This window comes from Colossoma macropomum, unplaced genomic scaffold (assembly GCF_904425465.1).
Source record: "Colossoma macropomum unplaced genomic scaffold, Colossoma_macropomum, whole genome shotgun sequence".
Taxonomy (NCBI): domain Eukaryota; kingdom Metazoa; phylum Chordata; class Actinopteri; order Characiformes; family Serrasalmidae; genus Colossoma; species Colossoma macropomum.
The window spans coordinates 34247390-34535747 of record NW_023494791.1 but is presented as its reverse complement, the minus strand read 5'-3'; the positions used below and the strand labels follow the sequence as shown (position 1 = coordinate 34535747).

General features: G+C 37.9%; 5 protein-coding genes across 7 annotated transcripts; 3 read left to right on the top strand and 2 right to left on the bottom strand.

The window, feature by feature from the left end:
• Positions 1–63775: 63775 nt before the first annotated feature.
• Positions 63776–150202, top strand: dclk2a (doublecortin-like kinase 2a). The gene is made up of 17 exons (XM_036574910.1): positions 63776–65059; positions 77091–77431; positions 103276–103405; positions 110029–110136; positions 112312–112368; positions 116767–116864; positions 120903–120987; positions 125360–125465; positions 126091–126148; positions 127157–127276; positions 127672–127818; positions 128716–128849; positions 130033–130110; positions 131733–131829; positions 135924–136004; positions 136200–136313; positions 146849–150202. The coding sequence occupies exons 1-17, from the start codon at positions 64660–64662 to the stop codon at positions 147164–147166; spliced, it is 2472 nt and encodes an 823-aa protein (XP_036430803.1). The 5' UTR covers positions 63776–64659; the 3' UTR covers positions 147167–150202.
• Positions 150203–153490: 3288 nt separating this feature from the next.
• Positions 153491–181803, top strand: fam193a (family with sequence similarity 193 member A). 2 transcript variants are annotated; one of them, XM_036574909.1, is made up of 23 exons: positions 153491–153875; positions 156794–156862; positions 157183–157413; positions 159393–159526; positions 161007–161174; positions 162039–162267; positions 163909–164033; positions 164249–164396; positions 165803–165877; positions 165988–166065; positions 166225–166343; positions 167058–167318; positions 168874–169024; positions 169667–169810; positions 170636–170902; positions 172088–172310; positions 172605–172844; positions 173408–173693; positions 174968–175154; positions 175398–175631; positions 177389–178250; positions 179084–179165; positions 180758–181803. In XM_036574909.1, exons 1-23 carry the CDS (start codon positions 153672–153674, stop codon positions 180849–180851), a joined length of 4611 nt encoding a protein of 1536 aa, XP_036430802.1. In that variant the 5' UTR covers positions 153491–153671; the 3' UTR covers positions 180852–181803. The 2 variants fall into 2 exon arrangements, with proteins under 2 accessions (XP_036430802.1, XP_036430801.1); XM_036574908.1 differs by having other exon boundaries at positions 172605–172889.
• A 13837-nt stretch (positions 181804–195640) lies between these two features.
• Positions 195641–201117, bottom strand: tnip2 (TNFAIP3 interacting protein 2). Of its 2 annotated transcripts, none has more exons than XM_036574906.1 (6): positions 200208–201117; positions 199288–199581; positions 198823–198912; positions 198371–198652; positions 197813–197929; positions 195641–197483 (listed from the first exon to the last, which is right to left on the bottom strand). In XM_036574906.1, exons 1-6 carry the CDS (start codon positions 200520–200522, stop codon positions 197238–197240), a joined length of 1344 nt encoding a protein of 447 aa, XP_036430799.1. In that variant the 5' UTR covers positions 200523–201117; the 3' UTR covers positions 195641–197237. The 2 variants fall into 2 exon arrangements, with proteins under 2 accessions (XP_036430799.1, XP_036430800.1); XM_036574907.1 differs by having other exon boundaries at positions 197260–197483; positions 197805–197929.
• A 6354-nt stretch (positions 201118–207471) lies between these two features.
• On the bottom strand, positions 207472–212135 carry scpp1 (secretory calcium-binding phosphoprotein 1). Its single transcript, XM_036574905.1, has 9 exons — positions 211824–212135; positions 211539–211593; positions 210405–210452; positions 210240–210290; positions 210082–210111; positions 209942–209977; positions 209819–209857; positions 209665–209730; positions 207472–208081 (listed from the first exon to the last, which is right to left on the bottom strand). Exons 2-9 carry the CDS (start codon positions 211590–211592, stop codon positions 207662–207664), a joined length of 744 nt encoding a protein of 247 aa, XP_036430798.1. The 5' UTR covers position 211593; positions 211824–212135; the 3' UTR covers positions 207472–207661.
• A 10913-nt stretch (positions 212136–223048) lies between these two features.
• Positions 223049–241250, top strand: sparcl1 (SPARC-like 1). Its single transcript, XM_036574904.1, has 12 exons — positions 223049–223129; positions 225447–225608; positions 227485–227540; positions 227711–227776; positions 228246–229238; positions 230295–230403; positions 231683–231804; positions 234639–234759; positions 234895–235031; positions 236034–236182; positions 237677–237825; positions 240638–241250. The coding sequence occupies exons 3-12, from the start codon at positions 227487–227489 to the stop codon at positions 240664–240666; spliced, it is 1929 nt and encodes a 642-aa protein (XP_036430797.1). The 5' UTR covers positions 223049–223129; positions 225447–225608; positions 227485–227486; the 3' UTR covers positions 240667–241250.
• Positions 241251–288358: the final 47108 nt, after the last annotated feature.

The window sequence follows — 288358 nt, the reverse complement described above, 5'->3', positions numbered from 1 at the left end:
TCTCTCTCTCTCTCTCTAGATACATGTTTTGTGTCCCTCTTAACATTTGATTATAGTAAGATTACTAAAATGATATGTCACTCAAGGTGAACTGTGTATAGCTGATTTAAAGGCACATGCACCTTGAAATAAGATTAAACTATCAGGAAACCTACTTGCAGCATGCAGCAATAAAGAACTATTAACAGATGCCACTTAACTCGTGCCTAAGGACAGGGAATTGATTCCAAACAATTTGATTAATTGGAATGGTGGAACTCAAGGTCGACTCTTGGCCAATGACTCTAAGAGTTGAAACGCTTGGAGTCAACTCTTCCACTCCATATTTTTTCATCATTATTGGCTCGAGGGACATTTTGATGGAAACATGCGTACAGCAGGAAACAGTAGCGTAAGTTGGTTTAATTTCCAACATTAATGATGCCAGCGCTGCTCACCAGCCACTGTAAGCACAAACTCCAGCCATTAAAACTTTTTGGAATGCCCTGCACCGCTCTGCACTCCACTCTTCATTTTCTTCATGCTTAGGGTTGCAATAAACAATGATTAGAAATGGTACAAGGAATGAAAAACAAAACAAACAATATGTTTCACAGAACCTTGTTGAAAACAGAATGAAACTGAAGTTGGCTTCTTATTTGCCAGCTTCTTATTCAGATTTCTCTTTCCACCTTAAATGCCGTGCTGCAGTTACTTTCTGGCACTGGTGCATCTTGAAAGTAACTGCTGCATCATTTAAAGTGGAATGGAAAATTGGAAGAAACTGGTGAATACAAAGCCTAGTACAGAGACGAACAAGACAATCTCCAACTCCTCCAGAATGAAAACTTGGTTGCACTTCAAAGACTACAGTAATGATTTTCTCAGTACATGACTAATTATGTGAAATAGGCTGATGGTAAGATGAAACATTAATCAGCTGTGAATATTTAAGCTACCTGATATTGCTTGGTACAATCGACAAATTTGTCACTTATCTGTAGCTACTCAAAAATTAGGTAAACTATATGTTTAGGATAGTTTAATCTCTTGTATATCCCTTTATCACTGGCTCTGAACTGTCTTGGTTAAAATTAGGTGGTCCAGTAGTCGACTCCTTCAACTCTAGAAGCAAAGAGTCAGAGTAGGAGAGGCGAAGTCGATTCCAGAAAGCCTAAGGTTTTGCATCACTAAGTGTATTAGGCTTATATAAGTAACTAAAAAAATTCGATTTGATTCTGTAACAAGTAAAACTTGAAGAACACACTGAATTAAAATAGGTCACAGGATAATGAGACTTTACACATTGGAGTTGCTAATATGTCAGCAATACGTCATTCTAAAGATCGGTAGTTGTTAAAGGGCTCATGTCCCATTAAACCCAACTTTCCTCACTTTTTTGATGTAGTATGTAAACATTGTTAAAGGTTCAAAGTGTATCATTCACAGCCCAGACCATATACAGAAACTATGCTGCAAAAGGCTTGTTTTGAAATCACTGTTTCTGTGATATCACAAAAAACAACATATTTACATACAGTCAAATGAGAACGTTTGGGTGCCCAATCAAATTACAACCCCAATTCCAAAAAGTTGGGATGCTGTGTAAAATGTAATAAATGTAAATAAAAAGAGAATTCAATGATTTGCAAATCTCATAGACCCATATTTTATTCACAATAGAACATAGAATCAGATGTTGAAAGTGAGACATTTTACCATTTCATGAAAAACATTAACTCTTTTAGAAAATGATGGCAGCAACACATCTCAGAAAAGTTGCGACAGGGCCGTGTCTACCATTGTGCAGCATCCCCTGTTCTGTTAATAACAGTCTGTAAATGTCTGGGAAGTGAGGAGACCAGTTGCTGCAATTTTGGGAGATGAATGTTGTCCCAGTCTTGCCTGATGTAGGATTCTAGCTGCTCAGCAGTCCTGGGTCTTCTTTGATGGATTTTTCATTTCATGATGTGCCAAAAGTTTTCTATTGGTGAAAGGTCTGGACTGCAGGGGGGCCAGTTCAGCACCCAGACCCTTCTTCTGTGAAGCCATGCTGTTGTGATGGACGCAGTATGTGGTTTAGCTTTGTCTTGCTGAAATATGCAAGGCCTTCCCTGAAAGAGACGCTGTCTGGATTGAAGCATATGTTGCCAAAAGCTGTATATTTTGTTCATCATTAATTGTGCCTTGACAGATCTGCAAGACATCTATGCCATGTGCACTTATGCTCCCCCCATATCATAATGGATGCTGGCTTTTGAACTGTGTGCTAATACCAAGCTGTGAGGTCTTTACTCTGGAGGATGCAGTGTCCATTATTTCCAAGAAGAATTTCAAATTTTGATTCATCTGACCACAAAACACTTTTCAGCTCCGCCTCGGTCCATTTTAAATGAGCGTTTCTGGATCGTGATGGCATATGGCTTCTTCTTTGCATGACACAGCTTTCCCTTGCATTTATAGATTGCACAGTGAACTGTGTCCACAGACAATGATTTCTGGAAGTGTTCCTGAGCCCATGCAGTGATTTCCAGTAGAGAATCATACCTGTTTTCAATGGAGTGCCGCCTGAGGGCCCGACGATCACGAGCATCCAATATTGATCGTTGGCCTTGTCCCTTGTGTACAAGGATTTCTCCAGATTCTCAGAATCTTTTGATGATATTATGTACTGTAGATGGTGGGATATCCAAACATTTTTCTGAAATTGTTCCACAATTTGCAGTTTGGTGAACCTCTGCCCATCTTTGCTTCTGACAGACTCTGCCTCTCTAAAATGCTCTTTTTATACCCAATTATCTGAGTTAGTTGCAAATTGCTCCTCCAGCAGTTTTTTTTTATTAGTACCACTTACTTTTCCAGACTTTTGTTGCCCCGTCCCAACTTTTTTGAGATGCGTTGCTGCCATCAAGTTCTAAATGATATTAATATTTTTAATGAAATGGTAAAATGTCTCACTTTTAACATCTGATATGTGTTCTGTGTTCTATTATGAATAAAATATGGGTCTATGAGATTTGCAAATCATTGCATTCTGTTTTTATTTAAATTTTTACATTTTACACAGTGTCCCAACTTTTTTGGAATTGGGGTTATAATTTGACCGGGTGCCCAAGCTGTATGTAAATATGTTGTTTTTTGTGATATCACAGAAATCAAAAAAGTGAGGAAAGTTGGGTCATGAGCCCTTTAACAACTACCGATCTTTAGTATGACGTATTGCTGACATATTAGCAGCTCCAATGTGTCTCATTATCCTGTGACGTATTTTAATTCAGTATGTTCTGGTGCACTACAAGCAGTTCTTCAAGTTTTACTTGTTACAGAATCAGATTGAATTTTTTTAGTTACTCTGATATCCAATCCTGCACTTGGAAATTATATAAGCCTAATACTGACACTTAGTGATGCAAAACCATGGGTTTTCTGGAATTGACTTTGCCTCTCCTACTCTGACTCTTTGCTTCTAGAGTTGAAGGATATATGGTTTACCTAATTTTTGAGTGGCTACAGATAAGTGACAAATTTGTAGATTGTTGATTGGGGTTGTACATGTTCTGATGGTTTTCTAAGTGAAAATAAGTGCACATATGGAGAACCCACTTCTGCACATTAAAATGTGTTGAATTTAATACATTAAAAACCTCATGCAAAAAACAAATCAAAGGTGGCCTGTGCAAAAGTTATGCTGCATGTTATATTTTATGTTTTGTTTTTTGCCAATATGTTGAACTGAGCAAATAAATAGAAACTGTGCTAACTAAAATTTGCAGAGTTTGTTTCCTCTAGAAGATGTGTCAACTTATTTTCTAGCAGAGAATCACACAAATGTGTAATTTGACTAGGGCACCCAAACTTGCATATGGCCATATATCAACCTGATCAGCCTACAGCATCCTAGCCCCACCCATTTATGTTAAAGTTATGAGCAGTATTTTTTGAATGAGGCACAATATATGGCAGCCAATCAGAACAGGGCTCATTTACATATTTCAGTCTTAAAGGGACAGGAACAAAATCAGTCTGTTTCATTGTAAAGGATAAGAAAAATGGTTAGGGAACTGGCCATGTAAAAGTAAATTATGACTGTTTTTGGTACATAACACCCCACAAATGTTATAAGCGGACCTCAGAGAGAAAAATAAAATGTATCATATGGGTCCTCTGAAGGAAATAAAAGTTTGGGTCAGTATCAGCCAGTAGTCAAGGTTTGGCATCAGTATCAGATACGAAGTGTTAAGTGTTATTGTACCATCTCTGATTTTACTACAGAGTGTTTTCTACTCATATTATTCAGGCACATCTATCAGTATTTTTATGCAAGCCTTGAGCTATGCAAAACAGGTTAATGCTCAAAGTTTGAAAAAAGGCATCAGACTGCACAGTGTTTCCTTTAGTATTCATAACTGTACTCTCCGTCTGGGGAACCGGCAGTGTTGGCTGCCAGCCTGCGCTGTTTGTGGAGCTCAAACAGAGCCTCCGCTAAACCGTAGGCCTCGTTGTGATACTTGGCCAAGGTGTAAATTTGTCTGGCAGCCGCAATCACTTTCTTTACAGTATATCTCACGCCAGCTAAAACGACACTTTCGAAACTTCATGGATTTTGCAGACTATCACTAACCAGACATCTTGACATCTCAAAAATAGTAGAAAGCTAATTGCTAAAGTAATGACTTTGAGATTGTCTGTTCTTGGAAGTCACTTGGGGCATATTTCCCAAAGTGATGCACTAAATTTACTTAATTTTAACCCTAACTCTAACCCTAGAGTGGGGTTGATTGGCACAGTTTAGTCTCTGCTGTTTTTCCCAGTTGTACTACACACTAGAATATCCAAACTAGCAGCACATGAAAACTTAACAATTTAGTAAAAAAAACTTTCAATGTCAGAAAATATTTTTTTTGGATTTAATGCATTAATGGCTGAATTCATGTTGTGCACTTTTGCCCACCAGCCCTTATTTAGCATTGGCTTTAAATTAAATATCAAAATTGACTGGATTGCCACCTTAACAGATTGCAACACTCAGAGCCCCTGACAAAATGGGAGAGTCTTAACTTCTGGAAAGTTCCCCTACTGATTCAGAAATGAACACTGCATCAAGCAACCTCAATCTCCCCTACGAACATTTCAATATTAATGTTCATTAACATATTTCATCAATATGATTGCTGCCAAAATAGTTAGCATGATCCTTTGAAAGCAGTGAGCCACTGGACAATGTGTTACATGTCAGACTACTTGAAAATGTAGCACCAGGCCTTCTTTTGCTTCTCAGACAGGAGCAGCTGTTATTTGACTAAGAGAGAGTGACACTGTATGTCCAAAACTATCCAGAAGTATCCAGTGTTCAGTTGCACACACACAGTATTATCTGATAGATTGTATAATCTGCATAGAAAGGCATTGTCAGTACAGTAGGACATTCTGAAGCAGACGCACATGAGACTGAGGACCCTGTGTCCAATACGGAACATGGGCTAGATGGGTGTAAAGCCCCCCCAGCATTGGGCTGTGGAGCAATAAAACTGTGTTATCTGGAGTGATGGGGCTCCATCCAATACCTTTGGGATGAGTTTGCATGGTGTTTGTGATCCAAAACAAATCATCCAACATCAGTACCTGACCTCACTAATGCTCTTGTGGCTGAATGCGATCAACTCCTGCCAGCAATGTTCCAGCATCTAAGTAGAGACTGTTACTGCAGCAAAGAGGGAACAACATCCTATTAATGCCCTTAATTTCAGAAGAAACATTGGATTGTGTGGGCACCTACAGTATATTTCAAGAAAATGGCAATAATTCTACAGATTACTATTAAATATTTCAGGTTATTGCGCACCAACAAGAAAGCGCGCTCATGTCCGCAAACATTAGAGACACTGTAGAAGGCTGCAAAAACACATACTTTCTGTTGTTAAACCCAAGAACGGGCCTCGAGCAGCCTGAGAGTTACTTTGGAAAAACATTATGATCAGCTTATGGCTCAGTATTATTGAATAGACTTATTTTTAAAATGCAGATTTGTTTCCAAGCAAACAATAACAATTATTCTCCTCATTCCTTTGAAGAACTTTTCAAACTTTTCTTTTTTGAATATTCAAATTAACCTTCGGCGTTTTACAGTGGCCTCCCCAGACGCCGCCAGAGCCCTAGCCTGCGGGCCAGCAGTGGAGTTGGGTTAATTACGGAGGGAGTGAGCTGTTAATATTTCACCCCTCACTGTCACGAGTGTGTGCGAACGGCCTGAAGCGCGAGACAACACCTTCTGTTCAAAACGCGGCCTTCAGCGAGCCAGCCCCACGCTAACTCAACAACACCCCCCACTTACAGCCTCCTCTGCTGAGAGAAAGAGAGGAAGAGAGAGAGAGCATAGCAAAATTGAACTTTTCCACAGACAACTTTTTTACATGTTCCCCTTTGTTTTTCACTTTGTTGCTCATTACATCAAAGTCCTCCTGTCTGCAGTTTTGCTTCTGTTATCTCTCTGGAATGTGAGTGGGCCTCAGAGCAAACAAGGGGCTCGAAATGTAATATTGTAATTAGTAACATAAATATTAAGCTAGAAAAGCCAGTAATTATCTTGTTGGAGTAAATTAGGGACATTGGTGTAAGCACTATGAATATCAAAGCAGAAAGAATTGGGTTACATCCAATTAGTAAACACCACTATCCTCTTGTTAGACAACAGGAATTCTTGTGTCTGCTTGTATGTTTTTCTTAGATATGTGAACATATTTTTGGCCTTCTTTCTTCATAATTTATGTGTCTATGCAAACTGATAAAAAAAAGAAAAAAATGTATACTTACAAAACAGACTCACTGAGCTATTTTGAGCACTAGAGATCATTTTCTTTTTCTTTCTATTCTTCTTTTCTTTTTTGACATTTCTACTCCTTAGAATTACAGTACTTAGCGTTTAAGCTTTTTTCTCTATTCTGACCCATTTCATGAGTTTCTATATGATAAGATGTTTTGGACCGTAATCTATTGGTGCAAGAAACAATAATCTATGTGCACTTTATTAGAAGCACCTACATTGTATTTCCACTAACTGGCCACTTTATGTGCTCCACTTACCATCCAGGCCCCTATATAGATGTAAAATTACAGAATTCAGCCCATTGGCAGCATGGTGGCGCAGTGGGTCGCGCTGTCGCCTCACAGTAAGAAGGGCCAGGGTTTGGTTCCCTGGCTGGGCAGCCACGGTCCTTTCTGTGCGGAGTTTGCATGTTCTCCCTGTGTTTGCGTGAGTTCCCACAGTCCAAAGACATGCGGTCAGGCCAACTGGACATGCTAAATTGCCCCTAGGTGTGTGTGTGTGTGTAAATGTATTTGTCTGTGTGTCTGCCCTGTGATGGACTGGCAACCTGTCCAGGGTGTATCTTGCCTTCCGTCCAACAATAGGCTGGGATAGGCTCCAGCTCCCTCCTGCGACCCAGAAGGATATCAGGCACAGTTGCATTGCTGGGGTTCAGACTCATGTCAGTGTCACTGCTGGGTTTAGAGTGGTTCACTATCCAAAAATATCCAGACAAGAGCGACTCTGTGGTCAGAACTGACCATTAATGATGGACAGGAGGATGGATAATACAAACTGGACAATATGAATGTCTTTTCATTGATTCTTTTTCTTTTCATTGTGGTGGTTAAATAGATTCTGTTATTCTGTTTTTCATTACGTGTCAATTAGTGATATAAATATGTATTAGGCCTAGGCGATAGGGCAATGTAATCGGATATCGTTGATGATGGACAAGTAACCCAATGGCGATGTGTAAAACGCAATAACTGCCATTATGGTACAAGAACTGAGAGAGAATAAGAGAGGGCTAATTTACCTTTAAACAGCTCACTTACTTTGGAAAACTGGGGTTCATTCTTGAGAAGTGTGCAGGCTCGTACACTAATGGTCAGTTTCACAGAGAGAGTGAGACAGAAGAGAGGTTTGTTAAGAGGCTGCATTATTTCTCTCTGCTATGCACTGTAAAGTTACCTTTACACACAGATTCCCCTTAATTTACTCTATATGAATGAAAATGAATGCAGATGTGCTTTGGACCTTCAGCTCACCTCAAGGTGACTCCAGTAAAAAAGTGCTAAAATGACTCAAAGTTAGCGTAGAGCAGCTAAGTTAGCTCTAACCTTAACAGAAAACTCTTCTGATCCTCTTCAATGGCTGGTGTGAAGTGTTTTCTGTACAAATTAAGTGTCCCAGGGGTTAGCTGAAGTATGAAAACACAGCTGTAATGACTGAAAATGCCTAGTTTTTAATGTGAAAAGCCATTGTGGCTTTGGAAATCACTTGCAGTCTGAAGTTTTTCCAGCAGCGAGTGCTATTAGCACACAAGTCATAACGAATCTGCAGCAGAAGAAGCTCCGTGTTTGCAGTGACATTTATTATTATGACAGATGAAGAGTTTCTCAAAACATGTTGGGTTGCTGAGCATCATATTGTTTAGTATATGAGTTTTATTAAAGATTTTCATTAAAACAACTACTATTAAATATTAGACTAAAATAGACTAAAATAGAATATGAAGTAGGTCAAAGTATTTTTTAAAATATTTAAAATATTTCTTTTTTCAAGTGTCGGTGGGGAGGCAATATTATCGCTAAGGCTTAATATGTATGTCAGACTGCAAAATGATTGACAGTCTTGTCTTCATGGCAACATAACCATCCCAGTGCCAATGGCAGTGATACTGCCAATGATGCTAGAGATAGCATACATGCAGGATAAATATGGATCAGCCCTACATGTTTGATTTTGAGGAACAAGAACCTTGCAGGAAAACAGACCACTTCACTCTTCTCAACTGCCTCTGAATGTTGATTAGAAAGTGCAAAATGGAGAACAAGTTGTCTTAAGGTCATTTTTGAGACCTAGTTCCATTTTGTGCATTATGCCTGTAAAGTACAATTGCAGAGAAATACTGTGAGCTACAATACTCAGTGGAGTACTGTGATGTTGGGGTAGGGATGTAGTCAAGACCTCCTCTTTCGAGTCCAAGACCATGACTGGGCAAGACTGAACTAAGCCCAAGTCTAAAGTTCGCTGAGCCCAAGTCAAGAATGAGTGCAAATGAATGTGAGACGGAGTCAAGAATGAGTTCAATTGAAAGCGAGACCTGATCAAGACCAAAACCCAAAAAATCAAGTTTTCTTCAAGACCAGGCTTTAATTAGTCTTTATTTCTTTCTGGTACAAATTACTGGAAAAGTACAGTTCTGAATTAACCCAACCAGAGCCCATACTGAATACTCTGAATTAAAGCAAGTAATCCTCACTCTACATGAATGCAACCTGTATCATGAAATATCATGAAAATGTGACTAAAAACAACAGCCTATCTGTTTTTGGCTTGATGGCTTAATTAAGTGAGTTCATTTCTGTGGCTTTTTTAAATCCAAAACTAACAAATTCTTGTTTGTCAGTTTTGGCATCAAAATCATATCAAGATATCTTCTGATTCCTTTCCGACAGATATGAAAGTGAAACTAAAGCCTTCAAATTAGCAAAACGAAATGTTCCAATTAATAATACCATCCATCTGACATCCACAACCCTTCTTGTCCTTTTACCTGATTGGATCATCTGCGCACTTGTTTTCAGAGAGTACAATACAACCAGCCTTCATATCTAACATCACTGGCCAATTTAACTGTGATTAGCAATATTAAAGTAACATTACAAACACTGTTAGCTAGCTAGGTGCAAATGCATGTATGTTTCAGTACATTTAGCAACAGTTAGTTAGTAAAACAGTGGGCTAAACATCACGCAAGGATGTCAAATTCAGTAAAAACACACATATATGGAACAGACATACTGTATGAACAAATGTTCAAGTTAGCTTCCTCAGTCATGACAGCCGTAATTTAACTACACAAACTCAACTAAACAAAACTGATAAACATCTATTTACAGAGTTAAAACATGACGAAAGAGCAGAAATTAACCGACCAGTAATTACAGGGTGGTAGAGCAAGACGAGGAGGACCGGCAAAAAATGAATGAATCTGAGAGGGAGCGAGAGTAAAGGTTATTTCTCACCGTAGATTATCACAATGAGTAGTTACAAAGAGTTTCACAAAAATTTTATTACAAAACAATTTACATTTACATCAGATTACAGTACCGGAACTCAGCTCTGTTTGCTGTTGACATGAACCAAAGACGCTAAAGCTCTGGTTCGCCAGTCAGCGCACGCCAGTCAGCACTCGCCAGTGACCATTTGCAGAAAAAAAAAAATAAAATAAATGGTAGTCTTGGTCAAAACCAAAAAATAAATGTGGCGAAGCAGAGACAAGTCAGAATACAAACACTACCAACACTACCTACTACACTACCTACAAGTCCAAGACAAGCCCAAGACATTAAAAAGAAACGTCTGAAGTCCAGACTCAAATCTGAGACCACTCTTGAGCAGTACAGCCCTACTTTGGGAGGGTTGGCTAACGTAATACTAAGCTAACGTATCACTGTTAAAGTGGACTGCTAGTTATCAAGTAGATTCCTGCAACAGGTGGCTAACACAAATAGGAAGCAGCTTCTAGCTATGCTACAAATAACAGTGCAATAAACCTTCATAACAAGCAACAAATTTAGAAAAAGCTTAAATAACGTACGTGCTGGGGATTTTGGCTGGGACCTGCACGTATCGTGCAGATCTGATGTCACCTACGCCAAATTTAGTCCTCCCCTAGTAGACAGGGGTTTTAAAATACTATGCCTAAAATATTAAATTAAATGCATTTCTCAGCTGCATCTAAAGGATCCTACAAAACATGACAGCCTTCTGTGATCTGGGGAATGAAAGCTTCCTCGGCTGCATTCTTGGCTTTGAGACAGTGCTTCGGTATAATTTAAAACTACAAACTTCAAAAATGAGAGATTAAAAAAAAAACAAAGTATGCATATGTCATCACCAACACAATGGAAATGAAGTGAAAACAACTCAAAAAGGAATCAGTAACTAAAAACTGAATAACACTAAACAGAAAACAGTAGATTAGTTTGATCACAAATATGCATGAATAAAAGTATTATGATTTAAAATGCACTTGTTTGAGTACTCTTGAGGAGTAACTGTGTGAATGTAACTAGTTCCTCCTACTCACATTTGACACAGAATGTGAATTGAATGTTAATGTAATTGTCTTTATGTAATTATGTAATTAATCATGTAACTGTGTGATTAAATTTAAATAGTATAGCAAAATGACTTTTACTGCTTGTTCCCACTCAAAACAAGTTCTTCTGAACCAGCCTTTAGATAGGCAAGCAGGGCCTTCAAAATTAAAAGCGTTAAATCATCATTTGCTGGCAGTTAGGACGCACCCTTCATGGGCCAGCGGGCGACAGTGGCCGCTCCACAGACAGGTCATCCACCGGTCGTGAGTGATGCGCTTCATCAGAGGCCACAGCGCCCAGAGAAACAGACATTTAGGCTTGACCGCCGCAGGTGACATTTATCTCTATGTTGAAGGGGATGTGAATTCTGTCGCCCACTTTTCTTCACCACTACCTGCTGAATTGTGATTCTGTTCTTTTTGCCATTGACCTTAGCCAAGTCTACTCTGAGGCATTTAGGAGCAACTTAATCTACTACAATAAAACAGTACTACTAGTACTACTATTCTATGAAGCGATAGACGTAAATAAAAAAGGGGATGGGGTATGTCACCAGTCAAAAGTTAAGGTGGAATGTTAAGGTTGAATATATCCCTCTTTTAATTTTTCACTGATTTTTCAACATTACTCATAACTCAATCTTTAAGATTTAAATAAAGTAATTCAGAGTGGTTTGATATGAAACCTACAGCGGTCATGGAACCAGATGTCCGAAGTATTTAAAGTATCTAAAGAGGCTACCCTTAATACAAGTTTTCTAGGAGAATCTCTGAGAATATTAGGTATAAATGAGAAAAATAGGAGTTTCCCAAACTGGAAAAAATATTAAAAGAGAAAATGAGATTCCTAACAACTGTGATAGACTATCAAAACTGTCACTGTTAGTGCATAAAGCTTTCATCTTTGCTTCAGATCTGTCCATCCTTTCAACTCAGCACTATGGTTCTGAAAGGACATGTAGCTGTTAAGAATTCATTACCTAGAGGAGGAAATAGATAAAAAAAGAAGAAAATAAAAAAAGCTGCTGGTGTTCTCAGAGTAATGAACCACTTCGGAGCCCAGACTTCAACATCGTTGAATGTGTTTGGGATTACTTTAATCATAAGAAACAGAAAATGCAACTTCTATGACTGAACTTTTGAGGTGTGGAAAAATATTCCTGCAGATTTCTGTGAAGCAAGTCATATTGAGTCCTCTGTGTAATTTTATGTTAAATATTCTGCTTCTATGATTTTTACACTGTACTGTTCCTCACAGAAAGTTATTATATGAAATGGTAATGAATGCAATGCCTGATACCTGAGACTATTGTTTTCCAATGTTTGTTAGTTAATGTTATGACCAAAATATTTTACCATTCATTTATGGTTCAGATGTACATGCAGGATGTTGCAAATATGCTGCCCAGCCAAAAAAAAAAAAAGTCACACACTCCGCCTTTAGCTTTGATTACTGCATGCATTCTCCATGGCATTGTATTGACGATGGGAGAATCAAACCACCCTTCTTCAGTGGGGTTAAGATGAGGACTCTGTGGTGGCCAATTCATGTGTGAAAAAAGGTTCCTAATGCTCTCTGAACCACTTTTACACAGTTTAAGCCTGATGAACTTTGGCGTTGCCATCCTGGAATGTGCCCGTGCCATCAGGGAAGAAAAAGTCCATTGATGTCATAACCTGGTCAATCAGTATATTCAGGTGGTCAGCTGACTTTATTCATTTTATTGCCACATAACGTTGCTGAGCCTAGACCTGGCCAATTTCAGCAAGTCCAGACTGTAACACTTACTCTAGAGACTTGTATAGTGGACAATATGCATGATGGGTGCATCGCTTTATGTGCTTCCCTTCTTACTCTGGAACAGGGTAAATCTGGATTCATCAGACCACATGACCTTTTTCAATTGCTCCAGAGTACCATCTTTATGCTCTTTAGCATCTTTAGCAAATTGAAGCCTTTTTTCCAATTAGCCTCACTAACAAGTGCTTTTCTTATGGCCACGCAGCTGTTTAGTCCTAATCCTGTGAGCTCTCATCATTGTGCCGTGGAAATGCTCTTACTTTCACTATTAAACATAGCCGGAGTCCTGCTGTCCATTTTTTATGATTCAACTTCACCAAGTGTTTAAGTGCTGTCCAATCACGGTCATTCAAGATTTTTTTCCGACCACATTTCTTCAGCAAAGTTGACAGTTCACCACTATGCTTCCAGGTTTTAGTAATGCGTTGGACATTTCTTAACCCAATTCCAGTAACGTCTTTTTCCACGACCATGGGATGTTTAAGAAATGAGAGGCATATTATGTTACAGACATCATGACTCCTGGTTCCTATCACCACCACTGTAAAGAAAATGTGAGCCAGTAACATTCACTACAATGCACCAAACCACTCTGAATGACTTTGTTTATATCTCAGTAACTAAACTGTGTTAAATAGTGCTCTGTAAAATGTAAAATAAAAGATATATTTGATTTGTTTAACACTTTTTTGGTTAGTGCCTAATTCCATAGGTTTTATGTCATTGCTTGGGTGTCTTCACCTTTATTCTAAAACATGGACAATAATGAAAAATTAGGAAAATGCTTACTAACATCTAGATTTCTGACTGATAGGGTGACTGTGTTTTGTTCATTCACCAGCTATACTGTGGCCTACATAAGGTGATTTCTACAGTGGTTCATACTGCACAGCACGTAATGTTCTCTGTGAAATTGCACATGAATAAAGCTATCTCTCCCCATTATACCAGAGACATAGCAGGCACTCTGTGTAACCCCAGCCTTCATTAGGTAATCTGATTGACATCAAATTAGAAAATTACTTTAATGATCTTATTAGAGCTCTCCCTTCATTTCAATCTTAAGTTAAAAAGCTAAACTGTGATGTGGACATTTTAACAGGTCTTACAATAACAGTAGCAGAAGTACTTCACCTGTATCTGTCTCACTATGGCAGAAATGCATAATCTTAATGACTAATATTTCTCTTTTCATGCATTGAAGTGAGGTTTCTTTGATTCAAATCACCAACAGAGCTCAAAGTGCTCCAGTCAAACCTCAGAGAGAATCTCTCCTTGAAACCCCCCTATTTCAAATCATCACAGATTGACAACTATAATAGGTCCACTTACAAATTTGTTTGGTTTTATCTACCAAAAATGCATAACTGATGATGATGATAATGAATCATAATTAATTTTTACATGACCATTTATTGACGTCTCTTTATTTCTTAGAACATTTAGTTTTTGTTACTGTGCCTGTAAGACTGATATATATAAATTCACACTGTTCTGATTGGTTGCCCTGTGCTGTGCCTCATTCAAAAAGCTTTCCAGGCTGAAATGCAGAAATTCTGACTGAAATCCTTAGAAAAAATAAACTTCAGCTACTCCTTTGGGATGTGTGGATCTTTTGGAAGGCTGTAATGTTCGCTTCTCGACAGACAAGAACAGCACAACATCTTCCACTCCAATAACCCTACACGGTCTGCAGCGACAACACTCTGCACCTCTTCAAGGGCAGGGCTAAACTGCTGTAGGCTGAATGGACCATGTGTTCATAGCTGTGACATTGTAGCAGGCAATTTTGGCAGCTACGTTTCTATATATGGACTGCAGAGTGAACAGTATATTTGCATTTTGTCAATGTTTCCACAGTATATCCATCTCAATTAAAAAAAAATGTTTTTCAATGATATGGTCCCTTTAAACCTTGGCAATTTGTCCTCCTGATCTCCTAAGAGCACAAATCAGGAATTAAACCCCACTGGCACAGACCCCCTCCCCCCACCCCCCCCTCAATTTGAACCCCTTATTAGCTTTAATTTGCTGTAAAGTGAACGTGCAACCTGACTATGATGGAGGTGATTAGTGTGCTCTGGCTGGCTGAACGGGACGATGTGGAGGATGTGCCGCTCGAGCCAATGTGTTCATTCCCTCCCAGCGGTGCAGACTGTTTGTGCCGCCTCCGGGTCCCATGTGGGAGCCAGACGGGCACGCTCTTGGCCCAGCGCCAGCTCCCTCCGCTTATCTGTTTACACAATTTAGGCGCCTATTTCAGGAACAAGGAACCGCCGGCCATCCGCCCACCTACTCTCTGCACGCTGACCTGGGGCTGCCATGGCAACGGTCCACTTTGTTCACAATAACATGAAGGGGGGATGGGGGGAGGCGCTACGTAAGAAAGGCCGCCATCCGTGAAACCCAGTCCTCAGGTTCTCACTTCCATCGCATGAATAGCTGGATACTACGTGGACTCTTTATTTTGTTTGTTTGCCTGTTTATTTATTTATCCATTTTGTATAGCCATCATTCCCCACTTTGGTGGACACAAGTACTACTGCTGCTATTATTTAATTGTCAACTTCTTTATATACTGCTATGGCTTTTTAGCCTCTTTTTATCTCTCTTTTCTTAATTAGACTCCTTTTTCATGATCAACCCCTCCTGCAGAGTTCTAGCTGTAAGCCTGATGCTTCACACATGATCCAGATAATTACCGTCTTCAGATATCCTTAATCAGCTGGATGAGGTACATAAGATGTGGGCTGGAGGTGAAACCAGCAGGTGGGTCTGCTGCAGCCCTGCTTACTGACATGAATTGAGGTTTTTACAGACATCTCTAACTCTTTTTTAATCCTACTCCCTCACATCTGTATGCACCCCTCATACAGAATCATTCAGAAGCAATCAAAAATTTTTTGGCACTACATGAAGAATACATTTTTACTATTATCTATTATCTATCTATTATCTATGACTATTGCTATTATATCCATTTCAGTTGTTTAGTCATAAAGATGTGTTTTTACATATACTCACTCATATTTTATATTTGAAGATACCTCAGAAGTCAGGGAGAAGAAAAACACCACATGCAAGTTTCACAGTGAAGAATGTGATTGGTCAGTTGCATGACTAATAATCAATTTTGATTGGTTCATTTTCATCCATTTCTACAGATACCACCAAAAGATACCACCACAGGACTCGACCATGTTCAGGTCTCTTACAGTCAGTCACAGACCTGCCAATATAATTTGATGTAAAAATAGAGATGTTGTGAATGTTGATTCTGGTAAATATTAGCATGATGTGGTACTCTAGCATACTAGTAGCATGACATGTTAACTAACCCTGGATTCGTTTTGCTGACGCCAGCTCTGTAAAACTAGACTTAGGTGTCTAAGTAGGCTATTAGCATTTTTGTAAAAGAGACTGTGGCTTCTAAATAGGGCCAACTGTACTGCTAATGTATGGTCATTGGATAGCTCAACATGCTTGGAGGAGAATGCTGACTGCCAATTTTGTTATGTCAGCTAGCAGACACATACTGAGTGATGGGGAAGGGGTTTACATACCCGCACAGAAAGAGGGAAGACAGTTATATTATGGATCAGACTTGTGATCTCCCAATGATAGACCCAACAGCTAGACAGTTGTGCAACCATTTCGATATATATATTCGGCTGATTAATAGGTCCATATTATGGAAAAGCAAATTTTCCTCACTATTTAGAAATAAAAGAGTATGTAGACACTGTTATAGTTTCAGAATGTACTGTTTACTCTGCAGTGTATACAGTCCATATAGGGAAACTACAAAAATGACCTATTTTGAATTCACGTCATTTATGCATATCTACCTATTTGGCTTAAGGTAGCTTAGCCCCGCCCATTCCCACTGAAGTTATGAGGAGTGTTTCAATCTGAACTGCTTTTTGAAAGAGGCATATTATCAATCAGAAAAGAGGTCATTTTAACACATCAGCTAAAGACTGGTGGGAAAGTGGTCATTGGAAATATGTGGAAATATATGGCGAAAAAATATTAAATACCAGAAAAATGACAGATTTTGACTGTCAGGCACATTCTCTCCATTACATTTAAGCTTCTACATTCCCATAACTAATAGATTTGATGGCGATCAGAAAGTACACCCTTTAAAAAAGGTGCTACAAAGGGTTCTTTGAGTGATGTCATAGAAGGCATGTTTGAAACAACTATGTTTGAAAAAGAGATTAGTGAGTATGAAGAACATTAAAGGCTTAAAGAATCTTCACAGAATAAAAAGGTTCTATACCAATCAAAGTGTTCTTCCTAGAACCTTTGCACTTTGAGGAGGTCCTTTAAACTTTAAGAAAGTTATTCATACTCACACATCTCATTTCTAAAGATGGTTGACTAAAGAAGCATCCATTGAAATGTTTTTTAGGGAATCAAAAGTGGGTCTTATATGAGAAGAACCCTTTCTGCCACCTTGATTTTTAGGAGGAGCAGTAGCTTTTTTTACAGTCACATGTAGACAACATACATGACAAATTTAGACAATTGTCCATAAATTTACAGATGGTTTGCTATCCTGCCACCTGGGCGATTGGCAATCGCTGCTCTATATGCCCAGTGGAAGCACATGGAGTTTTAAAGGGGTGGCTGAATTGGCCAGTGCCCTCCTGAAATCCGATTGGCCACCCTGAGACACCACCACAAAATTTCTCCCACATGATTGGCTTCTACCTTACTGTGGGGCACCTTTAAGAGCAGAGTTGGTTCGCTATCGGCAGTCTGTGAAAGAACTGTCCGACCTCTCTCCACTCCCCACCACTCACACATTCACGCTGCCACCCTGCTGAAGCTCCCTGTGACACCTGCTAAAACTTTCTAAATCCACCACTGAGTGGAAGACCAGAGTGTGATAATACAGTGTTTTGAGTTTATCACTCTTTTAGGACAATGAGGTGATTGATTTCTTTGCCTAGTTCTTGTTGATGTTGTCAGAGTAAGGATATTCACAAAGGCTGAAAAGCTACAGTGCGTACATTAACCTTCCCGAACGACCTGATTATTTTTAGATGTCATCATCTTACAAAAGCTGTTTCCCTTTGGAAATGCTTTGCCAAATCAGTCCTAAAAGAAAGTCTTGTTCTCCAGAGACTAGCATTCATGTGACACTGCAGATGATCTTTCAGTATGAAAGGTGACTTGGCATCGGTGCATATGGCTTGCTGTCATAGTGTGCAGAGTATATTACTGTACTGACATTATTTGTCATATGAGTTGTGTGAGTTATATGAATTACAGTGAGTGTAACCTTCCCAGTCATATTGATCCATATGGCCAAAGGTGACCCAACTAAACTGGGGACAGAAGACAGAAACTCTGTCAGAAAATGCATTAACAACACCTTAAGAAAGTTATGGTCAATACATGAAGGAAAAATTCCATTATCTGTAAAAATGGCATAAAATCAGCATTGCATAGGTAGGCCGTTTTAATCATTTTGCCCTTTACTAAACAGCAAATCATTGCAGGCTGAACAAAAGGATTGGCCTTTTTTACCTGCATGCTCTTACTGAAAATAGCTGTAAATAGTCGAGTTCATTACTGCGCCAAGGGAAAATTTCAGCTTGCTGAGGTTAAACGCGGTGTAATGGCAGTGATTTGGCTCCAGATTTTTGGCCCGAGCTGCTGTGTGGTGTAGTTTGAGAAGTCTTCTTCCTTCCCATCAACAGAGCACTCTCAGGGCAAGTAAACGTTTGTGAAATTGCCATCGTCTTTGCTTTACATGAAATTGCTGTCACGGACCTCAGCTCGGTTCTATAAATTAAGCTTATAAGTACAGCGCAGGAGAGTTTTGGTTGGCGAGAATATGATTATGAGAAATTACATCCGGACAATAATTGCATATCTCTAGAACTCCAGCTATTCGCAGGATTCCCTAATTAAGGCTTAGTTCTTACAAGACGAGCAATGAGTGTTGCAGACAGAGCATGAAAGCATTCGCCATAGGCTTGAGTGGCAGTTAAGTTAATAAGACTGAATAGACTGTTTAACACTTGAGTGAGAGTGTTATTTCATTGAGATAATGTAAAACAAGAGCATGGAAGAGTTCCAGTTTTGCATATTTACGGGATAATGACTGTGTGGACAAAATAAACTGTTAAAGCCTGGTTCTAAAGCTACATTGCATACTTTCATTTTTCAGATGGCCTTTAAGTTGTTTTCAGCATTTTTCTTCAGGTTATTTTTTAAAAATATCAATTTGTGTCTGTCCGATGTTTCATTTCACAACTGCATTGGCAGTGTGTCTGAATAATACATTCAAGAGAGTCAATAAAATGTACTGGAATCGTTCAACCAGCACAATATGGCACCTCTGGACACATTTGTACTCTAAGTGGCCAAAGCTGTAGGCAACAATTTATGTAAAAGGTATGCAAAATTAATGTTTTATTAATTTCTTTAAGAACCAAATGAAAATGCAAAGTAGGCTGCATGATGGCTTCAGCCCTCAGCTCCACTTTGTAAAAGGAAACAAACACATGCAAATGGGGCCAAAATCACACTTCCCATCACAGCATAATAGACTGCATGTTCCTTTTGGCTCTTCGTACACTGCACACGCACGTTTCCTCAGTCGCTGGTCACGGTACATTAACCTTGAGCCCTAATAAGGCTGGTAATATACTGCACACCTTCATCACATCCCATTATGTCAAAGTCTCAGACAATTCTGCATGCTTTATACCATGCTAAATTAAAAAAGGAAACTTTGACTGTAATTTCAAGACCCCCCCCCCAAAAAAAACACCAGGATTAAGTCTTCTGCAATTTAATCTACTCCTCACCTTTAATAATGTGATTTCTCTAGTTACACATTTATTACAGAATAAATGCAACAACACTAACTATTCACTGTTACAGCTGGATTACAGTAGTACAGCTTATGTAAATACATACATGTGTGAAGTTCAGTTTTTACTCATGTAATCACGCAAGTCTGTTTGCAATCCAAAGACTGCTTTTGTGGTCTTATAATGCAACAAATGCATTTAAACTAATTATATAATAGCCACTTTTATAAATATGTGGTGCTGCTGTGTAAATACTTTCACATTACAGAGGGGTGTAATGCCAGAACAGAACCATGTCACAACACAAACATACTACTACAGCCAGCTAAATTGGCATTTCCTGTGCAGATGCAGCTTAAGTACTGTCATAATTGAGGTAATTACATAAGAACAAATCTGATGTCACATCTATCAAAGTACACTTGTGTCATTTCAAGAGTAAAAACAGATGTTGACCCAAATGTGTATTTAAACAAGCTGTATTGCTGTAATCCACCTTTAGCAGTGAATACATCACTAGTACTAGTTACATTGTAGTTCCACATACTGGTAAAGTGTAACTACACAGTTATTAAACACATAATATAAGTGGGCTTGAGATTTTTGTTGCTTTGTGTTACAAACTACCATTTTGAGTAGCCGAACATGTGAATAGGAATTCTCAGTCTCAGTTTTAATGACTTAAAGGGGACAAAGATAAAGATTGTGTATGCATTGCTGACAGGGCCATATGATAAGGTTAAGCAGGATCTTCACAAAATATTTGGTGTTAACTAATTAAGTAACCAGGCTAGAGTAAAATTTTTAATTGAATTAAGCAAAAGAACATGAGTGTAAGTGTGCTAATGCGAAAAACATCAAGGCTGTGATTGGATGGCAGGCACGAGTCAAAGGCAAGTACAGATACCATTCATGATAACATTAAGCGTTCTGTGCTTTTATACAACAGTTACTTTAAAATAAAGGAAACAATTCCTAAAGATCACTGCATAAAACATGCTTTAATGTTGACAACTCCTTCTATAAAGCATTATATTATATTATATTATAAACCATAATGTTTTCTGAATTGCATTCTGTTTGTTTCAGGCAAATTCAAATTTTCTCTGTCACAGCCGCTGAGCGAACAGCTCACTTAGGGGCAATGAAAGGTAAAGAATTTGATGTACACCTGTTGGACCACTTTTCTTCTGAATCTGCCCGAATGGGCAGCTGGTCAAATATTATTTTATTGAAGTTATATAATGTATCTATTTTCTTTTTGTATGTGCCACAGTAGAAACATAGCAACGATTATTTGCTGCATAACAAGCCATTGCTTAGCAACTGGTGCTCAGAGGAAAGATATAGTTAATATAAAAAAAAAAACACAAATAACAACACAGACCGCTTCTCAACTAATCATATTGTTTTATGTATTTATTTTTGTATTTTTTTAACCTTTATTTCACCAGGCAAGATATGAAGAACAGTAGTCTTATTTACAATATCAGCCTGATTATGCCATCGGGACTGTTGTATAACAGAACAGAGGCACAGACTATTGTTCTGTTGGCTTACTATTGGAGGGTCAATGAACCTCACTTTAAGGCAGCCAGGGGACTCACTTAGTAAAAACAACAATTTTTTTTTACAGTCCAGTGTGATGGTTTCCTCTACCTGCTTGGAATCTGCTTTCATGTAATTGCTCTGAAATGTAGGTCAGATGGGGCCATGGGCTCACTGCACCGGACATTAGTAACTGTGCACCACCTGAGAGTCATCTCAGGATTAGCAGGCTGACAGGAAGAGGGATTAGTGGCCTTGTTGTTGTTGAAGGATGCCTGGACAGCGTGGTGGACAGCCGGCCTGCCACATGACCCAGGGAAGCCGCTCTGAGGCCTTGTGGGCTTATAGGGGACAGCAAAAGGTCATCCAGAGGGAAACACACAAGCTTGACCAGGACTGCACAAAGTTGTCTCTTTAAAATGGTCACAGGTTATAGGTTTGAGATGTCCAGGAAAAGACCTGACACTTGCTATTTATGGTCAGGAAACCGACACAATACTTACTCTTATCAGTACAAATGAATCAGAATTTATTGACATCGACCCTAAAGAACCATCATTTTGCTATACTATTTTAATATAATTATATAATAATTATATAAATAGTTACATAATGCATTACATTTACGTTCAATTTACATTCTGTATCAAAAGCTTTGAGTGTGCACTTCCTTTTTTCCATTTTTTAATGTCAAACAAGGACAAAAACATGACAAAAGTGGCAACAAGTTCTCAAACACCAAAAACAGACAATATCTCAAACTTCTAAAAGTCATAACTGAGCCATGAACAAATTCAAATCATAATAAAATATCTCCTTATCTACTTTCAGACACAAATATGGCATGGACTGAAAGTTTACAGACTGTCCTTTTTTGACAGAATTTTTCTGTTGTTTTAATGAGAAGTACAATATGCTTTTGTTCTTACCAGTGATAATGATGAGTGCTAAAGGTTAACAGCATGCTGTTTTTTAAAAATGTTTTTCAGACTCTCACACAAGCTCTTTGTCACCAAGCCTTGTGACATCCCTTCACAAGCTACCAGGGGTGTCACGAAACACATGTTAATATTAGTCTTATTTTGACACGGTGGTCATGAGATCATGCGTGTGGTGAATTAAGGAGAGATAGATTTTATACTATAAAATGTGTAATACAGGGAATGGGTCCTGTAGTTCTATTTAACACAATCCATGATCCAAATCATCATCCAAATGTGTTGATGACTGGAATGAGGAGTGAAAGTGAAAGAAAACTTATGACAACCAGTAGGAAGACAACCAGTAGGAAGGTGTGGCTCGAACTCTGAGCCCAGACGAAACTACACGAAGACAGGATGAGGATTAAATCCGTGAGGGAGTGGAGGACAGCGTGCGAGTCCCAGGCACCGCCTCTGTTCCTCAGCGAGGCTACTTTAATTTGCCTCGCATTCGATCCCGCGGGACGAGCCAGAGAGGCAAAGCAACGAGCTCTCACTGCCATTAATGAGAGCCAGCTGATGCTGATCTGGCAACGGCAGAGTGGGCACCTATAAAAAAGAGCAGAGAGGGAACAGAGAGAGAGAGAGATGGACAAGCAGCAGCAGCGACAGACTGATTAGCTGAAAAGCTTGGTTTTGGAGAAAAGGACTGAAAAGTCTTGTTCTATAGCTACTGAAAAGTTGTCAGCTTTGGTTGTGAGTTGTTTTGTTTGTGTGGAGTAAAAATAAAATTAAACGGCTGCTGCAACCTTCAACCCTGCTTCCAGCATCCTTCCTGAGCCCGGCGTAGCACAGGGTGTGCTACAAGGTGAAATGGAAAATTTTAATAAGAAGCTGGCAAATAGGAAGCTGATTCGAAACAGGTGAAACAAATAACTTAACCTCAAAAGATCTCAAACCAAGTAGAAATCAACCATTCCACTGTCCAGAGAACATTTAAAACAACTGCCAGCATGGCCAGGTCACACCATCCCAACAAGTTCAGCCCAAGAATGCGTAATGACTGCAAGATGCATAATGAAGTCTCCAACAATCCTAACATGTCATCAAGGGACCTACAGGTGGCTCTTGCAACAGTTGATGTCAAAGTACTTGCATCTATCATCAGAAAAAGAGTGCACAAGTTTGATTTTTGTGGGAGGTGTGCAAGGAGGAAACGCTTGCTGTCAAAAAAATAAAAAATAAAACATTAGGGCAATACTAAACTTTATCAGAGAACACCTAGACAAACATCAGCACCTCTGGAACAATGTGCTTTGGGCAGACGAATGCAAAGTTGAATTATTAAAGCACAGTAACAGAAGACATGTTTAGTGCAAACCAAACATAGCATTTGAGCACAAGAACTGTGAAACATGGAGGTGGAAATGTCATGGTTTGGGGCTGCTTTGCTGCAGCAGGGCCTGGCAAGCGTTCCGTCATAGAATCCACTATGAACTCTTTATTGTATCAGAGGGTGCTTGAGGAAAATGTGAGACCATCTGTCCAAAAAGTGAAGCTAAAGCGGAGTGGGACCAAGCGGCTTGACAATGACCCAAAACATTCCAATAAATACACCAATGAATGGCTCAAAAGAAAGAAATGGAGGGTTCTGGAATGGCCAAGTCAAAGCCTGGATCTTAATGTAAATATTTAAGGGGTGTCCCTATTTTTTCACATGACTGTACTTAATTCATGGGAAAATGATGTGCACACGTGCATTACTTTTTTTCAGTGTGTTGATTTCTGACCTCAGAGCTTGACCCTAGTGAGGGCTGCCATGGAGAGGTTACTGTCGTTTGTTGTGGAACTGGTTTAAACTGCTCTCCAGATTGCTCAGACCTTTGGCAGTTGTGGCCTTCCTGATGGGGAATACTAGCGCGTTTCCTGCCTCAACTGGACGCAGCATATGGAAACACAGGGCAGGGACTGCAGCAGCTCCGGGTCGGCCTGTTTCCCTCTCCCTCAGAGACAAGAACGGGAAGGGAAAACGTGACCAAATGGAGAACTCTCAGTAACTTTCATTTTTGTGGAGTAACACCCAGAGCAAAAGAGGTGTGTTTTTATATTTGACATATCTGATATATTAGACCAGTAAAAAAAAAATATATGTGTGCCATATATATTGACCATCACAAATTCGGAGACTTTTCAGATGATTAGCATACAAATCTTTGTTGATTTTCATTAGCAATAAAATACTAAGCACTTTTTTGAAGAAAACAGTATCAATTGTATAAATGCATAACATGTCAAAAAGCATCCGCACATCTCTTCGACATAATAGGCTTAAGGGGAACTAATTGCTTGTACAGATGTTCAACTGCGCAAATGCAGCTTGTGTAATCTTCATAGAAAAGCATTACCAATAGAATGGGAGCCACACAGCCTAAGGTCACCATTCCCAAAGCCAAGCATCATATAGAGGGGTATAATGCCCCCCAGCATTGGGCTGTGGAGCAAAAGAACCAAGTTATCTGTAATGAAGTATAATTCATTGCCTTTGTAATGATTCAGAGTTTGTAATCCAGAACTAATCATCAAACATAAACCTGACCTCACTAATGCTCTTGAAACTGAATGCAATCAAATCTTTGCAGCAATATTCAAACATCTAGCGTAAGCCTTCCCAGAAAAGTAGAAGCTGTTACTGCAACAAAGGGGTGACAATCCCCCTATTAATGCTCTTGATTACTGAAGGAACATTGCATAAGCAGGAGTCTACAAACCTTTGGAAATAAAGTGTATTAGTGTCAATGTTAGCAACAGTGCTGCCTTGGGAACAATCGCAAAGTCCATAAGTTATTTATTCTATTGTTGTAATGTTAGAACTTAAACAGGTGTTTAAACCACCTTTGGGTAAAAGAGTTTCAATATGTGCTCTCAGGACATCTGCCCACTTACAGGAGATGAAGCGAGGTGTTTAGCAGGCTCTATGCACTCCACTGTTGGCTCCAAGGCTGGTGCAATAACAATGGTGCTGGATACCTAAGCAACTGGAGTGCTTTCTGAGTGATAGATTATTAGAAGATACGATACCAGGCCTGACTGGACTTGGTAAATGACGGCTAGGGAAATAGTATCGACAGCAAACAGTCAAGCTTTTTTTATGATATAGACAATGTCCTCAGTTTTTACCATTCCTGTCTTTCTCTGCTGTCATAATACTAAAGCTTTTACTAGCTATGAAGGGAGAAACATGCCTAAACTGGTCATTAAGGTCAGTTACAATTTCCACAATACTGAGACAAAAAAGACTTTAGAAGATTTACTCTAATAATACCATAGAGTCATCAAACCCTGTGCATTTAGAACATAAAATTAAAACATGCTCAGACAAAATGCCAATAATTTAATTCCTGTACCCTTTTAAAAGACCAGTCCCCCTTAAAAACGTAGTGCAGTGAGCAGTAATTTGAACGTTGCTTTACTCAATGTAAAGTCACTAAATAACAAAACATTTCTGATTCAAGATCTTATTAAAGAGCATACAATTTTTTTGATTTTATGTTTTTAACATAAACATGGCTAAATGAAAAAGGCACAGCAACCTTACTTGAAGCCACTCCTAAAACTACAAATTTATTCATACAGTAAGACAAGGCAGGTGAGGAAGAAAGGAAGGAATAGCATTCATTTATTTATAATAGTGACTTTAATTGCAAAAAGTCACTATTGGTGAATTCATGTCTTTTGATTATGCTGTCAACAGACTTTTTAGTGACACTTCTGTGTTATTAATTGCAGTATATAGAGCTCCCAAGCGGAATATTAATGAAAATTTCAAGTCAAACTGCTTTAGTGCAATTAAATAACAAATATAATACCAAAATCCCATTTTCCACCATAGACCGACTAATTAACCCTAACTTTTCTACTAGTGTGATGGTGATTTTTCTCCTGAAATTTTGCAGTTCATTTTCAAATCAAATAGTCTTGATAAAATGCTGAAAGCCTGCTGAAACAAATTTCTACAACTTTCCTGATAAGCCACTTATTTCAGTAATTACATCTTTCTCTGTTATCAATTATCAGGTGCTCACAACTGTTATAAACAAATTAAGTTCGTCCACATGTAGTCTGTTCTTACTTCACTCCTTAGGGTGGTTTTTGATTGTGTTCAAAATGATGTTTTAACTATTGTAAACTGTGCTCTGTTAACAGTTGCTTTTGCAGATGCTTTTAAAATTGTACTGGTGAAGCCTCTACTAACAGAAGTTGTTTTCAAACAATTAAATGTGCAGCTAATATCAAACAAATTATTTTAATAGTTTCAGTCAGGGTTTCATTTTAACTATAGTACTGAGACAGCATTAGTTCATGTTGTCATGACCTCAGGCTTAGCAATGATGAGCTAAATCTTTCTATTTTACTCTTATTGGATTATAGTGCAGATTTTGATACCATTGATCACGTTTCTAATGCATCATCTTGAATACTGGGTAGGCCTCTCAGACACAGTTTTAGAATGGTTTCAAGCATATTTAATGCATAGACAGTTTTTAGTTTCACCAGGAAATCATTCACTGAAAAAAAATAACATTTTATGTAGAGTCCCACAAGACTGTAAGTTTTAGGGCCTTTGCTTTTCTCTTTGTACATGTTACCTCTAGGTGATGTCATTAGGAAACATAATATAAACGTTCATAGCTATGTTGATGACATACAATTATACATTACCATTCTGTATGATTACCCAGACTCTGTTGACAGGCTTACCAGCTGTGTGTCAGATATTGCTCAGTGAATGTCACAAAATTTCCTACAACTAAATCATGAAAAACCTGAAATACAGATCCTCGGTACAAAAACTTAGAGAAAAGTGCTTTATGAGAAGGTAGTTTCTTTAGCTTTGTATACCAAACCTAAAGTACAAAACCTGAGTGTAATCTTAGACTCTGAGCTCTGTTTTATCGTGCATGTAAAAGCAGTCACCAAAGTAGCTTATCATTTGAGGAATATTGCTAAAGTTCAGCCTTTTCTATCTCAGAGCGACGCAGAGGAATTTCTTTATGCATTTCTTAGAAGCAAATTGATTATTGTGATGCTCTTTTTACTGGACTTTCCTAAGAAAACAATCCGTCCTCCACAACTCGTACAAAATGCAGCAGCATGGATCCTAACAAAAACAAAACAGAGAGATCAACACCCCTTTGAAAGAACTGTACTAGCTGCCTGTATCTTTTAGGATTAGATTAGTTTTGCTACTAACTTTTAAGGCTTTAAATGACATTACAGCACCTGCTTACCTCACAGAATGTCTGACAGTTTATGTTTTACCATGTGATCTTGGATCAGCAGATACTGGCCTTCTGCAAATACCTTCCATAAAATAAGGAAAATATTGAGAGACAGTCTTACATAGTGCAGCTTCAATTGAGAAGTTACAGTAAAAATTAAGAACATTTCAAAAGAAGGCAGATGTCTGATGTCTAGAAACTGACATACATTGTGGTGCAATTTGCATAACATAACTAACAGATAACTCATGCTATTGTGTCATGTCTTTTTTAGTGAGGAAGTCACTGTGACAGAAAAAAAGCAACTAAATCATCTGCTCTGTAGTGTTTCTCTGACTGCCAGTCTCTTTCTGTCAAAGGTAATGGTCACTTTCACAGTCTTTTAACTTGAGGCAGAGCAACTAAGTCCACAGGTAGATTCCTATTATCTACAGAGCCGTGTAACAGTAGCATTGATCTGTTAAAGGAGAGCGTGAATAGAGCTTGGCTGGTGTCCAGTGTCTGCCAGTAATAGAGCACTTCCTGATGAACTCCACAGTGACCTCTGGCTAATTGCTCACGTCTCATCTGTCCTGATGTGAACATTTAATTGGAAAAGATCAGGGAGAGTCAGGGTGTTGATGAGGCTCCTACAAGCACTGCTAGTTCAACGTTAAAGCTACTACGTACGTGCTGTGCAAGTACGGGCATGAAATGTTCAGTGAAACTGATTTTGTCTTAAGACTGACCGTATGGATTTGCTGTGATTTAATGTTTTCTCTACTAACACAACAGCAAAGTAAATTATGACTTTTTCATGAACAAAGTTTGGGACCCAATAAAAGTTTGTGGAACCTTTCAAAAACATTTCAAATAAGCGTTTACAATCATTTTCATAAACACTGTTCATCCAAAATTTTGTAGGGACCTATTCATCTAATGTTTCTTCTGAAATCAAGGGCAGTAATAGGGTGTTTGTCCTCTGTTGTTGCAGTAACAGCCTCTACTCTTCAGGGAAGGCTTTATAATGGGTGTTGGAACATTGCTGTGAGGATATGATTGCCTTCCCACTCATTTGCCACTCCAACTTCACTCCAAGGTACAGAATGTGGCCCCATCACTCCAGAGAACACTGCTCCACAGGGCAATGCTAGGGGGTTTTATTCCACTCTAGCTTTTAATGTGAAATGCATAGCACTGTGCATTTTGACCTTGGCTCATGTGTGGCTGTTCCAGAGCATCCCATTCTTTTGGTAGTGCTTTTCTGTGGAAATCGTGTGTGGACACCTGTGTCAGCAATGGGTAACCGAATCCATTCATCAGAATTGGTGTCTGGATACTTTTGGTCATATATTTTATCACTTCCCCATTCATAAAATGTTCACACAATGTAAAGGGCAGCTGGTGTTTTCAAATCATGTAATTTAAAAAATGGAGTGATGAGGTTTTCATTTGATAGTGACAATATATTTGAACACACCCAACAAAAGATGCATTTTTTAGAATCTTAAAAACATTTATTTTTAAACACTTAAATGTAAAGGACATTTATATCTAAGACAAATCTAAATATTACTAGTGAAGAAAATGCCAAGAGAATGACCAAGATCCATCCAGACATGAGAGGGTTCCTTTCTAAGTGACACTAATGTAGAGGATAGAAGTTTCAAATTGTTTCACCCTTTTTTGGTCACTTCAGAAGTCTGTATGTGTTGATGCATCTTTGATACTGCGATAAGGGTCACACATTGTAGCCTCTTATTTTTAAGGTTAACAAAATACTTTGAGATGAAAGCAAGGTATCCCCAAACTTTTGATGGGTAGTGGGTGTTCCAGAGCATCCACTCCCATGCAAAAAATTAACAAGCCCAAAATGACAAAACATTAAGCTGTTAATGGTCTTAGCAACATATTAATAGTCAACAAGTTAACAACAATTAAACAAAGACATGAAGGAACTTCCTTTCGATTTCTTTAAATGTTGAAGTCTTGCGGGTAAACTTGCAGATGTTTACCCACAATGCCAGAAAGATGTTGACTCTTCTTTACAGACAGAAGACTCAACATTGTTCCAATCAGCACTGATGGCTTCAAACAATAGAAAAACATTTCTAGGGTAATTTAAGTTGAATGTGAGACCAAATATTCTCTATAGTGCTTACATCTGCACCATAACCAGGCCAAAACCATCCATAAATAACATTAATATTTTGGGCTAGGCCATTTTTTTGTTTTGTATAAGACTGAAGTGGCTAGTTTACCACATAGTTGTTAATATGCTGAATTACTGCCTGACTTGCATTCTCACGTACTGTACATTCCCCAACACATAGCTTAGAGCTGAGCTATTTTCAGACACGAATGTGTTTCTTGGAATAAAGTCGTTGGTAACTGCTCATGCATACAGCACTAATGCTTATGTTAAGTGTTCTGATGTAAAACGACTCTGAGCATGCCTAAACATCTGATAGGACAAACTGTAATTACACTGTGAGAAAAACTGACATGTAATAGAAGCACTGTGGTCTATCTGTGACACAGATCAAAGTAGCAAAGAAAGGTCATTAAAGTTCCTAAATTTCCAGATCAATCTCCATCTTCTCTTACGATCAGTAATGACCGCAACCCCTGCTTGAACTTCTAAAGTGTTTCTGAAGTTGCAATCCAGCCCTAGTGAACCTCTTACCCACTATATTCTCAAATCTAATATCCTGTACATGTCTAAAACGCTCAGTAGTCTTAAAGATCTTTCTTCTGACAGCTTTCTGACAGACTTTTAAAGCTGGTATATACCTCCCGGATCTTTCCTCTGTATGATCCCAGCGCCTCTGTTCAATTTTACTTTGATCCTGCACTCTTAAAAATAAAGGCGCCAAAGGGGGTTCTTTGTGGCACCGACATTAAAAATCCATTTTTTCATTGGATGCTTCCTTACTGAAACATTTTTGTAAATGAGATGAGTATGAGGAACCTTTTTAAAGTTTAAGGAACTTACATGTAAGGCTTTTCCTAGAACTGTACATCCAAACTGACAACCATTTAGGAATTTTTATTGAAACTGTTTTGTGTAACTGCATTGGTGCAGCCCAGAAATGAATAGGTTGACCTTTTGAGTCTTGATTAATTTCAGTGTATCTTCCTCCTGCTGCTCAGGAAGTTTCTACTTTTTTTCTTGACATTTTCACCTTATTGGAGAGCTTATTATTCACCTTATTGTTTATTAGAGGCCCACATTTCATTGTTTGCCTCATTGACAATACATACAAATGCAATTGAATAAAATTTAAAGCTCCTATTGATGATTATTGTTCAACTTGTTTTGCCTAAACATTGAGATACAGTGCTTTTTGCACATCATTCATTTTTAAAATGCTTAAATCAAATCTTTCACATTTTCAAATATTTACTGCAACAAACAAGTACAACAGTGAGGGAATCACTGCTCCTCACTCTGTTGCAGACTTCAACTCCCAGAATCCTGCGAGAAGTCACTTGACTCTGGACTCTGTACAATCCACCCACCCACATTCAGCATCTCCTGATTACTGATTTCTGTCACCTGTATCTCATGTTGTGTGTTCCATTAGCGTTAGTATAAAGCCTGAGCTTCTAGCTTAGGTTCCTTGCGAAGTATTCTTTTAGCCTGTTGTACGTCACCAAGGCATTTTTTTTCATTTGGATTTTCTGGTGTTTGACTTTGCTTTGTTCTCTGGTTTATGACCTCTGCCTGACCCTTTGGACATTGTTTTGCCTGGCTCGTATTTTTACCTTTTTGCCTGCCTTTTTGACTTGTCTACGTCTCACCTGAACACACCCGTTAGCCTGCATATGACCTTATCGTGTTTCTGGATTCCATCTCTGGTTTGTTCCTTTATTAAATGTTTTAACCAACAGCCAACTCTGCAAGTGTCTGATCCATCCAGACCTCACATACACTTTCCCTTTAACCTGTAGACATCACAGTTATTGCTGGAGATAACAAAAGCAAGGTGTAATTTGTTTTATTTATTGTTTCTTAGTACACTGAATGGATACATTTTGTTGAAAGTGAGGATTACTTTAAGAAAATGTTAAGAAAGGTTATTGTTGTGTGTATAGTCTTTTTTTGAAGTAGGAGAAAAATATGATTTAATTATAGATTGACAAAGTGAAAAACATCAGAAGTGTCACAATGCAAGTAATGCTTTTGCAGATTCTTGAAAGTGTGGTGTATATTTTGTTTCCTTTACAGTGTGTGTTTTTTCTCATGTAAACACCACAGAGCACAAATAATAAAGCCATTGCTGAATAATTAATTAAATTATATGCTCTATGCAAATGTAACTGTTACTAATCTGCATGTCTGCATTTTCTTTAGTCCAAAGACAGTGTGAAAAACCTGGTTTGTTGAAGGAATTTATGTCCTGAAATATGTGTAAGCAAACAAGAAAAACTGTAATTACCTAGTAATTAACTGTAATTATTTATGTCATACAAATTGTACTTAATGTAAGTAATTGTGTAATAACATAATTACATTAAAATAGTATAGTCACAAAATGAATAACTTTAGACTTCTAAAAGTTAAGTCCTAACACAAGGAGGCTGTTCCTCGAGATCTAGATTAGCTCTATATTGTAGACTAAACAGGACTGTAATGGTTAAAAATATAGTTCACAGTGCAATGCAAGGCAGTGTCTGAAAAACCATCTTAAAAGGCTGGAATCAATCTTTTCAGTGTAAGACAGTTGTATTTATCCATCTTCTCAGTATTCATTCAGTCTCACAATGGTGTAGAAAAGCAGAAATTAAATGTCTAAAAGATGCAATCTTTACACGTCAATGGGAATGTAACACTGACGTAAAGAGAAACAGGCTCACAGATCCTGAATTGCAGTCCGGATCTTGAACACATTGAATAAACTGAGTGACTCTCCCGGGCAGACGGCCAGCGGACGTGATTCAGAGACGTCATGATGAACAGTCAGCCGTCAGAGCTATGGCTCTGATGCCCAGGCCTGGCGACATTACTGCTGTAATATACAGCCAGCTCTATAAATCTGCTATCTCGCTCCATACTACTGAGTGTTTACCTACAGTGTCAGGAGAGACCGTTCTGTAAGAGCTCAGACTCCACCAGCATGGCCCCTGCACATATTTTATGACTTTGACATGTAGGCTGAAATTAATACTCATGTAGGCTGATGGGGAACCTAGCGTTTGTGACCCCTGTCTGGACCTCTTGGTCATGATCTACACTGCTCTTCTCTGCATACTACTATTTTTTAGAAACTTACTGTAAAAAGACGATTTATAAATGAATTTTGACTGTTTTTGAGAATATGAAGATAAAAAAATGCAACAGCAAAACAGCAATAAATTGTAAATATAAAAAATGTCAAGCTGTTAATTGTTATATTCATGTGTGGTTTTGATTTTCTACATTACGTATGATGCTCAGAGAAGACATCAATGTATAGATTATTTCCTCAATATTTCAATATTTTATCTTCAAGATTAAAGATTAAATAGAGTTATTTATTACATCATTCTTAAAATTTGTAGATAAAAATTTATAATAAACACAAATCTGTTTATGGCAGAAGTTTTCACTTATGTGGTGTTAATATGTTGATATTGCTGCTACATGTTTTGCATGATGCTCATATGAATATTCCTGTGCTGGTTAAATCACACAGCAGCAAATGTAATCTAATAGTGAACTACTATTGAAGCTAATTTATATATTCAAAAATCAGCTCATTTTGCAATTATGTCCATGTATTTTTTACAGTTATTAGCAATATCTGTACATGGCATTTCAATTATAAAATAGATAATACTGATAATTCATTAAATATAACTAAAATAACAGCTCCTGATAACAGCATTTATGCTGCAGAATGGTGCAAGTGTCTTAGGCTGGCTTTACACAGTGAAAATGTCATGCAACTAGTTGCATGTTGTGAGTTGTATGCAACATTAATTCTGTGAAACTTGCAGTTACAAGAACCCCTTTAACATCCTTTAATCCCTTGAAAGGTCGGAGCCCACTGGCAGGCCCAAAATTTTATCACACACTTCTTTAACCTATGAATAGCTCAACCAGTTTTCATTGAAGTCCCTATAGTTACTGAATAATAAGCCTTACTATGCAATAAGCCTGGGATTTAAAGGGGTTAATTTCCAAAGGAATCGCTGCTCCATGCAAAATTAGGGGCATCAAGAGAGGAGAAAAACAATAATTTAACTATGCAGATAATGGTAACAGCAGGCTAACAGAGAAGAATAGACACTAGCACAAATGTTTATGTTTATACCAGGGTTATTATGATTAACTAAAACTGTTACTAAAACAAAAAATAGCTGTAAAAATGTGCTTGTTAACTGTAATAAAAGAAAAAAATGACAGTTTTCAAAAACATTAAAGCTAAATCAAAACTATAATGTCCACTACAAAACCTACTAAAACGAAATAAAACTACTTAGAAAAAACATGGGTTTCATTTTGTCAGTGTGTGAATGAAAGTTTAGAAGTGGATCTCTTCTGTGTTTGGTCATCTTTGAGGAAAGATGGAGCTGATTTGAGCTCAGCCTTATGTTGTTTTAATTTTATTCTACCCTCATCAAATACCAACTATCACAGCATTCATCTTAATACTAAACACTAAAACTGAAACTAAAAAAACTACAGCTCAAACTATTAATACAGCTGTGACCATTAGCTGGCTAGCTTAGCCAGCTGGTTACTGCAATGTTAGCTTTGAGAAATTAATAGTTTGTTGTCATGGCTCAGATAACTTACAAAATGAAAAACTACTAATTTTGCCCAAAGTTAAACAGGAGGATCTCGCTTTCAACTGTCCAGTAAACCATCTTCTGTTTGATCTTCTTGTCCATTAATCCAAAGAAATCAATTGTTTGGAACAATATTATTCAACATGATTATGTGTGAACAATTATGACAATTTGTTTCATGAAATTGAAGTGTTTGTAACTACTGCAGCATTTCAAATGAGTTACACGAAATGTATTGTTATGCAACTCAAGTGCAATTTAGTTTCTTGCAAGTTTCAAGCAACTAAAGTTGCAAAAGCCAGTCTTAATGTCACTCCTTTGCTGGGAGATCCAGGTGATGCCATCTGTGGCCAGAAGTCTGAGAGATCCTGTGTTAGCCCTAACTAGTGGGTGTGAATGGACCATGACTAAACTGAGAGAAAATTGGGACATCACAACAAGGGGATAAAATGTTGTCATTTCCAAGACAGCACTCTCATCAGTTCAGTCATGCACTTTTCTATTTAATAAGTTATAGCTGTAAGTTATAAGTTATAGCAAACTTACAGCAAAGCATGCTCATTTATAAAACATGTTTTAAAGGGCATGGCATCTCCAAACTTTTGATGGGCAGTGTGTATTACTTTCAGAGTTTGTAGTCACTTTCATTGAGGAAGTCTGCATCACGCCAGAGCAAAAAGAATTTTTAAAATGACAGACTGCCTATGCTGAATTGCTGATCACTGGAAAAAACTTTGCTAGACTCCATTTATTTATTTATTTTTCCTGAACTCATAGCTCCTGCCTCAAACTTGCATGGGGCATGATCAGGTTTGGATCGTAAACATTACTGATACATGTAGGCATGCATGGCTCAAGCTTTATTCTATTATGAAAACACCACCTGTTCTGGCAAAGCAAGGTTCTGCTCTGTTGTAGGAGTGTGTTTTTTCTTCATCCCACAGGAAACATGTAATTAATGACATTAACAGCCTTTTTGGCATACTGTAATGAGTTCTCTTTGATGTTTTAAAGGCCTATACCATGGAAAACCAAAGTTTCTCCACTTTTTTTGAAAATAAAAGACGCTGACGCAGTATGTAAACCTTGAAAATTCTAAAAACATACTATTCACTTCTCAGTCCAGACAGTCCATGCATGAAAACTAAGCTGTAAAAACAGCCTGCTTTGAATTCAGTGTGTTTGTGATGTCAAGAAAACCAATATATTCATCTATTCAGCCCAAAGCAGTTTAGCTCTACCTATGAAGTTATAAGAAGGGTTTCAGCCAAAACCGCTCTTTGAATCACACAGAATACCGGGCAGCCAATCAGAACAGAGCTCACTTACGTATATATCTGTCTTAAAGACACAGTAGCAAAGACAGTCTGTTTAACTATAAGGGAAGTAGGGATGTTGGAAATCAATCTTTTAAAAATGAATTACCACTGATTTTAGTACATAAAAGAATATGGGCTTTTTAAACTGATCATATCTCTAGATTTTATTTGTGTACAGTGGGGTCTAAAAGTCTGAAACTACTAGAGCAAATGTTTCTGTTGTGCATTCCTTCATAATTTAATAGAAAAATTTCATTACACATTGCAACCTTATTTCCAAAGAAGCTGGGATGCTGTAAAAAATGTAAATTAAAACACAGTGCAATGATGTGCAAATCATTTAAATCCTTAAAAATGTTGAAACTGAGAAATTGTGTTGAAATTTTGTTGTCTTGATAAATATATGCCAATTTTGAATTTGCTGTCAGCAACACATTTCAAAAAGGTTCTTTTGCTTTAATGACAGCATGCATTTGAGCGAGCATAGACTCCACAAGTTTGTGCAAAAGCCTTTGACGAGTCGATCCGATCTTTTTTGAGAGTTGCGTGAACATGAGCTTCACTAGAAAAGATAAGACTAAAAAATGTACAGCGACCTCATCATCGTCAGTGCCATAAATTTGCTTAAATTTGAATAGAAATGCTGGATGTAGAATATTTTTTAATATTAATTTTAATTGTCATAAGTTCTCTTTGTTTAAGTATTTCCAAATTCTAAAATATTCTGTAGTTTATTTTTCAGTTTTAAAAAAATCCTAGATTTGTGATCTCAGACTTTTGCATCCCACCGTATATGTTTTTATGAACATATATGTTAAAACTACATTTTAACCATATTGTAGTGAGTTCAAAGAATTCTTTTAAACTTTCAAAAATGGAAAGATATGCATATCTGTATAAAATCTGAAGACCTTTAGACTTTTAGTCTAGTGAATTTCAGCAATTCAACCCAGCTTAAAGGGCTCATGTTCTTGCATCATGTCCACTTCTGCATTTTTGTCTTCTTATGTGCCAAAAACAGTCAATCATCATTTTCTAACCTCTCTTTAGCCCTTATAATTGCACAGGCTGTTGTTGTTATTGTGCCTTTAAGGCATAGGATGTATGTAAATTACCTCTATTCTGCTTGGCTGTCCTGCATTGTGCCTTGTTCAAAAAGCTATCCAGGCTGAAATGTAGAACAAACCTTTTGGACTGAAATCCTCACAGACGTCAGATAAAATAAACATCAGTTTCTGTTTCGAATGTGTGGATCTTTTGGAAAGCTGTAATTCCATTTGCATCCCAGTACAATGTGTCATCATTTTCACCACATCTTCCACTCAAATAACTCTGCGACAGACCATCTGCAGGAACAACATTCTATATCACTTCAAAGGGAATGGACAGCTAAACTGCTGTAGACTGACATCACAACAATGATGAATTCAGAACAAGCTTTTTTTGGAGCATAATTTCCATATATGAACTGTATGGACTCAAAGTATACATTTTTTTTTTTAAACTTCAACAGTGTTAACATTGCATCAAATTTCAAAAAAGAAATGTGTTTCTCTGTGGTATTTTCCCTATAAGATTAGAGATAATGTATGTTTTTAGCCTTCAGTAGGGCAAGATTTGGGCTCCTTATAGCTAGAAATCCTACCATTTGTAAAACTACCATTTTGTAAAAACAAGGTGCTGCATTGCTGTTTGTTTCAGCCTTTTCTTACTGTGAGCAGACAGCATGAATGAATGTCTCAAACTGAAGAGGAAACTTTCAGCTTCTTCCAGAATCCACTGCAGCCCAACATTTAACAAGAATGTAAGTTTGGATGAGAGTTGGCGATGTAGGGGCTTCAGCTGAATGTGTGACAGGTCTGACAGGTGTCCAACAGAATCATCTCAGACAGAGAAGGAGAGAGAGAGAGAGAGAGAGAGAGAGAGAGAGGCACATACAAAAAGATTTTGTTTTGATTTTTCCCTCGAGGCTCTACTACTCACATACTACTCTAAAACTGCAGGTGACTGAGAGAGAGAGGGAGGGGGGAAAACAAAGGGGGAAAGAAGCAGACAAAAGCAGAGACTGAAAGAAGACAGAAAAAACACAGGAAGCGAGGGAAGAGGAAAGAGACGTGGAGTGGAAAAGAAAGAGAGAAATAGAGAGAGACTGATGCACAAGGAAAGAGAGAGAGAACAAAGAGAGAGACAAAGTGAGAGTGAGTGAGAGAGACTGAGTGTGTGAAGAGAAGGATAAAGAGAGAGTGAGAGAATGAATATGTGTGTGAGATACGGGAGTAAGGGAGAGAGAGAGTGAGAGAGTGAGTGATAGAGAGAGAGAGAGAGAGAGAGAGAAGGAGAAGAGTGGAAGAGAAAGAAATTCAGAAGGGAAAAGGTGACAGAGAAAGAAAGAGGGAAAAAAAGAGAAAAGAGAGAAGAAGAGTGAGACATGGAGTAGAAAAGAAGGAGAGAAATAGAGACACATGTAAAATAGAGAGACTGAGAAAGGAAGAAATAAAGTGAAAGAGAAGGTCAGAAACAGGCAGACAGAGGAGAACAAGAGACAAAGCAGACAAATTGAGACAAAAATGGATGAGGCAAGAGGTGGGAGGTGAGACAGAGAGAGCGAGAGAGAAAGAGAGAGTGAGCGAGAGAGAGAGAGAGACTGAGGAGAAAGAGAGAGACAGAAGGGAAAAGACTAAGAGAAGGACATAGGGAAAGAGAGAGAGAAAGGTATATAATCAGAGCCAGTGGCAGTGTGTCCCCGGCAGCATTTGTAAAGTCTCTCCTCCATCAGCTCTGGCGGAGAGGACAGATGCCAGCCTGGCTGCCAAAGACCCCGTCACACAGCGGGCCGCGCAGCCTCGTAAACATGAATCACCCTGCAGCTGTCACATCCCATCCGCTCCAACCTAATTAAACAATTAGGGCAGTTCAGAAAGCATCACTCAGCCTGACTGCCAGAGCGTGGGTAAAACACGCCACGCTCACACACACAGGCCTAGTCCACCGCTACTGAACTGCTCTGTCCACTCACCCACGTAAGAGGAGAGAGGGGAACCGCTCAAAAGCGTCACCTCATCATAGTGCCATCGTGTGGAATTCACTTTGAGGAATTCTCTTGGCAGTTTGAGATGAATATAGTCAGGACTAACAGTCTAAAATGTTGTGCAGAATCAGTGCAGACTGTTCCTTTGAAAGCGACGGTTTGGTGAAAAATCCCATTTACGCAACTTTCCTGCTCTCACAAATAGAGCCAAGACATATTTGGTGTCTGCAGTTTGTTTATTTAGGTGCTTCGAGGCTTATAAAGCTGTCGAAACAAAACCCGCAAAAATGGCAACTTTACAGGAGAAGGAGAAAACACACTTTTCTTTTCATATAATTGAATGTAATCAGACATTTTGAGAAGTAATTTTGGGCCGTCTCTTTTGGCCCATTCATCATGAGGTTTACATACAATGTAAAGTTCAACAGGTACTTTCAAATTATGTCAAAAACTGAAAAACAACAAAAATGGAGACACAAGGTTTTCTTCCGACAACAGCAAATGGCGGCTTATGAGCATCTTGCAAATTACATGCCTAAATCATCACACACGTGCTTATGTGTTTATCTGACAATGTGTGACATACATGAACTATAGCATGGACTAAAATACATCAAATAACTAAAACCAGTAGTAGCAGCCATATTGAAGCCTGACGTTTATCCCTACTTTTGCACTTTTTACATTTTTGTACCCCCAAACTTCCTGTAAAATAATTCTACATTATTTATTAAGATGATAATTAATGCCAATTGGCTAATTGTTTGTGGTTTTTATCCTGAACTTCAGTTATCAAATAACTCTATTAAGTTCAAATCACAGTTTTGCAGTGTTGAACCATGATTTTTAGAGGCATTTACTTGATAATGCTATAACGCTTCCTAAAAGCGTGTTAGCAATGAGCTAATGCTGGTGCATATCAACATTTGTGGCTGTTCTAACAGCTTGCAAAAGCATAGATTATGTTTTATTTGAATATTGTAACAGACATTAACACATATTTTACCTTGTATGTTGTTTTATTGTGGAGCTGTTATATAGAGCTGTTGTGCCCGTGCTGTTCTCCATTTCGAACAACTAACAAAAATCTGGTTAGATTACAACTCATGTTCACAACTTCTAGCACAAGTTCTAGAACCACTTCTAGATGCTCTAAAGTGGTGTTCTTTCTCACGAAATTGGTTTCACCCATTGTAAATCAAAAAGTGATTGGTTGATTCCTCTGTCACTTTCTAATTATATTGGTAGCTAATATAACACGTAAGACCTTCTGTCCAGCTCCTGAAGACCTAATCAATGAGACAGCTGGCTTGATGTATCAACCTAAATACCAGTGCTTTCCATTTCCTTTTTTCCCGAACTAAACTTAACAATGAGATAAGAGAATTCCTACAAAAAATGCAGAGTTTTAAAATAAATAAACAAAAAAAAAGAAACCAAGTTGTTAATGGGTTAAAACTGAAGTGTTATGCTAGAGAAAACACTAAAATGTGGCCTGCTGGGGATCTCCAGTACCAGGACTGGGAACTGTTTGGTTTAAGATAGATGGGGCTAAGAAGCCCAGCTCAATGAGATTTTGGCAGCAGTTAGGCTGAAACAGTTTTACTAGCAGAGGACCGATGGGATTTAATCATGGTAAAATGCAGCACGCCCTGTTGCCTGCTTATTAAGGCCATCAAAGCAGTTTAGGAGAGCAGCTGGGCCATGGTGGACTGGATCTGGCACATCTATGGTGTCCTTGTGTGACAGGAACCTGTAATTATAATGCAGATGCTGAACAGTTGTCATTATGTTGTCCTGTGGCAGAACACTGTCCTAATGGAGTACCTCCCCCAAACACATTGAAATCCGAGTTACTTTACTGTCTATTTAATTTACATAGAAACACAAAAGAACCCAGGTGAACATCTATGGAACTGCAGGCCTCACTCACCTCAGATAAGGACAGCATTCATGATTTCACAATTAGGAAAGAGACTGGGCAAAAATGGTAGCCATGGGATAGTTGTAAGACGAAAAATCACAGCTAACCAAGAGAAACATAAAGGCTCATCTTACATTTGCCAAAAAAAAATAAAAATACCGTGATGACCTCCAGCACGATCAGAAGCTCAATTACAATTGAGTTATGCAGTATGATAGCAATGCGAAGAACAAAAGCATGTCCACATATGAATGGAGCAAAATTGAATGAAACAACATTAAAGTTTTGACATGGCATAGTCAAAGACCTGCCTGGAATCCCACTGAGATGCTGTGGCAAGACTTTAAAGGGGCAATTCATGCTTGAAAGCCCTCCAGTGTGGCTGAATTAAAGCCATTCTACAAAGAAAAGTGGGCCAAAATTCCTCCGGAGCTATAGTTTGCTATTGTAAGAAGCAATTGGTTATATTTTTTTTAATCATACGAGTGATTAAACCCTTAAAATCCCAGGCTATATTACATACTAAGGCTTACTATTCACAGGGACGTCAATGCAAACTGGCTGAGCTGTTCTTAGGTTACAGAAGTCTGAATAAAACCTGTCCACTTGGCCATTTAAGAGGTAAAGCAGTGCAAAACTTTTTTCCTTTAATAAATGAACTCATTACTTAAAAACTGTGTTTTTGTTACCTCATGTTATCCTTGTCTTATCTTACACTATACATGAGAATCTGAAAACATTTGGTGTGACAAATAATCAAATGCAGAAGAACTCAGCAGTGTAGTTAATGACAACAGTAAACATGATAGATACTCTTGTTCTGTCACTTAAGGCCAACTGCACACAAATACACATCATAGACTATTTAACAATAAATAAGTATATAACAAGAAGACCTATGAGACAGACATGTACTGAGAATGGTTATAGTGATGGGTGAAACATTTCTTGTAGTCATTCTTTCTGGCTATTGGAGCTTGGTTTTTGGCCTGAGTGCAGCATCTGAAATGCTGAGTGAAGAGAATAAGTGGAACCATTATTGATCAGCCTTTTTGCTGTAAAATAAAATATGATTGTTTACGCTATCTGTCCTAAGGTTTGTAGACACACTCTCATCCAACACTTCTTCTGAAATCAAAAGTATTTACTTTTGAGGGGGTTACTTCTTTTACTTCTGGGGGGGGGTTTCATTTGATAATAGAACATTGCTGTGAGGATATGACTGCATTTAGCCACAAGAGCCTTAGTAGGGTCAGGTACTGATGTTAGATGGTTAGTTCTGGATCACCACCGTCACTCCAACTCATCCTTAATGTATTGGATGGAGCTCCATCACTGCCTAGAATGCAGTTGCACTGCTCCACAGCCCAGTGCCATTGGGCTTATACCTCTTACGCCAGCACACAGCTTTGGAAGCAGTAACCTTAGACTCATGTGAGGCTCCTCCTGGACACCCCATTCTATTGGCTGTGCTTTTCTTTGGAAATCATACAAGCTGAATATGTACTTCTGAACACCTGTGTCAGCAATGGGTGCACCTTAAAGTACATATAGTATATTCCTTATGAACTTGCTGACCCGTGACAGAGAAGAAAAATTGAATAATGGTCTGTAGATAATTTGCTAGCTGGTGTTAAAGCTTCTCAACTTTCTGAGGAGAGTGAGGGGGCAGCGTTACTCCTCATTGTCCTGAAAGGTGAACTATGCAATAACTGAAGTTTATGAGGAACAGCTAGCCCAAAACTCCTCCTTTCTTTCAAACTTCATTTATGCATCCCATATCTACCTTCTATTCTAAAATTCTATAATTCTACAGTTGTGGCAGTTTTCCAGCCTAAAAAATATTTTAATAGTTCCAGTTAAAAAGAACTTAAAAGTAATAGTCCTAATAGTCCTAGACTTTTGAGAACAGCAGGAACTTTTCAGAATTCTCAAAATTCTAAAATGTTTCTCATACTCATGTTTGACACAAATGCCTACAACTCTAGAATTCCTAAAGTTTCCAAGAATTTTAAAGTCTATAGAATTTTCTAGACCTCAAGAGTTTCTAGAATTCATAGTATTTGAGTACATCATTAAGAACAGCCAGTTGGCATTTTGGTAGGCAAGCTGTAACTCTTACTATGCTCTGTTATAGCTCGTCTCAATGCTGCAGCTACAACCCAGCAAGTGGACAAAGACCATGCAAAGCAGACCAGAATGACCATGAAAAAGATGAAAAAATATATGGACACTTCAGATGCACTCTCCAGAAAACACTATGGGGAGAGGATTAGTTTGACTGGTCCACTTTATCCATATAGCTGGCATATCTGTAGTGTTTGGAAGAGTGAATTCCAAAATTGTCAAAGCGTAAATAATGAACTTGTACACTAACACACACACACACACACACACACACATACACACACACATATATATATATATATATATATATACATATATACTATATATATATATATATATAAAGTTGTCTGCCAAAATGGTGGCAGCGCAGTTGCATAACATTATTGGAATGCTATGAATTGTCTTAATTTCGACTTAAGTTCCTACAGTTTTCTAGAGTCCTAGAGGGTCTTGATTTATTTACAATTTTAAAATCTAATGCTCTATGTTTTTTTTTTTAAACAGTACATAGAATTTAGATGTTCTAACGTTTCTACAATTTCCTATAGTTCCCCTCCCCTCCAGTGGTTCCTTAATCAATCCCTACACTACAACCATGAAGTGAAGGTGTGGTCCATGCTTACAAAATGCTAGTTAACACTGAGTGGATATAATAATGCTAACTGGTTCTCATTAGGCTCATTGTTAACCATGTTAGCTTTCTGCAAAGAACTATTCTTTTCAGCCTTATCACCATAGCCTGTGGAGTGGTGGTAGATTTTAAGGCTATGTGACTGATGTCATGGTGTGTATGGAGGCTGTTATTATTAGAATAATGTAGAGAAATGGCTTTAAATAATCCATGCACCCCTCGTAATGAATCACATCCTTTGCCTTTAAAACGAGATTTGTTGCATTCACAGAAGGCTGACAAAAAGAGTGATGTTACACTGAAGCAGTGCAATGATCTAATGCTCGGCTGAAAGTTGTGCACACACAGTTCTTTTTATTATTCACCTTCACCAAACACATGGTTTTGTTGAGTTAACACACAAATGCTGTGTTGCCTGTTTGTGGAATGGTAAGATTTTTTTGTCATAGAGGAATTCTCCACACTCTACTCACTTCTCTGCTGCGTATTAGTCTAGCCCACATCAGTTAGCAGAGCTGCGTACACAGACAGTGGGCTTCACTGCAGGACTGGATTGGACCAGAAAAAAGGAAATGAGCAACAGATGGATGGCAAGTAGGAGCAGAAGAGGGGGGAAAATGAGAGAGGCTGAAATTGAGACAGATCTGCGTGGCATTAATTAATATTTTTTGTCATTAGTGAATCCCAGCTTTACGAAACTGAAATGCTTTGGTAATTTGTAAACAGTAGCTTCAGCAGATATGGATTTTTCAGTATACAGTATAATGCTGTATATCAGGTCAAAAGTATGTGGACTGACTATTACACCTATATTGGCTTGTTGGACATCCTATTCTAAAACCATGGGCATTAATAGGGAGTTGCCCCCCATTGCAAGTGTAACACCCCTCCACTCTTCCTGTAAATTGATGAGGGTTGGAATTATTTTCTGTATATTAAATTTAAGCATTAAGGAAAATGGGTATTTTCATTGTGACAGTAGTGGCAGAGTTGGGTTTGTTTGCTGCTGTTTTGCTGTTTTTCTTGGCGGTTTGTTTGCTCTTTGTGGTGTGCTTTATGTCTCAGCCTTTTGTGGTATCTCATCTGAATCTCTGTCCAAAGCCCACCAACGCAAACACTTGCAATACTTAACATACTGCAAGGGAAACTGCAAGGCTTTTTACCTTCCCAGACTTTTTTACTTTCTAATTGCTATTTGGCAATTACATAGAAAACAATGAAAACTGGCATTTGCTCTGAAGTTATAGGGTGAGAAATGAAAACATTTAACCCATTAAAGCTTCTTGGTCCTCACTCTGGTGGGTCCCGAGACTTAAGGGGGCCAAAGGAAAACATGTTGAATTAGTATCTGTATCAACTATCACTTAAAGTATCATTATATGTATTGATATTGAAAAAAAAGGTGATTTCATGTCATATCTACTGATTCATATGCATTTTGTACCAAGAAGAAAGGTACATTTGTTTGTATTATGGTAATTGTGCTATAATTTTACTTTATTTGTCGCTTTATGTTTGATATGGTGATATTTTGAAACTGAAAACTGGTGATAGTAGTAAGAAAGCTAGGCTGTCTGCTGTCTTTGCGTGCTCGCAGCTGATTGATCTGCAGTGCCACTGCTGGAAAGGTTGGAAGTCAGATGAGGAGGTGGAGGTGCTGGTTTCCCAGCAACCACAGCAGCCATCGTCTGGGGGGGGAGGAGACAGAGGGGCTCATGACGGTAGAAATCTCTGCTTCCAAGCACATCTGTCACCACATCGACCTCGAATGTGCTGAGCTGACTATGTGAGGTCATTTCTAGTCCTCTTTTAAAGCTATTTGTTTGCAGTTTGTTGAGACAAAAGAATCTTCCTTTCACACCAATTTCTTTATATCTGCTCTCTTATTCCTAATTCTATTTTTGTTGTTTTTTTTTTACTTTGTCCATTAGTTTAATGTCTTATTTTTCTGAGTATTTGTTCATTGCCTGTGTCTATTTAATATGTTACATGTCGTCTATATGCGCACTCACCAAGACAAATGCCTCGTATGTGTAGCATGCTGGGTGAAATGCAGTGATTCTAATTGATAATAAACTTTCATTTCATTTCACACTGATTCATTGTTATGTAACTTCTATGGCATAATTATACAAATTAATTACATAATTACAACTACTTAGAACATTATGTACACTATGTAAAAAAGATAGTACCCCAGGGGTTCTTATGGAACAACTTCATGCTTGAATGGTTCTTTGCACAGTGAAATGGTTCTTCAGATTGATTAAGAATGTGTTTTATATGGTTCTATATAGAACCCTTTTGAAAAGCACCAAAAAGATTCCTCTGTTGTTACAAACTTGACATCTTAATGATAGCAGAACCCTTTTTGGTGCTATATAGAATCATTTTTGAAAAGGTTCTACATAGAACCTTATACAAGGCATTCTCCATCAATCTGAAGAACTGTTTCAACATGAAAGAAACCATTCAGTTATGAAAAGGTTCTATACAGAACACATGGTTCTAAATAGAGCCTTTGCCTTTATAAAAGAACCCCTGACAAACCCCTGCTCTTTTTTAAGTGTGTTTTCATGCCGTCACTGGTAAACAAAATCCCAATAAATGTATTAAAGTACCTTTAAGTACAATAATAACAACCGGTTGTGTATTTCCCATTCATTTTTCATCAGGAACCCCATTTGACAACGTAACTTAGTCAAAGATTTTAGTCTCTGTGAAGCAGTCAGTGAATGTTGTGAGCTATTGCTGGAACTGATTTCATGACCAGGAAATGAAGAGCACTTTTAGTGGATGAGAGACAGAGAGAGAGAGACAGAGAGAGAGAGAGAGAGAGAGAGAGAGAGAGCACCCAAGTGTTCAGTGCAAACTGAACAACGGTTCCATCTGTTGACTAGCCACAGAAAATGACCACAACAGCAATTAAATTGGCTAAAGTTGCCAGAAATACATTGCAAATGTATAGAGGATGATTGTCCAGATCAATTTTGAACACAGAAGTAGTTTAATGTGTGAGATACAGTGTCCGAATGAGAAATCATGGTATATTTTCATGGCTCCACTGATGTCCTCTTCGACTTCACATCTCACACAACTTCTCTAATCGAAAGACAACACTTGGATATGCTACCAACTTCTTGTCACAGATGACACATGGTCTGTGAAGCTCGAAAAAATGTCGACGGACTGACCAAATAACACTGTCACGCAGCGAGCACTTGATATGCGCTGTGAAACTAGCCGTCAATGAACTTGACTCACGCTGCAGCTATGCATAAATGACAGCTCCATGAAGGCCTACATCTGTGGCTTTGTATTAAAGAACACTCAAGTAGGTTTCTATCATATTACAACTTTTTTATTTTAGAAAGCCTTGTAGCTCCACCTTGCTGGTGTACAGTTCAGAGACTGGAATCTATTTGATGAAGTCTGTGTTACTTATCCTCTAGCCCTTTATCAGTGGTATGTTTCTAACCATGAAGTTGCTCTTGGCTGGAAATGTAACTGTGCCGGATACATATACACTGTCAGGTCAGTGTATATGTAAGGCTTTGGGCCTTCAGGTGGCACTGCATTAAAAACACTGTCTATGAAACAGTTTGTCACTGTATCCACAAATACAGGTGAAAACTCTAAAACACAAAGACGAAATCAAATATAAACAGGATCCAGAAACACTGCCACCTGCTCTGGGCCCGAGCTCATTTAAAATAGACTGAGTGGAAGTGGAAAAGTGTCCTGTGGTCTGACAAATCAACATCTGAAATTCTTTTTGGAAATCATAGACACTGTGTCCTCCGGGCTAAAGACCACTCAGCTTGTTATCAGTGTTCAGTATTAATGATTGTATAGGGGTGCATTAGTGCACATGGCATGGGTGACATGCACAACTGTGAAGGCACCATTAATGCTGAACAATATATACATGTTTTGGCAACATATGCTGCCATCCAGATGACATCTCTTTCAGGGAAGGCCTTACTTAAATCAGCAAGACAATGACAAACCACACTCTGCATGTATTACAACAGCACTGCTCCATATTAAAAGAGTCTGGGTGCTAAACTGACCCGCCTGCAGTCCAGACCTGGCACCACTGAAAACGTCTGCCATATGATAAAGGAGACCCCAAACTGTTGAGCACCTGAAATCCTATATCAATGAAGAATGAGAAAACATTCAAAACTATAGCAGTGTCTCCTCAGTTCCCAAACGCTTACAGAGTGTTGTTAAAAGAAGAGGTAATGAAACACGGTGGTAAACATGCCCCCGTCCCAACTTTTTTGTGTTATTAGCATCAAATTCAAAATGGGCATTTATTTTTCAAAAAACAATAACATTTCTCAGTTTCAACATTTGATATACTGTCTTTGTAGTATTTTCCCTTAAAAGTATGGTTCATATGATTTGCATATCATTGCATTCTATTTTTATTTACATTGTGCACAGCGTCTCAACGTTTTTGGATATGGGGTTGTACATAACTATTTAACTGAGTGAAACTGAATCAGCTGAGTTATTTCAGTAAATAAAGTGACTTGTCAGACTTACTTGATAAGTGTTTGTTGTGTGAATGCAACCTTGTTGACTAAAACTCATCTCAAACTGCTTGGTTACCTAGCCATGTTGTTGGCAGCTATGACACAGAGTTATCATGTCTGTTATCAAAGAGGCAGTCAACTGAACAAGTGCTTAGCATAACTGCACTCTGAACAGCACACACTGTCAAAAAACACAAAGCCTTTGTTTTTCATGAAGGTGCACTCACCACCGCCACCACCATCCAGTGACTTCCTGCACTGCCATTTATCATTTCTCCATTACTACATTAACTTAGACCAAGAGCCAGACCGATAAAAACCGTAGAGGGTCAGAATAAACAAAGCCACTCTGAGTGATGTGAAATTGTTCATTTACAGAGACACCTACAGACTCTGATTTCTTTACAGTGGTGGTGATAAACACCAGGAATACTGATGTCCACAATGTAAATATAACCATTTTATTTACTATCCAAAACCACCAATGAAACTTCATATATCTCCTTATTTTTTTTATATATAACACTGATGAAGATGAAATAATGGTCAATCTAAAAATTTTACCCTCTTTTCTTTGGGGACTATTTGCATTAGAACACCTTTCATGCATCCCTCCACCATGATAGTTTGAAAAGAATAACCAAAACTTCATCACAAAACTTGTTTGCTTGTTAAGGGGTTAACATGGCATCCTGGCTACAGGAGCTAACCGGTGGGCTAGGTGATGTTGATGCCCCAGATAATGAACTAAAAAAATCCCATCATTTTGAGAATATTTAAAATAAAAGTCTGCTTTTGCAAAGTACTTCTTTTTCTTTATGAGCTTCTTGTTTGAGTATTTTGCTGTAAGTACCTACCTCCAACTTTCCACTCAAATGTATTTGATACAGCTGTCAATCAGCATGTTTTGAGTAAATCAGGCCAGTAAACAGTCACTGACATGAATGACATGTATAAAGATCCAAGCCTGTGCATTAAATTGCCCCCGCTGATGTCAGCGTGCTGGTTGCACATGGGTAGCATGTCATATGTAGTTATGTGCAGGTAACACTTTATTTGGATGGTCCAGTGTAGATGCTTTGTAGATGCTCAGTCTCTGTTCATTTATAATTAACATTTAAATGAATATCTATTAAATGCAACTGAACTCAAAGTTGAGTGTAAAAGATTCTATTAAATGTAGCCCTAACCCTAAACCTAGTGCCACCAGAAAGTTTGTTAATAACTGCAGTATCTGTAGATCATCTACAGAAGACCATCAGATTATTGACCCTCATGATTATATGTCTGGTTCACTATAGTTTTACATGTTTTTACAGGTTCAGTACACCATGTTTTAGCTGTAAAACATTCCAGTGTTACTGTTGATGTATAAGAAAAAACTGTAGGATCACAGTGAAATTGCTTACAGAAGAATACAGTATAGTTATAGTTATCTGTGCTTGCCATACCTGCACCTCACCACCAGAGGTCCTCTCCAGAGTTCTGACTTCTCACCTGTTCCTCAATGCAGGCTCCTGATAAGGACTCTTTGTGAAGTCTTGCTTGTGTTGGTGTCACTTGCTTTTCTGAATTTGCTCTTTTGCTTTATGACTCTCGATTTTTGTCTTTGCCCTCTAATTTTCAGTATATTCCTTTGCTTTTGTTTTTGTCTACTTTGGTCTGCTTGCTTTTGCTCTGAGCCTTGAACTGTTTCTGTTTTTAGATTCAACTCTACTTATGGATCCCTCTCTTCATGGGTCTGCAGTGTTACAACAGTATTTTACTGTACATTTTGCAGATCTGTGGCGCGACAATTCAAAGAAAAGTAAAGTAGATGCCGTGTTAACTGTAACTGAACGTAGCCTAATATTAACATAACATCAAGAAGCTTGCTAAGAGTTACAGTATAATTGGAGCTCTTTTGTTATGTGAGGCGTAATTTTGCGCACATTTGCACCATTCATGTAGTTAAATAAATCGTGCATTAATTAAATCTCATTTACAGTGCAAATGTGTGCAAAATTGGACTACAGAAAACAAAGAAACTCCAGCTCCTAAAAAAAAACAAAGTGAAATCATTAATTAAAATTAATTTATTAAAAATAGATCACCATTTGTGTATTTTATGCACCAATAACAGTCCTAATTCTTTATTTACATTCTGATTTCACAACCTCTCTTTATCCCTTAGAATTAAACAGGCTGTTATTGTTACTGTGCCTCTAATACTGATATATGTTAATGAGCTCTGTTCTGATTGGTTGCCCTGCATTGCACTTAATTTAAAAAGCAGCCTGGGCTGAAACACTTCTTATAACTTCAGCGTGAATGGGTGGGGCTAAACTGCTGCAGGCTGAAAGATGGGCATATTTACAGTCTTTGTAAGTTTTGGCGTCCTTGGTCAAATTACATATCTTGTTGATTTCCATGGATCAACAAAATATGAAAAGATTCTGTGTTGGTGAGTGGGTTTAGTTACATGAAAAGATGTTAACATATCCTTTACAGAGAACACCCTCCTGCATGTTTTAATGCATGGTTACTATTGCTGAATGTAACATATTAGGAAAAACGTAAAATAAAAATGTGGCCTGTGAGGGAAGAGAAGGGCTCTTAATTAAGCACCACAGCAGAAAGGTAAATGCAGAGCACTGAATCCACAGGGGAGGTCACCAGCCATACACTTCACCCTCACAGTGACCACCAAGCCACCTAACTAAACCCACTCACCAATGCAGAATCACAAAATAAACACACATACTTTTAAACCATCAAACAACAACATGAACAACATGTAAGTCCCTTTTCCAGAGGGTGTGAGCCTTCCATGATCCTCCTGGCACAGCCATCAGCATGACCATACCTCACAATCGTCTATAGGCCCGCACCAGCCAGTAGCGGGTCACTACAATAAGTTGTTTTATCAGTATGCTAAATTGTGAAAATAGAAATTGTGCTCTAAAATTTGCAGAAACTTTCTTTATGTATGTTTGTTCTCTGTAGGATGTAATGTAATGTAATTTGACTGGGGATATAAAACCTTTGCATTCGACTGTAAATGTGTTTTGTGACATCACAAAAACAACAAAAAAATGAGCTTTTCTTGCAGCTTAATTTTGGTGTAGACTGAAGAGTGAATGCTACATTTTGAAATTTTAGTAATGTTTTCATACCATGTCAAACTCTTTTATGACAAGAAAAGCACAGAAATTTGGTCTTTCATGATATTAGCCCTTTAAGTTACTGGAGAAAGAGGCTTTTGTTTGTTGGATCAGTATCAACCAATCCAGGAGTAACAGTTTTTACCAAGAAAAAAACATTCATCCATTCATATAAAGAAAAAATTATGACCAAATTCTCTCTTTAACGTCTACGCTTCATCAAATATATCCATGTGTGGATGAGGCTGGCCTGTGGGCACCATGCAATAACGTCCTCCGGGGATCGATGCAAACTCGTTTTCGTCTCCTCTCATTGATAAAGTGAGTGTTTGCCTCACGGCCGCTGCAGCCTCGCAGTTATTTCTCCAGGGAGAGCTGGCTGTGGAGAGCCGGGTGATGAGCCAGGCTGGCACGCTGAGCACTGTCTGATGCGTGTCACCTTGGATTACTTTTGGCTGCGGATGAGGGGTGCGCCGCCACCTAATGAACACCTTGGATGGCTCATGACACTTTTAATGGGCAAATATTTTAGCAGTGTAGAGGTCCTGTGAGCCATCCATCCAAAACAGTCATTTATACTTAATAAATAAATAAATATATAATAAAATAAATACGCCCACCACTCAGCTGATGTATCATTTAGATGAGTCCAAGGCCACGTCAGACAGCAGAGTGATCAAATTTATATGTGTGTGAGAGAGAGAGAGAATCTAGTGAGTAGTTGTGTCTCTAGACATGTTTTACTTGGTGATTTGTATTTAGGTTTCTTTTAAAAAAGATCAGTTACGTGTATTCACTGTACTGTACAGTTATAGTCTGCTTTAGAAGAGGTTAAAAATCTGTGTTAGTGCACTTCTTGTGGTGAAGAGTGGAAATGCACAACATCTGTTCTGCTACACTTTCTAAAACAAGGTTATTGAAGTCTCCTAATGTCACACCAGTTAGAGAAAGATCATAATCTTTCATCATCACAGTGCATTTTGGAATGATGGTCTTTGTTTCTATAATATCTACTGTTTCAGATAACCACGACCCAGTCTAGTTTTAATTTAAATTAGTTCATTCCAGAGTTAGTTGAAACTGCGGTGTTGCACTAAAAACAATAAATAAATAAATAAATAAATATTAAGTGTTCAGGCCTTAGACATTTACTAGGATTGTGTTATGATGTATTTAAACCCAAGGTATTAATTGTGATGATTATATGTGATTATGATTATAATTGTGATAAATATATACAAAATCATCATTTATAGGGTGCTCTCTTTTGAGAGGTGACTGTTCCAAACCCCTAAATTTCTTTGTGAAATAGTACATTTTTTATGTTTTTTAAGATCTCTTTGATTTCTTTTAGAGTGAACATTTAGATGTATCAGTTAAAAAAGTAACTTAAATAATGCTGTCCTACATTTACATATCATTACCCTAACACAAAGAGTTTTGGTCTATAGGCTGAGCCTTATTTTAGCCACACCCCTGCATTTTAGAGCAGGAAGTGAGACTGCATCACTGTCCCCCATGGCTACATGGTGAGCAGTTAGACCCCCAAAGTCTGGAAACTGTCTGTAACATTAAGATTCGTCACTACCAAACTTTATTTTCTGCACTTAGTAAATGTTTTAAAGCTGTGTGTTGTAGCTATGTACTGGTGTTCTGTGCAAAATTAGCTAAAATTGTCATTACTGAAACAGTCACTACTAAAACGTTTGGTAGTGTTATGATTGTTTCGTTAGTGTCAAAATGGAATATTCAATCATTTGTTTTTGATACAATAAGCATAATTAAGGTACAGGGTCACTCTAGGCAAAAGGATTTTATTCTGAAGTCTAAGTCAGTTAAAAGTCCAAAATGTGTTTTTAACTCTGACTTCAGTTCAGTAAAATATATGATGCTGCTGATGCTATTCTTGAAACATTTGTCCTGAAATTTCTTTGCAAAACTTTGGAATCAATGTTTTCAACAATACAAAACTAATTTGGTAGAAGACAAGTGTATAAAATAATTCTATTATGTTAGTATTGTGCAAATCACAAGTTCAAACAATGATTAGGTCAACACGAAACTGCAGATGCAGACAACATGACATAAAAATAACCAATTCGCAATTATAGTACGTTATTTATCATTTGGCAACTTCTTGCTTACATCATTCTTACATATTAAATAAAACATTTAGATATGCCTTTTGGTGAGTAGTTTTTACGTCTAGATTGTAGAACTTATAATTGTATATAGAATAACTATGCGGTAAGTGATTCCAGACTTTTATAATGACATGTTGCTCTTTCTGTAATGTTTTATTATTTATATCTGTGTATCCAGTTTTTATGTTTGATTCACATATTTACATGTATATGATGTCATTGTTCTTGTTGTGTTTCAATTTTCTTTGCCATATTATGCTCTTTGTTTTTGCCTTGATTGTTCGTTAACCTGTTTTTTATCCTGTGTCATCACTGAATGAGCTCATTGTAGATTATTGATAAGAAGCTTATTGGTGTGTGTGTGTGTGAGAGAGTTTTGCTCTGTTTCCACTTTCTGCCTGTGCTGCTCCACAGTCTAAGCTCAGAGCACCACCACTAATGGAGTGTGAGAGATTTGGGTCATGGGAAACTCTCTCTCTCTCTTTCTGTCTCTCTCTCTTTCTCAGTTCAATTGAGTTCAGTCTCTCTCTCTCTCTCTCTCTCTTACTCTCTCTCTCTCTGTCTTTCTGTCCCTTCTCTCTCTCTCTCTCTCTCTCTCTCTCTCTCTCTCACTCACTCTCTCTCCTCTATCTGTTTCTCTCTCTTCCTTCTCTCTCTTGCTTTGTTTCTCGTTTTTTATATCTCTCTCTCTCTTTCCCTCCACCTCTTCTCTCTCTCTCTCTCTCTCTCTCTCTCTCTCTTTCTCTCTGTCTTTCTGTCCCTTCTCTCTCTCTCTCTCTCTCTCTCTCTCTCTCTCTCTCTCTCTCTCTGTTGCTTTGTTTCTCGTTTTTTATATCTCTCTCTCTCTTTCCCTCCATCTCTCTCTCTCTCTCTCTCTCTCTCTCTCTCTCTCTCTCTCTCTCTCTCAGTTCAATTGGGTTCACTTCAGTTCAGTTCAATTCAGTTCAGTTCAGTTCAGAATAGCTTTAAGTGTGACATACAGTATTGCCAAAGTTTTATAACAGTAGTAATAACAATGAAAATAACATTAATTATAATTAAACAATTACATTATTATTATTATGATTATAATTATACTAATTAACAAATTAATTATATATTTGCAATATTTAATATAAATAAGGTGTGTACTGGTGGGAGTCAGTAGATGGGGGTATGGAAGGTGTTACTCACTGTCTCTCAGGTTGTGATATTTAGTGGTTAGTGATTAATGATTAGTAATTTCTCCAATTGTGTACGTTTTTCAGAATTTGGGATTAGTTTGTGAAATTTCATGTGTCTCTGCTTTCTGTCTCTGATAGTCAAGAGATACTCTTCCAATTCTTACACTGTTTTTAAGGCCTGATAGCATACTCTGAGTTTTCATTCATTTGTCCCAATGCTACAAATAATTACTTTCACTCTGTTTGGTGATTAATGTTGAGTTTGGGCTGTAAATCTGCTGAGGCTGCTGTTAGGAGCTGTTAGAGGGTTAATAGGCCAGCTGACTGAGGGAGCTCTTTCCAGTATTCAGTTCTTGGGTATGAAAATGCAGCGTTTCTCTGTGTCCAGAAATTTAGAGAGCTCTTTTAAATGTTTATTAATAAAGGAAATCTGCCTAATTCCTCTCTTTTGTTCTCTCTCCCTCTCGCTCTCTCTCCTGCCCACCCACACATGGTAAAACTCTCTCTCTCTGTTGATCTGAGCAGCGGATTTAAATCCTCTTTGTGTGTGTGTGTGTGAGAGTGTATATGCACTGTGCCCACACAAGAATACACTGCTGTCATTCATAAAGGACCTAGAACACACACACACACACATGCATTGTATCCAGATCAGCTCAGGCTAAGATACAGAGCCCTTTGTTCATCTGGATCATCATTCATATTTAATAAAGTTGTTTAAAATAAATTGTATATATATAAGAATGTGTGATTTATTCACGAACCTAGATTTACACATATGGACAAAAAGATTGAAGGAGGGGGGGGTGACCTAATTAATGAGTGTTACCTTTTTTTAATCAGCTGAGATAGATGTGCCTAATCCTTTTCTAATCACCTGGCCTCTGGTACGGTCCTCAGTGCCCATTTTGTAATAATATTAACGATAATAATAATAACAACAACAACAACAACAACAACAACAACAATAATAATAATAATAATAATAATAATGCTAGAGATTGGCCATTTAGAGCTTTAAATGTCATAAACAAGACTTTGTAGTCAATGTGAAGCCAGGGTAAACTGAAAAAGACTTGAGTAATGTGCTCAACCTTTCTGGTGAGCCCACAGACTGCCGCATTCTGAACTATTTGAAGCCTGTTTAAAAAACTAACAAGGCAACACATCACAGTAATCTACTCAAGTTATTACAAGAGCTTTCACAACGTCTTGTAGGATTAACATGTGTCAGTTTTGGATATGTTACTTAAGAGACAAAATGTTACTTATAGGGGACTCAAATGATAAACTAGCATCTAGGGTAACCTTGACTGACACATTTGACTGTATAGAATAACCATCTAGGTCATAAATAAAACCTGCAACATTATTTCAAGCAGACTTAGGGCCTAAGAGCAGAAGGAAATTCCTGTTCATCTTGACATGTAATGTCTTTAAAACAGTCTTGCATAACTGAGTCACTGAAATTGGTTGGGCTGATACATGTAACTGTGTATCCTCAGTATAAATGTAACAACAGTTTTGAATTGTGTCTCCTAGGAGCTGTAAATAAAGAGAGAAAAGTGAGGGCCCCAAACCAGAGCCTTGTGGGACACCATATTGCGCTGTATGTTCAGAAAACTCTCTATTTACACTAACAAACTGGAAACATATCAAGTAAGAACCCAGGCAAGAACTTGTCTATATAAAACAGTTGTTCTCAAACCAGTCCTCAGGGCTCCCAGATGGTCCACACTCAGATCCTGCAGTATCACAACAGAGACATGACAACAGTAAGTCATTGACTGCTTTATCCAGAGCTGACTCTGTACTGGAATGTTTCTGAAAGCCAGACTGATATAATTAGAGTTATATTTACTTTGAAAAAGCAAAGCTGGTTTGCAGCACCATTCCACAAAACCCTAGGCAGAAAATAAGTGTTTGAAAAAGAATAATTGGAGAGAGCAGTAGGTTCAAGGTTGCTTTGAAAACAGGTAGCTTAAAGAACGACGGTCTAGGCTGAGTAACAATTTAAGTGATCGATGAATTAATACAAATAAACCATTTGCTGACAAGCATCCATATTCGAAAATGAGGATTTGGCCCTGAAAGAGCTTTAGAAACCCAGAATCGCTATTAGCTCTGTATGTGACACTGACACTAGTACCTACCCAGACATGTATGTTAATGCTATTCTAACGTGATAATGTGTAATTTAAGCTATAAATGAAAGGAAAACATTATCATACCACTCTGTGTACACAGATTTTCTTCTTCAGGCAAAAATCTGGAATAAGGTCTGTACTGTGTGTCTAAGTTTAATCCACTAGATGGCAGACTTGGATATGAAGTGAGTTTAATCATCAAACATTCTGTATGTTCACAGAAGGTACAATGAGTGGAAAATGAACAAAAATTTTGTAGTTGGTGCAACGGTTTGGTCCAGACTAAATTTCTATTTATTTATTTTTTAAGATCATTGAAATATAAACAAAGTCTTTCAGAGTGGTTTAATGTGAAATGACTAATTGCAGAGAACTCTACCAGCTCAAATTTCTTTACAGTGGTGGTGATAGGAACCAGGGGTCACAATGACTACAAACTAGCCATTTAATTTACTATTCAAAATGAACATTGAACTGAAACATATCTTCTGGGTATTTATATGTAATGATGAAAAAGTATTGATATATCTGCACGCATGTATCTCTTTTCCATGAATGGACATCACAAAAACCTTATCTTAATAATTTTGTAAAACAACGTCTTTGGCATCAGCCAACATATTTGTAACCATTTCATGTAACAACTTAGTGTGAGAAAGGCATTTAGCTCTTTAGACATCTGCTTCCCATCACCACCATTGTGAATTATTTTTAAATCTCTACTATTTTACATCAAACCACTCTGAATGACTAAGTTTATATCTCAATAATTCAATAACGCAGACATTTTTAAATCAGTGGAATTCCCCTCTATAGTATAATATAGATAATGAAGGACAGGGCCCATGCCAAGCAAGAAAACTTTCTTTATGCCCTCTAAGAGGACAAACAAGTTTATCTGTAAAATAGAGTTAATTTAAGAGCAGCAGCTGAATCTGAAGCTGCACACTGAATTGCAGCAGCCGCTGAAGCCAGTCAGAAGACAGGAAAAAAGTTTTTGTTGCTGCAGTGTAAGGAGTGTGTGAATAAGGTCAGTCTGAAGTTGAAGGTAACACTTTGTCAGTACCATAGAGGAATATTCCATCTGACAAGCAAAACAGGAAGAAAATGCCCCTTTATTTCACCTCGCTGAATTATTTAAGTGCTCCTATCAGCACCTAATGAAACCTATATATATATATATATACATATATATATATATATATATGTACATATACAAACTATAAAGTTTGGTTCCAGGTACGTGAATAAAATGATTTTATTATGATGATGCTACCACTCTACAGCTTCAAAACTTATTTGTGGGAATGCATAAAATGGCGAAATGTTTCATGTGTCCAGAATGATGAGCAGAGTAGATAATTTTATAATCACTGAGAAAGCTGTATGCCACCAAAAATATCCAGAATGCCTTGTATCTGAAAGTCAAATTTGGAAGCTGATAACTTCTTAAGAAATTAACAAGAATAGATTATCATGGCATATTGGCGACTACAAGCGAGTTATGTTTCCACTGAGAGTAGGATTATTTTTCTTTTGAAAAAGTTTACTTTAACCCCAAACTTTGCTTTCAACCCAATGTATGCTTTTATGATAAAAAATATGAACTCATATCCAAAAAATCCATTGCCAGAACCTAAAAGTGCCCATAGTTGTATAAACACCCATAGACTATTCTGCTAGATTTCATTCAAACTACAGTCTGCAAAATTGCATGTTCAGACATCAAATATTTACAGTGATCGTTACAATCTGTTTAAATCCAAGGCGCTAAATGAGATATTAATAAGCATAATTCACATACTATATATAATATGCAAAATAACCATATATAGTGTATTTTCTATTGGGAGGAGGCAATCCCAAACCCTAACCCCTAAATTTCAACTTCTGAAAATAATGCTTACTTTTTGTTGTTGTTGTTGATTTCTTTTAATGTGAAGTTGAAAGATTCCCAATTTATCATAAGTTTAATGTTTGAATTAAAAACGTTTCCTCAAAAAATGCTGTTCTACTTTTTTATACATATCATGTTTAGTCCATAGTGAAGACAAAGTTTTTGTATATTTCAAAGTGTGTTTTTTCTACTGGCTAGCATTTTAAGTTATGCTCAAAATTAGCTAAAATTGTCACTACCAAAAGAGTCACTACTGAAACATTTGGTAAAGTTTGGTAGCGTTATGACTGTTTTGTTAGCGACAAAAACTTCTAAGCTGCTTATCCTTCTGGGTCATGGGGGGAGCTGGAGCCTATCCCAACAGTCATTGGGCGTAAGGCAGGATACACCCTGGACAGGTCACCTGTCCGATTCAGGGCAAACAGACAGACATATACATTCACACACACTCACACCTAGGGGCAATTTAGCATCACCAATTAGCCTGACTACATGTCTTTGGACTGTGGGAGGAAACCGAAGTACCCGGAGGAAACCCACACAGACACAGGGACAACATGTAAACTCCACACAGAAAGGACCCTGGTCGCCCGGCCGGGGAATCGAACCCAGGCCCCGAATTGTTTAATTCAAATGAAATGTTCAATTGTATTTTTAATGAAATCAATAGAATTAAGGAATAGGGGTCATTTAGAGTAAAAGGATTTTAGTCTAAAGTTCAGGTCAGTAAAGGAAGATACCAATAGAATGGTAGAATGATCCATGAATATACATGTCATTGGATTGGAGAAGAGGCTCACGGAAGGCACGCTACCCATTTTAAGTGACAGTTATTGTTCTTTATGTTGTTGTTTGCTGGGTTTGAGGTGCGTTCATGTGTTTTTTGTGCTTATTCTGTTGGGGTGTAGGTTCAGTTAGTGTGGATTGCGTTTACTAGGAAGAAATGATGGCCTCACCTGTCTCTTATTCTGAGGAACACCACAATATATTACCCTTTGAATGGCCAAAAATTGTTATTTAAATTTCATTACAAGTTACAAGTGATGAAGATTTTTCTCCTTCTCCTGAATAGTTACCATCTTGGAGATACAGTGTGTTCCTCCAACAGTGTATGTGGCATAATAAATTTAAAGATTATGTAAATGCTGCATTTAAGACACTCTTTCTGCACTCCGAGTTAAATCTCACTGCTCTCATTCCTTTTCAGAGGGTGGGATTCCTCTCTTGGCTGGATTGGTCGGGTTTTATTGTCTGCAGGATTTCCCCTTTTGCTGGGACAGTTCCTTCCCTCTCCTGCTGGCCAGCTCTGTGGAGACCCTTTCTGATTCATAAAAACACCTTCAAAGGTCATTGTATAGGATCCAGGCTCATATAGAATATATAGTATAGTACAGTACTTCACCACCAGATGCACAATAAAATGCCCACTTCTTGCTACAACAGAGCCTTTTTAATGCTACCACTTAGATGTGATTGAACAGGCCTTTTCATTCAAGATGCACAGATCAGAAAGGTTTATCAGTCAGCACACATGGATAACACTAACTAAAACCGATTCAACACAACCGAAGCATGGCGATTTCTTCCTTATATATGGGCTGATGTAACTGCCATGTTTTAAAATTTACAGTAAAATTTCATACATATCAAAATGCACACTGCATATGGTCTGCTGTGGGAATTCTGTCCATCACTGTTTGATGCAGCCCAGCACTACATTCTGTGTTGCAGATTGAGCCTAACATTTAATTGGAAAGTGTTCTTCTTATTGTGGATTAAGCTGTCTGTTTGACTCATACATTCTGCTAGCTCTGAGATACTAAACCGTCTGTATGTCTTATAATGCTTGGTGGACAAGTTTGTTGTCAATATAAGTCTAAAAATGATCTCACAATAACCAAATTGTATTTAAACACATACAGAGCGCTAATACAAGCAAATCGTTTTATTTCCAACATATCTTCTAAAGTTAAAGTCTTGTTGTGAAAGCGGGGCTAGCTTGCTAGCTGTGTTTTGTTAGATTAGATTCTAGATTCTGTTAGATTTTAGGCAGTCTAGTGCGGATTGTGCAGACTGTTCTAAACTCATGAACAGAGATGTGATCCGGTTCTAATGACACCTTCAAGCTTTTAGCAGTTACTCTAAAGTTCCTTTTTATTTCATTGAACATTTCACTCAACATTTTGTCTGGCTATAACCGTTTCTAGCTTTACGCAAATCAATAGTTATTGATCGTAGGTTTCCTGAGATCTCTATTTTATGAGGCACAATTCACATTCTTATAGTTCTAAGCCACACCTCCAATATCATTTCATTGATTGGACCTCAGGTTTGCTAACCTCTGACTTCAGTGAATGTTTGAATGATGTATTTGATATGGATAAGAACAATTATAAGAAATTATAAGAAAATATTCAAGATGCAAAATACAGAGGGTCCTGGGCGGTCCCCTAATTAACCTCATGGACCCCTGAATCACAATCAAATTTCTGGGGGGTGGGGTCTCTGAAAACTTATGACGTTAGGCTGTTCATAAGGGGTAAATTATACAACAGTTAGTTCCGGGCACGCATTGATGGTTGAGAAGCGTTCTAATTGTGAGGTTATTTCGCCATAACAGCACGGTTTTTCACAAACACTGTACCACGCTGCTGAGATGCCGTTGCTAAGCAACGACTTTGACAGCTGTAGGAGACGCTCAGGCCGATTTGGTCAGACTCTGAAGATGAGATTACGCGTTTGACGAATGGTATTCGGTTCATTTCTGGCTGATTCCAGGCTGTTTATGTGTTCTTCTGTCACAGCTGCCAACTGAAAAGCTTGCTCAGTGGTAATGACAGTTTTGGAATTCAGTGTAAGGAGCTAGAGAACGAAACTGCCAGCTGTGCAGCGAGTGAGCGGAGTTAGTTACTCTGATGTAGCAACAAGCTGCTTGTTAAGGAACTATAATTTGGCGGAAGGAACTGCCAACATTAAAACATATTAAATGCCACATTCATGGCCCAATTTATTTATTTCTTACTTTATTTATTTAAGTATTGTTTAAAAGCAATAGAACACGAGAGGGAGTGTGAATAAAATCATGGCTGTGATGATCTATGTGACCAAATCACAGCAGTGATTTTATTTAGCGCACTCCCTCTCGTGTTCTATTGCTTAAATAGTCGCTCAAACACAAATTCAGGTAAAGCTCATCGTTTAGCTGCTAAACAACAGTCAGTGAGCTTCTGTCTTTGATATTCTTAACTAACTAGAGATGCAGCACTGGTCTGTGGGTGGTGCTGTAGCAAATTGATTCACCCACTTGGTCCTTTATAGCCTAGCAACTGGAACTATGCCTGAGATACCTCTGAAAACCTTTACAGTATGCCACAGCATATTTATAAACCTGAAGGCTTGCCCAGCCTCCCAAGAGATTGATTGGGAAGGTGAACTGTTATTCATTTCTCAAACTGAAGACAAAGGAGATAATGTGTGGAAGAGTGCATTATCAAACTAGAAATGATCATTTCCAAAAGAAGAATTGTTAAACCACAGCACTGCTATTGCAAGTGAGTTAGCAGCCAACGTGGGACTCCCAAATAGGGGGTGTTTTGCACACTGAGTGTATTCTTTTTTGTACTATTAGTTAGCCAATATATTAGTTAGCCACAACCTCCTGAGCAGGACCGTCCTCTGTCTCATGAGCACTTTTTGGTAAGTGTATCAGGAGACCAATATAAAAGAAATATATGCATAACTTTTCTTTTGTGAACTTTCTAGATGTATTTGCATTAAAATCGTATTAATTGTATTGTGTAACACTGTAAGGTGCCATTGTGCCTTTTTTGCTAAACTCACCATAAAATTAAAAAAATTACAAATAATTAATAAAGGTTTTCTATAAACAATTGATCAGATCCCATTAACCAAATGTTGTACATTTAACTATAAAATGGGTAGCAATGTGAATTTCAGTTAATGACATATTCGTAACAGCATGCCATAAAATGCATATACAACAAATGTGAAGAACAACACTGATGCTCAGCTCATCGCTCATTAATATGTTCACTATTGAGAACATGTCCACTCCTAAGGAGGATATGTGCTTTACTAAGAAGGACATGCCCACTACTAAGGAAGTTACGTCCACTACTGAGGTGGACATGTCCACTATTAAGAAGACCATGTCTACTACTGAGGATGATATGTCCACTTCTGAGAAAGACATGTCCACTACTGAGGAGGACATATCCACTACTGAGGAGACCGTGTCTATTCCTGATTAGATTGTTCAGTTTGACCGTCCCACAGAAGAGCTCAGTAACACTGAGAAACATAAAGGACTTATCACATTGATTTGTCAGTCTACTCAGGCTTTAGCAGAAACTTTAGTGTTTGTAAAGAAGTCATTTGTCGAGTTCCTCTTTAGAATCAGTCTAATGAGCATGTTTGATACATGCTATGCACTGATTTTAAAATAATTAATAAACAAGCATTTATAGATAGATAGATAGATAGATAGATAGATAGATAGATAGATACTTTATGGTATTTATGACATTTTTAAAAACTCTTTTTTTATTTAGTGAGTATTCTAAAAGTATTCTTCTAAAAATGTAAAAAACGTAGCTGTACTCTGAATACTGCCTTTTCAAAAAAGTAACATGGATTGAATACACACACATACACACACACATACACACACACACACACACACACACACACACACACATCTTCTAAGCCGCTTGTCCTTCTGGGTCGCAGGGGGAGCTGGAGCCTATCCCAGCAGTCATTGGGTGGAAGGCAGGTCACCAGTCCATCGTAGGGCTGGATGAATACTGATATTCAATTTTTTGTATTCTGAATCCATATTCAAAATTCCATTATGTTCCAGTCATGTTCATAGTTCATACAAAAACCTAAAGATATGATGTCCCTCAACTATTATACTTGCAGTTGTCTAATGTATTGCAGTTGTCTAATGTACCATTTTACAACTGAACTAACTTCAGTTCTGTGCCTCATGGAATCAACATCACATTGTACTTTAGAAGTACACATTTAGTACCAATTATTTAAAAAAAAAAACAAACAAACATAAGACTGTTCCTTCAATTTTGATGAACAGCATGTCTTAAAGCTGAAGCAGAGTTTATAAAGCTTAAAACCACTTAAAACCAGTTGGTACCACTTAGCTGAAGGTACATATTACAGACTGTTATAAACACTAAAAGTTTTTGTTTATATGCTGTATTCTAGTAGATCCCTGTCTTAAGCACATCCCTCTCTTAAGCACATTCATATTAGCCTAGCCGCTAAGACATGCAAAAGTGGAAACAAGACGCGCCGCCCCCTTCTATTCAGACCAATGAGAACGCTGGTGGGGCGGGGTTTGGATCAGAATCCGCCCACCCAGAACTTGCGCTCCTGCAGCGAAGAGCGCATTGACTCAGACTGACAGGCTGCCTTTCGGTGTGTGCGGTCGTGTCGGAGGTCCTGTGGGATGTGAGGCGCTCCGGTGGATCTCACAGCTTCTGCAGCGAGGTGATGTGACTTCTGTGGTCGGCGTGGACGCTGTATCAGCCGGAAGAGCTCTGCTGTACTTATCCGAGGTGATATATCTGCCTTTGGATGATTTTGTCCCACTCTGCTCCAACTGACCGGCTTGTGTGGACTGTTTTTCGTGATTTCGGATTTCGTGACTCCTCGCAGCTCTTTCGCGGATGCACTGGAGGTGGACGTAAATTCTTTTGCATGATTCATTGATGAACACTGCAGAGTGAGCCATAACGTTTCAAGGACGGAAACCCACAGGCATCACGCTTACCGGCAACTGTGGAAACGAACCGAGTGGCTCGCCAATCTTACTCGTGAACGAGTCGCTGCTCTGAACCGATTCTTTACTGAAACTCGATCGAACCGATTCACAAATTGAACCCAATCGAACCTTTCTCTGCAGCACCTGCCTAATGTTTACGCCTGTCTCTATAGGCTGAAGACTTCTAATAACATTCACAAACACAATATAGCCTTATAAAATAATAGCATAAAATACTATATTGTGATATTCAGAACAGCCTGTTTGAGTTCGCTTACATATTCTCTCTTTGGATTGTGACCAGCTTATTATTATTATTAATTAATTAATTTTACAGCTTGTGTGTTCCAAGTGAAGGACTCTGATTCATCTGCTGAATCGACTCAGTGCAGGTTGCTATATACTGAAGAAATGGGAATACAGTTGACTCGTGAATCAATGAATCGCATGTTCGATTAATTGAAAGACTCGTTTCGGTGAACTGAGCCAAACTTCCCATCACACTGCGAGCTACTTTAAGAGCAAATAAACTGTCATGTCGTTGAGCAGAAGTATAGAGTGGGAGCATTTCGAGGAGCGCGAGAAGACGCGGCGGCCGTCGCGGGGCAGTGGGGGGTCCCAGGCCGGGGCACGCGGAAACGGATCTGTGCCGAGTCCCGCGCACAGCGCGCACTGCAGCTTCTACCGCACGCGCACCTTGCAGTCGCTCACGACGGAGAAGAAAGCGAGGAAAGTCCGCTTCTACCGAAATGGGGACCGCTACTTCAAGGGCCTGGTGTACGCGGTGTCCAGCGACCGGTTCCGCTCTCTGGACGCGCTGCTCATGGAGCTCACGCGCTCACTGTCGGACAACGTGAACTTGCCGCAGGGAGTCCGGTGCATTTACTCTATAGACGGGACCAAGAAGGTGACCAGCTTAGAGGACCTACTGGAAGGTGAGAGGAAAACAGACTTGGATGACATTTAGGGACCTTTTGCATGAGAAAAACTTTGAAGGGGAATTTCACCGTTTTTCCCCAAGTTTTCTGATGGATTCAATTGTTTAGATGTGAACAGTCAATCAGAGTAGTTTGATGTGAAGTGGTTCATTACAGAGAAACTTCAGAGAAACATCAAAAGACTCTCACATCTTAAAATTGTGTAGCAAATTTTAAAAAAATGGTGGAATTCTCCTTTAAGAAGCTTGATTTTAACTCATTAATTCATTCACTCTTTCACTCACTCACTCGCTTACTCACTTACTTTATTCATCGTCACTCACTTGATTACTCTCTCATTCATTCATTCACTCACTCACTTACTCACTCCCTTATTCCCACACTGGTTTAATGTCTCATTTACTTATCATTTGCTCAGTCTCACTCACTCACTCACTCTCTCATTCCCTCACTCACTCACTCACTAGTTTACTCTCATTCACTCATTCAGTTACACCACTCACTCATGCACTCCCTTATCCACACACTGATATAATGTCTCATTCACTCGTTCATTTAGTCACTCTACCACACACTCACTCACTCCCTTATTCACACACTAGTTTCCTCTCTCATTCCCTTATTCACTTACTCCCTCCCTTTCTCACTCACTCACTCACTCACTCACTCACTCACTACCACGCATTCCCTTATTCACACTCTAGTTTACTCTCTCATTCACTCATTCAGTTGCTCATGCATTCATTTTCTCTCTTCAACTCTTCAATTCTTTCACACTTTATCATTCATTCACTCCTTCATGCACTCACTTACCCCCTCACTCACTCCTTGACTTATTAATTCCCATTTAGCAGTGTGTAGACTTTTGTTGAAATAGTTAAAATGTCTTAAGTACCCTTACAATACTCACTGGTGAGAAGATTGACTAAATATTTTCCTGCATCCCCAACACTTTTCTCCCTTAGACATGTATTATAGCCCATGTCTTGCTGTTGGCCATGCAGTTTCAAGAGCCAATGCTAAGTTACCTTTCTATCTTTTGATGTAAGATAGAATGTATTGTTTTCTGATGTATCAGATTGCCTTTTTGGATTGTTGTTGATTAACAAAAACATGATCCAGACTTGCTAAGCAGCATTACTCTGTATGGTAGTAATTGCCAGACTTTATGAGCTGACTTTGAGGCTGAACTCACTAATTCCCAAAATTCCATTACGGACTGTTGGAATAAACATGGCAGAGCTCCAGTGGCTGTGGTGCTTCTAGCATGCTAGCTTGCTACGTTGACCTGGCCCACAAATGTTAATCTAGGCTAGATAACAGAATTTATTTCAAAGTGTCAGTGTTAAGAGTTCAATAAGGATTAGTCCATAGCATGTGAAGTCACAAAATGGGTTGAAAAATGCGGAGTCTAGGACTGTCCTAAAAAAATGTTTCTAGGATAGTCAGCTCTTCAAGGGCTACTCTATTAAAGTGAGGTTTTGCATCTTTCACACTGAGAGATCTTGTTAAAGTATTGTTAGGTTCCAAAGTAAATGCATTTGTACAAAATTGTGGTATACTTCTTCTTTTGGGACATTTTTAATTGGGAATTCCATTGGTTTCACAAAATTAAGATGAACAAAAACAAAGTAATTCAGAGTGATTTTATATGTAATGCTCTGTTCTGGAGAAACTTAGTCAGAGTTGTTCACAGTGGTGATGATAGGAGCCAAATGTTTGTTGAGTTTAACTACCACTAAAGCTACATCACAGAAAGCTAATACATGAGACAGTTATGAATACATATATGCCTGATGCCTGAGACATTGTTTCACGATAATTCTGAGATAGGCTTTTGAGCTAAAACACATTTTTTGAATGTATTCTTGGCAGAGGGCAAAAAACATGTACAATTTTATGTAGCACTACCATTACAAATGTTACTTAAAACTCAGAAGATATGTGCAGGTCTGCTAGATGTTAAATGTTCTGCTCGCACCTTTGTGCTCTTGATTGTGCGTAGGTTCTGTTCTTACCTATTTCGTTCTTACTTAAGAACAAATCCCAATTAAAGAAAACACTGGTGAATGTCAGAATCTTTGTGAAAACTGAGAAAGTGGGTTTAAAAAAGAAATTTCTTCTTAAGAGCGGTTGGTGAATGAGGCCCATTGTGTCCTCTGATTCCTATCCCACCACTGTAAAAATTTGAGTCAGAAAGTTTCTCTACAATTCAGCATTTCACATCAAACCACGTTAATGACTTTCATTAACGTCTGAAATAACATCAACATCTCAAATATGGAGAAATATTGAAATATCAGTGGAATTCCCCTTTAAAAACAAAAGTGTCGTGAATGTTTCTTTGAAGCGATGGCACTTTTATTTCAGCGGTTGAACTGAATTGAATTTTCTCATGAAAACATCCACTAAAAGGCTCTTTACGGAATATGAATTCTTCTATGGCATTGCTTCAAGGAAACCTTTTTAAGAGTGAACGGTGGCTCAGGTACACCACATGGAAGTGTAATTATCACATATTAAAGAGCAAATATTTCCTGAGTAAGTCTTTGCTTTCAAAGTGCCACAGCTGAAAGAGTTTTAGATGACACAGGAGTCAGAGACCTTCAGGAATGACCCTGGAATGCAGGGCCCTTGACTGCTATTGACTATCTTAATGTGTAGCTGGTTCAATGGCATTGATTCATGGCCAGGGAGCAGCTGTAAGTGCCAGTGAGTTTTTGATGTGCCGGGTGTTCATTGGCTGTGAAAGTGGTCCTTTTAGAGTGATGATTTCCCAGAGGCATGCTCTCCTCGCCATCCATAGAGCGCTTTCCACATGCACATTTTTCCATAAGCAGTAAGTGCTGTGCTTCTGCTTCCATTGACCAACTGTCTGAAAATGACTGTAGGTCACCATTGATCATATTTGTAATCGAGTAATCTGATGATTATTTTGATGATTAATGAAGTTTAAAACAAAACAAAAATAAAAATAAGTGAACAAACCATCCATAATCTTTCAGATGATTTTATTGGAAAAGTCTTTAAAAGGACTTCATTAGATTTGAAGGACATTTCAAACCGATATTTGATTACTTATTTATTGTAGTCTTTAAGAGCAGAATGTTTAGGCAACACTGGGCTACTTTAAGATATTAACTTTAAAATATCTGTATTTGTGTTGTATTTGTGAAATACACTTCAAATAGTACAGATCAAGACATTTTTAGTTAAAGTTTTTACATATTGGTAAGTGTTTATGTATTGGCATAGCCAGATATACAAATGAAACATATTGGATATTAACAAGTGCCATATCAGTGCATCCCTACCCACATCTCCTGTTCTCTCCTATTCTTGCTTTGGCTTTAGCTTCAGTTGGTTTCCTAGCATAGAGCTGCAGTCACAGTAATAAGTTAATCTTACTGACAAGTTGCAGTCTGATCACTGTAATCCTCTTTGGTCACCAAGGGTCAGACCCAAAACGGCATCTCTCTAACTCTCTCTTTCTCTTTCTCTCTCTCTCTCTCTCTCTCTCTCTCTCTCTCTATTGAGTTTTTATTCACTCATTCTTTTTAAGTCCTTTATTAGAATATTTGTAACAACCGACCATTTACCATTAAAACGATACTGAAACCATGAGTATCAACTGATACCCATACCAATATTACACGCGTTACATCTTTAAAACCTAATAAGAAGGGGTGGGCAATATTATATTATGATACTTCAAGACATTTTCATAATACATAACACGCATCACAATATTTAGTTTTTCTACAATTTAAGAAGTTGGAACAAACAAAAAAGGACCTGTGGTGCCAGATATAAAACTTCTGTAGTAATAATAACAATAATAAATCTAAAATTACAATGATTTTTATTCAATGTTTTACAAACTGCACTGCATTAAATCCAATTAAACTAATGCTCACTTTGTAAGAGACATGTAGTTGGTCAGTGTTCTTTAAGTACTGACCAAATCTGTGACATGCTCAGAAAAGTGTATTGTGATCTAATTTATCACAAAAATGAAAATTATTGCCATAGTGCCCATCCCAACTATTGCTACAACTGTTTTAATCATAGCACTTCACTTAAGATGAGCATTTAAAAGTAGGCTATCATCCTCAAACTTCTCAAACGCTCTACTAACAGTTATTTTTCATCTGATATCCAGTCCAGCACTTTCTGCTTATCTAGTATATGTGCTGCTGTAGCAAGCATTATTGCATGTGTTTGCCATCATTTTCCTGTTTGACAGATCTATTTAATTTGTCAAACCCAGTCAAAAAGCAGACGTAGTCAGATGGGGGCAGTTAAATGCAGTGTAATGTGACAATGGCTGTAATAACCTGAACTGGTCATGATTGTTGTTGTGTGTGTGGGGGGTGTGGTCCTGGCCTGCAGCATGGGCTCCACGTGTCTGTCTGCTGTCGTCTGATTGTCTGCACAGCAGAAGTGCACAGCTCAGCAGCTCGCTCCACACACACAGCAAGCTCTGGACACCTTTTTGTTTAGTGTGTGGATATAGCCTCCACACACTAGCAATAAAAATCCTTAGCTTGACAATTCGGTGAAGAATTTATCATAACATCACACCAAAAATGTTGAAAATTTTGGTGGTTTTTGGGGGAAAGAAATGCAAAATATAGTATTGCAATGTAGTTTTTATCACAGATTGTAAAGCACAAAACCTGTAATACAAAAATATAAAATAAAATATATTCCTCATATAAATAATCATAATAGGACATTATAGAAAGCTAATGGAAAGCTCGTGCCATGGAAAAATGTAATATAACATAAAATATTCTATTTGTACAAAAAAATTAACCAAAATGATTATTTAATTTACAATTGAAAATATTTTGTTGTTAAATATAGTCACACAAAAAAGTTTGAACACCGACAAATTACATTTTGTTGATTTTCTAAGTGAAAATGATTAACACATCCTGTACAAGGAACAAACTTAAACATGGCATTTTTTCACAAATTTTAGTGCATAATTTTAAGTTTAACATATTGGAAAAAAATAAAACATACAATGTAAAATATGACATAACTTTTATATGGGCCACATTTTATGTTTTATTTGTTTCCAATATGTTAAATGCAGCAAATAAACAGTCATTATGCATTTAACATGCAGAAGTGTGTTCGTTACACTTCTTTTTCTTGGAAGTGTTTGTCAACAAAACATTTAATTTCGGGATGCCCAAACTTTTGCATATGACTGGGTCCCCACCAACACCAACATGCTGCCACTCAAATGGGATGTTTTACCCATTTTACATCTGTAGAAATGCTTTTGTTTCTGCATTATGACTTGGTTTGGCTCAAAGGAAAAATCTAGTTTTAAGTCTGTCTTCATGTACATCAGGTCTCACACAAAAGCATAAACTCCTGCAATGTAGACATAATAGAATATTAAACTTAATCATTGACCACGATCGATCCTTGATTACAGAAGCTTATTCTCCCATAGCTCAGTTCCGTATCTCAATAATTATAGCTTTATATAACAATCAAGAGGGCTGCTGGCTGAAGAACCCAGTCCATGTTATGTACCAGACAGCAATTTAGAGTTTATAGGATTTATAGGCTCATATATCTTATATTATTGTCATGACAGCGTCCCAGCTGATGTTGTTTAAAGATGAGTCAATATGGAGACTCAGCTGGACACCAGAAGAAGACTGGTTTAGTGGAGGCTGGTGCAGGGTCACTAGTCTCTATGGAAATTTCACACCTGAGTCCCACATCTAGACTGCTGTCACATCCCAAATTCCCCGGTGCGACCGCTCCTTTACACAGTGTGTCAAATCGCTGCCATCCTGGACTCATTTGGTGTCACTGTTTTCATCAGTATTACTGACCCCATCTGGAACTTATGAGCTAAATTAGCCTTTTGTTAATTCGTCAGCTTAATAAAGCCGGGTGCCTTGGGAGTCTGCTCCCTTGTTATGTGGAAACAGAGTTAGAATTGAGATTTTATTATCTGTTGACACTGGAAGCCTTTAAAGAATATATATAGTGCTGTGGTTGAACTTGAGCTGTGAGGATGTCATAATGAAAAGATAGGCCTACAACATGTCACATTAACATGGAAATGACCTAATATAATGCTTTGTAAGCAGCTGAGCCTTTCACATTATCATGGGCTCAGACTTTGACTGAGGCGTCTATAAATGTGCAGTAATGAGATCTTTCCTTTCATGTTTTTCCCTTTTTCCAGATTATTAAGGGTAAACATCACTGATTTTCACAGTTTTCACTGAGACAGAATTTGGCAGAGAACAGAAAAAATACAGTTCCTTCAGCAATATATGTAGTTAGATAATTATAGTCCTTATAGAACAATCTGTTCATTCAGCCATCATCTTGGGAACGTCCTGAGCAAATATTTCCAGTTATATAAGACGAGGTTTCAGTTTATTTGAAAGGGGAAAGATCTATAAACCTGAAACTGAACATCACAGTAAAATAACTGGTAAAATATTACGATATATTTTTAGCGTTTGCCTAGAATAACGCGAACAATTTGCACATTTACATATATACCTACAAAGCGATTGGCTCTTTTTATGGAAGAGCAGGACTAAAGCTGCCATCAATAAGCTGTCTCCTCCTGTTGTTGTAATGTCTCTGGTAATAACTACGGACTTCTAAAAGTTAGCCAAGGTGAGCCAGTTTAGAATTAACATTAAGAATAACATGTGCAATCATGTTTGGTGACTTGACTGGTTCACTGTATGAATGTATGAAACTGCTACTAACATCATTGGACTCCCAGCCAGGGACAGCTTTGTCATTGCTGGCACTCAAACTCGCAATCTCCCGATAATAAGGCCAGCGCTTGGATGGTTGCCCTACTCTGGACACTTTATGATAGTCTGTCCATATACAGCATCTAGGACAGGCAAAAAGGCCTAAAGATTTTCCTAGATCTGCTATAATCCAACACCCAGATACTCCTGAAGACCTTAATTATCTATATAAAGTGTTTGGGTTTTTTGGTTGGAATGACTGCAGAAGGTTAGAGCCAGTTTAGAAACTGACCTATGATTATCTGATGCTAATACTAGGCCTGGTTGTGGCTTTTGTGATGTGAAATAAAGTTCTTTGCTTTGGAGCATTTTCCGTGCTGTCTAATCACCAAGCCATCATGATTAAATCACACGCTGCCACTCTGGACTCTCGGGTGAAAAAACTATGTCTAGTTCCTGCGAGGTGACTCACCGCCTTGTGTTCTCTTCCTTCTAACTGCCACAGCTCCCGAGATCAGAAATATTCTAATTTTCTACTGCTCTGTTATGGGACTGCGGTAGTTTTGACAGAGTGAGTCTCATCATAATTTAGGGTTCCCTCTGTTCTGCTGTCATATCAAAACTCCATTTTTGCTCTCTTTTTATTTTTTCTCCTTTTACAAGAATGGTCCAAAATTACTTGGTGTTAAACCTCATTACATTTACATACACAAAATATCGAAAAGTTTTCTTATCTAAAGTTCCATCTGAAATGGTATTAATAGAGATTAAGGGTGTTAATAGAGAGTTTGCCCTCCCTTTCTTGCCATAACAGCCTCTTCAGTGAAGGATTTCCACTAGATGTTGGAATATTATTATGAGGATTTGATTGCATTCAGCCACAAGAGCATTAGTGAGGTCAGGTACTGATGTTCAATATTAGTTCTGTATCACAAACAGCACTCTAACTCATCCAAAAGATACTGAATGTAGTTCCATCACTCCAGAGAAGGCAGTTCCACTGCACCACAGTCCGACAATGGGGGCTTTGTACCTTTCTAACCGACACTTATTACTGGGTGACCTTAGCCTCATGTGCAGCTGCTCCAGAGCATCCCATTCCATCAGTAAGGCTTTACTGTAGAGATCGTACAAGCTGTGTATGCACAACCAAATGCCTGTGCAAAAAGGTCACCTAAGGTACTTTACGTGATGCCATTGAATAACCTCGTTGAAGAACCATGTTTGTAAAAAAGATGTATTCATGTGAAGAACCTTGAAAGGGTTAAAGACAGAATATAGAAGTTCTCTGCAAATGTGGAGGTTCTTTAAGCTTTAAAAAAGGTTGTTAAGTCCAAAGAATTATCCGTTGAAAGGTAATTTAGGGAACCAGAAATGACTCTTATATGGCAATGAGCAAAAAAGCCTTTTTGGCACCTTTGTCTTTAGGAGTGTGGGTGCAGAACATTCCACCTTCTATTGAGTTTGGTGGATTAAATGGTGTGCAAAAATGCTTCGTGACAGTTCTCATTTGGGAGTGATTTAGCTATGGGTGCAGTGCAACGACATCACCTTCATCTTGCTAACTTGTCTTTATGGGAAAGAATCGAGTAGAGTGCCTGGTCCTTTTCCATAACACCAGTGGAGACCACTTTGGTCACTTCAACTGATATTTGACTGCTGTAAAGTTGTGCAATGAGGCACTTAAATATACCTAAGTGTATTAAACTATTAACATAAATATACTTAACTGAATCATGTTTTAGTCTTGGTATTATGTTTATTTCTATCATAAAACCTTTACACAGTGCTTTCATATCTGATAATATGCAAACTTGATAAATGATGTCCTTTGTGTCTCCATAACTACATAATCCATTTGCTATTTTCTGTGCTTTCCAGCATGAACCCGGTCACCTGTCTGCACAGACTGCTGCTACACCTCTCAGCAACTTTACTGACTCATGAGAGTTTACATCTAATTTAGCTTTCAAGGACACAGCACAGGAAGTGCAGGCTTTGGAGCTGCTGTTCCTGCCCTGCACGTTGTTTGACCTGCCTCAAACTCAAACTCATGTGGTGCAGCAGCCAGTAGTTTGCCACAGATTCACAGGCCATTTGCTAACCGGAGCAGATATGGTCACATGACTGCAGCCAATATGGCATTTACAGAAGTCTAAAGGCCACAGCATTGCACAGCCTTTTTTTTAAGAAGCCTTGGGTGGTTGGTATGGGTGGATTAAGGCACGGCTGCCTTTGAAGTGATATGGAGTGTTGTTCCTGCAGACAGTCTATATCAGGCTGATAAAAGTGGAAGATTTGAGAAAAATATTAAATGTTGTGCTGTCCCTGGCTGTCAGGAAGCAAATGGATCATTACAGCCTTCCAAAGAATCAAAAAGAGTCGCTGAATTTTTTATGATACCCCTAAGGTGCTCAGTCCGAACATAACAGTTTGTTCCACATTTCAGCCTGGGCTTCTTTTTGAATGTTGTGCAACACAGGCTGGGCAATCAGAACAGCAACATTTACATATATCAGTCTTATAGGTACAGTAACAAAAATGTTTATTTCTAAGGGATAAAGAGAGGTTGGAATGATCATATAAAAAATAGAGCTGTCAGATTATTGAAGTAATTAGTAATGATTAATCTCATTATTTTCTATTCTAAATTGCAAGTCACAGCATTTTTGTTATTTGCTCAAATTTGACCATAAAGACATATTTTTTTCCATTTAAAAAGCAGTGCATGTTGTTAAAGCTAATGGAGTGGACAAAATAAACTTGCTTTTGTTAGTTGGCTGCTCTTTGATTAATCCATTATGGTCTCCAACAAGCAATCCAGTGTAGTCTGATGAAGGTGCTGAAGGTATCCTAAAAAAAGCCATTTAAAAGATAGACGAATGAGAGGTCTGCAATTGCAGATCCTATCATGGCAACATATAATGTGAGCAGCTGGCCTGCAGTCAGGATTAGAAGGGCCAAACTAAGAAAATGCGTTAACATCATTAAGAAATGATTGCTGTTAATAATTTATTGTGTTATGACGTTAACTTTGACAGGCCTAGTTACAATAAACAAACAACCGTTTTTGATACATAGAACTGTACAAACATTCCAAGTGCACTTGTGGAAAAAAATATGAGAAAAGTGTTGAATATGCCTCCTTTACATCTTGTTATCTGTTGGTAGAAGCTCTTCTTCAATTTATGCTCTAGTATGTCGTTGGTCACTGTGACCCTGCTGTCCTTAGAGTGACAAAGGTCCATTTTCAGACCAGCTGCATCTGCCGTAGTGCCAAGCTGTATCCACACACACACACAAACACACTCACAGAGTAAACATGCCCTTCATCAGTGCTGTGGAGTTACTAAGAACTGCAGAATTCTCTGGAGACATTTTTCAAAGACCTCTGTTTAAACTATGCAACTTGTTTTCTTTATAAAACACAAACAATTCCACGTTTCATTTGGACCAACTCCTAACTAATGTGTTTATACTAATGCTTGCCTGAGCCATGGATGGGAGATGGGATGTTGAGTAAGGCCATTGTTTTAGAGGGGAAATGCTCATTCATTCATTCATTTCTTTTGTGCCTTCTTGTGGTTTCCATATACCAGCAGTCTTTGACTGAGCTGAAATGTGCCTTGGGGAAAAGGAATGTTAGCTTGAGAGCTGTTACGCTGGAATGCCAGTGAGAATACTTGGGCGTCCGCCAATACCACAAGAGTATGTGAAGAGAGAAGTGGGTTAGAGGCGACATCAGTGCTCTTTCATTTCACCCATTAACTGTTTGAGAGACCCTCTATACTAATAGTCTATCACAGTTTAAGTTGGCTGGGAAACACCTCTCTTTAACAGAATTTCAGCGCTTCTGATAAGTGGGAAGTGAGATTAAAGGCCTGTTCGAATTTGATGGCAGCTTTGTAGCTATTTAGCACACTACAGAGCTTCTGGCAGTTTCTGAAAGAGTCTGTCATCGGAGAGTTCCTGAAGATATTTGATTAGAAGAACTAAGGAAGTTCCGTAGAAGAGTGAAAAAGAGATTATGTGTATGAAATATAAGCAAAGATGTAGGATCACGTCTTGGCTTTTGGTATCCTACTCAGGGTGATTATATGGCCTGGAAGGAGCTGATCCAGGGTCAGTAATCATACACTGAGATACTTTGTGCATTCATTAAGCTGGGCCCTTTTCACTGCAACTGGAGACTTGCTTATCTATGTAATGAATATGTTCAATCCTAATCAGACTGAAATAAAGAATACAGACTGGATACAGATACTGGATAGAGATTTCACACTACAATTCAAAACTAAGGGATCACTTATTTTTGTTGCTTCACATATAAAAATAACTTTTACAGTGTAGCTTTAAATCTCATACACTAGACACCAAAAAGCATTTTTAGGTGTTTTATTTAGCATTGCAAATATTTTTGGAACAGCAAGAAGCAGTTCAATAAATAATATACTCTAATAATCTATTTACATTACATAATCTAAACCGCTTGTCCTTCCGGGTTGCCAATCCATCGCAGGGCAGACAGACAGACATACACACTCACACCTAGGGGCAATTCAGCATATCCCATTGGCCTGACTGCATGTCTTTGAACTGTGGGAGGAAACCCACGCAGACAACATGCAAACTCCACACAGAAACAACCCTGGTCGCCCGGCCGGGATTCGAACCCAGGCCATTCTCGCTGTGAGGCAACAGCGCTACCCACTGCGCCACCGTGCTGCCCCACAGCACAATTAGTTCCATTTAACTGGATATAGTGCAACACAGTATGCAAACATATTGGATAAACATCATTGTATTCACAGTTTTTGATAGATGTAGCACTACTCATCCTTTTTCCTCTATTCCAACTGATCAGATGTCTGAAAAATAAATACATCAAGAAAAATTCTTAAAGTATCCTGATATTTCAGCTGTACCTACCTTATTGCTAGCTATTTGAAATAGAGATGCAGGATGATAATGGAATCATATCGGTATCAGATGATTATTGCTTTAAAAAGTTATGAACATATGTTTAGATTTGACTGATATTTCAAACATGATACTTAAAGATGTACTGCATTTATTGTCCGATATCAGCATCGGCCCACAATTCCCATATCAGTGCATCCCTAATTTGAAACCAGAGAAGTTGCACAGGACTAGAACAGTATTGTTCTTTTTTTTGCATTTATCTGTATCTGAATTGGTTGAATTGCAGCCCTAATATTGGCCTACTTACATGCTTTCTCATGCTTTCTCTGTTTGTTTGTGTTCCTCTGTAGGTGAAAGTTATGTGTGTGCTTCTAATGAGCCCTTCCGTAAAGTGGACTACACTAAGAATGTGAACCCAAACTGGTCAGTGAACGTGAAGGCGGGCACCTCGCGCTCTCTCTCATCTCTGCCCACACTGAAGAACGAGCTGCGAGAGAGGGAGAACAAAGACTTCATCAAGCCCAAGCTGGTGACGGTCATTCGCAGTGGGGTCAAACCACGCAAGGCCGTTCGAGTCCTCCTGAACAAGAAGACAGCACATTCCTTCGAGCAAGTGCTGACCGACATCACAGACGCCATCAAGCTGGACTCCGGTGTGGTCAAGAGACTGTACACTCTAGAGGGAAAGCAGGTATGAGGATTATTTACCTGTGCAGTGATTAGCGGAAAAAAACTGAAGAAAACAAACAGTAGGAAAAATAGCTGAATAGGTGGCTCTTAATGGCCTATTTCTATCATATTGTATTGACCTTTATTTTGTTATATATTTGATTATTTATTTTCTCCTATCATTTTTAGTTGCATGTCAGTTACACTACAGTTTTTTTGTCTCTATGTTTTATTTAGAATGTTTATTTTCCTGAGTAAAGCAGAAAAAAATGCACTATATAAATAAAGATTTATTATTATTTTTATTTGTGAAAGCTTTTTAAAGAATATAGGCTGCATTTGCCTAGGCATTTATGATTGTCCAGACTTTTATGAAGGCTATTGGTTGCATTTGTTCATGCTTTCATGAGGACTTTACGTTGCATTGTCCAGTCTTTTATAAACACTGAAGGTTTCACTTGTCCTGGCTTTTATAAACATTGTAGGTTGCATTCATCCAGGCTTATATAAAGACTGTATGTTGCATTTATTCAGGGTTTTATAAACATTGTAGGTTGCATTTGTCCTAGACATTTGTCCAGGTGTTTAAAAACACTGCAGGTTGCATTCATCCAGGCTTTTATAAAGACTCTAGGTTACATTTGTTCAGGCTTTTATAAAGACTGTAGGTTGCATTTGTCCAGTCTTTTAAAACCACTGCAGTTTGCATTCGTCCAGGCTTTTATAGAGACTGTATGTTGCATTTGTCCAAGCCTTTAAAAAGACTAGAGATTGCATTTGTCCAGGTGTTAATGAAGACTAGATGTTGCGTTTGTCCAGGTGTTTATGAAGACTGTATCTAGCATTTGTCCAGGCTTTGATAAACATTATAGGTTGCATTTGTCCAGGCTGTTTATAAAGACTGTAGGTTCTATTTGCCCATGTTTTTATAGAGATCGTGTGTTGCATTTTCCCAGGCTTTTACAAAGACAATAGGCTGCATGCTTAGACTTTTACTATACAGAAAGGCAAACGTGCTGTTGAGTATAGTAATGCCATTAGGCATTAGAGTTTAAACATGAACAGAACTGACAGAGTTGCCATTCCTGGATTCATACTGTTTAAAACCTGTGCTGTCAATATGACAATTGAAAGGATGTCTTAGTCTACAAATAGACATAAAGTGCCAAAAAGCAGGTGATGTGCTTCTCCTCTCTTCTAATACATTAACATTTGATAATAAATATGTTGCCTTAGTGCTGCATGTATTCAAAAAGCTATAGTTTTGTATATGGAATAACATTTTTGATAAGCAGCAGTGCCCTCATGTGCACTACCTAAAGAGATTTTTTTTTCTGGATAACCAGGAAATGCCTATAAGAGACTGCTTCCATGACATTACCCACAAGGGAGCCTTGAATCATGAGGTTATGGAAGTATTTACATATAGATAGTTCAGCCATATGCATCAGTGGCTGTTAATGGCCACCTGCACCCTTTTTTGCCCTTAACCAGCTGGGCTCAGATGGGCTGTCTGCAGAGGGGGCATTTGTAAATAGAATTATTTCTAGTCATGCATGAAAACAGTCATAGTTCACAGATTGATAGGCATGTTCTCTTAAATACTATTTACAAGGGTCATGTGGTGTTTAAAGAAGGTTAGACCATGCTATTGAGTCTTCTAGTACATGCTCTGTTATCACAGAAACAAATCCTTAACATTTCATTGCATGCTAACATTTCAGAGTGTGTTTACAGCTTGTAAATATTTTAGTAACTCTGTTCAGTGGTGTCATTACAAAGCAGAAAAGAGGGAAAATAAGGCCAGTACTGTGGATCCTCTGGCCCAGTGTGCAGGGTGGAGGGCTTGCAGTGAAAGGGGAGTATACACAGATGGGCTCGAAATGACTCACAAAATAAGCCCCTAGAAAACTGAGCCATGGATGCTTTTCTGACTCAGTCTTCTTTATCACTTTATCCTTCAGTACTTCTTCTTTCCTCCTTTTGTTTGTTACTGTGCTTTTTCTATACTCCTCTATACTACAACCTTTTTAATTAATTAACGTATGACTTACATTTAATGATATTTTAGCATAAATATAAGAAACCAATGCACTCTGTACACTATGCAAAACGAATGAATATAATATTTATACAATTACATATAGAGTATGATGCAAATACTGTCCCATATAGAATTTAATGTGAAAGAATGTAATGATATTAAGAAAAACATCAGTGTAGCTGATCTACCAGATCTCATTTTCAAAGTAGCTAAAAGGATTGGTCTGAAGCCAAGAGTGTTTTTTTTTCTGCTGAGTCAGTTGGCTCTTATTCATATGTGTCAGTACTGTAGTATTGAGGTACATATACTACAGGCATTTGGTGAAGCCTGTATCAACTGATTGAACATCCCTGGTCAAATGACATGTTTTGCTGATTTTGAAAGTAAGAAATAAGTTAACACATTCTCTACACAATTTAAATGTGCAAATTGTAGTGCACATTTTTTATTTATTTGCAGAGTGTAGCATGTTGGTTACAGGTGTGTTCTCTGTAGAAAATGTGTGCTTATTTTCACAAGCAACGACATTTGATCAGGGCTCCCCTAGTTTTGCATATTACTGTATATAATGGAGTTTAATTTATGGATGCACATTGTTTTTGAAATGTGATTTTTGCCTTCCTCAATTCATTGAACATAATAGTCTACAATATTGGTGAGTTTAGCCAGAGTTAGCTGGTTGGCCTTAGATATATCCTTTAAACTGTCTCTTGTGGTAAATCCTATTTGGCACATTTACTTATTTATTTTCAGGGTTTTATTTTAAGATAGCCTTTTAAAAATGCAGTCAATTATGTGCCTAAGGCAGTAGTATCCAACTGCAGCCAGTTAGAGTTAGCCTCAGGCTGGCCAAGCCTCAGATTGGGCAAAAGTCCCAGCTCAGGTGAATGTTAGCCAGCTTGCTATTTAGCTAAAGTGTTAGTGAGGTAGGGCACATTAATGTTAGGTGACAAAAACAGATAAGGTTGGGGCTCTGGTAAGTTAGTTCTCTAACCAGGTTAGCTTGTGTAAATATCTCCTTCAAAATAAAGGTGTCAAGGTTTGAGTTATGGTGTGTTATTCACTAAACCACATTAGCTAATGTAAAATGTTAGCTAGCTAACACACACAGAAAGGATGATTCTAACTAGCATGTCATCTCTGAAACAATTTAGTGGCACAAACTTTTACCTACTGTTAATATGAGTTATCTCACCAACACTTAGCTAGCTAGTTCAGCTACTGTAGAAACCTCATGGGCTTTTATTGCCCATGCTGAGGCTTTGTCCAGTTTATGGGATGCAATTAGATGTTTCTCACCTAAGGACCTTATTTTGATACAAAGATTTATCCAAGTGAATATCAGTGTACAAAAAAAGTTTTTTTTCCTGATGATTTAAAATTAGTGCAATAAAACTATTGTGCCGTGCCTAAATTCTGATAAACGAACATTAACAGCAGCATGATTGTGACTATCAATTTAGCCATTGTCCTACATGAGAAACAGTAAAGAGTTTGGGAAGAGAGGAACAACATAGGAACAATAAAACTTGTTCCCTTTTCTTTGTTCAGAAATGCAGTGCAGGGGATGTCCTTGTTAAGATGGAACAAGCTTTCTCTCCTTGATTATGTGAGGTAGGAACCAGCCTGTTGGGCTGAGCGCTGCAGGGTGTCTGTCTGCGGTACAGACTCTCTCTCTCTCTGTGGAATAGCATGGGGAACTCTTCCGCACATTCAAACACTGTGCCGACTCGATCTGCTGGAATTATGCAAAATCACCCGAAAGAACTGCCAGGCAAAACCGCATACAAAATGATTATGGTAATATCATGAGCGGGTTGGCACGAGTCAAGTGTTCGTGCTCCAGGCAGTGTTTTGATCTCCATCTCTCTCTTTCTCTTTGGATTGTTATTTGGCTGTGTGATACTGAAGGTGGAAAGAGAAATTTCTTGAAGGTAAATTGTTTAGTCTGAGTCTTACTGGATTTTCTATTATTCATAAACAGTATGTTTTTGAATGTGCCAAAAAGTGGACCCAAATTAACTAATATGCCACAAAACCGTAGGGACTTTCATTAATGCAACAAAGACAGTTCTGTCTTCTTTTTTTTTTTTTGCTATTAATCTTTTTCAGGGCAATATATATATTTTAAACATGGTTGAGGGAAATGGAAAATATTAAGCACTGCCTCAAGATGTTCTCTTTAAATGCTGTCACAGTTCAACAAAAAGTAGCTTAGAAGATCATTGCTGTGGAACATCATAGGCCATTATAGGCATTTTCATTGTGATGAATATGGAGCCTACAAAGTAATTATGGAGGGGAAACTATGATGACTTTGCAAGTCTCACAGGCAGAAGTCACATAGCAGGAAAGCCCCCTGGCACTTCCACAAGCAGCAAATGGATAACAGCCCATAAGCATAAAAAATGCATGCCAAGCAATAGCGCTGCTCTCAAACTGTGAGCCATTAGACCGTTAGAAGAAGAGCCTTGCTCAGTGTGAGAGGGGGAAATTCATGGAATCTGTTTTTTGTTCAGCGAATTGAGTTATAGTTCACTTTAAGCCATGTCATGTTCCCACTTCATAAGTGTAAATGCATTTCATAACTATGATAGGACAAATCCATTTTCTAATGGGCATGAGTGTTAAATCATCTATTGAGATTCTAGAGGGAGATAACACTTCAGGGATCAGGATGCTATTACATCAGAATCATTGTGATACCCAGCAGCACTCCAAAGGCCTATTTAAGGGTTAGTTACAATGGTTATTGAACATGCATTTATGCTTAATGATCTCAACAGCAGGTATTGCTTGAGTGTATAGCTGTAGAGCATATTACTCCACAAAATAAGTATTTTGGCTAAAAAAAAACTCTTACTTGTTCTTGATTAAAATCACTCAAGCCAAAAAAAAAATTACGTCCTTTAGTAATTGATCCACACATCTTTGCTGTCATAATAAAACCTGGTATTTTAACTTTGGTAATACTTTAGTTGATCCCTGCAACATAACATTGACATAACCATGCCATAAACATGCCATGGCAGATGTCATATGCTATTATGAGTTGCAGTGACAGATTTTATTCAGCAGTATAACAGTGTCATGTTACCATTACTAAAAATTGTCTTGACAGATAATATAATGTTTGTTGTCATGACAGCTTATACCATAGAGCAGAGGTGCCCAATGCTGGTCTTGGAGATCTATCATCCTGGAGAGTTCAGGTCCAACATACCTGGCTCTAACGTTCAGATGCCCCTGAATGCTTCCATAACCAGGATCAGGTGTGTTAGATTTGGGTTGGAGCTAAACTCTGTATTGAGGGATTGAGCACCCCGGCCCTACAAATATGATAAACAATATCTTTGTAGTTAATTAGCTCAATCTCACCCTGAAAGGAGAAAAAATCTAGTCTTATACTGAAGTCAATTTATTCATATTAATGTGGGTCTGAACTAATTAACTGCAGACATTTTTATGACCTTTTTTTGTTCATATTTATCATGGATGCCAATAATTATTGAGCTGACTGTATGTTAATACAACAAAACTTTAATCCAAGTAGTTTTTGACTACTACTCCAGAGTTAAGATATGTCAGATAATGTCCTCATGCATCAATACCAACATGCCTAGTGTAGCAAAGCTAGCATGGCTCCGTCCACTGATGGTGTAATCTGCCAAAAAATAAATGATCTAACTGGGCTAAGCTTGTGAATGAGCTGAAATCTGTTCTAACTCAGAAAGTGTGTATTTTTAGCATTACATAGCCACTACTTGGAATCCCTGTCAGTTGCTGTTGGGTGGTGATTGGTTTAGCTAAATCAGTCCATCCACCTGCCACCATACAGCTGAATGTAGAGCCTAAGCCCCCCTGGGTTGGATAGTGTCAAGCCCTTTTGTCCCAGCCTCTCTCTGCCTAATGTTTCAATAATTTTCATCCAAAGATTAAAATAAGGCTAATGCAAGGAGTTCCCCTACAGAAGGTCTTCTGAGAGGTGATAAGGAGCTATAAGCTGTTGTAAATATTTAAGATAGATTACACTGAGGCCTCAGCCAGCGTGTCCTTCCTTAAGATAATCCATCTGATTAATCTAATCCTCTAGTTTAGTGCACTCTGATGGTGTTTGGCATACAGTTAAGCTACTTGTCACACTCTGAGACATGCATGCTCCTTTTACTACAGATTTGTCCTACATAATGTCCTGTGTATTTGGACAATTTAGATTGTCCGGTAGTTCTTGCAGTGGATCATCATGGAGTTGGAGGCATTTCTGCATGTCACACACAATTACAGTAGACGTGTCCTCATGGTTGCATGCTGAAATGGTGTCAAGAGGCCCTGATTGGAAAGGGTTGTCCACTATCGTCCTAGAAAAAAGTGCTGTTTTGTGAGGATGGCCTACCTTTATGAAAGTGGCTTAAAATGAAAGCAAAGTGGAACACCAGCAGATATAGTTGGACAAATTAGTTTCTCACTGTGTTGCTCTATGACTGACAGTAGTCATTCATATGTAACTAATGTGAAAACTTCCCACATGGGTGCTTGTCCTTCAGTAGCCCAGCATCTTTGTTTCAGTCCTAGTCAGAAGCTGCGACCGTTTAAGGGCATTATTATGCGTGTCAGACAATTTTCTGTTAGTGTGCAAATCATAGAATGGAATTCCAGAGTGATTCTGAGGTCACTGCGGTCTACCACAATGCAGTCGTAATTTCTAGTGAACACTGCAGGTCACTGCATCAGATTTTTACCAATGTTTAGAATGTTTACCAATGTGCATAAGAATTGTTCATTCATTTATTGATTCATGCTTTTTTCCTGTTTGGTAAAAGTTCCCTCTATGTAGCACAAGGGATCTATTTCAGTCACAGCTTTGATTTAAGCTTCTAGTGAATCTAGTGCCCCACTTTTTAACCTCACCCTACCGTAATGATTGATCTAACAAAGAATTTATACTTCGAAATCAGTCATACGCCTCTTTCATCCAAGTCTGCCATAGACTCAAGTCCCAAATCAAATCAAGCAGAATAAACAACTGCCTAACTGTCTATCACTGGTATTGAAGATGCAAGCATGCTGCCACAAAGGGTGGTGAATTAAAATCATTCAGCTTCCACTTGCTTGAGCAATAGAACATGAGAGGGAGTGCCATAGGTCATCACAGCTGTGATGATCTTGAGAGTTCTACTGCTTTTATGCAACAGTTCTCCAAAATAAATGTACAAAAATAAAGCAAATGAGCCTTGGATATTATATCAAATGTGCTTTAATACTGGCAAGTCCTTACACTGAAAAAGTAGCACCATTTGCATTATGGGTAACACTATAGAGTTGCATATTGGACAATCAGTGGATATTCGACTCCTTGATTTTTCGTCATATGTAAACATAGAAAAATGATCAAAACTACCAAAACTACTCAAAACTATGCATAAATGCATCTCAAAAATGTCCACTGTTAAATTTCTCTGAACATAGTGCTTCAGAAATGCATACTTTGCTACAACTACTTTGCTGTGATTTTGCCCTCTTTTAGCTAAACACAAGGGAAAATAAGCATTGAAAAGCATCTACATTGTGTGTATTTTAGTCATTTAATGCATTTATTTAAAGTATCTGTGTTTCCAAACCATTATATTAGGTGAAATTTTATTCTTGCTAAGGGGCTGCGACAATTTTGGAATTTGATAAAGACCTGCTGTTGTACTCTTCCTCAGAATCTGATCAAATGGTCTGCAGGTCAAATATGATCTGAATACATTATATCTTTTCTATAAGATAATATTTAACTTGTAGCCTATTTGATGTAGACTTGCTGTAATACTCTTCTTCCAAATCTGATCAAATGGGTTGGAGGTAAAATGTTATCTTGTAATGTATTTAGTTTCTGTTTTTGTATCTGGTAAAGCTTCTCAACCGATCAGATTGTGTTGCTGGAGCAAACTGTGATATAAAAGCATGTCCATCAGGCCCAGGCCTCTTGAAGTCAAATCAAGCACAATAACAACAGCTACCATCTGCTACACTGAAAAAGTAACTTGTACATATTTCAAAATTTCAAAACTCATAGCTTTCAGTTAACTTTTGGCAATAACTCTATTAATGTAATAAGTGTTTGTGTGGAAATTCTGCACACATTTGATTCATTTCAGTGGATCACCTATATTGATGTTGAACATGCTAACAGAAACGCTAGTGAAATTATTCACTTTTATCCCAGTCTATCATGGCCTCATGGTCCCAAATCTCTTCAAGTCAAATCAAGCACAAGAATAACAACTGCCATTGAGCATCAATGATGTCGAACATGCTAGCTCGCTAACACAAAGCCTAGTCAATTGCCACTAATAGCCATCTGCTTCTGAGTATTCTGATCCCAGATCTAAGCGGGAGGGGGGAAGGGGACTCTGTCAGGCTGCCTGCTGAGACTCCGTCCAGCTCTGTGGTAATTAGGCCTAAAGGCGGGGGGAGATTTAAACTGCAGCTGGCAGGTGGAGGCCGCCTTCACCGGGGCTAATGCAACCTCTGCTAGCTTCCACACAACACGCTCTCAGTCCAGCACTGCTCTAGACTACTGCCATACATGAATGCTAATGGCTAAAGGCTTGTTACTGTTGTCTGATGGAGAGAATGACTGTTCTAAGGGTGCTGGTCCATTTGGAAATTTGATATGTCGACATATATGTATATATCATGAAAGGTTGCATATACCCTTTATGATATATGTATGTGATATATGATAAGTGGTACTTATGATAGTTAAAAAGATGCGTCTCTAAATATTCTTTTTTTTATATGACAAGAATTACATTTATTTCATATATGTTGAGCTATTTATGTTCAAATCCGTATATATGCAGTCTTATGCACAAGCCTGGACAACCAAAAACCTTGTATTACATAACAGAACACTTGCATATATATGTAACTTATGTCATCCATACATGAATAATGTTTTCTGTCATATATAGTTAAAATGCATGTGTAATATGTTGATATACTATGTTGATGTGTTATTTATGTGCCGTATATATATATATATATATGTATATATATACATATATACGGCACATAAATAACATATCAACATCAACTATATATATGACTTGATTTGTTGGAGTGAAATTGCGTTAACATGCATTACTCTTGCTCTCAGCTGGGCTCCTTGTGATTAGCTGCTAATGGCTGCCAATGACATGCTAATAGACTCTCCGTAATCATTTTACAGTGCCGGATGAGGGCTGTTGGCCTGTCTCTGGAGGAATAGTAGTGGGTCACCTGGGGTGGAGGCTCGTGAAGATTTCATGATAGCTGACAGAGTTAAAAAGAAAGGGATGAGGTTGTTCGGGGGGCAAATCTTTGAGATACTGACAGCAGTTTTTGGTTTGTGGTTGTCCTTTTGTTTTCTGCCTTTCTTTCCCTCCTTACGCCCCTTATCATGTCCATCCATGTTGCAAGGCACAAACACTTAAAAACATACTGTAATTTTAGAATGCAGACTTTTCTCTCTGACCTTTCTCTCTAACCTCTCTAGCATCCCTTTTGTGCTTGAATGACAAAGCAAAAACCAAAAAAGGACTATTAAGAGAAATATGATTCATCCAATAGGAAAATGAAATATGCTGCAGTATGTTGTCACCATGTTCCATAATGTAAATAGAATACACTGGAATATGTTTTTAAAATGTTGCATTTTTTAGAAGAAAATAATTTTTTAGGGAAATTTATCAGAATAAACATATCTAGCTAACCGTATTAGAAACTGTAAATAAAAGATCACCATATGCAAAAGTTTGAGCACCCCAGTCATGAAAATATGGGCATGTTCTATAAATTTTAGTGCACAATTTCTAATTTTGGGCTGATTTTAACATATTGGAATATAAAAAAATGCAGAAAATAATCTATAATTGTATAGTAAAATATGCAGATGTGTCTTCTCTGTAGAGGATGTGTAATTATTTTCAATTGAAAAATCAACAAAACATGAATATGATTCCCCCAACTAAACTGTAAGAAGCAATGATAATGATTGGAAATATATATGTAATTGATGTCAAGGCGAAACCTTGTACCTCCATTTTTATCGTCTCTAATTTTTGATGTAATTTGATAATACCAACATTTTATATACATTGTATTTACATTTAAAGATGAACAGACCAGTAGAAAATTTCCAAAATGCTAAAAAAAAAACAAACAAAAAAAAACCTTCCATTCAAAGTTAAGAAAGTGTTTTTCCTTCTCCTATAAAATTACCCTCTTAAAGATATAAGATTTGACCCAACAATGACACTTAATCAACTATACTATACTATAACATATATTTTGTTGCTTAGAAGCTGCATAATTTAACATATTGGGAAAATAATAAAGCAACGTGCAAAAGTGGGAGATTTTATATGTAGGCCTTTACACACACACACATATATATATATATATATATATATATATATATATATATATATATATATATATATATATATATATATATATATGTTATGTATGTGTGTGTGTGTGTGTGTGTGTGTGTGTGTGTGTGTGTTTTGTCTATTTTGTTTGTCCATGTCTATTTGTAGCATATGTATTTATCTATATTTATCATGCCTGAAAGAAATGCAAAAAGGAAATATGAAACCCACAGAGAGAGAAACTGAGACAGAGATGGGACAGTTTAAAAGTGAGTGGAGTGCTTGAGTGTGTGTGAAGTGTGAGTGAGAGGACAGTGGGGGCTGGTGATTGACAGCCTGGATCGGATTAGCATAATAAAAGGCCTGCAGCCCTTGGCGTGTTTGGGTGCTGCTGGAGCAGTGACGAAACCCACGTGTTGATCTGATCGCAGGTCAGACATTAATCCTGTACACACAGCTTTACACACACAGACAGACACACACACATACACACACACACACTGTACAGTGATCAGACTGTCTGATAGAACACGTGCTCAGTGCTCTCTTTAACATATTAGCTTCATTGTCTGTACTTTGTGTACAAACAATGCAGACATTTATTTGACTAATCCACCTGCTATACACCAGCATTTTTACATTTCTATACAGCATACAGAACTGTGCAAAAGTCAGAGACCACCCTTCATTTATTCAAATTCTCAGTCTTCAGTCAATCTCAAATAGACTTGCTTATATGGTTTCTAGTACTGTATGGCATATTTACGAAATAGACTATAGCCAAAAACAACAAGAAGCCTGAAATTTGCCTGTATCTTTTCCATAATTAAAGAAGCAAACTTGACTACATTTGGGGTAAGAGGAAAACTGCATACATTTGATTTTTGGACAACCCGCTTTAAGCAGAGTTTGTGCCAGTGTTGCCTGGCATCTCTCTTGCTGCCTGTCCAATAAGATTTTGAATCAAACACCAGCCGACCCCTGAGTCCTTCTCTGTCCCTTACAGGCGCGAGTGGCCCCACTTTTGTCAGGCTTGACTTGTTTTTAGGGACATGTCAGGATTACGGCGCTCCACTGAGGTCAAACCTGCAGCAAAGCTGCTAGCACTCATTGTCTCCTCCTCTAATGCTCACCACCATCTGCACTGACAGCAAAGACTTGGAAATATAGAATGGAAAGTTTGCTACAGTATCAGAATGCTTAGATTCATGTACAAACAGGCTTGTGGACAGTTTCTTCCCACAGGTCATGAGACTGCTCAACAAATAAACACTGCTTCAGTGGCTATTCTCTGCCATTATTCATTTATTAAGACAGGGCATGCAAAATAAATACAGGATTATACATGATTTTGTCACTTACAAGCTGTTTTATAGCTATTGACGCCAGTTTAAACAAAATGTCATCAGTGGATTCTAAAGTCTTATTATACTCATATTATCATATTTTGTTAACCGTTGCTTAATTTGAAGGGCTTTTTTCAAATATATTAAACAAATAAATAGAAACTGTGCACTAAAATTAGTAGAAAATTAGTAGAATTTCCACTCCTCTGTTGTTTTGCTGTGCCCCCCTATTCTCTGAAGCCCCCCGCCTATGCTTAAGAGGCTAGACAAAAGAATCCAAAACAAAATGCAAAGCCTACCCTCTCTCTCTCTCTCTCTCTCTCTCTCTCTCTCTCCTCTCCCTCTCTTTCTTTCTCTATCTGTCCTCTTTCTTTCACTCTCTCTCTCTCTCTCTCTCTCTCTCTCTCTCCTCTCCCTCTCTTTCTTTCACTTTCTCTCTCTCTCTCTCTCTCTCTCTATCTCTCTGTCTGCGTGTCTGTCTGTCTTTCTCTCTAGCCTGGCTGACAGTCTGGTTGCTGGCGGGCACAGGGCTGGCACTCACCCAGAAACGTGCCAACAGAGCCAGCCAGGGGCCATTGTGTGATCTCAATGCCCTGTTTTGTTTTCGTCTGTCCAGACTGGAACGGTTATTATCAAGGCAGCTTCAGGAAAAGAGCTGTTTCACAGTTACTGTGAAATGTTCTTTCACCACCCAGTGTGCTGTTATTTTTCCTCTTCCAGAGTGTCATTTCTTTTTTTTTTAGTTTTGATTTTTATTTGCAAAATGCAGTTTTCATAAGCCATTGCATCAATGACCCATTACATACCAGTATAAAGTTATTTTCATTTTAACATTTTAAGCAATTTTCTGAACTGCATTCAGTGCTACAGAGCTCATTAACAGTATAAAGTACCAAAGAGGGAAGGTTTTGCATTAAAGAATGCTTTAAATGTCTTACAGGCCACCTAGCAATTAAAAGTGGGTGCCTTAGATTGCAGCCACTTTCACTTTCAGTGTCTTCACTGGCTGTTGTTAAAAGAAATTTTCGTGCTTAAGACAGTTACTGTATCTCTGAGGTTCATAAGGTGATAGAAACTGTATTAAACATTCTCAATTGTCTTTATGTTTAAGGACACAGTGTTTGACTGCCTCTTTTTGATAGTGATCCTGATACCAATAATGATACTGATCTTGATTCCTGAATGAAACTTTTTTTTTTGGTACCTTCTTTTAAGATGGTGGAGGTGGGATTGTTTGCTGACCTCAACAGATTGCAGACTGTTCTCAGAATGTAGTTTAAACAGCCAGTCAGCAATTAAGCATGCTTACTGGCTCACTGACGCTGATAAGTCAGACTGCTTAGATATTGAAATTTTATACAGAATAACGTGGAATGTTTTGATACTAAGTAGTTTTGATGTAATTCAGTCTCTGATATGAGTACTGAATCTCAACACCTTGTCGCTATTGGGATGTTAAGAAATTTATTTATTTTTTTTTTATTTATTTTTTTTTGGTAAAATGACAAAACTGTCACAAGAGCCTTTACACTGTGTTAAAATTTCATGATGAATGAAGAAACAAAAATGGTCCAAAATTTCCTCAAACAACTAATTTCTCCATTAAATTCCATTCAAAGTCATGGATGTTTTTCCTTCTCCTGTAAAGTAACCTTTTTGGAGAATTGAGGTAATGCACACAGTGACAATATGTAAAAATCAAAAGGTTTCATTGTTTTATCCCATTCTGAGTGAATGTTTTGGGGGCTGAATTCAAATCTGAGCTACACCTGTTGTTGTTAATTGGTACTCCCTAGACATCTTAACAGTTTTATACTATGAAATATCAGTTATTACGGGTATTATTAGTCATTATTCAGCATATTTTATGGAACTAATCTATAACTGTAGTTGATTGAGTGAGGAACTGAGATGTGGCCCCACAAACAGAACCCTATTGTTTGAAGGGTTAAGCACAAGAAATGTTGTTCCAGTAAAGTCAGGTAGGTCCATACTGACACATTAAAAACGCTACAGTGCATTAATTATCATCACAGTGACTCATCTACTCTAAATATCATGTTTGGCCTGGTCAGTGGAAGGGCAGGAGGTGTCCTCATCTAGTCCACACTGCTGTTCTTGCTATAAAGGCTGATGATGGTAGTGTGGTGTGACAGCGGCTCAGCACTGTGTGAAATGAAAGCTGATGTCCTGCCCACTGTCCATCTCCTCCACTACCGCTGCTGCTCCTGCCGGCATCTCCATGATATCTCTCTCCCCGACTTGCCTGTTGTCCTTTTCCGAACAGCCTCAGAGTTCAGAAGACCATGCAAGTGGACGAAAGCATTAATTATTTACCTTGTGTGTCCCTTCACTAAACAAAACTGCGTTCCAAACATTTGGAACCACTTGCTGTATACACAGTTTAAAAAACATGAATTAGAAATTGGAAACATGAGTTCTTTATAGAGCCATTTCATGCTTAAGTGGTTCTTTGTATGCTGAAATGGTTCTTCAGATTGATGGAGAATGTGTTGTAGATGGTTTTATTTAGAACCTTTTTGAAAAGGATTCTATATAGCACCAACAAGTGTTGTTGTCTATTCTTACAAGCTTGACATTGTAACAATAGAAGAACCCTTTTTGGTGCTATATATAATCCTTTTCAAAAAGGTTCTATGTAAAACCGTCTACAATATATTTTGAATCAATTAAAAAAAAAAACTCTCACAGTGCAAAGGACCCTGTAATCATGCAAAATATTCTTTGAGTGGTTCATGGTTCTATATGGAATTATTTTCTTTACTAAAGAACTCTTGAAGACTCATCATTTACAAGAAGTTGTTAAATGAGAAGTTATATAGGATAATCATCTTTTAATTAGTGGTGTCAAAGTTAACATGTTAATAATGTGCGATCAATGATTAATAGAACTAATTTAATATGAATGCATTTTCCTTGTTTTATCCTTCGAACCATCCATGTTTCCTCCCTGAAGCTCAGCTGCTCTCACTCTGTTGTTGTGACTGGACTGCAGCTCTGTCGTTTAAATACACCTTTTAAATGGCAGGAAGTTCCATTGATGGCTCTCATGATATAAAGTTATTTCCATCTACTGCAGTGGTGAATTTATCATCGAAGGAGATACCACTTATGCCTGTGATATCTGTTAAGCAGACTATGACTAAACCAATTAGCAGGAAACTAACAGTAGAAATAGATGAAACATAGATGGCAAAAATGTCACAATACTCAAAGACGTTTTTACAATATCACAGTAAGTGTCTCTCAGTTTGGTTCATAAAGACAATAAGGTCACACTAAAAATACTATCAAAAACTTGGAGTCCAAAGGAGTAAAACTGGTGTACAGGACTATTGTTGAAAACATTCATTCCAAATTCCTGCTTATTTTTGTTTTTTTTTTTATGTACAATCAGTCTTACCATGCATTCATCTTACCATGCATAAGTGATATGGAAGCAGAGGGCAATGTGAATCGGTGGCCCATAGTCCGTTGATAAAATAGAAGGAGTGAGGTGTCGCTTTCTCCTGCCGTGTTTAAGGCTGTGATCTGAAGCCTGGTGCTCTGCTCTAGAGGTGTGATGTTAAAAATCTCACAGCGTTCCTGCAGTATAGGCCCAGCTCACAATGAGTCACAGCCAAGCATCAGCTGCATCATAAACTGAAATCAAACCATCGTTTAGCTTTATGGCATTGTAGTTTTTCTTGTTTATTGTTGCTAATTTGAACTGATTTCCATTTTTATATAAGCCAGTGATCCAGAGATGACACAGCACTGCACAGCTGAGCATTTTGAATATGCATAACTGAGTTCATCAGCGAATCATAGAGCCCTTCATTGAATCAAGTTGAATCAGGTTACCACTTTTGTCACTGGGGTGGCACCCCCAAGGGTACATCTTCAATGTATAGATGTATGTCTTTTAAAGTTGTACTGACTGGACAATACACTTTCTTATCCCTAGCCTTTTTATTTTACTGTTCTATTTTAAAACCTTTAGTTATTAGGAGGTACAACTAAGGACCTTTCCCCCTAAGAAAAAATGTATTTGAGGTACACAATTGTACCATAAATCCATTGTTGTCTCTTTGAGGGTACCTTTACATTGTTTGTGCTTTGATGAACAAAAACTGTATCTGCTCAGTACTGTTTTTCCAACAATATACAACATATATTATAAGTTAACTTCCCATATTATTGACACCCATGGAAAAATAGGTCTCCCTCAAATCTGTGATCCCAATTTAGCTCCTGCTTTTTAGTGACACCTAACAAGCAAACTACTTAAAATTACTTTAAAACTAAAGAGGCCAAAATGTCTTTAATCTTATTGTCTCTCATCAACAACATTTGGGGACTTGTTTACATTTTATCCACCAAACTATCACTTTGACTGACCTTTTTACATTTTTCCTTTGAGAAAATTTGCCTTAGAAAATATCAGAGGCATCTTTTCTCCCTCCATCCACAGGGCTTTTAGTGAAATATTCTTCGCGACATGCTCATTTGTCCTTGTCGCATCTGAGCCTTCCATTATTAATGCCTATTTAAGCCGAGACGTGAATGAGCTGCTAGTGCTTCTGCTTTGCTGCTTGGTGATGAGCTTTGTGGGTCAGCAGCTGATGAATGTGCTGCACCAGCCTTTGAAGTTTTGGAGTAAACTTTATTGCCATTTCAAAATTATAAACAATGTACCCCAGCTTAAGACACCTTACATTCCTACAGTGCTTTTCCTGGTTACCCACTTCAGCTCAAAAAGGGCCTGATAATTAGCCGATTAGTTAAAGAGGTGTAAGGCAGGGATGTCCAATATCATCCTTTTCTTTTCAATCCAATACCAGGGTTAATATTACTATACCAATAATAATACATGTGCTTTTAAATGTGTTATTGTGCCTATGAAAAGCATCAACCTGTCCATCAAGAGTGAAGAGGGAAGGACAATATTGCACTATGCATAGTAGAGGCATTCCAGGACCAGGTTGAGAATGATTGCTTTAAATTTATATTCTCCAGCTTGCTGAGTAGAGTCCTCTCACAGCTCCTCTCTGATGGATGAGAGCCTGTTTGCTATTTGGCTGAACAAGCAGCGGTGCTAACAACACATTAGCACTAATCAGACATGTGCTTAAACCAGCTAATGATGGGGCTTCACTCCCTGTGCCGTTTCTCTTCAGCCGTGACAGGATTTTCGATGAACAGGCGTCTCTCTGAGCTAATTTGTAAGTAATCCATGACCCACAAGGGTACAGCCTATAGAGAAACGTGCGTACGCAGCGTTTAAACATTGTGTAATCCAGTGTGTTTAAGTGTCTGCGCTCTATAAGTAAATAAATGCTCAGCCTTATCCTCTGCCTTATGCTTCCACACAGGACTCCATTCTGTAGAAGCTTAAATAACCTTTAGAAGCAGTGCATTTTCCTATAGTTATATGGGTGCAAAAAATTAAAATACATTTATAACTTTCAATAATTCAAGTCATGTGATTCTCATATGGTGAATGCAGTGTCCAGTTTTCATTGTTGATGTCCAGTGAGAGCAGCTGTGGCTGCAGTGATTGTGGCCTCTCGCTTTCACTCTTATTCATACAGCTCATGGATTCTTGTTACAGTGGAGGCTCTCGAGGGGAACTGTAGCTTTTTACTTTACTGTTGCATTTGTTAGTATGCTGTTCTTTGATTTATCCACCATTCTCCTGTGAGCACTGTTGAGCATAGTCCATCAAATGTGTAATAAAATATTACTGGTATTACAGATATTGTCAGTATCAGTGGTTTGTTTTGTTTGCAAAAGATACTTTAAATTCATTATACTTCATAAATAACCACATTAACCTTGAGAGATGTCTGAGATAGCTTTTATCAAGAGATCCATCAATGGAACTTGAGCTATTTAAAAGCTGCATTTCAATAAAAGGGCTACAGTCAACAGGGTTAATCAAATTATAGCATGTGAGCAGCTGGAACTATGGATGATTAGAGGGGTCAAACTAGGAAAATACGTTAAATAGTGGCATTATCATGTTATGTTTTGATAAAGTGTTATAAATGCATTTATGTGTTTCTAAGCTGTTACTAATATGTTATTAATGCATTAACTTTGAGTGCCCTAGTAATTACATTTGAATAGTATAGCAAAGTGACAGTAATAACTCTAGACTGCTAAGAATTAACCCCCACTCTAGAGAAGAAACTACCAGTATACAATAATGTAGAAGCTTGTTCCTCCCTCTATGAAATTCTGAGAGGGGGGGACTGTTTTGACCTTGCTAAAAGCTCAAGTCACAGCATGACCACACCCATGTTACCCCATTTCCCTTTCTCTTTCTTCATTCCTCCATTTTTTTCCCTCTAGCATGAACCACGACTCCCCTCTTACCCCTCATTATCGTCAGCGGAATGAGCCGGAGCTGTCGCAGCCTGTTATTAGAGCCATCACACTGTCAGCTTGCTCAGACTCCAGCCCTGTACTTTACTGCAGGATGGAGGTTCAGTCTAAGTCTTGCAATGCAAACCCTAATTATGGCCTTGCAACTTAAAAAAAGGATCATTAAGAGACGTAACAATTATAATGAGCTATAGTTAAACCACAGTGGAAGAACACAGCTTGACCTGGCTGTTTTGTTCTATATTATGTGTATAATAGGTGCAGATAATAGATGCTGTGATATATTTTGTCCAGTACAGTCTATATAGTCAGTTTATTCCTTATATAGACTTATGTATTGCTTCCTTTTGTTCTAATTCCAATACACACTTGAAAAAAAGGAATGCGAGTGACTGGACCCCTATGACCATCTCCATTACAAAATGGCTTAACCTCTTACATGGCCATAGGGCTGCTGGCAGGCCCAAAGTTTCATTTCACTTCTGTAACTGAAAAATAGCTCAACCCATTTGCATTGAAGTTGCTGTAGTTACTGAATAATGACCCTTAGTATGTAATAAGCCTGGAATTTTAAGGGGTTAACCCTTACATGCATTGGCATTTCTCTAAATGTTTGTAAATACCTTGGGTTGTTGGTGAACTTACATCTGACGAAAATCGATTTACAGACTGTCAACATATTAAACTGACAGAACGATTTACTGACAACTTACTGACAAATAATGAAAGGAAATGTTATTTTTTGATTTCTTAGTTCACTTAGCTGGAAAAACAGAGGATGTAGAGGGGGAAATGAGGTCACTTAGGGGTTGATGAATTCAACTGCATTGCTTTTTTTGGCAGAATTAATTATAATAATATTCAATAAAGCATGGACACTCTGAAGCAGTTAAAAGAACTGCTGGGGTTCACTGTTTTTTGGATATGGAGGCTTAATTGAGATAAATTCTAAAATCTAACAGTCAGGGTCCGTCCCCCTTGGCTCTGTTGCCACCGAACACCCTCAGGCAAGATTTAACCCTGAAACCACTTCATTATCTCAGAACAGTGAGGAACTCCACTTTAGACATATGGGACAATACAGTGACTTCTTATATGGTATGACTAGTGATATCACTATGAAATGTAACTCGTAACAAATAACAGTTTATACTCAATTTTACAACACAATGACTGTGTTTGTGTATTTAGCTCTTTGTGGGGACCATGCATCCTCTGCATTATCTGAAACGTGAACAGTTTGACATTTGGCTGCTCTTTATGATGAAAAACCTTTTTAGAAAAAGAGGTCAGAAGTAAGAGTTGATCTTTTGATTGCAGAGGTTAAGGTTAGAATTGGGTTTAATGGAGCACTGCAGCTTTGATACATATTAGAGATGGCACTGATCCAGTACCACGCATTCATATTGGACTGATATTAGCAGAAAATGGTCAGTATTTCAAGAGGAAAAAAAAAGAATGAATCTAATACAGTCCAGCAAGACTGGGCCTACACTACATGAATTTTAGCCTATTTTGAACCCCAATTTGCCTTTTCTGGCAAATTTTCACAGTCTAAAGCAATTTTCTGGAAGCAATTCATGGGGTAGATAATCAGAACCTTTAGTCTTCTGATCAAGCTCTGGAGTGATCAGAGGCCTCGTGGCATTTTCAAACATGTTTGACATGTTTTACAACTTAGAACATTCACATGCCCTGTAGTGTGAGATGGTCAGCGATATAATTTACTGAGTGATTCAGGCTAAAACCAGTGGGAGAGCTAGCAGATATAGAGGAAACTTTATCATGGGTGGAATGTTTATAATGTATGAACCCAGATGTCAAAATACTCTATTTACAATTTTAAGTCAGCTGTCAATTAAAAATATGTCTCCGGCTCCCACTGTAAAGCAGTGGTGTAGGCAGAAATACATTATTTCCATGCTAGTGTCTTTACACCAGGCTACAGCTCATAGCGAATAGCTTTGTGGTCATCATCCTCCCTTTTCCAATGCTTCCACACTATGGTGATACAAAACAATAGCAATCAACCACAAAGCTGGATTCACATGAACACAATCATCATTGCAACACCTATAACTATAAAGCATGTATCTGCTCACCACAGGCACAATTTCCTAGTGCAGATGACATAACTAAGCTGAAATCAGACAGCTCAGAGGTACAAAACAAGGAAAACACACAGCAAACTAAAGCCTAAACCTACTCATCCTAGGTTTATGCATACTGGCACAGCAGGCAGACCAAAAGAAGACAATAAAAAACCTATGAGCAAGAAACATGTTTATGATCCATATTGATGTCTTACCTGAGATGACTCAAACAACACTGACAAAGAACTGAAGGCTCATTGCCATTGGGCAGATGGCTGATAGCAATGGTTGCTACACAGTGATTGAAGGGCTGAGAATAGAAGGTGGAGCTTGACTGAGAGTATAATCGTTGGCCATAATACAATGACTGCACTCACAGAAAACAAATCAAATTTCATTACCTTAAAAATGTTAACTTTAATAATTCTGGTTTAAACAATTATTTGTGCCACCTCCTATTGTGCTTTATTAGCCTGCTGTTATCATGATCTGGGTAGGCCCAAGCCTGTCTGAGGTTATGCCACAACTGTAGAATAGAATAATATCTGCATTTCTCTACCACATAATTTGCACTTTTTCTACATTTTGCATAAGAGTTTAGTTTTGTTTACATTACATGATAATGGCAAAAACCTTTTCACAGCCAAAATTCAATATGTGTGTGTTACCCTCTTTTTGCCTTATCAAATTATTAGCATATTAGCCTACTTTTAGATGCTCATCTTGTTTGTTTGTTGTTTTTTGTTAAAATCAAAAGAAGTATCTTTACTTGGTCAGGGGAAAAACATGTTAAATTATGGTGTCCATGTGCTGCTATGATTCACCCTGAAAAGCCATCCTTAGAAGACACGTTCTTCACCAAGTTTTGTCTCTCTCACAATCATCAGAATCATCCGCTTGGGGAAAGGGTCTCCAAAGTGACGTTACAAAATGCTCTTTTTCTTGCGTCCAGTTACACATTTCCACCAGAGTGGTCCCCAAATCTCCAAAACTTACGTAGTGTAGCTTTAAATGAAGTTCAATTAAAATGTTTTACAGTGAGCACTAGCTTATTTTAAAGTGTAGTAGAAATATTGAATCAGTATCTTTGGATACTCAAGGTTTTAATATTGAGATCAGAAAAGAAAAAGTGGTATTGTGCCATCTCTACACATAGAAGAACACGGAAACACACCACAAAGACAGGAATACAACCTACTGTGTGTGTGTGTGTGTGTGTGTGTGTGTGTGTGTGTGTGTGTGTGTCAATCTCACTCTCTCCTGTCTCTATCAGTTCCACACTGCTTGTGAATGTGCTGATGACATTAGTAAGCTGTCAGATGAGAATGGATTGGCACTGTCAGCACACCCGACACACAGTGTCCTCACAATGACGCTGCCATGCATGCAAATGTGCCCGGCTTGTACCTGAGTCAGTGTGAGTAGCATCGCTTTGCCCTCAGGGATTTAGAGATGAGGCTTTGTGTTTGAATTCAAGAGACAAACATTGACACAGTTAAGCCAACTGAACTCTTATTCGCCTCAATTAGCAAAGCTGCTTTAAAAACTGTTCAAATGTCTTGATCCTACTGAGTGCTGTAAGTAAATTAATTGCCAACAGTGATGCGGTAATTATTACTTTATTCAATAGTTCCTAGAAAAAAGCTATTCCACATGTACTGGTGGCAACATTTGTTTGTTTATTTATTTGTTTATTTATTGGGGGTGTGCATTTTTAATCCAATTCACAATCAACATTGTTTTGACATGTTCAGTTAATATACAACCACCAATTACTACCAATCACCTTTAAAAGGGATATTGTTTTGCTGTGTATTTGCTTGACATTATGTTTTTATTTACATGCAATTGCATAATTAAATTGTGAGCTGCATAATTACATAATGAGTTACACTTACATTTTAAGTTGTATAAAAACTACCTTTATATTCCATTTACATTTTGGATTGACATGTACTTTTAAATTATAAAAAGTAAAAAAAAATGTTGTGCTTGCCAAAATTTAAATCATAATAAAATATTGCCTCTTCCACTTACAGACACAAATGTGGCATGGATTGAAAGTTTAGAATCTGCAGTTTGTTGCGATGTCAGGTTTGTAACAATAGAAGAAACCTTTTTCATTTTCACAAAGGTTCTACTTACTCATAAAACAGATGTGCTAAAAAACAACACATTCTATCTCTAACTAGACACATCAATGTGTTCAGTTGGAAACGACACATTTTGTTTTACTTTTAACACAAAGTGTGTTGAAATATTTCTGTGCCCAGTTATGGAAACCACATTTTGTGTTATTGTTAACACAGAATGTGTTAAATCAGAGAACAATTTGACACAAAAAGTGTTAAAACCGGTAACAAGTGTTGTTAATTAACACATCACTTTTTAGAGTGTACATAGAACCATATACAACACATTCTCCATCAATCTGAAGAACCATTTCACAATGCTAAGAACTCTTTAAGCATGCAAATGTTTTTTGACTGTTCATGGGTCTGTATAGAACCATTGTCTTCACTAAAGAACCCTTGACAAACCGTCTTTTTGAGGAGTGTGAGGAAGCTAGTTTTGTTTGTATTAGTAATTAAGCCATACGTGACCTACAGTACAGTCTGCACTGAAGTAAAAGATCCATTTCAGCAGCCATACTTTTTAAGCTCACAGTGTGGCTGCAGTCTGGTATTGCGACGATGCCAACAACTGCTCCCATATGCTGTCCTTACTGCCTGTGCTGTTAGTATGGCGTACGTGCTGTAAACAGAATGTGCCGATTTATTTCAGAGTTACGGCTTTTTAATCAGCTGCGGTTTTATTTGGAGCATGTTGTACAGTTAAAGTGCCCTAGAAAACCACTGCAGTGTGCCAGGTTATCATTTATTTGCAAGCCTATAGTTCACTGTTCTCTGCGCTGATGTATAATACGCTGTGTGCAAAAGTTTTGGCACCCGGGTGAAGTTATGTTTTGTTGGTTTTCTAAGTTAAAAAAAGTTCATCCTCTGTAGAGAACACACCTCTGCACATTTTATTGCACAATTACTATTTATTTAATGAATATACTAAGCTGATTAAATGTATGTTATGTTGATAGCAGGTGTAAGTATTCTATTCTATTCTATTCTATTCTATTCTATTCTATTTTTTTCAAATGTAAAAGTCATTGATTAGAATCAGCAATCAGTGTAGATGACCTACAGCTACTGTTACTACTGTCTTCAGATTGATGCATTTTAGATCTCTAACAGTGAGCACGGTTATTTTTCTGTATAAACGTACAGACAGGCAAATGCGAGGCATCCTGTGGAGTCCCTGTTGAAATCAACTGCTTTGTTGATTTTTTGACGGTGGTAATGTCTTCTTCTGTGTGTTCGTGTTGTGTAATCATTAAACACCTCCATCACTGTCCTATGAGACTGCACTCTCTCTTGCTTTCTCTCTCTCTCTCTCTCTCTCTCCCTTTCTCTCTCTGTATCTGATTCATACTTAACACTTTAAACAACACACTCATGCTGATGCTGTATATAACTCAAACTCTCTCTCCCTCTTTTCTTTCTTCTCTTTTTTTCTTCTCTCTGTCTCTCTCTCCTCTCTCTCTCTCTCTGAGGGCAGTGAAGGGGCTCTTTAGCTCTGGTCTCCATCTGTTTGTGATCCCTCTCCCAGTGCAGTGTGTGTGTATGTGTGTGTGTGTGTGTGTGTATGTGTGTGTGTGTGTGTGTTTGTTTGATTGAGCTCCACGTGAGGACCATCTGCCTCTTGTGCTGCCCAACTCTGAGAGTGGAGGAGTGGGTTGAACTCCTGATATCATTCGCCCACTACCGCTGACGAGTATATATGTGTGTGTATATATATATATATATATATATATATATGTACATTTCACAGTGCTTCTTCACCACCGCTCTGTTTTTTTGCCTTTTCTCTGATGTCCTGTATCACCCATGTAGGTGAGACTAAAATGGAGCACGCTAATCTTACTGGGCCGTCCATCACTGCCACACTGGGCAGCTCTCCTCTCTGTGGGATTCCCTCCTCCAGTAAAGTAAAATTAAAAAAAAAAAACCTGAGGCACACATTGCCTGGCAACAGCAGGGGTGGATCAGAGGCACAGCTTCCTGCATTCCCACTGAGCTGCATTCAGCTTCCAGCATCCGAAAGCTTTTGAAAGGACCCATATAATGGACAACCAATTTTCCATTGCTTTTTTGAAGAGTTTGTTAAAGTTTCACAACATATTGTTACATACACATAAACTACATGGCCAAAAGAATGTGGACACCCTTCCTAATTATTCAGCCACACCCATTGCTAACATGTGTATAAAATCAAGCACATAGCCATGCAACAAAACGTTAACAGTAGAATGGGCACTGAACAGTACAGTGAACCACAAGTCAGTTTGTGTAATTTCTGCTTGCTAGATCTGCCCTTGTCAACTGCAAGTGCTATTGTTGTGAAATGGAAGCATCTAGGAGCAACAGCAACTCAGCCAGCAGTAGACCATGCGGGCTTACAGAGCAAGGCCACTGAGTGCTAAGGCACACACAGCATAAAAATTGTTTATCTTCTGTGAAATCACTCACTACAGAGTTCTAAAATTGCCTCTGGAAGCAACATCAGAACAAGAGCTGTGCATCTAGAGCTACATGAAACATCTTTCCATGGCCAGACACAAGCTTAAGATGCCAAGCATTGGCTGTAGTGCTAACAGAAAAGTTTGGGGGAGGAGTGATAATAGTCTGGGCCTGTTTTTTCAGGGTTTGGGCTCGGCCCCTTAGTTCCAATGAAAAATAATGTTAAAGCTACAGCATACAAAAACAGCTTAGACAATTATATGCTTTCTACTTTGTGGCAGCAGCTTGGGGAAGGCCCTTTCCTGTTTAAGCATGACTTTGCCTTGTATGCGAAGCAAGACCCATAATATGGTTTGGCGGGTTTGGTGTTTAGGAACTGTAGTGGCCTGCACTGAGTCCTGACTTCAACCCCACTGAACACTGAAGACCTTTGAAACGTCGATTGTGACCCAGGGCTTCTCATCCAACATCAGTGCTTGAATAATCTGATTTGGAAAAAGACCCAACATTTTCTCCTTATCCTGACATCATATCTCAGTGTTTTATTCTCCATGACCTACTCTTTCTGCTGCAGCAGAGTTTCACTGCAGTATCGACATTGGCCGATATCGGTATCATGCCATCTTACCATTCATCCTACAGCACTTTAGCTCCACCCATTTTTCTTGAAGTTATGTGGAGTGCTGTTCCTGCAGTCTTAAACATCGCCATATGAGTAAAAGTAGAGACAGTAGTTACAGAAGTTTAGCCCTGCCCATTTATGCTGAAGTTATAAGGAGTGTTTTAGCCCGGACTGCTTTTTGATTGAGGGACAATACAGAGCAGCCAATCAGAACAGAGCTCCTTAAATATATTAGTTTTAGAGGCAAAATGAATTATGACTTTTTAGTGCACAAACTCTCACAATGTTGTAAGTGAACTGTAGGAAATTTGATCGGTTGATATAATTACATCATTACCACTCTTATAATATATACAGTAGCGCACATTTTTTCAACTTTTTTCCATTCTTTCTTTCTCTAGATCACATGTCTGCAGGATTTCTTCGGTGAGGACGATGTGTTCATCGCATGCGGACCGGAGAAGTACCGCTATGCACAGGATGATTTTGTGTTGGATCACAGCGGTAAGGCTTCAGAAGCCTTTCTGACTGGTAGGCCTGGCTAAACACTAACTTCATTGAACCTAGTGTCTCTGTAGCACCTTTCCCCATGCTCTTCCCCCACACTCACTTGTCATAGAAGGCAAGCTACTGTGGTCATGCAAAGAGTTCTTACTTTAGCACTACAGTCAAATTATCACATTACCAACAGCACAAATTCTTCTAGAATGTGTGTCCCTTAAAGGTTAATATGGCCATTATACCATTTGTAGAAAGTGTCTGTAAAGTGCAAAGGTCTTAGAACAGCTGAGAAAATTATATTTAAAGTATTTAGACAGTAATCAGTTATTGTCTTCCAAAGACACAAACATGTGAATAAACTGAATAAACTTATATGAATATTTATAATAACATATGATTTTATTGGAAATAAACCTGCCCATGCAATGGCTGGAGCTGCATCAAGGAGAAGAAGAACCAAACCTGTGTTCTCTTAACTAGTTCACAACAACTTTTTATAGGAGAATTCCACCCTCAAAATTTCTGCATAATTCAATGGATGAGATATAAACAAAGTCATGCACAGTGATTTGTGGTGAAAGCTTTGCTAACTTTGGCTTGGATTTCTTAACAGTGGTGGTGATAGGAGCCAAAGGTGTTGTTGTCCACAATGCAAATGTAGCCATTTTATTTACAATCCAAAACAATTTACATGTGCCTTCTGAGTTTGTATGTGGAATATTGATGAAGGTAAAATAAAGGTAAATAAAAAAAAAGGTTTCTTTTGTGTATATTGTCTTACAACACCCTGCATGCACCTCAACAACCACAGTGTCTCAGGCATCAGGAGGTGTATTCATAACTTTTTTTTATATAATGTAATATTATGTAATATTTTATGTGATGTAGGTTTTGGGGCATTAAAATCTTCAGACGTCTGGCTCCTCTCACCACCACTATGAACAATTCTGACTCTGTAAGTTTCTCTAGAACCAGACATCTCATGTCAAACCACTCGGACTGGCTTTATTTATGTCATAACATCTGAATTCTGCAGAATTTTTGTTAAATCTGTTGGATTTCTACTTTAAAGACAATAAATTCTTAAACAAAGGAAAGTAATTATACAGTTCGTTCTTAAATTCTGTTTCATCTTTGTCTTCATCTTGTTCTCATTATTGTTAATAATTATAGTTACTTATTAAATTATATCAATTGTATTGAGCAATGAAATTAAGGCAGATCCAAGAACGTTAAAACATCTTATCAACTCTAGTCTTATCATTCAGTTAATAATCTTAAACCTAATACTACTGTAAACTATAAAACTATTATGTAAGGTTTTTAGTTACAAGAGTGAGGAATGATGGGTCCTTTGATTTCAAGAGCTCTTAAACAGTTTTCTTGGCTGGGCTAAGACTTTTGCACCGTATTTTAAGTCCAGATGGACTTAATCATCACTGAACTCTGTGCACCACACAGTGACTCAAGTCTTCTGCAGGGGAAAGTACTTTCATTCTACTCACATTACAGCACATTCCATTCCTGTAGGCCGGTTCATTCACTGCCACTCAGAGGTCACTCCCACCTAAGTGAGCCCTCTTCAGTTGTGTGCGGTGGTGACTTCTCACAGGAAGTGACCGCCTTGGTGAAAATGCATTATCTATTGTTCTTCATAACTGCATGTTCCCTGGTCTACCACAGGGAGGACAGTCAGATCTGATGAGGGATCTTTTACCCCCCTGGAGTCCCAAAGCTCTAAATATAGATTTCAGAATACATCCTGTTTTGATAAGATGGTCTCAGCCCTTCTAGCATTAAACACACACTCTGCACTAACTCAATTCACTCTGCAGAGAATATAGTTCATCTGTTTGGCGTCTTCGTCCTACTTCTCCTCTCCCGCTCCACTTAGATAAAGTAGGACTTTTCCAAAAATATAAGGAAACGGTGTGCTTCCTCTTGACGGTAGCTATCAACTCACTTCCTTGTCTCAGTCACAGAAAGGTATTGAATTAGTGTGAGCGATTAAAGCTACTTTAGCGGAAAAAAGTGCTTCAGTGGAAATCAAATTTACAGAGCTTCTCCTGAACTGAAATGTAGTTGATCAGCCAAGACGTTTGGTGTCGGATGTTTTCTTTCGTTGGTTTTGCACTGGAGCTACAAGGCTAACATAGCCACCAAGTAATAGAAGCTTATACCCCAACAATTAGCATCTTGCAAGCTGCATATCTAAATCATTACATGCTTGTCTGAAACCGTGCAAAGTTGTTGAATGATTTCAAATAGACTTGCTTATGTGGTTTCTAACACTGTTTTGCATACTGTTTTCTATTAAAAATGCATTGCATAGCTAAAAACAGTAGTAAAAACTGTGTACTTTGTCACAAGGGATATAAACAGGTTTAAACTGTTTGAGATTACTTAACTTACATGCATTGATTCAGGCATGCAGTTTGCACAATTCTAATTGATGAAGAGCAAGTTTCCTTTACTTGTTAGCTACATTAGCCTCATAGAGAAGAAGCAAAACTTTGAACACAAAACATGTCTTGGCTGATCGACCACAATTGAGGTTAGGGAAAAATTTAAATGTTTGCTTTAAAGAGGCTGTTGACATATTTTGTTAATCTTTTTTTGCGTTTATAGGGTCTTGCTTCTGTAAAGAATAATGTTGGTCATTGATTGAGAAAAATCAAAGTTTCTTTTATGCTTGGCCAACAGTGAGCGAGCTAGCTGGCATTTTAATAAACACCTGTTAACTGTGGTAAAATGTCTGTAATGCGTGCCTTTAATAAAACATGTGTCTGCAGTGTTTACTTTCCAAAAGATCATTTTCATGATTTCACACAAATGAAACAGGGCTTTGGACATCAGTTTGTTGACAGAGCTGTTCCTGCACTTGCTCTCTCTCTCTCCTTTCTCTCTGCCACTGGTGTCTGAGTTGGCAGAGTGTGCAAGTAAATTAAGTTCTTTCTGCTTAGTTTGTTGACCATATGATTTGTTGCTTGTCATAGACACAGTACAATACTTTAGCAAATGCTAACAGTGTTTGGATGATTAGCCACTTCCTACCTGCATTGGCCTCTAAAACCCATTACTGTGGCTATTGTTACTCCCGTTTGAACATAATTTTATGTCCATAATCTCATACACCACAGAGTTTCAAAGTCTGACTTCTGCCAGAAAATAAAAGCTTAAACAAATGAAAAAAAGCCCACAGCCATGGAATTGTTCACACTGCTGTGGCTACACCACTGTCAATCCCCATGCAGTATGTACCACCCACACAGTCCTGATCAGGCAGAAAAGTTGAGTTTTTTTAGCTTTGCATGCAAACATCTTTAAGATCATTGAGATTTATGATTTACAATTGACTTGCCAGTCCCTTTAAGTCCATGTTATGTGTTAGAGCATGAATTCAGTGTGTACAACTATGTCCAACAAAGACTGTGACGCAGGTACAATGTACATGACTGAAACTGAAAAATACTCTCCTCTACTCCATCTGTATTCAAAAAGGCAAGAAAGACAGTGCTCACAAATTACTGTTCTGTCGTCGTATTGCTGCCTCTGACCTACTTCTAGCAGAGTTGTGTTCTTATTGTTACTGCAATAGCCTATGTAGTTCACTTGACTTGATCTAAATCAGTGAGCTTCCCTCATCTCTCTTCCACCTTCCCAGCTGCAGTGCGTTTAAACAGTGGGGCTAATAGAGCCTGTATGAAGGGTTTTCATGCATAGTGAGACTATCAGGGGTCGACTGAACTCCTACAGTGATAAACTGAATCTAATTTGCGTCTGAAGTTACTTTAGCTGCACTGTATGAGCCTGTGGGGCCACTGATGCTATAAAGATCCCGCTGGCTCTGGACAGGCAGGTTAATGATGCCTCTGCAGGACCCAGGACTCCTGCACAATGTCTACACACACACACACACACACATAAACATTACTGTTTCCCTTATTACTGTGTGTGGAGCCATCTGGTTTCCAGTTATCATGACATTAGTTCTAATGTTTATAGAATCCAGACCCAGATTGTTTATATGTTTGTGTGTACCTGTGTGTGTTCATGTGAGACTACAAAAAGGAATTTGAGATCTAGACATGTGCCAATATCCGATAATAAGATATATGATGATATTCAACACATTATTCCGCAACTCGCAGAGATTATTTTTTTTTGGCCGTGTAGAGTAGCTCTGGTTTCACAGGATCCCACTGTGCTGTCACTTCGTGGTCCAAGCATCATTTGATGTTTGTACAGCTGATTTAGTTTGTTATTGATCTTAACACCATAAAAGCTCATAGTAAAGGTTGAAGTGCTATCCTTATAGCACTTATACTCTATGCTGTTTAGGTAGATCATGTGTCTACCACCTTAAAACATAGGGGAATCCAAAGACATGATGCCTATTGAGATTGTTGAAAAAAGAATTCCAAAACATAGACTGCTGTGCCATTACATAAAGAGCTATCAGGGAAGTTTTTAAAAGACGGAAATCCCCAAAATGTGTAATCACCAACGCGTTATCGCTATTAAAATATGACGTTCAGAACACAATATGTATGTACATGTGTGATCTTATACATGTTGGGTTTTTAATAAAGTATTGTGGTATTGTAAACTGTGGTAAAAAATTATATAACTATCATGATATTAAATTTTTATAGTGGCACATGCCTAGATACTAAAGACACTGTTTTGAATAAAAGTGCATATCATCACTGTCATTTCAGAACCTTTTTTGGCTTTTATTTTTTGCACTATTTAAAAATATTGGGCTACCCTTTACATTGTGTGACCATTTCATGGTGAAAGGACTAATGGAAATGGTCCAAACATGACCGGAAATAAAATACTGTTACATTAATACACATAATATTTGAAAATGTTATTATCTTTCTCCTATAAAGTCATCATTGCAGAGAAAAGATGTTTTGTTACAGTGATGATATGCTAGAATATGAACCCTTAAACCCTTAAAATCCCAGTCTTATTACATACTAAGGCTTATTATTCAGTATATACAGGGATTTTAATACAAACTGGTTGAGCTATTCCTAGGTTATAGAAGTGTGTAATAAAACTTTGGGCCTGCCAGTGAGGTCTGGCCATTTAAGGGGTTAAGGTTTTGTATATACAGTGAGATCTATAAGTATTTAAACAGTGACAACATTTTTGTAAATTTGCCTCTGTATATCATCACAATGAATTTGAAATGAGGCATTCAAGATGTGGCTAAAGCATAGAATTTCAGCTTTAATTCAAGGGGTTTAACAAAGATTTTGCATTAACTGTTTAGGAATTACAGCCATTTTTACATACTCACTCCATTTTCACAGGGTTAAAGGTGAGTGGACAAACTAAGATAATACAATGATTATTTTTATACGTAGATGCAAATCCTTTGCAGTCAGTGACTGTGTGGAAGTGCAGAACCCATGAGCATCACTAAAGTTTCCTCCCTTATGGTGCTTTGCCTGGCCTTTACCTCTTGCCTATGGGTCATTCTGCCTTCAGTTTTGTCCTCAGTAAGTAAAAAGCAGTGCCCAAATGGACTGAGGTCAGCTGACTGACTTGGTCATTTAAGAACATTACATTTCTTTGCCTTAAGAAGCTAATTGGTTGCTTTCGCAGTATTTTTTTGATCATTATTAATGTGTACTGTGAAGCAACGTCCTATCAGTTTTGCTGCATTTAACCGAATCTGAGCAGAATGTATAGCTGTATACAATTCCTAATTCACCCTGCTACTTCTATCAGCATTTACATCATCAACAAACACCAGTGACTGGTGATTGTGTTCCATTGGCAGTCATGCATGCCCATGCCATAAAACTGCCTCCACAGTGTTTGGCAGATGATGTGGAATACTTCAGATCATGAGCCATTCCTTTTCTTCTCCATATTCTTCTTTTCCCTTGATTCTGGTACAAATTATTCTTGGTTTCATCGGTCCAAAGAATCTTGTTCCAAAACTGGGCATGCTTTTTATACGTTTTCTAACAAAGTCTAATCTGGTCTTTTTGTTTTTGAGTGTTACCAGTGGTTTGCATCTTGAGGTCTTTATGTTAATGAAGGCTTCTCTTGTTTATAGTGTTTGACAATGATACACCAACCTTCTCTAAAATGTCCTTCACTTGGAATCAATTTCAGACCTTTTATCTCCTTAATTTGTCATGAAACAATGAGGGAACAGGTCACATGTGGCCATGAAACAGTCAACTGTCCCATTATGTTTGAACCTGTGAAAATAAGTGTTATATAAAAATGTCTGTAATTCCTAAACGAGTTAACGTAATATTTTTGTTAAACACCTTGAATTAAAGTTGAAAGTCTACGCTTCAATCACATCTTGATTTCTTCATTTCAAGTCCGCTGTGGTGGTGTACAGAGGCAAAATTACAAAAATAGTGTCACTGTCCAAATACTTATGGACTTGACTGTATTTTCAGTCTGTTCACATGCTTGATTTATTGCTACATTTTATCTCTGAATGCAGTTTGGATTTGTGTTTCAGTGTTTTGAAACCACATCCATTGCTTGTGTCACCAGCTTCTAATTATCTGCTATGAAGCCACTAACTGAAACTGAAATTAGGATTACCGTCCAGCATAATGTACTTCACACGTTCTTCTCCACTGAGTGATTTTATGTGTGTGTTACAGAATGCCATGTGCTGAAGTCCTCCTATGCTTCTCGTTCCACTACTCCAGTGAGATCCAGTGGCAGTAAGAGTCCAGGAACAACACGTCGCAACAAATCACCCGGGACAGGTAAGTGCTTTATTATTATAATATACCCCAAATACACAGATGAGCCACAACATTATGCTCGATATGCTTTTGGTTCTCTGAATGCAGTCAAAAAGGCTTAGACTCACTGAGGCATGGACTCTACAAGACATATGAAGGTGCCCTGTGGTATCTTGCACCAAGATGTTAGATCTTTAAGTACTGTAAGTCAGTGGTAAGTGTAAGGGGTAGGTAATCATGACTACTGAGCGGGAGCACCTCACAAGCCTTGTTTTTTCAGAGATGCTCTTACCCTGTCATCTGGCAATAACAATTTGGCCCTTGTTAAAGTCGCTCAGGTCTTCAAGCCTGCCCATTTCACCCACATCCAATACACTGAGTATAAGAACTGACTGTTTGCTTACTGTCTAATATATATTTAATGTATACATATATACATATGGTACATATATGTGTGTGTGTATATATATATATATATATATATATATATATATATATATATATATATATAGGTGGCTATAGCAAATCATACAATGAAAACTGATGAGAGCTTTTTACCTTAAATGTGACATAATCATGACAGTCAATATGCTAAGTGCGGGCTGTTAATTTAACCCCTAAATTACTACACATATGCACTTGGATGTAACATTTATAGTTTGTCTGAGTGTTCTTGTGCTTGATTTTATACATTAGTTCACAATAACTGGCCCAAAACACTTCCGACCCACTGGAAATCCTCCTGACTCCCCCAAATGTCTGCTCTGGCACTGACTAATACTGTTTAAAAACTTCAAAACTGTAGCCACTAGAAATGATCCAAACCTCCATATTAAATACTTTAAATATTTTGTATTCTGAATGAAAATTGAGTCGGGCCTCTCTAGGTGAGGCTGGGGGCTTCTTGTTTCTTCAGCCCTGGGATCTTTACCCAACAGTTTTATATTAGTGTGATCAGATACTTCAACAGAGAATTTGGAGTTCTAATAGGAAATTCCAACCACTCACTGGTCATCTTGGCAATGTGCCCAGGCAGTTATTTCCAGTTACACATGACCAGGATCCTTTCTAGGGACCTGTAACCTTGAAACCGAAAGCCACGTTAATGTTTAAAAAACATGTTTGAAATCACTGGTAAAATCTGACACACATCTCATATATAAAAAATATTTAAATATTTTTAAGCATTTGTTTCGATTAATGCACAAAAATGAGTTTTTTTCTTATTTTGACTATTGCACATGCACACACCTCCACAATGACAAAGGGTTTTCCACCCTACAGCTTTACCAGCAAGCCGATTGGCTCTTTTTATTGAATATCTTATGCTTACGCTGGCCAGTAGGTGTCTAGCTCAGATATACTGTGTTTATTTGATACTGTGGCAGGGATATCGATCTGGGGTCAACTTGTCTTTATCCATACATTGCTGATTATTAGAATGCAAAAAACAAAACAAGATCCTAGATCAGCACTCTATATTTTTGTGAATTTTGAGCTATATGGGCTCTGATCTGCCTCTTTGTCTAGACATGACATGTGATTCACCATTAATTAATGAAGATATGACATTTCTGTTTCATATTGGGTTCCATAAAATCATTTACCATAACTTCAGGCCAAAAAGCCAAAAGAATACAGCAAAAAAGCTACAGTTGTGGAGATCAGCGTGATTGTGTGGAAGCCACTGTATTGTGTTTTAAATTAAATGTCACAAAATGAAATATATTAACAAAGCAACAGTCAGGGTGCATACAATTGTGTTTCCGTGCTCTGCTGCCAAACACTGTCAAGCTGTGAATTATACACTGTTAAAATCTTTGGGTGACCACCCCCTGTGCACATTAAGGAGATGAATTTTCACAAGTCCAATAACTCTTTCCAGGCCTCTTGTGTGACATTCCAATAATTTGTAAGCTCAAATGATGTGGCGTTTGCATAAAATGTGTTCCTTTGAAATAATGTGACACAAATTGTGTTTCACAAAGTGTTTATGTCAGTGGGGCTTCGGGATTTTGGCAGTCAATTGCATGCTGGTTTCCTGAATAAATACCCAGTCCTGGGTTTAGCAAGATGTATTTTGAAATGTTTTCCTTTCTTTCTCCCAGCCTTTTTCTCACTCGCTGTATCTTTCTCTGTTTGTCTCTCTCTATCTATATCTCCCCCTATCTCTCTTCCCTGGCCTCACCCTGTCAGTCAGGAGAACTGCTGGACACTTTTCCACTAGCAGTCAGTCTCCAGTCAAATCTCCAGGTAGGTTTGTAATTACATTGTCACCATGCCATTTTTAATTCATAGGCCAATTCTATACAAATGTGAACTATTGAAGTGATAGTTTGGAGATGTACATATAAATGTACATATATAAATGTAAAACTACTTATTTCCCCCTTACCAAGTATAGTAGATCAGACAAAACATGTTTAGTTTCCTGTATTTGTTTTCAAATCATGCAATTTGTCCAGGGGTGCCAAAATGTTTGCACATGACTGTAAATATCAAGCGTCTCCAAAAATGTATGGTGTTATAAAACAGTGCTTCTCAGCCTTGATATACAAGATTTTTGCCCAAAAAGTCACATAGGCTTATATTTACATATTTTTTTGAATGACTTTTCTATAAAATCCCCCAGGTCAGTGAAATCATATTCCTGGCCAGTGTAATTGCATTCAAGGCCAGTGAATCACATTGCAGGCCAGTGAATGACATTCCATGCCAGTGAAATCTAATTCCAGGCCAGTGAATTCACAATCCAGGCCACTAAAATCACATTCCAGGTCAGTGAAATTGCATTTCTTGCCATTGAAATCACATCCCAGGCCAGTGAAATCACATTCTAGGCCAGTGAAATCACATTCCAGGCCAGTGAAATGGCATTCCAGGCCTTTGACTTCACATCCCAGGCCAGTGAAATGTCACGTGAAAATGCATAGCAGGCCAGCAAAATGGGGAGTGGCTGCATAAATGAAAGTGTGTGTGCACAGGGTTGAGGCAAAGAAAGTTTCTAACTAGCACAAGAGACTGCAGTGTGCACCTTTGCTTAGCCAAGCAGCTAAACTAGCAGTTTATATTAGTAATACATGCATAAACATTACACAATCTTTATCCTGGAGAGCTCCCTCATTTGTTTTGTTTTTGTGAAAGCCTGGCATCTGAAGTAGACCACAGAGAGAATCAGACAATTTATTTCTGTCTGTTACCATTGAAAGTCGATATATTGCTTCATTTAGAGTGGCACAGTTTCTGTAGAGCTGCTGGATGCTTGGAAATATTCCTTTACATTTAAATACAGAATAAATAGGTTGTTAATAAATAGGTTGTTGCCAAAATAGGTTGTTGTCTTTTATTTATGGTTAGCAATGTCATGTTCTTCCATGCATTTGGCAGCCGTTGCTGGCCTAAAATATGCTAGGAGCCGTTGTGGAGGTAGCTCTAAACATTTGAATGGACTTTTTGAATTCTTTGAATTTTAAAGAGTCAAATTTTAGACCATTGTTGCTAAATTAGTGGCTATAAGCTTCCACTGTTTGTTAGCTACATTAAACTTGTACCTCCAGTGCAAAACTGAACCAAATTTGGACACCAAACATGTCTTGGCTGATCAGCTATATTTTGGGTAAGGGGAACGTATTTGATTTTTCAGGCCTCTAAATGAGCAAACTGACATTTAAAGACAGTGAGAGTTCCACAAGAATGTTGCAAAAAAAAGTTCTCTGTTCACTCTCACGATGTGACCTTGCGGCAAGTGTGCTGCCAGTTTTGAAGTGAGCTGTAAGTGACCTCTGACCTCAAATCATGGCATTCAATCAAGCTAAGAGCCAGCGAGAACAGAGCTATTTAAAACCAGCTCTCTGGCACCTGCCCAAACTGCAGCACACATGCCTTCTAATCTGAGGCACTCCAATTGGATGAATACGCTATATACAGGCATCTTCATCAGCCTTCTGCTTAGGCTGGCTAATGCAGCATTAACGATCAGTCTTCATGGCCCAGTCGACCTGGAGGGCATGGCTAGGCAGCTTGAAGCATGTGCCTGAAGAGGAAAAGTGATTTAGTCACTGCAGTCAAAACAACCAGCGTGGAAAAGCCAGAGCTGCTTTTCTCAGAGTTAAACTCCTGCTGAGTCTGACGCAGATTACCTGTAGAGAGATGTTAGCAAGAGTCTGAGACATCTTTCTGTTTGAATGGCAGCTGACCACTTAACCTGTGTGAAGGAAAGTTTTGTGAAGACAGTTTCTCTGCTTTGGCTTGCTGTTCTAGCTTGCATTGTGCAGGTATATGTTTATTGAAGATTGACTGAAGCATATTAAGCACAGTGTCTGAGATTCAGATTTCACAAATACAGTTTATAAATCTGTTTGGCTGACCCGCATTGGAAGCCATTGTTAAATGCTTGATATACACATATACTGATATGGTCAATACTGATAACCTATAATATTGGCTGATAGATAAATATAAAACAAAAACAAAACTGAATATTTTAGCCCTGGAAGTGGGATCACATTCCAGGTAAGTGAAATTGTATTTCATGCGGGTGAAACCACATTCCAGGCCAGTTAAATTGCATTCTAGGTCAATGAAATCACATTCCAAAGAAAGTCTCTAACTAGCGTGAGAGACTGCAGTGTGCACCATTGCTTAGCCAAGCAGCTATACTATTAGTTTATATCCATAATACATGTATAAACATTACACAACCTTTATGCTGCAGTGTTCCTACATTTAGAATATTTTGTTTGTCAGAAAGACAGAAAATATTTTAGCACTGGAAATGGGGCTACCCAAAATTCTTTACAGTGTTGGTTTCTGTTAAATTACCTGTTTTTTTTAAGTTCTCATCATAGAAAAAGCCACATTAGCAAAAATGGAAAGAACTGAAAGAGGATGCTAATTATTGACACTTTCTCAGCTAAAACTGCAGGTTCTTGATGAAACTATTCGTTGAACATGTTTATGTTCTGTTGCTGCTTTATAAAAGCTTTGTGTCATACCTAACCACACCATTCAACCATCGTAAAATCACTGTAATGTGCAGCATTGAGTGGCTGATTACTATTACATCCTAATCTGGGTCATTATAGAGGAAACTTTGTAATTGGTTCCAGTTTGCCTTCAATGAACTGAAGGTTGCTGTTGCTTTGTGTGTGTGACGATGCCTCACGATGAGCAATCTGAACTGCTCCTGTCTCTCCTTGTCTAGTTAAGAGCATGCAGATTAGGATGGAAACTTACTCTGGCAGCAGGAATTGTCTGACCTTGCAGCAATCCATGACACACATGCAAACACACACTCACACACAGACGCAGACACATACACACACACACACACACACACACACACACACACACACACACACGAAAAAAACAAATACAGAACCATGAACACACAAAGAACTATTTGTCTGCTTAAACTGTTCTTCTTTCTTAAACTGTTCTGTCATAATATGTTGCACAGCTTATCAACATTATTTACAATATTAACCCATTTATTTCAATTTGTTTCTTTAAAGAAACACACTCTAATTATCTGCAACTCTAAAACTCTAATTCTGTGAAATACACTGCTGTGCATTTGCTCTTAATGTTGTCTGAGAGCAGTTTTAAAAATGTACTCTCACATAATCTCACATTTTTAAGAGTGTAGGAAGCCAAGTATTTTATAGCAGCCATACAGCTGTCGTAACTGTCCTCAAATGATCACTATAATGAGAGAATGGATTACTTGAATGACAGAAATGACTTGTCAAAGTCCAGTTTCCAGTTTCCCAAAAGCACCTTAGTGCTATGTTGCATTATGTAAGATAATTGTTTGAACTGATAGAAGCAGTATGAAAAGGAAGAAACAAAAAGGAAGTCAAAAGGAAGAAACACACTAAAAATAGAGTTGACGCGTAGCTGCAAGCCGCCCTGTAAGGCGTGAAATTACAAACTAGACGTGTCTGGTTGGATTACATGGGAGTTTTCTGACTATGTTATACACTTTTACATATGGTTGCATACACAGACTCAAAAAGAAGGTCCAGCTTAATGTTTAGTTCTTAAATGCATAATCAACATTACACTGATGAAGACATGAGGACAATAGTATATAATTTACTTACCTTCTTGAAAGACATGCCCTTCACAAAGTTTTGACTCAGATTCAATCATCAGATTCAACCGCTCATTGAAGGAGTCCAAAGCGCAGTTGACATTACAACATGTCACTCTAACGCTAGGTTGGTCATATTTATTATCTTGTAAATCTGTGGTTAAGCTATCAGTCAAGATTGGTTAACACCGCAAGGATTCCCAATGGTTGTATGATGTACTTGCGTAATGCATGCTGGGTAGTGAGAGAACATTCATGAAGACATTCAAAAGAATGAAAATGATATAAAATTGTGAATTCTGTCTAACCAGTGAGGCTGAAGGTGGTAATGCTGCACTATAGAATACTGCATAACACAATAAACAGCATATTAAATGGTAGTTTTAAGCTGGAGTGCCCTTGTAAACATTTTTATATAGATGCAACTCAGATTTGGCTTCTTTCCTCCCTCCTTGTTCATGAAGTGTTAATACTCCAGGTAATATCTCTCTCTCTCTCTCTCTCTCTCTCTCTGTCTCTCTCTCTCTCTATCGCTCTCTCTTGCTTTCTCTTCATAGTAAATGGAATTCCCAGCACCGGTTCAATCTCCACCCCCAAATCCGCCAAGTCCTCCAGCTCCTCCCCCACCAGCCCCCACAGCATGCGCAACTTCAAGGTAGGAGCCCGTTGGCATGGCAACAGGCCTGCCTGTGGTGCCTGCAGTTTTTGGGCAGTGTGTCGAGACTCTTGCTACAGAATTAGGTTGACTATTTCAGAAAAACAAAAGATGCATACAAAGCACGAAGAGGCAGACAGAAGGCATGTGTAGCCTAAAACTACTAATCACTCTCGCCATGAGGAGAAATGGGATTTTCCAGGACAGTATAATATTGTTAAAACTCAATTATTAAAACATTATCAGCCAACATCATTGTCACCTGCCCCCTTATATCAGTGGGGTGGTACCCCTCATATCACTCGAGTGGTCCTTCAAGGGTATGTCTTCAGTGCCTTGTGTTGTGGAACATAATTCTATCATATTCGGTTGCAGTAATATTTTTTAAGTTGTATTCACTCCATACACTCAGTCTTGAATTTTTCTATTTAATATACACTATATGGACAAAAGTATTGGGACACCTACACGTTACACCCATAGGAGATTTTATGACATCCCATTCTAAATCCACAGGCAATAATATGGTGTTGGTTATTGGCTCGCAATCTCTGTCCCAGGTCATCCCAAAGGTGTTCGATAGGGTTGAGGTCAGGGCTCTGTGTGGGCCAGTCAAGTTCTTCCACACCAAACTCACTCAACCATGTCTTTATGAACCTTGCTTTGGGCTCAGTCGTGCTGGAACAGAAAAGGGACTTCCCCAAACTGTTCCCACAAAGTTGGAAAAATACAACTGTCCAAAATGTCTTGGTATGCTGAAGCATTAAGATTTCCCTTCACTCGAACTAAAGGGTCTAGGCCGAAAAACAAACCCACATCATTATCCCTCCTCCACCAAACTTTACAGTTGGCTCAATGGTCAGGCAGGTAATGTTCTCCTGGCATTTGCCAAACCCAGATTCGTCCATCAGACTGCCAGACAGAGTCAGCACTCAGTGGCCCCACTCTGTGAGTTTGCATGGTCTACCGCTTTGTGGCTAAGCTGTTGTTGCTCCTCGAGCATTCCATTTCACAATAATAGCTCTTACAGTTCACAGAGGCAGATCTAGCAGGACAGACATTTCATAAACTGACTTACGGCAGACGTGGCATCCTTTGACAGTGTCATGTTTAAAGTCGCTGAGCTCATCAGTCAGACTCATTCTACTGCCAGTGTTTGTCTATCGAAACTGCATGGCTGTGTGCTTAATTAGCAGTGGGTATGGCTGAAACACCTTTTAGCAGTGGGTATGGCTGAAACACCTGAACTCAATAATTAGGAGGGGTGTTCCAATACTTTTGTCTATATTGTGTAGTTAAGTTATGAACAAAGCACAAACATGTACCTTTATTCTGTAGAAGTAAATGTAGTTTACATCTTTTAAGGTACACAACTGAACCTTAAGGACCATGTTGTGCCTTTTAACAGTGTTTAACATTGTTTGTTCCTCAGGGGGATTAAAATGAACCTCAACAGTACTATTTTTTTCTGACAGTGTGGGATAAGATGCCCCCCTAGCATCATTGTCATCCAGACAAATTGTTTTACAGAATGTAAAAAAAAACATTGACAGAATGTCATTTATATGTCAAATAATTTCTGGTTTTTGAACTTAAAAAAAAATATATAATATAATATATAATATATAATTAATCAATATACAGCACTAAAAATAATATGTAATTGAGACCTCTTTCAGTTTATGTCTTCATTGATGTCACATTTTAAAATGCTTTGAAAAGGACAAATTACAGCAGAATAGAAACACTCTATATATCCATTTTGTCTATTAATTAAGTAGCTATTGTAAATTGCTTAATTATTTAATGGTGTTATGTAGCTAACAATTGCTATAACTATAGCTAGCATGTAATGCTAATTCTACCTGGTGAAACTACAGTGAACAACATTGTGCTTTTAAGATGAAAACTAAGTAATTTGTGGGCAGCATGCTAAAGGGGGCCTTTTGCTCCATGTCTGGGGGGACTCCTTTCCCCAAAGGTTTAACTTTTAACCCTTTAACCCTTTTTACTCTCAAAATTTTAGTACTGTCTCCACAGCCCTGCACCCATAATCATATATTTTTGCTGTGTATAACTTTTCAAGTACAACAGTATAAATACATAGATCACTATTATTCAATGACCAAAAAATATATAATTAATCCCAGGAATTTTGTCATCCGGATTTCAGCATTTCAGAATTTAGTAGACCATAGCCATCCAGTAAACATATCAAGATCAGATTTGGCACTATCATATGATCAGGAGAGAAAATATGGTGGGTGGGGGGCATCTTACCCAAGGGGCTATCATAGCTTTTGGCTAGTACATTAAATCAGGGCACTTCTTTAGGAAGTGATTCTATCTATCTAGATAGATAGAATCGTTTGTAGATAGATTTATGTGTTTGTAATAGAGCTGCAATACAGGTCTTCTGTTGCTGTTGTGGGTACCATCTTGGTTTGAGGAGAGCAGCAGTTTCTAAGCTTTTTTTAACAATGGGGAAGCCATGTTGCTATAAGCAGAGGAGGAAACTACAGTTTCAGGATATTTTAACCTGAAAGTGAGGTTGCATAACCATGTTAATAATGCTGAGAATGATATAACCCTGAAAGGTGTTACATAAAAAGCCACCTCAGATTTCTAGAAGTCTCTGGAATTCAATGAATTATTCCTTATATTCTACCATTAGCATCCTTGTAACAGTGAAGATTTGGTAGAATGAGTAACCAGATGGGGGGCTACCTGTCATAATGGTTCTTTGCACATTGTTTTAAAACTTTCAAGCTTATTTTAGGCCAAGCACGCTGTTGACTTGGTTCTATAAATATCTTCCCACTTGCTTTTAGTTTAGTTGCAACAAGCGGATGAGAGGCCCCTTCTATCTTTCTGTGCAGGTGACTATGAACTATGGAGATTAAGTTTTATTTGTGTGTGTACAGGCTCAACTGGGGTGCTAACCAAACTTAGTGCTTCCATACCCTCAACACTGAAGCATATTGGCTTAGCAGAGAAAAAGCACCAGTGTGTCTGCAATAAATAATCAAATATCAAATCAAAATCTTAATGTTGAGTCTTAAACCCAGTGAGTCTCTGTACACACAGACGAGCCTGTCTGCTGCTGTTTGCTCCCATTGGCTTATTTAGCTTTAGGCCTTCCACATTTCACATTCTTATTCAAATAAGAAACAATTAGGGATGCACAGTGATATCTGTATAGCACTGCAACTAGCCAAGAAAAGGTACCACATCCTAAAGAAAAAAACTTGGGTTTTATCTCAAAAAGTAACCTCGTTGCTTTAAATTTAGATTTTGTTAAAATTCAGTTAATAAGTTGACAATGTAATCTCAGCTTCAGACACTCTGCCCACACACATGGGTCATTTAATTAGTAATTTTATTAATTACTAATACTATTACCAATTACTGTTAATACTAACAAATACTAATACCAATACTTTACTAATTACTAATACTAATACTAATTAATACTAATTTTACAAAAATTTGACTAACATGAAATATGTCTGTAGTGTATTTTTTTTTATTATTATTTTCAGTAATGCAGTTAGACAATCACTTCTCGCATCCCTGGCATCACATGTTTAAAAGTTTTGTCAAAATAGGCAGTCCTTCACCATGTAAATTAGAAAAAAGTACTGGACTTTCTGAAAATAGACAGAAGTCTGGGTTGCTTAACAAGAAAGAACATAATACACTGGTTATTGTTCTGTTTCCTTATGATATTCAATGTGATCAAATTTTAAGGCAGCATCATTCAGAGTGTTCATATCAGTGCATCCCTAATGTCATATAAGTGAAGGTGATATCCACACTGCAATAGAGTAAATTGCTTCACTTTTTGAAATTCATCATCAGCTATAGCAGATGACACTACTTTTACAGCATTAAAGTTCAGAGATATACAGTAAATTGGTGTCACAACAGCTTTGCTCATCATTTAGCACTAATTGCTTCAATTGCTTTTTTTTCATGGATGATAAAATAACTGGTTTATTTTTGGATGTTCAGTTTCTAATGGAGTCTCTCTCACAGATTCCTCCTCATCACTCTTCTGCCTCTAATGTGAACGGCTCCACAGAGCAGCCTCAGCAACACATGAATAACAGCAGCCCTGAAGGTACGAAGCCTCTCTCTCTTGATTTGGTCTTCTCTCTCTCTCTCTCACTCTCTCACTCTCTCTCTCTCTGTCTCTCACTGTCTCTCTCTCTCTTTCTCTCTCTCTCGCCTTTTCTCTCTCTCTTGCTCTTTTTCTTTCTCCTTGTTGCTCTCTCTCTCTCACTCTCTTGCTTTCTTGTTTTACTTCTCTTTCTCACTCTCTCAAACACTGTTTCTCTCTTACACACACACAAATTCATTTTTCTGTCTCTGTCTTACTCCCGCTCTTACTCTTTCTTTCCCTAATTCTTTTTCTTTCTCTGTTTCTCTCACACCTACTCTTTCTTTCTCTCTTCTCTCATTCACTCTCTGACTTTTTCTTCTTCTGTTTCTCTCTCCCTTTCTCTCTCTCGGTGTGTGTGTCTCTTACTCTTTCACTCTCTTCTCTCTCTCTCTCTCTCTCTCTCTCTCTCTCTCTCTCTCTGTCTGTCTGTCTTTCTCTCTCTATCTCTCTGTCTCTCTTTCCACACCCATCTTATAGACCTCTGATGCAGTGTACATATGTACATGGCATCATGCCCTTATTCGTAACTCTGGGTCTAAGCTGGGTTTCTCTATATGAACTAAATGTTTGAGTAGCTGGTGTTGCCATGCAGTAGCATAATAAAGGTTTGATAATAGACTTACATTCATGTGATGTCACTGATGTGCTCAGGATTGTTAGTTTAATTGTAGCATGTATGTAGCATTGTTTGGATTTCGGCTGTTAAATGACTTCTAATTCAGAGGATCCAGGACATGACAGCGCCGATTTTAGAAAACACCATTCATTTCTGTCATAGAGAAAAACAGCTTAAACCCGGAGTTCCTAATGTGGACTTGAGAGCCAACAACAGAATGACGCACTACTTCACAGTTCTATTCTCGTTCCCTTTCTGTTTATCTTATCCCTTTATTCTCTGCACCCTTTCTTCAGTGAAAAAAACGTGTTGCGTTGAATTTACTTTATTGAAATGTGTGCATCATTTCCACATGGATAGAATGTATTGTGTTAACACCATTATTGCTCAAAGTAAACAATAACAGATTTGTATAGATGTAATATGTTTTTTTTTTATGTAGAAGTGATGAATCAAGTAATTGCAGGGATTTTTCAGTGCCTGTTTGTCTGCTAGCAGTCCTGACCATGATCATGCTCACCTTCTGTTTATGTACGCATCGCATCCCCAAATGCCCTACAGTATTTGCAGGAACACTGCAGACTGTGGCTGTAGAAAGTGCTGACACATGTCACTCTGCACACTTACGTGAACACTGACCACTCTTGCACACGCTTACTCATGCACACTGTCATTACTCAGTGAAGTGTGTGGGTTTGTTGATCTCTCCACTTGGCTGGAGTGTCCTGATCACACAGACCTGTTTATTCAATCAATTCACAGAGATGCAGTAATAACAAGCAGAACTGATCAGGTCCAGGACTGGCCAAAAGTGACCAGTGAGAATGTTTGATTTGGCCTACCTCTATCCCTTCTTCCAATGAGAAAACAAACATATTGTGTTTTATAGACTGTATTAAATACATTCTTATTTCCCTTATTACTTTTTTTGAAGTGTGTTAGTAACAAAATATACTGTAAAACAATGTTTAAAAAGTCATCTCAACTTAAAGTTTTATGGTAACTTTAATGGTACACAGAGTTTCTTGAGTTAACTCAACTTCAAAGAGTTCACCCAGTGTTCAACTTACACTTGTTAGTTTAGACCAGGTTAAGTAAACAATCTACACAGTTGATCCACTAGCTGGAACTCTTTCTATCACACAATGCTATGAGGCATTTCCTGCTTTTGGACTCCTATTTGAAGTACAACTATTGCTACATGCAAGCTAAAACTGCTGCAAACTGAAATTATATCTGAAATATCCAGCACAAATTAGTAAACTTTGTCAAAAGTGATAGTTAAGTTGCTTTGGTAGTAGTTGCTAGTGTTGTTATGTACAACCCCAATTCCAAAAAAGCTGAGACTCTGTGTAAAATGTAAATAAATGTAAATAAAAACAGAATTCAATGATTTGCAAATCTCATAGACCCATATTTTATACACAGTAGAACATAGAACACATATCAGATGTTGAAAGTGTGACATTTTACCATTTCATGAAAAACATTAACTCATTTAGAACTTGATGGCAGTAACACATCTCAAAAAAGTTGGGACGGGGCAACAAAAGTCTGGAAAACTAAGTGGTACTAATAAAAAAACAACTGGAGGAGCAATTTGCAACTAACTCACATAACTGGGTATAAAAAGAGCATCTTAGAGAGGCGGAGTCTCACAAAAGCAAAGATAGGCAGAGGTTCATGTGGAACAATTTCAGAAAAATGTTCCTCAATGCCGCGACCGAGAAGGACAGCTTAGAACATGTGTGTGTGTGTGTGTGTGTGTGTGTGTGTGTTCCTCAATGTAAAATTGTGAAGACTTTGGATACCCCACCATCTACAGTACATAATATCATCAAAAGATTCAGAGAAACTGGAGAAATCCCTGTATGCAAGGGACAAGGCAGACAGTCAGTATTGGATGCTTGTGATCTTCAGGCCCTCATGTGGCACGCATTGAAAACAGGCATGATTCTGTACTGGAAATCACTGCATGGGCTCAGGAACACTTCCAGAAATCATTGTCTGTGAACATTCGTCATGCAATCCACAAATGCAAGTTAAAGCTGTGTCATGACACTGTGTCATCACGATCCAGAAACGCCGCCATCTTCTCTGGGCCAAAGCTCATTTAAAATGGACTAAGTCAAAATGGAAAACTGTTCTGTGGTCAGATGAATCAAAATTTTAAATGCTTTTTGGAAACCATGGATTCCTTGTCCTGCGGACTCAAGAGGAGAGGGACCATCCAGCTTGATATCAGCTCACAGTTCAAAAGCCTGCATCTCTGATGGTATGGGGTTGCATTTGTGTCTACGGCGTGGGGAGCTTACACATCTGGAAAGGCACTATCAATGCTGAACAGTATATAGAGGTTTTAGAACAACATACGCTCCCATCCAGACAACGTCTCTCTCAGGGAAGGCCTTGCGTATTTCAGAAAGACCATGCTAAACCACATACTGCATCCATCACAACAGCATGGCTTCACAGAGGAAGAGTCTGGGTGCTATTCACCAATAGAAAACATTTGGCTCATTATGAAACAAAAAATCCGGCAAAGAAGACCCAGGACTGTTGAGCAGCTAGAGTCTTCCATCAGACAAGAATTGGACAACATTCCTCTCTCAAAACTCCAGCAATTGGTCTCCTCACTTCCCAGACGTTTACAGACTGTTCTTAAAAGACAAGGGGATGCTACACAATGGTAGACACGATCCCTGTCCCAACTTTTTTAATGAGTTAATGTTTTTCATGAAATGGTAAAATGTCACACTTTCAACATCTGATATGTGTTCTATGTTCTATTGTGAATAAAATATAGGTCTTTGAGATTTGCAAATCATTGCAATCTGATTTTATTTCCATTTATTTACAGTTACACACAGCATCCCAACTTTTTTAGAATTGGGGTTATAATTGTGTATAATAAGTTATATACTTAAGTGTAGATAACTTAAGTTATTAAACGTCAGATAATACATTTGGAGAACAATGTAAGACAGATTGTGTCTTACAATGTTTTGAAACAGTGTAGTTGGGTGAAATTAAAAAAGCTGTGCAATAAGTTACTGTTTAAGTAGTCATTTCTTACAGTGTTTTACAAAATGCATTTATAAGAAACTTGATTTTAAACCTACCTATCTGTTTTATTTGTATACTCTAGAGTCTTTTTGGCCCTCAGCCCGCCACAAACATTGTACTTTGGCCCCTTCCAAAAGACAAAAAGCTTGGGCACCCCTGATTTAGTTATATTACAATTGAATACATTAAAAAATTAACTATTGTAGGAATTTAGTAATAAATTACACTCTTAAAAATATAGGTTCCAAAAAGAATTTTTTATATGATTCCAAAGCAGAACCACTTTTGGTTCCCTAAAAACTTTCAATAGATGGTTCTTTATAGAACCATTTTTGTAAAAGAATCTTTAAAGTTTGAAAGAACACTAGACGTTTCTAGGAAGAACCTATAAATTGATAGAGAACCTTTACATTATGTGAAGTGTCTTTGATCCCATTGAAGGTTCTCCACTTTCACAAATCTTAATAGTCGTTCCTTTATAGCATCACTCAAACAACACTTTGTGGCACCTTTTTTTAAGAGTATATAGTCAGAACATTCGTTCTCATAGTAGTTTTTGCTGGTTTTGAGGCATGCCGTTTCCAAAGTATGAATAATGAAGAATAGTTATTGACATATAACGACGTGCAATGTGTTTTTTTTCTCTAGTTAATGGCAATAAAAACCTGACGGGCTCCAGTGTTTTGGACAAGTACAAAGTTGGAAAGGTTATCGGTGATGGAAACTTTGCAGTGGTAAAGGAATGTGTAGAACGGTAAGTTGATAATTTCTTACAAAAAGCACTACGATTAGAAAATCTTTACTCTACTTCATTCCTTTTAGAGTAGTTTCTTCTATTGAATCAGTAGATTCAATGCTCAGTAAATTATTTAATTGATTCAACTATTTCATTGCTTCACACCGTTTCAATCTGTTTCTCTATGTCACTGCATTCTATTTCTAACACTTTTAGATGGAGAAGCACAGAGAACTCAAGCTCACTTGGCCAGAAGCTTTCAAGCTAAAAGTTAAACATTGATTTTATGCAAAACAAGTCGATAAGCTAAAAGTCATGATTCACGCAATAACCCAGGACCATGATGATGAAGAACTGGTTTATGTTTGTGGTTCTACGATAAAATTTTCAACGTAGTTCCACATCTTCTGGAAGCCAAAGGGGATAATCTAACCTGTTCTTCAAACATAAAAGGGATTTATATCTCCAAACAAGGAGAATTACCTTTCTGGCCTCTTTGAATGTATTGACAAACATGAAGTATTTGTTTTTGAACTCTAATTAAAATTAATTCATTCATTAATTAATTAATTAATTAAAAAACAGAAAATTTTGAGTTTCTAAGTTATTCCAGGAGATATCATTCCATCTTATCTTTCTCTAGGTCAACAGGAAAGGAGTTTGCCTTAAAGATCATCGACAAGAACAAATGTCGTGGCAAAGTAAGTCATCTCCTTCAGTATCTGTGGTGGGAGGGATAGATGTTTCCATTTTACAGTGATTTAGTTATAGTGGTATAGGATTAGGTAGCACTTTATTTGAAGGCCTAAGTTCGAAGGCATAAAAAATTTCCAGACCACTGATATTTGGTGCACAATACAACCAAATAATGGAATTATAATGATATTAAAGTGCCTTTACTTGGGATGATGCCTTATTACAGTGTTATAAATGATATAATTGACCATCAGTTTCATTTAAAGCCCTTATGTCAATGCAATGGCATTTACTGCATAGAACATATATACTATATAAATATATGCTACATTATATAAATACATTTGTAATGTACTACAGTAATATACTACATGATAAATGCATTTATAATGCATTTTGCATACAATGTTCATAGGAAGTGTTACCTCAGCTTCATTTAGTCCAATTTTAATTATAACTAGTACAAACTGAAGTGCTAAGTGGTCTTAGGTCAGTATAAAATAAATCAGCACAGTTCTGAGCAGACCTGATTACGGAGGTGTGAATTATTCACAGCCCAGTGGGATATGTCTGTTCTGTCTGCTTTTGATCTCTTTAATCAAACTAAATAAACTCAAAAATGCGGTTCTTTTATTCATTGCCACCCATCCAGCCTGCTGCTCGGATATCATCCTTTTGCATACATTAATACAAATGCTGACCTTCAGATGAGAATTCTAATGCAATCAATGGCTATTTATTCTCAAGGCGGTATTCCTGGATATTAAAGGCTCTCTAATGATACAGTATTGATTTAATGTCAAGAACTGCTCAGTTTAGAGTCATGAAATTCATGATATGAGTCAAGGCCTTGGATTCACATGTGCCAGAGGCTTAGCAGAGGAAATAAATTTCCTGTTTCTTTGAGCATTTCCTGCTCAGCACACAATCACACTGTGGCACTTTGCCAGGTTTTTCTGTGGGTGAAAGACGTGAAGTTGGTTTGACGTATTTCTTTGATTTTGCCCACTCAGGAGCACCTGATTGAGAACGAGGTGGCCGTGCTGAGGCGTGTCAAGCACCCGAACATCATCATGCTGATCGAGGAAGTGGACACACCATCTGAGCTCTGTCTGGTCATGGAGTTAGTCAAGGTACACCACCGGCCCTCTCACATTTCTACCGCACATGGAAATTCCCAACACATGTTTGCTCCAAAGTCCTTTGAATTTAGTAAAACATTCTTGTAAATTACAATTTACAATGAAATTTTAGCAACAGTTCTTAAAATATGGAAAATATAAATAAAAAAGAAAATATACAGTACTATGAAAAGCCACCTGAGGAAATAGTATGTAAAACTATTTAACTGAGCAGTAAGTATTAATCTATTTAAAAATAATATTAGAATATATGCAAATAAACAAACAAACAATTGTGATGTGACACTAAGATAAACACTTAAACAAATGTTTCACTAAACAAGCACTTCAATCAATTAATTGTGATGTTCTCATAATTATTATGAATTATTATGTTTTCTCTGAAGGGTGGAGACTTGTTTGATGCCATCACATCCTCTACAAAGTACACAGAGAGAGACGCCAGTGCCATGGTGTACAACCTGGCAGCAGCTCTCAAATACCTGCACAGGATGAGCATCGTGCACAGAGACATCAAACCTGAAAACCTACTGGTACATGCACACACGCACAGGGACATGGGAAGGGGCACAATGATTTGCCTTTTTTTTCATTTTAAATTTTTAGATCATTTACATCAAACAGATGCTCCAATAATTATGAATATGATGATAATTACTAAGAAAACTAAGGACTATTAATACCTGTTATGGTATAAGTCAACAATTATAGTACAGTGCAGGTTTTTCTTTGTTGTTATTGGCTATAACTAAACAAAAGAACAGTATTGTTTGACATCTGACATCTTTTGCAGCTCAGCTATGTACTTTCTTTGACAACCATCCCACGACCTCAGAAATTATCTTGCATAATTTCAAAAACTGGAGGGGATATGTCCCTCCCACCCAGAGAGATGGAAATATTCTCATATAACTGGCACATCAAACTGCTGATGCCCTCTCTGATCTGATCCCCATTGATGCTACTGCCATTCATCGCCGGGAGTCCAAAAGGGCATAACTGGCCTTGCTTTGTGTGGATGGGCCTCCCTCTCCCCCATCACTCAGCATGACGCTAGGCCAGTGCAGGCATCTGTTAGTTTACATAATAGAACTGGCAGTTAGCATTCTCCTCCAAGCGTGTAGAGTTGTTCACTGATGTTGCTTTAGTGGCAGTTCAAAAAGATGTGGTGGTTGGCTTCACATGACTTGGAGAATAAATGTGTATTGTGATTGGGAAAGATCTAGTTGGTGAGTGGAATCAGATAAGACAAAATTGAGGAAAAGATTGGGGATTTTTAGTCATATTAACTTTACTGCATGTAAACATATGTTATTTAAAGGTTCAAAAGCTTGAAGAAATTAGTCTTGCTCCTTTATGAACATACATAGTAATATGTTGCTTTATAAGTAATAATCTTTCTTTGTGTGTATGCTGTGTATGATCCAAAGGTGTGTGAGTATCCTGATGGCACCAAATCTCTGAAGCTAGGTGATTTTGGTTTGGCCACAGTGGTGGAGGGGCCACTCCACACTGTGTGTGGAACCCCCACTTACGTCGCTCCGGAGATTATTGCAGAGTCAGGGTAAGGCATACCTTATGTTTGACATGGTGTTTATTTTTTCTCAAAACAAAGTGTATTATTTTTAAAACAAACACTGTATGTCCGGCTAAGGATAACACATTACTGTAAACATGCACAAGGTGTACTATATCATTTAACACAAGTAGTGAGTTCAGATTTTAACCCAAAGTCACAGTCTAAGTTGGAGATATGCTATCTTCTTGTAGTCTGACATCAAGTATTAAAATAGTTATAGCATTATAAGATATGGTAATGATATGGAATAATGCTACTGCTAAATAGAGTGTAATAAATTTCACTGTAAACCTTCAGTGAAATAATAATGGCTATTAGTTGTACCAAATTAACAGTAAATAACTAAAATATTGTGGTGCAGGTGACTTCTATATTCTGCTGCACACTTACAGGAATAAGCTATAATTAAAATATGGTAATCTCCTGTATTTTCACGTAACATTTGTAGTACAGTCTGTAATACAACCCAGTAGCCAGTAATTTACTGTAAACTTACAAATGGACTGTTACTAGACCTATAAATCTGTTGTTCACTATATTTTGCACTTTGTTCACCAGAATACAAAATTATAAATGCAAAATACATATTTTACAGACATTTAAATTTTGCACAAACATAATTAAAATGGCAATACCAATAAACAATAAGTTTTTTGTTAACATCTAAGTGTTCTAGTATTTAAGCAATCAAACGACCAAACAAACAAACAAGCAAAAATCAAGCATAAATCTTTAAAGATGTCTAAAATACCCCAACCTGAATTGTCACAAAAAGACACTTAAATGTTCTTAATAAAAAATAATTGCCTTTTTTAAATTTCATTTTAACTCTCAGGCTGTCATATCCCAAAATGCTGTGTGGTACAGCTCAATGTCAACCTGACAGTAATCTGTTGTGTTTTACATAAAATATCTTAATCCTTAATATCTTGGTTTTACAATGAAATGTTAATGTAATATTTTACTGTGAAAACTTTGTGTTAAATTTAATAAGAAACAGCTTAACACATTTTGAGTTTTCAAAGTGCAGCTGAATAACTGTAAATTACTTTTATAAAAATATAAAGTAGTACATAGAAACATACTGCATATCAGCTCAGAGAGGAACGACTTTAAAACACTGTTTTCTCCCATATGGCTCTCTGCCCCTGCCCTGTGATTGCCATAGTTATGGCCTGAAGGTGGACATCTGGGCGGCCGGGGTGATCACCTATATCCTGCTGTGTGGCTTCCCTCCTTTCCGCAGGTACTGTCCACACTCAAACCTACTCTGACCGACACTGATGGGTAATTCAGCTCCGTCACTGTTGTAACACCACAGACACTGTAGCATCCAACAAAGGGCGTGGGAAACCATTAATAAAGGTCTTTATATATTGTTTCTGTTGTAAGACAAACCTTGTTATCTCTGAAATAAAAGGAGGAAAAAACATTCTTTACTGTAGTTTACATTAATATAATTAATGCACTTTTACTGCTGCACTCATCCTGAAGTGTTCACACAATGTAAAACAGCTAGTGCTTGCAAATGGTGTAAAAATATAATGAACTGAAAAAATGAGCAGCAATACATAATACTAGGTGTTTAAGGAAAATACCAAAAAGCTCAGGAAAGCTTCATAAAATGAGACCTTCAAAGTCTATAGATATGATTGTTGTTTATAATATAATTTAAATGCTACTACTTAATCACATGCAGTGGGGTCCAAACATCTGACACCACAATGTTCTTTATTCCATTTAAAACTGGAAATAAATAACAGTTTTAGAATTAAAAAATGAATTAATTTTTTTTTAATTTCTTTAATTTGATTATTATGTCCATTAATTAAAACAAAGAAAAGTCATGATGAATATTTTGATTTCTAAGTCACTATTTAAATTTGAGCAAATTTGTGACTTTGACCAAGTACAAAAAGGACAGTCTCATCTCTTCCATTGAAGCTGATGTTCTAATGACTCTTCGGTGGATTTGATCTAATCATCAGAGGCTCGTACACAAACTTGTGGCATCCATGCCAGCATGCTGTCGTTAATATAAGGGGGACATACCTCCGAAATTCAGAAATTCATGTAAATATTTCAAAGATTCTACTTTTGACTCAAATTGTTTTGCTGACAGCATTATTTGTAATGAAAAAAATTAGTTTTAAAAAGGAATTCAAAAAAATCCCTAGTGGTCTCAGATTTGTTGTAGTTGTGTAATTAAATAAACCAAATTACATTTACTATCATGGTTTCTTATTGTGTCTCTGCCCTCTTCAGTCTCCTCTTATGTCTCCAGCCTAGTCTGAGGGTGGGCAGTGCTAATTTGACATGAGTAAAACCACACATTCTGAGGGTTGCTGCTATATTGCTATGCTAAATCATAAAAGTCATCTGGAAAAATAACCTAGGAAAAATATCTTGTGAGAGGGTGATGCCATGCCATTTTGCCATGCCATGCCCCCCCATACCTGCTCTTGCTGTGTTTGTTCGTGTTTTCTTTGTTCCTTGCTGTAGGTTACGTATATATATATGTGACATTAACATTCGATTTACATTCCTATTGACAGATTTGAGTAAAAACAACAGGGAAGTATTGGTTTTGTTTTGGCAAAGCAAGACTGTTTACACAACACTAACTTCTTATCAAATTCAAAATGTCCCCTTTTCTACTTACAAACACAAATGTGGAATAGATTGAAAGTTTTGAACCTGTGCTTTCTCCTCTTGTTTCAGTGAGCTATGAGATAGCTATGACTTTTAAGTTTTAAGGCATTAGTTGACTTGCCTGTCCAGTAGTTACTGTGGCACTGATACTTTTTTCCTTTGGCTCACAGATTTGTAATATTTTCCTGTATTTATGATGAATAATGTGTGTTACAGTGAGAATAACCAGCAGGAGGACCTGTTTGATCAGATACTGCAGGGCCATCTGGAGTTCCCCTCTCCATACTGGGATAACATCACACACTCTGCTAAGGTGTGTGCCTTCTCTCTCTTTCTCTCTCAGTTTGTCACTTCACACACACACACACACACACACACACACACACACACACACACACACATACACACAGAAAATGTAACTGAAGTGATTGACAAATTTGTGCTGATGTATTTTATTCATATGGAAATTATGTACACACTTTAAAATCAATACATCACTTTTATTGGTGCCTAGATACACTCACACACACACATACACCCACTCCTTCTCTCAGTCTCATTCCTCATCCTACATTCTCTTTCCTCCACAGCACTGTTTGAATCCACCCCCTCTAATGCTAATATGCTAATGCTCAGCCTACAAACTTCAGCTTCTATTTCTGTGTGTGTTTGAGTTGGAACGGAATAAATCACTGTGGAACATGATCACTTCTTTCTTTGCGTAGGCACGTGGGTAATATTGCAAAGCTCAGTTCCAAAAATGTTGTGACAGTATGTGAAATGCTAAAAGCAGTGATTAGTCATTTCTGTTTGACCTTAAATTGAAAACAGTACAAAAACACAGTATTTGATGTTTTACCTTCTTATTTATTTGATTGTTTGTTTGTTTGTTTTTTGGTAAATAAATGCTAAATTTGTTGCCTGTAACACATTCCAAGACAAGTTGGGACAGTGGCATGTTCACCACTGTGTTATATCAGCTGTCCTTTTAACAACACCTAATAATGCTTTGGGGACTGAAGACCGTTTTTTTGCTCAAATCCGATCTCTCTGGCACAATGGTTCACACTCATTTAGGTAAGTGATTGAAATCTGTCACTAATGTGAACAAACAGGCGTCATGATATGACCCGCATGCGCACATCCTACTCAGTAACGTCACGTGAATGAATCAAACTAACGAGCAGAACGAGCCTTCGCAGCTCTGAACAGCTCTTAGCTGCTCATTATTAGAGCAAGATAAGGCAAAAAAGGTTAGATGTCTTGTGTTTCCACTGTTTACAAGCTTTAACCTCTGTTCGCCGCTGCTGCCATGGTAACGCTGAATGATGGCGCATGCGCGATCTATGAACACATGAAAGTGGTTCAGGTCATATTTGAAAAGATCCGATTTTCGTGTCCACACTGCTCTGAAAACATAACGTCACACTAGGGCAAAAAATCAGATTTGTGCCACTTCATCCTGGTTATTTGAACAAAGCCTAATTGATCCTATTTTGAAAACTGACTTTTTTGTCATTCCTCTGTAATTACAAGTCTTCAGCTGCACAACATACGGGGTCTTCATTGTTGTATTTTGCGCTTCATTATGCACCTGACTTTTTTCAACAGGAGACAGTTCTGGGCGGCAAGCAGGCCAGTCTAGCATCTGCACTCTAATTACGCAGTCCTGCTATTGTAATATATGAAGAATGTGGCTTAGCATTGTCCTATTTAAATAAGCATGAACTTCCCTGAAAAAGATGTCATCTAGAAGGCAGCATATCTTGGAGCTCCTGAGCACTAATACATCCCCATACCATGACAGAACCAGGCTATTGAACTTTACACTAGTAATAATCTGGATGGTCTTCTTCTTCTTTGGCCCAGATTACATAACATCTGGTGTTTCCAAAAAAATATGAAAGTTTGACTTGTCAGTACACAATACGCGTTTCCTCTGTGCATCAGTCTATTTCAGATGAGCTCTAGCCCAGAAGTCAGCAGCTTTTCTGGACATTGTTGGCATATGGCTTTGTATTCCTGAGCCCATGTATCCACCACAGAAGCATGCTGGTTTTTATTGCAGTGCCGTCTGAGGTATCGAAGGTCACAGCTATTCAGTTGTGGTTTTCGGCCTTTCCCTTTATGCACAGAGATTTCTACAGATCCCCTGAGTCTTTTGAGGACATTATACACTATAGAGGGAAAAATACCCCAGATCCTTTCAGTCACTCATTGAGGAACGCTGTTCACAAACTTATGGATTATTAGCTGATACATTTTTAGCCAACACATCCTTGCCCATACATGACTAAGCCTTTCTTGGATGCTCCCTTTATACCCAAGCATAATTGCATCACCCGTTAAAGATGTTTTTGAACATTTCACAATGTTCCTAGTCTTATAGTGTCCCTGTTCCATCTTTTTTAGAAAGTTTCCTTCTTTTTTTTCGGCTTTTCTTATACTGGTCTGAAAACTGGTTGTTTTTGGAATTGAGGTTTTTAGACTTATATGTGGGTATGTGTAGGTGTGTGTGTGTGCGCCTGAGTAAATGATGATGTGTGTAAGCAGGGCAGTTCATGCCTTAAATTAGCCTGCTGTATTACAGTGACACCAAAGCACACAGCACAAGGTCACCCAGCTAATTACGCAGCTGCTCTTTTCCTCTTCTTACAGCAGCAAAGAGGGAAGTGATACAATTTCAAAGGATGCTCACATGAATAGTCTTTAATCAAAGCTAATCAAATGAACTGATTTCGGATGGAGCATTTTTACTGTTCATTGTGAAGCTCCAATAGAGTAATTTAATCTTTCTCTCACTAATGTCTGTAGGGCTTCAATCCAGTGAAGACTCAGCATGGTTTATTTCCAACATTCATCATGTTAGAGACAGTTAGCACCAGGGCTGTCCGCTGTCCGATGACTAATCAGTCATAGCGTTGTAGTTACAGTACAGTGCATGGTGTTCCATTTAAAGAAGTTCCATAAAAATCTGTAAAGATTCCATAGATCAATGCTTTGGGGGTGGGGCTGATTAGTTGGCTTGTAGTTGAAAATAAGGCTTTTTGATCAAATACGAAAATCCTTTCTCGGGAACAGCCAGGCTTAACAATTCACAGGGCCAGACATGATCTCATAATGAGAATACACATCTGGGGACAGCTTGTTACAGCTTCCTGGATTGCACTAAAATCCACCGTGAACAAGGATACATCCCCTCTAAGACTCACCCCAAATTCCCCTAGTCTGTCCTCTTTAAACATCTGAAGGGCAATCAGTAACACAAGCAAAGCAAGCTAGCTAGTGAAATGCTATCATGAGCTAATGAAACTGTTTTTCCTTTGCAAGAGGTTATGTCTATTTTTATTGCATGTAATATGTTCTCCACACACTCGATGCACATCTACGTGGTTAACTGGAGTCTTTTGGGGAGACTTTTCAGCCCTGCTAACTTATGATAAGCTACGTGCTAACGACAGGCTTGCTGTTTGTCAGACAATGCAGCCAAAAGTGTAATTTAAACTGTGCCTTAATGAAGAGTTCTCGCTCAGTTTGTTCCCACCCTAATATTTCTATGTTTTCACCCACATTTAGTGCAAAATCTCTCATGAGTGTCTGCAAATGTTTTCATCCCTGCTAAAAAAACAACTTAAAAAAAAAACAACTCTGGTGCTGGTTTCGCTGGTGGTCATGCTGGTTGACCAGCATACCAGCATCTAAAACACAACATGTGCTTGTTTTGGTGGTGATCAGCATAACAGCTTCCATTGCTGCTGACCAGCATACCACCCTCCAGAACACAACATATGCTGGTCATGCTGGTCACCAGGTTTTTCTACCATGGAAGCACTTGGCCCCACAAGAATTATCTTGTACAGTTACATGCAAAAGTTTGAACACTCTTGGTCAAATAATGTGATTTGTTGATATTCAAAGTAAAAATAACTGCAGGGATCATTGTAAATATGGTATTCTCTGCACATTTTAGTTTCTGATTATTTGCTGAGTTTAACATACTGGAAAAAAAAAATGGGAAAAAAGAAACAAAAAAAACTGGACTAATGCTCATAAAATGTGCCAGATTTCATGTAATTGTTTTTCAAATTAGCAAAATTTAGCAAATAAACAGTAATTGTGCATTACAATGTGCAGAAATTGTGCATTAAAATGACCCGGGGTGCCCAAACTGTATTCCCCTTCATAAAAGGGGAAAAGTAACTTACATATTTTTCTTTTTTGGCTGAGATATTTTTATATAAATAGAACATTGTCTGAATTTCAAGCGTTGCACAGTTGCTGTGTCATGAATGGCTAACTTACTCATTCGCTATTTAGTCAACTGACTTTAAGAGCGGCCATTAATTGTGGAATTCATAACAGTTAAGCATTCTAAATACCAATCTCGTCACATGGTCTGTTTTGCAGGAGCTGATTGGCCGGATGCTCCAAGTGAATGTTGAGGCCAGATACACAGCCGAAGATGTACTGTGTCATCCCTGGGTCACGGTGAGCGTGTGTGTTCTCATTTATTAGCAAACTATAGTTATTTTACTGTTTCAATGAACAATATACAGATTGATTCTACGTAAATTCACCATTGCGGTGTTATCTTCTGTAAATGTCAAATACTGTTCATTAAGCGATTTGTGTGAGGTTTTTTTTTTGTTGATAATATTTAAACCTTCTGTAAATGCGCATCAGGATGACGCTGCTATGGAAAACAACATGAAGATGGAGGTGACGGGGAAACTGAAGAAGCACTTTACCTCTGCTCAGAAGCAGGGCAACACCTCCGCTGGAGTGTCTGTTATAATGGTAAGATCACACACCCACACACATTTGTGCTGGTATTGATCTGCATAATCAAAGGACCTGACTATATTCAACGTCAGAATGTGCTGGTCGTTTGCATCTACGACTAAGTCTGAGGAGGACTCTGAAGCCCAGTTCACAGTTATCTGACATGATGAGACAACAGAGTTTTGGAGCGTTTTAGAATATAAACAGTTTTGAAGAACACTGTTAATAAAACCCAGTGATCACACTCAAGCAATGATTGTAGCAGTATTTCCCAGCAGTGTTTCTGAAACAAACCTGGGGGAGCACCATCAGGGAGGTGAGGGAGGTTACTTGAATATGTGGATATCCAAACTCATCATTTGTTTACTTATTATGTAGTAAATTGTGACAAGTTTACAAGTTTTTCATCATTAGAAGCACCTCATGTAGCTACTTGATTAAGTGAAGTTTAAGATTATAGAAATTACAACAGAGAAAAAAGTGATACTTTGCATTGTTAATTAATGAAAATACAAAATATTTTATTTTTGGAATTTGCTAAAATGTGACAGATTTGAAATTGGATATTATTAAAATAGAACAGAATATTCTTGGGTTGCCATTAACGTACTTTAGGGGAGGGGGAGGGGCACCCAAGTAAAGCTTGTATGTAGAAAACACTGGCGACTTTTTTTCAGGGTTATTCATTCATTTGAATCAATCCTTCAAAGTGGCTAAATAAGGATAACAATGAGAAATATCTCTCTGCTTGCCTAGTTGATCAACTTAAAAAACCTAAAAAACTGCAAAAAAGCATAAAAAAAACAGGTTTTTATGCCAGTTTGGGTTGGTCACTGGGTGATGGGACAGTTCTGTCAACATGCCAATTTGCCACTTCAGTTCTAAGGGTGTGTATATTCAAATTCTCACTTTCATTTACATGTAATTTACATATTAGTTTCATAGTATTTATTGAAAAATTAGTATTACAATTAGAAACAGAAGAATAAACTAGCAGTTTGAAGTTTATCTTTATCAGCAACTGAAGGCGAAAGACACATATACTTATACTGTGCCCTCAAATTTTCATCGACTTTTGCCCTTGGACTCCATATACACAAAAATCCAAATTTCTTTGACAAATAATACATTAAAGTACAGTGCAAAGGTCAAAGCCCTCCTTCTTTTATTTAATTTTCAGTCAAAACATTAGTTGCAAAACAAGTTATTTGTGTATAAGGAGATATTTATGAAGAAATTAGATAGAAGAAGAAGAGGAGGTCCGCTGACATAAGGAAGAAGAAAGTCAAAGGAAGATAAGTTAGATAAAAAGCAAAACAAAAAAAGACTGTAAAACTGCTTTTCCAAAAATGAAAACAGTGGTTAGAATGTACAGCTCCACTCTTGTTTCAGGTATGAAAAGATCCACAGGTGTTTCTGTCCATCTTTTGACTGTAAGAACACCACTCAACACTGTGGGTCTGAAAGGAAGTGTAGTTGCCAAGAAGCCCTTACTGAGAAAAGCGAACAGACAAAACAAGAAAGAATATTTGTACATCAAACATAGAAGCTGTTGGTGTTCTCATAGCAATAGACTGACCACCCCAGAGTCCAGGCTGTTAACATCACTGCATGTATGAGAAGCAGAAAACCTAACCAGCTTGTAAGACAGAACTTTGGAGGTGTGGAAGAATATCCCTGCAGATTTTTAAAAAAAAACTGAAAGCAAGTCTCCTGAAAAGAATGGAAGCTGTAATAAAGGCAAAGAGTGAACACAATAAAACTGAGAAAATGTGAAATTATGCTTAATTGTTGAGTCCTTTTTTTCCTGACTCTGAAAAATGAATAAACGAAAGTACTAAATGGGTGCTTTGACTGGAAAGGACACAAATGAAGAGTAGTCTCTGACTTTTGAACAGTACTGCATGATAAAGAGAAAGTAACATTCTAAAACTGGGGCCCAAAACTTTATAAATCTCTGGGATCCAGACTTAAAAACCACACTGTCCACACTGATCAAACTGCCTTTTAAAGCATTCTAAGGCTGTCTCATCTCATCTCGTCAGATGAGTGCGAACTGGGCTTAACGATACATATTCTAACTGTGCAAAGTGAAGTCTGAGATCAAATATAGTACAGAAATCCCAAAGACGTTGCCTCCTCCAGATATGCGCTGGCTGTATAAAAATCAATCGAGCCTTCATCTGTCTCCACAGAGTAAATTATGTAAGTGCTACATGCCCAAAGAGCTTTAGAGCTTTACAGATTACTGTATTATAAATCAGTACTGGACAGCGTCTTGTCGAGCGCTGCTTTTTTTTGTCAATAGCTGTCGTAGAAATATGGTCTTTTCGACTGAGTGATAATCCTCTCCGTGTCAGTATGGTCTCACTGTTCTCTGTCTCTAAGGGAGTGATTGTGGGTGAAGCATTTCAGTCATTTCCTTTCCTGTGTATCCTCATAAATATCCTCAAGCATTCATGACCTTACTTCCTGCCCCTGTTCAACTGTACAGGACGTCCGGTTTCTCTTATGCTCACGGCACACTCACACTCACATGCAGTCTGTCCTGGCACCACCAACACCACCATCATAGCATCGACTCACAGACCTTTCATCCAGACTGTATACTGATCAGAACAAGTTAACTCTTAAGGATAAAATAGAGCAACAATGTTTACTGAAAAGTCACTTCAACTAATGAATTAACCCTTAGAAGTCTCAGTTGTTGCTGGTGGTAACTAAAGCCTGTTGTAATTAGCCAAGTTTCCATTTCAAATGAAGAACAAAAATGTTCAATGTTGAGCAGCTTCTCAGTGCTGTTTTCTTTGAATTTAATAGGTTGATATCATAAGATGTCATCTGTAAAAAAAAATAAATAAAATAATTTAATATTTTAGAAAAACTGTCTTCTTCTGTAATTTCACTAGTTCAACTAGTTATTCTGATGTACAGTATTTTTACCATAATGATAGCAGTAATGTGTGTAAAAATAAAGGCGATCATTTTATTTTGTAAATTTACATTTTATTTCTGTAAATGAACAAAACTTTATAAATACCGTACATGTATGTTTTATTTACCACTCAGTATGTGTCCATCAATCAGCTTTGAGCACTTTTATCTAATCTGTTGACATCTAATGTCACAGTTATATGCAAAGTTTGCGTGCCCCTGGTCAATTTACAATTTTATTTAAGTGAACATAAGTTCTCGTCCTCTACAGAGAACACACTTCTGCAAATTTTAATGGACAATTGCTGTTTATTTGCAAATTTAACATATTGGGGAAAATATGACCTGTGCAAAAATTAAAGTACATTTTATATTGATGTTGTATTTTTTCCAATAGGTTAACCTCAGCAAAGAAATAGAAATTGGGCGCTAACATCTGCAGAAAAATACCACATTCAATTTTGTTCCCTGTTGAAGATGTGTTAGCTTATTTTCACTTAGAAACTTTTGGGGGCGTCCAAACTTTTGCTTACAACTGTTCGTCTTTTTCTAAGGTAAAGGACTCCATTCTTTCATTAGTTCAGTAGCATCTGCTCCCCTCTGTCATGTTTTGTAGCTACAGCCAGGCAACAATGGAAATGTGTTAGTACTTATATTAAGTCATGACATTATTCTCACTGAAATGAAGGCGCTGCACAGGTACAGTTTTGTCCTGCAAGGTGCAATGAACAGATGTGGTCACACAGTTACAATGGCAGACCTCACATTAGTTGTCAAGGTACACTACATTCACTTTGCCAGAGGAAAGGGGATATTTGTACTGTTTTGTCCTTTTGAAGGAGGAAAATAAAATAAAAAGCCTAGAGTCAAGACAGAAGAAGTGCAACAGAATATGTTAGAATTATATTCCCTGATTAAAGGTACTAAAGACGTACCTTGAAGGCTAGCACCCCAGTGTTACCCAAAATAGTACAGTTTAGTAATTTGTTTTCCTGGGAGTGTGCATTATTTACTCAGTAAATTCACTTCCATCATAATTTATCATACTTCTTTTAATTCACAACAATATTAAACAAGCTTTTATGTGAATTTGATCAACTATATTCAGTATTTGTTTCCATCATAAATTGTATTTATTTATTTTGCTTTATAATAAAACTTAGTTGAAATGAAAGGCAGTGAAAAAAATAACTTAAATAATTATTTCATAGCAGGTTGCCTCAAAATGCTGATCCTGCCCAATCTGGCAACCCTCGCCTAGCTCTGAACAGCTAGATTATTCTATTTTTTTAATATTATTGTATGTGTGTTGCAGCCCTTTGTGGAACTGTGGATTCTAGACTGAAAGGGGAGATTATTTCTTATGATTCATTACAAATCTGATTAAATGTTGTTGCTGTGTGGACAGCCTTGTTTTGCTTTTCTGACATTATTTGACAGAAGTGCAAACTTAATCCTGATTATTCAGAATATAAATTGACTGTAAATAAAACATAACTATGTAATTATATTTAAATAATTATGTAAACAGAACATAAAGGCAGAACTACAGTAACTATAGACTTCTAAGGGTTAAACCTCACTATTTGTCCATATTGAAGTGATGTGATCCTCCCATAGCACATCTGTAACTACAGTTCAGTAATGCTTTGTCTACGAGTGGAGGAGATTTGTTCTAACACCAAAAATGGACCACTTAGTCCAGCTTACAAAGGCCTATGACTCTTCTGTAAGACCTGTAAGCCCTGGCTTTTTCTTCAGAGAAGTAAAGATGGTATGAATGGAGAGGAATCTCTGGGGCACTGCCAGACTTTTACTGACCTCAATCTCATTTGACAGTTTGAGCTATAAGGCCAGAGCAGTATCTGCAGCCCTTTCCTACACCCCTCCCCCTCCGTCCCAGGACCAGGAGAAGCCCCCTGCTGGATTCTGGGTATTTGACTCCAAATCTTCACCTCCTTCTGCAAAACTCTTTACTAAAAGCTTGTGTGGCCTGACTGAAGTATGAAACCTCTGGGCTTTACGCTGTTGCAGTGCTCTCTTCCTGACCTCACAGATTACGAGGCCTAGCCAAGATTTCTTTCAGGGCAGGGCTGACCGCATCTAGTCCTGAAGGCACCGCCTGCACCAGAGCAGGAATTAGAAATGGTTAACAGACACGAAAAGTGGAACAAAAAAAGAGAACAAAAACTGCAAACAAACAAGATTTTTTTTTTTCACAGAATACAACCAAAATAGGAGAAAAACACTTACAAGTTCCAAAGTGAAAACTTTATATTAAAATGTAGTGAACTGGTTAATAACTATTATTTCATTCTGGTTGAAATTTTAGGGATTAAGTGCAACATTGACATATTTGGTGTTACTGTTGTTTTAAGTAGCCTAAAGTTTGCACAATATGCTTCAGTCATCATTGTTACTTTTTATACAATAATGACTCCAAAAATGACTACAATAATGAATATGGTGCGAATTTAAACATGATATATTAAATATTAGAAGGTATTTTTAAAAAAAAATAGTATTTTAGGAAGTTATTGATTGATTAATAATATGCTGTAATTATATGTTTCCAAACATTTTGACCACCTATCTGCTTTGAGACTTGATCACTGCTTTTGAAATATGAGGCATTCTGGATGTTAATTTGATTAGAGATGCTTTCTCGATCATTAAATCCTGTATCCTTACTTTTTTCTCGCATTATTTTCCCTGAGGTTCACTTTTAACATTTATTTGAGTTTATGTAGCAAAAACAGTACAAATTCATTTTTGCATGACCATTTTCACACCTCTCTTTATTCTTTAGAATTAAACAGGCTACTTGTTACTGTGCCTTTAAGATCACTGTTCTGATTGGCAGTCCTGTATTGTGCCTCACTCAGAAAGCAGACTAAAACACTCCTTATAACTTCAGTGTGAATAGGTGGAGTTAAACTTCTATATAGACTGAGTAGACAGAAATATGTGAATGTGTTGGTTTTTGTGACATCACAGAAACAGTAAATTCTTTTCAGTCTTTTCTTTACAGTAAATTCAGCTTAGTTTCCATATATGGACTGCATGGACTGAATATTGGACTGAAATTTTGACAGTGTTGTATGTCCTACATCGAACTACATCAACTTAAAAAAATTAAAGTAAAGAGTAAAACTCTCAATGATATAGGTCCTTTAATGAATCGTCTACACCTCTATTCATCATTCTAGATACATCTTAAACTTTCTTAATTTTTATTTACAGCTATCTAGTGTCCTACTAATTATCTGAAAGCTGTGAAATTGAGCAGGGCTAGCATTGCATATGTATATCTGCAACCAAATTGGTTTTATTTTCACATATATATTTATATAACAGTGATTCCAAACCTTACAAAGGGAGCAAATATCAAAAGAATTTCATTTTTTTTTGTCTTCTAACCAGTAATCAGCTGGAAAAGAGGTAGAACAGAAAAAAAACTAAATAAAAATGTTCTATGAAAATGAACCTGGATGCAATAAGGTTAACCAGTTAAAAGTTTTCACTGCTTTGTTCCTGTTTTCAGTTCTGTGAAAAACATTGTTTATTTTCAGTTTTTGTTCCTGCCCTGTTCTGTTTTTAATCCCTGCACCAGACTGTTTAGTGTTATTCATGCTCTAACACAACGATTCATGATGGTTTTGGTAGTTTTGTAATGAGCCGGATCAGTTATATTTGAGCAGGAAGAACACTGCAGTGTGCAGTGCTGTGATTCTGAAGGACTGGAGCTGGACACCTCGCTTACAGGGCCTGTTTTAAACCTCATCTTCATCTCATCTCACCCTCCATGCATCCGTGTGTCCTCTTCAAATTCCCCAAAGCTGCCGAAGCCTTTGTCCTATCGCCTGTGCTGCAGTGTCGTTTCTTTCAGGCTATTGCACTGCGGTTTGTTCTGGCATGCAAAGTTAATCACTGCTTGAAGTATTAACCCTGCGGTCTTTTTGCCTGTCTCTGTCACACAGTCTGAGTCCAGTGATTTCACAGCAACAGAGGTTCCAAGGCACAGTGAATTAAAACTGTGTTGAAGAAATAGGGGTCAATATTGGTGAATAGTGAATAATGATGAAACATTAAATGTACACAGTTTTCCTCTTGTCAAAAATGTAGCAGATCAAAAAAGATATTCTTGGTGTCTGAAGTTTGCTTCTGTAGTTTTGTACTGACGCTATAAGGCTAATGTAGCTAAGCAGTAATGGAAACGCGGCTATGATGCAACACCAATTAGCATTGTGTAAACTGCATTTCTAAATCTTTACAAATTGGAATCAAACCAACTCACATTGTTACATAGCTTCAAATAGTCTTGCTCTGACACTTTATGACATACTTTTTCTGTGAAACTGGCCAAAACATACAGAAAAAATAGAGAAATCAGGAAGAATATTGTTTTCAGAAACCACATAAGTCTATTTGAGATTACTGAAAGGTACGCTATGTAAGTTGTGGGGATTTGGAGACCTCTCTCAAAACTTGGTGAAGGATGTTTTGAGTATGTAGGTGAATTATCTATGGGACCACTTTTCAATAAAATTAACCTTATAAAGGCTTATCAGTGGTTTCAAATTAGTTTATTAATGGTTATTAATAAGCATTTTTAACACATAAATAAAAATGACAATAGTGACGTTGCTTGCCTAATAGTTAATCCACATTTATTTACACAGTTAAAGCTCAGATGTTGCTGGCTACTGATCTCACTTTTGTCTTCTTACTTTTGTCATTCAGCATTAAACCTAAATTATTATTACAGGCTTTACAGGGTGACTCACAGCAGGACATGCAATCTTTTCTCCTGACTTAGTAATTGTATTTCTAGTTTTACTTCTTTTTCAGTTTTAACAAAAAAAAAATCTTATGAAGTGCAGCTTTAACAGCTCAGCATTCAGACAATACAGTGGGCACAGTCCTGATTGGTGGGTTATAAGCTTCTGTTCTTCTGTTCTTAGCTGCATTAGCTTTGTAGATCCAGTGCAAAACTAAAGAAGCAAACTTCAGACATGTCTTGGCTGATCAGCTTGGGGAAAATTCTGAACGTTTGATTTTTTTTTACCATTTGTGGTCTGCTGCCATCTTGTGGTCAAGCATGATACAACAGGAAAACTTCTGCCTTCAAAGGCTGTGTGACAGAGAGATGCTGATGAAGTGTAAAATTGCCTTGGATTCAATGTTTTCTATGTGGCTTAAAGGAAATATAGAAAACATCTGTTAAAAATGACGATGCCCACTCATCCTTCTCTATCTGCCAAAGTGGCAGTTACTGAGGAGGATCTGATCTTATGTTATAAAGCAGTTATTCTCACTTTTAAATCCTGAAATATCCTGTAGTTTATCCTATAGCTAGTACAAATTTCCTATAGCTAAATGCTGCTTCTCCTCCATCAATGCAAGCAGGAACCTTTAGAAGGAATCTGACCATAGATCTGTGTGTGTATTTTTGGTGACACTTTTGTTGAAGGACTCCAATTTAATCCAATTCAGTTCATAAAACTTGTCCTCCAGCTAAAGTGTTATGGGTTACTAGAAATGTGTGTGTGCTCTATACGTTGTTGCCTAGTGTGTGTTCTGTGAGTAAGACTAGTCTCTGTCCCTCTGCTTCTGCACCCCTCCCTCGGCATTGCTATCCTCTGCGTAGCTCCAAGGCAATGGTATGTACTAACACTAACTGCTATGCTTCTTACTTGCTGCTTCTGTCTTTTCCATGTTAGACACACCCACTAAAACTGAGGGGAAGTGATCAAAACACCAATGATTATTTCTAAAGATGGGCAGTTACACAGTGAAACAATGACAATGGTAAAGCTTTATCATAAGCTCACCTTATAAAGTATTAATAGGCCATTATTAGATGATGTGTCAACCATTTATTAATGTTTAAAATGTGCAAACCATTTGTACACTATTGGTAAAGAATTAACCCATATACAAACAAGTTTATAAATGAAGAGTAAAGTAATAAAACATTTATTATTTATTAAACATTTATTTACATTTATTTAATAATCATCTGTAACCCATTAAAAGGTCAGGACCCACCAAAAGGATGTGTAGCTTTTAAGAAGTCCTTACTAAGAAAAAAATAGACAAAAAATAAGAAAATTTACAAATTAAACAAAGAAGCTGCTGATGTTCTCAGAACAGTGAACTGACCACCCCAGAGTCCAGAGCTCAACATCACTGAATGTGTTTGGGATTATTTGGATTGTGAGAAAATGAATCCTTTGTATTTGGGTTATTCTTTGTAAATAGCTTAGAAATGTTGTAGCATTACATGGTTAATACATCATTTCATAATAGCTTATTAAAGCTTTATAAGGTGAGGATATAATGAAGCATTACCCCAGTGGCAATAAACATAAACAGTCTGTTTCAGGAATCAGTCTGTCAGGAATTTCATTGGTGTTTTCTCATTCTCTGTAGTAATAATAATCTGTGTTCTGTTCATCCCCCACTGTTAAAATACTTAGTCCTACAGTATTTTTAACATTTACCCGTAGTTGTTTGGAATGAACGATACTGTTTTTTCTGTGCAGGCAAAGAATAAAACACATAATAAACAGTAGATGTAAGATCAACACTATTGAATCTTTTAAGCTTGAAGCTTTAAACTGTCTCTATCTTCACACTTCCGCATCATAACAGGTTTCTCTGTTTTTCTCTGTCTTTTCCAATCTGAGATTTCTTTTCCCTTTTTCTGTGTGTGTGTGTGTGTGTGTGTGTGTGTGTGTGTTTGTGTGTGTGTATATACTAGGTTTGGGCGATTTACCGATATTATATTATTATATTGTCATCATGTCAACTTTTCTAACAATTGTATTTTTACATTGAGAAAGTTATTACTGCTTAATTCCACATGCACGTTTAATGGTGCAACAAAAGCCATCCCTGAGTCAGATTGAGATTCATCTAACTATTAATGAAGTGTCATGAGAAGCGCCGAGTACAGATATGAAAGATTACAGTGGACTAAGTGTACGAAGAAACTACAAGATTAATTCCAAAAGAAAATGGTTGGTTCCTTTAAAGATATTTAAAGAGGGATTGCATAATTTAATGAAATGTAAACAAAATCATTCAGAGTGGTCTACATGTGGTCATCCTTAAGTAATGCTGATGATAAAATAGTGGAAAATGTGGGAAGAAAATTTTGTTTTCTTTGAGGACTATTGCATGTATATGTCTGCCATGGATGTGTTTTTAAAAATAAATTTAGACCAAAGCTCATCTCAAAATTATGATACAACAATGTCTCAGGCAGCAGGCAGTGTATTCATAAACATATAATGTAATAACTTTCTGTGATGTTGCTTTTGGTGGCATTAAACTCTACAGACATCTGGTTCCTATCACCATCTTTGTGAACAGTTCTGACTTAGAACTGAAGATTTCACATGAACCATGAATCCACTCTGAATGAATTAACACCACGACTATGCAGACAATTTTTAAAATTTGGTGGAATTCTCGTTTCCTAAGTCGTTTTCTATCAGTTTATGGTTTAAAAGAAGTACTTTAAAAAGAAAAAAATCGCCCAACCCTACTGTATATATGCATGCACATGCATGCACACTGAGCTGACCTCTCTGTCTTTGTCCCTGTAGAACACAGCTCTAGATAAGGAAAAGCTCCAGCTGTCCCGCCGTGCTCAGGACAACAGCACCGCCCCACCCACCAAAAGCTCTGCCCCGTCCCAGCCTGAAGGGGAAGGAGGGAGGAGACGGAGACGCTCGGGGAGGAGACGGCCCTCAGCCCTGTCCGACGACTCCAAAGCCTCCAGAGCTACTCCGGTTCAGGCTCTCCCCACCCCCGAGTCCTCTGAAACAGCCGGCACACTCCCCTCACCCTCCCCCGCCCCACCCATCACTCCTCAGTGCAGCGAAGATGCTAGCTGTGCCCAGGGCTTCCAGAGGGAGGAATAGCTCTGCTTAAACAACACTGAGAGGAAGGAAGAAAAAACAACTGCACATGTTCCATCAATTTTAAATCCGCTCCAGCTTTTGGCTCTGGAGCCATTGATTTCTTGCAAATAAGTGTTCACTCCCAATCCTGTAGGGCCAGCAGCTCCAGCACACCTATTTATAAATAGAGATGGGCATAGTTGAGGGAATTACTAATCGTATTTTACTTAACTGGGTACATAAATAAGATAGTTTGAGAAGGAAAAAAATGTAAGATCTTGTATCTTATGAAACATGTAATTACTTAATATCAACTGAGCGTACAACAAAGAACCACAGACATATCTGTAAATACTTCAGGTTATGAATATGTCATTTATTATTCTGTAGGCCAACTTGTAGTTGTAGAACATTCCTTGCTAAAACCACAGTTTAATATGTTGGCTGTTGTGTCATGTAGCATTCTGTAGCACTGCATTGTATCCCTCAGCCTCATCGGTTTGACAGAATTTACGATTGTTTTCATTTTCATCAGTGTTCTCTCACTGCAATACCCAGCATGCATTATGCATATCATACAACCATTTGGAATTCCTGCGGTGCTGCACCAATCCTGATTGCTAGCATAGCCACTGACTAGGCTAATATATACAACCAAGCTAGCATTTACCTATCTCTTTCCTCGTTTGTCGAACAAAATTGTAAAGAAAACATTGATTTGATGTTTATTTAGCACAAAGTAGACTCCCAAGACAGGTTTTTTTGTCTTTTCAGCCAGAAAAAAGAATCTAAACTGAAGTAAGATATCTAGATGGCCAGGTAGCTAGCTTTATCCATTAGCAGAAACATTAGCTAGCTTCCTTTTACATTCACCAGCTAACAAAAAAGACTTTTCAAACAGCCTGCCCCCAAATATCTACCCCAAAGCAGTTGTAGATTTTCAAAAGTTTCTCCCATCTTCAAGATAGATCATCAGACAGGGGTTCTTCCATTCTTTAAGCTGAAAAATCACCTGCAGCAGGTAGGCATGTTTACCACAGATGTAGCTTTGGTTACATTTTTTTTATTTTGGCCTCAGTGCCCCTTTAAATCATATACACCTAAAATACGAATACGTCTCTAAATCATCCAAAACATTCAAGTACATATCATCTCTTAAGCTAGCTGTGCTCAATAAATGTTTTTTTTTTTTTCCATAGTGAAGTAAAATATTTTCTTGTTGAGATATCGAAATACTATGACTACTGATAAGCTATTATTACTATTACTGTCTGCTTAAAAATGTGCATTTTTGAATAGCAGATGTGGTTACAATGTCCATCCTTTTCCACTAAGGGCTGAATAAAGGGTCATTTGAATTAGGTGTACTGGAAAAGGAAAAAACTCTGTGGCCCTACAGGATTGTGAATAAACACCCTGGTCAAAAGTCTTTATTATGGCTCCCCCTTTTGTTTCCATTGTCTCCAGCTGTGCTTGGGCCCCTTGTATCGCTGCTTCCAGGGGGAGAAGGAAGGGTGGGTTTTGTATGTCTAATTGATTGTATATATGTAAATGTGTGTATTGAAGGATGTCCCTCTGCCTGTTTAGCGACCCTTTGTTAGAGTATTTTGTATTTGTATTATTTATTGTGGCTTGATTGGCACATGAGTGACTGTATTAATCATGATCATGAATAGACAGTGTGTGTATGCGTGTGGACAGCTGCTGCTGGATTTGAGACGGACTAGTAGATGAACGTGAGTGTTTTTTAAAACCTATCAGCAAACTTGTCCTGTTGAAACTTGAAAGCGAGTTTTATTTTTTCTGCCGAGTGTAGTTTTGATGACCAGTTGATTGACTGACTCTTTTGACTCAGTGACCATGTACCATAGGAGATGAATTGTTTGCCTTTGAATGGTGCAAAGGGCTGAATATGGATTTGTTAGGAGGTGGTGCCTCACCCTACAGAAACTTGCTGTAATTTTGCAGTAGATTAGTTGCAATGCCTTCGTGTGACTTCACATCAAGGTATTGTTAAAGGGTAGTTTCACCAATCTTTCAAAATCTCAAAATAATTAAATTATTAAGAAGCAAAGTCAGTCAGAGAGCTTTTAATGTGAAATGCTTCTTTCTAGAGAAACATGCCAAGACAAAATCATGTTTATTGCCTCTAAAAGTAACCTCAAAGAAGGCTTTTGTGTGAAATGTTTATGAATATGCTGCCTGATGTCTGAGACATTGCTTACCAGTAGTTTTACAGTAAGGCGCTAACATAACATTTCTGTTTTTTTTTAAATACTTTCATGGCGAAGAGGTACATGGAAACTATTGTAAGAAAATATGCAAGAAAGTGTATTTTTGTGGATTCACCACGATTTTACAATTATCTACATATTAAAACTCAGAAGACATGTAAAGGTTCATTTGGGATAGTAAATTAAATGGCAATATTTGCATTGTGACCCCTGGTTTCTACCACCACTGTAAGTAGTTATTAAGTTTCTCTACAAAGAACCATTTCACATCAAACCACTCTGAACAACTTTACATCTCAATGATTAATTATGCTAAAATTTTGAAAAATTGGTAGAATTTCTTTCTCATAGCCCTCTTTTTTTGCTAATATATTTTAAAAAGATGCAAACTTTGTCCTGTTAGGCTCATATATTACTCTGAGTTGAGAATGTATGTTTCCGTTAGTGAGTTCTACAAAATATTGGTTTTCTGGATAAACAAACAAAAACTGCTGCATGATTTACTACTAGTATCTGTTCATAAAGATATAACACACACACAATAACACGCCTGTATTAGGGTAACACTTGCATTTAGCACAGTGTCCTGTGTATTAGTTCAGCTGTTGTTAAAATACTTACGCACTGCAATACAGTTCCAGTTATTCATCTTTCAAAACACAAAAGTATAATCTCTTTGAATGATTTAGCATGTTCTCATTTTAGATTTCTGTGTCATCTCTGCAGGCTAGACGTCTTGTGTTTTAACTTCAAGTCACTTTACGTTAGGGAGTTGTCAAACGAGTGGAAGGTGAAATACAATAAAGTTCTCATTGTAGTTGTTTATCCTGTATTTTAATTTTGGTTGCCATTGCGTCTTATATCGTCTCCTTTCTTTATTGCTGGACTTGCCAGACTTCTACGGCAGCATGTGCAGAATTACATTTAATAGGTTTTTAAAAGGAAGGCAAACTGGGGACACAAAGAACAGAAAACAATACAAAAGAATGCAAAAAAGGATATAAACAAGGGATTATTATGAAGTTACAATAGGCAGCATGCAGAACTAATGGATCAATAAATAATAGATGAAGCAAGAAATGAAGAGGGGTGCAAAGAGTACCAAGAATTCCTACATGAGTACTGCCACTGCAGTGATAATTCCTTTGAATGCCTTTGAATCACTTTGAGTTACTTTTGGTTAATATTCACCATACAAAAAGGTTCTGCTCAAGGTTCCACCTGGTTGAATGGCTATCTAAGCCAAATATAAATTAAATTAAATTAAATTAAATAAAAAGAAAATAGTTATATGAGTTAGTTACTTAGCTAAAATTCACAGACTTGGTTATACTATGCTATACAAATTAAAGTCGCTAAATGCTTTATTAGAAACAAACTGAAGAAAAATGAAAGTGATCAAGATTTAATTATACTAAAAGAAGTACTGATTATGGGCAAAACAGACTGACTACTTTCCACCACTAAGTAGGAATAATTTAAGTAACCTTTTACTAAATTCTGTTGCCATATGGCAACAGTATTTATTTATTTATTTCTTTTTGGCCTGACTACAATATAAAAGTTTTTTATTTGCTTTTAGGAGACCGAAGGCCTTGTGTGAAATGATATTGGCCCACTTTTTTTTCTGATCACATGCCTTCCTGTTGCAGTCTGTACTTCTTTTTTTCACATGTGTACGCATCACATGGTGTGGCCTGGCTTCTGTTACCCTCTAAAAGTGTGTATATGATTCAATATTTATACACAGCAACTTTTAAAATTAAACACAACTGGTGGGAGTTTACAACATTGTTTTCATAAAAGCTGTTTAGATGCTATATATTGTTACATATAACAATGAAATCTAAATGTTGTCATATGGCAACAACAATGGAACTTCAATCTGCAATGTATACTATGGGGATTAATGAATATAGTGCCATATGACACATTGGACATGACTATTTTCATACTGTTTTTGAAATTCTAAGCTATTTTATGTTTTCTTTCATATTTCAAGAAGCACTTCATGGAACTGATTTATAACTCTCTCTCTCACTCAATCATGTTTAGCAGACAAAAATTCTCAACACAGGGTTGCAGTGGTGTGATTAGCTGACAAATAGCTTTGATGTTTCATGTGAGCAGAACTTTATTACTTTTATTACTTTATTAAAAGTATTATTCAAACACCTTTCTGTAACCTTAAAACATTTATGTATAGATAGATAGATGTTATGCTGTTGGTCGTTTTCATGCCTGGATCATAACTACAGCCATGTCCTCTAGCAGTGTATTGGTTTAATCCCAATGGCCCTTATTCATTAAAGTTGCATAAAAAAGCAATGAAACATTTGCAGAAACAAGTGGAGATTTGAGCTCAAATGATGAATCTGCTCCAGTGCATAAAATCAAGCGCCAGCCTACCAATGACTCATTTTTTTTACCCCGTGATCTAATTCATGCAGATGTTTCAGTAGGGAACCCATGGCTGTGCTCGTAGTCGGAGTTTGAGGGTAAGCAGTAAGTGCACCACTCCCCCTACTGACCAAAATTTAAGTGTTAAAATTACAATGACTGGAAAGGATAAATGTGAAATAAACAAAACATTGTATCTTTTTTAAATGATATAATTATGTAGATTGTTTTCTAAAATGTCATATTTAAACACAGTTTAGTTTTCACAGCTGTGAAAATTCTTAGTATTATTGTTCATTTCTTGGTATTATAGATGACACTGATTACAGTTTTGGTTTGTGAACCGCAAATCAAGCATTTTTCCAGAGTGTTAAACTATTATGGTTAAATTAACAGTCCTATAGGTAAACCAGAAGTGAGTCTTGTGTTGGTAAAAGCTTGTGCTAATTTTACAATCAAATATGACTGTACGCAACTTTGATGAATAAGGGCCTGTGTGCATTGCAGATTGCAGTTCCATTGTCAAATGATGTCACATAGCAACAATTTTAAAATATATACTGATTTTGTCATTTTCAACAAGAAAAATCACAAAAAATATTTTCCATGTGAGTTACATAACCCATGCAGTAAAAAGAGAAATATACTAGGTTCAGAGGGGCATCTATATTTGCCAGAATCAGAATTTCATTTTAAAGACTTTATTAATCAGTCATCAAAAGATTTAATATATCATATAATATTTAAGTGTATCTGCCCTACAGTCATGTAGTCCATCTGGTCTGCACAGATTCATGTTCTCCAGCTTTAACACACCTAATGTAGCACCAAACTGACTTAATCATTAGCTAATGATGTGGCTCAGGTGCAGGAAAACATGAACATGTGCAATGCAGGTGGACTACAGGCCTGGTGCTGTGAAAAACAGACTCTACCCTTCAGCGTGATAACTGCCTTCTAAAAACTTTAGAGACAAGGGAAGCTGGTTTACAGAATTAATGTAATGTTCAGATGCCACTCCTCGAACATCATCGTCTCTGAAAACAAATTCAAATTTTCAGAAACCGTGTTTTTCTCAAGTGAGGAAGCCTCATAATGAAACTTTCATCAAAAGCATCTACAGTGTTCTTTCTCTGGTTGGATAACACAGAACTCACCATTTACTCGCTGATAGCTCTCCACTGAGGTTTCTGACCAGTAAAATAGACTTAAAGGTGACATTACATTGCCCTTTCTTACCGTTAGCATTGACTGGAAGTATACTAAAAGGAGACTTTGTTTTACAGTAACAAAGAAGAATCTAAAGTAGGGTTGTTGCAGTTTTTTCTTCTTACCTTTAGTAATCAATTAAAAATAATGAAAATACAGTGAAAGAAGGCTTTAATACTTTATACTTTTCAGCATGTTTGGTGATGTGTATGTAGGTGGAGGCACTGCCCAATCCCAAAGGTTATGCAATTCTATGGCTCCTAGATGTTTTGTAAATAAACAATATCATAATCATAAAAGAGCAATGATTGGAAAAAATAATACATACACAATGACTGGAGTGCTGTATGCTATATTGAACATATACAGGCATTCATGTTTGCGTAGTATAAAATATAAAATCGAAACTCATCTTTAACTACAATTTCGACGCAGACGAAAAATACATTTCCCATGATTCCTCGGCCATGCTGACGCCAGTGCGTAAGGGCGTAAACTCTTGTTGAGTTGGCCATATTGGAATGTGAAGCTCCGGCAGCGCTCGGATTTTATCTGGAAAAAGCAGAAAAATACACTTCAATCTCGACCGTACAAAACGAGTAAAACCCTGACATCCCAGCTGACACCACGCCTTTTGTGGAAGGACAGCTGTCTGTGTCATTTGTGCGGAAAAAAACATAAACATGAGCCCTACCGATGCGAAGCGGGGAGCCAAGCGGAGGAAGAATAAGCGGGGCGCCGGCGGAGGCAGCAGCAGCGGCGCTAGCAGTACCACAGGAAAGGCCGGGGCTCAGAGTGCGGCCCGGGCCACTGCAGCCGCGGCGACTCCCTCCTCCAGCACGGGCTTTCTCACCACTGGGAACGTAGACTCCAGCATGAACGGAGAGGTCAGTGTTGTGTGGTCATCGACAGAGATCATGATATTTGTAGTCAGCCGGCTGGTCTGAGCTTTAAAGGCTGAGCTAGCTTAGTTAGCTTTTAGCGAAATGGCAGGCTGGCCTGAGCCTGTTAGCTTCAGTTAAGCGCACTTAATCTCTCTCTTCACAAAATAACCAACTAGTTTTTGTCTCTTTTGACTAAAAAAGCGGGTAGCAAATGTAACGAGAGCATAGAGGTGATAGTAGTCTTCAGTGTTTGTATACTACTGATAGAATAACCGGCTGCCAGTAGCTGTTGACACTCCTGCTAACCTGTTTAATTTAGCTTAGTGTATTAACGTAGGTGGCCAGCAAGCTCACAGTCATCATGAGGGTAATGTTTACAGGTGTGTGCACCCTAACCAGTTCAATGTTTTTCACTCTAGGCATGTCACACACAAGGTGTTTGAATGCTAGGGAGTTAGCTAAGTCTCAACAGGAGGCAGAAAGATGCACTGCAGATAGATCTGCGGACGGCAGATGAAGGCCTCCTCCTCCTCCTTCTCCTCTCTTCTTGTCTTTGTCTTAGATTCTTCAGACACATCTGGGTTAGCTATTTGATAGTTCAGAGATGTTTCATATTCTCTCTTAAATGACAGAGCTCAGTGGCCTGACTAGTTTGTCTGTGTAGTGGGCAAACAAGAGGTCTTTAGTGTGAATCAGATTAGATGGCCAAGTTTAGTTTTTGGGTGACATTATTTACTAGGCAGGTCAGTGGCTTGGCCTTGTGGTGCACATTTGAGTGTTACTTGATTTAATCTCTCCTACTAGCTTGCACCATGTGTTTGTCATATGGGCTCTTTCATAAAGCAGGATTTCTCAGTAAAGCTGGTTAGCTTGAGACACGAGTACTGACTGTCCAGGGGGACACCTTTCTCCTATTGGCTTGACTTTAGACTCAAATTATCTGGCTAACTGAGAAATCCTGCTTTGTGAAACACCTCCCAGGTGCATGTTATAGAGATGTTTACATGCATATGTGCATGTTATGATACAGTAATGCGACACTTTAGATGTCCAGCTGCCGGTAAGGATGTGTCTTGCATTCTATCTGGAAGTGTTGCCAAGGAAACAACATCTGTAGCTGAAGAGGACTATTATGTTGACTTAAGAAAAGGATGAGCGCTGATACCTTGGCCTGATGTTAACCGGTGAACTATGGCCCTTTTTATTTGCATATGTATTTGTCACAAGGACTAAATAACGCAGCTTGAATGAAAGGCATATTGTCTAATTGAATCCAGGTCCAGTGACAGTTTCAGAATATATTCTCCCAGTTTGACCTGCATGGTTTTTCGTCTGAGGTGTGGTGGCAGGAGAGGCTTCTGAGTTATTATTATTTTTTTTTTTTCCACAGTCCAGGTTCAAGTGCTCTATACATAGCATATTGTCACTAAACCTTGTGTATCTTTTTATTTTTGTTTTTATTTATTTATTTATTTATTATTATTATTTTTTTTTTACAGAAATTGAAAATGCCAATTGCACTTTAAAAGGTGATAAAATAAGGACCAACAGAAATGATCTGAAGTCTTTTTCCATTATTTCTATTAAGAACATTTTCCCTTCTCCTGTATCTCCCTTTCCATTTTGGAGATACAAGCTTTGGTCCTGACAGTGACTGTACACAAATTTAATCAAACAGCAATACTTTTCCAAGGCACAGCCATATAACTGATTGTAACAATGACAAGATCTTTCAACGCAATGCAAAGACAATAATAATAGTGTAACAATTAGAATAAACAGTAATTGTCTCAATGTATTTGGCATTGTATGTGTTGTTTACCTCCCAAATCCATCTAGAATGACTGTCACTGGTGCCTGTGAAGAAGCTAATGAGACAAATCGAATTGACTCAGGTCAAGCTACGTAAAATCTACAGAGCTGCTGCCAAGAGTTGGTTGGCTGTGTTGGCAATGATGCTGGTTTGTCTTCAGGGACTTCAATTATCGGAGATAAACATGACGTGATTCGACTGGAGAACCAGGCGAGGCTGAAGGCCTGGCTTTCTGGAATATGTGGTGACCATCAATTAGGACAGACTGCAGAGATGGACGCTGCTTTTATTATTCTGAGATCATTTCAAAAGCAAAGAAAAAGTGTGTAGGTCATACTCGTTACGCAGCTGTGCCCACGATCTGTGTTCACTGCCAGTGGCAATAGATTAACTCATAAAGAGAAGGTAATGCATTGGTCATAGTAGAAATTATAACAAGCCTGTTAAAAACAAAAGCAGTTCTTTCAGATTTCATTATTATAGTATCTGAAATCTTTTGATCTCCAAAATTTTGAATCTCCAAAATTACCTTTAATGTAAAGGTAAGCTGGCAAAGTAAAGGGCAGCTGGCATTTTTAGTGGTGTAAAAAATTAAATATAGAATTACAAGAGTTTTGGTTTGACAGCAAAAAATGATAACATCTGGGCTTATACTCACAAAGTTTCTGAGAGTGTAAGTGCTAATTTAGAATCTGATTTATGTCTTTTTTAAGATGAACCTACTGACAGAAACAGATCCTAGGTCATCCTAGGCCTAGGTCCTAATCAGAAAAGTCTTTGTGAATACAGGCTCTTTTTGAAAGATGGTCATGATAGAGACAGAGGAGCATTTAATTTGAAAACCTGTAGAAAAACGCATTAAAGCCTGATGTGTGCTAGATGTCTCAAGTGCTTCTTCAAACATAGTTATTTCTTTAACCACGCAGGCTTTACATTATTGCTTGTTGCTATAGCAACATAAGTGGATCCTATGCTAGTCTTAGATTTCCTCAGCAATATATTCAACAGTGTCGTATATAGGCCCTTGTGTCTCTCAATCGAGGTTATACAGTGAATCAAATTGGATGGCGTGCATTGTGTAATTACTGGTGGGCGTTGTTCTTTCCAGGTTCCGATGAATGGTACGCCACAATTTTCCGAAGGGCCAGTGAACTCTGACTTTTCCGGAGTCCTTCAGGTAATAAGCAAATCTCTCTCTTTGCATTGAGTTTACTGACGCTTGAGATAGTTTGCATCTCTACAGTTGGAGTTGGTCATTCTAGCATCATTTCATTTCTCTGTTTAAGGGGTGTGCTCTTGTGTTTTGCAGTTTTTAAGCCTGACACTGCTGCGATCATCTCACTATCCTCTAAATGACCTCTTTTGGTGCATTGCCATTCGTGCATATTGAGCATTTCCTCATAGGGGCATTACAGATGTGCAACAGAGCAAAGAGCTTCTCTTGTCTCTCTCTCTTGTCTCTCTGTCTCTCTTTCTCACTCGCCCTCTCTCCGTCAGACCCCATTTACCTTCGGCCTGAACCAGAAGGCCCCCTACACCGCGGGCGATCGCTGTCTGCTGTGTCGCAGTGAGCGCAAGGACAGTGCTTTGCAGGAATCCAGCCAGAATGGCTTAGGCCAGTCCCCCAAAGCCTCCAGCACCCTACAATTACCCCTCTACGTCTGCCCCGACTGCAAACGCACCGTAGAGAAGGACAACCGCCAACCCCCCTCGGACCAGTCCTCGTTGGTATGTCCAAGTGCCCTGTCTGTTCCTTTGCGCTCCTTCTTGTTTCAGTTAGCTCCAGGGATGTGATGATACACTCGGCTCGATTTCCAATGCTGGATTCACAATTCAGTATTTTGTCGTGATATTTTGAATAGAATTTGAGTGAAGAAAATTGATGACCCTATCCATGTTGTTGTGCAAATTACCTGCGATTAGTGGTGGGAGTGTAGCGTAGCACACAGACATGATAGAGTGAGTTATTGATTGGTTGTTTGTGGACTGTGAACTGTTGTTCAATAGCTCAGTTGCGTTAGGTGGCATTAGATTTGATTTTTGCCCGCACACCTTCCATGTCATTATTTGGGATGTGCATGTGGGTACTCGAGATCCTCTATCAGATTTCCAGTGTTATGTTAGCACCAAGATAGCGGCACTTGAACTGAAATAAAACAGTCTCACATAAACTTGGACATTTGAACCTTGTAACAGATATTTCAGTAATATATTTTACTTTATATTATTCTTTATGTTTTAATAAATTGCTTCAGTAGAGATTTGAGTTTAATGTTTTTCTATGAATGCAGGATTTCATTTTTTTAACTGTGGAGTGAGCGGGTCAAGGCTGCCAAATACAGTGCTGTGTACGGTCAGTTCGTTTTGAAATGAAAGTGCGAGTAGAGAAGTGTATGTAATATGAAGTAGAGATTGTAATATCTGTCCAAATCTGATGGGACCCTCATGTCGGTTTCAGATGTCATTTCTCAGATATGTGTCGGGCTCAGATCGGGTTCAGATTTCATAGTTGAGTTCTTACCTCCCACTTTTAACAGATTTTGCCTGCATTTCCCACGCTTCAGTGTTTCTCCTTTTATTGAAGTGTGTTGTATGTTTTTTTTGGTTTATGCTCTGATGACAGCTATTATTGTCACTACTTGCAAGTGGTGCTGTCCTGTCAGATTTCATTCGACACTTTGGGTGATGAAGGGCCAGTGCAGGTCAGTTTTGGACAGGATTTTGTTTTACACAGGTCAATTTTGGATACAAAACTTGATGCTGTGTGTTGGTTTGGATCAAGCTTGGACAGAAAATTCTTGAGCTGTTTTATGGTTCAGACCAGAATTTCAGGCCTAGTAAAAACTCAAATATGAGTAGAACTGATACTGTAGAAAATGCGTATTGTTTCAAAATTTTAGAGTCAGTATGTGTTGAAAAAGCAATATTTTCAACAGCACTGCTTTGAAAACCCTGATATAGGCCTACCATGAAAGCTCTGGAGAAATTGCTGCTGTGCTTGTGTGTGTGAGCATCACTGTGAAATAGGAAAAAGGAGAAGCAAGTTGAACATCCCAAAATAATCATTTTTAATCCAAGATTATGGCTTAAAGTCCTAGAAAGAAAAGGTGACACTAGGGTTGTGTATGTCTTTAGCTGTTGGTATTATTAGGAAAACTGTACCCTCATATTTCTTTTAGAACTGATGGTTTCAGATTTAGGGTGGGTAGGTTTACAGTAAGTATTTTTTTGTAAATGTTTCTGAAAACAGTTATTTTCTTAATATCTGCTCCATGCAAGGTACCTTGCATAGTTTCCAGTTTTGCTCACCTCTGTGACATCTTTAGTAAAGATACTTGATCTCTCATTTAATTGCATATGCACTGTTTGTTGGGTATCTGGGTATCATTTTCTTTATAGTAATCCTTAATTCTCCATACCCTTTTTTAAAAGTTGGTGAGCTCTATAATACCAGTTTTGATAAGAATTCATTTCTCTGTAGTGTCTATTATGCTTTGTAAGTTTTGTAAATATGCTGACAAATACCACTTTTTTCAGCACTGATGAATATTGGATGTAAATACTAGTTAATAAACTGAATTGTTGAATTTTGACTTACGTGCGCATTTTTAGTAATGTCTAAAGACTGCCCAAGAATATATTTATGATGTTGTAAGTGAATTAAAGTTACTCATCATTCTTAAATCTCCTATTCTCTTTTTATGCAGAATCAGGACTTTTTGTTGCACATGCCGGTGGGTAATGGCGGTTTAACCCAGGAGGCAGCGGCAGCGAGCGGGAGGCTTGGTACACCAGTCTCCACGGACACAGTGTGCAGCTGCGAGGCCTGCAATGAGAGGAGGTGAAGGAACTAAAAATAATTCACTAGGACCGACCTGGAGTCTGTGTCACAAAACAGGATTTGCCCCTTACATGGAAAATTTAAACCAAAGCAGTTTAAACCAATGCTTCGTGTCCCTCACCTGTTCTCCAATTGGACTAACTTGGTTTTAGCTTAGGTTGTATAACTTTGAAATCTCCAATTATGAACCACCATGCCTGCCTGCAGGATTTAGGACTAATTACTGTGCATTTAGCTGAAACAGGACAAGACAATATGCTGTTTCTATCATTTGTTATTGCAATATTTCTGAAGGCTGCAGTGTGCAGAGGAGCCTCAAGCCAGTCTCCATATATATATATATGTATATGTGGTAGGGTCAACAAAGGGGGAAAAAAAAAAAAGAAATATATATATACTCACGCTCTGAGTGTGTGTGTGTGTGTGTGTGTGTATATATATATATACATATATAGCGCGAAAGACTGCAGGTCACGTAGCAACGAGGTTTCGCCAAGCTAATAGCGAACGAAAAAGGAAAAGAGAAAGACAGACGAACATTTGGAGATGAATGGACTTATTCGCATTTATAAGCAGCGCAGTTGGTTTCCTGGTATGTTAAATATGCAACGAGAGACTGTCAAATACTAACTAAAAAGTTGCGAAGATGAAGTCGCTTCTCTTTCTAATTTTCCCGTTCCACCTTAAATGGTGCCGCAACTACATTCTGCATCTCAGTCAGAATTTAAGGTGGAACCGGAAAGTTCAGCAAGAAGCTGGCGCGTGAGAAGCGACTTCAGCCTCGTAAAACAGCCGAAAGCTGAGAGACATTTTAGAAGAAACTATTCAACTTTTGAGGAAAAGTTTTCTGGCGGAGATGGAAGAAAAGCAGCTGTAGCTGAGCTAAAGCTTAAAGCAGAGCAGAGTAAGTCTGTGTTTTCGTTTATATTGTTTAGCCTAAACTAGGACATTAACACATACTGAGACATACTGGACATAAATGTTGTGGCTCCCAAGGTGGTTTAACTTTTGTTGAAAGGACAAAATGACTCTTCTTAACATTTGGGTTGTGACTCCTGACCTAACCTATCTTTTAATGCAGAGGCTGTAGGTCGGATTTCTCGCTCATCCAGTTGTGTTTTTGTTATGTGCCGCCACAGACTGTCCGGGCGCTGCACTTACCCTTTTCCAGGTTCTGCCCTTTGCGTAAATTAAATACTTATTTATTTATTTATTTATTTATTTATTTATTTATTTATTTTTGACCCTACCACCCTGTGGAGAAGAATCAAGGTCCAACAAAAGCAAATTATTTTCGTCAAAACAACGCAGGCTGTTCTTTATCCATGTCACACAGTTCATTTAGCAGTCTCTTCTTAAATTATTGCAGTTGCAATTACAGTATTTATGCAGTACTATTTTTTTGTCCATATTGTGCAGCCCTAATCTGAAGTTTTTTTGTTTTTTTTTTACATATATACGTATATATGTATGTGCTCAGGGAGATCACAGCAGAATCAGAGCGTGAGTCCCAACAGCTGCAGAATCACTGGTCAGAGGTGCGGTACCTCGTCCGCTGCATCTACCGTCAGACAGGCACGCCGCTGGCTGACGACCAGGATCAGCCGCTGGACAGAGACAAGGAGAGCATGAAGGAGCTGGTGGACAGGTCAGTTCATCTCTATTCAACAGATTTTTTTTGTGTGTGTTCTGCATTTTTTTTGAGAATTAAACAAAAATACATTGCTTTACTGGTCTGTGTTTGGAGCTTTTCATCTTTTTTGCTTGGATTTAAATAAGATGGTCCATTGAAATTTAGTGTACAACACAACAGGGCTGGAACTACAGTTATTCCTTTAATTGATTAATTCTTGGCTTCCCAACCTTTTGTCATGGTGTAAACCCCACCCTGTGCATTTTTGTGTTTTCCTTCTCTGAACCACACAATTTAACTCATGAGGGGCTTGCTTATTAACTGCTTAGTTGGATCAGGTGTGTTGGGAGCGGGGAAAACACTAAAATGTGCAGGGCAGGGGCCGCTCTAGGACCAGGATTGGGAACCACTGGGTTATTCCATTGGCTGTTTCATTGAACCACTACGCCTCGTAAGGTTTCCTCTCACTTTGCCCTCTCACAGATTTCTTCTTTTAGAGAAAATGATTACTTGTTTTGTGGTGCAGTGAAACAATAGATTATGTTCGTAGTGGGCGTTATGGTCAACAATTTGTATCACAGTGTATGTAGGATTTCTGACAATTCTGGTATATGTATCACAAGGTGTTCCTTCACTTTTTAATAAGACACATTTTTAACAAACAAATTTTTGTTGTGCAAAATAGTAAAAAAAGAACTGAATAGTATATAGATAAACCTATGTCAATATTGCTTTCAGGGAAAAAGGGTGCTAAATGTTGAGTCATTGACAAAGTTGGAGTTGGATTCTTGTTCTGCAGTTTTTTGTTCAACAAATTATTGCAGTAGTTAAATCATTAATTAAAACATTTATGTTTTTTTTTTTCTGTATTAAACACAGACTCTGTGAGAAGGATCCATACCAGCTCTACCAGCGGCTAGAGCAGCAGGCGCGAGAATACGTTCTAGAAACAAAGGTCCGGCTGCTCAAGCACCTGTCGGCTGGCTCCGAGGCTGCGGGGGCCACTCAGGGCCCACCGCAGGCCCACCAGTTCATCTCGCTTCTTCTGGAGGAGTACAGTGCCCTCTGCCAAGCAGCAAGAACCATCAGCAGCTTCCTGCTCACTCTGGTGAGTTTGCATTAGCATTCTTAACTGGCTCCATTTCCCTCTTATTGAGTTACTGTTGACTTTAGCATGCTAAGTGGCTTGTATCTAAATGTGTTAAGTTTCTCTAAGTATTAGTTAGCATCATCCTGGTGAGTTAGTTTTAGCAGATTAAACCTAACCATATTGAGTTATGGTTATTATTGAGTTAAGCGTTTTTTTTTTTACATGCAGTAATTGATGTGCAAATGGATTTAGAAAATTAAAAGCAACTTCTTTTGTGAATTTGCACAACTTCAGAATGAGCTAGAAGTATTTAATTGTATGTTTGATGACATAATGAAAATATTGCCTGTGCCACATTGGTTTTATTCCAGAATCGCTCTTCTAAAGCCCCAGTTCTGTTTTGGCAAATCTCGTTGCTTTCATGTACATATAGGTTGTTCCCTGTCATACATTCACAATAGTGACATCACCACAGTGTTTCTTCCTTTTCTGACTGGACAAAGTTTGATTAATTGAATTTCATTGCTGAAGTTGAGTTTCACAGCTCTAAAACAAAATCACTGCCATAGCTGGATGCTGCAGCTACACTTCCTGGAAATTTTTACTCTTACTAGAGTATTGTGGGAATACATTCAGTGAAACACTGTCGACAGCAAGGTGCTTGCTCAGTTTGGCCCACGGTAGAAGGACCCTGCTTCCAGAAGCTCAGTCAAATGACATAAATCTTATGAGATTGTGGAATTCTGAGTTTAGAGTCCAGTTCAAGCTGGATTTAGGTGCGTAATTTTTACAGTCAGACAGTAATAACTGTGGAGGTGACTTTAAGCCAGTATGAATCAGCTGTAAGCATAGTCTTCACACTCTGACAGTAATAACTGTGGAATGAGTTTTCTTCCATTATGAATCTGAACCTTGTGTAGTTTTTACAGTCTGACAGTAATAATTGTGGAATGATTTTAGTTGGATCTGCAGTGTGTGTAGTTTTACAGTCTAATAGTAATAATTGTGCAGTCACTTTTAACTAGCATGGATCTTTCAGGGTGTGTAGTTTTAAAAGTCTAACAGTAAGAACTGTGGAGTGGTTCTAATCCAGTATGAATCTGCAGTGTGTGTTATTTTTTGTAGTCTGACAGTAATAATTGTGCAGTGACGTAAAACCATTGTGAATCTGCAGTATGTCTAGTTTTTACAATCTGACATTAATAATTGTGGAGTCATTTTTATCCAGTATGAATCTTCTCTCAGTAATAGTGTTATTGAATGTAAAATGTGATGTCATACGACATGGACATCAGGGTTATGACCAACTGATTCAGGTAATTTCGACAGCTAGTCTGGAGCATGTGGAACTGTGGAAATTATACAGATGCTTTATCCTTTCTGCGTTGTTCATAACCTGGATTCATGTTAGCTGTCACAGACTACTTATAATAATCATTATTACTGAAGGAAGATTCATACCAGATTAAAATCTCCCCACAGTTATTATTTATAGACTATAAAAACTACACATGCTGCAGATTCATACTGAATAACTGTGGAAATAACACAGGTACTATATTCTGTATGAATTTGCTGGTCAAACCCTTTAAAAAAATGTTAACCCTTCTGTATATTTTAGGTGTAAGCATGTCTGAGCTTTTTGCTGTTGTTCTGCAGGAGAACGAGCATCTGAAGAAGTTCCAAGTAACATGGGAGCTTCACAATAAGCATCTGTTTGAAAGCCTGGTGTTTTCTGAGCCCATCCTGCACAGCAGCCTGCCCACTCTCGTCGCCCAGCTCAAGTATGGTCCTCAAAGCCTATATGATGATGTGTAGCCTCTGTAGTCAAGATTAGGAAGTTTGTGTGAAACTGCTGCATCAATATTTATTTACTTATTTATTGTGCAAGGTTTCATTTTAAGCCTTTGATCATGTTTCCATGTTGATAGATACATCCTTAGTGGTAAATGTTTACTCAGCGTGTGTGTGTTTGTGTGTGTGTATCTGTGTAATTCAGGCAGGGCACAGCATCTCATGACTCGTACAGTGAGGACATGTACAGAGCATTGCTGGACAGTTTGCACGGGCTGGAGCAAGAAATGAAGGCCGTGGCAGTGGAATGGATGGAGTGTGAGAAGAGGATAGACGATTACGTAGATGAGCAGGTTATTTTCACTGAACACCACTGCAGCTGCTCATCACATCAACACACTCAGTGCCCACTTCTTAGCTCAGTCAGAGGTTATAAGACTTCTGGTAATGCTTTACACAAACTGCATGTACAGGAAGCATTCATGCCGTATTTATTAACTGTACAGTAGCTCTTCATTACAGCTACATAATCATGTTGAAACATTCTTGAAATACGTTCGTTAATGAGTAAGGAGTGTATAATGTGTTGAATTGAAACCACACCCAAGAATGTTTAGTATATACATGATACACAGATATGATCATGTGTATATATTAAAATACACAGTCTACCTTTTTAGGGAGCAAATACAATTATCAGCACATGGTATTCAAAAGACATTCATATTACATTCATTATTGATCCCTTAATAATTTTTCAAAAAACGTTCATGATTGATGCATGAAACATTTGCAGCTCAGTGACTTGTAGCTTATTTCTCAATTGAGCTCACACTGTGAGTTCAATAAGGTAAAATTTCCAGCTGGAGACAGAGCCATTAGCCTTCTACTTTCTCTAGGCTAAGACTTCACTAAAACACTCTTAGCCCCATGCACTGTTACTGCAGAACAAGGAATAACAAAAGAGCTTCTCCTAGTGCCACACAACCAGAGCAGTAATGTCCTATTACAGTAATGTTACTGTACAGTAAGTTGACGAACGCTGCAGGAATACTTCATGTACAAGTAAGCACTATGATATGAACTACCAAACGTAAGATCATATAAATAAATAAGTAAATGCTAAATGACAAACACTTGGGGCAGTAATGAATGTAATTTGGATTTCTCTTCAGCAGGCTTACCATGTGCATAGGCCTTGTGTTCCTTGAACAGATTTTAAGTTACTCATAAACATGTGAAACATGCGCTAAGCATCACTGAATGTTTTTAAATCTTTACATTGTATGTTTGTTTCATTAATGAATGTTTTTAATTAACATTTCACAATGATTATGTAGTTGTATTGGAATGTTAATATTGTTATTAAACATGCTCACAAGTGTTTTAATCTATATGTAGTTTATGTAAAGCATTGCCAGAATTTTTTTGTCCATTTAATGTAAGTTTAACCTGATGCCTTAGTTTTGAATATGGCAGGGGCATTGATTTTTTTTTAAGAACAGGGGAAGTTGATTGGGCCAGTCTGGCATTTTACTTGGTTAGGTACTTTCAGGTCAGTGTGGCACAAACCTTCCTGTAATCTGATAAAAACTTGAAATCGTTTGTGTGCTATTTTTTTCATGTTTTCTTGTTGAATTTTGACCTTTTGGATGGATTATATCCCTGAAAGTGCAGTATTTATTCACTTCCACAAGGCAAACACTTTACTAGATTTCTAATGACTTACAATAGCTCTCTCTCTCTTTGTATGTTCCAGTTGCTTTTCAAGGTGGAAGGGCAAAACCTCACAAATCAACGAACTGAACCACACAAGTCTCTAATAAGTAAAAATGTAAGTTGCCCTTCTTTTCATTCATTAGTATTTGGCAAGTCACTTACATGAAAGTAATGTAAGCTTAGCATTTGTCAACCCAAATTAATTTTCTCCCTCGCTTGTGCTAGATGTCTTTAAGAACCAAGCAGCGCATGCTTAAAGAAGATGGAGAGATCTTCAAACAGAGAAGATTTTTTGAGGAGCAGGTATTGCTTACAATATGCTAACTCATAGCACCTTGCCAACTCATTAGTGCAACACAAGTCACTTTAACTGTGAATGCATTTATTAGCATGTTATTATTTGTTCATTAAGTGTGTATGCTTAATGAAACGAGCCAATGTGAAATAATGTTATTTTTACAGTTCCTGCAGAACAGTAAGAAGTCTCTGGCAGGGGACAGCACCTTCACAGACACTGTAAAACAGATGCTGTCCTCCAGGCTTAGCATACCAGACTGTCCCAACTGCAACTACAGGCGAAGGTGCGTTTCAGACTGTGTTATGTGCTTTTATAAGTTTCAGTATTAACGTAACAAAACGTAACTTAAAAAAAGTGTATTTAATCCAGCTATCCATTATAGTTTATGCTGAAGCTTAAACTTTAACATGTTGTATGTTGCTATGATATAATCTGTGATTGTGACCCTCTTTTTCAAATACAACACCTTAAGCAACTTCAGTAGGCTGGACAGTATTCGCAGGACAGCTGTATATAAATCAACGAACAGCAAAGTTTCTCTCAAGAGCCTTCATTACAACAGTGATAGATGAGCTTTATGAATGAGTGCAAGAGGCTACAATCGTGGAGGAGTTAGAGCCACTGACGTGTGTGTGTGTGCGTGCCTCTACATGCCTCGTGAAAGCTGCATTTTGGAGAAAAGGGATACAATCATGGCTTCTATAGCAACATAGCAGCTGGGCTTCAGCTTGGTTTATACATTGTTGCCAGTTACTGTATAGATGTTGAATTATGGTAACAAACATACTTTAAAATTGTGGTTAATTATGAAACATAAATATAAATTTTTTATTTATATTTAATATTTATGGGGGATTTTGAGAACGAGCATTTAAGTACCAATGAGTATTCAGAGCCTGTAAACTGCTGTTTAGGCCAGTTTATACATGTGCAGACATACAATTTGTATAGAAAGGTATGTATACTAAGCTGACCTTTTTTTTTTTTTCACCACCAGATGCACGTGTGACGACTGCAGCCTCTCACACATTCTCACATGTGGCATCATGGATGCCCCTGTTGGGGAGGAGCTGCATCTGAAGCTGCCACTGCAGGCAGAGCCTCCTCGGGATTATCTGGCTGAAGTGCATCCTCCCAGCATGTCCTCTGGAAGCTGTGGATCTGGATCAGGATCTGGGTCAGGTTCAGCATCCAGCTCCCCGATCACCATCCAGCAGCACCCCTGCCTCCTCCTGCCCCAGGATGGAGCCCCCACGTTGTGAGTCATACCGTTGTGCCCTGAGAGGAATGGTTTTACAAAAACCTTGCTGCTTGGTTGCAAGCGCATGTTTAATGGTGTAAAAGAACCTATCAACAATTTGCCAAAATCTGCATATGCTCAATATATGTAACTTCTGGTGGGTGCTGTAGAAAACTGTTTGATAGCACTGTGTGGCCAAATTATAAAATGCAGATTTTCAAATGAGCCAAATCAGACCTAGAGACTACAGGGTTTTTGTGATGTGCCTGTGTTTATTTTATTAGGTTGACTGAGTTTTGCTGTCGGTTTTAGCTTTCAAGTTGTTTGATCCCTGGCTTGGAATTGAGTTTAAACTCACTATTACATAATCTTTTGTTGACATTGTCAATTTTTGCGAACTTTATAATAAGTCTTTTTTGTAAACGATAAGAAATCATGAAGCTAATCAGGCAAACACTGTCAGCTGCTAAAGCCCAGTCAAATGTCTTGCATCATCTGTTTTCTGTTTAGTCAGTCAATCATCACAAGTGTAGGAAAACATTGAGTTCAACGGCTCGAGAACCCGTCAGGGCCATTGCTGGATGTAACCATATTTTGTGTGTCATTTGTCATTCCTTTATGGTTAATATTGTGTTAAAATACTTAAAGTTGACAGCAAAACTTTTCTTCCCTTGCCAGCTCTACACACAGAGGCATCACAAAGCTAGTTCTAAAACATCCAAGCTGTATTTGAATGCAATCATAATGAATGCACTGCTCTCAAGACACACCTGTGTAGACTTTTGGACTTAGTCACGTCTAGTCAAAGGCAGGCTTGGCCTTGTACTCACTGCTGTTTTGTTGTTAAGGAAAGGCCCTTTTAAAACCCAGTATCTGAGATAGATGGCACGTGCTAGGCACGGCTACAGCATGTATGCATATGTCTTGAATGTTGTAAAAAATATTTGGTTTCCCCATGAGCTTCATCTGCTTCATCTCACTTTCTTGCAAGCCATGTCGTTTATGAATATTTAATTGGTTTGATTTAAGAAAATTTGTGAAGCGCTTCTTCAGAATCAGTTCAGTAAGCTTTTAAGCTCTTAATGTTTTTCAGTTCCCGGCTAGCGTGAAACAAATTCAGTTTTGCTTTCATATGAAAGATGCTGGATTTGGCGTTGTTCAGTTTTTTACTTGGAAGATAAAAATAGGCAATGTCATTACAGTTACAGTCATTGTATATTCTGCTGTTGTTACTAAAGGCTTAACCAGCTCTTGGCTGATTTGAGCATATCTGATTTGGACATGCTGTAAGAAAGGATACAATAACAGTTGTAGTAACAGAATGCCTCAGTTGAAATTTATTAGAGAAAGTATAAACTGTAGCATATATGCAAGCAGTAGACATCATATAGTATGTTTTGCAATATACAGGAGATTGCAAAAACCAGTATATTCGGATTTTGTATGAGTCCAGTTCCTGTCGTGGAATACCCCTGTTTAGTTTAGTGTGTATTGTTTTTTTTTTTTGTTGTTTTTTTTGTTTTCTTTGCCTCTCTGTCTTGTATTCACTTTTCTGTTTTCTTTTCTCCTCCAGCGGTAGTGATGATGACGACGATGATGAAGTGCCTCCACTCTCAGCCATCTACCCCCTGAGCAGGTATGAGGATGCTGGAGTTGTGGCCAGTATGAACGGCATCCACACACAGCTCAACGGAGGGGGAGAGAACATGGCTCTCAAGGATGAGGTGGGTCTTCCTACGAGCACAACTTGCTCTGTTTGTGTATGTGGAGAAAGCAAGTTGCTTTCTCTCTGTAGGGATTGGTGATGGGTCAAAAATAGCTGAGAATTTTATTTTATCAAACAGTAAATGAGACATACTTTATTGAATGATAACGTAATCAGTTATAAAATTCTAAAAGCAGGGATCCCCACTGATCGGGTGGTTGGTACCGTTGTTGGTACCGACAGATATTTTTTTTTTTCTTTTAAAAACTATCAAACTTAAATATATATTTAAATTTGTGCAATATTTTAAACTGATATTTGATGACCTGTCTGTTGTAGGAGCAGAATGCTATGCTAGACTACTCTGCTATAATGTCTGCATTTTATTCATTGCACTGCATTTGTAACACTGCAAATAAATGTAATATTTATCCATAATGCTAATCCAGGTAGATTCACACCCAGTTTCTGCATTTTATAAAGATTCATTTACTGGTATCTGCAGATATGTACATAAAAAAAAATCAGATAGCAACATTCGCCTAGAATTCCCATATCATGCATTCCTATTCCAAAGTCAATGCAGTTTAGCTGTCACCTTGAGATTCTTGCATCAGTGCATTTTAACAACCTTGGCTGTTGGTCCCTCTCTCTCTGTCAGTCTCCACGGGTGAGCAGCAGTAGTTCTTCAGAGGGTGATGAGGAGGAGGTGGAGGGCGAGAGCAACAGTCAGCCATCGGGCCAGCAGGGGGAGCTCTCACGAGGAAAAAGCGACAGTCCTCCTCCATCATACCCACACACACAGGTACAGCAAATGGTGCTGATGTACAATCTCTAATACTTGCTGTATGAAGATTTCTGATTTGTATGACTGATTATTCTGATTTTAGAGTGACATATACTGAAGCCTCAAATGATATGTGTAGGCTTTCACATGATATGAAAGCATTTATGAACGAAGGCACATTGAAGTAAGTTTGTGCGACTGTTATAGTTAGGGATGCATGGATACACTGCAGTTTGAGCCCATATTAAACAAACACAATTACAACCACTTCCCCAGTACAGGTGGAGACATGCAGGCTACCGAAACAAAGTAAAACCTTTGCCACCATCTGTGCCTTTACTGTTTGACTGAAAATAATTAAGAACTACAAATACTTAGTGCACAGTGTGTTACTTTGAATGAAACAGCTTTAATGGAAATTGTTCATTGACAGAGCTGTTTGTAGAGCTGCGCTTCACACGGGGCAGACCTAGCATTTTTGTACAGTGAGAGTATAAATCATAGGCTTTGTATAAATCGTAGGCTTTGTCCATGCACTGCGGTCTATTTAAACGTACAATGTGATTCAACAAAGACCAAGATTTCTGAAATTGCACAGTGTATGCATGGCTTTGGAGAATACACAACTACAGCTCAACCAGCCAAACAAAAGACTCGAAGAAAAATGAAACTCCACAAGTGAGCTCCTCGGATTAGCCTTGAATGTGATTCTTGCTGTCACTGAGCTACATAGACTGTTGTTGAGACAAATGGTGTCGATGCATCACTAGTTATAGTGCCACACTTTTTTTTAAAGCTGAGTAATCATCTCGCTTTTTTCTGATTTTATTTTTGTCTTATTAGGTAGAGCAGGTGCAGCATCCGTGTGAGTGTCATGTGTGTAACCAGGGCAGTGGGGATGGTAGTGCTGGCGGACTGGGTACACCTGCACTTCCCACCAGCCGCCTGCACACAGGGACTCACCAGTTCTTTACAGAGAAGACTGCGGCCCACCCAGCACTGCACCTCTACCCCCACATACACGGCCACCTGCCCCTGCACAATCTGTCCCACCTGCCCCGGCCCTTGCTGCCCACACTGTACTCCAGCCCTCCCCTCACTCACAACAAGGTGAGAAATGCACACCCTGTTTCATGCACACACACGTACACACCCACCAGTGGCAGCTGGTGGGCGAGTTTGAGTATTAAGTACTGTGGCAGGGGTAAAATATGGGAAGTGCTTAAAGGGCATAGTAATTTTACTTTTATTATGGCACAATCCAGTTAATCTGACCTAATCTAAGTTATTAAAAGCTAGTTGAATGAATTCACTAATTATTTTAACATTGTTCTGTAACATTATTAATCATTAGACATCATATTAAAATGAGTGTCCGCAGGTACCGTAAGGCAGATAAAAAAATTGCTTAGCTTAGAGCTGCTTGTTCTAGCGACACCATACAGTAAATATTTATGCCCTTTAAATATAGTGAAGGACAGAAAATATATATTTTAAGAATTATTTTAAAATATTATTAATAATTATTATAATTGTTATTATTATTAAGTATTATAATTAATTTCTTATCTAGCATTCTTATCTAAATTTGATTAAATGGATGAGCTGCCCATTAAGCACTCATTTATTAGGCATGTATTAACAGATATGGTCACAGTCGTGCCAGGTTTTGTTACAATAGTGACGATATATAGACACAGAATCACACATGCACTTGTAAACCATTTGTGCCTGGAAGTTCATGATGTACATTTGTACTTGTGTACGTTTTTTATCTATTTTCTGCACTACCCTCTCCTCACCAGCAGATGGTGTATTGCATCAACATTCGATCTAATGTACTGCTCAGTTCTCCAAAATAGCACTTAAACACACACTTTATTTCACTTCTTACTGGGCAGGTCCCTCACTTCATCTTTTTGGACTGATTCCTTATTTAATGAAAACGTCTTTTTCTAGAAATTATTGTAATAAACATTAACTCCATCTGCTAAAGCTCTTGATCTTAACTGGTCTTTGAAGGCTTGTGGTTAATTTCAATAAATTTATAGTATGTTTATTTTCTGGAGCAGTTTAAACCTCCAGAAAATGTATATAATTAAAAATGTTACCAAGTTTATGCTTTAGGTACTTAACATACCTTAATGTAAAAAGATCTTGGAGCATTTTTATTGGTCCATTGATCATGAAATTTTCACACAATGCAAAGTTCAGGGAGTTCGTTTTGTGTATTAAATGTGTCTCTGTGAGATATATATCTTTGTGTGTGTGTGTGTGTGTGTGTTTGTATTCTAGACTCTTCCGCCAGCCCCAACGTCTAACCATGCAGGTGGGAAGCAGCAGCAGCAGCAGGTGTTCAGCCCGGCTCTGCCGGAGCACGTGTACCAGAGTTGTTTTGGTGGAACTGGAGATTGGAATGGCTCCTTGCCTTGCCCTTCGCTCAAATTCGAGAACCTGTGGGACACTCACATGATGAAAAACTGGAACCCCAGTGTGCTGCTGCAGGAGCCACTTCCTGGTGACTATCCCTTTACCACTGAGTTTATTTTATTTAAACTTGATGCTCTGATTTCAAATGCAGTAAATAAACATAGTGTGTACAGAAATTCGTAATGTTTGACAATAAAAAGTTGTCTTCTTCTGTCTTTTTTGTGTTTAATTAAAAAGTGTGAATGCTTACATAAAACTGTTTTATGTACTCTTTTGGGTTTAAATACTCAAATTGACTGATGTTTCCCTCATACCTTGATCTTAAATGCATTTCCCTATAGTTTTGTCCTGTTTCACACCATCTTTCTTTTCTGTTACCTAGGTGACATGCTTGGTCCGCCTCTTCCCGACGTGCCCCTGCTGTCCTCAGGCTTGGATCCTGCCTCTTCCGCTGCAAGCTCCTCCTCTCTCCCTGTTCCTGAGGGCAAGGAGAAGAAGAACAGCTCTAAGAAGAAGTGTCTATTCAACTACCAAGATGCCTTTATGGAGGCCAGCGAAGTCGTGATGGTCACTTCCTCAGCCATCTCCTCAGTCTCCAGTACCGCCACCACTGTCCAGTCAAGTAATAATCACATCCACGTTTCATCTAAAAGACCCGCATCGCTAGGTAAAGAGGGTAGCCAGATGTGATTGGGTCACTAGCGGCCACAGTCAAAGCCAGTTGCTAATATTATGCTTCTCTGGTGTAATTTGTGCATTTTGCATTATGGTCAGTAATAATTATTAGGGGTGTAAAATGCATTGATTTTGGAATAATATTTTTTTTATTTGCATCAATGCAAATAAATCAATAAATGCAGAATTCCAAAGAAATGTAAAATTCTGATTGTAACCCCATGTAGATTTTTGGTCTGTATTCCACTACTGTGCTAAATATGCTGTCTAGTCTCACTTTTGTATTGAGTGCCAAAATAACTTAATTGAATTGTGATGAAATTTGAGATTTTGTAATGTATTGAATCATTTCTTAGAGAGTGGTAGAAGAATGTGAATTAATTAGTAGAGATTTACACTCCTAATAATAATAATAATAATATCAGATACTACAATTCTTTGTGATCATAAATGATGGGAGCATAACTGGGAGATTTAGGTGTTTGATACTGTTATTTTTTTTTTGTCTAGGTGAAGTATTTCACAATATAGTTAAAGAGGACCATATACAACCCAGTCCTGTCCCTGCCCCTAGGAATAGCCCCACTGGCCTGGCTTCTCTGCCCCCTCTTAATGGTCCCACTCACCCCCCTGCCCCCAACACACACCTGCCCAGTATGGGCACTCAGCCCTTCCCAAAGACTGTAACTCCAGCCCCAGGCTTCATGGACGCTCATCAGGGTCTGTGCCTGTCCACTGGAGAGCAGCCCCCTGTTCCAGTTGAAGGTCCGGTCAGTGGACCCAACAGTGTGTGCAGGTCAGTGCTTCAAGAAGTGTTTGAATTCACCTTTACTTGATTGGTTTTGTCTTGTGGAAGATTGTTATGATGTTAAATGGCCTGTTTTCCATGTTTTCTGAAATAAGAGTTTGACATAGTTTGCTAACGTTGTAAAAAGTTTTACAACATACCATTCACTCCCCAGTCCATACACGGTAACAAAAACCTGCCTGATACAACCTACACAAATGTTACCATCAGGAAAATAAATAAAAATAAATAAAGTGCCAGAATAAAGATATGGGTCCTTTGATATTTGTAAAGACTTGTCACGGAAGTTGCTATAGTGGGTTTAAGGTGTTAAACAAACTTCTCCAGGGTTTTTACCATAATGTCTCTCTGAGGCATCTGTAGCGTAGAGACAATTTCAGTGCATTCCACTGTATTTAGAAAAGATCAGAAAACCCATTAACTCAAATTACACTTACAAAAGGCAGTTGCATCAGCAAAAAAAAACAATCCTTTAAATATAAATCTATTAAAAGTGTGCTGAATGGAATAGATCAATTTTCTCTATAGTTCTTGGAGGAGCACAGCATTAAGGTCATTAAGGACTTCATATTTTTTACCAGTTCCAGCCATCATAAGAACATTGGAGCCATGGAAATGAAATTGTCTCAGTAGTTCAGCTGAGTAAAAAGTATGAAATAGTAGAAAAAGTATGGAAAAGTGTGAAGTGCACTTGGAGTGCATCATATGGAACAAATATTATTGCGGTTATATTGCTACATATTATGATTACTGAACCCTTTCTAGACTGGCCTGCAGCATTTTTTCATAAAATTATTTGTGTATGTTTATAAGAAACACAAGATTGATTCTGTAACCGATGCACTGTTTCATCCAAATAACACACACAACACAATACAACACTGTGACAGGTTAAATGTTTCATTTAAATATTTCAGCTGTTTCATCGGAATACCACACACACAACATAATACACCGCTGTGGCAGGTTAAATGTTTCATTTAAATATTGCAAACTTCTGCAGCACCATATTGTGATAATTAACAAATGATAATATCTTGCAGCATTGAAGTTCGCTCTCTCCTTCCAGAAAAAAAAATTGCTGCATTGTAGTCCAGGCTTTAAGACTGTCTTGAATTCAAGGCAAAGACCTTGAGTGAGGTATTTAGTTTAAAACTAAAAGATCCAGTGTCTCCACAACACTTGTACCTGATCTGAACATCTTTCACCAAGCTTCATTGTCCCTCTTTCAGTCCAGTGATGTGGTGCTGTTTATGTTGCAGTGATCCAGACTGTGAGGGTCATCGCTGTGAAGGAGGCGGGTCCTATGAGCACCAGGCGTACGAAGGTGAGGAGAGTCCGGATGAGGACAGCTGCTCTGAACATAGCTCCTCCACCTCCACCTCCACCAATCAGAAGGAAGGAAAATACTGTGACTGCTGCTACTGTGAATTCTTCGGCCATGGAGGGGTGAGGGAACCCACTTACTGTCTCTTGCTGTAACGCTGCTGTTCATGTCATTGCTATCATAAGAAAACCTCATTACTTTTTTTCTATTATGATTTAATGTAAACATTTTATTTAATTATTAAGACTGCAGCGTTAAGACTTTAATTGCCTGAGTATTCAAAGGAAAGGAAACTACAGGCATATTTTAGTAGTGTTACTGCCGTGAAAGATGGCTAATCCTGGTTGTGTATGTTCTGCATATAGCCACCTGCAGCTCCCACCAGCAGGAACTATGCAGAGATGCGGGAGAAGCTTCGGCTGCGGCTCACCAAACGGAAGGAAGAGCAGCAGCCAAAAAAGGAGGAGCTGGTCCTGGAGCGGGATGGGGTGGAGGACCACCGCAAGGTGGAGGACCTACTGCAGTTCATCAACAGCGCCGACAACAAACCAGCTAGCAGCACCAAAGCCGCCAAACGGGCCCGTCACAAACAGAAAAAGGTAAACAATCACTTCCAGCTGTAGTTTTACTATACTGCTTATACACAATTACATAATTGTTTCATTTCTTACATAGTAAATGTCCAAATGCATCAAGCCAAAGAGTAAGAAATAGTGCCAACTAAGGCCAGTTAATGATTGCCTTCCATCAGTCTTTTGTGAAAATTTGCCATCAAACATACTAACAACTTCAGGTGACTGCTGACACACACATACATACTCAGTGTGCTTGCGGGAAAGAAAATGAATCTCCATAGCACTAGTGTGTATTTTAAATCTCTTCCATTTAAGAATTAATGTTGTGCTAAGATTGTTTTGGGAAATTCAGCCTTGTTTGACAAATAGTTACATGCTAAACATTTTAATATGTTTCCTTGTGCTTAGAGAATATTAAAAACCCCATTGACTTATAATAGAAGCCAGTGAGCAGTTGTATCAGCAAAAAAGCTCGATCATGTGAAAAGTAAGTTTGAAAATATGCTGGATGGTCTAGATCAGTGTGTGTATTCCCCTTGTTCTTGAAGGACCACAGCACATACCTGATTAGGATAATCATCAACTTCAGACGGTTTAACAGTTTCAGCCATTTCAGCTTTGCAGTTGAAATTAACCAGCCCTCAGTAGTTCAGCTGATCATGCCTATACCCGCTGTCCAAAGAAAAACATCTCAAAAGCAGTAACTTTACAGTGGAAGGCAAAAACATTCTTTACTTTCAGTGTAAGTCAATAGAAAGAGATTTTATTCCAAGCAATTTTGGGGCATTTCAATTGGTCTGTTCATCATAAAATTCTCGCACAGTGTGAAAGGACAACTGCCTTGTTCAAATGTTCAAATGAGTGAGAAAAGTAAAAACCGCTAAAAATGGAGATACGTTTTTCTTTGGACAGTGACTGTATATGAAAATGACAGATGTCAGTTATATTGCTATGTATTATGATTGCAATTTGCCTTGCAATATATAAAACATTAATTAGTGAACACTTAATGTGACATACTTAAAGACTGGTGGACACTTTTTTTCCACACAATTATTGATTAATCCATACACCATACACAATACAATAAAACACTGTGACTGGTTAAAGCATTCATCTACATAATGCGAACCTCTGCATCTTACACACTAAAGTACACTCTCTCCTTCCCAGAAGAAAAAGTTGTTACATTGTAGTCCAGGCTTTACAATTGTCTGTAAATCAAGGCAAAGAGATGTAATAAGTTTTTTTGGTGCAGGAAAAACGAAAAGGTCCCTTCCACTAACGGGCTTCTACAGTGATATTTATAGTTATTTTTTTCATTTGAGAATATATGTGCACTGAAGGATTCCCTGTAAAGCTGCAACATACAAAATAATGCCGTTTGATGGTTTTGCAAGCTTTAAATGTTTGTTTCTACTAACGTAACAGAAAATCTAATAGGGTTGCTAGTGAAAACAAGCAGTATTGTAACAGTGACTAAAAATGGTATATTTAAAACGTAACATTTATACATTGTTGAAATAACTTGCTCAGTTGTTCAGAATTAAATGACAAAAGGTTTAAAAAAAAATTTGTGCTTTATCAGCAGAACTTTCATATCTGTGTTTAATCTTAATTGTTTAATTGTCTTGATCTTAACAGTTTTAAACGTTTTGTAATTGGGAATGAGATTCAAATATTATTTGTTTGAAAGTTCGGCTTGGTGTGTTGGAATGCAGTGTATGTTTCGACTAGTAACATAATCGTTGTATGTCTGTGGGTGTGCTCGTGATTTCCAGCTGGAGGAGAAAGCCCGTCTGGAGGCGGAGGCGCGGGAGCGGGAGATGCAGCAGCAGCTGCTGGAGGAGCAGAGGAGGCGGCAGGAGGAAGAGGAGGAGGCACTGAAGCAGGAGCTACTACGGCTGAAAGAGATGCGGCAGCTCCGCTCCACAAAGAAGAAGAAGAAGGAAAACAAGTCCAAAGAAGCTGCAGCCACAGCGGTTGCAAAGCCTGAAACAATTTCCCCTGCGCCAGCCCCCACTAACAACCCCCAGCCGCTGCGCCAGACCGCACAGAACGTTCTGGAGAACATGCAGAACGGCAAGACACAGCTGCTGCACGGCCTCATCCACCTCGCCTCTAAGGAGCCCCGTCTGGAGCCTGAAGTGCCAAGTTCAGCCAAGAACAGCCAATCGCCACAGCAAAGCCCAAAGAGCAGCAAAGAGAAGCCCACTGACCCTCCGGCTCTTCAAAACGGCATGTTGGTTCACCCAGAACCCAACAACAACAAGGCCAAATCCAAACAGCAGCTCAACAACACTTCCAGAACCAATGGAGAGGCCAGCAAGAAGCACACTGAGGCCCCACGAGCACCAGAGGCTGTACCTAAAACAGCCAGCATGAATGGAGCTCATACAGAAACCAGGGCCAAGCCCAGGACTTCTGAGGAGCAGTACACTGAAGCTAAGAAGGAGGAAAGGAGCAATGGGAAGAAACAGCAGAACGGAGCAAAAGAGGAGAGAAATTCCCCCATAATTGAGCCTCTGGCTGTGGAGGCGTCTCAGCAGAATGGAAAAGCTGCACCGACTGAGTCCCCTCAACCCAAAGGCAAGGCCAAGAAGAACAAGAAAAAGAAGGCAGACAAGATGAATAATTCTATAGGTGAGCACTGCTGAAGGTATTGTCTCTGATTTGTGACCCTGGCACTTGTTGCCCTACAGTGCCCAAGAACTAATGGCCTTCACCCTGGAGAAGTAATATTTTGAAGCTCTGTTTTCAGAACCCAGTTGATATGCAGTATGGATGGACAGTTCAGGTGTTTTTTTCAGATTTTTGTGGTATTCTTTGTAAAATATCCCCTCCCACACTTTACCCTCCCACATGCCTTAAAAACTTTTTATATTTGCTCCATTTTAGGCATTGTCACACATTAGTAATTAATAACCTTTAACAGTATTGAATGAACAGACATGTTCTTTCACTGAACATGTCTGCCTACATTTGGTTCACTCCCAAGCCCCGTGCAGTTTATCTGTTAAAATAGTCTGCATTCCCTGAACAGATTTTTACATAGGCATAAAAAGCAAATGTTTTTTTATTTCTATCTAAGTCATATTACTCATTTTACACACAACACTGGGAGTGAGAAAAATCTGATTTAAAGCATTTTTACCAGCATTTTTAGTAGTTAAGGATAGAATTTTGAGCTGTGCACATTTTGTAAGCTTGGTAATTGGCTTTATAACCAAAAGGTTAAGTCACTCACTCCGCATGCAGAAGACAGTTTTGAGCCTGGCCCAGGCATTCTGCTCTAATATTAGACACAGCTCTTAAGGCCACGTTTGCACCAAATGTGTTTATAATGGAAACTCATAGTATGACAGAAATATGATACATCATACTGCCCTTAAAGTCACTTTATGTGTCTTTAGTTCAGATTTATTCATTCTTGATTATTTATTCAAAAGTAAACAGTGTGTTCTGTATGTTTTTAGATGATGTGTTCCTGCCCAAAGACATTGATCTGGACAGTGTTGATATGGATGAGACAGAGCGCGAGGTGGAATATTTCAAAAGGTGCAGTGTCTCGGTTCACTTTTTACACTTACTCTTTGCTGTTGTGTTGTAAAACATATTTGATGGACTTAAAGGCAGCTTAGGTGCCTTGGGGAATGTGCAGCACAACTAGAAACAATGTTTTAGCAAAGCTATATCAGCAGCTTTTCAACTCCAGTTGTGTCCCTCAGAGACTAAGATGTGAAATGTCACAGCCTTAAACGATTTTACAGCACTTAGCACTTACATCCGTGTTGAGCAAGTGTATGGAAAGAGTGGTGTGTGAACATCTCACCACAATGATTGAAGATAAGTTTGATCCTCTCCAGCTTGCTTTTAAGCCAAAGCGAGGAGAGGATGATGTGTGCCTGACCCTCGTAGACACAGTGACTAGACATCTGGTCTGCAAATTCTTGTGGAGGAATATATACCCCGCTTGGCTGTCTTGAAAGTTTACTGGTTAATTCAGCAGGGATTGTATGGATTTACAACTTTCTGTATAACAGGCTCCAGCATATGATTGTTTATGGTTTTAAATCTAGTAATAAGGTTCTGAATGCAGGACTTCCACAGGGATGTGTTTTACCTCCTGTTCTATTTTCTGTTTACACAAATGCAATTGTTTGTAGCTTTTGTGGATGAAAAGATGACTCTACTAAAATACACAGATGATATGGCCCTGGTGACTGTTTTGGACAATAAGCATTCCCTGATTGCATATCAGAATTGTGTGGACTCCCTGACTGCATTCATTGAAGAGAGCTCTCTAGTGCTTAATATGTTAAGAAGATGTGCTGTGAAACAAAGCAAGCACCCAATGCCCTTTATCCTCTTCTTGAACCTCTACAGCTAAAGGGGGAGATAATAGAGCAGGTTGAAGCCTATAATTATCTGGGTATAGAGATAGACAAGTTTCTGTCCTTCTCCCAATGTGCTGATTCTGTTTATAGGAAGTCCCAGCACCAAGTAACTCTTCTGAGAAAGCACAGACGTATTGATTCGGAAAAGGGCAATTTGATATCTCTTAACACATCTCTTTTTGAATTAGTACTGATTTGTAATATTACATGCTGGTATAACTTTTTCTCTGCCAAGAGCAAGTGCACGTTAGAATGAGTTAATCAGGCAGGCAAAATAATTGCTACAAAGCAAATTCCTCTATCAAAACTTTTACTGTTTCTTTCCATTACTCCTGTCAGGCCGTAGCTGCAAAGTTCCACTGGCTAAAATATGTTTTTTGAGAAAGTTGTTTATCCCAATGGCTACAAATTGGCTACAAATCAGTAAATGATGTAGCTTTTTTCTAAAAGCAGCCACCACTATGAATCGATACATATGGACTGATGTGTGCATGTAAAACTTACCATGACTTGAGGAATATCATCATGATTTGGATTTTAAAGTATATTTATTAGTATGCCATTGCATATGTAATTTTAAAGTAAGTTCATTCATCATGTTGTGCTCAGCCTGTTGTACTTAAGGGATAAATGTTGTGTATGTAAGTGAGATGTTGTATGTGCTCCAGCGCATCAAAGATAAATCTCTTTCTTGTAATGACAGACCATAAAGTTTTGAATCTGACTCTGAATTCTCTCTCTGTCCCGCCACAGGTTCTGCTTAGACTCTGCCCGACAGACAAGGCAGAGGCTGTCCATCAACTGGTCCAACTTTAGTTTAAAAAAGGCCACATTTGCTGCCCACTAAAAAGCGGGCTTCCCTTGAATAGACTGGCAGGAATCAATCAGCAATCCCCTTCTCTCCCCCTCTTTCTCTCCCTTTCGTCCTCCCCCCTTCCTCTCTCACGAGGCTGACTGCTGACCCAGTGCTGCTATGCTCCAGCTGCTCCTCTGGCCTCCATTACCCACGCTGCCTTGCCTTGTCCTTGTTGCTGTGTGGTTCCTACAGAGAACCCAAACTCGGCTTATTTTCTTGCAGTACTTAGGGAGGAAAAAAGAACAACAAAGACAGGAAAAACAACTCAAATTGTTCTTCAGCAGTTTTTGTTTCCCTTTTATTCTCCTTTAAAAAAAAATTGGCGTGTGTGCTTTTTTGTCTGCAAGTTGGGCATTTCTCTTTGGCCTATACCATACACTGGGTTTCCTCTGGCCTTCCCAGTTGTCAAAAAGCTTAATATATATGTTTGGAAGAAGGCCTTGCGAAACAGACAAACAGGAAAAAAAAGATGAAATTGTTCACAAGTGGAAAAAAGCCTTTTATTTCCAGTAATTGTGGCTTCGAACACTCTTGCTCCTAGCATTGCACTTCATTACAGTTAGTTGAGAAGGGAACGGGACTAGTCTGCTTCAGCTCCCTCCCACTGGCCACTTGGTCCACACCGGGAAGATGGCTAATACTTGACCGATTGTTCTCGTTGGGTTTTTCAGTTCCATTTAACAACTGTTCAGTAAAGTGTTAAAGTTACAGTTTTGTTTTTTCTTTCCTTGTTTTTTTTTTTTTCAACTTGTAGCCAGCTTATATGAGAATCCTTTCAGAATCAAATTGAAAGAAAAGAACAATACTCACACTATCAATCTGTTATAGAGTGTATATTGTATTAACACTGAAGCCTGACTGGCTACTTTTTAACATATTGTTAAGTAATATTAAAATCTTGTCTTTCTTTTTTGAAAGATGGAAATACAGTAGAATGGCAGGACTTTGTGTCTTGTGTGTTCATTTCATTCTTCATATCATATTGAAGGTTCTTTTTGAGTCTGCTGTGGCTCAGATTAGTCTCATACACATGAGGTGGAAACATGGTGAAATTGAAGTGGTTGTAGTCTTCTGGTAAACTGTGTTGAACTTAAAAGTGGAACAGTTTCTTTTAAGAGACTTTTTTCAAAAGGACACGGTGTCTGGGATGACAAAGTCAACAATAGATTTTTACTTGATATAAGAGTTCCTTTATTATTATATCATCACTGTCCAAAAAGAAACAAGTATCTCCAAAATGGCAGGTTTATATGAGAAATCGGAGACAAGTATTACTTGGAATGAAAGCTAATGTAAAGAGATTTTATTCCAAGCAAGTTTGAAGTATTTCTGATGGTCAGTCATAAAATTTTTACATAATCTAAAGGGCAGCTGTAGTGCCCAAATGTTATAGAAAAATGTATACATTTTAATCAGTGTGGTGACTTTTAGCCACCTCTAAAATGTCTTCTAATGTTTGTCGCCTTGCACCAGCAGGTGGGAAATATAACATTAACCAGGCATGTCATGTTTCATCTCCCTGTCCCACCAACCCCACCCATCATCGAGTGAAAATGTTCAGCTAGCTCAAATGTCCCTGATACCATGTTTTACTCAGATGTCTTGGTACGGGAGGAGAATGCATTATCATTTCCAATTCTCTTGAATTTGTACAGCCTTACCTTGAAGGTGAACTTAATATGTATGGTGTTGCTGCTTTATCAAAGTGTGAAGAAGGATGTATCTAATGTCGGAAATTTTATCCCCATGTGAGTGAAGCCGTCAGCCAACAGTTAACATTATGCAAGTGACATCATGGTAATTGGTAGCTGCGAGTTTCATTTAATAATTAGTCGTGTTAGCATGTTTGGTCAAGCTATTCTTTTACCGTGATAAAAGCGTATGAGGTGTTTGTGACATAAATCTCAGCCTATTTACTTCCCTTTTATGGGATTGCAGAATGATTCTCATATTGAAACAATAGAGGCAGAATCCAACAATGAACTTCCTCCCTGACGGTCACACTTGGTATAGAAGTTGATATGTGAAAAAATGGTGAAACCTAAAGAGGGAATGGAAAACCAGCCGAACAAATTACAGAACATGGTGAAAGTCAAAACTCCCAACAAGATCCTAAACCGGTAAGGTTCGGCACCATGCGCACCTAGTTTCACCCAGGGAGTTTCCAGTTACACCAGACAGAAAAGATTCTGCCAAAAAAAAATTTCCACGAAGGGGAAAGATAAAAATCTTATGTGATAATGGCTCACGCTGAATTAACCATTTAGCTGTTTTGGATAATTTGATGCGTTACACTGAACAGTTTATATATTCTTCTGTTGTAGATGTGGCCACCCTATGACAGTTTACTGAAGACCCATAGGAAGAGCAAAGATCACATTTTTAATTGGAAAATCACTTGGATAAACTGACAAGCCACTTCATTAAGTGCACCTTCTCTTACCAAATAGGTGCATTATGTAGTTCTACAATTACACACTGTAGTCAATCTGTTTCTCTGCACACTTTGTTAGCTCCCTTGTACTCTATTCTTCAATGGTCGGGACCCAAAGCAGCACCACAAGCAGGTATCATTTGGGTGGGTCATTCTCCTCACTGCAGTGATGACATGGTGGTGTGTTAGTGTGTGTGTTGTGCTGGTATGAGTGGATCAGACACAGCAGTGCTGAGGAGTTTTTTAATACATTAGTGTCACTGCTGGACTGAGAATAGTCCATCAAAACCAAAAATATCCAGCCAACAGTGTCCTGTGGACAGCGTCCTGTAACCACTGATGAAAGACTAGAGAATGTCTAACACAAACTGTGTAGCAGATGAGCCACTGTCTCTGACTTTACATCTACAAGGTGGACCAGCAACATAGGTGGGTCTAACAGACTGGACTCACTGTTTGAAAACTCCAGCAGCATGTATATACCTGCTCTGTGGTGGTCCTTCAGGTCTTGACCTTTGAGGAACAGGATAAAAGGGGGCTGACAAAGTATGCAGAGGAACAGATGGACTACAGTCTGTATTGAACTACAAAGTGCACCTGTATAATACAGACCCGATAAAATGGACAGTGTAGAATCAAGGTGGTGTACTTAATAAAGTGGCCGGCCAGTGTAAGCATACAGTGTAGTAGCAGCAGCTATAATAACAATACATTGGGTCTATCAAAGTGGTATTATTGATTTTATTAGTAATAGAGTAAGCTACTGCTTACTTTGATGACTAATTGAGTTTGAAAAAGCCAAACAGTCAAAAAAATAAATAAATAATTAAAAATGAGCAAAAGCAAACCACGCATAGCCTCCCTACACATCTAATGAATTGTCCTAGGCTTATCTTTTTTTCCCCCTTCTTATTTAACTTAGAAATGGTTTCTTAACTAGCTGAGTCAAGTGTGGTAGATCAGGAAAGCCACTAGAATGTGGAAGGCAGGGCTACTCAAGAAGGATTATTGAGAAACAGTGCATAGAAATATGTTGAAACTGATACTCGCTGTTCAACATAAGGATTGTGCAATGCTGCTTTGAAGAAATTGAGTGCAGTCCAATGAGCTTCGTCAGGTTTTTTGCAGTTTGCTCATTGTGATGGTTCTCTTTACCAATTAAGGGTGGCAGCATGTATAATCCTACCACATAGTTAGAGCTTCCGTGCTCCAACACACCTTATTTGACTCATCAAATAATTATTAAAGTGACGGTTTGGCTGCACCCTGCGATGGACTGGCAACCTGTCCAGGGTGTTTGTCACTGGGATAGGTTCCAGCACCACCGGCGACCCAGATGATAACCGGCATGTGTGTGTGTGTGTGTGTGTGTTTGTGTGTGTGTGTGTGGTTAGGCACCAAGTGAAATATATATCCTTCCCTATTGACCAGATATACTTGATCAGGCACATTTAATCTTTTATTTTGCACCGGAGCTGCAAGGCTAATGTAGCTAACAAGTAATTATATTAGCAAACCCTCATTAGCATCATGAAATGGACAGACCTGAATCATCTTGCCTCAAACAGTGTGAAGTTGTTTGGTGATCTAATTCTAAATACATGCTGTTATTTATAAAGATGAGCAAAAATATACTACATAGCTAAAACAGTAGCAGCTGTCTTAAAGCCTAGATTTAATCAATAGGTTTGTCCATTTCAGTCATCTGCAGACTAGCCTTCAGACTGGACTTTTTGAATCATTGGTACCTAGTCGGCTTGGTAGTCTTGTGCACAGCATCTTCAGTAATTCTCACAGAACTTTTCTGACTGGATTGTATATCAGTCCGTGTGTAATTTTAGTTGGACCAGTAATGGGCCAGCATCATTCCTACACACTTATTCCCTAAAGAGTCTCCATTCTCCACACTGAAAACCTGGAAGTGTTACAGGGTAGAGAATTACAACCATTTAGAAACATTTCAACAGCATTTCTCGAAGTAGAAGAACCACTGTTCTACTGTCATGGTCAGCATGAAACTGTCTTAATGTCATTTGCCAGTTATGGTTCAATTAATTAACTGAAGGTGCTGGATCCCTATTGTTTTTGCTCAGATTAAACTGATACATTTTTTTTTGTCTGCAAAAACAAATACAAATCAAATTGTTAAGTCATACAGACATGAAAGTAAGTCAGTAGATAGTACTTCTCCTGAGACTCAGACAAACAAGATGAGCCCAATCAGCCCGAGGGAGGGTGCCCCATACCTCCTACACAGTGAGGCCTTTAGACATAAATGTAGAATCTACTAATACTGATACAAAAATGATCAAAAATACAAAATAAAATACAAAAATGAAAAAAGACCCACCTGAAAATAATTGAGACATTTTACAATTTTGCAGATCCTGCTTTTGCGAAGTAGTCCTAGGTTTTTCCTCTTTTTTCACATGAAACTGGTGTCGTATTATAAGCAAGAACCTAAGTAATGAATGATGCATCATCAAACAACATTGCAATCATACATTGTGTCAGAAATCAGACTGCTTGTCTGGTATTTTGACACTTTTTTCCAAAATATACCAATTACTATACGAAAAACAAAAGGTCAATCGGTATAAAACTTGAAAAACATTCTTGTTGAAGGCTCCTGTTCAACAATCATGACATTTTGAGGCCTTTTCATAAACTCAGGCTCCATATCATTTATCTTCTGTCTGATCAAAGGCTTTTTTTCTGATGCATTAGGCCAGCTGAACTGAATCGTGCTTGGATCTCATGTATTGCTACTTACATATTTTACACTGTATTAGGAGCTGACTGGTAAATTACAAATGGACAGTGTCTGTCATCGGACATTTAATGGATAAACTGTCACCTGGCATGATGTTTATGTATGTTTAATAAACTCGTTTTGCTAGATGAATTTCTTGCTGATAACTTACATTTGCTGCTACCATTTTTACTGAAAGTTGCTTGTTTGCCAAAAAAAGTTATTCATATCTTGATTAGAAGAATACAATTAAAAAAGAGTCCTCATTGCACTCCAGTCATTGGATGTGTGTGTTAAATTCCATCAGCAGTGCACCTGATTTAATTTAATAACAGAATGATTAGATAATCAAGATATTCAATGGTAGCTGTAAAGACTGGATTCTCTTTGGAAGTAGTTAAGTAAAAACAAAATCACAAGGTATTGTTTGTATGTTTATTTGTATTTATGCTTATGTTAGCACTTTTTTAACAAATAAAAACCTCTCGGATGAATAGCCTTACATATAATTTTCTTAGTTAGTCTAAGACTTCTGCACGGTACTGTATATTGCAATTTTATCTAATAAGCAATAACAGTGGGTTGTTGTGTTAGGTGGAATTGTGTCAATATACACTATATGTCCAAAAGTGTGTGGACACCTGCTCATCTGATGTTTCTTCTGAAAACAAATTGCTAGTTCTTGATCAGAAACACCACTCCAACTCATCCCAAAGTTATTGGTCGAATGTCCATCACTCCAGAGAATGCAGCTCCAGTGCTGCGGGATTTATAGCACTCTAGCCAATGCTTGCCGTTGTGCATGGAGACCTCAAGTTCATGTGCAGTGGCTCCAGAACATCCCATCTATTGACAATGCTATTCTATGGTGATTATACAAGCTTTGTGTGCACAGCGCTGCACAGCTAGGTGCTTTTACCATACTGAGCGCTATCCCAGAATGGCCTAATGTGGCTGCACTTTCCATGAGAGACTGTAGTCAGTGTAGTGTAGAACAGTAGCACTTCTTGGATGGGATCCAGCTATGTTAAATGTCACGGGTGCTCCTTTAGGAGCATCATGATAGAAAAGTTAGCTTAGGTTTAGAGGTCATCGGGCACTGGGGTTTTTCCACTCCATTGCGTGTACAGTGGCTCCCAAAAAATCTGAGATTTTTTTCATTTTAACCTGAAAAGAAACAAGAGAAAGGTTTAGTTTTCTGAAAAATTGAATAAGAAAGAAAAGTTATAAGAAGTAAAATGAAGATGACATTCAAGAATTTGTGCTATTTCTAGGTCACTATTCAAATTTAAGCAAATGTTTTGACTATGTTAAGGCCTTTGTACATTTTTACAGTCCTTTTTTTTCTTCTTGTTTTACAGTGAAGGTCATGTTCAGATGACTCCTAGATGGATTTGATGTACTCATCACAAGTTTTTGCACAAACTTGTAGAGTCCATGCCAGCTCAATGCTGTCATGAAAGAAAATGGGGGATTTAACAAATACTAAGAAATTGAAAATGTTAATATATCATTTCTAATCTAAGATTCTAATTTTCACAGAACTTGTTATGCTGATAATATAATTAGTAACAAAAAACTGTATTAAACTATTAAATGCAAAATAGAGGCATTTTCACTAGTGGTCTCAGACTTTTGGACCACACTGTATGTTGTATATATGTGCACAGATTGAAGTTGAAATGTCCTGGAACTTGTTATGTTTCATAATCTGGTATTATTATTAAGTGTATTTTGTATGTAAAACTTTCTATCTCTATTACTTTATAGGAGAAGCAAAAAAGTAAATTAATGTAAAGATTTTATTCCAAAATATGTAAGTAACTTCGTACAGTTTATGTAGGTCCATTCATTATGAAATGTTCACACGATGTAGGGCTCCATTAGCATTTTTAAATGGTGCTAAAAAACATGTTTTGTTATGACAGTTAACAATCATCAGGTGTCTTAGCGATGGATAACAGTGCAGGGTTAGGGGGGTAGAAGGTGTATTAGTTTTTGTTGATCAGCTGGTCGGCCCTCTGGGATGCAGTTGGGGCTCTTGTTTGTCTATATTTTGAGGTGCATTGTGAGACTATGGGTATATTTGTGGGAAATGGGATTTTTAGAGTGGGAAATCAAATGATCCCTCACTATAAACATGTAGGTGTGTACATTCTATGTGTTACATTTCTCACTTTGGGTTAACACAGGAACCTCCAACCCAGACAGCTCTCTTTGATGGCACCACGTCTAAGGGGACATTACAGTCATATGCAAAAGTTTGGGCATCCCTGGTCAAGTGATATTTTTTTTGTTGATTTTCTAAGTGTAAATAAGATACACATCCTCTACAGTGAACACACTTCAGCACATTTTAATGCAAAATCATTGTTTATTGGCTGAGCTTAACATATTGGGGGAAAAATGTGCAAAATGTATGGCACATTGTTTTAACCCTTAAAACCTGAAGCCCAGTCACATAATGCAATGTGTGCATGCTTATGAGCTGAGAGAGTGGGGGAGGGGTGGGAACACGCAAAAAAAATTACCCTCAGTGGTACAAGAATGGTCTGATTGTGTATCTTATATGAGTTTTCCCAAGTGAGTGGGGAATATGTACCTTTTCATAACATTTTAAAATAGAAAAATGAAATAAACAGCCTGGAGTCAAGAGTGTGTTCTGTAAGCACACTGATTGGCTGAGGAACACCTCATCCATTACTTAGGCCTTTTCTATCTTTCTATCCATTTAGCACCGATAAGCTCCCAAAATATCACATTATATATTTATTGCTCCATATTCAAAGCAAAAGGTGAGTTCACTTAAACAGTGAGAGAATTTTCATAGAGTTTTCTGTCTAACAGCTCTCAGATACCGTTGCGGCTTTGGTAGAAGGCTCTGTATTTGCAATCAGGTCATAGGACTGATTGTGCAGAGGATTGCTTGGAGTGTTACCCGTGTTTTGAACCCTGCATAGCAAATTATGCACAACTGAGGCTGGCCACTGTGTATCTGCTCAGATATACATAGCATGTTTACGAGCATTGAAAGTGTATGATAGACCAACAATATTTAATTTGTGATTAAATATATATTAAATGCATTTAGTTGTGTTTTTGATTGTTAAGTAGCACTTAAGCAGTTGTATGTCATTTATATGTTATACATTATATAGTATAAACATATAATGCATAATATTAATGCACTACTGAATGTAAAACATTTCTTTAATACACATACTTAAATTATATTTAAGTAATGTTGAAATGCATCGTCTATGCCTACAAGTACTTTTCTTTTCTAATTTAGAATAACTTTATTTCAATGAAGCTGACTTGAGCAGTTGTTAGGACACAATTTCCACTACAAAAGCTTACAATGATAAAGCACAACCACATTCTAACACACATTACAACTAATAAACAACAGCATTTAGCACATTACATTTAACCAAATAGAGGCTTGCATAAAACATGCATAACTTTGCTTGATAAGAAAAAAATTCAAGCTAGCTGGCTGGCTAGCACTGTGATAGCATGTTGATGATCTATGTATTTCACTTATTATTATGGTCCCCAAGGGCATGCCTGGTCTTGTTATTAAGTGATGACATGATGGGCTTTTAGTTTTGCAGGTGAGTAATTTGGTCTGACTGGCAAAAGAGTCCCTGGCTGACACGCTATCGGAATATTGGTCATTTTGAGATTTGCTTTGCCTCGCTAGTCCCGATGGCTGCTTCTCTCGGGCCCCCGAATGAATCGAGTGGGGTTTTAGGCCTTCAGGCTTGGCAGCTCTTGATTAAATTCAGTAGAGTAACCAAAGAGAAATGAATATGTGCTTTGCCAGCCATTTTCGTCCCGAAGTTCTTCTCTTATCGGAAAAGAGGACGCAAACCGAGATGGAATTACCGCACTAGGCCTGTTGTGAAATGGTTACTAATACTGTTCAAGTCTTGCATTTCTTAGAGATCCTTGCGCGATACTTTGCCGATGTTTGATATAAAATTCCAGTTTCTCAATCCAGGACTCAGACAGAGTAATACAATTACCGATTTATCACTCACACTTACTGAGTGAGTTATTTCACTTCCTTGATAGAGACTGAAAGGCTTTTTTTTGGCACCTTAATCCAGACTGCCAAAGCTTTTTATTTTTGTCTTTCTTTTTTTTTTCTATACCTAACCACTGACAGAAAGAGAGAGCGACCTTTTGAAGATGTCACCATCAATCTTAGGCTGGGCTTTTTTCCCCCTTCACTTCCTGCCAGAACCACTTTCACTTTGCGGCGGAATGGCTGCCTCCTCCGTAACGTGCAAGCCAGACAGATGAAGCTCAAAGGGTTGAGGAAGTTGGGCTCAGATGACATGAATCAAGGTTATTTCCTCGACACTCTTGATTTTCACAGCACATTTCCCCTTAACACAGTAGTCAGTACCCTCACTGAGGGTTCTTGTTCGAGTCAGCCGAAATAAAAGGAGGCCACATTTCCTTTCTGTGTGTTCTCGCCGTTTCACCGAAGGCCTGGTCAGAATTGTTACTCTTACAGTCAAGAGGAAGCAGACGAACAAGCTGATACCAGTAATAATTATGTTAACATGTCACCTACTTCCTCTCATCAAAGCATATTCTGCTTCTGCTTCAAAGATGACTCTATCTTTTTACCATGTGAAACATGGGCGTACAGGCCTACTCGCTGTGAAAGAGCATGATTGAGCCATAATGGAAGATTTTATTATTATCCTCTCTTTCGGGATGTTTATACTAGCCTGTGTCCATTATCAGTCACTCGTCATGCAACGTAGGAGTTGCCTTGTTCAGGTCAAATAACTTTAGCGTGGCTTAATGATGATGATGATGATGATGCAACCTGACCTTCTGTTTAGTCTAGTGAAATCTGGATTGTTATTTTCTTGCGCAAGAGAGGAACACTGCTGCATGACCTTCCATTCCTCTGTCCAGTTCAGTTCAATTCTGTGCTGTCTTAGCAAGTGCTTTTAGTTGTCTTTGTTCGTCTGGCACAGCGGGCCATGGTCAATGACAGGGTCAGGGAGAGCCGGCCTTATTAGAGGGAATCAGAGACTGCAGATGAGTTTTGGTAGCTTGTAATCAGTGGAGGGGATCTTTTCATTGAGGATGGCCTGAAGCTGGGGAGAAACACATAGAGGGCTCAGCAGGGAAAGCCCCACTGCTTCTTACACTGTAATAGACAATAGAGTTTTGTCTGAGCTAACGGCAGCGCCCAATGTCCTGCTCTCTCTTATCAAAAAACCAACACAACAGGCGACGCTAAATCTACCGCAGCCACTAGCAGCAGTGATCTATGGCAACACAAGTACAGGGCGCTCTTCTTTCAAGTGTGCGATATAGACAGCCAACGCTTTGGGAATTCCCTGTGTTATGGGAAATTCCCATTATTTTCGGATACACATACGATTAAAGGCTGTATCTAACTGTTCTGTGTACCTCTGGAGTGATGTTGGGCGTTGTGTTCCCATTTGGAATAGCATGGAAGGTTAAAGCAGGGGATTGGTGTGTTTGTGTCTGTGTGTGTGTCTGTGTTGGCAGTAATTGCTTCACTCTTCATCAGGGACTTTAATGGTGCTAGGGATTTTTTCCCCCCCGCTGTGGTTACGATCGCTCAAGGTCTTCACAGCGGCACCCGTTTTAAAAAATTCTAGAAATATTTGCATGCTGGACATTTTTTTCCCTTGAAGTTCTTACAGTAAGCATCATGTGACACTTCCTGACCTAATTATTTCCACGGGTGAAGGTGGATTGTGGTGTATGTGCTTTTCTGCCATAGATCCCCAGGCCCCACACACTCCCACTGTAGGTGTGCATGTAGTGTGTGTTTAAGGAGGTGGGGAATCCCTATCAGCCTACCTTTCACTTCTCTGAAGAACAAGAGAACAATGCTAAAGCTAGCCCACGCACTCATCTCTGGAGCTATTCTAGACTTTCAAAAAGTTACCTTCCTCATAGGGCCACACAGTAATGTGGTGACATCAGATAGAAAGTTTTTATAATTCCACACACACTTTTTTATACCTTGTCAGGAGATGAGGTCATGTACATGACCCACATCTACTATATAAATATGTTAGTAGCTATGTGAAAAGAATGTCCCACATCTACTACATATGTGTAAGTTCCTATATGTAACACTAATATGTCATGTGTGTTATATATATTGTCAATTTTTATGTAATTTTGTAAACTTTTTGTGAACATGATGAATTGAAACAGTTTCACATCACTTGGAAAAAAAGTATTTTACAGTAACTTTTGTTTTTCCCTTCTCTGTAAAGTTACCATTTTGGAGTTACATGGTTTTGTTCCATAACAACGACATGTAAATACCCTTATGTTGCTGTGCAAAAACCTTGTATCTCCGTTTTTTACTTTAGGCCTAATTTGAAAACTCCAGTTACGCTTAGCATTGTGCAAAAGTTCATGCTAAATGGACTGATAGAAATGGTCTAAAATTACTTGAGATAAAATCTTATTACATTGACTTCCATTACAAGGTTACAATGTTTTTTCCTTCTCCTGTAAAGTTACTATTTTGGAGATTCAAGGTTTTGTTTCGATAGCAACAATATCATAACATGACCCATACATATATTTTTGTCTTTTGTTACATAATTTAAAAACACCATCTGTTGTATACACTGTGTCAAAATTGCTTGTCAATAACATGAGCAGAAATGAAATACAAGTTTGTATTCCATAAAGCCTAACCCTAAACCTTATCCTAACCTTTTCCTCAGGAACGAAAAACACCTTAGCACTTTACAAAGTCAGGTCCATTTTGTTGCTCCTGATATTGTAAATTAGTGTTACTTTTCTGTTTTTCAAGGAAAGACGGGGGATTTTGTGCTGGAAATGTACGAAAACACACACACACACACTCACACACAGACTAAACTAGTGAGAACCAGATCAAGGCACCATCATCTTCCAGAGTAAGTGTGTGTGCTTTGGTGACATCATTTCGAGAGAGTGACTTGACTGAAGTAGAGTGTGAAACTTCAGCTGGAGTTTTCCCTCCTGCTGGCATGGCTGATGTTGGGGTCGTGAGCTCCGTGACGCAGGGAAACCATAACACTGCCCCCTCTCGAGTTCTTCAGACCATCTCTGATGAACTTTAACTAACAGCGGACTTCCCAGACGCAGATGAAAACTGTCTCAAAACTAAAAAGCCTTTTAATGGAAAAATCGCAATAGGCAGTGATCAGCCGGGGCCAGGCTTCCTCACTGTGGAAGAAACTGCTTACGTCACTCGCAATGACCCCCGAGTGAGATTTATGGTACGCGCTTAGCTGTCTTCTCAGAATAACACCTTCTTGAGAGATGATGTGGCTTTCATAACATGACTAGTGTTTTCATAAGTAGTACTATTCTCTTGACATACCAGAGTCGATCAGCAAGTGCTCACTGTAACATCACAGAAATTTCCGTGGAGCATGCTGCCCGGTCTCAGATGTTTTGTATCAAGACTCAGATGAATCACAGGCCTTTAAACAGTCTGTAAAGCACAGTCACCTTGGTTAAAATGATGCTATTTTTAAAATTTCTGAAAAAAAAAAGAAAAAAAAAAAGAAAAGAAAACCACCAAAGAGTTTAGTTATATGATAAAAGTAAATAAATGAATTAATTAACCCTTTACTTGTGTTATTGCCATATGGCAACAATTAGTTTTCCCAATTTCTTTGCCTGGTTACAAACTAAATATCTTCTTTTTTCTTTTGCTTTGGGAAACTGAAAGTGTTGAATGGTGTACTTTTTTCTTATCATATATCTTCCTGTTGCAGTCTATATTAATTTTTCACACATACACATCATGTGGTGAGGGCTGGCTGCTGGCTTCTTGCTTCTGCCAAAAGGGAACACAAGCTGTAGGTAGTTCTAGCACCTTTTTCATGAATAAAACATGTTTAGATGCTACAGGTTTTATATAAAACTATAAAATAAAATTGTTGCCAACAAGCATCCAACAATAGAACTGCAATATGTAATGCATAACATTTGGACTAAACCAGTACACTATCATAGGACACGTTGGACACTGCTATCTTGTTTTACATTCCAGGTTACTGTTTTTTCATATTACTTTTTGTAAACATTTATGAATATTGTCACATCTCCAAAATGGTAACTTCACAGGAAAGGGGAAAAACATTATTTATAAAATTAATGTACTTTTTGTTTTTTTGGATAGCAACTGTATGTGGCTGTGATGCTAATGTTTTTTTTTATGCTTGGATGATCATGACAGCTATGCCAAAGAGCAGTGTATTGGTTTGGTCCTACCGTATGCATTGCAGACTGCAGTTGTCACATGTTGTTGCCATACGGCAACAAAATGAAAAGTATCCCTCCAAAATTGTACACATATCGCTACTGTCAAAAGAAAATCTTGTATCTCCATTTTTGTCTTTTTTCAGTTTTTGAAAAAGTTGAAAGTATCTGTTGCCCTTTACATTGGTTGTAAATTTAATGATGAATGGACCAAAAGAAATGACCCAAAATGACTTGGAAAAAATTCTGGTTCCATTGACTTACATTAAAAGTAAAGTATTTTTTTTTCCTTCTCCTGTAAAGTTATCATTTTGGAGATACAAGGTTTTCTTCCGACAACAGCGATATATATTGTGCCAGTTTTAGTAAGGGAAATCTTATTTTTTAAAAATGTTTTAATTTCGCGATTCATACAGTATCATGCAGTGTTTACAAATGTCTTGTACTCATTGTGCAATTCCAATGCCTTACTATTACTAAAAGTATGCTAGTCTGTTTTTAAATACCACAAATAAAAAAAATATCCACTGACTGCTTTGGTTGTATGGTTTCAAATAATAAATACATTTTTTTTTTCCATGCAGCACATACTTGTTTCAGTGACTCACACGTGTATATAAACTAGTCTGGTAACACATGAGGGCATGTATATGTGGACACACTTCTAAATACACGCTAGCCAGCCTTGTTTGGAGCCTCTTCCGGCTCTCCTTTAAATAGCTGCCTCTAGCCTCCTGTGCCTCAGCTGCCTGCTACTTCACTCTGCTGTTCATTCCAAGCCTGGAGGACAGCTGAAAATCTAATGCAGTTACAGCATGGCCATTCAGCACTGTTTGGGAAGGGGCTTTCCAAAACACAGGCGTAGTCATACTCTCTTTCTTTCAGATCCCATGGGACCAATCTATGACAAGAGACTCATGCACATTGTCACATGACCTTATCATCATCATCATCATCATCATCATCATCATCACACAACTATTTCAGTGGCTATTTTTCCCCAGAACTGCCAAACACATAGATAGCTAGAGCTATCAACACACATAAACACAGTACATAATATAAGGAAAAAGAGCACTGATCTAGCACTTCTGCTATGTCTTATCTCTGTATTGTGTTTCTAGGTATCAGCACTGAGTCCTGGCTCTGGCAGTGTCTTAGCTCAAGGATGGTTTGGACTCTATTTGTACTAGCTAGGATACACTCTCTGAGTGGACTACAAAGCACTTACAAGTCTCCTTTGTAAGAGCATGTGCTAAATGCTGTAACCGTAAATGTAAATATAAAAACAGTAACAAAATGGTACACACGTTCTGAAAATTCAAATATTTTATTAAAAAAATAAAACTTTAGATATCTCATTTTCTGCCTTTTTTTGTTTTGGTTTTATGTCAGTTGATATACTAGCTTCAAAACATGCTGAAGTCAGAAGCCATTTTGTCACACAGTCTGAGACTTGACGCTTTCATGTCTCATCTCACCAGGATGTAGGGAACTTCCTTTCTTACTTAAAACCAGAATGTTTTCTACTGTAGAGGCGATTGAATGGCAAGTACCTAACAGTCAAAAGAACCCTGTGAGACTGAGAGTGATAAATGTTATATGGGAATACTACAATTTATTTGATGTAAGACAGATTTTTAGGGGTGTATATCAGATTATGTGAAGCTATTAATAATACTGTAAGCCATTTTGTGGTTTATTTCTTTTCTCTTCCAATGGAACTTAAATCAGGGGGTTTATGTGATAAGACTTAAACAAATAATATAATATACTTATATAACACAACACAAAAATGACTATACAGAAACTGTACAATATTTAAAATATTAAAAATAGCACCATGACAAGGAAAAGTATGGATGTTTTACACTCTAACTTTATGAAAGCTTATGCATAATATTGTTTTTATTACTCATTTTGACAAAATAGAAATGTTAAAATAAGAAGAAAGTGCTATGAGTTCACAATTTAACAAACAAAAGATGCTTATTGAGGTATATCAGGTGACCGATATGTGAGTGTGTCCATCTAACAGGTCATAAGCATTCATTTCTGGAAAAAAAAACACTCAAATCAAATGAACACATGGCAGAAAAATCTGAATTTGAAACAGTTCTATGTGATCTCCATCTAATTCAGCAGGCCAGAATGCAAAAATTCAACAGTTAGCATTAAATATAGAGCTCTTGATCACATACCAAGTAAAAATTGAATATTTTGCAATATATTCTTGATATTTGCTAAACTCTACACTGAATATATTGCAAAATAATGTAAATATATTACATTTTTGGTGTGAGATTCTTTCACTAGGTTTGTGCTGTGCAGGTATTTGGACCCTATGACCAGTGACCGAGTAATTCCTTGAATCAGGAATGCCCCATCTTAAGTCACAGAACATTTTTACTGGCTACGTGCCTCATGTCAGAAGCCAGTTCCTCTAAATCAGTGGCTAAAACCAGTCCTCAGGGCCTCCAGTACACATTTTTGCTCTAAACCAGCTTCCAACACAACTGAAGTTATTAAGAACACTGAATATCTGGTTCAGTTGTGTTGGGGAGCTGAGTTAGAACAAAAACATGGACTGGTTGAGCTTGAGAAAGTGGCTCTAATCTTTCCCAATCAGATTCCTGCGTCAGACCGAATCCCAAAAATAGCTGATGAACGTCAAATATGAGGATTTATTCCAATCTAGAAGCAAAGGTCAGCTATCGTTTAGAAAACGTAACACCACTCAAGGCCACCAACAAAACTGCTGAATGTCAAAGTCTTCCAAGCTCTCCAGCCATCACATGCAGACATGCCTCGACCTTCAGGAAGGCCTCTGTTCAAAGCTTCCACACACTACTGTAGTGCATTTTTGTCTTCTTCTCCGAGTACCATGCAACATAAGTCCGTGCAGAGTTCACAGCTTGGCACATTCCTCCCAATGGTTCATGTATTCGGCTGTGTGTTTCTCATCATACGTGGTTAGGCATCGCGGACACTGCAACTCAGTGGGGCCCTGTGCTGGTGAATGACTGACCGTTCGCTTTGTACTTGACTCTGGAGGACTGTTCCTAAGTAACGCTTCGGCTGTTTCCGTCTGCTTGCGGGATGGTTTTTTCAGGCTGATGTGGAGCCGCCGTGTTGATTGGGTTTCTCGGGCATTCTGGGTTAAAGAACACAAGGCACAAATGTTAACTGTAAGCACAAACAAATTTACGCCAGAGAAAAGAATAACAAAACAAAAGTGTGAAATATGTGAACTACGTATTTGAAAAAAGGCGAAAGTATCTGCCAATGGTGTGAATATTACGCTTAGTAACGGCTCTTCGATTAAACCGTGTTTAAAATGTCTTTATTACCTTGACTAAAAAGATTTATACCCTTTATTCAATGAAACTGGGCATAATGTTTATGTGCATAATGCCATATTTATAAAATATGTTCTTGTCTTGTAATGTTTTGGTACAGTCAAAAAGATGCTGACTGGCTTGCCTGTGCATGGATTTGCAGCTGGAGGCGTCCCACTTCTTCTTGAAGGTTCAGGATTTTGCCCTGTGCCCTTTCTCTGTCTGCTCTCTCTGACTTGAAGTCTTCAATGTAGGCCAGAACCTGGAACAGAGCACAAAGATATGTTGACATGTCGCCTCCACTCAGCTTCAGTTAGACTGTAAGCTGAAGAAAAGACAGAAAAAAGATAGAAAGCTGGGCTCAAACCCTTTCAGCTCTAAGGGTTCATATGTGGTCCTACACTTCAATTCCTCACACTCATAAAACCATAAAACTAGCTCACTAATTTCATAATAGTTTCTTGAATAACATATAATAGTCATTAAATAATGTCTTAAGACTTGTCACTGAATAATAAGCCCAGAGTTAAATGGGTTCCCCTCATTTCCTGGCCAAAAATGACAAAACAAAGAAAAAAGTCTTATTGCTTTACAACAATAATAATCCTACTGACTAGAATCATTTATTACTATGACTGTTCATCACTGCAGTAGTTGTGTTTGGTATATTGACCAAAACAAAGATTTTTTCATTGTTATTTACCTGTTGCTCCAGCATCTGAATGCGCTCACGGTCCCTCAGTGTGCAGTCGTCTCTTTCTCGGCTCAGCCTCTCGCATTCCAGGATCCTCTCCTCCAGCAGGCCATTCAGGCGGCTGATTTCCTGCTGGAATAAAGCTGTACTGCCAGTCGCCACTGTGGCCGGACTCAGCGGGGACCCAGAGTCGGCCAGGCCGTTACACTCCTTCAGTTTCAGCCACAGCCCTTTCACGTACTCCTCTCGGCTCATGTCATATTTCTGCCACTTTGAGTTCAGGTTTTCCACCTGGGGAGGAATCGGGAGCAGAGGACTAATGAAAGGAATGCACTTGTTTTTGCGTATCTGAACATCATAAGCATACAGTATCACCTATTTATTTGTTTCTCTGCAACAACATTGTGTAGAGCTACTTTTGTCTGTGAACACTTGTCATGAAGTCTAAAAGTGGGTCTTACATAAGCCACTCTCTTTTTGAGCTGCTGGTTCTCCTCCTGTAGTTTGTTGACCATGGTGTTCAGGATAGCAGCCTCTGACGAATCAATCATCTGGTGAAAGGACAAGGAGGATTTGAGCATGTAAATTTCCCAAAATCTAACAAAAACAAAAAAATGCCAAACTGTCTCGCAATCTGCGCTGAAATACATGTTGGAAGAACTGACCTAAGGTCAATTCGATGGATTCTTTTCTCACAAAGGTTCAAAACTGGACACTGGACACACTTAAAACAGTAATGCATTGAACTCACTTGATTCAAATACGTACATGAATAAAATATATATTATCTTTCCATTTACGTTTGACAGTTATTGAGTTGACGTAATACACTGTATTCACAGGAAGTGACTGAATCATGCAAATTCAATGCATTTTCAGTGTGTAGTCCACAGTCACTGCACCACATCTACTTGAGCATCACACACCTCATTGCTCTGTGCCTTGTGCTCAGTAGTGGTCGCTCTGTTCTTCTCCTTCTCCATCCTCTCTAGCAGGTCCTGGCAGACTCGGACAGTGGTCCCCAGCTGTGCTCTCAGCTTCCCTGCTTCTTCCGCCAGCGAGTTGCAGAGCACATCCTTGGTGGCTTGCGCCCTGTCCCGTTCAGCCAGGATGGAGCGTAGGTGCTGGATCTCTTGGTCCTTTTCGTACTCGGGCCGCTGCCGGATGCTCTCCAGCTCCTGCTCCTTTTCTCTCAGCTTGTGCTGCAGCCCCTGGAGCTCCTAAAGGAGGCAGGAAGGATGAGCAGAGGATGAGCTTTCAACTACATTACCCATACTGCAAAGGGGCCAACAGCCTCTCAGGTGGGACTCTTGTCTTCCCCACAGGGCACAGTTTGTCCAAAGCATCAGTAGTATGATTTATAAATATTTAGTCAGTATTTGATCTTAGAATGATTTTTTTGTTATCTTTTTGGAAACATAATACAACAGTATAAGACAGCATTAGACGTCATAAATTTCATGGAAAAATAGGACTCTTATAAGTTAACTACACAATATTGTTCTTAAAGCAGACGGATGTTTAGGGCTTTTTGGCTTTTAAAAACTTAATGTAATAAAAATGTAAATAATGTAACAAATTAAAAAATTTAAAGTGAGTAATACGTAACAAAAGGATCATAATATAATAATACTTATTAAAAATATTTATTTAATAATTGATTATTATATTACTATAGTGCTCTATAATACTTTCATAATAACCTAATATTTTCATATTTCTATAATACCTGTGTAAAATCCTGTAGTAAACTGTAGTAATTGTGTAGTATATTTACTATAATGTTCTCATGGGAATACATTCATTCCTGTATTTACTACTGTTTTCAAAAATACATTTTACTTACTCTTTTGCTGGAATCCAGTTTCTGGGCTGCGTCCATTTCAGTGTCTTTCAGTTTTTGCTTTAATTTGCGAATTTCTTTACACAAACTGTCCACCAGGGACCTGGACGGTCCAACGACATAAGGGTCTTCTCCCTCGATTACACAAGTTCTCTCGTATTTGGCCAACCTCGCCTTCAACTCAGCTATAATCCCATCTTTGGCGAAAATCTGCTGGCCTAAGTTGGCGATCTCCTGTTGAGTTTCGTGATAAAACGTGTTGAGGGTCGAGCAGCTCCGCAGTTTGGTAACGTCGTCCTCCTTCTTAACGTGATCCATGGCCGTGCGTAGACGTGTCTGACAGAAAAAGCCAATAACTCGGAGGGTCTCGTAGAAACTTACTCCATAAAAGTGAGAGATTTTGACTGCCGTGCTCTCAGGCTGATCTTCGTGGGCTCACACATGTCTTGTAAGACAGAAGGTCAGAGTTTTCAATTTCGAAATTATGTTCGCCACTTGGGGATTTCCTGAGGGACTTCCCCTTCCCCATCTCGCCTAGCTCTTTTTTCTTTTCTTTTTTTTTCTCGTACTCCACTTCAACGTCGGTGGACAGGACAGTGCGGTGACAGCTCCTTTCAAAGCACTGAAATTGACTTCTTATTCGAATTTTCCGTTCCACCTTAAATGGTGCAGCATTTACACTCTGCTGCACCATTTAAGGTGGAACGGAAAATTCGAGTGAAAAGCTGGCGAGAAAAAGTCCAACTTCAGCATCGGGCTCCTTTCTGCCCTGTAAACGTACGTCTTTTACGTTTAAGCCACAGGTACTTGAGCTAATCTTGAGAGTTTTCAGCCATTTTTTACTTTTTTGTCGTCGATTTGCGCTGCTGGGTGGAAGAGCTCACCGCGCCTGCGCAGAAATTTCCCGTCTCTTCCTCTTAGTTTATGTGGGGACTAGAGGCTGACATTAGCTGAACTAGAGGATGGAAATGAGGGACAGTTCGGAGATGAAGTCATCTGGAGCTCTGTCCACGTGTGGAGACTAGTCACTGATTTCAGTTTATAGAGCAAACCCAGTAGTTTGAATGTGACTTCAGTGTTTCAAAACTCTCCTGTGCATCAGGTCACCAGGCCTGAGTGGGAACGAAAGGACGTGAAATTCCCTAGACTCATGAAAAAGTGCAATACAAAAAATTGCAGCCTCAGTATGTGGTTTTTGGGACACTTTGTTTACAACAGTTTTATTGTGTTCTAAAAGACAACTGAAAGTGCTCAACGGAACATTTTTACTCCATTACAAGCCAAGATGAGTGGGTTTGTTTCCTTTGCTCCAAAACAATGATTGCGTAAAAAAATGAAGAAGATCTTGGATTTATAAATACAATATTAATTTATGTTCTAGAGCAGGCTGTTTCCAGCAGAAAACACTATGGTACATTCTTTAATAAAGAATGAGTATTAGCACTAGAGTACTGTAGTGTACCAAACTTTACTTTACAAAACACTGTAGTATACAAGTTTGAATTTACACTTGTATAGCTTTGTAATGCCTAGTAAAGCTGTATACAGGAGAAACGTCTATTATTCAGTAAACAACGTTTAAATGCCAAAGGGGCACAATTTACTACACTGTATTACCTGATCAGTCTAGCGCTGCAGGTATGGACAAGTATGTGTTCTAGCCATGAAGAACAACATTTGAGTCAAGCCATTAATTCTTTCTTCATTATTACTCTAAACTTTCTATCCACTCTCTTCATCTATGCATTATTAATTAACAAACTATGAATTTATTGTAATTTCTTAACTGCTTAAACTCTAAAGGTCAGTTTTATGGGGGCGGATTAAGACTTACCAGCATTCTGAATGGAGATTCTCCATTGAAGGGAAAAAGTAATCGAGGACTAGGCTTATTACATTCTTCATATGCACATTATACACCAACAAATGGTGAATTTAGTGTTATTGCTTAACCCCTTAAACTCTAAGGTTCTGTTTCCCAGACAGTGATTAAGGCTAGTGCTACACAGCATTCTGAATAGAGATGCTCCAATGAAAGGAACATGGAGTCAAGGACTAGGCTTAATCCATGTCCAGAAAACTGACCCTAAGGGTCCTTATGTGAGCCAACACTTCAGTTCCTCACTCTCATAACTACACGATTTACATATTAGCATATAACAGTAGCTGCAAAATCATTCATAACAGTTACTGAACAAGTCTTAAGATAAACAACAAACCTAGGGTTCAAAGGGTTAATGTCAATTATTAATCTTTATCTTCTCTATCTACCACATTTATGAATCCATATCTGCCTAGAAATGGAATGAAAATAAGTCTAAATCCATGGTTCTAGACTTCAATCCTGGACCTCCCCTGCACTGCAATTTTAAATTTTCCCTGCTCAACACATCTGTTAATTATCAAGCGCTTGCAAGAGTTGTATTAAAGCAGAGAAAAACACAAGACTGTGCATTGCAGGGGGCTCCCAGGGCTGGAGCTGAGAACCACGGGTTTACATAATAGCCACATAATGCCTTTCATTATCTTGAATCACACAATGTCTAGACTGTAAATGACGATAGTGCTTACTCTAGTATCTGAAGATTGCCCTATAAAACAGTCATTTTAATTATACTGTAATTAGCAAACTTACAATGTCTGTGCCACAATTCTCCATATTAACAGAATCTTTTATCTCCTTGCCAGGCACAGCGGTAGATGAAACTTCAGAAAGTCCCCCTGACGTTTGTGGTGTTTATGAGCTTTGCTACCATCTTGTGGTGCTCTGCAAAGGCATGCATTTAAGAGGGAAATATTTGTTTTTGACTGAGTCGCTTTTTATCTTTATATTGAAAATTATAGATGATTTACAAAAAAGTATTACTTTGAACACACAGTTTTGATTTTTATTCTTCAGTGGAAGGGTGCTTCTGGGGAACATTTTCCAAACTAAAGCTAACCTGGCTCGAATATTAAGATCCTAAAAAACCTTTTGTTGTTTCGCAGCATGCATTCTTGTATGTTCTCTTAGACTCACTCACTCCAGAATGCAAGTATGAATAGAAGTGTAGATGAAATATGTGGAAGTGTTCTGAATCCTATGCATATTCTTGTATGCATCAGTTGTATGCATGCAAGAACCATGTGAAAATCCCATAATTCATCATGAGATCACTGAGATGGTGGAGGAGGTGAACATTTCTGTTGTCGATTTGTGACGTCCAACCTAGAGTGAGTTAACAACTTAACCTGGAATGGGTAGCAATTCGCTTATAGTGTTGTGCCTATATACCTACCTAAGCATTTAGTGAAAGAAAAAGAGCAATTATGGCTAAAAGTTAAAAAGGAAGCAAACTCTGGGAGCACACAAGTAGTCACATACAACATATGCAAATCTGACTTAGCTGTCAGTGGAAGCATATTGTTACCTTTGATCACCAGAAAAGAAAACATGCAGGCTACTTCAAAAAGCTGTTGACCATTCAGCAGTTTGTCCTGTCTCAGTGTTACATACATTAGCTAGCTAACTATGTAAAACTGGTTAATTAGCTTAATATTCTTAAAGAAATGTGTTAGCTTTAAAAAACTATTTTGTTAATAGAGTATTTGCTTCTTCTTGTCCTGGAAACCTATTCACACATAGCTTGTATAGTAAACTAGCACTTTAAAATGTTAAAAAAAAATAACATTAAATCAGGCATGTTAAACTGGGCCAAAGTGCTGTGGACATTAGTGTTTACCCTCATCTAACACTCACTAACTAACCCCTTGCTAATTAGCTGATGAGCTGAATCAAGTGTGTTTGATGAGGCAGTGTGCTAAAGTCTGCAGTGTGTTGTTAATTCATCGATTATTAATTAATTCACCAGAATTATCGTTTATCAAAATATTCGTTTTTTTTGCAGCCCTAGTTCTATACCAGTTCAAGAATTTTCCCAGAACAATATTTCTAAGATAAGAACAATTTAGGAACCTTTTTAGGCATGTACACTACTTCTGAAAAAGAGGAAGAGGTGAGAAATGGTCAGTAGAGTTGTGAAGTCTTTGCTTGTTTGGTATCATGAAAATAAATGTCAGGAGACTCAGTTAACTACCAATAACATCTCACAAGTCTTACTTAGACTTACAGGTGTATTCTCAATTTTTTGTTTTCTTGCAAAAATGTTCTTGCAATGTTGCAAGTACATTCTTCCCTGGAACACAAGCACATTATTCAAATTCTTGGTACTGAGGTAAAAGTGGTGCAAAAAAATAACAGTGGCCCTAAATAAACACCTTATAACCCTGACCCCTTAAAATCCCAGGCTTATTACATACTAAAGCTTATTATTCAGTAACTACAAGGACCTCAATGCAAACTGGTTGAGCTATTCTTGGTTATAGATGTGTGTAAAAAAACTTTAAGCCTGCTGGAGGGCCCTGGGCATTTAACGGGTTAAAATAAAACTTAGAAAATTAGAAAAAAATAACAATATAACTAATATAAGTAATGTTGTTTACTTGCTGTTGCCAAAGGTGGGAAGTACCTGGTTCCATTTAGTCGTTTTCATGTACTTAAAGCTACATTGTGAAAGGTTTAGGGATTTGGAGACCTCTCTGGTGGAAATGAATCTGATAATTATGAGCAAGTTGAAAGAGCATTCAAAGAGACCTCAAAAATGTCTGTCATCATATCTTCATCAGTATAATGTTGATTTTGGATTTGAGACCTATCGAGCCTCTGTGTGATGTCACTACCTAAAGACTTATTATGTGATGGCTGTGCAACCAGGATCCTTACTATGTGGAGTTCACATGTTTTCCTATGTCTGTGTGAGTTTCCTCCCACAGTCCAAAGACATGCAGTCAGGTGAATTGGAGACTCTAAATTGGTGCTATGTGTGAATGTTTGTGTGAGTATATGTCTGTCGGTCTGCCCTGTCCAGGGTGTAACCTGCCTTCCACCCAGTGAATACTGGGATAGACTCCAGCACCCCCTGCAGTCCAGAAGGATAAGCAGGTAGGTACGTAGAAGTAGAAGAGTAGTGTCTCATCTACTCAGACCAGTGCAACACACACTAACACACCACCACCACATCAGTGTTACTGCAGTGCTGAGAATGATCCAACACCCAAATAGTACCAGGTCTGTGAGGGTCCATGGGGGTTCTGAACACTGAAGAACAGGATAAAAGGGGGCTAACAAAGTATGCAGAGAAACAGATGAACTACAGTCTGTGATTGTAGAACTACAAAGTGCTCCTATATAATAAGTGGAGCTGATAAAATGGACAATGAGCTTAGAAACGAGGAGGTGGTCATAATGTTATGCCTGATTGGTGTATGTCAGTATACCAACTGAGGGTGGACTGAGGGGAGGGAGGGAGATTGGTGGGAGAGCATTTATTTGTATCCATGTTATCACTGTGCATCTTGTTTTCTGTTCAGCATTAAAAAATAATAAAAAAAGAATTGTTCACAGTGGTGGTAATAGGAACCAGACGTCTGAAGTGTTTCATGTTTAAAAGCTACATGAATAATGGCTGCACTGCCTGATGCCTGAGACATTGTTTCATACTAGTTTTGATATAAGCTTTTGGCCTAAAACATTTTTTTTTAGAATCCATTCATGACGGAGAGGTACATGCAGTGTGCTGTAAGGCAAAATAGTCCCTACTATTTTTCTATTACCAACCTTACATATAAACACTCAGAAGACACATCTAGGGTCACTGGTCATGTTGATTAGTAAATAAAATGGTTATATTTGTGCTGTGGACACCATGACCCCTGGTTCCTATCACCACCACTGTAAAGAAATCTGAGTTGGTAAGTTTCTCCACAATGAACCATTTCAAACAATGCCACTCTGAATGACTTTGCATCTGAATCATTGCATTATGCAGACATTATGAAATTTCAGTGGAATTCACCAGGGCTTGGTCCCTTTGGTACTGCAACTCAGATAGTTTTTTGGAAAGGTATTTTCACGTTAACTGCAGTCATTATTTCCAAGAAGTAACCATACTTTCACTTACCTTTACTGGGGTTTAGGCTACTCTACACACCTCTGGTTATGTGTCAGTCAGGTTGGGACTCTAATATTTGAAGTACATTATTAAGTTATCTAAGTCATGGGTGGACAATTTGTATATGTTGCGATAAGTGGGGTTTATTACTTATTATAAATGTGTCAAGACACAACAGACCTTACTGAGCAAGCCACACTCAAGTGAAGACATTTTGCAGGTCAGTTGTACTTAAGTGGTAATGACTGTTTTAAATAAAGACCTAGTCTGAGGTGGAATAAAGGATTTAAAGGATTACTGCCAAGGAACCTATCATTTTAGGATCATAATTGTGCTTACCTTTGCAGAGGTAAGAGTGAAACCACATAATTTACCACATCCTCTCATCAGCATGGAGTACAAATGCAGAACAGAAACAGAGAAGGCAAACAGATCATGGCAATGCTGAACAAAATGGAGGCAAAAACACAGCTTGGTTGAATCAATGTTTATTTGGTGACATCAGATTCATTAACCATGTGATGCCAGAGTCGTTTTAGTTAAAAATAAACAGTGATATTCTGTAAATAATAAATACTGTGCAATTTCAACAACAGTTAACACTGTAATTGAGGTATGGTAGCCAAGTTCCAGTAATGAAAATGACATGTAAAGTTACAAATTTAAACTAAAACACACTAAAAATAAATAACTGTAATGTATTACAGCTACAAAAAAATATACTGTTTCGATACATTTGAAACTTAAGAAACCTTTGAGATACCTTTCATAACTACATTCAAATGTTTTAAGAAGGAAAAAAATAGCTAAAATGAAAAGAATTGTACCATGAGATCCATGATCAGGAATTAAGGGCTGGTGATTCCACCAACTCTTGTTCTTGTATGCCAGTGTATGGCATATTAATAATAAAGTATTAATAATGAACAATTCCAAAGTAATGGAAAGCAATTAGAATTGACTTGCTGAGGAGATTGTGAATAGCCCATGAGCAGTTTCAATCCGTCTCAAACAGATCAGCTACATACTGCAAGTAAGCTACAAATGCCTAATCTGTAATAACTTAAATGTAACAGATTAAAAAAAGGTTCCAAAATAAACTGTCTACAACATGTCATTCGTCAGTGCCACAAGCTGTATTTGTGTTTAATAGGTCTACCATCCATTAAAGAGGAATTCCACCAATGTTTTTCCAGATTGGTACTACTTTTAAAAATTGTTAAGATGTAAACAAAATTATTCAGAGTGTTGTTGATATTGTTGTTGTTGCTATCACCAACATTACATACAGGTTCCTAGGGTACGCTGTTCCACAATTAATGTATACAGAAATGTGGACTAGAAAACTGTTGGAATTCCGCTTTAAGTGCCTCTTATTCATTTAATTATCCTGTTAATATCTCTCCCCAGGGATTTCCAAACTGTATTTTGTCTGTTAATCATATCTTCTTAAAAAGTTACATTTGGTCATCTCTTAAAGATAACCTCATGGTCATTGTTATCGGGCGTACGGAAGCCGTTAAACGGCTCACTGGCTCCATCGTCTCCGATGTCGTGCAAGTCGTATTCATCACTGTCGCACTCGTCGCTGTCGGCCTCAGACGGACACTCTTTGGAGCGGCTCCCTGTGCTTTCCGTGCTCTCTGTGCTGTGGCTGGACTCTCGGCTCTCGTTGCTGCTGCTGCTGTTGCTGCTTCTGCTCTCACTGGTCTCGTTGCTGTCCACCACAGGGCTGCTGTCCTTACTGTTGGACTCTGTGCTGCTGCTGCTGCTGTGGGTTTGTTTCTCCTGGCTCTCTGTAGATTCACTGCTGTTGGAGGAGACGTCCTCTGTCGTGTCTTTGTCCTCCTCACTGAGCTCTTTGACGTTGATGAGATGAATCCAGCTCTGCGGGGAGGAAGACTGTGAGTTCTCTCTGTGTGATCTGTGCTAAAGTCACCATGCAACGCAGTTTACCCCGCCAGTTAACAGTTAGCATCGTGCGAACTGCTTCAATCCATGTTGAGTTGTTTAGAAATTCAAAACAAACTTGCTGATGAGGTTTCAGCCACTGTAAGACATATTGTTATCTGTAAAAATGAACAAAAGTCTACCTGAAAACTGTAGTGTCTTGAATTGACAGAAGTATAGAAAAAAGTTAGGCCTTAAGAAGGCTACTGTTATCTCAGCTAGTGTTATTTCAGCCAGCAGGGAACATTTCCACAACTTTGGCTAAGGTTACCTACAAGTTATAATACTGTTTTAGAGAAAATATTTTAATTTGATGTTCAAAGAATGTTTTAAGCATGATTATCATTTCATATAATGTTCCCATAAGGTTGAGTGTTAACTAAAACATAATGTTTAACCTGAACATTCAGAGGATGTTTGGAGGATGTTGTCAGGGCCACAGATTATTTTACATGATGATGGTTTTAGAGAACGTCCTTCCTTTAAGAGAGATGCTCTGAAAAAAAAAAACCTTCCTGCTGCAGACTTTAATAGAACATGTATATAATACATAAACGTTTTTGGTACAATAACATTTCTAGCTGGGATATCAGTTGCAATGCCGGATGCCGGATGCCGGAGAGGGTAATGAGGAGAGTTGGGAGAATTCCCGGTGGACCAGTATGACTTTGGACCGGTTACTTTAAGCTAATGTGCAAATTTACATATTTAAGCCAAAAAACACTTAGACAAACTATAAATGTTACATCTAAGTGTGTATCTGTAATGATTTAGGGGTTAAACCAGCAGCCCCCACTTCAAGTGATACAGCCCCCAGATTAGATGAAGTTTTTTATTCTCATTTCCTGTTACACCTTAAATGACAGCATGCAACAGCTGCATTATTTAAGGTGGAACAGAAATTCGAAAAATAAGCTAACAGCTCATTTTACAGCCCTGAGATGTTGGCGTATCAAATTCAGTGCAACGATGTGTGTCTGGTTCTGTAATTTGAATTTATTGAGTGTATTTGTCCTTTGAGGCACAAATAATATAATTGAGGTCTACATATAATATTTGTGTGGTTTTATGTGCCAAAAAGTGGTCATGATTTATTTGTACATGACCATTTTCAAACCTCTCTTTATCCTTTAGAATTAAACAGGCTGTTTTGTTACTGTACCTTTAAGACTGATATATGTGTGAGCTCTTTTCTGATTGGCTGTCCTGTATTGTGCCTCATCCAAAAAGCTGGCAGAGTAGAAACACTCCCTAGAACTTAAGCGTGAATGGGCGGAGCTAAACTGCTGTTGGCTGAATAGGTGGATATCTGTAAATGTGTTGGTTTTCGTGACATCACAGAAATAATTAATTTATTTTAAATAATACATACTGGGTACGTTGAAAGTAATACAAAATAGCTACATTTGCATCAATGTTCTGTGCAAATTGCAAACAAACAAACAAAAAAATCCTTTGGATGGAAACATAGCTAACGTGTCATCCTTAATTGGGCAGATGTGATAAAAAAAAATGCGTACCTTGCGCATGTTCTCCAGGCTGTCTTGGCTGTTATCTGTGGTCATTCCTGCCTCACCTGTACCAAACTGGGTCAACATGAGATCTAATGAGAGCCAGTAACTTCTAACCAGCCTTAAATCAGAGTTTCTATCTAACAGAGTAAAGACAACCTACCCGAGCTTCCAGTGAGTGACTCCGGCTAATGTCTGAAGTCTATGGAAGAGCAAAGAAATGATCATTTATTGTTGAAATTATTACTTCTCTGGCTATTACACAATGTCTATTGCTTAAACTTACCTGATCATCTGATGCAGACTCCAATGATTCTGATGTCTGTGAAGAAACACTCAAAATTAATTTTAGGCTAAAGACCTTCGATTTAATATTAATATTAATATTTGTGTGCTTTTACAAAGTCATCATATAATTGCACTTACAGTGTTCTCAGAAGTATTTTCTGGTGAGCTCTGAGTAAGAAAAGGATGAGATATGATTACGTAGTTGCATAATTGTTTATTTCTGTTTCAATATAAATATATACAAATGTCTTGCACTGTTGTTTTGAAACTGAACTAGTGTCAGATGATTCACTTACATTGTGTTCTGATGTATCGCTTTCTTCCGAGGATTCAGACACCGATGAGGTCTGTGGCAGAGCCAACAACACTTGTTAATATCAGTGAAGAAAAGGTATCTATCAAATATTACTAATAAATTGATATATTAATTAATATGTGATATATGAATTGGGATTACTCACAGAGTTGGATGCATGTTCCATCATCTCAGTGGCCACTTTGTGTAAGATCTGAGCAAAGCAAGTAGAAAAACATTTTTTTTTGTTATTTTCTTTCTTAAAATGTATAAATTTCATTAACCTCTTGAGCCCTGTAGGTCTGTAAGAGAGTTTCTCACTCTAATGACTACATAACTTGCATATTCATTTCAGAGTAGTAATCACAGTAATGATTCATAGTACGCTCTTAAAAATAAGGGTGTCAGAGGGGTTCCTTGGAGTGATGCCATAGAAGACCCACTTTTGGTTCCCTAAAGAACTTTCAGAGATGTGCAAATGTAAACATTTTTACCTTGTCATATAATATAAAGATTCTATACAAATTAAAGAATCTTTAAGAACTATACATTATGTGGAGGTTCTTTGAGCTTTAAAGTGGTTCTTTACACTGAAAAAAGTTCTGTAGGGAGCCAGAAGTGGTTCTTCTATGGCATTACCCATGGCACCTTTATGTTTAATAGGATTACCACCTAAACAAACCCTTTAAAGGTGAATTACACTGATTTTACCAACTGTCTTCATCATTAAATGCTTAAGATGTAAGCCGAATCCTTTAGAGTGGTTTGATGTGGAATGCTCTGTTCCAGAGAAACTTCAGAGTCAGAATTGTTCACAGTAGTAGTGATAGGAACCAGATATCTAAAGTTTTTAAATGCTTCTAAAAGCTCCCTCAGAGAAAGTTATTCTATGAAATAGTTGTAAATATGCTGCCTGATGCCTGAGACACATGTTTTATGGAGATTGTTCCTATCTCCATGACTGTAAAGAAATCAGAATAGGTCATTTTCTCTACAGCGCAACATTTCACCTCAAACCACTCTGAATTACTTTGTTTACATCTCAGTGACTAAATTAAAGTGATAAATTGATTAAATTCCATTTTTAATAGCCACAGGCAGGTCCAAATTATACACTTCTGTAACCAAAAACAAGCCAGTTTCTATTGAAGTCTATGTAGTGACTTAGTAATAAACCTTATAATCTAATAAGCATGGAATTGTAAGGGTTTAATAACTGGACAATGGCTACTAACCAAGACTATGGGTCTAGGGATTGTCATGTTTTAATTATTTATAATTTAAAGACTCTGACACTTACAGGATTAGCACTGGCTGTTCCCAGCAGGCAGAGAATTACAATGGCAAACTTCATTCTGCAACACAGAGTAAGCACACTGAAGTGTTTACCATATATTACAGTACGCATTCTTTAAAGCTTATAGTGAAAAGCAGTAATACACTGACTGTACTTGAATAAGGTATAGTACATTTGTCAAAAGTTGTAAAGCACTTGTCTACAGTTCAAAATGAATCGTTTCAAAGGGAATTAAACAGCTCACATTAATGATTATGTGGTAAAAAGATGCTAATCTGAGTCTCTTACCTTTGTTCTCTTGCAGTTGTAGCTAGTAAATCCAGTTAGATGGGTAGCAGTGCGGGCTGTGGTGCTGCTGGAATGAAAGTGCAGATTAAATGCTGTGGTGTGGTGGAGGAGCCACTATTTATCTCCCAGCCTCTTCATAAAGGTGAGAACATCACTTCCTTCTTGCCAGCTCAGCTTTACCACGACTGCTGTGTGGGCACACGCACACACAGACATACACAAACACACAGCATACTGTACACACTCTCTACCCGTCCTCTTCCTCTTCTGTATGTCTATTTTAAGGCGGTAAACTATAGGGTGTCTGGGCTATGCAAACTGAGCATGCCCATAGTCACATCCCACACAGGGCAGGAAGTGCATAATGAGAGCATAGCAACTTCCTGTGGGAACTGTTTTTTTTCTATACACCTCTGCATCTAATTAAGCTCATACTGTATACACAAACTACAGGCCTACATAATACACATAATGCAGCCTTGAATGATTCATCCACTGAAGTCATGGAAACCAACCACTAGAGCGTCTACACTCCGCTTCTGCAAATTTTGGCATTTTATTTTAAACATTCCTATGTTATAATTATGAAAACATGCAGAAGTGGCCTTACATAACACACAGACAGTAGGCCTATATGTCAAGCACAGAAAATAGTGAAGCATTGAGTTTACTTGATTCACATCATTTCCACATGAAAATAAGATATCACATAAACAGCTAAGAAAAAAAAATATGTTGATGTAATATTTATTTGGGTGAGGAAAAAAATACAAAGTGTCTTTGTGAGGTGTTGGGCCACCATGAGCTCCCAGCTGGAATGTTTTGGTTTGAACAGTCTGATCCTGTTGATGTTCTCAGTCATCAGAAGAACAGTTGCTCTATACATTTTGTACTAATTGAATTGAAGTTCACTGCACATCAGATAAGAAGTTGACAAAATGTAAAACAGATTATTGTTCTGTTAACTTACCATTAGAAGCCTAATGAACTCAACATTTTGAGTTTTAAAGTTACTTAAAGTTAAAACATTGACTCATTTTTACAGTGTACTGATGTCTTTTCTATAGATCTAAATGCAGATGTTAGTCACTGTTCCTGTTTAAACCTTTCCAGTTGAGCAGTCTTTATGGTTGAAGCTCTTGCCATCTGTGCCTCAATAATAAACCCTTTTTCTTTGTCTTCTCAAATTGAGAGTAGGCCTGGCATCGGGGGCTTATTTAGTGGGGTGGTGCCCCACAAATCAATCTTCATGTCCCACCAAACCCACTACATTCCACACACGTTTTTTTAATGATAGGTGGCAACAGGCAAAGTAAAACAAAACTCTGCACTCTGCTGCTGCTTGCCACATAAAAATAAAAGGATAGAAATATAATGCTGTAAATATGGCTTACCTTTTGATTTACTCTCGAATGCATGACTCCTTTGGACAGATGTACCATACATTTATTGCTTCTTATGCTCTTTCATTGGTGGGGGGTGGGGGTGGGGGGTGACCTTTATATCTCTATAAAAGCTCCAAATTTGACTTAAATAAAGGTTCAACAATTTTTACAAAGGTGTATGAATCATTATGTCAAATTAGTTCAAAGTCAGACTGACTTGGACTAAATTTTTAAGCTTTAAATGATGTACCCTGTACCCAAATCATGATTATTTTATTAAAGCAAATGATTTACCAAAACTTTACCAAATCTTTCAGTAGTGACTGCATTGGTAGTTACAATTTTAGCTAACTGAGCATAACTCGACATGACTAGCAAACAGCTTGAACCAGCTGTACACACGTAAAATCATATTTTATTTACTAAAACACAGAAACATTTACTTAATTGAGGAAAATGTGTTATGGTAGCAACAATTTTTAATGTTACACACTGATTTTCAGATTTTGGGACATATTTACTTTAAAACAATGAAATCAAACTGATATGCAAAACGTCAAACTGATATCCTAAAACGTCATGTTATGATAGTGACATGAAAATGAGGAACAGCATTTTTTGAATAAAGTTTTCTTATTTGAAAACTTTTAAATTCATGATACATGTATATCTTTCAACTCCATTCAAATTATAACGAGCATATAAAATCAAATCTAAAAATAAAAAAAACAAATAAATGTATATATGTAATATATTGTTTTCACAAGTTAAAATGTAGCCACCTTCCAGTAGAAAATATGCTATAAATGATGATTTTTTATATATATATATATGGGGCGGTACGGTGGCGCAGTGGGTAGAGCTATCGCCTCATAGCAAGAATGGCCTGGGTTCGATTCCTGGCCGGGCGACCGGGGTCATTTCTGTGTGGAGTTTGCCTGTTCTCCCTGTGTCTGCGTGGGTTTCCTCCGGGTACTCCGGTTTCCTCCCACGGTCCAAAAACATGCAGTCAGGCCAATTGGACATGCTGAATTGCCCCTAGGTGTGACTGTGTATGTCTGTCTGTCTGCCCTGTGATGGACTGGCGACCTGTCCAGGGTGTACCCTGCCTTCCGCCCAATGACAGCTGGGATAGGCTCCAGCATCCCACCGCGACCCAGAAGGATAAGCGGTTTAGATGATGTATGTATGTATGTATGTATATATATATGAATGTCTACTAATGCATTTAGTTGAAATAGGTCGTGACATAATCAATAATATCTGTGGGACCACATTTTGAAGTAATTCAGTAGAATGGTCCAATACTGAAAGCAATTTATATACTTGGAAAAATATATATATAGTTACATATATATTATACGGTTGAGTCAGTTTGCCAACAACATAACACAGCATGTTGTCTGGAAGGTATCTGTATGAGGGCCCGCACTTCTCAACTCCTCACTCTCATATTTACCTTATCAGGACAAAACAGAGATACAAATACTTGGTAGCAAATCCCAAAACTGAATATCAAAACTGAAATACGAAACCTGGGTGTAGCCTTATATTCTGATCTCTGTCCTGTCCCTCGTTTAAATATTGTTAATAAGATTTCATTCTATCCTTTAAAATACTAACATTAGGCCTTTTCTTTCCCAGAGCAATACGCTTTTTACTGTAATGCTCTTTTTACTGGGCTTGCTACGGAAATACTACATTTCAGAAATAGTTGAGAGGCCTCATTCTGTTTTTATGCTTCTATACTTCGAAACTCATTGTCTTTTACAGTTAGGCAGTCAGGTTTGGTACACTATTAAGAAACATCTGAATATACATACATATATATATATATATATTCAAAATCGCTGCATGCTTATTGAATTTCTCTTTTAATTTAAAGCAGGATTTGGAGACCTCTCTGGTGGAAACATGTAATTGCACACACTGTAAAGGAGAACATTTTGTAATGTCAATTGTGCTTCGCACCCCTTTCCCGAGTTTATGAGTCTGATGATTGCATTTGCATTGAAAAAGTATTCACAGAGATTCATCTTTGGGGGAAGATTCACTAATGTCTTGTGCTGTCACAAAGCCTATTTTGGTTCAATTTACTAAATAGGCAAATGCCCCCGATTGATGTCAATTCACCCTATGAAGTGTTATGACAGCTGTCGCTTTTTGAAATAAGCCTTTAAAAGTATTTATATAGGTAAATGTCAGTTGTCATGAGAAGCTTATGCATGTGGCCTTATGAACATGACCTACAGTGACCTAAAGTGTTACCCTTATGATCAAAGGGGTGGTCACTTTTGCCTCATTGCATGAGCATTTATAGGAGTTTCCCTCTCAAACATCAAAATACTGTGAGGAGATTACTATAAGGAAGCACCTACTCCCATTTATCAAGACTGACAGTAAATACTGACTGTGTGCTGTTTAACATGTGTGACAAGCTGGTCTTATTTTTGGCTGCAATTGTTTGTGTTAAGAGAGTTATTTGAACACATTTATTTAGTTTTGATGGAAAAAACTAGCAAAAAAAATAACAATAATTTGACAGTTTTCTTTTCCAAATAATTGTTAGATGCACATATTGAAACTCTTTGGCTCTGCAACCCCTGCTTTACTAAAGCTACTCATTACTTTGTTATTCACTTGCACTGTGGCTTCTATGCATGCTGTAGTAGAAATGATGCAGTTATCCTTTGATGCAAGTTATGCTCAAAATCATACAGTTCTTACATACATATACAGATGTGCTGAGGGAAGTTAAACTTTTTTTTTACGGTTTTATGTTTCAAAACAGAAAGTCAAAAGAATCACTTATTTTCTTGAATTTCTGATGTACTATGTTGGAATAATGATGTTGAAGTAATCACATGCTTACTAGTGCTAAAATAGCACATACTCATAAATCATTATTTTGACTTACTAAATCAAAGTCTGGAGAAAATGTCACTATTTTTGATCTAATGAGTCCATGTTTGAACCTGAAACCGGCTTTCATAGAAGTTCCTGGTAAGCTGTCCACCCCTACCAGCACAAAGCATATGTTAATACTTTAATAAACATATTGCTATAATGTTATTGCTTGAAAAACATTCTAATGATTTATAAAGGCATTGCTATATTGTCCAAATGTTTGAGCTCTCTAGGTGAAATTACATGTTTTGTTGATTTTCTAAATGAAAATAAATGAACATATCCTCTACAAGGAAAGGAAGCTTAATTACTGTTTATTTACTGATTTTAAAATGTGGCATGAGCATCTTTTCCAATAAGTTAAACAAATAACTGTAAATTCTTTACTAACATTTACAGAAAAATGGCATATTTAAGTGTATTTCCTGTAGAGAATGTGTAGAACATTTGACTGGGGGTGCTCAAACTGTTACATACGACTGTAAACCACACCTGTTTGTGTTTATGTTATTAGGTCACCAGTGCAGCGCTTTCCCCACTATTTCCAAATATTACACCAATCTACCACTAACTGAAACTACTTCTAAAACACAAGCCTGTAATAACAATGAAATCATGGCAAATATGTGTTGAATGCCAAAGTCTCCACCCTGTTTCCTGGAAGTCCTTCTTTGGTCAGCTCCTTTTTTGCCCCTGCCTTCGGAGGAAGCAGCAGTCTCACTGTACAAACTGTCTCATAATGAAACCACGTAATCAAAACAGCAGAGCTGCCAGAAAACCCCACACACAGACACCACACGTCTGTCTGTCTGAGAGGAGGCTGCTGCATGTCAGACAGCAAACTCTGGTTTACAAATAACCGCTGGGCACTCTTTTAGCTGCGCTGGTGTTTAGCTCCTGATTGCTGTTTATTTGCATCATCAACCTGAACTGTGTCTGAAGGTGTGTTGAGAAGAAGAAAATGAGCCATTTGTGTAATTGCTTTATATACAAAAGGATCCATAATTTCTCTATGACGTGCCTCTGTTCTAAGAGCTGAGAGATGTCTATTGATGTGCATGTGGTTTACTTTACTTAAAATGCTTAAAGGTGGCATTTGGCATCGATAATATATATCAAGTTATGAATACAATGAAACGTTCCAGTGGTATATTGTATTAAGTATCTGTGCATAGTTGCTCCTAATATAGTATCTTATTTTTGCTTTTCACTTCCTAATGAACATACATCAGGGGACCGGTTTATTAGGTACACCTACCTTGTACTTACATTCACTGGACATTTTATCAAAAACACCATAATTAGATGTGTATTGAGTAACCTAAACCCACACCCAAGTAAAAGCCGCGTAAGTAAAAGTACAAAAGTAGCAGCTCAAAGGAGCTACTTAGGAGTAATAGAACTGCAGGAAACTACTTAATACATTCAGCATCAGTCAGCATAGTAACTGAAGTTTGTTAGACGTTCATCTCTTTCTGATGAGCTTTTGTTCCACAGTGGTCCATTAAACCCCTGAACTAAATGTTAATAACTGAAACGTAACTGAGTAAGGCATACACAGAATCATTCTTTGCGTGAACTTCGTTGAATTATGTCAAGAATTTCCACACAATGAAATGGCTTTCTTCAAAAATAAGGCAATTTTGTTAATCCAACATAATTTACTTAAATTGGTCAAACTTAAACTTTTATCAGATTTCCGGCCAAACTTAAAGTTTTTTGAACTTGATTTACTAGTGTTAATTTAACTTATGTCCAACTTACTAGAGTTTAAGAATGATCACAGTAGTAGTTAGTTTTGAACCACACTTAGCATTAGAGAATGTAGTAATGGCAACAATAACAAGTTTAGTTAGTTAGCCAAAATACAGAGAGTAGGCATACACCTGAGGGAAGGGAATCTAAGGAGGAAGGATAACACAAAGATGGGGAGTAAAACAAGGGGAAATACATGACCAATATGCAAATAGATAGTGCAGAAGCAAATAAAACTAACTCAAAATAGTTGAGTATGTTTCAACTCAACAGGCTTAATTTATTTGGGTATGGTTCTGGATAGCAGATGGAAATCGCATTGGGACTGGAAAAACACAATTCTGTTTTATTTGACTTGATTTAATGCTTAGGATAATCACTCTCCCAATACTAGTAGGTACATTTTAATAATAGGTCAGTTCAGATAATCTCAACTCGTTTTGTTTCCTTAACATGTACAAGAGCCAGTTGTACGTTTTGGTAGTATACTTTCCTCACAAATATACTCGAGTAGAAGTGAAAGTAGAATTTGAGAATGCTTAGGAAAGAACAAATCCAACAAATTCTTATTTGAGTACAAGTAAAAATAAATGGAACTAGTTATTCTTCACCTCTGACCACCATATAGGTGCTATTTGTAGGTTATCAATTATTGACTGTATCTGTTGCTGCACTGCAAACTATGATAACTTGGCAACTGAAGACATCTTAAATGGGTGACATTTTATTTTGAGTGTTGCTGTTTAGATGAAACAAACACTCAACAGACTCTCAGTAACATGTCAAAAACATATGGGGGTTAGGATTAGGTTTTGGGTTGAGGTTAAAGTTACGGTTAGGATTAGGGCCAAAATCTCAGAAGAAAGGTACGAAACTGTCACTGGGGCACATAATTGTATCATAATCCATTGAAATTATATTTTCTAAGTTGTATTGACTCCACACACCCCGTCTCGTCTCCAGACTTTTATTTTATTGTTCTGTTTTAAAATATTAGGTTATGAAAATGTACAAATATGTACTTTTCACCTGTGAAAAACTTATGTAAGGTACACAATTGGACCTTAAAACCACTGTTATACCTTTGAGGGAGCATTTACATTGTTTGTACCTTGATGAATGAAAAATGTACCTGCACAGTCCCTGTATTTCTAACAGTGCAGGGTTAGAGTTAGGTTTTGGGTAAGGTTGGGTAAGATTAGGTTTTGCATCATGGAAGTAACATATTAACAATACATCTACTTACTGTAAGTAATGTATCAACAGTACATCTACAAGATATTTACTTCAGTGTATTCAGATGCTGCACTACTGCTACTTCACTGATATGTTGTTGATGTGTTACTGATAATCTGTTAAGAGTTTATTAATCATCTACAAAGGACCACTCCAAATAAAGTGTTACCCTTAAATGTAGTTAGTATGTCTAATGTCTCTCATTATGAGATTGATATGAGTATTATAACATTATTCCTATCCTATACCTATTTAATACCTTTTTTCCTTCTTTTATTTATAATTAAATGTAGTGAGTTTGTCTTATAATATCAGCAGATGCTTGTCAATGGAACATCATGTACTAAAAATGTCTAGAAATAGATGGAATGATCTTGTAATATCCTTATAACCAGTCTCATAATGATGAATATTAGATATAGTGACTTGTGATTAGCACCTTTCTACCCCATCTATTGATGGAAAGGGACCACCATAGGACCACTGTGTACCTCATATTATTTGGGCCATTCTCTGCACAGCAGTGGCACTGACAAGTGTGTGTGATGCTGGTACGAGTGTATCAGGCACATGAATGTTGCGGGGCTTTCTACGCACGTTAGTTTGGGCAAAATGAACTGTATAAAGTGTTATTTCCGAGCAGGTGCTTTCTTTTCAAATGAGCTCTTAGAGGAAGCAGTTAGTCCACCAACCAAAAATACCCAGCCAACAGCAGTGCTGTGGTTAGAAACTGACCACTACTGAACTGTAGTTGATGACTAACACGAACAGTGCATGGAAAATATGGTTGTCTCTAACTGTAAATCTACAGGATAGGTGTGTCTGATAAAGCGCCCAGTGTAAAGTGTAAATATAAACAGAGAGAGTTGAACTGTGATGACTTGTTGATGATATTTAATTACAGCCTACTACAGTTCAGCAGTGTCAGACTCATTGTGTCTTGTGTGACACAACTGGCTCAATTCTCATTTAGCAGCAAAATGCAGTTTGATCCTATTGTTTTGAAGCAAATGTGTCCCAAATTCTGAAAATCTGTGTGTAACATGAAGAATCGTCACTACCGAAAAACATTTTCTGCAATTAAGTAACACTTTTTGTGTTGTAAAGAGAAATATGATTTTATTTGTGTACTACTGTTCAAAGCTGTGTTTGCTAGTCATGTACTTGCTAGCATATTTGAACTGCTTAGCATTAGCAAAAAATTGTCAGTACCGAAAGTCACTACTGAAAGATTTGGTAAAGTTTTGGTAGTGTTATAATTGTTTTGGTTTTAACAAAATGGAATGTTCAATAATTTGTTTTAATTAAACATAATTAAAGTAAAGAGTCATTCAAGGCAAAAAGATTTTAGTCTGAAGTCCAAGTCAGTTAATATTCCAAAATGTGTTTTAAACTTGGACCAATTCGGTAAAATTATTTATTTAAGCCTGCCATCTGTCAGGGACACACTTTAGTCTTACAAGCATATAGATTTTACATTACAATCATACATGTAATGTAAAAGAAAATACTTACACGTAATTTAAAAGGGTTAAAATTTTTCTTCCTCGTCATCTCAACCCAAGTTATGTCATTCCACTTATAAGAGTAGGGGTGAAATACAGTTACTCTTTGCCACAGTGTAACTAACAATTATTGTACATATAATGCATGCACAAAATGCAACCGGATCCTCACTTTTATCCAACATAGACAATACAAGACATATCGGCTAATATAAGTGATTGAGTAAGAGTCATTGCCCTTATTTGAAGTGAATAAAATAGGTTGGTGATAGTGCAGTGCATTTTCACACAGGGCCGATGAGGCTGCAGGCCTTTATTCTAACCAAGCCGGAGCACACCTGTTCAGTCAGTTGGCATCACTCTACAAATAATTGATCAGGTGTGCTCCTGCTTGGTTGGAATGCAGTCCTGCATCCACAATGGCCCTTTGTGGATAAAATTGGGCACTTTTGGGATGAGGTATTTTGGTCAGAGAGTGCTGGGCAGGTGATGCAGTTAGTACCTGGTACTTTGCAGTCAGCCCATGTGCTATTTGTTGTTAAGAAGCGTGGTGGAAGAAGCTATTCCTCACGCTGCAGGACTGCAGACCTGCTTCCCAGAAGGCAAGGGTGAGACCAGTCTATTAGCAGACTTGGAGAAGTTCTGAGTAATATTGTGGGCTCTGTGGGAGTACCATTTGACATAAAACTCCTGAATGCTAGGAAGTGATGGTCTGGACAGTTTTGACCACACAGTGCTTGCCTTCTGGTCTAATGCAGTGCAGTTCCCATTTCAGACAGTAATGCAGCATGTCAGGGACACTTTCAGCGGTGCTTTTGTAGAACCATAGTAAGATAAGAACATGGAAAATCTGCTTACTTCAGTTTCTTCAGAATGTGAAGTCACTACTGTGACTCTACATTCTGCGTGCAGTTCTCTGTTTGTGATGCTAGTGATGCTGTATTAAGGTTCCATATGAAGTCCTTAGGTAAGCAGCAGTTCAGCCAGAAATCAAATTCACACAATTTTCCTCTTACCTCAAATGTAGCGAATGAACCAAGACATGTTCAGCGTCCAAAGTTTGCATTTTTAGTTTTGTGAAATGTAGCATTTGAAGCTAATGTAGCATATGAGCTAAATGTAGCAAAGCGCTGCATTCATTTACATTTATTTATTTGGTAGACAGAAAAAGCTTATAAATTAAATAAATACAGTCCAAGTATGCAGCTATTACGAGAGCCAACTTCAGTGAATGTGCTGCATGTCATAGTTTAAAGTATAATTCAGCAATACACAATGAGAAGAAGAAAATCCCAACCTTGCACATTGTGAACTATAAAGTACATAAAATAACAGATGTTTCCCTGTAGATGGGTCAGGATCAAGTACATTGTATCTTCAGTGGATTAGATCTTGGCGATGGGGGAATATATTCAGATTTTGATGATTATTGACAGGAAGGCCAGCGATAATAACTGCCATGTTGAGAAAGAGAACTGTTGGAAAACTAGAGAAACTACTTAAAATTTAAACTGCTTGCTAAATAATGTTAAATAATATATACATGTAATATCTTAGTCCCTTATCTAGTAAAAGACTATAGATTATTTTCCACTATCTGAGGTAAATGATCAGCATTTTTCTGTACAGACTGAGTGTTCCGATGACTCAGATGAGTCGTAAAATGATGAAAAAATACTTCATGGTTTCCCACAGGCATCTACAGCTAAATTCCACTATAACAATGGAAAACACTTTGTTCTTTTCACATGTAAAGCACAGTGGTGAACCAAGACTATCAGAGCTAAGCCTATAGTTTGGGCCATAAATGAAAGAAGTCATATTTTGTCAAAAACAGGTTTTATTTGAAGCTTTTGATTAACATTTTACATATTAACATATATTTTACTCTGTAGCAGTTTCACAGTGACTCTTTCAGAGCCATAACGTATAGCTACTGTCATTTTCCCTCTGACTTAGGTGCATTGATCAGGCTACTACTCATGCTGGCAGTAAGTGACGTATCTAGGACTTCCAGAAAGCCTAAAGTGTCATCTTTTCTTGCAAAATTGGATGATTTCACTGTCCAAGAATCAATGTTAGTGGTTAATGTGACTTGTTAGGACTTCAAAAGGACGTCAAAAGTCACTTACTTAACTTGCATGTTTAGCAGTCAGAGGTTTCTCCACAAGGGGCAGTGTTTATCATGCAAGTCACTTTTGTGTACATCATTTAAAAAGAAGTAAACTGCCATGAACCCACACCAGCAGGGCCTCACAAATGAATGTTTAACTTTTAAATCAAGAGGTGAAATAGTCATTCATGTGCATATTTATGTTCATGTTAATTGTTTTTAAGTATCTTCCAGGCGTACAATGGATCTGTTTTGGGTTTGGCATACTGGTCAGCATCTAGTGAAAGTGAAATGGAAGGCTTTGTGTGTTTTACAACAGAATAAGTGTAATTGGATGTGTATTGCATGCAATGGAACGCTACTGGAATGATGATTGCAAGGCAACGGAACATTACAAAGGCAGAGGTAGGTGATTTCTTATATATTAGAAAGATAGTGGACTGTAGAGACTGAGCCAGGTAGATACCATTCCTGACAGGTAGATACCATTCAGGACAGTAGTCTTGCATGGTTTTACACTGGCTATGGAGTCCCTGAAGGCCCTGTTTGTCTGGGTAGGGTTTGATTTGTATAGCATGATATTAAGAGGTCTGAATCAAGAGTAGTCAACCCACTGGATAGGGATACATCACGGTTATTTATTCTGTTGTTTTTCTTCTTATGGCATTTTGTGTGATTATTTACTGTTTCCTTTTTTGATGTCGCTACATGATTGGCTGTTTGAAGGTGGGGTTTGTATTTTAAAGGCCTACAGGCAGTGCTTGTCTTGGAGATTCCCATTACTTGTGAAGTCTTGCATGAATAAGTCAACAGAGACATCTAGGCCTGAAAAGCTGCAGTGCCTGATAAAACACAATTCTGTTTTTACTGATAAAGCTCCCCTCTGGCTCATAATATTTTGTTGTATTTGAATCCTATTTGAGTAAGAGTTAATGAAATATGAATTCAGTCATTAGAGCCTTTATGTCTTACACGTCTCACAGATTTAAGTGCATGCAGAAGAGTCATGTTTATTATTAAGCATGGTTTTACCTAGAAATGATGCATCATTTGCATATATTAATAAATATTCAGTGCAGCTCTGTTAAATGCCTCAATATATAGCTAGGGAAGTGCCTCTGATAAATCCACTACTAGAGAATATACCAACTGCCCTGATAACAATTTCACCTGAAAAAAGAAATAATATCATTGCAAGTTATAGCTTCAAGAACTGAGAAGTTAATGTTTTCTTGCTTTCTTTCTGCTTATATTTTATCACATGTCTAGCACATCAGCATCTCTTCAAGTCAGTGAGAAATGAACAGTGTTAGAGGTTAAAGCTGATTTCAGACAGTACTGGAGTCAGATTGTACAACATAGATCATAAAGTGCACTGGTGGTTTAGACTCAACAGCAAGATTCAGCACCATCTAGTGGAGGGCAAAAGTTCTGTTCCAATGGGGACATGCATACTTTTAAAAAACAAGATGCCATCTATCTGGGCAGTGGTCACCCACCCCATTCCTGCAGAATTCAGCTACAGCTAAAAACTAACACACCTGACCTAACTAATTAAGTGAACGAATGATGTAGAGCAGATGTGTTCAATCAAAGTTGGACGTAAGCTCTTCAGAAAGGAAGATCACTAGGAGCAGGGTTGATGCTTCAGCGTGTTTAGGAGCTCAGCCCTGCCCCTGAATAAATGATTTTGACATATATAGTTTCGCTATATAAGACACACCTAATCTTTGTACAAATCTCAATTCCAAATATTGAAACATTATGTGACAACAACAACAGTGATTTGTAAATTCTGTTTGACTTATATGAACTCATTTACTTAATGAATTTTATTGTTTTTCTGTAACTGTTTTATCATTACAGATTTAACCCCTACAACATGTTCCAAAAACGTTGGGACAGGAGCATGTTTACCACCATATTACATCACCTTTCATTTTAACAGCAATTAATACTTGTTTGGGTGCTGAACACACCAACTGACAAGTCTTCAACCATACCAGGTGTTCTTTGTTGTGTTTTGTGCTCCATAATGTGCCACACATTTTCAACCTGAGACAGGTCACAGACAGGCTAGTTTAGCACCTGCACTCGCAGCTCTGCTGTGTGTAACACATGCAGAATGTGGTTTGCTGTTTTCATGTTAAAATAAGCATGGATGTGCCTGAAAAATATGTTGTCTAGAAGGCTGTCTTTTGAACTCTATGCTGGTAAAATGGATACTACTTTGTCCTTTTCCTGTCTGGTCTGGAAAACATATCATTCATTAAATAAATATTTTCCACATTTTGGAATGTGGTGAGCCTCGACTAGTCGTTGCTCAGAAAGGACTAGGCCTTTCCTGAATGCTGCTTTTATGCCCAAGCATGATTGTCTTACCTGTTTAAGGTGGTTTATTAACGTTTGTTGTAGGTATGAGTTGCAGAATGAGGATATATATTTACAAAAAAAAAAAGATTACTGTTTTTGAATGATTACAAGTCATAGTGGATTTACAAATGACTGTTTTCTGTTCTATTTATTTATTTATTTATTTATTCATTACATTTTTTTTAACCGAGCTTTGTATTTAAACATTCCTTAGAATTCTCCAAATATTAACAGTAGTGTTTGTGATGAAATTAATCTGAACCAATTGGTTGAGAGGAAATCGTGTTTAAGTACTCACTTTGCAGTGTGGCTCTGTATCTCTGCCCCTACACACCCCTCCCCATGTTAGAGTGTTCTTTTGCAGCACTGTGGGTCCCTGTGTGATTCTGCTGAGAGTGGAGAGGTGAGAGAGTATAGCAGTAGAGCGAGCATTTCACACACTGTCCTCCTAACGAAGCGTCGGCTGAACTGAGTAACGTCCGGTGCTTTTTTCTGCAATCTTCAACTTCAGGTACAATTCCTAATGTCTTATATCAGTGTTAAAGAGTTTATTTCAACTTTTCTTCAGCCATGTTACAAATTACTGCACACTTTTGCCAACAAAGAATTCTTTGGAGCCACTGCCATAGAGGAACCACTTGCACAGAACCTTTCAATAGATTTCATTTTAGAAATAAGACATGCAAGTGTAGAGGATTTTTATAGTTTTAAAACCTTCACGTAATGCAAAGGTTCTGTATCAGTTAAGAGTTTTTTCTACAACCGTACATTCTAGCTAGTAGTGTGTGGCTACACTTTTGGCAAAAAGAGTTTTATATAGTACCAAAAAAGTTGTGTGACTTTTAACAATAGCGTAACTCTTTTTTGGTGCTATAAAGGACCATGTGAGGAGCAATTTATGCATTCAATGATTCTTTGAGTTGTCATAGTCCTATGTGTAACTATTACCTTTACTAAAGAACCCTTTTTCAAAGGTAGTGAAAGAGACAAAACAGTATACATTTTTAGTTTTTGTATTATTGTTTCCATATTGAAATACAAGTTTATTTCAATATTTATAAAATTTTCTAAGGAAATTTATGAACATTTCCGAACATTTTCTGTGAGCAATCAGAATTGCAAAACATTATGTTGCATTTTGTTACATGTGTGTTTCTGTAGTTCAACATTAAATGGGCTTGTGTTTAAGATACAGATGGCTCTTCATTTAATTTTGACACCAAAATTGAAATGATACAGCTTTGACTGATATTTTCAGTCAATTCTGGCAAATATTTACTTAAAAACATGGCAAGCTACTTTAATTTAAAAAAATGATTGCCATCATTCTTCATTTTCTGGCATGCAATATCTCCATCTCTTTGCTCCCCCTGTGGACCCCTGCTGCAGAGACATTGTCTTCCCAAACAGATCCAATAGTCGTTGCATTGTCTGCTGGCTAGAGACAAAAAAGTTTGTGTACGTAGTGGACTCTTTTTCCAGTCTGGTAGCTTCTGATGTTTGCTTTGCTGCTCTGGATCTGAATGTGACTTTTGAGTGGGGCACATCCCCCAGGCCTGTCGCTACGACAACCGAGTGGGCCGGTTTATGCCCGGGGTTATCATGGCAGGCGTACGGATGGCATGCTGATGAAGACTCTTCACCGTGAGAACGGGCGAGAGAGCTGTCAGTTCTCTATTCACTCATTTTCAGGTTTCCGATCCTTTAGCCTGACGACCCTTTGCAGTGTGTAGTTTGTTGCGTTCTCAGCTTTAACTCACCTGATTGAACTCACTGATCAATTTGATGACAGGTGTACTAGAAAGGAGAAAAAAAGCATTTTTATGCTATACAGTGGTACATTATGATTAGGACTGTGAAACTCCACACCAAAACACTTAGGAGAAGTAAACAGTCTTGAATTTGAACATCTCCTATAAACCTGCCTGGTACTTTCACTTTCTGGTCACTTTCTGAGCCTCTTCTTTCTTGTCGGTAATGACAGACTGTATGTAGCCTATCTGTTGCACAATTGATCAGAACCACTCTACCACATTCATCAATGGTCAGTTTCTGACCAAAGGACAGCTGTTTTCCCCACATTGTTTTGAGTGGTGGGTCATTCGCAGCACAGCAATGACCCTGACATGGCAGTTTTTGCATACTTCAGTGTCACTGCTAGGTTGAGAGTGGTTGACCACTCAAAAATAATCAGCAAGGAGCAGCTTTTTTGTCAAAAACTGACCACTGTTGATGAGATATCAGTAGATGGGCTAGAATGCCCCCAACTGCACACCAGGAAAGTAAAGCTGTTTATCTCAGAACAAAATAGAACACTGAGGTTAAGAACACTATACTAAGGTGGTTTATGATGAAGAAATGGTCAACTGTTTCTGACATCCTCCCAGGTATGAAGGTTCGTCTCCTGCATCTGTGCCTTTTGGTCTCAGCATTAGCTCTGACTGTAAGTAAAACATAACTTTGTACTTTTATGCAGCTTTGGACTTTTGTTCCAATAATTCTGAACAATGATTGCCTGCCTTTGTAATTTCTGCTGAAGTCTATTCTTGATGGTTTATGTCTTTAAAAACTATATCCATAGGGCCTGACATGCTTTCTGCATTCTTATTCCAGGTACAAAGTAAACCTCATGGAAAGCATGAGTCTCACCACAAGCACACACAGCCTGCTAAGGAGAAGGTGAATTTCATTACTTGTATCTCACAGAGTATATTTCAGTAGCGTGCTCTACTCTTTGTACTCTCATTTTCTGGCCTTTGGCACGTGTTTGAGTTCTTTCAGTCTACTGCACAGTTAACTCCTTTTTATAACACATCTGATTCCATTACTCTAGTAAGTAAAGACGTGCAGTAGAGAAGGAAAACTCTGAATTATGCAGTGGTCAAAGAGACTTACTTTGAATTATTTTTAAACCCTTATAAATGGGCCCATATGTGGGTTCAAATTTCAGTTGCTCAGTCATACACTCATGCTACACATCAACTACTTAACATACATGCTATTTTTTCAGTAGATTACTCTTAAAAATAAAGACTTGTTTTCATGTACCAAGAGCTGTAATTTTAATTATATCCTGCATTTTAAAACATGTTTTAAGCAGATGTTTAAAAATTTGTTGGCATTACTAATTTGTTGTGTTTTCCCTCAGGATCTCTCTCCAGTGTTGCATGATGGGGATGAAGCCATCCTGCCAACATTCTTCCCCTTTGAGGCCAGCAGCCCAGAACCAGAGGATGAGGATTTGAATGAAGGAACCTCAAATGACAAAGAGAAGTCAGAGCAAGTGGACACAGGAACTCCGGAGGCATCTGATGGAGACATGAGCAACATTCCTGTACTCCTAAGTGAAGAGGCACTCACTAAACTCCTTCAGGCTTCTGAAGAGGAACAGCAGACCATGGAGGAAGACAAAGAAGATGAGGACGTAGGGAAAGAAGGAGAGGTGGATGAAGTAACGAAGGAGAGCATGGAGGTGAGAGAGGAATCAAAAGCAGAGAATGGAAAAGGAGCAGCAAGGGAACAGCAGCAGCAGCAAAAGGAGAAAGTAGAAGTGGAGGAACTGGGGAGTAGCACAGATTCAGAGATACCAATGGATTTAGACTATGCTGCTGACAGTGAGACTATAGACCCTGCACCCTCCCAGCTAGAGGAGGCCAAACCCTCAATTAGCAACAAAGAAAAGGTGGAGGATGAACTTCCCACAGCCATGGAAGACTACGATTCCCAGCAACTCTCAGAAGATGCTGAGAAAGCCAAAGAAGAAAACCAAGAAGAGCAAGCTGACCAATCTTTGGCCATAGATGAGCAGAAAGAGCCTCTTCAGGACACTGAGAATGTCCAGAACTATACTGATGATGATAAAGACAAAGAGAGCAAAGAAGCTCAACTCCAGGATGAGAAGAACAGTGTAGAACCTGCGGACAACAATCTTCCTGATGAAAAAGAAGTAGAGAAGCACACCAATGAAAGTGATAGCCATGCAAAGGGCAAAGGCAAGAAGCAGAAGCGACTGAGAAAAATGCAGCGTGACCAGCCCTCAATGGCTGAGGGTCCAACAGAGCACACTCAGAATGAAAAGAAAGAGCCAGAGAGCACACTCGGTACACTGCAGAAGACCAAGAGAAGGAAGAACGGGAAGTGGGTAAGACTGAAAATCGCCTTTATAACTCAAAGGGAAACTTCATCCCAAAAACTGAGATATTGTAAAATGTGATTTATTTGTTGGGTTTAACATATTTGGAAATAATAAGACATAAAATATAAAATGTGCCATAAATTTTGCACTGGGCATATTTTATGTCAAAATGTCAAAACTTCATCAAAACATGAAGAATAAACCCACTTCTATTATGATGCTAATTGTGTTCCTATGGGATAGTAGTTTTTTAGCACTAAGCTAACAGCAAATCACATGAACATTTTTTGACAGTTCCAGATTAATTACAGGCATTTTAAGGTTCTAAAAGACAGAACAGGTTAGCATATATTTTAATCAAAACATGATTGGTTGATTCCTCTATTGGTTTGTGATTATACTGATGGTTAATGTGATGTGTTAGGACTTCTACTTAAGTCCGAACCAATAGGAAATCTTGTTAGGCTGTATCTGCCTAGATATCATGGAGAAAACAATTCCTGATTGGCCATTTTCTGCTGGACATTTCAGGAACTCAGGAATCTTTTTGTTTCAATTCAAAACTTAATAAAACTAGAGTAATACTTTAATACTTACAGAGTTTGAATACAAGCATGAATCTGTTGCATAAAAATTAAATAAAAATTATAGACATGATTTTTTAGTTTCCAGAAATCATTAGAAGGCCCAAAGGGCTTCCCAGAGCTGTAGAGGATGTGTACTTATTTTTCATTTTGAAAATCAACAAAACATGTAATTTGACCAGGGGCACTCAAAGTTTTACATATGACTATAGCATACTGTGCAGATATTAAACCTATTCAGAATAACAATCCTACTAAAATCACATGGAAATATTGTTTGCTGGTGATTTTCATCCCATGTTGACTGTTTCTTATTCTTGCTATACAGTGTAAACTTCACAGTATTTATTAATTTATTTAAGTTTTAAAGTTTGAGAGGTTTTATCAATATTCATTATGATAGTTGCGATACTCCAAGTTCCTGCTCTCCATCTAAGAACAAAATAAGCTGACTGCGGCTGCTCCTCTCTCTCTATAGCCTTCTCTGGTAGGAATTAACCCGGTGCAGATTCGGGCCGCAGTGGAGCTGTTCCCCAAACCCGTGGTCAGGTCCAGACTCGGAGCCGACGGCCAGGAAGCTCCAGTCGGTGCGTGTGTGTGTGTTGTTTCAGACTTGCGTCTCCACAGCTCCGAACTCTCATCAGGAATCTGCTGAACAGGGCTTTCTCTAACACACGCTGTCACACCACAGCCAGCAGCTAGCCAAACAAACCCTCGTCCCTCTCAGTGATCAGGCTTAAGGAGTCAAAGAGAGTGCTGGTTGGGGTTTGTGCTCTGTCCAAACTGGCAGAGCCCAAAGAATGTAGGCGCACTCTTTTTATAGGCTGGCAAATTCTGCCTTTTATGATAAAACTCATGAGAGATGACATGTAAACACTGTGCTACAGTAAAGCTCTTGCACTCTGAGAAGAGTGATCCACTGAGTTTACTTGATTCAAATATGTAGAGTACCATGCAGAGTCAGAGACCACTCTTCATCTGTTTCATTGCCAAACATATGTTTAACAGAGAATTACACAAAAGCCTTAAGAAACGAAATATCGGATCATAATATGTAATTTTTTTCGGTATTTAGTGGATAATAAAAGAATCTGTGGGCATATTTTTCCACCTCCAAAGTTCAGTCTTAGAAGTTGGTTGCATTTTTTGCTTCTCATATTACACATTCAGTGAGGTCGGAACTCTGAGGTGGTCAGTCCATTGTTCTGAGAAGATCACCAGTTTCTTTGGTTGATGTGCAAATGTTCTGTTTTTCGGTCTATTTCCTTTTCTCAGTAACAGCTTCTTGACAGCTACATGTTTCAGACTCGTAGCGTTGAATTGTCTTCTCTCAATCTCATACAAGTCTTGTATCATTGTTAGGAGTCTCGTTCTCTCTATATATTTTAATAATTTTAGTCTTGAAAACTCTTTTTTTTTCTTTTGATTGTCCCCTCCTAAATAGTTTATACTTAATATTTAATTATACTTAATTTTGACTGAAAACTAAATAAATGAAGGGAGGTCTCTGATTTTTGTACAGTGCTTTATATCATTTCCACATATATTAAATGCATTACATTAACATGATTTTGTCTTTCTGTTTGACCATAATTGTGATTATGTAATATATTTTATTTACATGGAAATGATGTACTTATTTGAAGCAAATTAATGCAGTGCATCACTTTTTTCAGTACATGTATGTCAGACTGGGAAATCTATGAAAAGAAAGATGCAGTCTGTTCTTGTGTAATTAGCAATAAACAGGAACTTTAACATGTTTTAGTACATGTATTTATACTGCAGGTACTTGTAGGATGTATATATACTTGTATTATCTGGGCTGAATGTGAACATTTAGAACTGTTATATCCTCATATTCAGACCCATGTGAGAACTTCCACTGTAAGCGAGGGAAGACATGCAAACTGAATGAAGAGCAGAAGCCAACTTGTGTGTGTCAGCAACCTGCAGACTGTCCTCCAAGTGTCGCTGAGTTTGAACATGTGAGTACTGCATCAATTGAGTGCTGACTGAGAACTGCGTTCAGACAAGCCGGTATGACAATGCAGGCAATGCACAATTTTCTTTGTATATAATGTCTGCTGATTCTCATAACTCTTGTTATTGTTGTAATGTAACAGTGCAGCTCAACGGAAAATGGGTTTTCTTTGAGAGTCCTGGTTCCTCTCAGTGTTTCTTCCTCATGCTCTTGGAGAGTTTTTTTTTTTGAGTCTTGATTCCTCTCAGTGTTTCTATCTCATGCTCTTAAGAAGTGTCTTATTTTGAGCCTTGGTTCTTATAGGGGTTTCCACTTCATGCTCTCATGTAGTTTTTCCTTTCGAGTCTTGGTCTCTTTTTAAGTGGTAATTTCTTGTGCTTTTAGCGCAGGGGTGTCCAGTCTTATCCACAGAGGGCTGGTGTGGCTGCACGTTTTCATTCCAGCTAAGCAGAATCTCACCTGATTTCACTTGTTTAATCAGTTTATGTCAGTTGGTTGTCCAACAGTTTATTAATTAGATAACATGCTTGGTTGGAATGAAAATCTGCAGCCACACCGGCCTTTTGCAGATAATATTGGGCACCCCTGTCTTACGAAGCTTTGCTTTTAAGTCTTGGCTCCTCCAGGGGTGTTGCTTTCTCTTGCTGTTGAGGACTTTCTACTTTTGAGTCTTGGTTACTCTCACCGTTTTTTCTTCATGCTCCTATGGGTTTTTTTGTTTTTAAGTCTTAGTTCCTCTCAGTGTTTCTTGCTTATGCTCTTAGGGAGATCTCCCTTTTGAGTCTTGGTTCATCTCATTGTTTATTTCTCATGCCACTGCCATTCTTTGCTCGATCTATAAGGGACTTCTGTAAAGCTGCTTTGTGACAATGTCCATTTTTAAAAGCACTATACAAATATATTTGAAATAAATTAAGGCTCAAAGTCATTTTGTTAAATGTTATTATGTTGATTACCTGTAATGTCATTCCCCATCTTAATGAGAATATCAGAGAATATGTGAGAATATAGAACCACACTGAAAAAGTGTTTTGAATTTACATGATTCAAAGGTGTCAGGTGGTTGCGAATGAATAAAAGGTTGCATTAAGCCTAAATAAATGTAAACAAAGCAGTTATGTTGCTGTAATATATTTCATTTGTGTCTAACTACTTGACAGAATTGAATTATGCATTATACACACATACTTTTAATTAAACGTATTACACTGTCATTTTTCTGAACATAATTTTTTTTTAACTTCTTTATCCTTTGAAAAGCACATTTTTTTACTTTATTTTTTGTGAGCAGATGTCTACAAGAATGAAACATCCCTGTAACTGTAAATAGAAGCCTTAATTATACCATGTTTTTCTGAGATATCTGTGTTGTTTAAGGTGGTAATTCTCGTGGGGAATCACAGATGGTTGCCAAAAACAAATATTTGATAACATATTTTTGAAAATGACTTTACCATAAAATCTCCAAGTTTAGTGATATCCTGATGTCATTATAAGAGGCTACGTGAGTGAAAGCGCACTGAGCATAGCCTCTCGCAGGCACAGCTGCATGCACAGGAAATGTAGAGAAAGTTGCACTAAAGAGTTTCAGGGTGAGTCTAAAATAGACTGAGCACTGCTGGTTTAAGGAACTGTAACTCATAGACGGTAATAAACGGAAGCTTTTTTGGGGGTGACGGTCAACTCAGACACCGTGACTAACTGTGGAAGTGTGACACTGTTACAATCCTATTATTCAGTTTATTTCAGACCTATTATTCAGTAACTACTGTAAATTATGCTGTTACTAATATAAAACAATATGTAAGTTATATAGTTATGAGAGTGAGGAATTTAAATGTGTGCCCTTATCCCCAGTGGTCAAGTTGTAAAAAAAAAAGGTTCAACCAACAACCTGGGTTTGGGGATGGGGGGTTTCCCCTGTGTTCTATGTAACAAAATATAACCTCTTTCACATCTATAATGATCAATTATTCATTTAGTACAACTGTCTAATATGAATTTGAAGATACACTCAAAATATTTCAATCTCAGATTTAGAATAAAATCACTTTTTTTGGCTCTGCTGTTGTCAGTTAGCATGAGGGTCAGTAGTTTCTGGCAGAATGCTCAGATATCTAACATAGCCATCTTCCACCTTTAGGAAAACTGTAATACATTTCAGGATGCTGTCTCTGGTGTGGTAGCCTCAATAGTTTGTCTTCAGTACCTTCAGTTAGCGAACATAATTGCACCATATTTTGTGCCGTAATATATTGTATATGATGGTAAAATCCACCACCATAACATTAATAACACTGCAGCAGTTCTCTTTGTGGAGTTGCAGCTGGCAGTGCCACATTTTTACAATATTTTAACCTTTTATTTACATTAATATTAAGGCAATAATATCATGATAATAAAGGTTATAAGCTCAATTTTTCAGTTTTATTAACTTATTGGTTAATCCTACTAGTTAACACATCTTGCTGTATTTTTTAGTGTTCTCAGTGCCAAGCAGGGTTACCAGATGCAGCAAACATCTGCAGCCTAAAGTCTGAAAATGTATTTTCTCCTGTGACAGCATTTTCAAATTGGGTCAGTTTGGCAAACAATGCAGGTGTGTGCACTGTAACATGACCACCTCTTCTGTTGGTATACATGCTCTGCTCTGATCATAACTTGTTTGTTTTACATGTATGGAATGGAAATATTGATAATAGACATCTTAAGAGATGCAAAGGGTCGTTTCACAAGGGGAGGTGGTTATTGCCATTTTTTTGACCACGAGGGTGGCATCCCCGCACATCCCTCCTCTAATCGAGTCCTGCTTAACCCCAAACTGCCCTGTGTTTGTAGGTGTGTGGAACAGACAACCAAACATATGACACCTCTTGCCAGCTCTTTGCCACCAAGTGTGGCCTTGAGGGCACCAAGAAAGGCCACAGACTGCACCTGGACTACACAGGCTCCTGCAAATGTAGGTCAACTTCCTTTCAGAGAGGTTTGGTTATATTATGTGGTAACAGGAGATGTTCTACTCATTAAATTGTCACACTGTGCTGGTAGTTATTAGCACTGTGCTGTATGATTTGTTTGTGTGTGCGCTTGGCAGTTATCCCACCGTGCCTGAACACAGAGCTTGTGCAGTTTCCGCTTCGTATGAGGGACTGGCTGAAGAACGTGCTGCTGCAGCTGTATGAGCACGACTCAGTGACTCCCGGCTTCCTCACGGCCAAGCAGAGAGCCAGGGTGTGTGTCCATAATACTCTGCACAGCAGGGATGAAATTGTAAACCTGTCAGAATATCAACAGCTTGAGTGGAGTTAAAGTGGAACAAAACAAAAGTCCAAAAGACAACATCAGAATAACTTGTCCAAAACCAACCGCTGTTAGCAAGGCATTATATATAAAATGTAACATTTAAAGGGGCATTCTAGGCTAAAACTAGCATTTAATATGTTACTTGTTGTGTTATGTGATGCTCTGTAGCGCAGCATTGCATCTATCAGCATCATTGGTTTGGTACAATTCACAAATTTGAGTTCTTTCTGTCCTTGCTTCCGTCAGTGTTCCCTCACTACAATACCCAGTGTGCATTATGCAAATATGTAACACAACCATTGGGAATCCCCTCACAGCAATAAAGATGCACTGATGCAAAGGGTAATTAATATAGACATGATATTTGTTTTTTTAACAGTAACATTAGCTGGTTTCTTGTGCATTAGCTTATCTAAAAAAACAATACACATCAAGCAGCCCACCCTCAAGTATCTGCCCAAAAGAGCTTGTAGTTTTTCAGAAATACTTCCCACCTTCAAGATACATTATCAGTGGGAGTTTTCCTAGTCTTTAAACTGGACAGTCTCACTTTTGGAACCTATGTAGCACCAGAGCATAATCACCAGAGGTGAATAGGCATGTTTACAAAAGATATGATGGCTTCATTTTAATTTTGTTCAGAGTGTCCCTTCAAGGCTAAACAATTTCGTATTTTGGGCCCAAGTGCTTGCAGATTAATATATAATCCTAAAGAAATGTTTAACATCTTTGCGTGTCAGTGAAGTCCTATGTAAAGTCTGTGCTTCCAGTCCATTTGATTAATCTTTAATTAATTAATTTACATATTGGGTGACTGATACATCATGATAGTTTAAATTGCAATATATTAAACTTAAGCTAGTGTTGTTAATGGTATAGAGTGTCCTGTATATTTTTAAATCTCCTGCAATTGTTTGGTTAATGGTGCAGGTTCAGAAGCTGTATGAGAGTGAGCGGCGTCTCCATGCAGGGGACCATTCCATTGAGCTGCTGGCTCAGGACTTTGAGAAAAACTACCCTATGTACATCTATCCAGTCCACTGGCAGTTCGCGCAAATGGATCAGCATCCGTCAGACAGGTGTGATGTGTCTTTGTTTTGCAGAGCCAAATGTGGAATGTTTCACTAGATAATAGATGAAAACATGACACTATTGGTTAGTATTATTATTATTATTAGTAGTAGTAGCAGTAGTAGTAGTAGTAGTAGTAGTAGTATTATAATTTTCATTATCTCCACCTACTAGTATAAAACATTTCCATGAAAGAATATGATAAAAAACATTTTGTCCTTTAAATTATATGATTAGGCTTGATAATTAACCAATGAGTGTTACAGCTAAGATAACACTGAATAGTGCAGTGCTGCAGCTCTCTATGACAAATAATGTGACTATTAACATGCAACCACATAGTCTCAATTGCTTAAAAGGCATTCTACCTTTTTGTTATATAGATGTTTTTTACATTTTATGGTTTCCAAGGATGACGGCAAATGAGAAAGACATGTTTTACATTTTAATCTTTTTTTTTTTTTTAAGTTGTACCCAAATGGCCAAATTCAACAACGAAAATGTTACATTATTTTGTTCGTTATCAGTTTGATTTTTGCCAAACATGACCATCTTTAACCTTGGCATGATAGCAACGAAGAAAACCAAGAATGATCCTACAGGTTTTCCAAAATGGAATGTACAGTGTCACAATTTGGGAAGCAATGGATATCTTTTTTTGTTTTTTTGTGGGCTGAACAGCACAGCAAAATTTCCAGAAAAATCATGTAGCATCCTGTTTATATAGTTTTGCTGCAAAAAATCATGACAGAATATTTTGCATTTTCGTGTTGTTTATTTGCATTGCTATCAGTGTATAATGGCTTTAAGATAATAGCAAGCTGCTCTAAGCTGCTGGAGCTACTTTTGTGTGGAAGAAATGGTCAGTATTGAAAATTAAAGCTAAGCCTTCAGTTCATGTCATAAATGTTCAAACTTGGTCAACAAAAACAACAACAAAAAAGACAACACTACATTAATGCTAATTTCTGTTAGCAACTCTATGGGATTTATAGTAGTATGTTAGTACTAAATTGACAGTGGGGCACACGAACTCCTAGAAGGCTTAGCTAGGCCTAGTCTGGCTGTATCTAGATACCATGGGGGGGATCTGAATAGACAGTTTTCTCTTGGGTGTTTCAAGATTTTAACACTTTGTTTCCGACAGAACTTAACAATGAAAACAGTGCAAATACATGACTTACATGCAGAGTTTAAAGACAACAAGTATGATGATTCCTAGAATAACACTTTATTAAAAATTACAGTAAAAAAGTTTTTAGCTCCAGAAATCATTAGGCTTTCTCTGAAGGGCTAGAAGTCCCTTAGCAATTCTCTCTGCAAAACAGATATTTGAAACAATGTTTATGTTTTTCTGTTATATAAAAGCAGTAGAACACTCAAGGTCATGTGGTATCACAAAGAACATCACATTACAAAAAAAATATTCACAATAACATATAACCTTGAATATTCTTTTGCTTAAACAGAATAGCTCTTATCTGAGGGGTTCTTTATTCCAGGTTTCTGTCTCACTCGGAGCTGGCTCCTCTGCGTGTTCCTTTGGTTCCCATGGAGCACTGCACTTCAGTCTTTTTCCAGGAATGTGACGCAGACAAGGACAAGCTGGTCTCCTTCAGGGAGTGGTGCCAATGTTTCGGCATCAAGGACGGTGAGAGCCGCCGTAGGCCCGACTTCTCTGCATCAAAGACACTGTGCTGGCATACACTTCATTTGAATTTTAATTCAGTCCAACTCATTCATTATAAATACACAGAAGTGTAAAATACAACAAAATTTGTATTGGTACAACTACTAGTAATCACATGAATAAAACGTGAAATGCAAGTAGTAAAGATTCAACATGCAGTGCGAGTAGCACAGCACAGCATAGTGGACCAGACATAGGACTGTGAACATAAATTATTAATTTTGGATCAGATACGGAATCAGAAAGAACTACTCAAAGAAGGCCCTTTTGAAACACTTTATTTGAAGGCTACTTACATTGGGACTTCATAACACATGCAATGAATAATTTATTTTAAAAGTAATACCTGAGCTCATGTCAGCATTTGCAAGTCCACATGAGAAGTCAGAAGTAAATGACATTGCATGTACATGAGGTTTGTTTCAACATAAAAAGTAGATGTTTAGTTAAGAGTTCAGTGAAGACTTTGATGCCCTCAAACTAAAGTGATCGTACATGTACAGTGTACATACATATTTTCACAAATCACTTCAGTTTAAGAGCATCTTTCATCGAACTGATATATGGTGTTCCTAACCAGGTGTTACTGTTCCTGGTGCTCCTAATCAGTTCCATTACTTGAAAACGATCTTTTATAACAGTGTAATAAAACTGAAAGATGTCTGTCACTCTAACTATACAATGTCATTTACTTTAAATAATCTCATGTCATCTTACAAATATCCATCACAAGTATAAGGGCACTTATTTCAATGACATTGCACTTTATAAAATAACTGATCTTGCAAATCCTAACATAAACTGTTTATAAATACTTAAAAGTATAGACTTTTAAATGTGTTATTCAGTTCTTATGCATGTGTCATAAAGTACCTATGCAGTAGTCTTTAAAAATGTGCGAGCAGGTTTTCCTTATTTTCACTATTTCTGCCTTTTTAGTATATAAAGCAGAGATCAAAACTGCCTCTATGGAATTATACAGTGACCAACCAACTAACCAACCAAATAAATAAATAAATACATACATGCATACATACATACATACATGCATACAAATCTTTTATATTCCATTTCCCCATACATTCTCCAGCATTCTCTCAAGAAGCTTCAGGCTTAAAGAAGCTTCACAGTGAGCACTTGTTAGCTGCTGAAAAATACTGTTTGCAGTTTATATTTTAGATTTATATTATAATAAATGTGGACAAAGATAGACATCAAGCCCATATTTGTCCATCAAGTCCACTTGTCATTTCAGACATTTAAAGTTAAACCTTCAGATCAAAATTTAGGTAACCCCTTAAAATCCCAGGCTTAATATATACTAAGGCTTATTTGTGAGTAACTACAGGGACTTTACTGCAAACAGGTTCAGCTATTCTTAGGCTATAGAAGTGTGTAATAAAACTTTGAGATGATGAACAACAGATGTACAGTCAGGTGCAAACTTGAACTAGGGTAAAATGTAGCATGCACACTTGCAGTACGTAGTTAAGTTCAAATAAAAGGTGCTTTTGGTCACCGCAACTGGTCACTAATCATGAAAGTGTTTTTGATTACTAAGTTGTGTTTGAGCCACAGCATTCACTTCTGTGTTATTTTAATCACCCTTTTGGTGCAACTGTTTCAAAGTGTAATATCAAATCACAACCAGGCTGTGAGAGCTAGCCAGGCTAAAGTACAGCTTCCACAAGGCAGGGTTAGTTTTAACACAGTGTAACAAAACCTACTAAACTAAACAATGACAAAAGTTCATACCACTTTACAATAAGACTACCCTTCTAATGGGTGTATACATTTTTAAATTTAGTTTATTAATAGGTATTAATTACCTCATAAACACTTTAAAAATCATTAATATGCAGTGATAACACATAATAAATGCGATCTGTTGCAAACATACTAAAACTTATTTCATTTTTATCAGCCTATTTGCTTTACTACTACTTTATGTTTGCCACGTTTGACACGTTTGACACAGCCTCTTTTCACTTGTCATTTATTTTGATGAATATATTTTTAGGTACTGTAAAAAATGAGCTTAACTTAAAAGGTAACTGCACAACTACACAACCTTTCTTGAGTTAACTTATCTTGAGGACACTGGAGGTTACCCAACTCAAACTTGACTTTCTCAGTTAATTAAACAGTATTGACTTACAAAACTAGATCTGTTACAACCAAAACCACCAATGGGGTAACTTTCCACTCACTGGCTGGTCATTGTTTAGCCTGCTTCTCCCACAATCAGAGCCTCTGTCTTTGGTATTTCTAACTATAGATGCAGCACTGGTCAGCCTCAGGGCTTTGCTGTAGCAAAGTGGTTCACCCAGTTGACCCTTCATAGCCTAGCAACTGTAACTATGCCTGGGATACCTCTGAAAAACTTTACAACATGCTGCCCAATTTTCCAAAAGACTGGTAGAAAGTGTGGATTATTACTCATTTCTTAAACCAAATACAAAAGAGCAGATGTGTAGGATCTCAGTTAACGTGTGTAAGACTATTACCAAACTAGAAAAAAACATTTCCAAAAGAGCATTTCCAAATTTTGTTGCTATTGATGTTAGCATCAGTGAGTAGCAAATGAGCAGCCAGCCAACACTGGAGTAGCCAGCCAATGTGGGACCTCCCTGAACACCAGGGTGTATTTCGCACACAGGACCATAGCAATGGGGAAGTTGACACTAAGTTTTTTTTTAATTAAGCTGTTCCCACTGCTGATGTTGCTTGGTGTTAATATGTTTCCTTACTTTTCTCTTCACAATTCCTACAGAGGACATGGATACCAAGCTGCTGTTCTAACATGATGAAGTACCTCAGCATTAGACAGATGTTTCCAGCAGACTGACCTTCAGAAGAGCTCAGCTAATGGACAGCCATTTCCACTGTTGTGGCCAAACAAAGGAACCTGTAGATTAAAGTGTTATGAGTGTACAGTCCGATCCTTGAGTTATGTCTGGATCTTTAAATGAAGGACAAGAATGTTTTGTCTATGGCCTTGTGGTGAAGATAAATTATCCACACGTATGTAGATGTTCTAAATGCTGATAGCCTGTGGAGGAATAGCAATCAGTGCAGTAGTTAATATATAAGTGCATTTTTTGTTTTAACTAATACCAGAAAGAAATGTGTTTTTGTATGCATTCCAGCAGGGGACAAGTTTACAAATCAGTAGTATGTAGTAGACAAAAGAGTTTAAATTTGTAATAATATGGTTTTGGATTTGATGCAGAAAAGTTAAATACTTTTGGTGCTGATACATGACCCTTTGGCTTTCAGAAATGTATGTTATAAGTCAAGCAAATCATTTAAACCAAAAAAACGTAGGATGTTAATATATAAGCATTTTCTATTACTAGATGACCCTGTAAAATAAACATGAACATACTGATGACTTTTTTGAAGCGATATCTAATATCTTTATTAACAGCTTTAATAAAATTCCCTTTTGAATTCACATCTGAATTCACATTCATATTCTCCTTTGTGCTTCCTTCATTTGCTCTATTCCACATGTGAATGCCCATATTGTATATTTTTGTATTGCATGTTCTTTTTCTTTTTCTTTTTTTTTTGAAAAAAGTCAAAGCTGCCTCATTAATAATTTATTTGTAGGCTACCTACATAGAGACTTCATGAGACATGTGCAACATTTGAATGGCATATTTAAAAAGCAGTACTTGAAAATTTATGAACAAATATTTTGAGCAGAACTCAAAGGTGCTAGCCAGTACATGACACTTCCTGCTCTAAAATGTATGAGTGTGGCCAAAATGAGGCTCTGTCTATGGACAAAAACTATATATATATATATATATATATATATATATATATATATATATATATATATATACACAGTGATTTTTTTAACAGTTTTTACTGTGGAAATGCAGCTTGAAATAATTTGGTAGAATGGTCCATATTAGTTCTATGCATGGTTTGAATTATAATTTTCATACAAAGTTTCCCATTTGTATGAATAGACATATACATAATCATACAAAAATGGAATAAAAGTAAAAATGCCCTTGGCAAAGTTTCACTTGAGAGAAAATGGAAGTTCCTTGACTGTAATTCCATGTACAAAATTACAAAATTAAGCACTTTTAAATGTACTTAAGCATCAAAAGTAATAGTACTGTGAGTTTTAACAGTTATATAATTTGATAAACAATTTTTATTTAGGAAGTCTGTGTGGCTACAGACATGAAAAACAGAGTTAGTTGTTCATATCTGCTGCCACGAAGGTCTCCTTAATAAGATTGTGCTTTTATCCTTTAACTGAAGTAGAAATATGCAGGATTGACATATGGTGTTCTTAACTATATCTCTCTTATACAAGTTCCATTACTAGAGAATAATCCTTCACATTAGTGTAAGGCCCCTCAAGTCAATGCAATGTCATTTATTTTATTCAGCGTCTTATGACATCTTTCATGAACTGGCATAAACTTAAATTTAAGTATTGCTTTATAAATATGTTATTCAATGCTTATACCTGGGTTATGAAGTCCCTTTGAAGGTATTTAAAGTGTAACAAATAAGTGCTTTGGAAACACAAATGAACCAGTTTTAACCTATTACACTCTAAATGTCTGTATGTGGGCTGGCACTTCAATTTCTTACTCTCAGATCTGCATGATTTATACTCTAATTTCCAAGTAGGTAATATTAATTAATATTAATAATTACTACTAATTACTGCTACTAATACTACTCCCTACTATTACTCCCAGCCACAACTTCCTACTACTACAAGTACTACCACTCGTTACTACTACTTCTACTCCCTCCTCTTACTACTACTCCCTACTACTACTACTGCTAGTATAATTACTCCCTACTACTATTGCTACTAATGATAATAATAACCTTTATTTTTATAGCATCATCATCACAGACTTATAGCTCAGTGCTTCATACATACACACACACGCACACACACACATACACACACACGCACACAACTAGAACAAGCATAAACAAACATCAAAGGGCAATAACTAACTTCACACTAAAGAGAATAAATAAGTGTTGAGTTGTTTTTTAACTGTCAGCAGAAGGTGCCTGACAGATCAAAAAACTCAGATGTTTTCATCTATTTTTCTAAACAAATATCCAGCGATATTTGATGATTTGGAATAAAATCTGTCAGACACTTTGTAAAGTATGAAGAATCCAAACTATTTATAGTTTTACAAACTGATAAAATTTTAAATCGGTTCTGGAGCAAACAGCAAGTATTCAGTTTCAGTAATACTTGAGTAAAGCGCAAATCTTCTAAAATATTTTAATAACCCATTCTTTTACAGTCCCTTAGGTTCTAAGTATTAGTGAATACAAACTCCAAAGTACTAGGTAATTTGGGGTAACATGATGGTAAGTTCCAAGTCTATCTACATTACTCTGAATTGTCCCATGTGTTTTAGGTATTAACTGGTAAGTACGTGGTTCCACTTCCACAGTACTGTAATTATTTAAAAACACTATATATCAATAAAGTATACAGACTCTTACATAGTATACATCTGTTTATTTCCTATAAACAAGACTGAATCTGGGTTTTAAAAGTAAGCAGTGGTTCTTTTGGTTCTACAGTGTCCTTCAGAAAGCTTTCTATGTATTTGTGCCATAATTGGCAGCAATTGTGAAAAAAATTTATTCATGCAAATGCACACATTTGAATCATGTGTATCCAACGCATCACTTTTTCAGTGTAAGCCAAGCATTGCAGTAGCTGGCCTACAGCCATTATCAATGCTATAGACAACTTTTAAGGTGACTTTGAACAAGGCCTTCAGGCCATTGCATCATTCTCACTGAACTGCACTGTACACCCTTGTTTCCCTTAGCATCAACAGTTTTGTTGGATATTGACGAGTGCAACAACAAAAGAGCTGAAGGAATTACAGCTGCTAGAATACAGGCACATAATTCTCACTCAGGGCCAGGGAGCAGTTTTATTCGCCCTGTAACTTCCCTGCCTCAACTGCGCAACCTCCAATGGCCTCGATTTGTTCAGTTTATTCTATGCATGCTGGAACTGTTCACGACTCATCTGACGCAAAGCCAATGTGTGTAAAACTCAGGACGAAGTTATTATGCAGTGGCTTGCAGAGCCCAAATAATCAATAATTTCATATAAGGAAGAATGTCAGGAATAATAAGCGAGGTGTTCAGAATCTGACAGCTGGAATGATGCCTGTTGCCATGAGCATTTTCATAAAAGCAGCAATTCAGCAGAACGGTACAATATAATGACAAGGCTTTAACAGGCCATTCGACCAGGCCATTTCATCTTTATTTATATGATGGATTATAGTCCTCACCCTTGAACAGTCTCACCACTAGATGGCAGCATTTCATTGCATCTTAACCACATTGAGAAAAAGCCTCCATTTTGCACCAAAAAATGCCTTCACCTCTTTAACGGGAGGCCTGGGCAAGAAGGTCCAATAAATCTGTGGCTTAATAATGCATTCGGAACATAAAATGTGCCCTCATAGGCAAACAGCTCATGATCCATCTTCCTCCACTCCAGTATTGATCATAAAGGACTCCTCTCGGAAGGGCCGGAAACAAGGAGAGAAATGAAAAGATTATATATTGAGCCACTGAAAGCAAGGGGGGTAATTTGCATCTTCTAACAGGAAACTCAAAGGAAATTTAGGTCACTTTCCTAGCAGATAGGCCACCCTACACTACAGCTTGAGGATCCTTCAGAGTCAGATGGCATTATGGTGCAAAAATAAATAAATAAAGAAGATCCCATTGGGAGCAATTGGCTCACTAAGGCACTGGACTGAAATTTAGCTCTGTGGAGGATGCTTCACCCTTCTCGAACTCAAGGCTAGCGGATTATATGCTGCTTTGTGACATCTACTGTCTGTGCTTTTGCTGAGTTTTCTTCTTTTAAATATTTCATGCCAAGTTTTGCTCCCACGTTGCTTTCTCAAAGTTAGAGCACTTTTCAGACACAAATTAACATGTAGCCTTGCACTAAATCTCACTGTCCTGAGAGGACCTCCTTTCCAAATCAATTTAAGTTTAGAAGAACGACCTTAATCTGAATCCTGAAGCTGGGCCCATTGTGCTGAGGCCAGCTTTGATAATGTTGTACTAAAGTTTAAGTGTAGAAACGCTTATCTTTGCTAAACAAACCAGTGCTGGGCTTTTATTCTATCCAAACAGCTTTTCAGAGCAAGCATTCTCTTATCTGCATCTTGTTCCAGCTTTTCAAGCTGTAGTTTGCACTTGTATGCACTTGTCTTATTTGATAATGCACGGCTACATGATGAGTTATGGCGAAGCGACTTACTTATCTTGTCAGAAAAGCCCCAGTTTGCATGTTTTTAGAGCTAAAATGCATACAAATCGATTGATATCAGCCTAGTCAGGCTTTGCCCTACAAAGGCCAAGTAGATAAATAAGGGACTGCACTTAAATCTGCTGTGAAAGAGCGAGTGGAGCATTCACTACAAATCATCCACAAGAAACATGGCAAAAAAAAAGTCAAGCTTGGCAACTTGAAGCCATTCTGATTGGGTCATTAAGGGCTTGGCAGTAAAAATGTGGACATTAATTTTCATCAAGGAAACTATTAGGAAAAGAAAGTGAATAGGAACATAACTCTGAACATTCTTTTTTCAACCTTGACCTTGCTGACCTTGAGGAAGCTGGCATCCGTCCCTGCGTAAAAATCACTTGGCCGTGACCCCGGGGTTTGATGCGTCCGTTGAAGCAGCTAATGGCAAAGAGGTGACACTTCAAGGTCTCTCTGATACCTTAATGCAGGACAAGAGTGTAAGGAGGGGGCGTGCTGCCGGATGTAGAATGCACATCATGATTTAGAAGTCACATTATGTGCGTGGATAGAGTGCAGCCTGGATTGCATTCATGCTTTGATCATCCTCTCAGGCTTTTTGAGAGACTGTCCTGAAAGCACGCTCCAGCCTCTTTCACATACACCCTATTTGAAAAATGTTGAGGAAAAAGATGGTGTACATTTACAAAATTGTACATTGCCTCTGGACAATATAGTGCCTACACAATAGCTATGATGCTTGGGTGCTTCGTCATCTAAGTAGTGCTTCAGTTGGTTTGAACCTTTACAAACATTACTAACTACACTGTAAGTTTTAAACTATTGGTGTTTCAAAGTCCGGGGTTAATCTAATAATCACATTTTTTTGCTCAGGAAAACACTATTAATAGATTAAATACCAATGACATGAATAATATAAGCAGTCACTGTATCAGTCAGAGTGTTCTGTTGAGTGTTTGTTTCATCTAAAAGGACCACTCAAAATAAAGTGTCACACAGTCTGCTTAGGTGACCACATCTGGTCTGGGATATATTAGACAGCAAGCAAACAGTCAGTTGACGTGTAGGATATGGGAGAAATTGTGCCAATGTTATTGATACTGGCACATCAGTGCAGTGTTTTGCATGTAAATGACACTTCAGACTCAATGTGCTTTGGTGATAAACAAATTCAAAGGATTGCAGAAGTTTAAATTAAATTTGTATTTGAACAGTCATGGAGTCATAGCAATAGCGCACAAGCAGCTGAGCTTTGGGCTGGAATTACGGATGATTCGAAGGATCAAACTAGCAAAATATGTTAACATTAGATCAGTGTATCTACCTTTGACACCACTACTATATAGATGTAACTATTAAAAGAAGCAGTTTTGTAAATTTGATGTGTGTATGAGAAGAACCCTTTTAAAGATTTTTCTTAAAACTGCACGTCCGAGAACTATTAAGGAACATCTGTGCAGTGCTGTTCAAAGATATAACAATATATAAAAAATATAATACATATATTACTGTTGTGTTCTGACCTGTTTTATGTATACCTAGCCCACTACAAATGTTGTAAGGTGTTGGGGTGTGTGAGTGCAGAGTGTTTGCAGATAGAAGCACATGTAATGGGCTAACAGCCAGAGTCTTAAGGTCACACTCTCTAAGGCTTTGGAGGAGAAATTGAGCGGATTGATTTCACATTGAGGTCCTAACCTCCCCGCTCTTTTTGCCTCGGAAACAATTCACTGGTTTTTGTAAGAAACAATTAGACAGAGCAAATGGATTTGAAAGCCTTGTGATGTTTGCTGAAATAAAAATACAACTGTACCATCCAGAATTTGCCCTTGTTCATCTGTTAGTATTAGCTTTATACCAAGAAGACCTTGGTCTTCATATTTAGCCAGGGCAGAGGTTTAAACACATGGCATTAAGTTTGAAATATGCGGTCTGTTTTGCTGGTGTAAATTATTTTTTTTTCCTTTTCATCCTTTTAAAGCTACCACAGGTTCAAGGATGGGGTGAAGTATTGTAAAATCTCCCTCTAATGTAATTAAGATCCTATTTAATCAGATGCAGTTTTACAGGGAGCTGTTTATCCAATTACTGCCAGCTCCTTACTTATCTACAAATAATGTGATATAGCAAAGTAGAAAGTCTCAATGCTTTAGAAACTAAAGGTAACATTTGAATTTTTAATTAAAACATTTAATCAAGAGCAGTTTGGAACTCTTTATTTGAAGGCTGCCTATATAGGGACTTCATAACATATGCAAAAACATTAAAGAACATATGTAAAAAGCAATACTCAAGTATTTACGAACAGTAAAAGAAATTGTATGGATAAAAAATATATGTGAAGTGTGTTAGTTTGATGCAATTATGCTGTTACAATTACATCTCCACATACATTAAATTCGCTCTGTGAAAGAGTTTGATGCCCACAAACTAAAGTGGTAATACATTTTATATTGATGCCTCTTTCATTTATCAAATTCATTACTCATCACTGATTATCAGCCAAGTGTTGTTACAAAGGCATTGGCTATAGTTTCTAACATTACTGCACCAGAATGGCTATAACAGAGACCAGCAGTAAAAGATAAGTGTAGAGTCCAGCAGCACTCAGTAGTTTGATGTTCCCCCTGTTCTAATACGCCAGATTCACATATTTATTTATCATCCCTTCGTAAATTGAAACAGGTATGTGAAAGAGGGAAAATGCTAAACTATAAAATACTAGGAATTCCTGGAATTCAAAGGCTTTGGGGAAGACATGCACTGCATGGCCAAAATGTGGACACCTGATTATCCCACCTACATGAGCTTGTTGGACAGCCCAATTCTAAAACAATGAGCATTAATGTGGAGTTGCCCCTTTTTGCAGCTATAATAGCCTCCACTCTTTTGGGGAGGCTTACCACGAGATTTCCATGCATGTCAGAGGGAATTTCTGCATTTGTGAGGTCAGGCAGTGATGTTAGACAAGAAGGCCTGGCTCACAATTGACATTCCAATTTATTCCAAAGGTGTTCAATGGTGTTGAGGTCAGGGATCTGTGCAGGCTACTGTAGTTCCTACACACCAAACTTATCAAACCATGTGTTTATGGATCTTTTTCCCACACTGTTGCCACAAAGTTGGAAGCATATGAATGTCTTTCTATGCTGTAGCATTAACAACACTTTTCACTGGAACTAAGGGACTGAGCCCAAACCCTGAAAAACAGCCCAAGACCATTATCCCTACTCCACCGAACTTTACTGTTGACACTATGCATTCTGGTAGATGCATCTGCCAAACCCCCATTCATCCATCAGATAGTGAAACATGATTTATCACTTCAGAGAACACATTTCCACAGCACTTGGGTCCAGTGGCAGTGCTCTTTACACTACTCCAGCCATCACTTGGCATTGAGCATGGGCTTCTGTGTAGCTGCTTGGCCATGGAAACCCATTTCATTAAGCTCCTGGTGCACAGTTCAAGCAAGGTTCTTGTGCTGATGTTGCTTCCAGAGGCAGTTTGAAATGAGTGATGCAACAGAGGATGGGTGATTTTTTTATGTGTTAAGTGCTTCAGCAGCCCTGCTCTGTGAGTTTGGACAGTCTACCATTTCATGATAGAGCTATTGTTGCTCCTATATGCTTCCATTTCACAATCATAGTACTTACAATTGACTTGGGCAGATCCAGCGAGGCAGAAATTTCACAAACTGACTTGTGGCAAAGGTGACATTCTATGACAGTGACACATTTAAAGTTCTTCCATATGACCCATTTTACTGCCAGTAAATGGATGGAGTGTATGGAGATTGCAAGGCTATGTGCTTGATTTTAGCAATGTTAGCAATGGGTGTAGCCAAAGCACCTGAACTCTATAATTAGGAAAATTGTCTACATGCTTTTGGTTATATAATGAATGATCAGTGTTGACAAATAATAATCCATGCATCACAATGTTTCTGGCAAACAAGTCAAAGACTGGATGAATGTTGTAAGCAATGTAACAAATACAGCCCCTTTTGGAAATGTAAAAAGTTAAATAGAATTGAATTGAACTGAATTGAATTGAACTCAATTCATCTGAATTGCACTTCACTGCTTCACCACATATTTTATGTAGGACCAGAAAGAGGAAAGCAAAAATTTCCATTTCACTGTTTTAGCTCCCATACGTCTCTGTGGACTGAACTGTTCCTTTGAGGCACCCCAAAGCAGCTCAGCCTTCTGTGTCAGAGCCCTTCACATCTAAAAGCCCTGGCTTTCCGGATCAAAGCCACAGAAAGTTTCTTCGCTTGTTATCAGATTATGGGTGGGCCAAGGCGTGGGACTGTAAGCGATTATATATCTCTCTTGTGCTGGAGAATTTTCCACTTTTTCAGCTGAATAATATGGGGTGTATGATGATGATAAGAGAATCTTAAATGAGAGTGAGAATTTCCATTAATCAGAGCCTTTAGAGATTTGGACCGGATTCATGAGAACAGCATGGATCATGATTGATTTTAACATCAGCTTTGTTGTTGTGCCCAGAAGTGCCAGTGATCTGCTGACGTTTGCCTGAGGAGTCTCAGTAAGATTACAGTTATCTGGCTAATTTAATCCCTAGGCTTATTATCCAGTTATAAATCTTAAGACTTAATTATTCATTAACTAATAACTAAATCATTTTGTTTCTGCTAAAAAGAAAAAAAATAGGTTTCATACATCTCTGTAGAGTGGAATGTATAACAGATGCTTTGTTATTGTTTTTTAGTATCTCTTAGAGGAGAATGACACATTCATAACCTTTTATTTGTGTTAATGTAATGAGATTTTATTCCATGTAATTTTGGACCACTGAATCAGTCCTTTCTTCATGAAATGTTCACACAATGTAAAGGGCAGCTGACATCTTCAAATACATAAAAAATAATAATAAAAACTGCAAAAATGGAGTAACAGGATTTCTATCAGGCAGTGATAAAATGTAAGTCATCTTTACATATCTCACCACGCTGTTATGAGAGTGAAGAGTCAAAGTGTACACCACAAAGGGATCCCTTAGTGTTTAACATGCACACAGTGAAATACTATTTGAGGGATAATTGCTTCAACTCCACATAGCCTAGCAGACTGGGAAAAGGTCATTGCTAATAGCGCCACAGCTGCAGGCTAATAACCCTTAATGAGTGGTCACATAACCTTTAACATGACTTAAAGCTGCACTATGTACGTTTTGGAGATTTGGAGACCTCTCTGGTGGGAGTGTGTAATTCCATGCAATGTGGAAGAAAATTTTGTAATGTCGGCTGTGCCAGAGCCAGTTTATGAGGAGCCTGGCCAAACGAAAAAACAAAAAATTAAAATAGTTTCTAATCACTTGCCCAGAACTTTCCTTTAATTTTAGAAAGTAGAAGGATGTGTTTCACTAAAAAAGCAAAGAAAATTTACCTAGATATTTCCTTTTTCTACAGCAAATGGTTTTGGGCAGCAGAACGCTGGCATTACTGCTACAGGGTGCTGATTGAATGGCAGGTGGAGCAGCTTATTGGTTCATTGACTTCATGAATGTACATGAGGCACCGTTTTAAACTCCTAGAACTCGAGCTTAAAAGCTCTTAAAAATATAACTGTAACGAACAATGGCCGGAATTTCAACTCTCACACTCTAGCTGAGTGTTTACCCAAAGTTAAGGGCCTTCTGGGGTTAAACTCTCTCTTAGAAACATGCCTGAATATCCTAATTGTTCATTCCTTGATTTTGAAAGTTAAACCAATTGGATGATATAGAAATGTTCTTTTTCTTTGTTTAAACTAGCTGAAACAAAGGAGGCAGTGATTTTGGGGAAGGCATTCCTCAAACTATGCACAACCAATCAGAGAACCTTAGGTGAAGAGAACCTATCAGCACTCTGGCACCACCTCCAAAGGGTAGGGTCTCCAGCCAAGCAAAACCAGAGTGCATCGCAAAATTTAGGGAGTTCCTGCGTTCGCAACAAAAGTTTCTAAGTTTGTGCCGGCCTAGGTCAGAAAGACAGGTCAGAAGTATTAGGACGCTAAATTATCAGATCTGAAACCTTTGTTTGTTTTGTAACTTGCCTGTTCGTCTACACACCTTAAGTTTGAACCACCCTCAGAGAAGGAAGGTGGATATTTCTTGTCTGGCCCGGGAGGATATATCCATAACTTTCGATTCTGCTAAAGAGAGGTAGTTAGTTAAATTGGTACCACCAGCCTCAGAACCCTGATTGCAATCTGAACCTCGCCAGCGGAGTGGGAGCGGTTCGGACGGCACGGAGACCCAGCATCGCACCCAGAGCCACGCACTGATCTGTGAACAGATCGACCCTTGAAAGGCCGCCCAAGCTCCACCGGCAGACGGCCACGAGACGCCTCCGCCCAATCACTGACGGAAAGGTGCGTGCCCGCACGGAGATGCAGCATCCACGGCCAGCTAGGAGAGGAACCACTGCGTGAGCTCCAGCCTTCGATCGAGTCTGTCCTGAGACGACCCCTCCTGAAATCAGCCCCCGACTCCCACGTAAGCTGGAACCGTCAATTTGCAGTCAGGGCCCTGACGCCAATTTATTTAATAAGAGAACTTTTATAGGTACATCCAGCCATATAGTTATTCCCGTCCAGGCTTAGGTTAATTCTCTAGAGGCTCTCCCAAGCGGCTCCCCAAACCACACTGCCTCATACCATTTAGCCGTGAATCACTCTTAGCTTACTCGAGCTATTTTGTCTTTCATTACTATCACTTTGTTTTGTTTTGTTTTCTTGTTTTATTTTCTATTGTTTATCATTGAATGTAGTCCAAAAGTAGTTTGATATTTAGCCAATAAATTCCCTTTTCTGAAGCATCCTTGGGGCGAGCGTTTCTCTCTCTTGCCCTGGTCTGTAGACTTCAAATAAATCCGGGTTACCTCACACCCTCACATAAGGTTCTAGCAATAATAATATTAAAAACTGCAAAACCCGTTACATAACAGCAGTGTTAAAATATTTTATACTATCCAGTGTTTAGGAAACAAATGTATTATTTTACATTAATAATGTTTAAGCATTTATAAACTATGATTTTGCCCAAATGTTCCATCTTATCCCATTAATTTTGGACTCGCTCGGGAGCACCCTCTAGCATTTGAGAAACCCAGAAGACATTACAGAGTGGTAGGTAATTCTCCTCTCTACAAGTTCTATGGTTGTGCTTCGGAACCCTTCCCCGAGTGGATGAATCTAATATTTGTGATCGTGTAGAAGGAGAAGCCCAGTCTAAGAACATGTCTTTCAAGGATGTAAGTGAATGATCTACTATTGTTATCTTCATCGGTATATTGATTTTGCATTTGAATCAATTGAGCTGGACCTTCTTTTTTGAACCTGTGCATGTTATACACAAAAGATATGTGATGAGGTCCAAAGAACTCTCACACCATATGTTAGCATGTTTTTTCCTCCTGACTAATTCTACTTCTTTCAGTTTTGCTAACAAACATCTTACATAATGCAGCTTTAAAGTTATTTGTAGGTATTGTTAACAAATTTTCAATGTTGGTGATAAATTCCTGTGGCTCAAACAGAAAAGAGGGTGAGGTGCTGCAAGTGGGTATATTTACTGACTATAACAGATTGCAGGCAAATAATTGCAGGCTAGGAAGTTTTGATGCTAATAACATGCTTACAGAGTGAAATTTAGACAGCCAATCAACAGTGTAGGTTTTGGAACAAGGATGCCTGTTGGCTCATGCATCCTAAGACTGACTACTTAGGTACCTCAGCTTGGTACTAAATAACACAGTGGGTAAATTAACTGGCTGTAACAGATTGCAGACCAATAATTGCAAGCTGAGAAGCACAGACATTAATAACAAGCTTACTGAATAAAATTTAGACAGCCAATCAGCAGTCTAGGTTTTGCAACAATCATGCTTATTTGCTCACAGGCCCTAAGACTGACTACTTAGGCATTTCATGAATTGCTCATTTTCTCAGTAGGTAAACCTCCAGTTTTTCTGGCCATTTTCAAAGTTGTGTTTCCAGCAGTCTCCATTGTGGAGACCTGATGAATAACATGTTCATTGCAATCACATGAAATAATGTGTAGAGTTGAAGATGGATTGGTGATCATTCTGTGCTTCATATTACAACATCAAATGTGTATATGCAGTCGGGCAGGACTGTCCACTGGGAGAACAGTGCTGGACAGTATTGGCTTTTAGTAATTTAACCCCTCAAAATCCCAGGCTTATTGCATACTAAGGCTTATTATTCAGTAGCTACAGAGCTTAAATGCAAACTGGTTAAGCTATTCTTAGGTTATAGCAGTGTATAATAACACTGGCCTTTTGAAGGGTTAAACAGCTGTACATTCAGTAGAAATCTAGACTAGCAGCTGCAGGTAGCAGCTAGAGTTCCTTTTAGCTGGTAAATACCAGCACTTGACTGGTAAAAAAATCTGCAAAACATTTAAATTAAAATCCCCCTGGACAGTCAATTATTCATTAAAGTTGCATAAAAAGAGCACATATTTTTTTCTGCATTTGTGTGCAAATTACTTTGTGTCTGATTTGTGAAACTTTCATATGATGTGAAAACAAGCAGACTTGAGTGCAAATGATGAATCAGATTCAGTGCATGAAATCAAGTGCCAGTGAACCAGTACCTCATTTACACGTCATTTGCATGAATCATGCCCTAATTTATGCAGATGTTTTGGGAAGGACCCATCAAAATGAAAGCATTCATCAGCATGTCAGCCAATGTTTGTGCTCATTGGTGGAGTTTGAGCAGTGTGTGCAATGCTCCCCCTACTGATAAGTAATAGTGTTAAAGTTATGAGGACTGGAAAGAACAAATTGTGAAATAAAACTTCTTTTTAAGATAGTAGAAGGATGTGATTGTGTAGTGTAAATATTTTCCTAAAGTAGCACTTAAATGTTGTGTATGAGATGTATGTGTATTATTGCAGTGTATGACACGCTTCTGCATTTGTTGTGTTTTGTATTATTTTTGGACAGTGTCAGCAGTATAAAACAAAAGCACAGTGTAATATGTCTTTAAATTGAACATGGAATAATAACAGCATTTGTTTATACCAACATGCATGTAAAATAAGTACATCCACTTTTGTACTGGATTGCCATGTGAACAATTTATTGGTATTATTGTTATTTTCTGTTTTTTATTCTCATTATTGGTATTATAGATGATATTGATAATAGATAATGTAATAATTTACATGCACTCCTACCTGGCATGAGTTTGATCATACTAAAGATGAAATTGCTGAATAACAAAAGTGTCTGTGAGGGCTTTTGTCTGGTAAAAAAATTCACCCAAAGTGCATTAAAAAAATTAAACGTGGCCCACAAAAGCTTTAATGGTCCACAAGAAGATGTTATCAATCTGATCGTTTTTTCTGACTCACCTAATGAAATGATTGATCTTGTCTGGCAGTGGAGCACTGGATGCCAGGCTGAAGACTGAAGAAAAAAGTTGCAAACAGAATTCTGGCTCAATTTGTCAGGTTTACATCTTCACTATATTTAACCTCCAGGTGTTGGTGTAAATTGTTGGATCTGAAAGCTTCATTGGAAAAGACCTCTAAGCAAACAGCATAGAGCAGTAGTTACTCATTTTCAGTTCGCAAGCATGTACCCCATCCAGCACATGCTACTCAGTGTTGTATTTTCTTTGTTTCAGTTTATGCTTTGTATTCTCAGTCTGAGATACAGTGGCTGCTTCACTTGTAGATGGCCCAGCCTCAGGATCCGTTTGAAAGACCCTTCAAACCAGTTATCCATGATGGATGAGTTCCATATGATTGAAATCATGATTGAAATGTCAATGCCAATGAGCTTGAGATTTTTGAAAATAATCAATAATTGCTGTCATATTTAAAATCATGTTTGGTTAAATATATGTTTTTGTTTGTTTGTTTGAAAACCACTGGGCTATAGTGATAGCCAGAACAAATTAATTATTTTTTGCATATTTGTCATGCTTGAATGTTTCAGATCATTAAATTACTTTTAATGCTAGACAAAGATAACCCAAGTAAACACATAATGCTGTTTTTAAATGATAATTTCATTTATTGAAGGAAAAATTCTGGTCAGCCCTGCCTGGCCCTGTGTGAAACGGTAATTGCCCCCTTAGCTACTAAATCAACCAGCTAACCAAATTCAGTTGGCTACTGAATTCAATTTCACTAGACACACCCAGACATGATTACTGCCAGACCTGCTGAATTTAATCATCACTTAAATAGAACCTGTCTGGCAATGTGAAGTAGGCCAGGTCTCAAGAAGCAGCACATGACGCTGCGTTCTTCACACACACCCACACATATTATCTAAGCCGCTTGTCTTTTTGGGTCATGTTGGGGGGGTCGTGAGGGGGGGGTCGGTTCTGGAGCCTATCCCAGCGGTCATTTTGCAGGAAACACCAAGGACAAATTGCCAATAAATCACACGGCAGACACACAGACAGATACAATCACACACACATTTACACCTAGATCCAATTTAGCATGTCCAATTGGCCTGACTGCATTCATGAGAGAGTTGCAAGGCACAAACTACTGCTGAACAAAAAGAACACAAAGGATTGTCTTGCATTTGCCAAAAAACAAATAGATGACCTCTAAGACTTTTGAGATAATATTCTGTGGACTGATGAGTCAAACGTGGACATTTTTGGAAGACATGAGTCATGTTATATCTGACAAATGCTAACACAGCATTCCACCATAAGGACATCATTACCACCAGTCAGACATGGTGGTGGTAGTATGATGGTCTGGGGCTGCTTTGTTTCCTGAAGGAGAATGTCCTTCCGTCAGTTCGTGGACTAAAGCTCAAGTGCAGATGGGTTATGCAGCAGGACAATGATCCGAAACACACAGGTCCACCTCAGAGTGGCTCAAAAGAAACAAAATTTCAGTTTTGGAGTGGCTGAGTCAAAGGCCTGACTTGAATCCCTTTGAGATGTTGTAGTAAGACCTTAAACAGTCAGCTCATCCTGGAAAGCGCTCCAGTGTAGCCAAATTAAATCAATTCTGCAAAAAAAAGTGACTCAAAATTCCTCCACAGCAATTTAAAAGACTCATCGTAAGTTATCACAAACACTTGATTGTCCAGGGTGGCACAACCAGTTATTTGGTTTGGGGGGGCGATTGCTTTGTCACATGGGTAATTTAGATTTTGAATAAATTTTTATCCTCTATAAACCGGAATGATCATTTAAAAGCCGCATTTGAGTTTACTTGTGCTGTCTTTGTTTATGTTAAAATTAGTTAGATGTTAGACAAATTACCAAAAATAGAAGAAATCAGGTGAGGGGCAAATACTTTTTCACAGCACTGTACATCCCAGTATATTCCATCATATAATGATACAATGTAGGTTTTGTGCAACATTAGAACCAATTTATGACTGTATTTTTTTTTTCCAGACACTGTGACCAGCACCAAAATTTCAGAGCGGAAACTCTGGTTGCATCTAATTGAAATCAGTCCCCAGTAGAGCAATTACTGTTTAACCTGAAAGCCTATGGATTTCACATTTATTTACATTTGGAACTGCAACATGCTCTTGCAATGTAGCATGAGCAAGAGTATAATATAGTTATCATGTCAGTGCTGTCGTTATGTCGGAATCCTCCTCCTCACACACTCCTCCATGTCTCTGCTGTATAGAGACTGTAATTAGCACTAATTGGGCAACAGCAGCCACTGCAGCTGAATGTATGGCTGTTGATTCAACCCGATAAACAGATGTTAATTGGATTCCGTTTAGCGGGGGATAACTTATGCATTGTTCATGGGCATAAATGATTTCTGTGGAGCTTAGGGTGCTTGCTTATAATTCTAATGAGGCAGTTTATAAGAATTCATTTAGCCTGCCTGATAGCTTGATGCTGTATTGGTTAGACCAATGCTTTTTAAAGTCACTGCGTTACCTCTTGCTGGAAAATGTATGTGTTCACTTTAGTGTTGTTTTTGCCTCTGGATGCCGTTCATCACAGAAATGAGCTTTGCGGCCTATTATGTGGTCTCTGGTCGGCTTGTTTAACCTGCTGTTCCGTGTGATTTATTGTGTCTGGTCTGTGTTTTGGAGTGTTTCATGGGTAAATAAAGGTAACCATCGCAGATGCACTCGCATGTGAGATCACATATATTTATGACACACAGGCTAATTGTCTGTATTCCATCTCGAGTCATGCTTTGAACTAATGTGCTTTGGCAATAGAGATTCCGCACAGCCATGGAGAATACATACTTTTTCCCCAGAGGCTTCCACAGAACAGTTAGAATGCTGTCTGGGGCCCAAAGTTCTCTTGTGCAAGCATAAAAGCATTGCAACATCACATCCTCTGGTATTGTATGAATTATGCATGGGTATTTTAATATAATCTTCAAAAGGTTTATAATAAATTACCTATTAGCCTGATAGCTAGTATTCTAATAAGAATTAGCTTCAGTTCCTAGTTCCTTGTATTTCTCAAGGAAAATGGAAAGATAACATATAGAAACACATCACTACCCATAAAATTCAGATGAGTGTAGAGCAATTAAATAGTCCAAGGTGAGATAATGTATTACATGTATTCTGGTTTTTATTGGGTCTTACTATAAGGTAGTGGTAATTACAGTTTATAAGTGAATTTTGTCTATGCCTAAGAAGTGATTTGGGTGTTTTTTCTCACAATAAACTTTTTTTTTCTAAAAGTTTCTAAAAGCAATTTGGCTGTCTTGTTCTTATGCCACTCTCACATCCTGCTGGAAATATCCATGGCCATATCTAGCATGAGGACACCGTGGTCCGGACCACAGTAGTTTCAGAAGGGTTTTATGGGATTCAATGAAAAAATTGTAATGAGACTACCCAATTGAAGGCTCTCAGCTGACCTCAGAACAGCTGTGGTTTGGCCATAGACTCTCTGCTTTTCAGAGTTAAAGCAGCTTGTTTTAACCTAGCTCCAGTAGGCCAGTTTACACTGCAAGCTTCTAGCTATATTAGTGATAAGTTGTTGTGTTGTGTTACCCACTCATAACACACTACAACAAATATGAGAATGTTTATTGTTAACTAGCATATTGATGGCACAGTATCATTTAACATAATTAAGAACAGGTGCATTAGCCTGTATTATGTCTCTTTAACTTCTTAAAATCCCAGGCTTATTAAATACTAAGGCTTATTATTCAGTAACAACGACTTCAATGCAAACTGGCTTGGGCCCACCAAAGTTACTGTACTATTAACCCTCATTCAAGGGGTAATAGCATAAGTTGCAGGGCCAGAATGGCACTTGTTAGATATGTTAATCTCTCAAGGCTGATGTTAGCTTTGTATTGAATTTCTATCCCACCTTAAAAGGTGCACCAGTTAAACGCCAGCGCCCATACAGGTGTCTGAAAGTAACTTCTACATCATTTAAGGTGGAATGGGAACAAAAAATGTAAATTAATTCGGGGGCAGTCGTGGGCTGGAGGTTAAGGAACCAGCCCTGTGACCGGAAAGTCACTGGTTTGATCGTCTGAGCCGACAGTACGTGACTAAGGTGCTCTTGAGCAAGGCACCTAACCCCCAACTGCTCCCCGGGTGCTGCATATAGGGCTGCCCACCGCTCCGGGCAAGTGTGCTCATTGCCCCCCTAGTGTGTGTGTGCATTCGCTAGTGTGTATATGGTGTTTCACTGCACGAATGGGTTAAATGCGGAGGTGAAATTTCCCCATTGTGGGACTAATAAGGGTCACTTAGCAGCTAGCTTCATCTGAACTCTATATGAGACTTACAACCTGCAAACCAGGGCTGCACCAACAGGATTAGCATTAGCACTTCAATGTAACATTTATAGTTTGAGCGTTCTTGTGCTTAAATGCCATGTGTGAGTTTATGCATTATCTCAAAGTAACTGGCCCTAAACACAACCAGCCCATCAGGAATTCTGTCGACTCTCCTGATTGCCCACTCAGGCATTGATAAGTAGACTGCTTTCCCATTAGCTGGGGTTTGGTAGAGACAGCCTTTTATTACATATTCTTAATGTATGCTTCTACAGTAATCAGTGAGGAATGAGAAGCAATAGAGGCGAAGAGACAAGCACAGAGAGAAAGGAAGAGGGAGACAGAGGGAGTGAGAGAGAGAGGTAAATTAAATAAGATAAATGTAAAACTGTTAACTGATTTGGGAGCCTACACTCTTTAAAAGCTGGCTCTTCAAGGGTTATTTAGTAAAGGGAATGGCTCTAATTAGAACCATGAGTTCTATATAGAACAATTTCATGCTTAAATGGTTCTTTGCATAGTGAAATGGTTCTTCAGATTGGTGGAAAATGTTTTGTGTACGGATATATCTATATGGAACCTTTTTGAAAAAGACCAAAAGGGGTTCTTCTACTCTTATGATGTCAAGCTCGTAACAATAAAAAAAACCCTTTCAGTGCTACATAGAACCATATACAACACATTCTCCATCAATCTGAAGAAGTATTTCCCTTTGCAAAGTACCACTTAAGCATAAAAATCTAAATAGAATCATTCCATGGAAAGGATTATGGATTCCTTGGATTATCCTTTTTTTCTTCTGATATCCGATCCAGTGATCTTTGCCAGCGTTAGACTGATGCCGATACTGAATACCGGACCGGTGCAGCCCTAATAATTACTAGTCAGAGCCTCAGTTTTCCAAGTTGGGGTTGTGTCAGTAACGAAGTCATAGTGGCTGCTGATAGTCGTATTGTAAACTGGTATTTTTTTTAGTTATTCAACAGCCACACAAGAACACTGTGGGCTAAAATCTTTTTCCTCTTTTAATAGCTGACTCTCATCTACATATGAAAAACCAGAACATGCGCATATACTTTGTGATTCAATCCTTCTGCCTGGATAAAAACATTACTTACTTAAAATGCATCCTCGGTTCTTCATTTTGTGCAGTAATGCAAAATAAACCTCCTCTCTTTGAATATAGAAAAGCAAAAGCAAATAAAAAAGAATTTCCCCACTATGTCCACTGTACTGTCTTCAAAAACATTTGAAGACATTACAAGTCATACTTATGACCTCTGGCGAGACAATTTCGATTAGTTACTTAAAGGCAGAAGGACTTAAAGGCAGCACATGCCCTGTGGAAACATGGGAAGTGATTTTGGGAGCTTTGTTTCTCATACCAAACACCAATTTTAGGAAAAACACTGGACTATGTCTTTAAACTGCCCATCTCAAATCACAGTGGTCCCAAACAATCCAATGCAAATCCTCCTTCACGACGTGATTTGAAAGCAGAAGTAACACTTGCTCTAATTGGTCACCAAGGAGCCGCTAGCAAGTCTCTATTAGTGCTGCCTCGCGCTGTCTTCTCAGCCCTGGTCTGTGCGATCGATGAATGATCCATGTCAGTGGCAAAATCAATACTAAACGCGTGGCCGTGCCTTTGGAGATGGCGCGTGCGGTTAAGAACGCGCAGCAGCAGGGGTGACCTGCCTCCCAGCATGTCTTTTAGGCAGAGCTGGAGGATTTAGTTTAGTCTAACGGCTGGTTAGCGGCATGAGGAAGCATTCGTGTTGAGGACTGACATTGCCACCATGCTGTAATGAGATTTGTAAGCGGTGGTGACCCTATGGGTAATGAGGAGGCAGTACGCGAGGAACAGGCTGTCCTCTGACAAGCCACTGGAGTGGACACCCCCCCTTCCCTCCACTCTTTCCTCTTCTTCTCTCTGTCACCCTCTCTCCTTTCCTGTCTTCTTCTTCTCATCCCTGTTTCCCCATACATACTTTCAGTCCTCTCTTTCTATATCAGGGGTGCCTGAATGCTTTATCTTGGGGGCCCAAAGTGCAATTTGTGGGCCAAAATGACAAAACAGTATACAAACAAAAAAAGTAAGTTTGTTTCATATCAAGCATTTGTTTCTTTTTATCATTCTGTTAAAAAACATTTACACTATACCTACATAGTGTATAGATTCCCAACATAATTATTGAATTCAGGTGTTTCAGCCATACCCATTGCTAACAGGTGTATAAAATCAAGCATATAGCCATGCAATCTCCTTGACAAACACAAGCAGCAGAATGGGTCATACTGAAGAGCTCAGTGACTTTAAACATGGCACTGTTATAGGATGCCATCTTTGCCATAAATCAGTCTGAGAAATGACTGCTCTGCTAGATCTGCCCTGGCTAACAATAAATGCTATTATTGTGAAATGGAAGCATCTAGGACCAATAATAGCTCAGTCACGAACTGGAAGACCACGCAAACTAACAGAGCAGGGCCAGTGAGTGCTGAACCTGTAATGTACATGTATTCTATACAGTTCCAAACCACTTCTATAAGCAACATCAACACAAGAACTGTGCAACAAGAGCTTCATGAAAAGGGTTTCCACAGCCAAGCAGTTGCACACAAGCCTAAGATCACTATGCACAATGCCAAGCATCAGCTGGAGTGGTGTAAAGCACTGGAAGTGCAGTGGAAACGTTTTCTTTGGAGTGATGAATCACATTTCACTATCTGGCTGTCTGATGGACGAATTTGGAATTGGCAGCTACCAGGAGAATTCTACCTACTGGTATAGATAGTGCCAACAGTAAAGTTTGGTGGAGGAGGAATAATGATCTGGGGCTGCTCAGTGTTGGGGTATATATAGAAAGTTAATGTTAATGCTACAACATACAAAGACATTTTAGATGATTTTATGTCTCCAACTTTGTGTCAACAGTTTGGGAAAGACTGTGCCCCACTGCAAAGCCAGGTCCATAAAAGACATGGTTTGACAAGTTTGATATGGAGGAACTACAGTGGCCTGCACAAAGCCCTGACCTCAACCCCACTGAACACCTTTGTGATGAACTGCAAAGTTGATTATGAGCCGGGCTTTCTTGTCCAACATCAGTTCAAAATGATCATTTATCTGAAAGGGGCACAAATTCCCACAGACACACTCCAAAATCTTGTAAAACGCCTTTTTAGAAGAGTAAAGGCTGTTACAGCCACAAAAGGGCGGAGGGGTCAATTTCATATTCATTTTTGAAATGGGATGTCCAACAAGCTTATGTAGATGTGGTAGTCAGGTGTCCACATACTTTGGCCTTATGATTGGTCAGGTGATTATAGCAGTGTGTCCCCCCTGAGTTAAAATGCAAAGCCAACCTACACCACTGACTACACTGAAACTAATATGAAAAATGTGAAGTTTTTTGACTGAGAGTTTACGCTTTGCTAGCATTGCTCCTCACTGCAGGTAAATGAAAGAAGCTAACTTTCCTTTCTGTACATGAATAGATACTACAAGTAAACAATAGATCACCATCTTTTGCTCTCCTCTCTCTAAACTTTGTTCTATGCAGTTGTTGTAGTTTCTCTTGCTTGTGCTTCAAATTCAGATCCTAAAGTGATCAGGATGTCACGTTCTTCATGATGTCATAATGCACATTATTGAGGCTGTCCAAAGGGCTGTGTCCTGTGTCCTCATCATTGTCTTCATGTCCTTATTGTCCTTACTTTCTGTCTGTTCTCCTTGCCTCACTCTCTCTGCGCCCACACCCCCCCACACACCTTACTGTCTCTCTCCCTCTTTGCCCTGGAGCAGAGTTGTGTCAGGCTGTTCATTCAGAGAAGTTTTCAGGCCAGAACAGGCTGTGCCTGCCTGCTCCATCTTCATGCTAGGAGGCATTCTGGGATATGTGGCATTCATCATGCAGTTCTGTGTTCTCTCTTTCTTTGTCTCTCTATCTCTCTCTGGAGAGAGTGTGAGTGTAACAAGCTGAGTGTGAGTGTAACAAGCTGTCTGTGAGCCACTGAAATTGAGAAAGTCATTTTCGATGAGGGTTTTAGATTGAAATTATCGTGAGAAGTAAAACATCTGGTGCCTTCATCTGCTCAGTGTGTCATGATGAATATTCTGGTCTAATGAAGAGTTGGTGGAATATACTCCTCCTACCTGGGATTATAATTAGTTTGACATTATCATCGTCCATCGGCTTACTATATGCAAGGTTCTGAAAATTATTACCATCCACTGGGTACTGCATGTGTGTGCATATGTGTGTATGTAAAAGAGAGAGAGAGAGAGAGAGGTGGGTGGGTGATAGGGTTCATATGTGGATGGATTGTGTGCATTTGTTTTCTGGATGTTCTGAGTAAAAATAAATAAATAAATAAATAAAAATCTGAGAAAAACAGGGCTAACCTGAAAAACTGAAAGAGCAATATCAAAGTAAAAGTAAAAGTTTGGCCACCCCTGGCCAGTTGACATATTTTGTTGATTTTGAAGTAAACACAAACTCTGCAGCAAACTATTATTGTTTTTCTGCAAATGTTAATATTTTTGCTTTATATTTGAAGATTAAAAATATATAGTAATTTTACATTTGTGTTTATAGTAAACACTTTTTGTAGCCTGCTACAAGTCTTTTTATTCTTGTTTTGGGAATTTTCACCCACTCTTCCTTGCAGAACACTGCTAGTTCTGCAGTATTTTTGGGCCGTCTTTCATACACAGCATATTTGAGATCTCTCCACAGAGTTTCAGTGAAGTCAGGAGATGTGGGGGCCATTCCAAGAGCTTCTGCTGGAAGAAGTTTTTGGTGGATTTTGAGATATGTTTGTATCATTGTCCTGTTGTAAAAGCCAGCCTCTTTCAGCTTCAGTTTTTGACTAAATGTTACATTTGCTTCCAGAATTGCTGATATTTAAGAAAATCCATCCTTCCATCAATCTGTACAATGTTTCGGGTGTCAGTGGCTGACACACAACTCCAAAGTATTATGGATCCTCCTCCATGCTTACCAGTTAGCAAGATATTATTTTTATCAAATGCTGCTCTATTTTTTCTCTAAACATACCTTGATGGTGACTGTAATCAAAGAGTTCCATTTCTTTCTCTAGATGTTGTTTTTCATGCTTCAGTCATTGACTTTTGTGATGAGGTCGCTGGTTTCCTTCTGATGACTCTTTCATGCAGATCATGTTTGTGCAAGCAACACTGCACAGTAGAATGGTGCACTACCTGTATCAGTTAAACCTTCTTTTGCTGTCATATGCACATTTCGTTTAGCCTTTCTGGCCAGCATACAAGTAGCTCTATCTAAGAGTCCTCATGGTCTTTCATATCTTGCCCTATCTTTTACAGTTTCTCTTAACTGCAATTTCCTAATGACATTTTAAAAAGTGGAAATTGGGAGCTTGAAGAGCTTTAACATCTTTTCACTGTCTTACCTGCTTTATAGGCCGGTGAATTGGCCGGGTATGCCCAAATGTTTGCATATATATACAGTCGTATGTAAAAGGTATGTAAAATGTTTTGTTGATTTCCTAAGTGAGAATAAGTACACATTCTCTACAAACAACGCACTTCTGCATACTTTACTGCACAATTACTGTTTATTAACAGAATTTAACATATTGATAAAAAAAAAAAAATTGCACATTGTAATATTACATTTTATTTATGTAATATTATGTTTTATTAAGTTTTGTTGTTTTCTCAGCACATTAAACAAAAAAAAGTGCAAAATTGTGCACAAAATTTTGCAGAAACACCGTATTCAAAATTTTTTCCCTGTATAGTGTGTATGGTTCATATATATATATATATATATATATATATATATATATATATATGTATATATATATATATGTATATATATATACACGCACACACACACACGCATATATATCACTGTTGTCGGAAGAAAACCTTGTATCTCCAAAATGATAACTTTACAAGAGAAGGAAAAAACCTACTTTATTTTTAATGTAAGTCAACGGAACCAGAATGTTTTCCAAGTCATTTTGGGCCATTTCTTTTAGTCCATTCATCATGAAATTTACATACAATGTAAAGGGCAACAGGCATTTTCAAATTATGTCAAAAACTGAAAAACGTCAAAAATGGAGATATGAGGTTTTCTTCCGACAGCAGCAATACATAGGTAATTACATACAGTGCAGTAGCTGTTACAGTAAGCATTTATTTATATACTAATATAATAATACTACTAACAATATACTAATATTATAATAAAAATAAATTAACAGTATTTCATGATTGATATGAGTTGTTACCTTCCACTTCCAAATCTCTCCTCAATGAACTCTGGTATTTACAATTACCATCCAAGTTAATCTATTAAATTAAATAAGTACTGCTGCTGACAGAATTAACTAATAGTAGAGTGTTTGAGTAGTTTCAGCTAATGTTAAAGCTTAGTATATTTTAAAGAAAAATATTGGCTTGGTGTCAGTGTTGGTCAATACTCAAGACTTTAGCATCCGTATTGGTGTCAGTGTAATTGTGTCATTTCTGCATTTTGGACATATATATGACCATATGTAAACCAAGTGTGTGTGTATGTGCATGTGTGTATGTGTGTGTGAATTCACCCCAGCATTCTAACTAAAAACCAAACATAAATAATTCATTTCCTCAGACAGCAATGTTAACGTAAATAGAAACGCAAGCAGTACTCCTGCATCTCCACAGATGAAATTAACCAACTCTCCCTTCCATCTTGTAATTAACTTGACACTTTGACATGGGGATTAAGATGTAAATACATTTACACAGTGCATTTGACAGATTTCCACCCATTCCCTCGTGTTCACACATTTAAGGAATTTAGAAACCATCTTACAACAGGCCCTTCAGAGGCATCAGCTGCAGGACACATCCCTCTCATGTCCTTGAATGTTTCTGCTGGATTGAATTAGAAGAGGTTTTCATCTGTGGTTTGTTAACTTTTTTTCTATATATTTATCACATATCTGAATATGGCTTTGAACACTGTTTCGTCATGTTTTCTCACAAAACTTTCTGCGTGTCGTTCTTTAAACTTCTAGTAGAGCATTTTTTTTTCAGTCTTGAATTTTAATACAATTTTCTACATTCTCTAACCAACTTAACTTAATGAGTTGGAAATGCGTAGGACCTTCATTACACAAGTGAACACTTACAGGACAAGGGGAGGAAAGGACAAAGAGGAGGGCAAATCGAGGCTTGCTCTAGGCTATGAATAATTGTATTGCCTGACTTAAGCTTCATGTTTTGAATGAGTACCCTGGTGCATTGCTCATCCACTTTAATGTTGCTAGCAATACAGTCCTAGTTTGCCAACAAGCAAGTTAGCACAATAAAGTAATTAATTTACACCAGTAGGCATGTATAACAGATGTATAACAGGAGTATTTTGTTAAATATAACCCAGCTTGAACATGTGGAATGAAATGTCATGAAATATTGAGTATTTCCTGTATTTAAAAAGACTTTAAAAATATTTTTTGTTTATAAGTACTTTGTGGCTTATATATACATAAAGGTCAACACTGATAGAATACTTTCTATTGGGAAGTGTGTGTCCCAAACCATAGCCCTAAATTTTAACTTACTACTTACATTTTTTGTAATTTTTAATGATTTTTTAGATCTTTTTGATTTATTAAAAGTGAAGTTGAAAGGTTTATCATAAGTTTAATTTTAAAATAAAAAAACAAAACAAAAAAAAACTTCAACATTTTAGAGCATGAAGTGAGCCTGCATCCCTGTCCCTCAGGGCAACATGGTTAGATCCCCAGTTAGATTCCATTATTTTGAAGTAAATGTGTCCTGAAATCTAAAAAAAATTGTGTGTAACATTAAGAATTGTCACTACCAAAACAGATTTTTTGGACTTAAGTAAACATTTTTGTGCTTTAATAAACAGTATTATGATTTTATGTGTGTGCAACCATTCAAAACTGTGTTTGCTTGTCATGTACTATCTAATGTTTTTGAGTTTTGTCAGATTTGTCACTACCGAAACAGTCACTAGTGAAACATTTGGTAAAGTTTTGCTCTTGTTATGATTGTTTTGGTGGTGACAAAATAGAATGTTTGTTATGTTGTCTCCACCTCTCTGGGGACACTCCACCCACCTGAGTTCTGAACTGTTTTTTCTTTGATGGTTTGTTTCTGTGTTTTGACCCCTGCCTTGTCATTCTGGTTTCGGATTATGGATACGTTGCTGATGATGCCTTCTTGTGTTTTTACCCCTGCCTGTTTTGACAATGAGAGTTGTACTACCCCAAATAAAGCCATTGTGCACTTGCATCCAACCCACATTCTTCTGGCATTACAATGGTCAACCCTTGTTTGTACTGTAAGGTGTAATGTTATTCAAATTAATGTCAATTAAGGCATAAGGTCATTTAGAGCAAAACAATTTTAGTTTAAAGTCCAACTCCGTTAAAATTCCAAAAATCTTACTTAAACCTATTTAGTAGAATGATCCTTAAACAGCCTTGTCCACTGTTGTTGAAGTTTTAATCAGATCTTTATGCAATATTCTGCTTCTGACATCTACATTTTTGTTCACTCTGCCCCTTGAACCTTCAAGGGGTCATTTAATAAACTTCAGTTGAGGTAATATAGTTTTGGAACGGCCCATAAGGGATTCCTCCAAGATGTGGGGAATGAAGTAATGTCAGAAACAGTACTGAAAGGGAGGGCCAGTCATTGCTTCGATTACTTTGTAGCCCTGCTATGAAACTGAATAATTGCCACAGGGACCTTTTATCGCGGTTACTCTCCCCTCTGGCTCACAAAGTGCCATTTGCTTTTCAAATTTACTTGTCACACCAAATCAAATATAAATCTCATGTCAGGCCAAATTGTGATTCTTTTTTCTACTTTCCCCCAAAAAATGGCACAAACAGCGGTCATCATTAGGTACGTATGGATACATACACTAACCATACACTTTATTAGAAATTCCTACCTTCTATTTCCACTCAGTGGCCACATTATTAGAAACACCTACCTTCTACTTCCACTGACTGGCCACTTTATTAGAAACACCTACTTTGTGCTTCCCCTGACTGAGCTCCACCTACCTTATAAGTCAGTAATATACAGCAATCAGGCATAACATTATGACCACCTCCTTGTTTCTACGCTTAGCGCTGCTGTGTCAGATCCACTCCTACCAGCACAACACACACTAACACACCACCACCACATCAGTGTTACTGCAGTGCTGAGCATGATCCACCACCCAAATAGTACCCGCTCTGTGAGGGTCCATAGAGGTCCTGACCACTGAAGAACAGGGTAAAGGGGCTAACAAAGTATGCAGAGAAACAGATGGACTACAGTCTGTAATTGTAGAACTACAAAGTGCACCTATATAGAAAGTGGAGCTGATAAAATGGACAATGAGCGTAGAAACAAGGAGGTGGTCAAAATGTTATGCCTGATCAGAGTAGATGTACAATAATGCCTTTACCCCATTCATCATTCAGTCAGTTTCCACAGGACTGCAGTTGACCAGATATTTTAGGTCCTTTGTGATGGACCATTCTCAGCACAGCAGTGACACTGACACAAAAGTGTTGGGGTTTTTACAAATGTCAATGTCACTAGTTGGTTGAGAGTGGTCCACCACCCAAAAATATCCAGCCAAGAGCAGTTTTGTGGTTAGAAATTGACCACTGATGAAAGGGCTAGGACGGCTATCACAAATTGTGCATCAACAGATGGAATACAGTCTCTAACTGTACTCCAGCAAGGTAGAGCTTTCTAATAAAAATGGCATTGTGTGTAAATGCATGCATTCATTGGTAGTAGATATGGAGTAAACTCTTTGTGCTTGTGTTTCTCTACCTGCTGAGCACATCATTGTGTGAAAACAAAAAGTTATAGACTCAATTAAATGAGAAAGAATGTGGCAATATAAGACAGATGGCCATGCTGTTACACATTGAGACACATGTACCCAATTATTTTGCCCCAGTGTTTGTAATGCAATGTATTCTCTGTGAAGGTTTTGCTGAATTCAACTTAGCAGAGCTATTGTTCATTTTGCCACTCTATTAAACATTTCAGCAAGTCTGCTGAATACTGCTGCTTTAAAGTGATGGTTTGGCCAAAATACACATTTGCACAGTTTTCCACTTTTCCAAATCTGCTGGATCAGCCCAGACATATTTGTTGTCTGAAGTTTGCTCCTTTAGTTTTGCACCGGAGCTATGAGGCCAATGTAGCTAACAAATCATACAAGCAGGTTCTACCAGTTTTATAAAGACTATACTGTGTTGAGTTGTCAAGTGATTTTTGATAGTCTTAGTTAGTTGTAGAAATCACATGAGCAAGTCTTTTTGAGATTACTTAACCCCTTAAATGACCAGGGACCACTAACAGGCCCAAAGTTTTGTTACAAACTTCTATAACCTAAGAATAGCTCAACCAGTTTGCACTGAAGTCCCTGTAGTTACTGAATAATAAGCCTTAATATGTAATAAGCCTGGGATTTTAGGTGTTATCAACAAATTAACACATTAATTTATCTATTCTCATATTATCATTATTAGATCATCACAAATAACTGGGTAGATCATTGGGATGATATTTGTTGAACCAGACATTTGCTCGAGGATTATTCTATTCTTAGATTGAACCACAGTGTCAGTTTCTCCATGGAAAATCCTTTTTACTGGGCTTAATCTGTGTCCAGAAGGCCACCTCCTAGCTTTGCTGCACATATTGGTATTGTTAGTACCCTCTCTTATTTAGTGGGCCGGTATTCTGAGGAGCATAAGTGCAGCTTTAGGGGACTCCGGGTTCTTGTTAACTTCTTTCACCCTTATCAACATCGCTCATCCTCAAACAGCCCATATCAGAGCAGGCAGTGAAATCAATACTCTTCTCCCTCCGCTAAATCCTTTTTCTAACCCCTGCAAGACCCTGAATGGACGAAACCCAAGCCCCATCAGGCCTGTTGTGGAGCTGGCATGGTGCATCCACACACGAAGACAGACAGCCACAATTAAGCAGTGACAGTTGGACGTAACACAGAAAAATCCATGTGACATGGACTATAATTGAGCCTCGGGAGAGCAATCTTCCCCCTGTAAGAATGCAGCCACTCAGAGGCAACCACATATATACACATAAGTACGTGTAGTAATGACAGCATTCGCTATGTGGCCTGCTATGAGAAGAAAACAAACATTTCTTAGTCCAAATGAAGATGCAGTTTTTGATTGACCATCCACAATATCAGTGTTTACATATGCATTTTACCAACCAAAAATAAAAAACATCAAACTACCATATTTATGGAGCAGATATCCTGCTTCACTGGTAATATAACAAATGTTAAAATTTACTATGCAAAGGCCAACTGATCAACCCAATCACCACAAATAAACCCACAGCATGTCCTCACTGTTCACTGACTAATCTGTGTTAAATTAGCTAACTAATGTAACACCATCAATTTCAATATTATTATTATTAGATGTTCTTTTCTTCTGTTTATGTACGGCTTTTTTCTTCCATATTTTTGTCTTGCTCCAATAATGAAGCAGCAGGCAGTAGCCTATTTATAACGGCATTCAGGTTTTCACTGGAGCATGGGAATGGATTATGCACTAAATGCACACATATGTCTGTAAATATCACATTTACATATTTAGGAGACACTCTTATCCAAAGTGATGTACAACAGTAAGCGAGTGTAAAAGTATGTACTGAAAATGTATGTATGGAGAAAGAAGGATTGTGTGTGAGATCCCAAGAACCCTATACTCACAATGAAGTAGGAAGATGGGAGCACTACGTACTAAGGCATTACAAATCATCACAGAAAACATGAATGGAGTTATGAACTGGTAAACTAAATCTTAGGAGAAGAAAGACATTTCAACAAGACAATGACTCCAAACATACAGCCAACATAACTCAAGAGTGGTTTCTAAAACTGAAAGTGAAGGTGCTTGGATAGCCGATCTCCTAACTTGAATCCCATTGAAAATGAATGGAGGATTTAATAGCAAGTCTGTCAGAGGGGCATTTGGAGAGGAATTTGAGCTAAATTTCAATGCAGTCACTACATTAGAAAAACGTGAAATGCAATGCACACATTACTTTTCCATAGTGACAAGTGAATCATGTGCAAAATGAAAAGAAAAACTTAAAAATTGTTTCCATGTTGCTTAAAACAATATATGAGGATTTGCATTTTGAAAATAAAATTTTGAATTCATGTCAGAAATGAATACAATTCAAATGTTCGCATTTCAATAAGGCATATATGCATTACCTGTGATGGACTGGCGACCTGTCCTTTAATCCTGGTGTAGTCAGCCAAGATCAAGTTTTGCTACTTTGGGTTTGCACTGGAGCTATGAGGCTAATGGAAATTTATACTCCACCAATTAGCATGGGCGAACTGCCTGCCTAAATCATCACACTCTTGCCTCAAACCGTGATGAGCTGCTACGTAAGCTCATGGGTTACTGACACTGGGATTCAGGGTTCAAAAGTACAAAGTCCAGCCCCAGGGTCAAATATGGCCTGCGGACAGATTTTAATTGGCCCGTGGCTTCTATTTAAGAGTGTATTATAAGAGGCTTTCCAGCCAATACGTTGCATTTTTTCCTCTCGCCTTATGGTGGCAGCAGCTCTCCAGTGTAAATCTACTGCACTGCGGTAACAAAGTTAGTTCACACTCTGACTAGGCCTGCAACTTAGTTGAACAACATTTAGTCAAGACTACAGCCATAAAGCACAGACGTAACATTGAGAACCGTCGATTTGGCAAGATGTAAATTTCCCTTGAGTTTTTTATCAAGAGCCACAGCAAATGCATGTGCCTCATATGTCAAAAGACTCTAATGAATTTCTTGTCAGTGGACATGAAACAAAGCATGGACTTTACAATAAATACTCAGGAGAGGGATAAGAAACTTAAGGAACTGCAGCTACCCAGGTCTTATGGCACCAGCAAATTTAATAGGAATATACTGAATAGATTAGTCATGTTTAATTTGTTCTAAGTGCTTACTGAACCAAATTGCTATTAATCAGTAATCCAAAAATAAAAGAAGACTTGTGCATCTTTCATACAGTGATAGAAAATATGGTAGCTCACTCGTGTATCTCAACATGCATGCGCCATAATTCTTCCAGGAGCAGATTTATTTGCGTTCAATGGATCACCACCAAATTCTCAAAATGGATTGCCAGAAAGACACTCGGTTCAACTGATTGCTCTACACGGTCGTATTTTCCATATTTTTACAACTTAATGTTTGAAATAATTTGTGATTAATATTTCACAGGCCCTCAGGAATTTTGACATGGTATAATCTAGCCCTCTTTGAGAAAAGTTTGGACACCCCTGCTGAATGACATACTGCTATGTATAGAAATGAACAGTATGCCACAAATCTAAAACCAGTAGAAGCAAATATTTTAATAGCTTTAATGTTGTCTTTACTTTGACTGTCCATTTTTGGCCAAACTATTGGTTAAACACTATGAGGTGTAGAGGGATGTTAAAACTATAAATAATGCATATAACAACATATTGCACTGTGTGTATTCTTCCCCTGATGCATATATGTCAGAGGCATCTTGAAGGCTTGTGTTACAGCGGTGTGTCATTATGTAGAGAGATCGGTGTCATCTTTTGTTCTACAGGGATTATCATGTATCAGTATGTGTTATTAGTTTGGAGAGGCAGTCGTGGCTTTGGGACTGAGTACTCTTGAAGGCCACAGGAAATTAAATGGATGATAGGACTGATGTAATTATCGTATTTGCTTTTCTCCCACAGGCCAGTGGGGAGGCATCTGCTTTAGACTTAAAGCCCTTTGGACTCCTCACATGTCAGCTCTATAGCAAACCGGACATGTGCTGCAGATTGAGTTGAGCTGACACTCATTAATGTTAAAGGGGCAGTGTGTGCCAGAATGAATGTGTGTGTGTGTGTGGGGTATCTCTTTGTGGGGAACAGATATGGATAGAAAACATAAAGGATGACAAAGGTCAGTGACCACCCTTCATTTATTTAATTTCCAGTCAAAACAGCTAAGTACAAGTCAAAAAAAAAATAAAAAATCTAAAAAAAATCCACAGAAGTTTTTGTTCTTCCTTCCACTGTGAGAAAATAAATCCAATGCTATGAGTCTGAAAGGATGTGTAGCTGTCAAGAAGCCTTTACTGAGAAAAGGAAATAAATAAGAAGAAATTTTCACTGGAACACTGAAACTGGACATCTGAGATGTGCAGTGAGGTTTTACGAGCTGGTGAGTCTAATTGGGATTATTTAGATTGTGAGAAGCAGAAAATGCAACCAACTTCTAAGACTGAATTTTGGAGGTGTGGAAAAATATCCCTGCAGATTTATTTGAAAAACTAAGAGATATTTCCTGAAAGGAATGAACACTGTAATGAAGACAAATGGTTGACAAATCAATTATATTGTATTTAGTTGTTGAGGCTACTGCGTAAATGTCTGTTAAATATACAGAGGGGTGCAAAAGTCTGAGACCACTAGTACAAATTGTTCTATTTTGCATTCTTTTCTAATTTAATACAAAGTGTTTCATAACAAATCACATTATCAGCGCAACAACTTTAGTGAAACAAAGAATTTTTTTAAGTTTTACTTCAATTTTCAGATTTTCTTAGTATTTGGTATGTCCTGCTTTTGCTTTAACTACAGGACAAACTCAAGCTGGCATGAACTCCAAAACTTTTTGCAAAAGCCTCTAATGAGCAGATCAAATCCATGTGAGAGTCTGAGCACAAGCTTCAAAGGAAGAGACAAAACATAAAAAACTGACAACTGACATTGTGGGACATTAGCATTTGTTTGGAAATTAACTAACAAAAAAAAAAACAGAAGCTACTCTTCAATTCAATAACAAGTTAAATACAGACCCTGCATTACCCTCATCTACTGCACTACACTGGTCTCTACACTGGCAAATCAAGCTGTTCAGTGTTTTGAATGATTTCCTGACTTCACTGGGATTTCATAAAATGAAGTTACATTAGAAGCATGCCTGCTTGCTTAATTTCTTTTGGTCCCAACCTCAACACTGTACAGTGCAATATTTATGGTCATATGTCTTGTAAAAATATTTTTAAAAATGTCGCCCATGTTCATTTATTTTCAGCATCCTATCTGTAAAACATGAATGATTTCCTTATATTGTGTTTTTCCAAACAAAGGGTGGTCATTTGTCCCTGTCTAGTCAGAAATGTGGATATATTCATCACTGCTGGAGGCAGAAGACTTGTCTCACAAGTAACATTTCACATAGTAAGACATAATAATTAAAGGAATGACAAGTACAACAATTCATAGCTATGTTTAGCATCTCCTGCTATACAGGAAAAAATAGCTTTCTCAATCATTCTGTATTATCCGTTTTGATATTCCTGTGTAATCCATTTCATGCTGTCCTGTATTTTCCTTTTGGGATTTTTCTGCAAAATATGGGTTGACAATGCTAGCAATTGGAAAGGTTTGCTTTTATTAGCTTTGCTTCCAAATGATTGTCTCTTAATTAAGTCTATAGTGTAGCTTAAACTTCCCCTTTTGGAGTGAAACACAGTCGGCAGTAACACTCAAAATTACTGTTTCACAGTTAGCAGATTACTAGGCAAGATAACTTCATGTCTCTGGTGATATTAAGTACAATTCATCATTCAAAGCCCTGTCTACTTATTTTCATGATTTTCTTCTAACTATTATCTCTTTTTTGGTAAACTCACAGAGAAAGAAAGAAAGATTGTTTCTGTTGAGAGATTTTTGAAATGACCTTTTTCTCCCATTTTCTTCTGTTCACTTTGCGTTTGGTGGGATTAAATTTTGCGTAGGTGATGTCAAAGTACCAATTAGTGTTAGCAATATGTATAGCAATATGTATATTTAGCTACTCGCATTCCTCTCCCTCACATAAAGTGCCTGATCTCCCATTGCTCTGGGTCCCAGCCAAACTCCCAAAACCCCTCAAAATCCAAGGCTTCTTTCATACTTAGGCTTATTATTCAGTAACTACAAGGACTTCATTGCAGACTAGCTGAGCTGTTTTTGGGTTAAAGAAGTAAACTTTGGGCCCACTGGCTCTGGCCATTTAAGAGGTTAAGCTTTAAATTTTTTAACGGCACTTGTTATGAAGGTTTATTACACTGTTGTTTATAGCTTAGCTAGATGCTGCTTCCTACTTGCGTTAGCTTTCATTTAGTACAGCACGATAGCCAGTAGTCCACGATAACTACAGGAATAAAATGCTATGTTAGCGCAGTGTTAGTTTCCCTCTCTGAACATCCATGTGAACAGCGTTTCCCCTCAATTGTACATTACAGGTGTGATGTACAATAAAGCACACAAAAAATATCTCCACAGCGTCCACAAATATGACTGACTCATAATGGGAGCTTGGGGGTCTTCAGTTTCAGATGCATGCATCCAGCAGTTAGCTAGCTATCTACAGGTTAGAGCTGAGCATTTAAATATCAGACACAGTAAATGCTGTGTTTAAAGGAAAGAGACAAAACAACTTGAAATTGTTGGCAATTCTAGCTGGCAAAATATCTAATTTAACTGAAGTTGTCAGCTGATACATCTGAAGTTTTAAGATGTTAAAGACAACATTTCTTTGAAATGTATTAAAACTTCAGCTGCCTTAGCTACTTTGCTGGCACTTTACTGAGTCCTGGCAAGTGGGGAAACTAAGTAAAAAGCAAATTCCTTGCCTGAGGAACTACAAATGAGGAATAGAAGAACTTTTGACTAAACAAAGAAGTTTGAGCTGGGTGAACTCTAGAGTCCTCAAAGTGAGTTACCTCAAGAAAAGCGATGTAATCAGTTATCTTGTAATTCTAAGTTGAGCTTACATTGATAGTTCCTCCAGAACTGATATGAAGCAGCCTGGTCTATAAATGTTAAGGCACTATTCATACCTCCACGCATTTAATGTAGCACTCTTTACTATTCATGCACAGTTGCCTAACTATGAAAAAGTATTACCCACCGGGCTCAGACGCTCCTGAAGACACTGATAAGATGGATAAGGTCTGTTGGAAAACTCTTCAGCAAGAAGGGCTGGGCACTCCTGACATAGATAATTTGATCATATCTGTGTCTGATTAAGAATTCATTTTTTTGCAGCGTTATGGGCCAATAAGCAATTTGCAAATGAGTTCGATTGTATTTAATCTAATGCTGAACCTGGGAGGAACCTTGGCTTCTCTAAACAAGCCTCTAAATTGATCTCCCACTCTCCTGACAGTAAGTGAAAAGGATGTTGTGCCTGTGTATCATTCTAGATTAGCAAAATTACAATTCATAATGAAATAAAAATTGACCGTTTCAGTGGAGTTCTCTACATGATGGATGATCACAGCAGTCTGCGGTGTGCCATTTAATCTGTAATCCAAGACAAAGCTCAATTAGGCTGCACAATGCCATGCTATATCTTTGTCTGGTGGGGTAATATAATGTAATGAAGAGGAACTTCATCCAAAATGCATTTTTTCATACTTTCTTAACGTGGTGTATGCTTTTCAAGCAAACAAAAAGCTCTTTAAATGCTCACAAACTCAACTAACCAGAGGAAGACATATTGGTCACTGGAATGCAGAGTACCATTATTTTCAAATGGAGTGCATTTTCTTAAGGAGAGCTGCTTGCAAGTAATGATTCATTGAACTGTACAGCCTCTGGTTAATTCGGATGACCTTCTCCCTCATTTTATCTCACCACGGGGAGGTGTTGAATTGTAAATGCTAATTACTTGACCTGTTAAATTAATTTTTTTGCAGCGGTTGCATGTCGGCAGTGCTGGCAGGACATTCAGGTGTTAAACATTGAGCTGGAGGAGGGCAGAAATTGGAAGAGCTCTGCAATTACTCAACAGGCAGTTCTGTTTTTCTCCGCATCTCTGGCTTGTTGCTGGATAGTGCCCAGACAAATTATCAGTTAATCAACTGCTTTGGCTTTTGATGCTGTTTCCTCCTTTAATTAACACATGGCAGGGTTAATTTCACAGCTAGAGGCTAAAGTGCAGCACAGCTCTTGTCAGGGGAAAGAAAATGAAAGTGTCTGAAATGAAAAGAAAAGATGCTGTGTTTTTCTAAGTCTCATTTTTCTAGGCTGTGATGATGGTCCAGATGTACGCAGCGGGTGAACAGATGCACTTTCAGACAACATTAGATGGACCTCTGACTGCGAGAGGTAACAGACTACAACACTCATTCACTATAATCATCCCAAGAATGTGCTTATCTGGAAATGTTCAGTGCCAAGCACACACTTGGTGGTCACCAGGGTGCAAATACATTACACTCTCTTCCAAAACAATCTTGAGGGGTTCGGAAAAATGACATGTCTTAATGCAGGACTTTGCATGCTGGTGCCAGTCTGATGCGACAAAAGGTCAAGAACTGTCTTGCAGTTGCCAAGTGTTTTTGTCATTTGGAGTTTGTGAGGGTGTATAGATAAGTTTATTTATTTATTTGAAGGCTATCTACAGGGACATCATAACATATGCATTAATATGCTTAAAAAAGCAATATTTGAATATTAATGAATATGTCAGTATTGATGACATGAGATGTTGCTAGTCATTGCCAGGAACTGCAATGCAATTAGCAACTTGATTGAGTGCTAGTTCATCACCGCAGAAGAACTTTGTGTAGACCCAAACTGCCAACTGGCTATAAAAATAAAGGTCTTATCTTATTAGGTCATCTGCACCTGAGCTGTTGCCAACTGTTTGGAGGCCTTAAGCCTGAACTGTGTTACTGGTCCAATATTTAATCATAGATTTGAAAAGGTAAAAGAAAAATAAATAAAAGGTATTACTTTGGTTTCATATGACATACTCTGTTTAGATTTGCATATTCTGATCTTCACTTTTTGAAAATCAACAATATGATCCTAGCAGCAATACGTGGTGCCAAAGCACAAATCAGCTGGACGAGGTCCAATGTACCACATTAAGTCAGAGTTTATGAAAAGGCTTCCATCTGTCATGATTATTGATCAGGGGCCTTTAGCCACTGAAGTTTTGTACAGACTGAACGTTTGACACAGGTATAGTATGCTGTATATGTTAAAAAAAATCCAAGCAGTGCAATTTCTGGCAGAACATAGATTTGTCAAGCTATTCACCTAAAAGAACTGAATCACACGACACCCATTACCTGTCTTTAGGATACAGAAAATAATCTTCTTGAGATTTTTAAAGGTTTTAAGTGTGTCTGCACTGTAGCTCCCTCTATAGGCCAATCTGGGACGATTTTTGCATGCCTCATCTGAATCTTAATCTATATTGTAAGTGTTGAGGTGATCAGACTTATAATTTTTGAGTTTTAGTCAGAATTGCCAAGAACTGACTGATATGTTGGAGACTAAAATAAAATATGTTTTGTGAAATTTTTTGTGATGGAAAAGTTACTAGACTCAATAATTTGCATGATTTAAATATTGTTGTGTCATATCAATAAGTGAAATGGCACAAAATGTTTTGGTATAATTATCATAGTATCAGTAGAACCCAGGATTATGTCTGTATGCCTCTCAGTTCATGAGGTATGCCGATGAGAGTTTTTTTAACAAGGAAGATTTTATGGATTGCATATAGCGTTGGGTTCTCTAAGTCTAGGACAGTTTCTTTTCATCCTCAAAATGTAAAGCAATATAACATTTGAAAGATTTTCATTTGCTGTTTTTTTCCAAGCTCTTCTTTTTTTCCAGCTCTTCAAAAAGACAAAAGGTACAATGAAGCTGCAGTAAAATAAGCCTGATTAGTCTTTTTCTCTTTATCTCTAAGGTTTGTTTTCATTGATGAATGGATGACTTGCTTTGTTGTTATGTTATTACACTAAAGCTATGTTTATGCTAAAATTCTAAAATTCTAAATGCATGCACTATTTAAGTCTTTTAGGTCTGTTTTAAAAGGAACTAATTTTCCTAAAGACTGTTGTTGCTGTTTCTGTTGTTGATTTCAGCGACTGCCACAGAAAAACACACATTCACACACATATACAAATGCATTTAGACTGCACTAATGAGTGAATGGAAGTGGATGCTAATGGAATAATGAACCTGAAGAGATGACTCTTTACAAGGCTCATATGGTCATACGGTTTCAAGATTCAAAGGGCAAGAAAGAGTATTTGAGAATGAAACATGGGGAAGGTCACTAGCCGGTCACAAAGTGGTTCTAGATTAAAAGGGTCATAAGAGCATTAGGATGGCCATTGTGATTAACCTCCATGAAGCTTTGAGAATCTGGCCCCTGGGTATCACAAAGCCTCTGGTGGTCAAATTACAAATTGCAGTCCAAACAATATTGTTTATTTACAGAATAGTATATCATGGAATTTTCACATACAAGTTATTTGTTCTATATGTATTGACCAATGTGTCAATCAGCTCTTTGTCTAGATATTATACTAACCTACCAAAAAAAGAAGACTATCTATGATGCCCTACTTTGTTATTAAATGGTAGTCATTTTCAGAATTTCATACCATTTCTATACATTCAGACATTTTCACTTGTTAACTTAGAAAGATGCTTAGTATGTTGTAAGTAAGTCCTTCGCTAACAACCAGATGTGTGAATGCGTTCCTCACTGCATTGGGTTCATGTTTTATGCATAGCTGAAATGAAACCTCTGGTGTATTTTTGAAATATTTTTATTTCAGAGTCTTTTCTTAGCCAGATATTAATGCTCTGGAGGTCCCAAGGTCTTCAGAACAGCTGAAAAAGAAACAGAGAGAGTGGGTGATCCCTCCCCGTTGACAGATAATGACTTGCCTCTTTTCTCAGGGTCAGTGCCACTGATCTATACTTAAACTTAAAATAATCACAGTTTCCATCCAAATCTAGCTTGTATCATTGTATCTGGATCCAGGTCAATTCATACTATGTAAGATAAACTTCAGTACAGCATTGCTGCCACAGGAACAGACAGACTTGCTTTTAAAAAGACTTTACAAACTCTAGTTGGCTCTGTTTAATTTAGACAAAAAGTGGCAGAGATCTGTTTCTTTCCTTTACTGTGAATCTATTAAAGAAAAATAATATCTATATTATATAGTAATTTCAATGTGAAAGTAAACATGCACTTGTATGTACTAATATGCACTTGTTTGCTCAGAAAACCACTAATAAATACAAATAATATTAATACAACCGTTAATACAACCCGGCAGGCCCAAAGTTTTATTATGCACTATAAATAGTGTGTATAGTATAGTATAGTTCTATAACATAACTCAGCCAGTTGGCATTGAAGTTCCTGTAGTTAGGCAACAGTACGTCTTAGTATGTAATAAGCCAGATATTTTACAAACCTCTGCTTGAGAAAGTCTAATATTAATTGTAGTTATAATCCAACACCATGTTTGGTTAATCAGTGCTTCATTATGTTGACTCAAGTTTTCTGGTGATGGAATTTAACAAATCTATGTGATGGCTAAGAGACATCTGGAACCAAACTTTGTTCTTCAGACATTGCTCTTTTTTTTGCAAATAAGAAATTCTTTGTACTATTTATTATATATTTATTGCCAAGATAAATATTTATGTTTGGATCATTCTACTGAATTGGTTCAAAGTTCAAAACACATTTCAGGCTTTTAACTAACTTTTGCTTTTGCATGACATGGAAAGTTTTTTTACTTAGAAACTAAACTCATGATAATTCTAAATCTTTCAACTTTAAAAGAAGTCTGATGTATTATTTTCACAAGTTGAAACGTAGTGGTGAGGGTTTGAGATGGCCACCTCCCAATATAAAGTACCCATACGAATGATGATTTTGTAATGATTATTTTTAAAAACCTTTTGCATTTTGAACTAATCTTATAATACATATACTTTAACATCCCTGATTTATTATTTTCAAAGGCCTATTATTCGGCAACTACATGGACTTACATAGAGCAAACTATTATTCTGGTTATGATAGAGTGCTGGTGGGTCCTGGGAATTTAAAGGGTTTGAAAAAGTAAGTCCATTGAATAACTTACCAAACAGTATAACAATAATCAGTGTGCTCTATTCCATCAATTTATCATATGAAGTTAATAGGCAGCCAGATTAAATTATTCTTTTAAGCGAAAATATCAATTTTTTTTTTTTTTTCAGTGTGCATTTTCAGTTTCCAGTGATGTTAAAGAGTCTTGTGAATTTCTTAATTACTGTGATGGATAAATGATAACTATCCAGTGTTTGGCCAAGATTCATACTTCATACTTCATTCAGAAACTTCATCAATACCTTTCATACTATATGACTTACTGCTGTGTGTTGAAAATCTGCAATGCAGTATAATGATTGGAACATCAAACAAACTCTGAAGAGCCCCTCAGTGTCCTTGACACTGTCAGACTGACTTTTGTTTACCAATATATAGGTACATTTGCTAGACATCACAACACATATGCATTAACCTATATGTGTCCTTGTAAGTCTATAAAGCTCTATTTCACAAAAATATCTGATGTACTTTTTTCAAAAAATACATCCAGAATAAAGTATACTCTTTGCTTCTTTTTTATTTTTTCCATCAGAGAAAATCAGGAAAGCGAGCATATAGTTGTCCATTTTGCTTGCAATAAAACACTAATCAAGGGCATTAAGAAAACATTGAATTCGAGGGTATTAATAGCGAGGTCCTCCTAGCCTCTACTCTTCTGGGAATGCTTTATACTAGATGTTGGAACAACGTTGCCTTGCATTTAGTCACAAGAGCAGTAGTGAGGTCAGCTACTGATGTTGGGTCATTAGTTCTGGATCAAAAATGCCACTCCAACTCATCAAAGGTATTACATGAAGCGCCATCACTCCAGAGAACGCAGTTCCACTGTTCCAATGCTAGAAGGTTTTAGCCCAGTTCTTCCCAACCGTGGTCCTGGAGGAACACTGACCTGAACATAACATTTTCCCTACACCCAACACACCTGATCAAACTAATTAGCTCATTAACAACCGCTTACTGGGTTGAAGTAGATTTGAATTTTTTAAAGCGGATAAAACACCAAAATGTGCAGGGCAGTGTGCATCTACAACCAGGGTTGGGGAACAACACTCTAGCCAACACTTGGCATTAGGCATATTGACCATAGGTTCATGTTCAGCTGCACCAGAATGTCCAATTCTATTGGCAATGGGAAGGATACCAAACTAGAAACGTTGGAGCAAGCTGTTTTGTGTGAAAGCTATTACAAACAGATGAATTTGTGGATGAGAATGTGTAGGGACCATATTCAACATTTCAAACACGCTGTGGCACAGATTTCTGAAAAAGACTAATGACCAAAAGAATAACGAAATTTTGTGTCAGTGGGGGTGGCCAACTTTACTGGTTGTTTTTGGAGAAACTTCCATGCAAATTAGTTCAGGCACAACCAGAACAGTGTAGCCACATGTTTGGCTCATGTGCCTTTTTTCAAGCCTGTTTCTTCTCTCTAGTAAGTCAAAATAATGGCTTTGTTTAAAAAATGAGTTGTTACTGATCAAGAAACATATTCTATACCTTATCCATCTAAATTATGACAGTTCTTATTCTGAAATGCACTGACTCCTCTACTTTATTTAGCCTTTTCTGTACAACAGCTAGTAGGCCACTAAATTATTACTACAGCTGTACATTGCCAAAGTCCTTATAGGAAATTCTGTCCACTCACAGCCATCTTTGCAACGCCACCGGAGAGTTGTTTACAGTTATACAAGACGAGACTCTTATCTTTTTGAATAGAGAGAGATCTAAAAACTCAACAACATATTTGAAATAAAATCTGATAAAAATCTCATAAATAATTTGTAGTTTTTGGTTGAAAACACATGCTTGCACAGATTTTAACAATTGGGGGAGGGGGGTATTTTCCTGCTCGCAGCTTTACCAGCAAGCCGACTGGCTGTTTTTATTGAAGGCCAGGACTTTCATCTGTAAATAGATGCCATGTTCAGCATTACAAGCTTTTCCATTCTTTTTCCAACCAGTGACCTGTCTTCTCCTTTTTCATGAAACTTTGCAGGATCGTAGGACCTATACTCGCGGAGTGTGCTTGTGCTTTTCTAAGCGATCTGACATACGGTTTCGTAAAATTATCTTTCAAAGACAATATTTTTTCCCATAGGGAATGAATGGGCGAAATGTTGGCGACATTCAATTAACTGCCATGAGTGATGTCACAATGGACATGCCTCACACATACACTCACGCACAGAACGCACAGACTCACACGCACACAGCCTAATGCACAGCAGTATCAGCATTTTCAGCACAACATAATTTTTTAAGGTGGAACTGCTTTTAAGGTGGAATGGCACTTAGGTAGCACTGAATTTAAGGCAGAACAGCTTTTAAGGTAGCACTGAGTTTACACTGGCACTGAAATTAAGGTGGAACTGCATTTAAGTTTGCACTGAATTTAAGGTGGAACTTCATTTGACATAGCATTAAATTTAAGGTGATACTGTAATTAACATAGCTCTAATTTTAAGGTGGCACAGAATTTAAGGTGGAACTTTATTTAAGGTGGAACTGCATTTAAGTTAGCACTGAATTTCAGGCGGCAGTGAATTTAACACTAAATTTAAGGCGAGACTGCTTTTAACATAACACTAATTTTAAGGTGGAACAGAATTTAAGGTAGAACTTCAAATAACAGCACAGAATTTAAGGTGGAACTCTCTTTAAGGTAGCACTAAGATTAAGATGGCACAGAATTTGAGGTGAAACTTTTTTAAGGTTACACTGAAATTAAGGTGGAACTGCAATTAACATAGCACTAAATTTAAGGTGGCACAGAATTTATGGTGGAACTTCAAATAACATAGCACTAAATTTAAGGTGGCACCGAATTTAAGGTGGAACTTTATTTAAGGTGGCACTGAATTTCATGTGGAACTGCAATTAAGATAGCACTTAAGTAGGTGGAACTCCACTATACAGTAGCACTTAAATTAAGGTGGCACATAATTTAAGGTGGGACTTCATTTAAGGTGGCACCAAATTTAAGGTGGAACAAAATTCAAGGTGGCACTCCATTTAAGATAGCACGGAAATTAATTTGGCACAGAATTTAAGGTGGAACTGCAATTGACATAGCACTACATTTAAGGAGGCACAGAATTTAAGGTGGAACTTAGTTTAAGGTAGCACTAAAAGTAATGTGGCACAGAATTTAAGGTGGAACTTCATTCATGGTAGCACCTAGCAAAGAATTACCATCCACCACAGATACTGCAGCTTCTGCTTAGCAACATTTTGGCAACATTTTAACAACTCTCAACAGTCTTCAACCATTTAAACATTTAACATAATTAACAGGCTTTTTCAAGCCAACTTGAAGTTTGTTCATGAACTTTCCCTTTTTCTAGTTTATACCGTTATTCTCTTTTCATTAACATTTTTTTCATTGACTTTCTTGATAATGTCAACTCATACTATCTATTGTTGTCTGTTATGCTGGTGTTAACACCTGCATTGCTCACCTAGGATCAATAAAGTCACTTTTCCATGCTGATGACATAAATATTATGAGATTGAACAAACATAATAACCAACAGTTAACATGGCAAAAATGGAGCAAAAAATGTGAATCCATGGCCTATTTAGGGCTACCTTAGTAATCTTATCTTTTCTCTTACTTTGACACTTTATTCAGAAACATATGTTTGTTTTCGCTGAAGTGCATTAAAGGCTGTGATATTTCTGCTACAGAAACCATAGCAAACACAAGGTAACAAAGTAATGGATAGCTTTGGCAGTTGCACAACCAGAAGTGTTTCAATATGTGCTTTTAACTATTATTTGGAAAAGAAAATGTCAAATCATCATTTAGGCAAAACCTATACTAAAACACTGATGAAATTTGTAAAATTAGGAAATAACTTAGTTTTTTCAAAACAATTTGGTTTTATACTTTGTATACCCTTTCTCAAATTAAGAATATTACATGGCAGATGTTTACCTTTTTTTTCATTCAAAATAAACTAATGTATTCAAAAAAATTTTCTGTCTATCTGTCTCCAAGCACAAACAATGACAGCCATTAGAACAAAAAAACAAGACAAGCTTTTCACAGGTGTTAAATCATACAGTGTCAGTATTGGTAAATGGTCATAGATGGTTCATTATACTCATCTCTTCCCAGAAATGTAACACATGCAATATAGCAAAAAACATAAGAGAGCAACGGCTACCTGTTTAGACTTATTATGGGCTCGAAAGGACCACTTTTTAATAAAAAGTGTAAAATAGGGCTTTGTGATGGCACAAAAGGTTAGTAAATCTGCCTCTTTCTGCATGATGCTTTTGATTAGATTGATTTTTGTCAGGGTGCAAAAAACCTATTGAATTTCCTTTGTTTAAAAGTAAAAAAAAAAAAAAATCCTTTTTCTAAGACAGACTAACAGATTACAAAGCTGTCATGCTCTCAATTGGTAACAACATGAATCTACTTTGAGACCTTAAAATAATTATAGTTATTACCCGGTATTATATTTTTAATTGCATACTTTTCATTGAGCCATCAGACTGTGAGAAACCTCTATTTTAAACACTTTGCCGAAGGTTGTGGAGAATGGTCATCCATTTGTCCTCCATTCGGCCACTTCAGCAGCCATGGTCATGGTGAATGATGATGAAGAGTTGCTATCTGATTTAGTGTAGAAGATCATTTCCAAAGCTGAAGCGCTACAGGTTTTCACACTTACAATAAGCTGTTACAACTGAAATAAAAAAAAAAAAACAGCCACTTCAGGGCTTGGCTTGACTTTGTCTTGGCCAAACATAGACAAACCCTGTTGAGTTGGTTTACCTTCCACATACAGTTTTTTTTTATTTCTGTTCTTTTTTTTTCAGGAATAGCAAGTGAGCTGATTTGAGTCCTCAACAGGAGATACTTCAGATTCTTCAATGAATCAGTGGTTTATTTATTTTGTCAAACTCTCATCAACAATGTTTACATGCACAGCAATGGTTCAATACTAGTCTGACTAAGAATGCTAGTCTAACTAATGCATGATCATGTAAAGAGCATGGTTCCAATGTCATGGTCTGACTATGGTCTTAGTAGACCATATGCTTCTATTGCTGCACTGACACGTACATGGAGCTTTTGAAGCATGTTGTTGTTTACCGGTAGTACCACACCTGTGATGACAGCTTCGTGACACCATAACAAACAAGAGTCACAAAAGGCTGCACAAGACGCCCTATGTGTTAAACCAGGGTTGTCGAACATAGAGCCTATCAGATTTAGGGTGCTTTCACACCTTATTTTTCTTTGGTGCACTTAGTACTCGGGCCAACACCAAACACTTTAACCATGGTCCGCCAGAAATTACAGGTCTCGCACGTTAGTGCTGTAGTGCCTGCATAAACTGCCTGCCTCTTGACAGATGCTCCTATCATTCATGCAGCACAAGCTGCTGCTAATAACAGCAAACAAGTAATAAAATAATATCAAAGCAATGCAGTTTTTTGGTTTGACTGTGATATAAATAGAAATTAAGCATTTCTTTTTCATACAAAATTTCTGACCAGTAAACAAACACCAAATGTGTATTTTGTACATGCAAAATAATGACACAACATTCAACCAATCACCACTGAATAGTCTCAGCTAAATTAGTCTCATTAGCTTAAGAGAAGTGAAAAGATGTTGCTGAGAAGCATTCAGACAAACACCATCCTGATCATCTGTAGAGTGGTGGAGTTTTAAATTTTATTCCTGGAGCTTAAAAAAGTTTTGTATTAAACCCTGTGGACGACCACACTAACAGCTCAATGTCAAAAATATTAACATGCAACTCTGAAGCAAGCTTATTCTGTATACTAACTTTCATTTTAATACGGTATCTAATGATAAATAACTTTGCAAAGCGATGTTAAGATCAGTTAACTAGCTATGTCAGCATTTTTTTGCTTAGCTCCTGAGATTGCTGACAGTTTAACGAATTAGGACTCTAAAGTTTCTCATATTTGTGGTTAAAATGTTCTGTTTGAAGATTAATATAAATGCACTCGTGTGTGCAGTATTTGAATTCTTCGAGGTTTGCTAAAAGATCTTATATAAAAGATATATCCTCAGCAACTAACGTGGCGCCTACTAATTTAAGTCTGGCCATCAGATCTGTTTTGTAGGTCTAGCCCAATTTACATTGGAGTGTATGTGACCTATTACCTAAAAAGAGTTTGACATCCCATGTTAAACATTTTGTCAGAAATAAACATCATTAGATACTTAAATAGAAGGAGAAGGTACATCATGGGGGCATTTGCTGTTAGAAAGTCAGACTATGCTGCTGTGCAATCTAAAAAGGATTATAATTGTCTAGTTTTTATTCAACTCAGGTAAACATCTTGACTCAGTCCAATGTATCGTGTGCATGTAAATGTAATCATAGCGCTACCTTTTATAATTAAGGGCTTGATTTTGAAATATTAACATGGACCAAATATCTTGGGCAGAAGCAGTTAAAAAGGTTCTAACTGCTGGGCAAATAAGGTGGTCAGGAAACAGTAATTGATTGCATTAGTTAAACTAAGATTGTACTTTTTGCTTAAGTGGAGTGAACAGATGTTCTCTCACTGCTTAATGTTCCTGTGCTGTGGGAGATGAGGAAGCTGAGGAGGATTCAGTTTAAATGCACCCATGAGGGTCAAAAACATCTTTATCGCTCACTAGTGAACGATGCCTGAAAGTAAAAAGCATCTAAAACAGATGTTTTGAAGTCTGTGGTAGGAATTTAAACAATGAGGGTCATAGAATGTAGTGAAAGAGAGGGGATAAAAATTAAATAGGACAATAAGAAAATAGGAAAGTTGTATTAACAGCATACAGAAACAGCAAAGCAGTGAGGACCATTTGCAAGATTTAGTTAAATATGACATAGCTTAGAAATTAATTCTAATGCAATTGTAGTGTTGCTTAAAACTGCATATTTATGCAGTGCATATGTGGTGCATAGAAACTGCTTTATTAATTTTGCTATGTGTGCCAGAAACCTGTTTTGTGTTCCTGCTATCAGCTCTATATCACATATTAATTCATAATGGAAAAGTCTGCATGATTCAATTCTTTTTCATTGAACACTGTAGACTACTCAGTTCTTGTTGAAAAAAGAAAACATGGCTGAGAGACAAAAATAAGGAACAGCTTGTTTTACTGAATATAATTATGTGTGGGTGTTGGTGCAGTGGGTTTGTGTAGCCTAATGCCACTGTAATTTATGCTGTGAAAAGAGATGGCTGCAGAGAAAAGCTGCCCACATGGCAAGGCGTGAGTGCAATAATACCCTGTTCATGTCTTTTATTTTCATTGACTTATTATTCAGTTTTCACAGATATGATGGACAGTGATGGCCCTGTCATTAGGATACTTTAAGG

Coding starts and splice junctions, on each gene's coding strand:
- dclk2a (XM_036574910.1), top strand. CDS start 64,660: ATGTCGTTGAGCAGAAGTATAGAGTGGGAGCATTTCGAGGAGCGCGAG. Junction 116,865..120,902: donor ACAGCATGCGCAACTTCAAG/GTAGGAGCCCGT, acceptor TCTCTCTCACAG/ATTCCTCCTCATCACTCTTC. Junction 127,819..128,715: donor TCAAACCTGAAAACCTACTG/GTACATGCACAC, acceptor TATGATCCAAAG/GTGTGTGAGTATCCTGATGG.
- scpp1 (XM_036574905.1), bottom strand. CDS start 211,592: ATGAAGTTTGCCATTGTAATTCTCTGCCTGCTGGGAACAGCCAGTGCT. Junction 210,453..211,538: donor GAACAGCCAGTGCTAATCCT/GTAAGTGTCAGA, acceptor TGCTTTGCTCAG/ATCTTACACAAAGTGGCCAC. Junction 208,082..209,664: donor GCCTGGAGAACATGCGCAAG/GTACGCATTTTT, acceptor TCCTCCCCGCAG/AGCTGGATTCATCTCATCAA.
- sparcl1 (XM_036574904.1), top strand. CDS start 227,487: ATGAAGGTTCGTCTCCTGCATCTGTGCCTTTTGGTCTCAGCATTAGCT. Junction 235,032..236,033: donor CGGCCAAGCAGAGAGCCAGG/GTGTGTGTCCAT, acceptor TTAATGGTGCAG/GTTCAGAAGCTGTATGAGAG. Junction 236,183..237,676: donor GATCAGCATCCGTCAGACAG/GTGTGATGTGTC, acceptor TCTTTATTCCAG/GTTTCTGTCTCACTCGGAGC.
- fam193a (XM_036574908.1), top strand. CDS start 153,672: ATGAGCCCTACCGATGCGAAGCGGGGAGCCAAGCGGAGGAAGAATAAG. Junction 173,694..174,967: donor GGACCCAACAGTGTGTGCAG/GTCAGTGCTTCA, acceptor TTTATGTTGCAG/TGATCCAGACTGTGAGGGTC. Junction 179,166..180,757: donor GAGGTGGAATATTTCAAAAG/GTGCAGTGTCTC, acceptor GTCCCGCCACAG/GTTCTGCTTAGACTCTGCCC.
- tnip2 (XM_036574906.1), bottom strand. CDS start 200,522: ATGGATCACGTTAAGAAGGAGGACGACGTTACCAAACTGCGGAGCTGC. Junction 199,582..200,207: donor AACTGGATTCCAGCAAAAGA/GTAAGTAAAATG, acceptor TGCCTCCTTTAG/GAGCTCCAGGGGCTGCAGCA. Junction 198,913..199,287: donor ACAAGGCACAGAGCAATGAG/GTGTGTGATGCT, acceptor TCCTTTCACCAG/ATGATTGATTCGTCAGAGGC.